Here is a 288358-nt window from a genome sequence, read left to right as displayed (position 1 = left end):
TATACCCTTTTCCTTTGATTTTCTTTTTCCAAGTGGGTACTTCAGTTCTACACAACTGTTGAGTCTTTTGGCACCAGAAAGTAATGATGTCAAAATCTAGTTTGTTTCTCTGTAAATGGTCGATGAGGTATTGACTCATTCAGTGCCATCTTTGGGCTGTGATTTGAAAATGGAAAGGAAGGTTTCCTACATTTGAAGGTATCCATTATTTCCTTCTCTCTAGTTCTAATTGACTTCTTTATAAGAAGTGGGAATTGAAGGGCGTTTCATTGGTTCCATCATCATAAATTATATACTTTTTACCAAGCACTTTGCAAAACAAAGTGCTTTACATCTATTTTATTATTCTCCACAGAAACCCTGTGAGACAACATAGTCCTAAAGATAGGAAGACTGAAATTGTGGTGGATAAAAAGAAAAGCTTACATTACCTTTTCTGTCCTTTAGTGGAAACGTAGCAAATCTTGTGGCAAAGATGGAATAGGATTCTTTGGTACCTGATTTCAAGTTTATGTTATGATCATCCATTACCTTGCTATCCTAAGAAACAATGTCAGTCCTGTACTGGGATAAAACGAATCAGAGCCAGACCTTTCTCTCTGTTCACTTTGATTCTGAGTGACAGATATCTTACCTGTTCCTTCCTGGGTAGATGTATTAGGACTTGGAAGGAAACTGTTGTTGGCTACAGTGAGACTTATTTCCCATTTGACCCATAGGTAGCCTATGTCTTTGTTTCTTTGTTGTTTAGTCACTACGTCCTGTTTGACCCCCTGGACTGTAGTCTGCCAGGCTCTTCTGTCCACAGAATTTCCCAAGCAAGAATACTGGAATGGGTTCCTATTTCCTCTCCACTCAGGGTCCCCCAGCCTTATTCATAGGGAAAGACATTATTCTCAAAAGTTTGGTCTGAGCTGTCTACAGCAATCATAAGGTACTGTCGTAAACCTTGACTTGAAACTTTTCCTTTGTTTGTTCATTTGAATAAAGTAATGAATAAATTAATTTACTGGGCTTAGAATGATACTCCTAAATCTAGAGTGATGATAATTTTGAAAATATTTATAAAGTATTAGACATGTCAAATGGCAAGAATACACAGAAGAACCATACAAAAAAGATCTTCATGACCCAGATAATCACAGTGGTGTGATCACTCACCTAGAGCCAGACATCCTGGAATGTGAAGTCAAGTGGGCCTTAAGAAGCATCACTACGAACAAAGCTAGTGGAGGTGATGGAATTCCAGTTGAGCTATTTCAAATCCTAAAAGATGATGCTGTGAAAGTGCTGCACTCAATATGCCAGCAAATTTGGAAAACTCAGCAGTGGCCACAGGACTGGAAAAAGTCAGTTTTCATTCCAATCCTAAAGAAAGGCCAATGATGCCAAAGAATATTCAAACTATCGCATAGTTGCACTCATCTCACATGCTAGCAAAGTAATGCTCAAAATTCTCCAACCCAGGCTTCAACGATACATGAACCATGAACTTCCAGATGTTGAAGCTGGATTTAGAAAAGGCAGGGGAACCAGAGATCAAAGTGCCAACATCTGCTGGATCATTGAAAAAGCAAGAGAGTTCCAGAAAAACATCTATTTCTGCTTTATTGACTATGCCAAAGCCTTTGACTGTGTGGATCACAATAAACTGTGGAAAATTCTTCAAGAGATGGGAATACCAGACCACCTGACCCGCCTCTTGAGAAATCTGTATGCAGGTCAGGAAGCAACAGTTAGAACTGGACATGGAACAACAGACTGGTTCCAAATAGGAAAAGGAGTACGTCAAGGCTGTATATTGTCACCGTGCTTATTTAACTTATATGCAGAGTACATCATGAGAAACTCTGGGCTGGATGAAGCACAAGCTGGAATCAGGATTGCTGGGAGAAATATCAATAACCTCAAATATGTATATGACACCACCCTTATAGCAGAAGGTAAAGAAGAACTAAAAGCCTCTTGGTGAAAGTGAAAGAAGAGAGTGAAAAAGTTGGCTTAAAGCTCAACATTCAGAAAACAAAGATCATGGCATCCGGGCCCATCACTTCATGGCAAATAGATGGGGAAACAGTGGAAACAGTGGCAGACTTTATTTTTTTGGGTCTCCAGAATCACTGCAGATGGTTGACTGCAGCCATGAAATAAAAAGACACTTACTCCTTGGAAGAAAAGTTATGACCAACCTAGACAGCATATTAAAAAGCAGAAACATTACTTTGCCAACAAAAGTCCGTCTAGTCAAGGCTATGGTTTTTCCAGTAGTCATGTATGGATGTGAAAGTTGGACTATAAAGAAAGCTGAGCACTGAAGAATTGATGCTTTTGAACGTTGGTGTTGGAGAAGACTCTTGAGAATCCCTTGGACTGCAAGGAGATCCAACCAGTCCATCCTAAAGGAAATCAGTCCTGAATATTCATTGGAAGGACTTATGTTGAAGCTGAAACTCCAATAATTTGGCCACCTGATGCAAAGAACTGACTCATTTGAAAAGACCCTGATGCTGGGAAAGATTGAAGGTGGGAGAAGGGGATGACAGGATGAAATAGTTGGATGGCATCACCAACTCAATGGACATGAGTTTGAGTAAACTCCAGGAGTTGGTGATGGACAGGGAGGCCTGGTGTGCTGCAGTCCATGGGGTCGCAAAGAGTAGGACATGACTGAGCAACTGAACTGAACTGAGACATGTCAAATGAACCAAACATGGATTTTTGCCTCCAAGCAACTTACAGTTTGGTCCACAAAAACAGCTACAATAAATGGTCTGAAGAAGGACCTGATATAAAAGTATTTGAGCCTGGCTTGACTGAGTCCTTGAGATCTTTTTGTGGTATGACTGACTATGGCCAAGTATACTATTTATAGATGAGGAATAATGATTTCCTTTTGACATTTGTAGGAGTGCTGTGTCAACTGGTACAGTCTTCATGTGTATATTTTTCTAGAAGTTTTTCTGTAGTAATAACAGCACGATTATTTTTATAGAATGTTCTCACCACTCCATTTTATGACCTTAATGGTTCCTAAGGAGGCCTGGAGTGCTGCAGTCCATGGCGTCATGAAGAGTCGGACATGACTGAGCGACTGAACTGAACTGAATGGTTCCTAGAAGTGTGTCTGGTTTTGTTTTGTTTTTAATAAATAGGGGAACTGAAGCATGAAGAATTAATGTGATTCACTCAGAATCATACTTGCAGTGATTTAGGATGCCAGAAGTAAAAATTAGGACTCACGATCTTTTTCCTTTAGCTAAAGTTCTAGATAAATTTTGTCAGTTTGTTTAATGTATTGGTTGCCTGCTTTAACATGACAAACTCAATAGCTTAAAATAAAACCCACTTGTTAGCTCACAGTTCCGTTGGTCAGAAGTCCAGCATGGATCGTGTGGCTGTGTTCTCAGTGTCACAGGGCTGAAATTAAGGTGTCAGCTGGGCCATCCCTCATCTGTAGTTGCTGGAGGAAAACCTTCCAAGCGCATTCAGGTTGGAAGAATTCCGTTTCTTGCAGTGGTGGGCCTGACTTCCCTGTTTCTTTGCTGTCTCTTAGTTCTAGAGGCTGCCTGTAATCCCTGCCATTTGGCCTCTTAGGCTCAGACCAGAAATGGCGTGTTGAACCTTGTGTTTCTCACTCTTCACCCTAGATTTAAAGGACTTGTGTAATTGGGTCAGACCCACACAGATAATTTCTCCTTCTTAAAAGTCTGTCCTTGGGGATTCTCCTGGAAAGACTAATGGAGTGGGTTGCCATGCGCTCCTCCAGGGGATCTTCCCAACCCCGGGACGGAACCCAGGTGTCCCACATTGCAGGTGGATTCTTTACCGACTGACCCACAAGGGAAGCCCTCTTAAAAGTCGATTGTGGCAAATATAACCTAATCACAGGAGTGATAGCCTATCATATTTACAGTTCTGATAATTATACAGATTATGTACCTCAGACTAGAAATCTTGAGGGAAGTCCTAGAATTCTTCCTTCCACACTAAACATTTCCCTCACTCTGAATTAGCCCATGAGCAGGTGTGGATGTCAGAAGAGGGAGAGCTGGGAATTAAGTATATTGAGACAGTGAACTGCATTGTGATTGTGGGTTTTATGAGAAAAACCTGTAGTTCCTAGGAATCCTGGACCTCCAAAGAATCATCATAGAGTAGGGGCCAAGGGGCATTCAGCTGTAGTGTTTTCCCTTAGCCAAGAGCTCAGATATAGTTGTTCCCGATAAGGTAGCCTGAACAAAATCTTTAGAAAGTACTAAAATATGGACTTGCTCTTGTAGGCTTATATTACCCCTGTGCTAGCCACATGGTTCATGAGGTAATTGTCCATGATTGACTGTCCTTGTGAAGCACATTGGTAGAAATTAGAAACACTCTTTGCTGTGTAATGTACTCTGTGATCAGAATAATGCTTAATCATATTCTCTTAATAGATCTCTGCTAACTTCTCTTCTTCTATGGACACTACGTGATTACCTTTTGTTTGGCTACATGAGAGACTATCCTTAATTGAGAATTCTATGCCCTTTTTCTGACTGGAGGGAAAAGTTAAAGATTCAGGGAATTGGGTAGAAGTGAATCAGTACCTTGGATGAATTTTCTTAAATCCTTTAATTTATAATAAGTCCAATTCTGTTACTAGGCAAACAGAGGGAACCTCTGTCCAAAAGACTGGCAAATTTAGTCCAATTGACCAACTCTTAAAAAGATGAAGTATTAATAGATTCAGCTACCACCACCACTACAACAAATCCAGTTATAGAAAAGGAGTTTTAGATTTCATTTGCTTTTATTATGATACTAATTGATCAGGGTATGTTTCAAATTCATTCGGTCATAAATTAGTTTGGCCTCACAGGGCATACTTTGGGATCTTGACTTTAATTTTTGGTTTCTTTGAGAAACCAAACTGTAAAGTGTCTAGGAAGTTTCTTGCTTCCTGTAGATGGTAACCAAAAGATTTATCTTACCACTTATTACATTAGGATGTGGTGACTGAATCAGAGCTTTGAGTTACACTCTGGAAGGAAAGTGAGGGGACAGCTTTTCATTTTTATTTTGATTGATGGTCTTAATGCAGAGCAGTACCCAGCCGAATATATTTATTTTGATGCTATTACAAATGCAGTGCACCTTGAGCAATTTGTGTTAATTTAAGTAAGATTTGATAATACTGAGAATCTTTTAGAGAAATTGAATTTTTATTAAATGCAGTTTAAGCTCTTTTCCTGTACCAATGACCTTCAGAAATTTATTTGCTCATTTAATTCTATTGAACAAAAAATTCCTATCGAATAAATTGTTTTTCTGCCCCTTTAAAAATATTTTGTGCTTCTATCAATAATTGTTTGCATATAAATGAAATATTATTATAGAAATTGAGTTACCAGCAGAAATCTAGACTATGTTTTAATGACAGTATTGCCACTGTGAGATCGAGGCTCCCAAGAGAAAATAAACAATACTATCTTGGAGGCACAATCTGACCTTAGATTCTCCGAGTGTTTACAAGGGCTCTTTCTGAGGGTGTCAGTGGGTCAAGCCATGGGGAATGTAGGGGGTCATCATAAAGATCCTGAAATCTTTGCACTGATTCACTTCTACCCAATTCCCTGAATCTTTAACTTTTCCCTCCAGACAGAAAAAGGGCATAGAATTTAGATGTTAGACCTCCTGTTTCCTGTATTTCAGGTCTGTCACTTTATTGGTTTGCTGCCTTATTTTGGTGGAGTGTATCCTACAGTTGCTTCCTAAGGTGCACTTGGATACATTTCCTGAAGACTTTAATGTCTGAAAAATGTCTATTCTGAACTCACATTTGATTAATAATTTGGGTATAGAATTCTAAGTTAGAAAATTTTTTTTATATTTTAAACTGCCTTTTTTGTTGTTTAGCTTTTTGTATATATTAGTAGTTTAAGAAATTCAAAGCTTCTCTGATTCCTTTGACCAGTTTTCCTCCCTTCTTTTTGTCTCACATCTCCCCCTGCCCTCCGCTGTGTGGCATTTGGGATCTTAGTTCCCCAACCAGGGATCAAACTTACACTACCCTGCAGTGAAAGCATGAAGTCTTAACCACTGAATGGCAAGGGAAGTCCCCCTTCTTTCAAATTGTAAAATTTTCTTTGTTTTCCTAGTGTTTTGGAATTTCACCATGGTATGCCTTTGTGTGGTGATGTGTGTTTTGTGATGGAGACATCCTTCAGTACTGGGAAATATTTTTTTACATTAACGTATAGTTGATTTACAATGTTGTATAAGTTTCTGCTGTGCAGCAAAGTGATTCAGATATACACGTGTGCATTCTTTTTTTACATTTTTTTCAGTTATGGTTTATGCATGTTACTGCAAATAGCATTATTTTGTTCTTTTTTTATTGCCATGTAATATTGCATTGTATATATGAACCGTATCTTCTTTTTTCATCTGATGATGGACATTTGGGTTGTTGCCTTGTCATGGTTATTGTGAACAGTGCTGTTTATGAACATGGGGGTGCATGTATCTTTTTAAATTACAGTTTTCTGCATATATGCTCAGGGGTGGGATTGCTGGATCATATGGCAACTCTGTTTTTAGTCTTTTGAGGAACCTCCATAGTCCATAGTGGCTGTACCAACTTACATTCAGTGCTAGGAAATATTCTTGAATTATTTCCTTGATAGCTTGGTCCTCTGTTTTCTCCTGTTATTTGGGTATTGTACTTGCCAAACTGATCTAATTTTCTTATCTTTACTCTCAGTTTCCCATCTCTGTCTTTTTGCTCTACTTTGGGGAGATTTCCTTAAGTTCTTACCTTTCAGTCTTTCTTGAGTTTTCTGTTAAGTTTCTGTTTTCATGTGTTCAGCTTCTAAGGGTTCTTTTTTCTCTGAATATTTCTTCTTAAAATGGCATTATGAGGACTTCCTAGGCTCCAGTGGGCTTGCCTGGTAGCTCAGCTGGTAAAGAATCCACCTGTAATGCAGGAAACCTCAGTTCAATTCCTGGGTCGGGAATATCCACTGGAGAAGAGATAGGCTACCCACTCCAATATTCTTGGGCTTCCCTAGTGGCTCAGCTGGTAAAGAATCCACTTGGGTTCAATCCCTGGGTTGGGAACATCCCCTGGAGAAGGGAAAGGCAACCCACTCCAGTATTCTGGCCTGGAGAATTCCACGGACTGTATATTCCACAAAGAGTCAGACACAAGTGAGCAACTTTCACTTTCACTTAGGCTCCAGGGGTTAAGACTCCATGCTTCCACAGTGGGGCACCGTTCGATCCCTGATCCGGGAACTGAGATCTCGCATGCTGCATGGAGTAGCCAAAAAACGAAAAAAAAAAACAACACAAAAAACCCCAGCATTATGTTCTCCCTTATAGATATTAATTTTTTTCTATTCTTTCTTTTTGCATAGTCACTATATAAGGAGTTGCTTTTTCCCCTCTCTCACATTTGTATTTTTCCTTAGGTGTTTAATAATCCTTGGTTTTCCATGTTCAAAAATGAGGGACTAAAAAAAACAAAAAACAAAAATGAGGGACTAAAAAATTCATTGGAAACTGGATCCATGGGTAGAGCTTGTTAGCTGTGCAGTTTATTGTAGGCTTGCCCTGTTCAATATAAATATAATATAATGTGAATCACGTATGTAATTGTAGGTTTTCCAGTAGCCACAGAAAAAGGCAAAAAGAAAAAAAGTGAAAAGAATCATGTGAAATTAACTTTAATAATGTTTTTTAACCTTGTATATCTAAAAGTATTGTTTTGATGTGTAATAGATACATATTGATTGTTAATGATGTTTTTACCTTGTTTTTTATATGAAATTATTGAACTGCAGTTTATTTTATATCTTATAGCACATCTCAATTTGAATACTAAATTTTGGTGGATATACTTGATATGTATTTAGATTTCATAAAATTTACAAGTGAAAGGTAGATTCACATACCTAGCATATTCCAAACATACTTAAGTTTAACATTAACATACTAGTTTTTAATTAAAATTTTTTTTTAATTAAATAAAATTTAAAATTCCTGTTTCAGTTGCACTAGGCACATGAGAAATGCTCAGTGGTGAACAAGATAGAAAACCCGGAGATAAACCCATGCACCTGTGGGCAACTTATCTTTAACAAATGGAGAAAAAACAGCCTCTTTAATAGTGGTGCTGGGAAAACTGGACAACTATATGTAAAAGAGTGAAACTAGAATACTTGCTAACACTATATACACAAAAAATAAACTCAAAATGGATTAAAGACTTAAATGAAAGCCAAAAACTGTAAAGCTTTTAGAGGAAAACAAAGACAGTACACTCTTTGACATACACCACAGCAAGATCCTCTTTGACCCACCTCCTAGAGTAATGGAAATAAAAATAAACAAATGGGACTTAATTAAACTTAAAAGCTTTTGCACAGCAAAGGAAACAATAAACGAGATTAAAAGACAACCCTCAGAATGGGAGAATATAGCTGCAAACGAAACAACTGACAAAGGATTCATCTCCAGCATATATAAACAGCTCATATAGCTCAACATGAGGTAAACAACCCAATCAAAAAATGGGCAGAAGACCTAAACAAACATCTCTCCAAAGAAGACATATAGATGGCTAAACACATGAAAAGATGCTCAACATTGCTCATTATTAGAGACAAGCAAATCAAAACTTCAATGAGGTATCACTTTACACCAGTCAGAATGCTGCTGCTGCTAAGTCGCTTCAATCGTGCGACCCCATAGACAGTAGCCCACCAGGCTCCCCCGTCCCTGGGATTCTCCAGGCAAGAACACTGGAGTGGGTTGCCATTTCCTTCTTCAATGCATGAAAGTGCAAAGTAAAAACGAAGTCGCTCAGTCATGTCTGACTTTTCGCGAACCCATGGACTGGCTCCTCCACCCATGGAATTTTCCAGGCAAGAGTACTGGAGCCAGTCAGAATGGCCATCAGCAAAAAATCTACAAGCAATAAATGCTGGAGAGGGTGTGGAGAAAAGGGAACGCTCTTGCACTGTTGGTGGGAATGTTCATTGGTGCAACCACTATGTGTGTGTGTTAGTCTCTCAGTTGTGTCTTACCCTTTGCGACCCCCTGGACTTCTCCAGGGTATTTCCTTCTTCAGGAGATCATTCCAAACCAGGGATCAAACCCAGGTCTGCCACATTGCAGGGAGATTCTTTACCATCTGAGCCACCAGGGAAGCATTGAAACATACAGCACCATATATAAAATAAATAGCCAGTGGGAGTTTGCTGGATGAAGCAGGGAACCCAAAGCTAGTGCTCTGTGATAACCTAGTGGGATGGGGAGGGAGGTGGGAAGAAGGTTCAAGAGGGAGGAGACATATGTATACCTATGGCTGATTCATGTTCATGTATGACAGAAACCATCACAATATTGTAAAGTAATTATCCTTCAATTAAAAATAAAATAAATACTTAGTAGTTACTTGTGGCTGGTAGCTACCATATTGGACTACATAGCTGTATGGTGACCTGCTTGGACTATGTCAGTAGTTTAAGGTGGTTTTTCAGTTTCCCAGAGAAGGCTCTTCCAACCTTCTGTCTCAAGGGTAAGGGTTTTGGGGTGCTGGAGTCCTGAGAAACTAGAAAGGGGAAGGTGCTGGGTGTCTCAGCATATACAGTACACATAGATTAACTACTTGTCTTTTTGCTATAGGATTTCTGCCCACAACTATGCCTGTCATCCCCCGAGCCAGAGATCTGTGTTTTACCCTCTTCTAAGAATAAATTTCCAGATTTATGCTGGAGTAAGGGAGGTTGGAGAAGGCAATGGCAACCCACTCCAGTACTCTTGCCTGGAAAATCCCATGGACAGAGGAGCCTGGTAGGCTGCAGTCCATGGGGTCGAGAAGAGTTGACACGACTGAGCTACTTGACTTTCACTTTTCACTTTCATGCATTGGAGAAGGAAATGGCAACCCACTCCAGTGTTCTTGCCTGGAGAATCCCAGGGATGCAGGAGCTTGGTGGGCTACCCTCTATGGGGTCGCACAGAGTCAGACACGACTGAAGCGACTTAGCAGCAGCAGCAGCAAGGGAGGGTAGTCTCCTGATGGCATGAGGGGAGGTGCTTTAGGGATAATGGGAGGATCTACAGGTCCAACTGCTTCTATAAGTGAAAAGTGAAAGTCACTCAGTTGTGTCCGACTGTTTGCGACCCCATGGACTACACAGTCCATGGAATTCTCTAGGCCAGAATACTGGAGTGGGTAGCCTTTCCCTTCTTCAGGAGATCTTCCCAACCCAGGGATCAAACCCAGGTCTCCCGCATTTCAGTCAGATTCTTTACCAGCTGAGCCACAAGGGAAGCCCAAGAATACTGGAGTGGGTAGCTTATCCCTTCTCCAGCGGATCTTCCCGACCCAGGAATCCAACCGGGTTTTCCTGCATGGCAGGCGGATTCTTTACCAACTGAGCTATGTAAACTGCTTCTTAAACAGCCTTCAAACCAATCTTATTTTTGGCTTCCCTCTCCTCCAGCTGCTCATTTCTGTAAGTATTATACCTGGTGCTGCTAATTCCTGAGCCTGTTTAGGATTTCTAAGTACAGTCTGGATAGTTATTAGCTTTTCCTTCGTCAGGTTTAGGGCTCATTTTTCTTAGATCTGTTGAGTCTTAGTCCCAGCTTCAAAAGTTTGGTTATAATTATGCTTTTCTTGTTCTTCCCAACCTTGTAGGCTCCTTTCTTTTTTTTTTCCCCCTAAAAATTCCTTTTCTGTAGATGTAGAAAGATTTCAAAAAGGGGGGAAATTTAATTCAGCTTACTCTCTTTTACCTGGATGTATTATTCATGAGCAGATTTTGATATGTTAAAATTTTTTCATTCTGTATTTATGCTTCCTTCAGTATCTGTATTTGTAGTTAAAGGTTTTAGTATATAGCTTCAGTAGAAGACTTGGTAGGAGAGGCAGGAAGATGAAATATTTAGTGCAGTAAGGGTTTGTAGTTTGAAGGCAGAAAATAATTGATAGCAAACAAGGGAAAAGATGAGCATAGAGGCATAAAGAAATAGGTGGGATCATTAGAGATCATCACAAAGCTTGAACTTCTGGGGCATAATGCATAAATACAGCTCCAGTAGCATTTTTCTAGGACTCCACTATTTTTAGTCATTCTTACTTTTCATGAGCTAGGAACCTCATGTTAACTACCTCAGAGAATCCACAAAGCATGTTATATATCTTAGAAAATTCACAAAACAGTTAATGATACAATTAGGGAAAAAACCTCACAAAGCTTACCATTTGTAAACTGTAAGATCCTCAAGGAAAACACATGTAACATTAAATAAGTAAATTAATACACGCTCAATATACTGTAGCAGCAGGTTCCATTTCAGTAATAGAGCTGAGCTTACAGTTTGGGTGTTCTCTTGGGTTCTGAAACAGAATTTTGCCTGTACTGTGATTCACTTTGCTGGTAGATGCTGCCCTCTGTTGGGAGTAGTTGAGAAAATACATGGATCAGTTTTGCTGTCCTTACTCAAATCGAGCACTAAAACATGGATACTTTTTTTAAAGGAATTAACCTGTTTCTAATGATGCACCAAGGAAATCTAAGGAGACTGGTTTCTTCCTTTTTAAGAAAACAGATGTTTACTTTTGTGTGTCTAAAAGCAACAACAGTTAGTGGGCATTAAATGGGAACAAGACAAGAATTTGGGGAATGCAAAGGTTTAGGGCTATCTGGAGACCAGAGTTCCATACCCAGCTTGCCCTTATATGACCTCAGTGATTTACTCCATCTGTCTGGGCTTTGGTTTCTTCACCGATGCAATGAAAAGGTGGAACAAATCTCCAGGGATTGGGATTTTAGGAGAGCAGCCCCAAATTATGGTCTTTGTTCATAGGTGATACAATGACTGAATCTTAGGCTCTGCCCTGAAGGAACTTAGTCTGGAAATAGCTAGAGGAGACAGACAATCAAAATACAGTTGTAATCCACTTGTAGTGCTGTGAGGCAGGCAAGTACCTATTTCTGTAGAAACACAAGGAGAGGCACCTTTCCAGTTAGAGGAGGTGTCATCCCGTAGGGCCTGTTGGAGCTAGCCTTGAAAGCACAGTCTCCACAGAGGGAAGCAGCAGCCTAGAGAAAGTTTGCAGTGGTGAGACAGCGTGATCTGTCTGTGGACTTGCAATGAGTTCAGGATGCCCAGAAGATAGGGTTTGAGGTAGAGGGCTTGTTGAGAGATGAGTCAAGACAGAGAAGTCAGAAGTGTCCTATGCGATGCTAAGGAACTCGGATCTTAACCCAAGGGCAGTAGGAAACTATTGCAAGGTTTTAAATGAGAAATAACCCAGACAGCTCGACATTTTAGAACAATTACTCATTGGAGTAGGAAATGGCAACCCACTCCAGTGTTCTTGCCTGGAGAATCCCAGGGACAGAGGAGCCTAGTGGGCTGCTGTCTGTGGGGTCGCACAGAGTCAGACACGACTAAAGCGACTTAGCAGCAGCAGCAGCACTCTTGGATTTAGTGTAGAGCATGGATTTTGTGTTGGGCAGATGAGAGTGAAGGAAGGGACATGAGTTAGGAGGCTATTACAGTAAATCAAACGACAGATCATACCACTAGGATGGAGGGAAGAGAAATGAGTCTGCAGACAGAAAAAACAAGTTGCTGGTTTCCTGTTCTTTAACTTAACCTGAAGCTATGAAGAGTCCAGCTGGCACTGATTCATTAGACCCAGGTTCTGTTATCTATGTTATATCCCTCCCAGAATTGTTTCGGTTGTTGTTTGGTTCTGACGGAACATTTTGAGTTTGGAGGACAAGGTTCTGGACTGGAAGCACTTGCTCTAGGAAGTGTAACCTTGGTAGTGGCAACCTGACTATAAACACTCACCCTTTGTGTGGCTTGTTTCACCTCTGTGTCAGGCGACCCAGAGCGATGACAAAAGGAACTGTGAGTCTCCCTGGTGTTGCGGTCTCTGCCTCGTGATCCTTCTGCCTTGGCTGCCCAGTGAGCAGTGCACACACAACGTAGCTTCAGATTCCATGGACATTGAGCAAAGTTCTTAGGGTTTTGGGTGAGTGATTAGCATTCCATCAGCAGGAGGTTGACCTCCTCTGGACTGTGGAGGGCAAAGTTAAAATTCACAGTTTACATGGGATTTAACTAAACTCTTGACATCGGGCACATGAGTATAATGACATAGATTTTTCTTGTCTGTAAAAAGGTTAGTAGAATAATTTTGTGGCAGTGTCAAATACTTCTTCATTAGTTGAAGAATGTTACTCAAGAGGCATTTACTATACTCTTCTAAGAACAGCAAAAATAAGATTAAAAAATGTTTTTGGCTGCACTCAGTGGCATGCGGCATCTTGGTCCCCAACCAGGAATTGAACCCATGTCCCCTGCATTGGAAGGCATAGTCTTAACCACTGGACCTCCAGGGAAATCCCTGGTTTAAAACTAAGTATTAGAATGAAGAATTCCTGCTTTCCTGTACCTGCTTGAATCAGACTTTTTTGGGTAAAGTACAGTATACGTACAGAAGAGAAGAGAATATAAAACATACAGAAAAGTTATAAACAGAACATCCATGTATCCATCATTCATATCAAGAAATAGAATATTATTGTAAGCACCCCTGAAGCCCCCATCCCTTTCTACAGTCATTATTCTTCCACCCACCCCAGGTAACCATTGTTTTGCCATTTGTGGTAATCATTCTCTTTATGATTGTACATGCTAGATAATATAATTTAATTTTGCATGTTTTTCATCTCAATGTAAAAGAAATAATACGTTCACTTTTATATTGTGAATAGCTGTGTGTTCATTCACTTTCTGCACGTACTTATTTCCCAGTGTACCATGGTACCAGTTCACCCATTCTACTCCAGGTGGCTGTTTGGATTGTCCTCTGTTTTAGATATTACAGCGTTGCTGTGAACATTCTTGTTATACTCAGCCTGCTATGTAAGTGCAACTTTCTGAAGGAAAGGTAGATTTATAGAAACTGTTGTGTTGAGTTGTGATATAGCTGCATATTTTCACTTTACTAGATTCTGTTTTCCATTGTGTTTTCCAAAGTGGCCGTAACAATTTACATTACACCAACAGTGTGTAAGAGCTCCTGCAACTCTGTGACTAGACACACATGAACATTTTTGCCAGTCTTGAGTGTAAAATGATAATCTTGTTGTGGTTTTGGCCTGCATTTCCTTGTTTACTAATGAAGTTGAACACATTTCATAGGTTTATTGGTCATCTGATTTAGAGTTTTTTTAGTTCTCCACCTCTTTTCCCCAAAAGGGTTATTATATGTTAGTGATCTTAAAACTCCTCCTGCCCCTTACCTAAGGGAATGTGCTAAGGAGTATGGCAGAAATCTAGCTTGTAGGAAGGAGCCTAGATCCTTTCAACTTGTCTTCTCCTCTTTTTTTCCCCAGTCCATCTGGTGTTTAGGAAGTTTCCTGGCATTTCACTGATTTCTCTTCCCTTTCTTCTCCTTCCTTTTTCCTGTTCCTAGACTCTGAAGAGACTCATGGCAGATGAGGTAAGGAAATTTTGTTCAGCATGTGCATGGCTCATTTCCTACACTATGGTATTTGCCAGTTGCAATAACTTTGACTTTCTATAACTTATAAATGTGATATGGGTTCTACTCTCAGGGCCTCCCAAAGCTTTTCTCTAACTCTTTGCTCTGTTTGATTTATTGCATGCATTTCCCTGGCACATTCACTGACTTCCAAGGTTAGGCATGTTCTTTAAACTCCAAGCTGACTTGCTGTCTGGATGTCACTCATTTCATTGGAACCCCAGAATGCTTGCAGATACTAACTGTTATTTTCAAACAGGTAGTGCCGATAAGCTGCAGTTTATCGGTAGCTCTTTTTGAATTGAACACCTGTCCTTGTGGTTTGAGGAATGATTGAGGTTGGTTGACAGAGAGATGGCATATATAGCCCTGAAGCCTGAAGTACAATAGATTATTTTCTTTGTGAAAAGGATTTTGGAGAATATATTTTGAACTTTTGCTGCTTGCATAATACAAGTGCTATGGAGTGTACAGAAGAAAGAAATAACAATGGTTCCTGGTTTTAAGTCATTTCCTTGTTTCTTGTATATAACTTGTATCAAAAGCATGATCAGACTTCTCTCTCGAAGGGAGAGGTCCTCTGAGGATCTGGCCACAGTTGTTATTGGATAGCTAGAGGGAAACAGAGGGCATTTTACTGAGCACGCCACATGTGAGGTGCTTTCAGTTCTGTGTTGCTCGAGGGCTTAGAAATGGCAAAGGAGCTAAAGAGCAAAGTTCTCTTTTTTAGACAGGTTCCAAATTTTAGTATTTCATTCCTCTTATCTTTGGATGAAGGTGAGAGTACAGAGTCAGTGTAGTAAATTAGATACAGGAAAGACTGGTTTCTCTTTGTCATGTCAGAAGAGCCTTGGAACTGTCCACAAACCAAAGGAACCATGGGTGAATAAGAGGCTAGAGGCTATTTGAGGTATGGTTTGTTGTGTAAATAAAAATGGGTCACTGCTAATACTTTTTTCTCTTTCTCAGCTGGAGAGATTTACCAGCATAAGAAGTAAGAAGGAGAAAGAAAAGCCCAATTCTGCTCATAGAAATTCTTCTGCATTTTATGGGGATGATCCTACAGCACAGTCATTGCAAGATGTTTCAGATGAGCAAGTTCTAGTACTCTTTGAACAGATGCTGGTAAGTTCCCGACCTCAAAACATTGCTTCTTCTTGAAAATGCTTTTATGGGCATGTTTGTTGTTCAGTCACTAAGTCGTGTCCGACTCTTTGAGACCTCCTGAACTGTACCTGCCAGGCTTCTCTGTCTATGGGATTGCCCAGGCAAGAATACTGGAGTGGGTTGCCATTTCCTTCTCCATTTATAGGCATATTGGGCCCTTTTTCATGCACAGCCCTCCTTAACTAGCCCTTAGTTACAAAAAAAAACCCCTCTAGGTTTAACAGAGAACTTAATAGCAGCTCCATTAATGAAGGGACTAAATATACAGGCACCAATCCGTAGATTGGAATCTGTGAATTAGGCTTAGAAATATCTGATCACTGACCACTTTGTTAGTCTCCTTTAGCCCAGCAGCACTTAAGCCACAAAGATATAGAGTGAATGGGCCAACTCATGTGGTAGTGTGATGACAGCCAGAGTTGATAAAGATTTAAAACATTCACAACAAAATCTCTACAAAGCAGAAACTTTGGAGATGTGGAGAGGTATCATTTGCCCAAGGTCTTCTGTTTAGTGGTAAATATGGAAAGAGAATTCTGATGTTGTTATCACTAGAAGACCTTTAAAGATTGGGGCTGAGGTCAGTTCAGTAATAAACTGTGCATGGATGACACTGACTTTGCCGCTCTGAGTGAGGACACTCAGTGAATGTCCACTAGTGCTAAGTGTTGCAAAGTTTTGAGTACATGCTTATACGGTTTCATGAGACCTATGGATTATCTTGCATTTACAATCTCAGCTTCAATTAGAGACTAGTGGCAAGTCTAACTAAGTTAAAAGCATGGGTTTAAAACCCTTAATACAGGGCCTGGCACCTGTGGTAGTAAACCCTCAACCAGTACTACTATTATTGCTTTTCACTGAAGCTTTCAGTTTGTCTCATAATAATCCAAGTGTGTTAGGAGTCTAAGAGTATGATCTTTCAAGACAATCTCTTAGGGGCTTTGGATTGCAAATATAGATGTCTTCAGGGCAAGGGGAGGTAGCATAAATAAGTTAGGGCTACATAGTGAAAGTGAAGTTGCTCAGTCGTGTCCGACTCTTTGCGACCCCATGGACTATATCCTCCATCCATGGGATTTTCTAGGCAAGAATACTGGAGTGGGTTGCCATTTCCTTCTCCAGGGGATCTTCCCGACCCAGGGATCGAACCTGGGTCTCCCACATTGCGGGCAGATGCTTTACCATCTGAGCCACTAGGGAATCCCCCAAAGGCTACATAAGAGATGATAAAAAGGAAAGGAGACTACAGTGAAATGAAGAACATTTGGTGTTTTTGTTAAAAGCCAGCCACAATTCACTTCCAGGTTTTGTAGCATTCCTGTTGGGAATGCTAGCCCAGTAGTGCCAGATGTTTCTATTTTTCAGGAAGCCAAAAATCTGTACCTTTTAAAAAAAACAACAAACATTGTTTTTAAAAAAACAAATAGCCAGCATTCAGATTTCCCTAATAAGGTCATGAAAAAATTTTTTTTGTTTATTCAAGCCACGATTCCAGATAGAGTCCATTGTAATATTCTCCTAAGTTTCGTTTGAACTACAGATTTTCTTCCTTTTATCCTTCCTATTGCTATAAAAAGTTTCTTAAAGAAGCTGTTTGACTTTTACAGTTTTCTATAATCTTAAACTTGCTGATTGTATCCCTTGGTGCTAGAAATTCACGTTTTTTATGAAGTCTCTCAAATTTAAAATGTTGAAATTTTTAGAAGACAAAGCATACTTAGAAATTTTAGAAGACAAAGAATACTTCATCTTTGGGTCTGATTCAGCCTCAGGGCCACTATTTTGCAATTTTCTGTTCAGTTTATCTATAAAAGGAGGAAGAAAGCACCAGAAATTGAGTCAGAAAAAAGTCAGATTGCTATTACGGTTTGGTGGTGGTGATTCCTTCACACATCACACACATACACATGGAGAAGAAATTGAATATTTCCACTTTTTCCCTCCTATACGTTCCCATTTTAAATAATATTCTGGACTTGTTAGGGTTGAACTTCTGCTCACAGAGATAGGAGGGTCAAACAGATGGTTTCATATGTAACAGGCTCAAGCAGAGCCTTTCTCCTGATAACACACTCCAGATTATGTCTGTTGAGGGAATTTGTCAGCTTCCAGTTTGTTCTTCATGGAGGAGTTTGTCCAGGGACTTAGTTAACCAGGAATAATTGGTATTTAGGCCTAGAGTGGCACAGATTTTGCTGGTGTTTGAATGGTGCCAGTGGTCCAGTGCTTCAGCCTGAAGAAATTACTAAAGTCCATCCCAAGTGCAGAAAATATTAATGCTTTGTTTGTTTTTCTTTCAATAATACAAAGTAAGTTTTCCCTCTGTATTGAGAGTCCATTTTTGTTAGGAGAAAATTTAAGTGTATGTATATAAAAATGTCTGTTGGGATTTATACTAAAATGTTAAGCATATTTATCCCTGAGGAATTCCTATCATCTATGATAGCTTAAGTCTCTAGGGGTCAGGAAAATTTCTTTATTCAGTAAGCATTTAGTGTGTTCATCTCTTCACTAAGTATACTAAATATTAAACACTCAAACTTGTAAGGAATTCAAAGCAATTTTCTCCCTTTTTTCTCCTGCCACTAGCTGGATATGAACCTGAACGAGGAGAAACAGCAACCTTTGAGGGAGAAGGACATTATCATCAAGAGAGAGATGGTGTCCCAGTACTTGCACACCTCCAAGGCTGTGAGTCCTGGGGCAGGTACCCATGACATGGGAGACTGTGCCCCTTATCTTGGCCATGTTTGTTTTGCTACTTTCATAGAACATTTTATGTCCACGTCAGTTCCATTTCATTCTTTTATGTAAACTACTTATTTTTTACCCTCATTTGAGTTACTTTTCTTATATACTTCTGCCTAATTCAATCATCATAAAGTATGTATGAGTAATGGGAAGGAAATCCTGAATCTCATGGTTCTGTTCTATGTATGATGGATGTCTGCCCTCATACTGTTTAAATGGTATTAACTAATACTAGTCCAATTTATGACTGAGTCCAGTGTTTGCTGACCTCTATTTGCTTCTTTGCAGGGCATGAACCAGAAGGAGAGCTCTAGGTCAGCCATGATGTACATTCAGGAGTTGAGGTCAGGCTTGCGGGATATGTCTCTGCTTAGCTGCCTGGAGTCCCTTCGTGTCTCCCTCAACAACAACCCTGTCAGGTGAGGATTCTCAGGTGGAAATAGGAGTAAGAGCCCACCGTAGAATTCACTAGTGGGGATTAGAAATCCGAGGAATCAGGGAAGTATGACAGTGTTCTGGATTGGGAGTAAGAAGTTGCCAGGATACACTTTATTTTGGTGGATAAGAATATATTGATTTGATATTGCATTGTCTTTGTTCCTAACAGTTGGGTCCAAACATTTGGTGCTGAGGGCCTGGCCTCCTTATTGGACATCCTTAAACGACTTCATGATGAGAAGGAGGAGACTGCTGGGTGAGGACTTCCAAGTCTTGTCATCTTCTAGGTGGAGGGTAGTAGAGGAATTGGCTATTCGCTGTAAAGGAGGAAATAAGTTAGGACTAGGACATTATATGTTAGCTGAGAATGGGGTTTATCGTGGCGGTTACTGGAGGATGAATAATGATTATAGGTACGGGAAAAGGAAGAGGAACTTAAATTTCTCAGTATATATCACATATGATTGTGAGTCTGCCAGCAAAGATTCTTATCCAGTCTGGAAATAGGGTCTGATTAGTCCAAAGCTCTCCCGTGATCTGGTCTGGGTCATATCTCATTTGGAAATATGTGTGATCAGTTTGAGACTAACTTTATGATAGTCTTCAGGGTTGAAACAATTCTTGTACTGACTTAGGTTAGGCTTTCTTGAAGCCAACCTGACCCAGTATGGTTTCTCTACTTCCCCGGATCTTTCCAAAGCAAAACACAGGTCCTGGGCCTTCCTGAAAGTACAGACTTGAAACCTTTGGTGTAGATGAGGCAAGCAGTAATAGATGGGATGCTATTGTGATAGAATTTAGCCCTTAGGAGCCTACTAGAAGTTAAAGGGGAGATTTTAATATAATACTAAATTCTTGGTTAATGAGAGGATTAGCCCGTGGTTCTTTTTTTCAGCTATCTCTTTTTGCCAGTGTTTTAGGACAAAATGCTATGTGCTAGAATTTACTTAACTACTAGTTGGGAGTATTTATAAGACCCTTGTTTATAATTGAAAAGTCAGTGGGAGAGAGGTGTAGAATAAAAGGACTTCACTAATTATGTCTTCTACACACAGAGGCTACGACAGCCGTAACAAGCATGAGATCATTCGCTGCTTGAAAGCTTTTATGAATAACAAGGTAAGATTGTTCCCATTCTCATTCTGACTCCCATCATGACCCCTGTTCTTGCTCTTCTATTGGCAAACTCAAAAAAGAAGGACCTAGAAATACAAGATTCAAGGCTTCTAGCTTTCCCTTTTAGTATCATAACTTTTGATTACCACATACACATACTCTTATGTATCTTTTTCCTCAGTTGTAATGTCTATTTCAGAGGAAAGGCTTAATTTTCTTCTTCTGTTTATACTTTTGTTAATTATTGGATTTCCTGACCTGCAGTTATTAATTTTTGGAGGGTTTACTTTATTCTCTGCTTTATTGTTTTGTCCCCTGTATGTTCGTACTGTAGAATATTTCCTTTCTTTTTTTTTCCTGTCTGTTTAGTATTTAAACCTAGGGAGCCTTCAATGATTTGTTCCTGAGTGCAAATCTGTCTTCCTGACTGTTTAATTTTACTATAATTACTCCATTGGCTTCTGGGGCATTGAAAAAGAAACATAAGAGTCAGTTTTTATTCTTGGAAGACATAGAATTCTGTTGTGTCTGCTCAGTTCAGTTGCTCAGTCGTGTCTGACCCTTTGCAACCTCATGAACTACAGCACTTCCCTGTCCATCACCAACTCCTGGAGTTTACTCAAACTCATGTCCATTGGGTCGGTGATGCCATCCAATCATCTCATCCTCTGTCATCCCCTTCTCCTCCTGCCATCAATCTTTCCCAGCCTCAGGATCTTTTCGAATAAGTCAGCTGTTCGCATCAGGTGGCCAAAGTATTGGAGTTTCAGTTTCAACATCAGTCCTTCCAATGAATATTCAGGACTGATTTCCTTTAGGATTGACTGGTTGGATCTCCTTGCAGTCCACGGGACTCTCAAGAGTCTTCCTCAACACCACAGTTCAAAAGCATCAATTCTTCTGCACTCAGCTTTTTTATAGTCCAGCTCTCACATCCATACATGACTACTGGAAAAACCATAGCCTTGACTAGACAGATTTTGTTGGCAAAGTAATGTGTCTGCTTTTTAATATGCTGTCTAGGTTGGTCATAACTTTCTTCCAAGGAGTAAGCATCTTTTAATTTCATGGCTGCAGTCACCATCTGCAGTGATTTTGGAGCCCAAGAAAATAGTCTGCCACTGTTTCCACTGTTTCTCCATCTATTTGCCATGAAGTGATGGGCCCGGATGCCATGATCTTTGTTTTCTGAATGTTGAGCTTTAAGCCAACTTTTTCACTCTCCTCTTTCACTTTCATCAAGAGGCTCTTTAGTTCTTCTTCACTTTCTGCCATCAGAGTGGTGTCATCTGCATATCTGAGGTTATTGATATTTCTCCTGGCAGTCTTGATTCCAGCTTGTGTTTCATCCATCCCAGTGTTTCTCATGATGTACTCTGCATATAAGTTAAATAAGCAGGGTGACAATATACAGCCTTGACGTACTCCTTTTCCTATTTGGAACCAGTATGTTGTTCCATGTCCAGTTCTAACTTGCTTCCTAACCTGCATACAGATTTCTCAAGAGGCAGGTCAGGTAGTCTGGTATTCCCATCTCTTTCAGAATTTTCCACAGTTTATTGTGATCCACACAGTCAAAGGCTTTGGCATAGTCAATAAAGCAGAAATAGATGTTTTTCTGGAACTCTCTTGGTTTTTCAGTGATCTAACGGATGTTGGCATTTTTATCTCTAGTTCCTCTGCCTTTTCTAAAACCAGCTTGAACATCTGGAAGTTCACGATTCACGTATTATTGAAGCCTGGCTTGGCGAATTTTGAACATTACTTGTTGTGTCTGCTGGAAAATTATTTTTTCTATGCTCATTTCTGTTTAGCTATTTTGGGAAACGTGTTCTATCCTATTGTTAGTTTGCTAGGGTTGCTAAAACACAGTACTACCAACCAGGTGTCTTAAACAACAGAAGTTCATTTACCTCACAACTCTAAAGGCTGTAAGTCCAAGATCAAGGTGTCAACAAGATTGGTTTCTTCTGAAGGCTGCAAGGGAGGGTGTGTCCCATGCTTTTCTCCTAGCTTCTGGTGTCTTGCTGGTAAGCTTTGAGATTCCTTGACTTTATATACATCACCCAGTCTCTGTCTTTGAGTTCACATGGTGTTCTCACTGTTTGCCTACATTTCCTCTTTTTATAAAGACAATAGTTATATTGGGTTAAGGACCCACCCTACTCTAGTCTGGAGAAGGTGATGGCACCCCACTCCAGTACTCTTGCCTGGAAAATCCCATGGACAGAGGAGCCTGGTGGGCTGTAGTCCATGGGGTCACGAAGAGTCGGACACGACTGAGCGACTTCACTTTCACTTTTCACTTGCATGCATTGGAGAAGGAAATGGCAACCCACTCCAGTGTTCTTGCCTGGAGAATCGCAGGGACGGGGGAGCCTAGTGGGCTGTCTGTGGGGTTGCACAGAGTCGGACACGACTGAAGCGACTTAGCAGCAGCAGCAGCTACTCTAATCTGACCTAATGGTAATCTAACTGACTACATCTGCCTGTGACCCTATTTCTAAATATGGTTACAATCTCAGGTACTAGGGGTTAGGGCTTCAACATACGGATTTTGGGAGGAACGCCATTCAACCCATAACAACTCGTAAACTTGTCCCTGGTTAGGTGCTCTCATCTTTAAGCCTCCCTTTTCTGTTTTTGTTCTCCCAGTTTGGAATCAAGACCATGTTGGAGACAGAAGAAGGAATTCTGCTGCTGGTCAGAGCCATGGATCCTGCGGTTCCCAACATGATGATTGACGCTGCGAAGCTGCTGTCTGCCCTCTGCATCCTGCCACAGCCAGAGGACATGTATGTGCCTGGAATGGTTTCTCTTTTTTCTTTTTTATCATCTTCCTTAGTCTTAAGGAATATTGAGTTGCTTGGGTGTCCACTTACTCTTTAATATTAGGTAAGACTACATTTCTTACATGAACACTGTGAATCTTAATATTTATGAATGTTTTTTAAGAGATGGAGGCTGTTCTGCATGTACTGCTGGTTATCAAAGGTACAGCAGAATGCCTCCTAGATCTCCAGTAATGTCTGTATTGTCTAGGACAAGGGTTTCTTTTTACATTTTTTAAAATTCAGAAGTAACACAAGGTTATTTAAAAAATCCAAACAACACAGAAGTATATGAAGTACAATTCAACAATGTCATCCCTTTGGCAAACCCTGTTCTGCAGAGGTGACCACTGTTAATGGTGTGGTGCAGTCTCATGCATCATTTTCTAGCGTAGACAAATATACTAAGTTATAACATACATGCCACTCCAAAAGATGGTATCTTAGAATTAAGGAAAGGAGGTGCTAAGTGGTAAATCCACCTGCCAATGAGGAGATGCTAGAGACACTTCCCCCTGGGTCAGGAAGATACCCTGGAGTAGGAAATGGCAACCTGCTCCAGTATTCTTGCCTGGAAAATTCCATGGATGGAGGAGCCTGGTGGGCTACAGTCCATGGGGCTGCAAAGAGTTGGACATGACTGAGCACACATACATGTATTTTTTGTACTATATATATTATTTCATATTTATGTAGTTATGTTGGGTAGATTTTCTAGGAGTAGGCCAATGTTACCGGCATTAAAAACTGTTACTGTTAAATGCCTCTCCAAGAGTTGTCCAGTTTATACGCCCTAGAACAGGGGTCTTAATTTGGTAAATATGGATAGGAGTCTAGGGCTGGATTTTTAGGGAGTGCATTTTTCTGAAGAGATGGTCCTTAGTTTCCTGGTGATCTGGCCTCTGCTCTATATGATAATAAGAAGAATATGAGAAATCCAGAATGTTGATATTGTCTGTTTCCTAACTGATCTGTGCCCCCATGTAATCTCCCTGACCAGAGCACCTGACTAATTCTCTTCCTTTCCTCACTCTTGGGCAGGAATGAAAGGGTTTTGGAGGCGATGACAGAAAGAGCTGAAATGGATGAGGTGGAACGTTTTCAGCCGCTGCTGGATGGATTAAAAAGTGGGACCTCCATTGCTGTCAAGGCATGTATACCTGTGAAACGGCCTACAAGTAGAATTCAAGATAGAAAGACTGAAGTTCATTTGACCTTTTAAAAGAAGACATGGAGTGGTTACCAACAATGTATTTTATATTTCAGAGTTCTTTCTGAAGGGAAAATGGTTACTCTTCTCTCTAAAAAGCAGAGAAAGAACTGTTTTCCTCATTATGAGATGGAAAAAGACATGGTATTTATTTACAAGCTAGGAAAACCAAGGCCTAGAACAAATTACACTTTCAAATCCCCAGAATTCTTTAGACCTCTGAGCTCTCTGGACCTGTGTTTAAACCAGGTTATTTTGCTGTAACAGAAAATCATTTTTGTCGTTTTTGTACTGCATCTTCTAGGTTATATTTGGGGGCCTCAGAATGCATGTAAAGAGAATGGATCTTGATCTGTAGGAGTTAACATTGACACAGCTGCTGAATTTTCTTATCTTAGGTGGGATGCCTACAGCTCATCAATGCTCTCATCACACCAGCTGAAGAACTTGACTTCCGAGTTCACATCCGAAGTGAACTGATGCGCTTGGGGCTGCACCAAGTGTTGCAGGTGAGAGGTAGCTCTTCATTAGAAAGGCTGGGCTGGTTCCTCCTGCTCCTATAGCCCCACCATCCCTGGGATAACTTCCATTTTCAGTTTAAAAACCAGGTCGAGGGAGTTCCCTGGTGGTCTACTGGTTAGGATTCAGGACTTTTACTGCTGTGGCCTGGGTTCAGTTCCTGCTTGGGGAACCACAGCAGGTCATGCAGCGTGCCCAGACAAACCAAAAAAAACAGGGTGAAAGGTTTGGGTTTCTAGCCAGCATCAGGCACTTCTGGGTTCCCTGGCCTATATTTCTGACGTTGACAGGACCTTCGAGAGATTGAAAATGAAGATATGAGAGTGCAGCTTAATGTATTTGATGAACAAGGAGAAGAAGATTCCTATGACCTGAAGGGACGGCTGGATGACATTCGAATGGAGATGGAATATCCTTTTACTGACTGGGTTGAAGACAGACAACAATTCAGTTGTTTTCAGTTATAGATCCCTGTATGGAGTGGTGTAGAGTTGATGATCAGAAGAGGGCCTGTCTTCTTAGTAGATAAGGCAGCTGTCTTTTGATTGCTGTGGATTTATTTACCTCAGCATGGACTAGAGAAGTTGGGAAAGGTCATCTGAGGGTTGCTCAGCATGGAAGCAGCCATCATAGTTAGTATAGATCTCCTAGAACACAATAGCTTAGCTTATTAAGATGTGGAACTGGTTTTGGAAGGACATAGGCAAATCAGGGAATAGGGCTGTAACTTGTATGTGCCCCTGTGACTGACATGGGGAATAATTTGGTTACCTATCGATATTTTCCACAAGTGACTTTGAGGCACTTACCTTTTTCTTTCTGGCTATTGCTTGATTTTCAAGCCAAGTACTAGGCATTTTGTCTCTGTGTATAGTACCACTGACTCACTGGTCCTCTGTCCAAAGGAAGTTTACACAGCTTAACGTTTAGGGCAGGGTGTACAGGAGGAACAGCTGTTAGAACAGAAGTGGCATCTTGTTCCTTTTCACGAGAGTTGTCAAGCTACCTGTCAGACATATTTTCTAAGTATATGCTTTCCTTAGCCTCTTTTTCTTTTCCACTGACTTCAGTGAAGTCTTCCAGATTCTCTTAAACACAGTGAAGGATTCAAAAGCAGAGCAGTACTTCCTGTCCATCCTGCAGCACTTACTCTTAGTCCGAAATGACTATGAGGCCAGGTGAGATGGCATACCTTTGGGAAGACTAATCTGAACCTAAATGGAGAGAGCAAAATCCAAGTGAACTGCCCTCTTTCACAGTGGGGTGAAGGCCATAGCCAAGGAAGGCAGCAGTATAAAGTTCTGGAACATGAGATTCAAGCCATAGACTAGAGATTCAGCAGTAGTACTGTCTGTCACAGGCAGGGTCTAGCTTGAATTTTAGATGGAAAAGGATTTATACTCAGAGACAGATGGCAAGAAGTTTTGACTCTCTGAAGTAAATGTGCATAGCTGATGCGGACGAAGGGGATTTCTTAGCATGGCAGCAGTACTCTGTTAATTTTATGAAAAAGTCTTTTCCAGGACATTTATCTTCAGGTCCTTCTATTGTCTAAGCAATTTACCTTTCTTGATCCTGAATACCAAAATTATATTTTGGTTTTCCATTAGTAACCTTGTTTTGTTTCTTTTGTAGACCGCAGTACTATAAGTTGATTGAAGAATGTATTTCTCAGATAGTTCTGCATAAGAACGGGGCTGATCCTGACTTCAAGTGCCGGCACCTCCAGATTGACATTGAGGGACTGATTGGTAAGTGTATTCATCTATTTGGTTCCATGAAACATTGCTTCCACCTTTCATTTTCCATCTTTCTTTCAGTGAAGATTTCAGAGAAGGTACTTTTCTAGCCCATGGGTATTTCCATTTTCACTCTTTCTTTGGTGATATAACAATACCTGTGCTAGGAATATACAGGCCTTTAGTTTATTTCCAGAAAATTCTAAAAATTTTTCCCTTCTAATACACCTCCCCACCTTTTGAAGGGACTTCAGGTATTGTCTCTAACTCCTGCTGGCCCCAGAGATTCATAAGTACTACTTGTAGGTATTCTCTGTGCCACCCAGCATGGTGGCCATACTGTGTAACAGGCACTCAGAAATTATATGTTGAACTTAGCTGAAAGTTCCATTTCTTTGTTTCATACAGAACATTAAGAAGGATAAGAAAAATAACCAAAGGGAAATCTTTGCTACTTTTGTTTATATGGAAGGGCTTAGTGAGAGGGGCAGAGGAGAATTGGGAACTTGACTTCCTGACTCTTTGCCTTCTTTTTAGACCAAATGATTGATAAAACAAAGGTGGAGAAATCAGAAGCCAAAGCTACAGAGCTGGAAAAAAAGGTATGTATGAGAGATCAAAAATAATTGAGCTATATCTTTCTTTGTTTAAAGGTTTTGATTTTTCCAACATGTGACACAGTGACCCATGATACTTTGGAAGCGTTCAGCACACAATAGCAGTTCCTTGGGGAAAGCTTTCTGGTGTAGGTTACTCAGTGGAGAAAGTGTGATCGTGGTATAGATGTGATCATGAAGAGCTGGTCAGTTGTGAGTTTGCACAGTTCATGGGCCCCTGAGCAGGAGGAAGACAGGTGGCACTCTCATATAATGTTGTCAGCACTTGGGTTTGCTTGATGTCTCAGGGCTCTTAGCCATAGAATAATAGGAACTGGAATATGTCTGAATTCTTTTTCTCTTTGATTAAGGACTCCTATTGTTGATAACTTTGATCCTTGAGACTGTTGGGATTGTGCACCTTAGCTATCCTGGTTAAATGTCCTTAAAATCTTGGTGGTGGTGGCTTTTTTTAAAAATCACTCCCAATTATAGATAGTCTATGGAAATAATCCCTGGCTTCCCCCTCGTTTAACCTTGATTTTAAGGTCAAAATCATGGTGGGCTGTTTTCCCAGGCATTCCTTGGGTCAGTGAGCTCAACAGATCAAGGATTAACACAAAATAGTAAATTATGGGGAATAACACTGGGCTTTTGCTGAGATGGAGAACCTGATTTCTTTCGCTTCTAGCTGGACTCCGAGTTAACAGCTCGACATGAGCTCCAGGTGGAAATGAAAAAGATGGAAAGTGACTTTGAGCAGAAGCTCCAGGATGTTCAGGGAGAAAAGGATGCATTGGATTCTGAAAAGCAAAAAATTGCCACGGAGAAACAGGACCTGGAAGCAGAAGTGTCTCAGCTCACAGGAGAGGTAATGTCCTAACAGGGAAGGCAGAGTGACCTGTGACTGCCATCGGCAGCTTCAGGGTGAGCCTGTGTTGGAGCAGGACTCTGTCATCTTACAACTTGGAAGAGTTCAGATACTAATAGGTAATCTAGTTGGGTGGCGCATATTCTTTAAATCATGAACTGTTTTGGGGATAAGTAATACATAAGATAGACAATTTGGAGAATACATAACAACACAAAGAATAAAATGAGTCACAGAACTACCCAGAGATAAAGATAATATTTCTAGTAATTTAGAAATATTCTAGTAAATTTAGGAGTAAATACTAAATAAACTATGCTATTTACTAATTTTCTCTTACTTTAGTCATCTCTGGGTAGATCTATGCCTACATACTCTCTCTGCAGTTATAGATATTTATATGATCTGTGATACCTGATAACTTGATCACTTTATGTGGTTATATTACTACATTTATAACACATATGCTAATTATATAACTAGAATATTTAGTTTACTTGATCTTTGCAATTTCTAATCAAAGGGAGAGTTTAACATAAACTTTGAAGTTGCCTTCTTAATGCAAAGCATACTGAACTAAGAACATGAATACCTGAATTCTAGTTTTGTCTCTGTTGCTAAGTAGTTCTGTGACTTTAGGTAGAGCCTATCAACTAACTGTTTTCACTCCCTTCATGTGTAAAATGAGAAGTTTGGATCAAGTAATTTCTTAGGTTCTTTCCAGTGGTCCCTGAAGTGGAGTGAGACATATTCTTCTTGGTGGTATTTCTGCAGGTCGCCAAGCTGTCCAAGGAACTGGAAGATGCCAAGAAAGAAGTGGCTTCTCTGTCTGCTGCAGTTACTGCTGTAGCCCCTCCTAGCAGTGCTACTGTTACCCCTGCCCCTCCTTTACCTGGTGACTCTGGGCCCGTTATACCCCCTTTATCAGTCCCCACACCCCCTCTTCCTGAGGCCAGGGTCAGTCCTCCTCCACCACCTCCTCCTCCTCCTCTACCTGGGTGTGCTTTCATCCCCCAACCTGGGGGTCCTAGCATTCCCCCTCCTCCCCCTTTGCCTGGAGGTGGTGGCATCCCCCCACCTCCTCCTCCCCCTTTGCCTGGAGGTGTTAGCATCCCCCCACCTCCTCCCCCTTTGCCTGGAGGTGTTAGCATCCCCCCACCTCCTCCCCTGCCTGGAGGTCCTGGCCTCCCCCTACCCCTGCCTGGAGGTCCTGGCCTCCCCCCACCCCCTCCTCCCCTGCCTGGAGGTCCTGGCCTCCCCCCACCCCCTCCTCCCCTGCCTGGAGGTCCTGGCCTCCCCCCACCCCCTCCTCCCCTGCCTGGAGGTCCTGGCCTCCCCCCACCCCCTCCTCCCCTGCCTGGAGGTCCTGGCCTCCCCCCACCCCCTCCTCCCTTGCCTGGAGGACCAGGAATGTTACCTCCCCCTCCCCCTTTTCCTGGTGGAATCCCTCTACCCCCTCCATTTCCTGGAGGCCCTGGCATTCCTCCACCTCTCCCTTTTGGAGTTCCTGCAGCCCCAGTTCTGCCATTTGGATTAACCCCAAAGAAACTTTACAAGCCAGAGGTGCAGCTCCGGAGGCCAAACTGGTCCAAGGTGAGAATTTCTGTCCATCTCTTCATTAGTAGATTAAAAAAAAAAAAAACCCTTCAGCTTCCTACTTTGTGTTTTGTGCATGATTGGTCTCCCCTTTCTTATGGTTCACGTCTGTGTGTCTTCAAGTTCCACTCATGCATATATTTATTCAGCAGGTAATAGATGTATCCTGCATGCCAGATATCACTTGGGAGAGTTCTTGGAGCCTGTACTCTGCTAGAAAACCTAAACTTATCCTACAGTTAATATTTTTTGCCCTTTTCACTGAGGATATGAGTGCCATGATACTGCACAGTTTGATAATAGTCATTTCACTGATCTGCAAGGTACTGATAATTTTACTGATCCAAAAGTCATAGATTTATGGATACAGCCCCCTACCACCTCTGCCCACCCAGTAAATGAGTTACACAGGATATGATTGCACAGGTAAGGTATGTGTTTGAGACCCTTATGATTCTACATCAGTCCTTTGCTTTTGGAAACCAAGTGAAAATAAAGGAACTTAGGGATTTGTTCGTAAAATGAATGAATTTGGTACATTTAGCCACATTGATGGGGAAAGTGTAATGTAAAGCAAGGGAAGATGTAAAATAAAGCCTTATTGCTTCTAAAAGTAGAGGATTTGGGGTTAGAAGGAGGATAAGCAGCATATCTGAGTCTAGTTTCTGAATAAACACCAATAAACACACAAGCTGGAATCATCATCTGGTCCACCACAAAGAGCATAGCTGTTCTCTGCGTCCCAGGTTAGTCTTGCTCTAGTAAGATGTTGACAGTACCAGCCAGCTGCCGCTTTTGAATTTCAGTCAGTTTTCTAGGATGGGAAGTACAGAGCTCGGCTTAGTAACTCTTAACACCTGCCTGTGTCTACAGTTTGTCGCTGAGGACCTTTCCCAGGACTGCTTCTGGACAAAGGTGAAGGAGGACCGATTTGAGAACAGTGAACTTTTCGCCAAACTTACCAGTACCTTTTCTGCCCAGACCAAGAGTGAGTCCTTTCCTCTTTCTGGCAAAGGGCCAGACTTAAGACTAGGGGCCAGACTAGGACTTAGAAGGTTCATTAAGGTGGTCTCCCATTTCTTTCCCTTCCCTGGTTGAGGACTGGGGGGTCCTATTCAGAAGAAAGTAAGTTTGGTTTTGTATTCTGGGGATGCTGGAGTTGGCAAAGAGAACTATTGCCTATAGGTGTTTTATCCCCCAGTTTTTGTGCATGTAGGTATTTTATGTCAGTGGAGCATGTGGGGATGTGAGATTAACATCACAGAGCTCAGGCTGGGCCCATCTTGAAAGGGTTCTGGCACTGCCTTTAAGGCGCCACCCTCACACCTATATACGTAGTTGATCAGAGTTGGGCAGAGTCCTTAGTATTAGTAGGTCCAGTGGCTGAGCAACTGTCTTTGTACAATAACAGAGAACCATACATGATGCCTTTTTTTTTTTCATTTCTTTCCAATATCTGATGCTTTCTCCTTCCTGGCCATTTGCTCCTGCAGCTTCAAAAGGTAAGAGTACCGAAGAGCCATGTAGTTGAGTCTCTTGAATATTAGAGAAAACAGTGAAACAGATGTAAAGGAGTTTCTCTTTGAAAACTAAGACTAGAAACCGGGGACTCATTTCTCTTTTGCTAGTTTTTTTAAGAGTCCAGAAGGACCAGTAACTCATGTTAACTGACAAGGATGAAAATTATTTTAAATCAAAGCTACCATATACTTGTTCTTTCTTTGGAAAGTGAGGGACAGCTTAAATAATAATGCTGTTACTTCACATTTGTGTTGTGTTTTACAAATTTGAAAGTTCTTGAGCATATTTTATCCTGTTAAACCTGCAAAGAAACCTTATGAGATAGGTAGGGTGTATGTCATCTCCATTCCATAGTGTTCAGACTGATTAGTTAAGTAGCTTGCCAAAGGTTGTATGACCAGATCCAGGGATCCTGACTTTTGGTCTGGCTTTTCATATAAATTCTTGCTTTTCATCTTCACCTTCATATCTTCCCTTTTATTTTAGAAGAGCTGATCTCTTTTGGCCTCTTCTTTCTTCACTTCCTAATTTTTGTGGTTTCATGCTGTTTTGTGATGGGGCATTGTAGTTATTTCCCTAGAGGGATGCAGTATTTGAAAAATACTGTTATGCCTAATGACAGAACCTAATAATTTTGTATTTCCAACTTCTACCAGCTTTTTTGTTTATTTAGAGGTTTATTTTGATCCTGGTGATAACAATTGAGTGCAACTTTAGAGCATTCCCCTTCACCAGTCAGAGCATTCCCCTTCACCAGTAAATAAGCATTTTTAAAGACAATTACTACCTTTTTCCTTAAGTGATCTGATGAGACTAGGCTCCACTTTGTTCTACTAAGAAACCTAATGGAGAGAGTACCCTGGTGCCTAGTGATGAGGATTCGGTGCTTTCACTGCAGAGGCCCAAGTTTGGTCCCTGGTTGGGGCCTCATCCCACATGCTACATGGCATACCTCTGTTAATTGTTCAGTCATGTCCAACTCTTTGCTACCCCATGGACCGTAGCCTGCCAGGCTCCTCTGTCCATGGGATTCTCCAGGCAGAATACTGGAGTGGGCAGCCATTCACTTCTCTGGGGGAAATTTCTGACCTAGAGATTGAACCCAGGTCCCTTCTTTGCAGGCAGATTTTTTATCATCTGAGCCCCCAGGAAAGCATGGCAGGGCCAAAACAAAAACAAAAACCCAAAACAACCCATGCTGCTGGCAGTCCTTAGGTATATGTGTGTATCTGGGAGTCAAAGATCACAGTGCTTAGGCCTGTCTTGCTGCCCTAGCATTCAGGGCAAAATTGTCTTTTCCTGTAAGAGATTTATCACCTTCTGAACTAAAGTTCAGCCCAGAAAATTACTTCCACTCTCTTGGTTAAAAACGCTGTGATAAGGATTTGTACTACTCTAGAATATCAACAAAGACTGGTTGGTGACAATGAAAATCAACATCAAATTTGCTAATTTGTAAGTTCACAGACTCTACAATCTCTGTCACTTTCTTTCTGGTAGCTTCCCTGAGTGCCACTGCAAATGAAAGGATTCCTTTTCCTCCCTGCTCTGTCACCATCCTTCTTTTATTCTGTACATTTGTATTGCTGTTGATTGCAGCAGACTTTTCTTCAGTTTAGTGGTTTTCCTTGGCATTACATTCCCACTATGAATTGGTATATAATGTTTTTTAAATACCTAAGCAAGACCTTACTCATCTTTTATTATTTTTCAATAGTGTAACCAAACTTTTCAGTGTTCCTTTAGTCTCAGTTTCTGCCCTGGAAACTACTTTGTAGTCACTGATGATTCTAACTTCCTGACAGCTTTGGCTTCCCCACCCCCTTAAATTATTCTTAGAAATAGCTGTATCTTAATCTGAAAAGAATAAGTATGACTTAGTCAATTTAGTGTCAGTTTTGATTTTCATGCAGTAATAATCATCATTAATAGTTTGTTGTTACTTTGACTAAGGATCAGTTCTACTTAGTCTTTAAATATCTTTATAGTTAGGACTTTCAGGTGTTAAATTGTCACCCTGTCTTAATTTCCCATTCTTTTTTATTAGGAAGCACTAGAGAGGGTTGGAGAAGGCAATGGCAACCCACTCCAGTACTCTTGCCTGGAAAATCCCATGGACAGAGGAGCCTGGTAGGCTGCAGTCCATGGGGTTGTGAAGAGTCGGACACGACTGAGCGACTTCACTTTGACTTTTCACTTTCATGCATTGGAGAAGGAAATGGCAACCCACTCCAGTGTTCTTGCCTGGAGAATCCCAGGGACGGCAGAGCCTGGTGGGCTGCTGTCTATGGGGTCACACAGAGTCGGACATGACTGAAGTGACTTAGCAGCAGCAGCAGCAGAGAGAATAGTCTTGAAAATTATTAAAACATGAGCAGTTTTCTAAACAGCCTAAATTTTGATCACTTTAAGAAATTCCTGGGAGAGATATTTTTTTCCTGCCAAACAAGTACTTATAGTTTACCCAACTCTTAACAGTTATCTGCAGTACTCCCAGCAATGAAACTTTCCTACTTGTCATCAACCACACTAGATCTCTATGTTTCCAATTATCTTCCTACCCAAAACAAATACTTCTTCCTTTAAAAATTATTTCTTCTTTGGATTTTCAGTGTTTCACTGACTTTGATTTTTTTTTTCCTTCTACATTTTCTTGCTTTCCTTCCCTTTGACTTATTCTGCACATCTGTGGTGACATAAGCAGTATTTTAATGTCAGGGCTGGTTCTAATGTGTGTTTCTTGGGGACAGGATAGTTGCTTTGACATCCAAGTAGCCGGTGGAGGTGCTGTATGTGGACCCAGTGCCTCAGCATGCACTGTGATCCAGGGACCTCACCTGCTCTGCCTTTCCTCAGCAGTTTTGAGCCTCCCCTTCTTGGTGCTGTGGTTGGCAAACTTAATACAGACTCTTCCCAGGAACCCCATTTCTTTCAACCTGGCCCCCCAAAAACATTTTAGTAAAAAAGACTAGGATTCTTAGAGTTTAGGTTTTCATCAGGTAAAGAATTTCAAGCTATAGAAACTTCAGACGTGAGGACTCAGAGGAACTAGAGTCCTCAGTGTGAAGGCAAGGTTTCTGGTTCTTTGAGCATCTCTAGCATGACATTGCAGAATACCTTCATTCTTAATCCTTTTTTCAAGTAGGTAACCAGTTTCAGTAACCAAGTCTCTCATTCACAGTCTTAATATTGATGCTATAATTAAATGATAGGTAAATACTCAGTAGTAGTAGTAGTGTTAGTCACTCAGTTGTGGCTGATTCTTTGCGACCCCATGGACTGTAGCCTGCCAGGTTCCTCTCTGTCCAAGGCATTCTCCAGTCAAGAATACTGGAGTGGGTAGCCATTCCCTGCTCCAGGGGATCTTCCTGACTCAGGGATCAAATCCCAGTCTCTTGCATTGCAGGCAGATTCTTTACCGTCTCAGTCACCATTACCACTCTATTTCATCTTCCAGATGAAGAAGTAGAGATATTGGTTAAATAATTTTTTCAAGGCTCTATGGTAACTGCCAGAGGCAGGATTCAGACTTCAGACTGGGACTCCAAAGTCCTGCTCTAGCCCCCTGCTTTCCAGATGTGTATGTTCCTGCTCTTAAGAGCTTCAGAAGGCTGAGATCCACATCAAAGCTTGAAGAGGGGGATGTGCTGGCTTCTGCTACCACCTCGTTCATCATGGCACCAGTATTCTTGAATTGGAAGTGACTCTTATGAATACAAAAAAGGAGCAACATTCGATTAGGGAAAGTAAGATATCAGATATTTAGGGTTGAAGAAGAGAAGCCATTTTCTGATTATAGTATATTCAACTCTAGTCAAACTAATCCAGCTGGAGAAGTACAGCATGCGTGTCTAGTACAGTAGATGTCTTGCTTAGATGATTTCAGCCCAGCAGTTGCCAGTCTTGATGAGGAAGTCATTTGGACACAAGGTTTTCATAATATTACATTGTTTCCTCTCTCACTTGCTAAATACAACTCTCTGCTGTTTGTTAAGTGTGGCTGTATTCCTCTTACATTTTAGTGATAGCTGAAACCTGTCTTATAGTGACTGGCTCCTCCAGGAATGACCATTAAAGACAACATCCACCTCACTCTTGACATCTGCCTCTTGTAGTCAGAGGTCTCCAGCCATTGCTTCATTAAGGTTCAGGAAGATGTGTGCTGTTAACTAAGACAAGAGCTAAGAGAGAGGAAGTGTCCCCAAATTGATACTGCTGCTGCTGCTGCTGCTGCTGCTAAGTTGCTTTAGTCATTGTCCAACTCTGTGCGACCCCAGAGACGGCAGCCCACCAGGCTCCGCCGTCCCTGGGATTCTCCAGGCAAGAACACGAGTGGGTTGCCATTTCCTTCTCCAATGCAAGCAAGTGAAAAGTGAAAGTGAAGTCGCTCAGTTGACAGAATCCTGTATGGATTTTTCTCCTAAGGATTATTCTTTTGTTTCTGATCTCCTGCTTTCTGTAAATCAGGGATTTACTTAGTTGATTTATTCCTTGACAGAGAATATTTTGAATTTTGATTTGATAGTGCTACAAAACATCTAGTACTTTTTCACTCTCTCACTTCCTTCGGGTGATCAGCAAGGAATCTTTTATTATAGTTTCTTTATTGAATCTACTTCTTGAATTCCTAAGAACATGTTCAGTAGTTAAATTTTATTCTTTTTCATCTTTTCTTTGGGAACATTTTCATCACCGTGGTAGCCTCAGGTCATTATTTGTATATACAAGGTAACTAGTTTTAGTTTTTCATTCTGCTTTTCTTCTCTTACTCTCTTGTAGATAATCATGTTCCCATTAGAAGTATAGCCTCTTAAAATGTAGGCTGGTAAGTGAAAACTGATGTTCTGAGTACAGTGATGTTTTTCTTTTTAGGTTTATTTCTTCCTTCCAAAAAAACTTCTGGAGTTACAAGATCCACAGGCTAATCATCCTTAGTAGGTGTGCGGTGGACAATATGTGGCATCAGCCCTTGCCCTGTTAAAGTGTGAGGTGCATTTCCAGAAGAGTGAGCATCAGAACAGTTCTACAAGTGGTTAGTGACAGTAATTTTGAAAAAGCTCTTAATTTTGAAATTAAGATGCTGACAAAAAGCTGAGGATTTCATAAATAACAGTATTCTAATTAGGGTTTGACTATGTGAGTCCGGATTCCTAGGTTTGTGCTGTAGTATAGGTCGGAACTGTTGATAACAAGTGGTGGGTTCATTGGTCTGCTGCTCTTCCAGAGCCTGCTTGCTTCAGGCTGCAGGCTGTGTCAGGTGCCTGAGTTGGGGACGCAACCCCATCTTTCCCTAAAGGGGCCTCAGGGTCTGTTCCCTGTGAGCCTCTTCTGTCCACTAGGTGGCACCCACCCAGTCGGATCTTTATCAGAAAACATTCTAGTGAATCTTTACAGCCTCTGGAACTTTAACCTCTAGATACAAGGTTTTCTAAGAGCTCATCATGCTCTGCCTTACTCAGTGAGTCTTTCCACAGAAAGGTATCTTGTTTCATGAATTCCCTACCCTCTCAGGAGTATAGGATTAGGACCAGAAGTGCTGTTCAAGTGAACATTTGTCTTTTAATTGCTAATTTGTCTTGGATTTTGAGCAGGGTCAGACTGTTAGCCCAGAGCAGTTGGGAAGTTCTGTAATATCAGATAATACTCCCCTGTGATTTAAAGACATAAATCTACCTGTATCACCTAGGGTCATAAGGACTCCTGCCTGTGGAATAAGCACTACACCTTCTCTGGGTTGTGACCGTCCATCATCAGTAGTGTAAAAGAACCACAGCACATACGCACTGTACTCCAAACCTTGCCGTCACTGTTTGCCTTGAACCCACTGAATCTAATATTGTGTCATTTATGTTGGTTTATGTCACCCACCACAGGAAGTCCCAGAATCCCAGGCTGTCCTTATCTCTCATACTCGAATCCCTATCAGGTTCTGTGTGTCTCCTCTTCCGCCTCCTCCTCCCATCTCATCTGAGCTCTTGACATGCGTCCACTGTGCCCTCTGGAATTCATGGCCCATTGCTAACAGAATCTCCTGTGTCATCAACTTTACTCTGTTGCTCTAACAGCAGCTTGGCTTTCCTTCAACACTGCTTTCCCTCTTGCCCTCGCATGTGTTGTTTCGTTCCTCTCACACTCCTCAGCCCAGTGTATAGGATCGATGTCCCCTTTGTTCTTCGTTGCCACTTTCAGATCAGTCCATCTTTTTCTTTCCTAAAAACCCATAATTTTGAATCTCATTACATGGAATCATAATCACCCAGTTTCTCTCTTTGCTGTCATCTACTAACACCCCAAGTTATCCCTCCTCTGCAGTACTCCAGGACTCCTTCTGTCTTAATTCTTAGCAGTTTCTATACAGAAGGGTCATGACCCTGTCAGTATTCTGGCCTCACATTTCCTTACATTCTTCTTTTCCAGTGATCTGTACTCCACCCCATCTCACCCATCTGAAGTACACCATCATCACCAGAACTGCAGCCCCTCTGCAATCTCAATTTCAAACTACCCACCTTCTTTTTCTTTTTTTTTCTTGTGTAAGATACAATTCCGGAGAAGGCAGTGGCACCCCACTCCAGTACTTTGCCTAGAGAATCACATGGATGGAGGAGCCTGGTAGGCTGCAGTCCATGGGGTCGCTAAGAGTCAGACACAACTGAGCGACTTCACTTTCACTTTTCACTTTCATGCATTGGAGAAGGAAATGGCAACCCACTCCAGTGTTCTTGCCTGGAGAATCCCAGGGACAGGGGAGACTAGTGGCTGCCGTCTGTGGGATCACACAGAGTCGGACACGACTGAAGTGACTTAGCAGTAGCAGTAGCAGTAAGATACAATTCATGTCCCAAAATATATATATGTATCCATCAGTGTAGTAAAAACTAGATAGAAAGCTAAGTGAAGAGAGATTGAAGCATAGGAAGAGCATAAAATAAAATGCTGAAGTAGTTTGGTTTTAGAGAACCCAAGATATGGTCCCCAAATTAAAAACAGGGTTCTGTGGATATAAGTTTAGAAACAGAAAAAGGATTGAGAGGGTGTTTCCTAATAGCACCACCTTCCATCTTTTTACCTCACTGTCTTTGGTACCCTAACCCCAGCAATCTTCCAACCCCACTAGGAAAGAAAGTGAAAGTGAAGTCACTCAGTCGTGTCGGACTCTTTGTGACCCCGTGGACTGTAGCCTACCACGCTCCTCCATCCATGGGCTTTTCTAGGCAAGAGTACTGGAGTGGGTTGCTGTTTCCTTCTCCAGAGGATCTTCCCGACCCAGGCATCGAACCCTGCTCTCTCGCATTGTAGGCAGATGCTTTACCATCTGAGCCACCAGGGAAGTCCTGAACCCACTAGGAAGCCACTTCATTTATCCTTCTTTTTTCACCATCCCTCACCTCCTAGAAGATTTCACTCTCCTCAGGTAAAATTATCATCAAAATTATAATAATCCTTCCCTCTTTCTCTCATTTCATCATGCTTGGTTGGCAGGATCACAGTCCTGGTTGATTGCGTCTCTCCATCCTGCACCTGTAGCTGTATAAGCAAACACACTGGAGAAAAGGATGCAACCTGCTCTCCTTGATACGCTTTACTTGCTTGGCTCTCAGAACAGCACAGTCTCTTTCTCCTGCCTCACTGGCTGTTCTTTTTCCTTCCTCTCCTCTGCTCAATTTGCAATGTTGCTTGGCCTTACTAGGCAATCAGATATTAAACATTTCTAGTCCATTCAGTTCCCTACTCTCCTACTTCACTGAAAAAGTTGAAACAATCAGAAGTTACACAGACTCCCACCATTCCTTTTACCTACTTTCTGTGTCTTCCTCTGTGACTGTGTTCCTGTCTAAAGCCAGTTTCTGGTCTAACATATCCTCACTTCAACAAATGTATAGAACACACTGAAAGTATAAATTCTCCTTCTCACCTCTCAGAGTGACCAGCCAGGTACCTTTCATATGCATATGTTATTCTAATAAAGGAATAGGCAAAATTCTTTTCTTCTTTAGTTCAGAGAAGAAAATGTGGGAACTTTTCAAATAGAACCTTACTGGAAAATTAAGGGGCAGAGGAATTAAAAGATAACATTATAGAAATATGAGGGAATATACATATTTTTAATGAGATGTGTATATCCCATTTGGTATATACTACTCTGTATTTTGCGTGACATGTTTCAGCATCTCTTGATATCATTAGCTACAGATCTACCTCATTATTTTTCTTTTTTTAAATTTATAAGTTGATTTATAATGCTGTGTTTCTGGTCTACAGCAAAGTGATTCAGTTATACATATATATATATGGTTTTTTTCATATTCTACCTCATTATTTCTAATGGATGGTTGAATTCTGTCAGATAAAATAGTACAAGATGATCCTTTATTGAGAATTTAAATTACTAATTTTTATATAACAGGCAATGCTGCTAGAAACATTTTCTATTTATTCCTGCATACTTGTATTTCTGCATAGTAAATTATTAAAAATAAAATTTCTGGACCCAAATTACTAGGTGTAGAATTGTACCACTTTATACTTCCTTCCAAACTGGCTAATTTCTGATAAGGCAAAAGTGTTAACTCGTTATCTGATCACTAATGAGATTGAACCAAAGGTTATCTTAACTACCTTGACTCTTTCCTCACCTGTAAAATGAGATAGATAAAGATACCTTTTAGTTCTAAACTTATGGTTCTCATACTGTACTTTTCTTTTTTTCTTGGATAAGCTTTCTTTGGTGCTGTCTACATCTCACTCTTGTTTTGACAGCCTTTCAATTTCTTGTGTGGTTTGCTTGTTTTGTCCTGAGTTATGCTTCTTATTCCATACAGTGGGGCCAGGCGTTAGGAGTTGCTCCTTGCTTACAACAGGTATTTGGGGATAGAAAGCTAAACTGGTGTAAAACTTTAACACTTATGCATGAAGGCTGCTGATACAGATTCCACAGAAGACTTACTCGTGGAGATTTGAGGAAGGATGTCATCAGATAAAGCTAATTAACTTTAATTCCTTCTCAACTAGAGGAATTTGATATGTTTTATCTGCAGTGTGCGCTTTTCCTTTTTCGCCACCAGATGGCACATGGAACTCTTCTATTTTAGCTGTGTCATTGTTACGTCTGGTAGTGATGCAGTCACGTTAGAGAGCGGCAACCTCTGTTGTATTCAAATACGCTCTGCCTGGTATGCTGCCCTCTACCGGTCAGGAAATTCACTTGGAGGACTGTAAGTAAAAATGAAGACAGGAAGCTGTAGCTTGCCCTTTAAGAAAAGGATCTTGTCGCATTGCCGCTTATATTCCTGGAGGAGCAATGTTTCTGTTCTCTGGGGACCCAGAGGCTGGAGAATGTTTTTGGTTTTGTTTTCGTTTTAGTCTGATAGCTTCATGAAAACAGCCTTCCTTTCAGAGACTTAAAGAAAGGCTTATATTGATATTTTACCATTTTGGTAGTTCATTATATGTATATATTTGTAACCCCATTATATACACATTCATAATATCATCTTTGTCCTAGTTTCTACTAAATAGGTACTTCAAGCATGTAATAGAACTACCCCCTGATTATTTATTTTATTTTATTTTATTTATTTATTCATTTATTTGGCTGCACCAGGTCTTAGTTGCAGCATGTGGGATCTAGTTCCCTGACCAGAGATTGAACCTGGGCCCCCTGCTTTGGGAGCTGAGAGAGTTAACCACTGGACCAGCAGGGAAGTCCCTACCCCCTGATTATTTACTGATCATTTCCCAGAGATACTGTACTGAATTAATTTACTTCAGGGAATTCCCCTAGCCTGCCTTGGGTAGAATTTGCTGGTGCAAAAAGGTTTTTGTATATAGTCAACCCTTCTGTCATTTATTAACTTCTGATTATCTTAAAATAATCCCAGTGTTAGAGCTTCTCTCTAGCTATTCAGACTTTAGTGTGTGCCTCTGTTACTATTCTAGACACACAGAGTGCAACTGTAGCTTTTAAACTCAAGGTCCCATCTCCCATTGCCTACAGATTCCAGATTTGATTGCTGACAAAATGTCCTTTTGTGTGGCACTGTCTGAGACTTAAGCCATCCTGTATGGGATGAATATTGCTTTAGCTCCTATCATCTTAGTGAAGTTAGTCCCTATCTTTGAATATCTGTTTCTCCCAGTAATTCCCAAACTTGAGTGCATATAAAGATTACGTGAGGATGTAAATACCTGGGCTCTATACCTGCAGAGATTCTGAGTTATGGGGACTGTAGAAGGGTATGTTTTTAACAAGCTCCTCATATAATTTTGTTATAGATACATTAATATGGCTCAATCCATTACCTCAGTGTTTATTTCTTTTTCCATTTTCTGCCCACTGTCTTCCATTCTCTGCCATAGTCTGAAAGCTGCCTTTTACTTCTTCTGGTAATAACATTTTTGATGTCTCTGTCAGAGTGAATATTGTACAATTACCCTTGTTTTTATGGAGGTCATGCAGATTAGTTAGGAAACAGTATGACATTTTCTATTAACTGCTACCACACTTGCTTTTACAAACTTCTTTTCTTGCTGTATTCCCAGCCAGATCTCAACAGGCATCTTAAAAGGGAAGGCTCTCAAGAAGTTCTCTGGAGTCAGTGAAGTAGCTGGGAGCACTGAGAAACTGACTGGCCTGGAGAGGGTGGATGGAGGGCAGGTGCTGAGTGCTCTCTCAGCCCATACGGCAGAGGTGGAGTTGTGAGGGGCTGGAAGGGGTCTAGCTCATGATGGAAGGGTGTTGCATCTGACTGGGAATAACTCTTACTCACGTTTGGTTATTCTCTCACCATGGACACCTGGAGTCGGTAGAGATTGGAGATGTGTTTAGTAAGAGGAACAGGGTCTCAGGGAAGTGTCAGAGCAGAGCTGGGCTTTGGGCGGGTTTTGCAGAAGAGCGATTGGTGCTCTTGGGCTTCTTACTGGAGCCTGGCACTGGTGCCTCAAGAGAAAAGCACTGTTCGGAGGATCCCCTGTAGTCCTTAGGAGTCATTGGGTCTGAACTTGGTTTTCTGCTGGTAGGAGACAAATGTCCCTCCAAACATAAGGACATACTAGTTTTCAGGGAGTACCAAGGGTGTCTTCACTATAGAATGTTTCTTCTGGGGCTTTCATTTCTGCTTCTGTATTACCTCATTTTCTATGCAAACAGTATAGGTACTTCAGAAGTCAAGATGATATTTTTAAAAGTCTCATTCCCTTCCTAGTATTCATCCATCCCAACGTTCTCTGTCCCTGGCTGAATTGCACAGCTTGTGGGATCCTAGTTGTCTGAGCAGGGATTGAAACTGGGCCACGGCAGTGAAAGCACTGAGTCCTGACCTCTGGACTGCCAGGGAACTCCCAAGAAATAGCCATTTTATTAGTTTCTTTAAGTGTTTTTGAAAACTGCCTTTGTAGCACATACTAATACAGATTTTTATCTTCTCTCCCTTTACCAAAAGTGCTATCTGTACTCTTCTATATCTTGCTCCTGTATCCTGGAGATTTTTCTTATTAGTGCGTAGAGATCTTTCTCATTTAGAAAAATTATAAATTTAAAACTTTTTAGTTGTCACTTTTATAATAAAACACTACAGTAAGACAGAAATATGTACAGTAATGAAGTAATCCGTCCGTTTTTGGAAACAGTCCCTCCAGTGACCCATTTGATCTCACTGCATCTTAGTGTGCCCATGTGTTATTTTGTTCTCCCTGCTTTTCTTGCGTAAATTCGTTAGTTACCCGCACCAACTCTGAAGACACAACAGTTTATATTATAGCCTTACAGCCAATATGGTGTGGGGAAGAGAGACTTGAGAATTTCTGGAGAATTTCGGCTATGGGCCCTCCAGACCTCCATCTACTTCATTGGAGCAGGAGCAGAGCTTTGTGTCACTAGCCATGAAAGGGCATGGCCTTCCTATGTAGTTTTTGTTCTGGAGAAAATTCCCGTAGAACTTAATACCCTGTAACTGTCCCATTTTATGACTCTGGCCCATCGCCTTTGGAGCAACATGGAAGAATGCTCATGATAGAGTGTTATGTGGGAAAAAGCAGGAAACAGTCATATACAACCCTTATTGCAATTGTGTTTTATGGGGAAAAAAATGCAGAAATAAAAGTCTGAAAGGAAATATACCAGAATACTGTAATAGATTTTGTTAGGGTGCTGGGTTTTTTTCATTTCAACTTTTCTATACTATGGTCAACTTATTTTTATAATAGGAGACAAAAGGGTTAAAAAGGAAATTTGCTAGTGGCCAGGATGTGTGAAAATGAGGTTTCTAGAAGTATTTGGACCTAATAAATGAATCCTTGCAAAGACATCGGAGCTCTATTATCCAGTTCTGTGGAGTAGGTAACAGCATCTTTTACTTCATTCTCCCTGGTAATCCTAGCCTGCTTCTCTTTGAAAAGTCAGACTACAACTTTTAAATGACTGTTCTTTTGTGCACTCCCCTGGGTAAGGGAACCCCAGAACCCGAGTCAACAGAAGGGCATTGGTAGCCCCTCATCTGCAAGATGGGATGGCCATTCTCTCCCAATCCCACAGTGATTTCAGCTCTGTTTTAAAAGTTGTGATTTGTTTCTCTTGGATCTGTTAGATGAGAAGATTAGACACTCTTCTGTCTGCCTGTCTGTGTGTTTAAATTTCTTCTTTGCGAGAAAAACTGCTCAAATCCTTCCAAATCCCCCTTTTCCTATTTGGCTTGCTTTCCTCCTGCTCTGCTTGCATTTCTCTTTTCAGCCACGGGGTGTGCGCAGTTGAGCCATTTTGGCTCAGGTTCCACATTGTGAGGTCAGAGACCAGGGATTGGAGGAGACTATCAGGTGACTTTCTGTAACTGATGACGGTCCTGTCCCCATCCCCACCCCTTCTCCCCCCTCTTCCCCACCCTATCCTGGCTTCCACCTTAGGAACAAAGAAAGGAAAAAAACAGCAGTGTGACGAAAACCAGCAGCTGCATCTGCAGATTCAGGCTGGGGGCTGGGTGTTTATTCCATCTGTTCTCTTTGTTATACTTTTACCCTGTTACTTCCCCTCCCAAAACCCAAAATAAAATGGAGGATATTTCTAGGATCCTTTGTTACAGAGAATGGCTTAGAAGTCTGCAGTTTACTCTGTATTTAGGTTGAGGGCGGTGGTAAGAGGGGGTGAGGCTGGGCAAAGACTAAAACTGCTCCCAGCACCTAGAAAAAGATGAAGCTATTTTATCTTCTCATTCCATCTTATCCCAGAATATGTATTTAATGTCAGATACTGTGACAGAGGCTTATCACCTATTCTTTCTGATTATTGAAACAATGCTGCCAAATAGGTATCATCTTCATTTTATAACTGACAGATATGCATATGTCCTTTGTTTACTGAGAGCTCATAGCAAGTAAATACCAAGCCAGGATTTTACCCCAGGTCTTTTGGGCTCTGAAATTTAGCATTACTGACAGGAGGGGCAAGAAGGCAGGAATGTCAGAAAAAGCTGAGGTGCCCACTCCTGGGTACCATCCTGGCCCTGTGCCAGTGCTCTTCACCTTTCATCGTGACCAGTGTCCTGATTTCTTTAACAAATGACTCTCAAGAGAGAAAAGGAGATGGAAGGGAACATACAGGTTAAAAGAGAGTATAAAAATATGTCAACCCCTTATTTAGGTCCTGATTCATTTTTTTAAGAAAGGAGAAGTTTTTATTCCTAGTACCTTAATTTGATGCCTTTTCTCCTGCCCTCTCGCCCTCCTGTTCCCTTGCATAAACCTGTCCTACCCTTTTGCTGACTTGCTTGGGACAGTGCCCATCCTTCGAGCCCCTATCCACCCACATTTCTGAAGCTGCTCTGGTTGTTAGCACTCCCTTACTGAGTCACTGTCCTGGGTGTGCTGGGAAAGTATCTGTGAGAAGCTCAATGACTGTATTATTGTCTGAATGAGCAGATTGCTTATAAAGTGCCCAGATTCTGAACACTGCTTTTCTGCCACCCTTTCATACTTCTTTGTGCCCCCTTCTTGCTAACTCTCAGCACTAGGTTCTTATAGATTTGGAATTCTATCTGGCCTCGTTCTTGACCTTAAGGTTTATCCATTTCTGCGAGTTTGCTTCATTCTTCTTTACAGCTTGCACATCTGTGACTATCCATTTCTGTGTGATTTAGCAGATGGGTATTTGTTTTGGCTAAGAGGTCAGTGATAGAAATTTGGTTACCTTTGGGCAGGGATAAACAGCTGTTCGACTGGCATGCTGTTTATCTGTCTCCCCATTATCCTCCCCACAGTGGTGTATACCTCTGAGTGACTTTGAGGGTGCTCAATTTCCCTCATATCACAGTGAAGGGGAATGTAAAGTAGAAATCCTGCCCACGGGCACCTTACATTAGCACATGATAGGCTTCTCTTGCTCTGTCCTCTTCCCAGAATCAAAGAGTTCTTGTAGAGCTTTGGAGACATAGTTTATTGTATGCCAGGTAGACTTGGTGATGCCATAGCTGTGTTATCCTCACAGAAAGCCTGTTATTGTTTCCTAGAGATCTAACACAGTATTCTAATCTTTCAGATATGCTGAAGAGACCTACGCCTCTTCTATAAAGACCCAATTTTTTTTTTTTCGAGAGAGAACTGCAGTGGTACCAGAGTCCATTTTTTTAAAAAACTTCCTATTATGAGTCTGTGCTCATGTGTGTTGTATGTATTGCTGTTATCTCACTTTATGGACATTGGATAAACTCACATGTTTGTGCTGCCTCATTTAAGTAGTGAAAACCATTGGTGCCTTGGCTCCATGGATTTCTCAACATACTTCTGCTTTTCCCATCTTTCTCATGTGCTGTCCTTTAGTCATAAAGTATTCAGTTTACTCAAAGGAGCTGTAGCATAAGATTATAGAGGGTGTTCCCCATAGAATAGGGACAGATGCCTCAGGCTTCATCCTGGGCAGAGCATGTAGTGTGTGGTCCTGAGTCAGTGAGTGAGAATTAAGGATAGGTGGAGTTGTTTTATACATCAGCCTGAATCTTTCATCCCTTCAGGTGTAACTGGCTTTAGAGCCAGTCTTGTGCTCTCAGCAGTATTTCCCCCAAATCCTTTTTCCTACCCCGCTTAGTCACTCCCACCTGCGACTCTTGGGAACTTAGTTGCCAGGATGTCAGGCAACTCACCACTCCTCCGTTTCCTGTTTGTGGTCTTCATTGAGAGAAGTCCACAGCAGGAATTCCTGGGGAAGTGATGGCTATAGTTGGACTCCGGGGGCCATTAGCTCATCCTGAAGTTGGGGAATACTGCACGGAGATGGACCTCCCTTCCATTCTGAGGGCTCTTAGGAACCATTACTAATCATAACCAAATAACAACTGGGACTTGGGCTGCTGACCTTGTGACTTGACTCTGCTCTGTCTTTAGAAACTGAGAATTATTTTCCCTTCTTAGCCTCAATTTCTACTCTCCAAAAGTTAGGATTCAATATAGATATCAAGATTCATGACAAAATTAGCTTGGACTCTGTAGGATTGATTGTTTTGACATATGCAAAAATAGTGATAAAAGAAAAATAGGGTCCCTGAATTGGACAGCAGGGGGTGCCCTTTCCCTTCGCTTTATTGCCTGGCACTCCCTGCTGCATTCAGCCATTTTAGACAGATTGTTTTTGCTCCCAGCTAACTCCATTTTGTGTTTGTGACGCAGAAAAAAAAAAGAAATCTGCAAGGGAGGAGCCTGGCTGGGGGAGGGAGGGAGCAGGCTGAGGCAGGGCTTCAGATCTTTACTCAGCACTTGCTCATCAGGGACTTACCTTGCTGCAGGCTGCCTGCATGCTGAGCAATAGATGCTCAAGTCCCTGCCAGCTGAGCAAAGAACAGTGATGCCTGGCTGCTGGACACCAACTAGCCGTGGCAGGGTGCTGGCTTTGAGATGGCAGGCAGTACATCCCCTTTGGCTTATCAAGAATCTTAAGCCTGGGTTTCAGTGGTTTTACTGCAGAGATGTTTAGGCTGGGTATCCTCAATTAAAGAATCAGCTAAGAAGAAAAGATACCCTTTTCGCTCACTTGTCTGAGGAGAATCAGATTCTCTGGTGACTCTAGAGAAACAGTGTGACTTAAAAAAAACACTTTTATTTTTGAAAATGTAACCCCTCTCCCCACACGTTTGATACATATGTACACATGTGTGTACACACATACATATATGAAGAGAATAGTATGAATACCTGTCTCCATCACCCAGTTTGAAAACTTAACTCTTGGCTAGTCTTGTTTCATGTACCTGCATCAGCCTCCTCCTCACCACTCCAGTTATTCTAAAGCATATTCTCGTTAGTCATATCATTTAATATCCTTAGTTGAGAATATGTATCAAAAAATAAGAACTTTTTAAGAAAGAGAATCATATTTCCACATCTGAAAAATTCTTTAATTAATCAACACATATCCACTCAGTGTTGTTAAAGTAGTATTTTAAGTTCATTTGAATTAGAGCCAGACAAAATCTACATTGCAATTTGTTGGTGTCTCTAGGTTTCCTCTCTAGCTGGCTTTGTCTGTTTTCTCATCTTGCAGTGTGTGTATGGACTTCATTTCTTAAGGAGTGAGGGAGGCTCTCTCAGATTGGGACTGAGGAGGTTCAGAGCCGAACGTATCTTCCTCACACAGCAGAGCCTCCCATCGTTTGGATTTCCCCAGAGGTCCTGGCAGAGGAAGTGAAGGCGCTGTGCTCTGCAGCCCGCAGAGGGAGAGGGGCGGAGGCTTTTACTAGGACAGTGGCTTGTGACTCCTGACATGATAGTCTGTTACCTACCCAAAGTCTTCAGAGAAGTTCACAGGTTGCTCTCAACAGAGAACATGGTTGAAGTGGACCATGCTCTTTCTGGGGAATTAAAGGAGAGGTTTTAAGCTTTGGGACACCAAATTTACCTGCTCTGTAATAGCTGCATCCCACGGTGATCCCAGATCACTTTATCTCCCAGACACTTCTTTTCTACTTCATTGTAGCCTTTCTCCCTGATCAGACTTAATTAGTTAGGAATACTTCATAGACTGCTCTACAGAAAGAAAAAAATACTGTTGTGTAGGGGATGGGCATGTATGAAAATTCTTCTGCAGCTTCAGGATTATAGCATCCCTATGACCTTGTCAGAGATAACCCCAGAGGCGGGCCTAGATGCAGATGATGAGATGAAATCTCTTGACTCCTGATGCTCTTTTTCCCCTTTGGAAATGGGTCAGTGACTCTGACTTTCAGCAGCCACAGCAGGCAGTCTGTTCCCTTGCTTTGGGCAAGAGCACAGGTTACAGAAGGGACGTTTTAGGAGCTGACTTCTTGGCAGGGCTGGCAGGGCACTCAAAAAGTCTGGTCCTTGGAGACTAGGTTGGCTGAGCGCCTGGTTTGGAAGCTGTAGTACCCATTAGCCAAAGTGCTAAGAATCTTCTAGAGGTCAAGTTTGCAGCAGCTAGACCCTGGCACTAACACGCTTTCTCCTGGAGTCTCCTGAGTGATAAAGGGTGTCTCTTCTGCTGTTGTCAGCAGAGAAGCACATCCATTTGCAAATAAGATTCTCTTCCTTCCCTCTCTGCTGAAGTGCTGTCTGTATCCATTTCTGTGTTTGTCCCACATGAATTTTACACAATTCTCTAGATTGAAATTAGCTTTTGATGTCATTTTTCGTTTGAGACATGAGGACTTTGTTATAGGTTTCCCATCCTTGATGTGGCAAAAATAGGGGCTGGAGTCATTGAGAAGGTTGTACGATACTGTCATGCTTGTATCCTGAATTAATGCATCATTCCTATAACAGTGCTGAGACGGCAACTAATTGGAGTATTCTATGGGTTTTACATTTTGACTGTATCTTTCCTGTTGGTTGTCAGTGGATCTCTACCTCTCTCAGGGCCAGCTATCCAAGGATGTGAAAATGTTATAGGTAGTGTCTGGACCCATGCTTATCTAGCATTTTTCACAGTTCCCTGGTGGATGACAGTTTTAAACATTTAGACATTTACATTGTCTCAGTACATTAACAAATGGAGCCATTTAAATTTGTCTACATTCCTCTGTAGTCTTTGCTTACACTGTATATATATGTTTATATTGTTGTAATCAGAAGTGTGTGTGTCTGTCTTTTGCTCTAGCTTGAAGTGTATAGATCATATATGTATGGGTTGATGAATTTTCATGAAATTAAAAATGAAATTTTAATCTGTGTAATTGACACCCAGTCAAGAAACAGAATGTTACTAAGACTTGGGAAACTCATCTTACCCATTTCCAGCTACAAATGATATCTTACTCCTCCCTCCTTGACTCAGAGTAACCACCGCCCTGACTCCTCACAGCATAGATGCCTTTTAGGTGGCTCTTGTTAGCCACAACCTATTTAGTAATGTTTTTAGTGTTTGCTCATTCTTACAGTACACATTAATAAGTGCCTTCAGAATTGCTAAGTCATAACACTTTGAAGCACGTGTATAACCAGAGTTCAGTATTTGGTTACATCAAGCCTATTTGATTCTTTTTATTAGGTAATTCTCAAATTCATCTTATTTCTGTCTCCATCCCTACTATACCCTTGGGTCATACTTTATTTCTTACCTGAATATTAAACCCCTCTTTTTAAAAAAAATTTTATCGGTCTCATGGACAATCTTCTGTATTGTATAGTAATACCTATTTAAATACTGTGCTTTTGCCTCTGTTTTTTAGTAAATTGAAGATTTTTATCTGTTGCCTCCCTATTAGGAAAATGAGAATTTAATAGTTATATTACTACCCTTTCCTCTCCACCAACTTATCATTATCTAATTTTTAGATCTTCTTTTCATATTTTAATTTTTTATTAAGTATAAAAAAATATAGAAAGCTACATAAAACAGATGTGTAACTTAATGAATTATTATAATGTCAATACCCTTGAAATGCCACATGTCAGGAGATAGGAACTTTACAGGAAACTCCTAGGAAAATTCATGTACCTCTTCCCTCTAAAATAGAAACCATAATCCCAATAAAATGTGTGGTCTCTAACTTTTTTTTTTTTTTTTAAGTTTTATCACCCAAGTTTATATTCCTAAACGCTGTATCTTAGTTTTACCCATTTTTTTTTAATATCTTCATCTCTTAAATCTTATTGGGTTTTCCTCTTTCTCTTCTTTCCCCCTTGAAATTCATTCATTGTAACAAAACTGTATCATTGTCCTGTAGTGTTTACCACACTAGCAGCTTTGCAGTTGTATTCCCATAGTATAGTGTATAGTTTCTGTGCCCTGTATTTGCTGTAAATTAGCAGTTGGATCCAGAAGCTTAGTCAGAACCAACTCCATTTGTTTGTTTTTCACCAAAACTTCTTTGTAATAGGTGTTTGATCATGGTTTGATCCCTGGGTTGGGAAGATCCCCTGGAGAAGGAAATGGCTACCCACTCCAGTATTCTCGCCTGGAAAATCCCATGGCCAGAGGAGCCTGGGTTGAGATCCTCTTCAGAAGGCACGCAATCTGTGGCTCTCCCTTTTGTGATGTTAATGGCTGCTGATTGTTAGTACATAGATCTGTTTGTTCATTAGGATTGCAAAATAGTGCTGTTCCAATACAAAAGAAATTATTTGTATAGCCTAGATATTGGTCCTTTGTCACAAACATCTTCTCTGACTTTGTGGCTTTTCTCTTTTTTTTTTGAACAGTGTCCTAATGAAAGTTCTTTATATGAAGTGCTTAGATTTACCGGTCTTTTCCTTTATGAGTAATGTGTGCTGTGTCTTGTTTAAGAAATCCTTTAGTCATCAAGATAATTAATCCTATAGTTTTTCCTTTCACATTGAGGTTTTTAATTGATTTGTGTTTGATTTATTTGCATATGGGTACAATTTCTTTTTTTATATGGACCCTTAGCTCCACTCCCATTAATTGGGATATCTGACATGCTCAGTTAGTTCAGTTCAGTTCAGTTGCTCAGTCGTGTCCAACTCTTTGCGACCCCATGAATCACAGCACACCAGGCCTCCCTGTCCATCACCAACTCCTGGAGGTCACCCAAACTCATGTGCATCGAGTTGGTGATGCCATCCAGCCATCTCATCCTCTGTCGTCCCCTTCTCCCCCTGCCCCCAATTCCCTCCCAGCATCAGGGTCTTTTCCAGTGAGTCAACTCTTCGCATGAGGTGGCCAAAGTATTGGAGTTTCAGCCTCAGCATCAGTCCTTCCGATGAACACCCAGGACTGATCTCCTTTGGACATACTCTGTGTTATATATCAAGTGCCTTTTATGCCTAGGTCTGTTTTCTGAACTGTACTCTCCTTCTGGTTGATCATTTTGTCTATTCCAATGCCAGTACCATACAATCTTGATTATTATGCTTCTATAAAGTGTATTAGTAATCTCCTATCTTTTGCTGCTTTTCCAAGAATGTACAAGCTCTTTTTTAGAATCACCTTGTCAGCTTAAAAAAAGAAACCTGTTGAGATTTTTATTCTACTGACTATATAAATCAATCTAGGAAGAATTGGCATCTAGTTATCAAGTCTTTTAATCTATGAGTCTTAAAGTCTACATTCACTTGTCATTTTAAATGTTTTTCAGTAAAGCTGTATTGTTTCTGTATAGAGGTCTTACACAACTTTTATTAAATTTATTCCTAATAAATTTAATATTAGGAAAATATTAGGGAAAAAACTTCATATTTTTATTTGGTATTTAAAATTTCTTTATCTGTAGATTTTTTTGGAGCTTCCCTGGTAGCTCAGGCAGTAAAGAATCTGCCTGCAATGCAGGAGACCATGGTTTGATCCCTGGGTTGGGAAGATCCCCTGGAGAAGGAAATGGCTACCCACTCCAGTATTCTCGCCTGGAAAATCCCATGGCCAGAGGAGCCTGGGACAGAGGCTACAGTTCATGGGGGTCACCCAGAGTTGGACACAACTTAGCAACTAAATAACAACAAAATCATTATCTTAAGATGAGAGTGTTATTTCTTCCTTTCTAATTCTTAAGATTGTTTTTTCTTGCCTTACTGCACTGAATCAGACCACGCACCAGACACCTCAGTGTTTTTGAATGAAGTGATAGATAACGTTGAATATTCTTGTCTTACTCCTGATCTCAAAGACAAAGTTTTCAACATTTTACCTTTAAGCATGGTTTTTGCTTTCAACTTTCAGTAAATACTCTGTCATATTGAGGAAATTATCTTGTATTCCTAGTTTGCTGAGCATATTTATCATGAATGGGTATTGAATTTGATCAAATGCTTTTCTATGCTATTAGGATTATCACATAATTTTCTCTTTCAGTGTGTAATTGTGGTGAAGCATAATAATTGGTTTCAGTTAACACTAATCTTGCATTCCTAAAATAAATCCAATTTGGGCATTATTTATTATCCTTTTTATTTTATATTGCTTAGTTCAGTTTGCTGGTATTTTACAAATTTTGTGCCTAGGTTTATGAGTAAAAGTAACCTATGATTTTTTGTTCTTTCACATTTTGCTATTAAAGATTATGCTAACCTCATAGTGTGAGTTGAGGAATACTTCCTTTTTCTAAACTGTGGAAGAATTTTTGCATAAGATTAGGGGAATTATTTATTCCTTGACTGTTTGAAATAATCAGCTGGCAAAGTCATCTAGTCTCCTAGGAAATGTTGACTACCAATTTAATATCGTTCATAGTTACAAGGACTGATCAGGTTTTCTCTTGTTGAGTCAGTTTTGGTAAGTTATGTTTTTCTAGAAATTTGTCCATTTCATCTCAATTCTCACATACATTTTGTATGAAATTATTCATTATAATATGCAAAGCATATTTAATTCAGTTCTCTTTTTTTTGTTGTTGTTGTTCCTGATGTTGAGTGCCTAATTGCTCTCTCTCATTTTTAAATACTGATCAGTCTCACCAGAGATTTTTAAAATTTTCTTAAAAAAAACAAAGAACTACTGACTTTGTTAACCTCTGTGCTCATTAATTTCTGCTTTTACCTTTATTTTCTTTAAAAAGTTTTCTTTAGTGTTTATTTTACTGTTCTAATTTCTTGAAGTGGTTGGTTAAATCATTAGTTTTCAGTCTCTTTTTTTCATATATATTGTTGTTGTTCAGTTGCTAAATCATGTCCATCTCTTTGCGAGCCCATGGACTGCAGCACGCCAGGCTTCACTATCTCCTGGAGCTTGCTCAAACTCGTGTCCTTTGAGTCAGTGATGCCATCCAGCCATCTCATCCTCTGTCACCCCCTTCGCCTCTTGCCCTCAATCTTTCCCAGCATCAGGGTGTTTTCCAAGGAGTTGGCTCTTCGAATCAGGTGGCCAAAGTATTGGAACTTCAGCTGCAGCACTAGTCCTTCCAATGGAATATTCGGGTTGATTTCCCTTAGGATTTACTGGTTTGATCTCTTTGGTGTCCAAGGGACTCTCAAGAATCTTTCCATCACCACAGTTCAAAAGCATCAGTTCTTTGGCGCTCAGCCTTCTTTATGGTCCAGCTCTCACATCCATACATAACTACTGGAAAAACAATAGCTTTAATTAGGGGGAACAAAAAGGAAGGTAATTGCTGAGGTAACTTCATCCCTTGAGGTAATTTATTTCTCACAGCATTACCTGTTGGACTGGCCCATATGCCTTGGTTGTCTGGTTGTTACTGTTGCAATGTCTGAAGGAGAGGAGTTGGAGCTTTTCCACATGCAGAGAGCCTTCCTCCCTTCCCAGCACACTTGATAGCATTGTCCATGGTGGCTAAAGTATACCACCTCGCTAATACAGAACATTAGGTGAAGCCTAATTGGGCTTCCCTCGTAGCTCAGTTGATAAAGACTCCACTTGCAATGCAGGAGACCCTGGTTTGATTCGTGGGTCCGGAAGATCCGCTAGAAAAGGCATAGGCAAAAAAAAAAAAAAAAGAAAGAAAAGGCATAGGCTACCCACTGTAGTATTCTTGGATTTTCCTTGTGGCTCAGTTGGTAAAGAATCTGCCTGCAATGCAAGAGACTTGGGTTCAATCCCTGGGTTGGGACGATCCCCTGGAGAAGGGAAAGGCTACGTACTCCAGTATTCTGGCCTGGAGAGTTCCATGGACTATATATATATAGTCCATGGGGTCATAAAGAGTTGGGCACAACTGAGCAACTTTCACTTTGTTTCAACTAGTCAGTACTCTTGTGATTTAGTCTTAAAAATTTGTAAAGTTTTCCTTTATGACTGGGAATACTGTTAAATATAAACGTTCTATATTGACTTGAAATGAATGTATGTATTCTTCAGTTGCATCAAGTGTTCTGTGTATCTCCATTAGGTCCTGGTTGTTAATTGTGTTGCTTAAATTTTCTGTAGCTTTACTTTTGTTTGTTTGTTTTATTAGTTACTTAGAGAAATGGTTAAAACATCCCACTTTGTGAGTGTAACGTAATTCTGTTGGGTTTTGCTTTATATTTATCTTTTAATTTATCAACATATTTTCAGACTTACAGAAAAGTTGCTAGAATAAAACAAAAACCTTCTTGCATATTCCTAATGTTAACATTTTACCACATTTGCCTTATCTCTGTGTGTGTGTGTTGTCATTTTTTCCTGAAGCATACAGATTGGTTGCCTCTTTATCCTTCAGTGTGCATTTCCTAAAGGTAGATCCATAACCACATCAAAATTAGGAAATTAACATTAATGTAATAGTGTTTTTAAATCTGATTTTGCCAATTGTCACGGTGACATCCTTTACAGAAAAAATTAATGGATCATGTATTGCATTCAGTTGTCCTTTCAGTTCAGATCAGTTCAGTCGCTCAGTCGTGTCCGACTCGTTGCAACCCCATGAATTGCAGCATGCCAGGCCTCCCTATCCATCACCAACTCCCGGAGTTCACTCAAACTCACATCTATCGAGTCGGTGATGCCATCCAGCCATCTCATCCTCTGTCGTCCCCTTCTCCGCCTGCCCCAATCCCTCCCAGCATCAGTCTTTTCCAATGAGTTGTCCTTTAGTCTTCTTTAATTGGGAATAATTTCTGTTGTGGTCACCTGCAAAGGCGTATGGACCCCTACTCATAATTTGGTTTGGATGTTAAGAATGATGACACTCCCCAAACATATCAAGAGGGTATGAAAAGGTTTATTAACAGATAATTGAGGTCTCTGAGAAGAGGAGGATAGTCCTCTCAAACATCTTTGAAATGGCTTGAAAGGCTAAGAGAAGGAGACCGGCCTGAGTTTTTATTCTACTTAGGGTAGGGCCAGGCTGAGAGTTCCTGCACAGGGTCCCTGAATAGTTTGAATCTCCACTGGTACCTGGGCACTGAGGCTTCCAGTTCTTGTGCCCAGATGTGGGACGCAAGGGGAAGTGGGAGAGGTAAGGCTTAAAAGCTGTTAACACTTAAACCAAAAATGGAGTCAGACTCCTTGTTGTAGTTCTCCATCTTTATTTTTTATAACTTTGCCCAGTTGGTTTGTAAAATGTCTCTCAGTTTGGATTTGTCTAATGTATTCTCATGAATAAATTAAGACTATCCTTTTTCTATTGCTTTATATATCTTAATATATAAATATATATTGTTATTAGTTGCTTACAAATTCAAAATTCTTATATTTTCCTGACAAACTAAACCCTTACTATTCTAGTATGTCCTTGTTTATCTTCTTGATGCTTTGTGTTGCCTGGAAGACTGTGTTGTCTAATATTAATATACCTTCATCATCTATAATATCAGTCTCAAGTGGAGCATAGAGTCTCTCTACATTTGACATAATTGTTGAAATATTTGGATTTAAATCTGTGTGTGTGTGTGTGTGTGTGTGTGTGTTAGTTGCTCAGTTGTGTCTGACTCTTTGCATCCCCACGGACTGTAGCCCGCCAGGCTTCTCTGTCCATGGAATTCTCCAGGCAAAATACTGCAGTGGATTGCCATTTCCTTCTCCGGAGGAACTTTCCAGCTCAGGGATCGAACCCTGGTCTCCTGCCTCGCAGGCAGATTCTTTACCGTTTAAGCTACAGGGATTTAAATCAACCATCTTATTTTGTGTTTTCTGTTAGTCCCATCTGTTCTATGTAATATGTTGATTTCATTCTGTTAAAAATATTTTCTAATTTCTTATCGGACTCCAGTTATTTGGATATTTATAGAATAGCCAAACAATTGGGAACTTTGTAGTTATCCTTTTACTGATTTCTAACCTAACACTAGTCTGATCAGAGAACATACTTTAAATGATTTGAAATTTCTGGGTTTGCTGAACATGTAGTTGTTGTCATTGTTCAGTCGCTCATTCGTGTCCAACTCTTTGTGACCCCGTAGACTGCAGCATACCAGGCTTTCCTGTCCTTCACTATCTCTCAGAGTTTGCTCAAACTCAAATCCATTGAGTCAATGATGTTATCCAACCACCTCACCTCTGTCACCCTCCCTTTTCCTCTTGCCCTCTGTCTTTCCCAGCATCAGGGTCTTTTCCAGTGAATCATCTCTTCACATCAGGTAGCCAAAGTATTGGAACTTCAGCTTCAGCATCAGTCCGTCCAGTGAATATTTAGGGTTGATTTCTTTTAGGATTGACTGGTTTGATGTCCTTGCTGTCCGAGGGACTCTCAAGAGTCTTCTCCAGCACCACAGTTCGAAAGCATCCATTCTTCGGCTCTCAGCCTTCTTTAGATCCAACTCTCACATCCTTACATGACTACTGGAAAAGCCGTAGCTTTGACTAGGCAGACCTTTGTTGGCAAAATGATGTCTCTGCTTTTTAATATGCTGTCTAGGTTTGCCATAGCTTTTCTTCCAAGGAGCAAGCATCTTTTAATTTAATGGCTGCAGTCACCATCTGCAGTGATTTTGCAGCTCACAAAAATAAAGTCTGTCATTGTTTCCATTTTTTCCCTCCGTTTGCCATGATCTTAGTTTTTTTAATGTTGAGTTTTAAGCCAGCTTTTCGCTCACCTCTTTCACCTTCATCAAGAGGCTCTTCAGTTCCTCTTTGTTTTCTTCTGTAAGGGTGGTATCATTTGCATATCTGAGGTTATTGATATTTCTCCCAGCAATCTTGATTCCAGCTTGAGCTTCATCCAGCCCAGATGTATATAAGTTAAGTGAGAGGTGACAATATACAGCTTTGACGTACTCCTTTCCCAATTTTGAGGCAGTTCATTGTTCCATGTCTAGTTCTAAACATTGCTTCTTGGCCTGAATACAGGTTTCTCAGGAGGCAGGTAAGGTGGTCTGGTATTCCCATCTCTTTAAGAATTTTCCACAGTTTGTTGTAATCCATATAGTCAAAGGCTTTAGCATAGTCAGTGAAGCAGAAGTACATGTTTTTCTGAAATTCCCTTGCTTTTTTCTGTGATCCCAACAAATGTTGACAGTTTTACCTCTGGTTCCTCTGCCTTTTCTAAACCCAGCTTGTATATCTGGAAGTTCTCAGTTCACTTACTGTTAAAGCCTAACTTGAAATATTTTGAGCATTACATTGCTAGCATGTGAAATGAGCAAGATTGTGCGGTAATTTGAACATTCTTTGGCATTGCCTTTCTTTGGGATTGGAATGAAAACTGAACTTTTCCAGTCCTGTGCCCACTGCTGAGTTTTCCAAATTTGCTGGCATATTGACTGCAGCACTTTGATAGCATTATCTTTTAGGATTTGAAATAACTCAACTGAAATTCCATCACCTCCACTAGCTTTGTTGATAGTAATGCTTCCTAAGGCCCACTTGACTTCCCATTCCAGGCTCTAGGTGAGTGATCACACCCTCATGGTTATGCAGGTCATTAAGACCTTTTTGGTTCTTTTGTGTATTCTTGCCACCTCTTTTTAACATCTTCTGCTTCTGTTAGGACCACACCATTTCTGTCCTTTACTGCACCAATCTTTGCATGAAATGTTCCTTTGGTATCTCTCATTTTCTTGAAGAGATCTCTAGTCTTTCTCATTCCGTTGTTTTCCTCTTTGCGCTGTTCACTCAAGAAGGCTTTCCTATCTTTCCCCTTGCTGTTCTTTGGAACTCTGCATTCAAATGGGTATATCTTTCCTTTTCTCCTTTGCCTTTCGCTTCTCTTCTTTTCTCAGCTATTTGTAAGGCCTCCTCAGACAACTATTCTGCCATTTTGCATTTCTTTTTCTTGGAGATGGTCTTGATCACTGCCTCCTGTACAGTGTCAGGAACCTCTGCCCATAGTTCTTCAGGCACTCTGTCTATCAGATCAAATCACTTGAATCTATTTGTCACTTCCATTGTATAATCATAGGGGATTTTCTTTAGGTCGAACCCGAATGGTCTAGTGGTTTTCCCTACTGTCTTCAATTTGAGCCTGAATTTCGCAATAAGGATTCATGATCTGAGACACGGTCAGCTGCCAATCTTGTTTTTGCTGACTGTATAGAGCTTCTCCATCTTTGGCTATAAAGAATATTATCAGTTTGATTTCTGTATTGACCATCTGGTGATGTCCATGTGTAGAGTTGCCTCTTGTGTTGTTGGAAGAGGGCGTTTGCTATGACCATTACATTCTCTTGGCAAAACTCTGTTAGCCTTTGCCCTGCTTCATTTTGTACTAGAAGACTAAATTTGCCTGTTAATCCAGGTATCTCTTGACTTCCTACTTTTGCATTCCAGTCCCCTATGATGAAAAGGACATTCTTTTTTGGGTGTTATTTCTAGAAAGTCTTGTAGGTCTTCATAGAACCATTCAACTTCAGCTTCTTCAGCATTACTGGTAGGGGCATAGACTTGGATTACTGTGATACTGAATGGTTTGCCTTGGAAACAAACAGAGATCCTTCTGTTGTTTCTGAGATTGAACCCAAGTACTGCATTTCGGATACTCTTGTTGACTATGAGGACTACTCCATTTCTTCTGATGGATTCCTGCCCACAGTAGTAGATATAATGGTCATCTGAATTAAATTCTCTCATTCCAGTCCATTTTAGTTTGCTGATTCCTAGAATGTCGACGTTCACACTTGCCATCTCCTGTTTGACCACTTCCAATATTCATGGACCTAACATTCCAGGTTCCTATGCAATATTGTTCTTTATAGCATCGGACTTTACTTCCATCTCCAGTCACATCCACAATTGGGCGTTGTTTTTGCTTTGGCTTCGTCTCTTCATTCTTTCTGGAGTTATTTCTCCACTCTTCCCTAGTAGCATTTGGGCACCTACTGACCTGGGGAGTTCATCTTTCAGTGTCATATTTTCTTGAGCAAGATTAGTTGTTTTGTTGCATAGTTGTTATCTCTGGGCTTAAAATGACCTCTTATGTGACTAAGATGAAGGAATGTAGAAAAAAATGTTTGTCCTTTTCTCCTCCTTGAGAGTCCCAAACCCCTTTCTCCTCCTCGAGGGCCTCAGACCCCTTTCTCCTTGAGGGCCCTGCACTCCTTATCATGCTACCTAAGAATTAGCTCTCTCAGTTTCATTAAGTTACACAAAACTGTGATCCATGTGATCATTTGGTTATCTTTCTGTGGTTGTGGTTTTCATTCTGTCTGTCCTCGGATGAAGTTAAGAGCCTTGTGTAAGCTTCCTGATGGAAGGGACTGGCTGTGGGGAAAACTGGGTCTTGCTCTGGTGATCAGGGCCATAGTCAGTATACCTTTAATTCAGTTTTCTGCTGATGGGTGGGGCTGTGTTCTCTCCCTGTAGTTTGGCCTAAGGACAAACTGTGGTAGGGGTAATGGCAACTTCCTCCGAAGGGACTTAGGCCTAGGACTGTTGTATTCAGTGCCCCTGACCCCACTGCAGCCCACTGTTGACCCACGCCTCTGCTGGAGACTCCCAAAGGCTCACAGGCAAGTCTGGCTCAGTCTCTTGTGGGGTCACTGCTCCTTTCTCCTGGGTCCTGGTGTGCATCAGGTTTTGTTTGTGCCCTCCAAGAGTCTTGTTTCCCCTGTCCTGTGGAAGTTCTGTAATTAAATCCCACTGACCTTCAAAGTCAGATTCCCTGGGGATTCTCAGTCCCTTTCCTGGATCCAGGAAGTCCAGGATCCAGGTTGGAAAGTCAATTTGGGGCCTAGAACTTTTGCAACAGTGCAAGAACTCTTTCCCATCGGCTCTGTAGTGGGGCTAATGAGGATCGCCTCCAGAAGACTTATGCCACAGGCCGCACCTCCCAGGTCTGCTGCTGCCAGAGTCTCTGTCCCCGCCACAGGCCACTGCTGACCCATGCCTCCGCAGGAGCTTCTCAAACACTCACAGGCAGGTCTGGCTCAGTCTCTTGTGGGGATTGCTGCTCCTTTCCCTGGGTCCTGGTGCACACAAGTTTTTGTTTGTGCCCTCTAAGTGTCTCTGGAGGGTATTAGGATTGATTTTAAACATGATTGTGCCCCCTCCTACACTCTTGTTTTGGTTTCTCCTTTGTTCTTGGATGTAGGGTATCTCTTTTTGGTGGGTTCCAACATTCTCCTGTTGATGGTTGTTTAGCAGCATGTGGTAAATGTTGGTAATTTTGGTAAATGTTCTATATGCACATGAAAAGTGAAAGTGAAGTGAAGTCGCTCAGTCGTGTCTGACTCTTAGCGACCCCATGGACTGCAGCCTACCAGGCTCCTCTGTCCATGGGATTTTCCAGGCAAGAGTACTGGAGTGGGGTGCCATTGCCTTCTCCATATGCATGTGAAAAAAAGGTGTAATTTGTCATTGTTGGGTGCATTGTTCTAATATAGCAACTAGCTCAAGTTTGTTAGATGTGTTCAGATTTTCCAAATCCCTTCCAAGTTTTTGTCTGCTTGTTTCATTAGTTACTATACAAAGGGTATTAATTCTTCTGCTGCAGTTATGAATTTACCCTTTTCTTCTTTTAGTTCAATTTTTACTTTATATATTTTGAAACTAAATTATTAGATGTATTTAGATTTAGAACTATTATATTTTCCTTGTGGATTGACCCTTTATCACTATGAAATATGCAGCATTCAAGGCAGTAGAATTATTAGAGACAAAATTTTCATCGGATACTAGGTATATAAGCTTTCTTTTGGTTAGTATATTTTCTTCCACTGTTTTGTCCTAAGACTTCTGTGTCTTTATTTAAAGTGTGTCCCTTGACAGTATATACTTCATGTGTGTTTCATAAATCCAGTCTGATGACATTAGTCTTTTCATTGCAAAGTATTTAATTCACTTGAATTGATATATACCAAATTGCTATTTGTTTCTGTTTGATTTTTCCAGTTTGCCTCCTTTTTTTCTGTTCTTATTGATTCATTTAAAACTTTATTATTTCACATTTCCCTTATTCTTATTTATACATTTTTTATTATCCTTTTAGTGTGTACCTTAGAAATTACAACATGCATGCTTAACTTACTACAACCTAATATAAATTAGAACTTTTACCACATTCCAAGTAATGTTGGAACTTTATAATACTTTAAACACACATTTTTTGAATTATGCATGTCTTGCATTTTAATTTTTTTTTTTAACTTTACAATATTGTATTGGTTTTGCCATATATCGAAATGAATCAGCCACAGGTATACATGTGTTCCCCATCCTGAACCCTCCTCCCTCCTCCCTCCCCATACCATCCCTCTGGGTCGTCCCAGTGCACCAGCCCCAAGCATCCAGTATTGTGCATCGAACCTGGACTGGCGACTCGTTTCATATATGATATTATACGTGTTTCAATGCCATTCTCCCAAATCATCCCACCCTCTCCCTCTCCCACAGAGTCCAAAAGACTGTTCTATACATCAGTGTCTCTTTTGCTGTCTCGTATACAGGGTTATTGTTACCATCTTTCTAAATTCCATATATATGCGTTAGTATACTGTATTGGTGTTTTTCTTTCTGGCTTACTTCACTCTGTATAATAGGCTCCAGTTTCATCCACCTCATTAGAACTGATTCAAATGTATTGTTTTTAATGGCTGAGTAATACTCCATTGTGTATATGTACCATAGCTTTCTTATCCATTCATCTGCTGATGGATATCTAGATTGCTTCCATGTCCTGGCTATTATAAACTGTGCTGTGATGAACATTGGGGTACACATGTCTCTTTAAATTCTGGTTTCCTCAGTGTGTATGCCCAGCAGTGGGATTGCTGGGTCATAAGGCAGTTCTATTTACAGTTTTTTAAGGAATCTCCACACTGTTCTCCATAGTGGCTGTACTAGTTTGCATTCCCACCAACAGTGTAAGAGGGTTCCCTTTCCTCCACACCCTCTCCAGCATTTATTGCTTGGAGATTTTTGGATCACAGCCATTCTGACTGGCGTGAAATGGTACCTCATAGTGGTTTTGATTTGCATTTCTCTGATAATGAGTGATGTTGAGCATCTTTTCATGTGTTTGTTAGTCATCTGTATGTCTTCTTTGAAGAAATGTCTATTTAGTTCTTTGGCCCATTTTTTGATTGGGTCATTTATTTTTCTGGAATTGAGCTGTAGGAGTTGCTTATATATTTTTGAGATTAGTTGTTTGTCCGTTGCTTCATTTGCTATTATTTTCTCCCATTTCTGAAGGCTGCCTTTTCACTTTGCTTATAGTTTCCTTTGTTGTGCAGAAGCTCATTTTAATTCTTTTAAAAATATTTTAAACATTATTTTTTAAACCCTACAAACATTTACTATTATTTTATCATATCAGTATTCACTTAAAAACGCCTTTGTAGTGTTTTTCCTTCCTACCTACATTTCTGTATTTCCTTTTGGGAATACTTTTTTTTTCTGCTTGAATAAATGCACGTCCCTTTTATTATTTATTTTAGTCTAGTGGTAATGAAGTCTCTGTTTTTATATGGATATATATTTATTTCACTTGTATTTTTGAAGGATATTTTTTGTTTTTCCTTAAAAAGAAAACGCGCACACACAAAACAGCCCTCCACTGTCTGTTTTTTTGTTCTTTTGAGGATAACATGTTCTACCTCCTGCTACTTTGGGAGACTTTTTTTTTTCTGGCTTTTAGAAGTTTTACTGTGATGTGCCATCATGTGGTTTTCTTTGTATTTATACTTGGGATTCTCCAAGCTTTTGGTTCTGTGTATTGCAGTCTTTCATCACTTTTAGAAAATTAGCAGCAATTTTCTCTTCAAATATTGCTTTTGTCTAGTTGTTCTTGTCCTTTAATTATTGGCATTTTACTTTGCTTTCAGATTTGGTGCCAATAGTATCATATTTAACATTCCATTTTATGTGTATGTGTCATGGGGCTTGTTTCTTTTGGTTTTATTATTTTTAATATTTTACTTTCTCTGCGTACCTATCTAAGGCATCTGTTTAAGACTGAAATTGTGGGACTCTTCCTATGCTCCAAGTCATGTTTCTCCCCTTTCTCTAGCCTCTAGGTTTTTTAAAAAAACTTTTTATTTTATATTGGCGTATAACTGATTAACAATGTTATTATAGTTTCAGGTAGACAGCAAAGAGACTCAGCCATACATATACATGTATCCATTCTCCCTCAAACTCCCTCTCCAGCCTCCAGCTTTATTCGGGTGTATTTAATATCCAAAAAATTGCACTTAATTAATATATACATTTTGATGAGTTTGGACATATACATATACCTGTGATATCATCACTACAATCAAGGTAATAAACATATCCCTCACCTCCAAAAGATTTCTTATGTCCCTTTATTTTCATTTTCTTTTAAGATCACTTAACATGAAATCTGTCCTCTTAACAAAATTTTAGATCGAACTCACCTTTCTTATGTCTCCTTCATTGACAGGTGGGTTGTTTACCACTAGTGCCACATGGGAAGCCCAACTTTATAGCACTGTATTATTAATTGCTCTGTCCAGTCCTTTCTTCTCTTCCTGGGCCTCCAGTTACTCATATGTTGGACATCTTCACATGTCCCTTACACTCTTTTTGTTACTTTTCATCTTTTATCTCTTGGCTCTAGTTTGTATATTGATCTGTCTTTCAATTCATCAACTTCTACTGTGTCTCTAGTTAAACCCGTCTAATGGCACCCCATTCCAGTACTCTTGCCTGGAAAATTCCATGGACGGAGGAGCCTGGTAGGCTATAGTCCATGCAGTTGCAAAGAGTCGGACACAACTGAGTGACTTCACTTTCTTTTCTTTATTTCTTTGCTATGCTATGCTAAGTCACTTCAGTCGTGTCCGACTCTGTGCGACCCCATAGACGGCAGCCCACCAGGCTCCCCCATCTCTGGGATTTTCCAGGCAAGAACACTGGAGTGGGTTGCCATTTCCTTCTCCAATGCATTCTTTCTTTCTTTCAGTTCAGTTTAGTTCAGTTCAGTTCAGTCACTCAGTCGTGTCCGACTCTTTGCGACCCCATGAATCGCAGCACGCCAGGCCTCCCTGTCCATCACCAACTTCCAGAGTTCACCCAGACTCAAGTCCATCAAGTCAGTGATGCCATCCAGCCATCTCATCCTCTGTCGTCCCCTTCTCCTCCTGCCCCCAATCCCTCCCAGCATCAGAGTCTTTTCCAATGAGTCAACTCTTCCCATGAGGTGGCCAAAGTACTGGAGTTTCAGCTTTAGCATCATTCCTTCCAAAGAAATCCCAGGGCTGATCTCCTTCAGAATGGACTGGTTGGATCTCCTTGTAGTCCAAGGGACTCTCAAGAGTCTTCTCCAACACCACAGTTCAAAAGCATCATTCTTCGGTGCTCAGCTTTCTTCATAGTCCAACTCTCACACCCATACATGACTGAGCTCTTAATTTTATTTAGTTCTAGAATGTCCATTCATTTCTATTTTTAGTAAATTTTATTTCTCTGACAAACTTCTTCATCTTCATCTATTTTTATTTTTTTCCTCTGTATTCTTGAACATGTTAGCTGTTATTGTGTCTGACTCTTTGTGATTCCACGGAGTATAGCCTGCCAGGCTTCTCTGTCCATGGAATTCTCCAGGCAAGAACACTGGAGTGGGTAGCCATTCCCTTCTCCAAGGAGTCTTCCTGATCCAGGGGTTGAAACAGGTTTTCCTGCATTGCAGGCAGATTCTTTACTGTCTGAGCCACCAGGGGAGCCCTAAAAGGCTGGCTTGTCAATTCTCATTGGCTAGATGCAGTGTCTGGATCATACATAAATCTGTTCCTGTTGTGTTTTCCTCTGTAGACAAATAGGTGTGTGGGCAGATCACCTTAAACCAGTCAGGGAGCGCGCTATGCCAAGTCTTGGTTGTGGTTTTGGAAAGGCTTGATCTACCTCTGGTTCACCCTGTTCGTGGAGTGTAGGTTTTCTAGGACTCCCAAGTGCAAACCTGTTGTGTTCACTTTTATCTCTGAGGATATAATCTTTTGGGTTCCCAACAAAAGAGGAGTCTTGTATGAGATTCCCCACATTAGGCAGGAACTGGATCTTTTTTTTTTATTGAAGGATAATTAATTGCTTTACAGAATTTTGTTGTTTTCTGTCAAATTTCAACATGAATCAGCCATAGGTATACGTATATCGCCTCCCTTTTGAACCTCCCTCCCATCTCCCTTCCCATCCCACCCCTCTAGGTTGATACAAATAGACAGCCAACAGGAACTTACTGTATGGCTCAGGAACTGGATCTTGACCCCTGTGCACCCTTGCTGCACAGAGCTCAGAATAACACGAACAGTGCTCCAGTGACCTGCTTACTTCTCTGGAGCAGTTCATCACCATCTTCTTAGCTCTTCTGTGCTTCAAGGTGATTTTTAAATACCATACCAGCATTTTAAGGTATTTTTCCATGGAAGACTTGACCTCTAATACTGGAAATGGAAATTTTAATTTCTTTTCATATTTTTTCTGATGAATTTTACTACATTGAAAAACAAAAATTTTATATACTGAAATCAGTCTGTCTTTTCCTTAATACCATCTTGATTTTGCATTATTCTTAGGGAAGTTTTCTTTTATTCAGAATTATAATGCATTTCTTTTTTTTTTAATGAATTTATTTATTTATTTTTATTTTTGGCTGTGCTGGATTTTTGTTGCTGCTTGGGCTTTCTCTGGTTACAGAGAGTAGAGGCTACTCTCTAGTTATGGTGCGAGGGCTTCTCATTGTGGTGGCTTCTCTTAAGAGTTGAGGAGCATGGGCTCTAGAACCCGTGGGCTTTAGTAGTTGCAGCACATGGGCCCAACAGCTGCAGTTCCCAGGCTCTAGAGCACAGGCTCAGTAGTTATGGCGCACAGGCTCAGTTGCTCCGAGGCCGGTGGCATCTACCCGAATCAGGGATCGAATCTATGTCTCCTGCATTGGCAGATAAATTCTTTACCACTGACCCACCAGGGAAGCCCCTGTATTTCTGTTTTTAACATTTAGCTGTTTAATGTATTTGCAGTTTGTTTTTGTAAATAGTATAAAGTTAAGATCTTAGCTATTTTCCTTTAAAATGGAGAACCAGTTGTTCCAACACTATTGATGAGATCAGTAGTCAGAAAACTATGGCCAACCCACTTTTGTTAAGAAAGTTTTATTGGAACACGGCCATGCCTACTTGATTACATATTGTCTCTGACTTCTTTAATATTGTACCAGCAGAGCTGAGTAATTGCAACAGAAATTGCAGTTAGAAAATTCATATTCCTAATGAGTTAATGATATTGAGCACCTTCTCTGAGCTTACTTACTATCTGTGTATCCTCTCTGGTGATGTGTCCCATAGAGCCATATGTTTATTTTCTAGTAATTTAAGAAAAAGTTTACCAATTCCTATATTAGACTATACTTTTTTAAAAAATCAATGACATGTGCTCAGCAGCTTGTCCTGAGGACACTAGATATACACTATATCTATTTATATACTGTGTGTGTGTGTGTATGCATGCTAATTTGCTTTAGCCATGTCTAACTCTTTGCAACCCCATGGACTGTAGCTTGCCAGGCTCCTCTGTCCATGGGATTCCCCAGGCAAGAATACCAGAGTGGGTTGTCATGCCCTCCTCCCAGGGATCAAAGAGACCCAACTCTTGTGTCTCCTGCATTGGCAGGCGAGTTCTTTACCACTAAAGCCACTTGGGAAGTCCTAGACTATACTTTTTTAACTGACCTCAGTTTTTACTTTAGCATATAATGTGTTTCATATCTTTTTCTAGAATCTTGTCTGTTTATTATTATTTCTTATTAAGAACTTCATTTGTTCATTTTATCACTCCTAGAGTTATTGTAGCATTTTATTGGCTTTGAAGATGCAATGTGTTTAGGTTTGTTGAGGTATTATTTGCATATAATAAGATTTATCCTTTTTATGTGTACAGTTCTGTGAGTTTTGACAAATGTATACAGGCAGATAGAGAACAGTTTCATCACTCTTAAAGTTTCTTCCTCCCCATTTGTTCATCCCCTTCTCCTCACCACTAAGCCCTGGCAGCAGCTGATGTGTTTTCTTTTGCCTACAGTTTTTTCTTTTTCAGAATGTCAGATATATGAAATCATACACTAAGGCGTTTTAAGTCTGAATTCTTTGACCTAGCATCATGTATTTGAGATTTGTCCATGTTGTTTGCATGTGTGGTCATTGCCTTTTATTGCTGAGTAGTGTTTCTTTATGTTCATTCACTGGTGATGGACATTTGGGTTGAATCCAGTTTTTGGCAATTATGAATAAAGCCAATAGAAACATTTACATGCAAGATATTGTCTGAACATACATGTTTTTATTTTTTTGGACAAATGCCTAGGAATGGAATTGTTGGGTCATAGTTACAATGAATGTATGTTTAACTGTATAAGAAACTGCCAGACTGTTTTCAGCTTACCTTCCAAAGTGGTTATACCATTTTTTTCATTTCCACTATCAATTATGAAAGTTGCAGGTGCTTTGCATCCTTGCCAGCACTTAGTATTTATCAGTTTGTTTGTTTTTCCATTTTAGTGATTATAATAGCTTGAGCATTATAGTTTTAATCTCTAATTAATTTCTTAGTTCATATTCCTAATGAGCTAATGATGTTGAACACCTTATCTGAGCTTACTTACCATTTCATCTGTGTATCCTCTTTGCTGATGTGTCCAATGTCTTTTGCTTATTTTTAAAAATTGGGGTGTTTATTTTCTTATAGTTAACTTATGAGACTTTTTTATATTTGTTCTGAATGCTAGTCCTTTATCAAAAATGTGTTTTGCAGGGACTTCCCTGGCAGTCCATTGGTTAAGACTCCATGCTTCCAATGCAAGGGACACAGGTTCAATTCCTAGTCAAGGAGCTGCTGCGCAGGCCGTTTTCTCTCAGTGTGTCACATGTCTTTATTTCTTAACAGTGTCTTTCAAAGAATACAAGTTATAAATTTTGATAGTCCACTTTATCCATTTTTTGTTTTATGTTTTATATAATTTTCTATTGCTGTGTAACAAGTTACCACAAACTTAATGGTTTTAAACAACATAGATTTATTATCTCACAGTTTGCATGGGTCTGGAATCCAAGTTAGCTAGATTCTCTCTGCTCAAGGTCACACGAAACTGAAGTCAGTGTTCTGACTGGGCTGATTGCCTTCTGGAGCCCAGTGTCCTCTGCCACACTCACATAGTATTTGACTGAATCCAGTTCCTTATAATTGTAGGACACAGGTTCCTTTCCTCTGGCTGGCCATCAGCCATTGACTCTTCTCAGCTTGCAGAGGCTGCCCATCATTTCCTGCCATATAGCCTTCTCCAGAGCATGGCAGCAACTTTTTTAAGAATGACAGGAGAGCATCTGCTTCAGTTTCAAATCTCTCTGACTTCTCTTGTCTCTGAGATCTAAACCTTTGTTTTAAAGGGCTCCCCAGAATAGGTCAAGCCACTCACATTCAAGGGAGTTATATAAGGTATGTGCATTAGAAGGGAACTCCTACTTTCTTAGAACTCCAAGAAAATCCCAGGAGGCCACCTTAGATTTCTTCCTACCACGTGATTTGTACTTTTTGTTTCTGAGAGATCTTTGCCCCGTCCAAAGTGGTGAAAACTTTTCCAATTTCTTTCCTTTTTTTCCCCCTTTTTTGCTATGCCACAAGGCTTGCGCGAGCTTAGTTCCTTAGCTAGGGATTGAACCCAGGCCATGGCAGTGAAAGCATTGAGTTCTAACCCGTGAACTTCCAGGAAACTCCCTATGATTTCTTTTAGAAGGTTAATAATTTCAGAGTTTCTATCTAGACCTATAGTTCATTGTTCAGTTCAGTTCAGTTCAGTCGCTCAGTCGTGTCCAACTCTTTGCGACCCCATGAATCGCAGCACGCCAGGCCTCCCTGTCCATCACCAACTCCCGGAGTTCACCCAGACTCACGTCCATCGAGTCAGTGATGCCATCCAGCCATCTCATCCTCTGTCGTCCCCTTCTCCTCCTGCCCCCAATCCCTCCCAGCATCAGAGTCTTTTCCAATGAGTCAACTCTTCCCATGAGGTGGCCAAAGTACTGGAGTTTCAGCTTCAGCATCATTCCTTCCAAAGAAATCCCAGGGCTGATCTCCTTCAGAATGGACTGGTTGGATCTCCTTGCAGTCCAAGGGACTCTCAAGAGTCTTCTCCAACACCACAGTTCAAAAGTATCAATTCTTCAGCGCTCAGCCTTCTTCATAGTCCAACTCTCACATCCATACATGACCACGGGAAAAACCATAGCCTTGACTAGACGGACCTTTGTTGGCAAAGCAATGTCTCTGCTTTTGAATATGCTATCTAGGTTGGTCATAACTTTCCTTCCAAGGAGTAAGCGTCTTTTAATTTCATGGCTGCAGTCACCATTTGCAGTGATTTTGGAGCCCCAAAAATAAAGTCTGACACTTTCCACTGTTTCCCCATCTATTTCCCATATGTATATATTGTATTAAGTATGTATGTATGTATTGTACACATCCTTAATATGTACAATTCCATGGTCTTTTTGTATATCACACAGTGGTGCAGCCACTGCATTAATTCTAGAACATTCTCAATACATAAAAAAGAAACCCTCAGTTCATTAGCATTCAGTCTCCACTTCCTTTTCCCCCAGCTTGGCAACCACTAATCTACTTTCTGTCTCAATTTGCCTGCCCTATAGATGTTTTGTATCAGTGTAATCACACAATATTTGCACTTTTGTGTCTGCCTTTTCCAGTAACCATTTGCAAGGTTTGCACGGTTCACCCATGTTGCAGCATGTATTAGCACTTCATTCCTTTTTATGGCCTAATAATTTTGGGGGGCTCCAAAATCATTGCAGATGGTGATTGCAGCAAGGAAATTAAAAGACGCCTACTCCTTGGAAAGAAAGTTATGACCAACCTAGATAGCATATTCAAAAGCAGAGACATTGCTTTGCCAACAAAGGTCCGTCTAATCAAGGCTATGGTTTTTCCTGTGGTCATGTATGGATGTGAGAGTTGGACTGTGAAGAAAGCTGAGTGCCGAAGAATTGATGCTTTTGAACTGTGGTGTTGGAGAAGACTCTTGAGAGTCCCTTGGACTGCAAGGAGATCCAACCAGTCCATTCTGAAGGAGATCAGCCCTGGGTGTTCATTGGAAGGATTGATGCTAAAGCTGAAACTCCAGTACTTTGGCCACCTCATGGGAAGAGTTGACTCATTGGAAAAGACTCTGATGCTGGGAGGGATTGGGGGCAGGAGGAGAAGGGGACGACAGAGGATGAGATGGCTGGATGGCATCACCGACTTGATGGACATGAGTTTGAGTGAAATCCGGGAGTTGGTGATGGACAGGGAGGCCTGGTGTGCTGCGATTCATGGGGTTGCAAATAGTTGGACACGACTGAGCTACTGAACTGAACTGAATACTCCATTGTATGACTATACATTTTGTCTTTCCATTTGTCAGTTGACAGACGAGTTGTTTCTGTGTTTTGGCTGTTACGAATAATGCTGCTGTGAATATTTTCTTCCTTTTTTAACTGAGCTGTTTCAGAGATAAAGTACCAACATCATGGCCTTTTACCCCTAAATTCTTAAGCATGTTTCTCATAAGTTACAAGGGCATTCTTTTCCATAACCACAGTGAAGTTACCAGATTTAGGAAATTTATCATTGATATAACACTGTTATCTAATATACAATCCATATTCAAACTTTACTGATTTAATTAGTGATTTTAAACATCTTAAACAGTGTTTAAAAATTACAAATTTTTTTATTAAGTGAAATTCATTTAACATAAATTAACCAATTAAAGTGGATAGTTTGGTGGCATTGAAATGATGTAGGAAGTATTTCCTCTCTTTCTATTTTCTGAAGGAGATTGGCATTAATTTTTCTTTAAATGTTTGGTAAAATTCTCTAGTGAAGCCTTGTGGCCAGGAGATATTCTGTTCAGGAGACTTTTAGTTATGAATTCAGTTTTTTAAATGATTTCAGTAGGACTCAAGTTACCTGTTGCATCCTGGTTGACTTTTTGGTAGTTTGTGGGTTTTGAAGAATTGGTCTATTTTTTGGTAGATTGTTCAGTTTATAAGTACTAAATTATTTATAGTGTTCTCTTATTATCCTCCTAATGGCTGCAGGATCTAAAGTCATATCGCTTTGTTCCTGATATTGGAGACAGAGAGGCCTTCTCTGTTTTTACCTTTGTCAGCCTTTCTAGAGGTTTATATTGATTTATTTTTTAAACCAGCTTTTTGTGTCACTGACTTTTTTCTGTTGTTTTATTGTTATTGATTTCTGTTCTTTTATATTTCCTTCCTTTTGCCTGCTATGGGGTTTTTTGTTTTTTCTTCTTCTTCTTTTCTAGTTTCTTTTTATTTATTTATTTATTTTTAATGAAGGATAATTGCTTTACAGAATTCCATTGTTTTCTGTCAAACCTCAACATGAATCAGCCATAGACATACGTATATCCCTTCCCTTTTGAGCCTCCCTCCCAACTCCCTCCCCATCCCACCCCTCTAGGTTGATACAGAGCCCGTTTGAGTTTCCTGAGCCATACAGCAAATTCCTGTTGGCTATCTATTTTACATATGGTAATGTAAGTTTCCATGTTACTCTTTCCATACATCTCACCATCTCCTCCCTTCTCCCCATGTCCATAAGTCTGTTCTCTATGTCTGTTTCTCCATTGCTGCCCTGTAAATAAACTCTTCAGAACCATTTTTCTAGATTCTATATATGTGCATTTTTCTAAAAGTAGGAAATTACTGATTTGAGTTCTTTCTTTTCTAATGTAAACTTCAGTTCAGTTCAGTGGCTCAGTTGTGTCCAACTCTTTGAGACTCCATGGACTGCAGGACACCAGGCTTCCCTGTCCATCACCAACTCCCGGAGCCTATTCAAACTCATGTCCATTGAATCAGTGATGCCATCCAACCATCTCATACTCTATCGTCCCCTTCTCCTCCCGCCTTCAATCTTTCCCAGCATCAGGGTCTTTTCCAATGAGTCAGTTCTTCGCATCAGGTGGCCAAAGTATTGGAGTTTCAGCTTCAGCATCAGTCTTTCCAGTGGATATTCAGGACTGATTTCTTTCAGGATTGATTAGTTTGATCTCCTTGCAGTCCAAGGGACTCTCAAGCGTCTTCTCCAACACCACAGTTCAAAAGCATCAATTCTTCAGTGCTCAGCTTTCTTTATAGAAAGCTCTCACATCCATACATGACTACTGGAAGAATCATAGCTTTGACTAGACAGACTTTTGTTGGTAAAGTAATGTCTCCACTTTTTAATATGCTGTCTAGATTGGTCATAGCTTTTCTTGCAAGGAGAAAGCATCTTTTAATTTCATGGCTGCAGTCATCATCTGCAGTGATTTTGAAGCCCAAAAAATAAGTCTGTCAGTGTTTCCATTTTTTCCCCCTCTATTTGGACTGGGTGCCATGATGTTGGTTTCCTGAATGTTGAGTTTTAAGCTAACTTTTTTACTCTCTTCTTTCACTTTCATCAAGAGGCTCTTTAATAGTTCTTCACTTTCTGCCATAAGGGTGGTGTCATCTGCATATCTGAGGTTATTGATATTTTTACTGGCAATCTTGATTCCAGCTTGTGCTTCATCCAGCCTGGCAATTCACATGATGTACTCTGCATATAAGTTAAATAAGCTGGGTGACAATATACAGCCTTAACGTACTTCTTTCCCAATTTGGAACCAGTCTGTTGTTCCATGTCCAGTTCTAACTGTTGCTTCTTGACCTGCATACAGATTTCTCAGGAGGCAGGTCAGGTGGTCTGATATATCCATCTCTTTAAGAATTTTCCAGTTTGTTGTGATCCACACAGTCAAAGGCTTTGGTGTAGTCAATAAAGCAAAAGTAGATGGTTTTTTGACATTCTCTTGCTTTTTCTATGATCCAGTGGATGTTGACAGTTTGATCTCTGGTTCCTCTTCCTTTTCTAAATCCAGCCTGAACATCTGGAAGTTCACAGTTCATGTATTGCTGAAGCCTGACTTGGAGAATTTTGAGCATTACTTTACTAGCATGTGAGATGAGTGCAATTGTGCGGTAGTTTGAGCATTCTTTGGCATTGCCTTTCTTTGGAAATGGAATGAAAACTGACCTTTTCCAGTCCTGTGGCCACTGCTGAGTTTTCCAGATTTGCTGGCATATAGAGTGCAGCACTTTCACAGCATCATCTTTTAGGATTTGAAATAGCTCAACTGGAATTCCATCATCTCCACTAGCTTTGTTTGAAGTGATGTTTCCTAAGGCCCACTTGACTTTGCATTCCAGGATGTCTGGCTCTAGGTAAGTGATCACAGTATCGTGGTTATCTCTGTCATGATCTTTTTTGTTTAGTTCTTCTGTGCATTCTTGGCACTTCTTCTTAATATCTTCTGCTTCTGTTAGGTCCATACCATTTCTGTCCTTTATTGTACTCATCTTCGCATGAAATGTTTCCTTGGTATCTCTCATTTTCTTGAAGAGATCTCTAGTCTTTCTCATTCTCTTGTTTTCCTTTATTTCTTTGCACTGATCACTGAGGAAGGCTTTCTTATCTCTCCTTGCTATTCTTTGGAACTCTGCATTCAAATGGGTAAATCCTTCCTTTTCTCCTTTGCCTTTCACTTCTCTTCTTTTGTCAGCTGTTTGTAAGGCCTCCTTACAAATAGCTCCAGACAACATGTAATGTAAACTTAGCAAGTCAATTTCCCTCTCAGCAGTGCTTCAACTATGCCCCATACATTTTGATATGTCAGACTTTCATTTTCATTCATTTCTAATGTATTCTTAAGTTTTATCTTGAGTCTTTCTCTTTGGACCCACAAATTATTTAGAAGTGGTTCTTTAGTTTCTAAGTGTTTGAATATTTTCTGTATCTTTCTGTTATTTATATTAACAGTTTGATACCTTTATGGTCAGAGAACATGATCTATGATTTTAATCCTTTAAATTTGTTGAGGTTTATTTTATGGCCCAAGTAGATATTTTTCTTGGTAGATATTCAGTGAGCACCTTAAAAGAATTTATTCTGCTATTGTTGGGTGAAGTGTTCTGTATATATCAATTAGACCCTGTTGATTGATTTTACTGTTCACTTCTATATCTTTGATGATTTTTTGTATAGAGTTCCAGCCATTACTGAGATAGGATATTAATATCTTAAAGTATTATCATGGCTTGGCTATACTGGTCTTCTCATTTCATCTCTTAGCAGTCTTTGTTTCTTACATTTAAGGCTCTGTTGTTTGGTACATTACACATTTAGAGTTGTTATGTCTTCCTGGTGGTGATGGTTGTTCTGTTGCCAAGTCACGTCCTGCTCTTTGCCACCCCATAGACTGCAGCATGCCAGGCTTCCCTGTCCCTCACCATCTCCTGGAGTTTGCCCACATTCTTGTCCATTGAATCAGTGATGCCATCCAACCATCTCATCCTCTGTCGCCCTCTTTTTTTGCCTTCCATGTTTCCCAGCATCAGGGCCTTTTCCAAGGAGTTGGCTGTTCGCATTAGGTAGCCAAAGTGTTAGAACTTCAGCTTCAGCATCAGTCCTTCGAATGAGTATTAAAGGTTGATTTTCCTGAAGATTGGCTGATTTGATCTCCTTGTTGTCCAAGGGACTCTCAAGTCTTCTCCAGTACCACACTTAGAAAGCATCAATGCTTTGGCGCTCTGCCTCCTTTATGGTCCCACTCTCACATCTGTACATGACTGCTGGAAAGTCCATAGCCTTGACTATATAGACCTCTGTCGGCAAAGTGGTGTCTTTGCTTTTTAAGACATTGTCTAGGTTTGTCATAGATTTCCTGCCAAGGAGCAATCATCTAATTTCATGGCTGCAGTCACAATCTGCAGTGATTTTAGAACACAGGAAGAAGAAATATGTCACTGCTTCCACTTTTTCCTCTTCTATTTGCCATGAAGTGATGGGACCAGATGTCATGATCTTAGTTTTTTTAATACTGAGTTTTAAGTTGGCTTTTTCACTCTCTCCATTCACTCTCATCAAAAGGTTCTTTAGTTCCTCTTTGCTTTCTGCCATTAAAATGGTATCATCTGCATGTCTAAGGTTGTTGGTATTTCTCCCAGCAATCTTGATTCCAGCTTGCCACTCATCCAGCCTGGCATGTTGCATGATGTGCTCTTGTATATAAGTTAACAGGGTGACAATAAACACTCTTAAAAACAAAAAACACCCTTGTCATTTTCCTTTTTCAATTTTGAACCAGTCAGTTGTTCCATATAAGGTTCTAACTGTTGCTTCTTGGCCCACATACATGTTTCTCAGGAGACAGGTAAGATGGTCTGGTATTCCCATCTCCTTCAGAGTTGTTCACAGTTTGTTATGATCCACACTGTCAAAGGCTTTACTCAATGAAACAGAGGTAGATGTTTTTCTGAAATTCCCTTGCTTTCTCTGTGATCCAGCTAATGTTGGCAATTTGATCTCTGGTTCCTCTACCTTTTCTAAACCCAGCTTGAACATCTAGAAGTTCTTGGTTCATGTACTGTTGAAGCCTAGCTTGGAGAATTTTGAGCATAACCTTACTAGCATGTGAGATGAGTGCAATTGTCCGGTAGTGTGAACATTCTTTGGTACTGCCCTTCTTAGGAATTGGGATGAAGATTGACCTTTCCTAGCCATGTCACCACTGCTGCGTTTTCCAAATTTGCTGACATATTGAGTGCAGCCCTTTAATAGCATCATCTTTTAGAATTTTAAATTCCATCTCTGCTGGAATTCCATCATCTCCACTAGCTTTATTGGTAGCAATGCTTCCTAAGGCCCACTTGACTTCACACTCCAGAATGTCTGGCTCTGGGTGAGTGGACTGCACTCTCATGGTTATCCGGGTCATTAAGATCTTTTTTTGTACAGTTCTTCTGTGTACTCATGCCATCTCTTCTTGATCTGTTCTGCTTCTGTTAGGTCTTTACCATTTCTATCCTTCATTGTGTCAATCTTGGGATGAAATGTTTCTTTGATATCTCCAATTTTTTAAAGAGATCTCTAGTCTTTGCTCTTCTGTTGTTTTCCTCTATTTCTGTGCATTGCTCATTGAAGAAGGCCTTCTTGTCTCTCCTTATTGTTCTCTGGAACTCTGCATGCGGTTGGGTATACCTTTCCCTTTTGCCCTTTGCTTTTCACTTCTCCTCTTTTCTCAGCTATTTGTAAAGCTTCCTCAGACAATCACTTTGCCTTCTCCCCTCTCTTTGGGATGGTTTTGTTGACTGCCTCCTGTACAATATTATGAACCTCTGTCCATAGTTCTTCAGGCATTCTGTTTACTAAATCTAGTTCACCTCCGCTGTGTAACATAGGGAATTTGACTTAGATCATACCTGACTGGCCAAGTGGTTTTCTCTACTTTCTTTAAGCCTGAATTTTGCTATGAGAAGCTCATGATCTGAGCCACAGTCAGCTCCAGGTCTTGTTCCTGCTGACTGTATAGAGCTTTTCCATCTTCAACTACAAAGAATGTAATCAATCTGATTTTGGTATTGACTATTTGGTGATGTCCATCTGTAAGTTGTCTCTTGTGTTGTTGAAAAAGGGTGTTTGCTATGACCAGTTCTCCTGGAAAAATTCTGTTAGCCTTTGCCCTGCTTCATTTTGTATTCCAAGGCCATACTTACCTGTTTATTCCAGGTATCTCTTGACTTCTTACTTTTGCATTCCAGTCTCTTATGATGAATAGGACATCTCTTTTTTCGTGTTAGTTCTAGGATGTCTTGTAGATCTTCATAGAACTGATCAGCTTCTTTGGCATCAGTGGTAGCAGCATAGACTTGGATTACTGTGATGTTCAATGATTTGCCTTGGAAACGAACTGAGATCGTTGTGTCATTTTTGAGGTTACACCCAAGTACTGCATTTCAGGTTCTTTTGTTGACTATGAGGGCTACTCCATTTCTTCTGTGGGATTTCTGCCCACAGTAGTAGATATAACAGTTATCTGAATCAAATTCACCCATTCCTGTCCATTTTAGTTCACTGATTGCTAAGATGTCGGTGTTTACTCTTGCCATCTCCTGCTTGGCCACATCCAATTTACCTTGATTCATGGACCTAACATTCCAGGTTCTTGTGTAATATACTGTTCTTTACTATCATCATTGAATTAATTGGATTTTACTGTCATCACCAGACACATCCATAACTGAGCATCGTTTCCACTTTGGCCCAGGTGCTTTATTCTTTTTGGAGCTATTAGTAGTTATTCTCTGTTCTTCCTCGGTAGCATGTTGGACACTTCCTGACCTGGGGGGCTCATCTGTCAGCAAGAATTCTGGGTTGGTTTGCCATTCGCTCCCCCGGTGGATCACATTTTGTCAGAACCGTCCACTATGACCCGTCCGTCTTGGGTGGCTCTGCATGGCATGACTCATAGCTCGTAGCTTCACTGAGTTAGACAAGTCCCTTCGCCATGACAAGGCAGTGATCCTTTAATCATCATGTAATGTCCCTCATTGTCTCCAGCTATTTTCTTTGCTCCGAAATCTGTTCATTGGATAGCGTATAGCCACTGTACTTTTTTTTTGTTTGTTTATGCTTGCATGGTATATCTGTTTTTAGCCTTTTACATTCAGCCTTTGTATTTGAAGAAGATTTCTTACAGACAACATATTATTGTATCTTTTGTTAACCTACTGTGCCAGTGTTTTGTGTAGGTCTCAGCCTAGCAGTGCTGTTACTTGGGCGTGTCTGGGGGCAATCACGTGGGCCAGTGTTGTGGCTGGACCAGCCTGTGTGGTTCTTACTATGATTGCAAGGTGCACCTCAGCAACACGCATCAGAGAACCCCAAAACACAAGGTTTCACTGCTGGCAGGTCCTGACACAGCATGCCTTAGGCACATGTTAAAGGAGTAAGAAGAGACATGGGTAGGGGGCCACAGGCCATCCCTGCGCTTCAGCCTTTACTGAGGTGGAGGGTGAGATGCCTGGGGTTTAGATCTTTATATTAAAGGTAACTACTGATATGTTACGGCTTAAGTCTGCCACTGTGTTTTCTGTATGTTTCCTCTTTTTCCTTACTTTTCTGTGGGTTTTTTAAAAAATATTTTTTATACCATTTTGATATATTTTTAATGCCTGAGTATATCACTTTATACAGTTTGCTTAGGTATTGCTCTCGGTATTGTATTATTATGTACTTATCCCAGTCTAATGATTTGTGTCTTACCAGTCCGTGTGAAGTATAGAAACTGTATTTCAATTTTGGTCCCTATACCTTCCCCAATTTTTAGACATAATAGTATTTCCTCCACACGGGGATACTCCATTTTGGTGAAACTGGAAGTTGGTATGCTTGTCTTTTATCTGTCATCTTTACTAAATTGTTCATTAGCAGTTCTTCATTACTTCTAGTACTTGTCTTGAATTCTACATATAGTTGTATTTTATTTTTATCTTATCACCAAGCAACACAAGTCTATTTTTCTATTTTTCAACATCAGCAGTGATCTCTGTCTTTCATTTTACTGTATAAATGAGAGATTTACTTGCAGTTTGCCGCTCTGCTTCTAAGTTTTTATGATACAGTCTGGGTGTTTTAAGTCTAAATTTTTATCTGACTACCTCTGATTTTCATTTTTATATGATCTGTCTTTAGATCCTCTCTGACTTCACTCCAGCTCTCCCCCTCATTCCATCCACTCCACCAGTAATGAAGTTTTTGTTTTTCTTCTTTCCATCAGGCTTTTGCATTTGTTGTTCCTGCTGCCTGAATTGCTTTGGTTTCTCACCTTATAAAAGGTTTTTACTGTCATGTGACATTCTCACTAAAACCTTCCCTGGTCACCCCACTCAAGTTATAATTCATCCCCTCATCTAAACCCCCAATTCTCTTCCCTACTTGGTTTTCTTTTCATAGCACTTATGACCACTATGTACTATTTTATCTATTAGCTGATTTATTGTCTGTTTCTCTTTGTTAGAATATAAGTTCCATGAAGGCAGGAGTTTTTCTATATTTTGTTGTATTCCTGGTGCCCGGAACAGAGCCTGGCACATATGGGTACTCAATAAGTCTTTATTTAAATAACTAATCTTCATCTATTGAGCATTTTCCTTCTTCAGTTAGAAGTATCAGGCCAAAGGATGTGTTTTTTATTAATAGTTCTTTGTATCATTTGCCATATAACTTTCTTTTCATTTGTTTTCTTTCTTATTTATTTATACCAGGTAATACTTTTCAATGGTTTAAAACTCAAATAGTATAATAGGGTTTGTGTTGAATAGTATTCCTCCCATGTCCATACTCAAGCACCCTGCTCTTCTCCTCAGAAGCAATTCGCTTTGTCACTTTCTTGATACTCCTTACCAAGATAGTCTCATACAGCTTTCTGAAAAGTTGACAAAATATTTTACAACTGTCTGCCTAGTCCTATTTTCCTTTCTACCTGCTCCTCAGTCCTTCTCAGCGGGCAGTGTACATCATTTTTGAGAGAATGTTACTAGCTAGCTGTCGTGCCAAGTGCTGAGGGAGTGATACAGCGAAGGATTATTTTGCCCATGCTCTTGAAGTTCAAAATCCAAATGGGGTGGGAAGGTATGCACACTTAAAAAGAAACACAGGATTTAAAAAGATCAAGATGATACATGTGAAATATCATGAACATTGAATTATTAATCGTTGAATGAAATCTAAATAACAAATACCAGGAAAATTAGCTCTTCAATGCAGAGAGTGACTCCATTATCAGGGAAGAATACATTGGCTTTGGATAATCTGAGAAGAGTGTAGAAGAAGTATACAGTATACCTTCTGTGTGTGTACGAACATGATACTGAAGATCTTACTAGCAATATATTTTTACGCTGTATTTTCAGAGAAGAATAACAAAGTCTTTCTCTTGTGAAGGAGAGACTATGTTTGCTTATAACAAAGTCAGTGAGAGGACTTGCTGTAAAGATGTATCAGATACAGTGGGGATTCAGGGAGAAATCATAACCATTTGGGGAAATCAAGAAAATGTTTATAGGGAATTCATGATCAAGATAGGTCTTGAAAGAGAAGTAATAATAGCACAAAAGGATAACGCTAGTGGAAGACTCTAGTACAGGGACTGGCAAACCATAACTCTTAAGTGGACCACTTGTTTTTGTAAATAAAATTTCATTGGAGACATAGTCGTGCCCATTGGTTTATGTATAGTCTCTGACAGCTTTCCTGCTGTAGTGGCAGAGTTGAGCTGTTGAAATAGACCACAATAGTCTGCAAAGCCTAAAATACTTACTATTTGGTCTTCTACAGAAAGAATGTTTGCTGTTCCCTACAAGTAGATAGACTCTGGGTGAGAAAGTATTATTAACTATTAAAGAAATGAAAATGGCATATTTATTTCGGCTAGAGAGGGAAGTCACTAATAGAAGATTGGGTGGTTAAAGAGGAGGTTAGCTTTGAGGAACTTTAGTAGGAAGACCATTACGGATAGAGAAGTGAAGGCCTCTCTAGAATGGGACAGTAGTTCCTTTTGGGATAGATGTGGCCTGTCCTTAATCATACTTTTCTAATCTTTCCCTCACTAGCCAAGAAGGATCAGGAAGGTGGAGAAGAAAAGAAATCTCTGCAAAAGAAAAAAGTGAAAGAGTTAAAGGTGTTGGATTCCAAGACAGCCCAGAATCTCTGTGAGTAACTGCGATCCCAGCAATTTGAAATGTGAAGGAGTTCTTCTGAGAGCCTAATTCTGGTGGATCCAGGGTCCCTTGATATGAAACTTAATAATTCTTGCTGTATACTTGGCATTGCATAGTAAATATCTGATATCTACTCCCTTCAATAGTACCACATGGTTGTTAGTATCTAGTTTTATGGTAAGAAAATAAAGGCAATAGGACTGTAAGGAATTTGCCTCGTCACATAGCGAATAAGAGACCGGTCCGAGAGTTAAGCCTCAGGTTTTATTTCAGAGCCCTAAGTATTTCCATTGCATCCATAGAAAATCTAACAAAAATTTTCTACCCATCGCATATTTCCTTCTTTCTCATTTTCTTTTAAGTATTTCCTTTATAGGTGGGTACTGGCATGACTTCAGTTAAATGTAAAATAACTTTGTGGTTAGAACAAATAATGTAAATCCTGTGCTTCTCAGAGTAGGATCAGTAGCTTCAAAGACTTCTGTTCTGAACTTTATCCTTATACTCATAACTCTGTTTGCTGGCAAATTTCAGATCAAAACTCCTCTGCAGAGTTGTTATAGGTTGTATTTAATGATCAGGATGAATGTTCATTTTTTTGTTCACTCTAACTGTCGATCTCCTGACTTTATGTTGAGTAATAAAGATTTAAATATTCGTTCAACAAATATTTGAGGGTCTCCCAGCTTTCAGGCTCTATTAGGCACATACTAGGCACGTGTTCAGAGATGAAAGGGTATGGATTCCATAAAAGCCACTCACAGTGGGGTGACGTGGCTATTGCCCCCATTTTACCAAGTGAGAAAACTAAAGTTCAGATGTTACGACTTAGCCAAGATCACACAGTTAACTTCTGGGTATGTGTCCTCGTTAAGTCAGTAATATAATGAGAATAGTAAGCTTTTACATCATTCTTGACTATATAATATTAGATCATTGACAACAAATATCACTAAGTAGTGTCTGTAGGTAAGTCTTTTTATGGGAACTAAAGTGATGTGAGGCATAATAGTTGCTCTTCTCAAGATTATCTCTAGCAACGTAAAAATGAGTGATTTTTATTTTAGAAAATGATAAAAGACTGTGGGTAGTACATTGTTATTTCCAGTTGAATGATATCAATATGGAAAACAAAATTTAGGAAGAGAATTGAGTTTAGGATGGTCTAGGAAGTATTGTTTAGTGATTCAGTGATTATTAAATGCCTTTTCTATGGCGGGGAGGCAAAACCGAATAAGGTCATCCTCATGAGCCATATGCCTGGTGGAGATGAAAAAGTAAATATGATAATAGCACAGTTTGGTGAGTGCTGTGATGGAGGTGTGCGTGGATGATTATTAGAGCGCTGGGCAAGGTCTGGACCAAGTGGGAGGAGTGCTGGAGGGAGCTCAGCCTCGAGGTCATTCTAAGTGGGTTAAAACTTAACAGCAGACTAAAGGAAGGGTGAGAGCTGGCTTGTCTCATTTCAGGCATAGGGATCAGCGTGTGTGAAGGCACAGAGGCATGAGGTAACATTGTCCCAGTTCAGGAAGTGCAGTAGTTGAGAGCAGCTGAGTAAAGGCCCTTTGTGGGGGAGTGGTGGTTGAAGAAGTTTTCAAGAAGTAGGCTAGATGATACAGACGTCTTGGTAGGCTTAGGCTAAGAGGTATGTATTTTGACCTGAAAACTGTGGAAGTTATTGGAGGGATTTTAATTAAAAAAAGTGAGAGATACAGCCCTCTGTAATTTTGGGGAGGACTACTTCAGCAGTGATTTTTGAGGCTGGATTGCTAGGAGATGGGGAGACGGGAAGATGTGTTATGTTATTGCTTTTAACTAGATGAGAGGTGATCAGGGCTGAAACTGAAGTTGTAAGAATGGATATGAAGGCAGAAGATACCAAGAAGAGAGAATTAATGGAACTTAGTGATTGATAGAGAGGAGAAAGATGTTTTCTTGGGTTAAGATCCCTCTATAGAGAGTGGAACCCTTTATGGAAGTAGAATCTGCTCCTGCTGGATTTTCCTGTCTTTTGTGGGGGAAGTGGTGGACGTGAATGAGAGGCTTAATGGTGGTGGGTAGAAATGATTGATTTAATTTTAGGACAGAATTTAAGATTCCTGTGGGACTCTCCAGGAGTGTATTAGGCATTTGGGTATATCAGGTGGAAGGTCTGACTGGAGATATGAATTTAGGAGGATAGCCTATGAGTCAGAGTTAAAACCATTAATTTACTTTTAAGGTTATTAACATTGAGGAGACAAGTAACAAAAAGGGGAGTCCTCAAAAAAACTGGAAAGGAGCAGCAAGGAAAATAGTCTGACACAGTCCTAAAAGTGGGAGTAGCGGTCGAATAAAATCAGGATCTGGCATTAGGAAAGGCAGTGACCTGGGCAGGAATCATTTCAGTATAGCATCAGTGGTACGAACAGAACTCTGGACTCCATTTGTATTTAAGTCCTGGCTCCAGTCCTTAGTAGCAGTGTGACCTTGGACAGGTAGGTTAAGTTCTTAAGTATTAGTTTCCTTTTCTGTCAAATGCGGCTAATAATACAAACTTACACATTATTATAAATAGGGTTAAATGAGATCATATGTGTAGATTATGTTTATGATACTAGGTCTTACATGGAATATGCACTCAACAAATGATTGTCATTTTTCCAGACTTTGTGGGGACAGAAGAGTTAATGAGAATGTGGAAGAGAGAATAGACTGGTGTTTTTAGTTTCTTTTTTTGTTTGAGATAGAAAAGGTTTGATTATGTGTATAGTTGTCCCTGATATCTGTGGGGTTCCAGGACCTCCAGCGATACCACAGTCCACAAGTACTCAAGTCCTTTATATAAAACGGTGTGGAACAGTCTGCCCTCTGTATCCATGGATGTGGAAGCCTGTCTGTATATGCTGAAGGAAGAGGCCCTTAGGGCCACCTGTGCTGTTGAAACGTGAGAAAAGGCTGGGTGCATGGATATAGTTCTGCTAAACTTAGAGAAGTGTCAGTGTACATTTTCTTCTAGATGATTCCAAAATAGTCCTTACTCAAGCCTTTCCTAGTTCCAGCTTTTCTGGTTCCAGCTGAGAGCCCCAGTGCTCAGTTTTTAAGTGCCATAAGAGAAAGCTTAGCAAGTAATTTGACCAGTACCTTCAATTTTCCACATTAAAAAGAAGCAAGATCTTTTTAGAACAAATAAGGAAGTAGTGGGACATTTGGGAGAACAGGGTCATTTTTTATGGAGGAGCTGGCAAGAGATCATGGACTGGGGACACGCAGAGGGTTCCTGGCCATCATCAGGGCCACTTCATAGAATCTGATCTGTGGTGTCCATCAGCCCAGGTGTAAGGGAAGAAGATGAGATGGCTGGGTTAACCAGGGACTGGAAGGAGGAGAAACCAGAGAGTAAGAATTGTAGTAGTAATAGGGCGGGAGTGAAAGGGCACACCACAGGGTCTGGGTTAAACAGAGAAAGCCAGCTAGAACTGAGACATTCAGAGAAAATGGAATGGTCGTCTCTATCGTGAGAGAGTGTGTGCATGCAAGAGCACGCCGATGAGGTTGAAGAGTCAATTTGGGAACTAGTAAGCGAGAGCTGGAAGGATGAGAAGTGTTTGTTAGGGTGTGGGATATAGCAGTTTAAAAATCAGAGCATTTCAAGGCAGTGGCAGCTCTGAGGATAGTCAGGGAATGAGGAACTAAAATAGAATGGGATGAATGTTTTTGATGTATATAGATAGATCAAAGATTTCCTGTGTGAGCAAAGACAAGGAGTCAGTCACAGTGTTTGTAGAATGTGGTGCTTGGAACAGTGTGGCTGGTGTGTGAGTGATACAAATGTGGGGGTTCACACAGGGGAAAACTGGGAGGTGGGAGCCTGAAACACGGCTCAGAAACCTGGATATTAACTATACAGGCAGTGAGGAGCTGGTGGAGGCTTCTGATCGTGACTTCAAGAGTATTCCTAGGAAAATTGTCCAACGTAGGTTTGTAGGATGGGCTGGAAGGTGGAAGAGACTGAGAAAAACATGTCTTTTGTATCTCATTTCCTGGCAGCAATCTTTTTGGGTTCCTTCCGCATGCCTTATCATGAGATTAAGAATGTCATCTTGGAGGTGAATGAGGCTGTTCTCACTGAGTCCATGATCCAGGTAAGGAGCAGGCTCTTCCTGGCGCTGGCTCTCTGCATCACTCAGCACCAGTCTGTCTCCTCTCTGCTTAGACCATGAGGACTCTCTTAAATATCATTGACTTAAAGAATGCTAGCTTTGGATAAGCTTCCATCCCTCTGGTAATCAGGTTATTTCTGGTATATTTTTCAAAAGTCCTGCCGTCTCACTGGATGCCTCCCCAACCACCTGACCCCAGCCCATGTTTCCTTCTTAGTGGTCCTCAGGCAGAGTGAGGGCCTGACAGGGGGCTCCCATTGTTGGCTCACCCCGCTCTAACTGAGACAATCCCTTCTCTCTTTCAGAACCTCATTAAGCAGATGCCAGAGCCAGAACAGTTAAAAATGCTTTCTGAACTGAAGGACGAATATGATGATTTGGCTGAGTCAGAGCAGTTTGGTGTGGTGGTGAGTGGGGCCTCTGGCTCAGGTTTTCTCTGACTCCCTCTTCCACAAGAGCATCAGGACACTTGCTTCCAGCCTCTTGTCCATTTTGAACCCATCTTTCTTTCTCCTCCCTACGCTGTAACTCAGATCCTGCTATAGGAGGCGTAGGCCTGTATCCTTTCCTTCCTCTTCTCTCTCTCTGCTGGCTGTAGTGGACTCCTTGTCTCTCCGCAGATGGGTGCAGTACCCCGCCTGCGGCCTCGCCTCAACGCCATCCTCTTCAAGCTGCAGTTCGGGGAGCAGGTGGAGAACATCAAGCCCGAGATCGTCTCAGTGACTGCCGCGTGTGAGGAGGTGCGAAAGAGCGAGAACTTCTCTAGCCTCCTGGAGATAACCTTGCTTGTCGGAAACTATATGAATGCTGGCTCCAGGAATGCTGGTGCTTTTGGCTTCAACATCAGCTTCCTTTGTAAGGTGAGCGGGACAATGGAAGGGAGGCCGTGGCCTCCAGGAGCCCAATATGGCAGACTGCTGTTGGTCTAGGTGGCCTTGGGTGTCAGGACTCACCCTCTTCCCCTTTTCCCCTCCAAGCTTCGAGACACCAAGTCCACAGATCAGAAGATGACATTGTTGCACTTCTTGGCTGAGTTGTGTGAGAATGATCATCCCGAGGTCCTGAAGTTCCCAGACGAGCTTGCCCACGTGGAGAAAGCCAGCCGAGGTGAGGCAGATTGGGATGAAGCTAGAAGGGGGTTCCAAGCCCCAGAAATCTCTGCTCAGGGCAGGGAAAGAATCAATCTAGATTTTAGATCATTTTCAGTTTAGACAGTTGTAAGGAGGAATGGGAGGATGCTGGTGTGGTGTCTAAGCCACAGGGAGGGGTATGGGGCAGAAGAGGAAGTAGGAAAGCTCCATGTGTGCGAACGGGAAGCACTCTTCCCCTTTAGGAAAACATCAGACACCAGGAAGCAACTGGAGGAAAGAAAGGTAGGTGTTTGTCGTTTAAGTCAACAGCTTTTCTTATTCAGAAAGCATAGACTGGAATAACAAAAACCAGGCCTCGCCATTCTGGGACTAGGCAAAGAAAAAGCAGCATTTCGTAGAAATGGGAACAGATTTCTGCCCTCCCTTTGTATTTCTGTTTATGTCTCCTTCCTCTCAAACCCTGTTCTCTAAAATAAATGAGAACAAGACCCTGAGGGATTTCATAGATTGTTGTTAAATTAAATGAAGCCTCTCTTCTCTTCTTAGTATTATGAAGGTTGGAGGTTTAATCATCAAGTAATTTTAGTTTCACTGGAAAAATGTGTGAAACAATTGGAGAGTACATAAGAGAACTAAAATAATTAAGTACAGACCATAGCTGTGCCCTGAAGGACAGAGTAGGGTCTTGAGGCTGGAGGTAGTGAGCTCTTGCTGTCTGTTTCTGTGTCTACTTTAGTTTCTGCTGAAAACTTGCAAAAGAACCTAGATCAGATGAAGAAACAGATTTCCGACGTGGAACGTGATATTCAGAATTTCCCAGCTGCCACAGATGAGAAAGACAAGTTTGTTGAAAAAATGACCATATCCTTTCTTGAAAGGAGGGAGTTGCCACCTAGGAAAAGAAAACTTCCCATGGAGGGAGACAGGATAAACTGACGGCATACAATTCTTCCTCTTCAGAAAATGTGTTTCGCTAAGAACAGTTATTGAAAGCACTCTCATTGTTGTGTTTTGCATCAAGCCTTGCAGATAAAGTCTAAGTCTGCTTTGAGACCTTGCTCCCCGCCCCATCACACACACACACCATATCCCCTCCCCGCCCCTTCCCAAAGATGACTACTGCCACTGGACTTCTGATTTGCAATCTGATGAATTTATTTTCATGAAAACTGCATTGTATTGCCTTAGCATTTAATATGTTTTGGCCCCGTTTCCACAGCAGTAGATGCAGAACAGTCTCTTTTTTGACTTGCCAGCCCCTGTTCTGTAGGAATACCATAGTCAATGGTGTACTATTTCCCTGTTTGGATGTTTTAATTGCTTCCGGGTTTTGCTAATATGAACAGTGCTGTGCTACGCATCCATGTGTACAGATAGCAGTACGCACATGTGAGTGTTCGCAGGGCTGGAGAAGCTGGTCTGCTTCCTGGTGTTGGTCCTTGACTTGCTGCTGCACAGCTTTGTGAAGGATGCGCAGGAACAGTACAACAAGCTGCGGATGATGCATTCCAACATGGAGGCGCTCTACAAGGAGCTGGGCGAGTACTTCCTCTTTGACCCCAAGAAGTTGTCTGTGGAAGAATTCTTCATGGATCTGCACAACTTTAAGAATATGTTTGTGGTAAGCAGGGATGGCCTTCCTTGGTGGCTCAGTGGTAAAGAATCTGCCTGCCAAGCAGGAGACAAGAGTTCAATCCCTGGGTCGGGAAGATCCCCTGCAGAAGGGAATGGCAACCCACTCTAGTATTCTTGTGTGGGAAGTCCCATGGACAGAAGAGCCTGACCAGCCTACAGTCCATGGGGTTGGAAGAGTCGGACACAGGGAGGCCTGCGAAGTGGTGCTTCTGTCCATCTTTCTCACTTTCCACTGGGTTCATGTTGGTTGGTGGTGGGTGTGCACATGTGTGAGTGCCTTCGTGCCCATGTGTTCACTCCCCTCTCCCCCTAGCAAGCTGTCAAGGAGAACCAGAAGCGGCGGGAGACAGAGGAGAAGATGCGGCGAGCAAAGCTGGCCAAGGAGAAAGCAGAGAAGGAGCGGTTGGAGAAGCAGCAGAAGAGAGAGCAACTCATAGACATGAATGCTGGTGAGAAGCGAAGGGCCGATGGGCTGAGACAGGATCAGTTGGAAGGCTGCTCTGTCTAGAATCTAGAGGCCAGAGCACAGCTCATGTCTGAGCACAGCTCCTGGCAGATGCTGCTGGCAGCCTTCTGCCTCCACGGTCCTGACGCTGGACTTTAACCGTGGCTCTGAACACACACGCTCCAGCGCTCCACTCTGTCTTTTCCCTCCTTTGCTGTCCTGCACTATGTCTCGTCTCTGCAGTGACTTAGTGTTGCTGTAATATGTATACTTGCCTTCTGCTTGTCCAAAAATTTCCCTGTCCGGTTTTCATACCCTCTACAACATCTTGTGCTCTTTCCCTCAGATTGTGTTCCTGGCCCTGCTCCTGTCTTTTAATGGTTTGTCTTCCCTTTCTGCTTATTTCGCCAAATGTTGTGTCCCCAGGACCTTCGCACGGTTGTACCCACCTATCAGACTGTAAATGGACTGCACTTCTGCAAAGGGGGCAGGGGAGCTGGCCACCTTCTTCTTTCTTCAGTGGACTTTGTATTTCACTCTCAGAAGCATGTCTTTGTTGAAACATATGGCCTCAATTACTGGCCCTCTGTTTCCTGTTTCTGCTTCTTTCCTGCTGCCGACTCCCTGCGCTCTCTGGCTGCTCTCTCTGTGGGCAGCGGAAATTCAGCATCCATTACATGGCCCTGAGCTGATGCCACCCTTCTTGACCCCGAGGGGCTACGAGCCATCTAAGTAAAGAGGTTCTCCGGGCTGCTGGGTCTGGCAAGAATCAGTGCTGTGCTGAGCACAAGGGGTGAGGGGCTCTAGCATTTTTGCTCGCAGGGACTTGACTTTGGCCACTCCTGTTGTGGTATGATTAGGGACCTGAAGCACCCTGCATTTCTATTTTTTCTTTATATTTTTTTGGGAAGCAGTTCCCCTGCCCTTACTCCAGTTGTATGTAAGCCACAAACTTTGCTCTAATAATAAACAAGCCCACGTGAGGTATATCCTTCACCTTTCCCCCCTTCTCCCCAAGCCTCTAGAGTTTGTGCCTAGTTATTGTTTAGGGTGTAATAGGGAAAGGTGGAGTCCAGCTGATTTGTGGGATGAAGGCTGCACACATCATCAGTCAGCACAGGGGACCCTGCCCTGGACCACGTCCCCAGGGCAAATAAATGAGGTTGGAATGTAGGTCAGCTGCACTGGTGGCATTCAGCCAGCAGGTGGCGCTGGGAGCAGTGAGTCCAGCTTTACAGCTGGCAGCCTGCTGGCTCCTAGGGATTTCAGTTTAAGATTTCACCACCCTTAGCTGTTGCCATGGAAACAGAGCCGAGCTGGAATAAGGATTCTACATTAACTCTTTGTATTCCAACCAGCAGCTCCTCTTAGATTCTGAGCTGACTTCAGGAAGATGCAGCCACTGGGGGCAGTACTTAAGTGAAATGCACTCTTGAGAGGTGGTCTCTCCTCAGCCCTGCTCTGAAACTGGAACCAGGCTTTCCATGAGGGGTTTATGTAGGATAAAGAGAGTGACCTAGTTCCTTATTAACTTCATAATCCCAGCCTCTGTACTCACCCCAGTCTTAGAGTCGGGCAGTTCTCTGTGCTGGTTTTGATGGGGATGGGAAGGGCGGCGGCACTGCAGGAACATTATCCAGGGTCTGCAGTGGCTGGTAGCCAGTGAAACCTAATGTTTTAACCATTTGCAAACAGACACAAGTAAACATGGACTGTGAAACCTGAGATTGAGCCCGCTGTGTGCTGAGCCCCCAGAAACTGTGGATAAGGGCAAGCTATACATACAGCGGAAATGCATTTTTTTGTGTGGGGCTCAACCCATGGATGCTGCTCAGGCTGAAAAGCTTACATCTCCATCTTTGTTCACGACAGAGGGTGATGAGACAGGTGTGATGGACAGTCTTCTGGAAGCCCTGCAGTCAGGCGCAGCATTCCGACGGAAGAGAGGACCCCGTCAGGGTAAGTCAGCAAATGGAGCCCAGCCTGGGTGCTGAAGGTGAAGCCTCTCTGCTCCTGCTCATTTTAGGCTAAGAGCAGGTGATGACGTTCTGAGGGTTTATAAACTTCCCCACAATGTCCCTGCATGTAGAGTGGATTATCCAGTCCTCTTCTAATTGTTAGAAAGGACTGACGTGGAGAACTAGGATTTGCGGGACTGACAACATACTACATTTGGTTATTCTTACATTTCTCTTCATTCTTGAGGCAGAAATGTAGGCTAAGCATTGTGCAAGACACAGATATGGGTGGGCATCTGGGTAACAAAAAATTGATGTAAATTCAAAACCATACATTAGATATAGGAATACAAGGAAAATAAGTGTCCTTACTCTCAGTTTCACAAACAGAAGACACAGAGGATAATAGTTCAGAATCCTATAGAGAGAAGGCTGGGTGTCATTCTCTCCAGATGTGTTAAATAAGGATGTGGAGGAGCATCTTGACCGAAGCTCATGCCGTGTCTGAGAACCTCCTTTTCCCGAGGGCTAGTCAGGCTGTACCGCTCTCACCGTCCCTGTTTACCGCCCCCCTCACCTGCCTTTCAGAAGATTTAAGTGGATTACGTTGAGCCAGAGCCTCTAAGAAGAATTATGGGGATAGGACAAATGATCCAGGCATTAGTGTGGGGAAGGATCACAGATAAATCGCCTTTGAGGAAGTGTATAGTGGGCAGAGACTGTTCCAGAAGAACGTAGGTCCAGAGCTCCTCCTCACAACCTGCACTGCACAGTCTGGTGAAGGCCCTTTAGGACTGGGAATGTGGGCTTCCTTCCTAGGTTGAAGGGTGGGCATTACAGAAAAGGCGGCCTTAAGCTTTGTTCCCTATTCCCTGGCCGATGCGTTCTGTAGGCCTGTGTGATAGGAACTTCACTTCAAGGCTGTTGTACAGGTTGTGCGGTTTGCTTTGGCCACTGCTGAGCTATTAACAGTGACATCTGTAGGCCGATGGCACCTGCCTTAGCCTGTTAAGAGGACCTTACAATCCAGGGCATGGAGTATGCTCGCCCCACACAGTGCCCTGGCCCAAACACTGGATCACTATGAGAATGCCTGCCTGTTTCTGCCAATATGCTGAATACCCGGAGGGAAATTCCCTACTGAGGGCCCTTCTGTATGACTTCAAAACCTTCCCAAACAGAAGAATGTCTAGTTAGAACTCTGTTTGCTGGCATCCTCTGCGTACAGCCTCTCTAGAGGAGGAGAGGTGAGTATGGTGGGTTTAGATCTTCGGAGATACACGTTTGGTCTTCTAGATCTGGGTGTGGTAGAGTGTGAACTAGTAGTATTTTTTGCGTTTAGTCTTTAGAGAGTCTTGTGACATTGTTTCCTCCCCACCATATAAGGTGATGTGGCCTGACATTAAGCGTTTCCAGATAAAAACACACCACCTCTCCCTGTTTTCCTCCATCCTGTTAGCTAACTGCCAGCCTTCATCAGACTTGAGGTGGGGAATTCCCTTTTCATTTTCTTCCAGTGGAACTGAACCAGAATCCCAGATGCTTCCTGAACACAGGGAACCAGACATCAATGGCTTCCCTCTCCTGGGGATGCCCCATTGCCCACTTCTTCCCAGGTGGGAAACCAGGACTTACAGGCCGAAGCAGCAGGGATTTTGGTAAAACCTAACCTGTCAGCAGAAGACCTGAATTAGTCAAAGTACTGTTTCCCAGTGCAAAAAGGAGGAGGAGGAGACTTAGGTGAAAATGACAACTACATGCTTTTAGAATTGGCTCCATCCTTATCTTTCTGGGCTCTGGGGTCACTAAACACACTGGACATATCTGGGAGAAGCTCTCAGGGGAAACATTTCCTGTTACTCTGATAAGCCCTGTAGACATTGGTACATTCACTTCCGAGTAAGTGGCTTGGAGCCATGAAACAGAAGGCCAGGCAGCACAGTCGAGCACCGAGAGCACAGGTCTAGACGGGGTCAGAAGACCCAATGTCAGATCTAACTGATGCTGTCTAGATTACTCGAGACAAGTTTCTGGGACTCAGTTTCTTCATGTCTAAGAGGAGAGTTGGGTTAAGAGGAGAAAAGAAAGGTTGGACACAGAAGGCCACACTGTAAAACTGTAAAGGCTTTGGTGACTGGGGTTTTCCCTGAGTGGCTACTGGACATAGTTGATTCACCCTTTGCTTGGCTGTCTCTGACTACTGCTGCCGACTGGCTGCCCTGAACCAAAAAACCAGAGTGCTGTCACACAGGTCTGCCTCACAGCCCTCTTCAATCCCAGAGAGGCAGCTGTCCATAGTCAAAGACACTAGCTTCTGCCCTCGGATTTAAAGGAATGTTTTAAAAAATCTTCTGGTCTCTGGAGACCCGAGGGAGTGACCAGTGTACAAAGACCCATTGAGGAGCTGGAAGAGGAGAGTGACTATCAGGGCTGGTTCATTAAAAGTGACATGTAAACTGCTGTGATCTGCAGGGCGTGGGAGAACAATGCTGTGAGTGTCAGGGGGAAGAATCCATGTGATTGTATTACAGCAGATATTTCAGGCTGTCTGAGTCAGCTTCTGGTTTTAGTGACTCAACTTTATCTCCATGTCTGAACTGTGGCTTCTTATATACAGGCCATCTGCTCACTGGGATAAAAGTGAAGGGAAGAAAGAAATTCATCTCCGTCTGCCTTTCCTTCCCCCTGCCACTTCCCAGCTTCCTGCTAAGCTCCCCCTACACGGATAGAACCTTAGAGTTGGGACCAGCTCTAAAGATCTCCAGTGTTTAGCAGCTCACCTTCTCTTAGGTAACAGGGCTTGAAATCCAGGTAAGGTCTTGCCAAGATCTGCTGGTAGAGCCAGAACTGGAGCCTGCTTTTATGAATCCAGGTCCAGGACTCTTTCCACAAGGCCTGTGTGAGGAGCAGGAAATGATGGTGAGCCCTCTGTGTGGGCCAGAAATACTCTTACACTCTCCTTCTGCCAAGGAGAGCCTGGATGTGGTGAAATCGGTTCAGGGAAATTTCCAATGTCCACATGTCTAGAGAACTTAAGAGTGTTTCCTCTACCACCACTTATATCTCCCTCCACTTGTGTATTAATAAAAATAGGACAGGAATTAGTGCTTCAGACAGGGCTGAGCTCTTCAGGGGCGACGACTGCGCACCTGCCCCAGTTTCCTCTTCCCTAAGGAAGCTCGTTAACAAGAGTGCTTCCTCCAGAGTAGCAGTTCCTAGCCTGTGTTTTATAAATACCTTTTTCTAATTCATCTATGCCTGATTTTGCTGGTGTTTTTATCTGGCTCAGCCCTAACGTGTAGGGATCTGGCCTAAGAGAGCTTTGACCAGTGTCTCAAGGTTAGGGCTCCCTGGTCCCATAGAAGCAAAATATGCTTCTGCAGCTACTTTTCAATAGTCTCAACAAGTACGCAAGTTAGGGAAAGGCTCGGAGGGCATCTGCTGGAGGGTCAAGCTGCGGCCCTGAAGCTGGGGTGGCGGCCAGGATTCCTTGATCCTGTTCCCAGTTCCCACAGGAGTTTTCTTGTTCTGACCTTAGGCCACATCAGGTATCCCCACTTTCTAGGCTTAAAAGGGAAATTTTGGTCTTTCCCAACTTACCCTCCACTCCATTTTTATGAATCTGTAATGCATCAGCAGCTTTTTTAATCTAGAAGAATATAGAGACATGCTTGACTAGGTACAAACTGGTATCTTCTGAGTTGAGAGAAAGAAACCCAAGAGAGAAACAGCTAAAGATACTTCCCACTTGAATTCTGACTTTGCCCATGTTGTCCAAGATGAATGCTCCTGTAGTTCCTTTTCCCTGGGTCCAGAGTCAGGAAGTAGTATTTTAACATGTACTTAGCCCTTGAGTCACATACAAACAAATATAATTGGAATATTTTCTCAAGTGCTGGTGACTGAATTCGAAGAATCAGCCACCACCTTTCTGGACATGAGAAGTAGGGTCCTAGAGGAGGGAGTATTTCAAAAAAGAGCAAAAACCAAGCAGGTGTGAAGCAGATTTTGCTGGAGATAGAAGACCATCCTGGTCGCACTCCCATGGGCCCCTTCCCTCCCTGCTCAGTCCCTGAGGCAGCATCACAAGGGATGTGAAATCCTGTGGTCTCCGCCGCATGCCTTCCCCCTGTGCCTGTCAGCCAGGCTCTTCACTGGTCTTTCTCCTCTTATTAGACAATCCCAGTCCCTGGGAGGAGGAGGAGGAGATCTATAAATTGGTAACCTGTGGGCATGCCGTGTGCTCCCTCTTACCTGTGTGTAGATTTGGTCACGCTTCTGCAGAGGCCGACAGCCCTGGGGAAAGCCTGGGCCCCCTGACCCTGTTTGGCTTCCGTCCCACCTCAAGCTTTTTGCTGGTCCCAAGAAGGCAGGGTGGACGCTTGCTTCACCTGGCTCTTCAGGACCTCTTCCTGCTCACACCCGCTGCTGCCCTGTCCTGCACTCGAGAGTGTGGCCTTCTGTCCTCTGTCTGCTTCTTCAAGGTTTAGGCGCTGCTTTCTCCACCCAGCTTCCTGTGACCCAGAGCTGGGTTTTTTGTTATTTTAATTGATGTATCAATCACATTCCTAAAATGCACCCCTTTAAAGTATACAGCTGTGGTTTCAGTATACTCACAAGGTTGTGCAGCCATCACCACTAATTCCAGAACATTTCATCACCCCCAAAAAAGACCCCATGCCCATTAGCAGTCACACCCCCTTTAACACCTCCCCCAGGCCCTTGCAACCACACATCTACTGTCTCTGGATTTGCCCATTCTAGACATTTCATAGAACGGGAATTACAGCATCTGTGGCCTTTGTCTCTGGCTTCTCTGACCCCAAGCAGGCTGCTCTTTGTGCCCCGCAGTCTCTCTGGGCCACTCTGAGGCCAAGCGGCAGACAGCTGGAGACAGGCTCGGTCCCAAGGATCGGCTTTCTGCTTGAGGATACAGGACCAGGAACGTGGAGTCTCTGAATTAATGAGTGTCTGGGACAACTCCCAGCAGTTAGGACAGGAACTCGTGGAGGGACTGGTTCTTCTCTTCCTATTTAGGGTGGCCACTGAAGCTTCACTAGCCCTTAGCCTGTCAGGCTGAGGCCTCTGTAGGGTTCCTTCTGGCCTCCCCAACATACCTTCCCTCACCCTTCTCCATTCACACACCCACACACACTGCACACCTGCCCTTGGCCTTTGGATCACCACTGCTGCCCTTGAAGAGCTGGACAAGAGCTCGCTGCGTGGGCATGGCCCAAGTGGGAGGGTTGAACACAGGTGGGGTGGCCTCATGTGTGACAGTGCACGGCTGCTGCTCCTCTCTGCAGGAGCCCTTCTGGCCGCCACACAGCCTTCCCTGCCCTGGGCTGGCTGACAGTGATTTTGGCCTAGGAGCTTCCATGAGGACTGCCAAGAAAACAAAATACTACTATTGTTTACTAAGCTTGAGTCTGTTTACATCCAATGACTCTCCAATGAGAAAACAGATTTTGAGTACTTATCGCTCTCCCTGCTGATACTTGAGCCCCGCTCTGTCTGCAGAGCTGTATTTACACTCTTGTACTGCTTGTCACAAAGAATGTGAGAGCCAGACTTGCTCTCCCGCTTGCACCGTGCTCTGCCCCCACTCCTGCCCCCACAAAGGTATCTTCCATGTGTTCTTGGCTCTCTCCCCGTCCTGTACAAGAAGGGCCTCTGAACTGACCTGGCCAATGCGTGTGCATGGCTTCTGGCCGAGTATCTGCCGTAGAGATGGAGAGGGATTGGAAACTGGCCTTCTGTGGACAGGATGGCTCGTGTCTTCTCTTGCAGGTGTCAGGAAGGCAGCGTGTGCAGCCACATCTCAGCTAGTCTCAGAGCTGACCAAGGAGGATGCCATGACCTGTGTTCCTGCCAAGATGCCTAAGAAGAGTGAGGAAGTCCCCACCATCCTCGAGGAGACCACAGAGTTGCTCGGCCGTGCAAGCTAAGCCAGGTCCTGGGGCCACGGCAGCTCCTCAGTGGAGCCCCCGACTGTCCCGCCTGCAGCATGTACCTGAAGGGTCGCGGAGGTGTTCCTCTGCGGTGGCCGCTCCCATCACCCTGACCCCACCTTACTCTCCGGCATGCTGCTCTCTGCCCATCGCACACAGCTTCAGCTGCCTGGAGGCCAGAAGTGTGGGGGGCCCAAGCCCAACCGGGGCAGTCCTGGCTCGTTACCAAAGCAGGCTCCGTGTTTGCTGCCTTAACCCCAAGTGTCTCCACTGTTCTCCAGGGCCTCATCTCAGACAAGGCCCACCTGCTCTCTCAGCCCCTGCCTCTCTAGTGGGCTTTGCCTAGGTCAATTGTGCTGGGTTTGTGCTTTTCTGTTGTGTGTTCTCTGGTCCTGAGAGCAGCATGGGCTTAGGAACCTCTGGGCTCCATCCCCCAGCTCTGCTCTGCCTGCCCCGGCTCCTGTTGTCTATTATTGGTGGGGAGGCACTGGGAGGTGCTTCCAAGGAAGTGGGGAGCAGATCCCCCTCCCACCCCACCATTTGAGAAAGACCTCCCCAAACAAGGAGGATCTGCCTAGGCCAGGGCCTGGGGGCGGGCAGGCAGGCAGGGCAGGGTGGGGCGGAGCCGCCCCCAGCCTGCTGCCGTGCTGTGCACCTGCCCTGGCCTCTCTCAACCCTCCCCCGTACCAGCCCCCAGCGGCTGAGCCACGGGCCCTCCTCACGCCCTCCCCAGAGCTTTGGTCTCATCTGAAAGTGTGGGCTGTCCTGTGACCATCCCCACACCTTACCCTCTGTCTCCAAGGAAAGGGGAGGTGGAGCCTCCTGGTTGAGAAATTGTTTTGCAAATGGATCTATTTTTATATGAATTTTTTTTTTTAAAGAAAAATAAGCCTTCCTCCTTTCACCTCCATAATATAAGAGGCTTTGATGGCAGGTTCCAGAGTCCCTGGGATTTCTCACCACAAGCCTCAATTCTGAGCAAGGCCCTGGACCTCCATTCAGCCCTGAAGCCTCTGGGCCCTCAAGGCCAGTGTAGACTCTCACCCCCAACATCTGACTTGGGGGCCAGAGGCGGCTCTTCTCTGGTTGAGCTGGACCAGGCCTAAGCGTAATAGGAGCTCTCAAACAACAAAGAGTTTTTATAAATTTAATATATTTATCAAGCCAAATGTGCAGATGCTAACTGGACGCTCTGGAGAAGTGGGCCCAGGGACGCCCCACCCTGTTCTCTCTTCAGCAGTGGGAAGGCCACATATTTCGGTGGCCACAGCCACAGGAAGCTCAGATTCTCTGGCTAAAGGTAACACTTTGCCCTCCTGTGCTCCTCTTAGCTTCCCGCCACCCCCAGGTAGGGGGCGAGAATGGCACTGGAAAGGCCTGGCCCTAAAGTATAGTTCTTAGAGCAAGGGGAGCTTAGGAGACCTCAGGCGCCCCCAGGGAGGCCTTGAGGCTGGGCAGAAGGGTTCTGGTTGCTAGAGCCTGTGTGCAAAGGGGCGCCAGCAGCCCCCCTGAGCTAGTGCTGGGAGGACTATGGTGGGGGGGGGGGGCTGCTACTCCCCTCAGTCCCCTCCTCCCTGCTGACATCTGGGGCTTTGACCCTTTCTTTTTTAATCTACTTTTGCTAAGATGCATTTAATAATAATAATAAAGGGACAAAATGCAAACCTGTTTCCCTCGCCTCTTGGGCTTCTGGGATGTCATCACCTCCAGTTTGTTGGGTTTGTCTCCAACTGTTAATAAAGCATTGAAACAGTACTGCCTTACAGCTTCCTTGTGAATTTCTGCACTCTTCACTGTCATCCAGGCTCCTCCCCGGTTGTCCTGCCTCAAGCCTGTGACTGACTTGACAAATCATCAGAAGGGTGGCGGCACCTTTGAGTGCTGGATGGGTGCAGGGCTGGCTGCCTCTGTAAGGGAGTGGGGCCCCAGTTCAGCCCCTGCCCTTCTGCATTGCTGCCTGTTAGCTCAGAACCCTTTTCTGGGACTCCACCCCCACCTCCCCATGACTCCAGACCTCACCTGCAGTTTCCTGGCAGTACCTAGGACTCTCTTGCTAAGGGAAGCCTGTGACTGCCATTCTCCCACATTCCCCTCCCTGTGGACACACTTGGTGGCCACAGACCACCTTCCCGGCTAGGGCTTACCCTGGGGTGGGAACCTGAGCCTGCCCAGTAGAGGCCAAAAGACAGACGTCTTGATACTCAGACTTGCTTGAGCACGCAGTGGCCTGCACAAAGAAACCTTACAGACCAGACCAGGATAGACAAGGCGGGGCTTGGAGAGGACAGGAGGCCATTTGGGCAGCTCTGGAACTAAAAGCCTCATTAGGTAGCCTTGCAGCCTGGGCAGCTCTCTCTCCAGGATGTCTGGGGATGTGGAGGTGGGCTCCCTGCGTCCTTCCTCCCTACCCCCGGGGGCCATGCGTTTCTGGCTTAGGCCGCACAGGCACACGCACCAATGAGGGGACCAACCACAGCTGCTCACACGCTCTGCTCTGCCAGTCTCCTGCCGCACCTGGAATACAACCAGGGCGACACCCCGCCCTCTGCAGCCTGGCTCTCAGAAACAACACCCTGCTTGCATCTCAGGCCGTGCACACCACCCTTCCTCCCCCGCAAGAAGGCCGCCCCCAGAAGCTTATGTGGAAGGCTCGGTTTCCATGACAACAGACTTAAGGCGCTGGCAGACGCTTGACCCGCTCCAGGAGTACACAGGATGTCCAGAGACAGCCACCCCCACCCTGCCGCTGGGCATGCCCTCACCCTCACCGACCCGGCCTGATAACCCTAGTGGGTCTTTCTATCCTTCCGCGCCTTCTGGCCTTTCCTCCCACTCTGTTGCCTGCAGCTTTGGCAGCAGCAACCTCCAATCCATCTTTCCTTGGAGGCGGCGGGAGGTGGGCTAGGCCAGTAGTAAAAGCGCCGAGAAAGGAGGGAGGCCGTTTGGTTTGCGGGTAATCCGATGTCAATCCGATGTCCGGCGTGCCCTCTGTCCCCTGGACGCCCCCCTCCCCCTTTCCTGCACACACGCAAGGAAGCGGCGAACCCTGCGTTTCCATGGCTTTGCTACAGAGTGTAACCTAGAATGTGAATTCCAGATGGGAAATCAGGGGCAAGCTGTTCACTGGGCTTCTGGCATTCCCTCCCTCCCACCCTCGCGGCATTCCCAAGCCCCCTGAGGTGGGGGGAGGGGTGGGGGTGGAAGAGGGCGGGCAAAGGAGAGTCCACCCTCCTCCCGCGCAGCCGGGAGGGCGCTCAGAGTGGTCACTTGAGCAGGGAAGGGGCGGAACTCGGGAAGCGTCCACGGCCCCCGCTCCAGCTCTGTGTTCAGCGCGCGCCGCCCCCTCGCACGGGTCTGCTCTTCTGCCTGGAGACAGCGGCAGACAGACAACTGCGCACTGCCACGTCGTGCTCAGAAATCCCTCCTCCACTGCGGACCCGCAAGCCGATTACACACACAGTGTACAGTCCCACAGGCACCATTACGGTCAACCAGACACCTATTATATGTGCACAATCGTGCTGCACGCATACACAGCCGCATTTAACAATTATACACAGATACTCAGGCAGTGACACAAAACCGAGACGCAACACAATCATCGCCTCCCGATCCCGCTCTTCTAGCATACTACTCTGAGTTCATCACTTCATCCATACACGCCAGGAGCCCCCATCTCTTACACAGAAACAGCCCACCTTTCAGAAGAAACCTTTTAATTTTTCAAAGAAAAAAAAGCCATATAAATATTAGAGTATAAAACTTGCGTGAGACACAGGAAGGGGGTGGGGTTGGGAGCTACGTGACTATGCAAAGAGAAGCGCTTAGAGGAGTCAGTACGCGGGAAGGGGGTCGCCGCAGCGCGTGGACACAGCACAAAACACAGCACGGGCCGCCGCGGGCGGGTTCGGGGACAGACGGCTGCGCGGAGCCGGCCGCCCGCTCGCCATCACGGAAAAATACGCCGCACTATACACTATTGGTTATTCTACACCAGCCGAAAGAGGGAGGGGTTTCCTATACTAAGTAAGGGCCGGAGTGGGGTTCTCGAGAAGCCCCGCTGGGTGAGCGGGACCCCGGGGGCAGAGGGGTGAGCAGAGGAAGATCTATGCACAAGGAGGCACTGGGGGACTTTAACCAGGCTCTGGCCACGAGGGGGCGGACTGGGGGCCTGGGCAGTGGCCTTCACAGAGAAGGAATGGCACCTGGCAAGGTGAAGGGCTGGGGCCGCTGGGGCAGGAGGCGCCCTGTGGAGAAGCCCTGATCTCAGGCTGACACTTTCTGTCCACTTGGTCCCTGCTCTAGCTCCCGTCCTTCCCAACCCAGGGACCAAAAATAGCTGAGCGGGCCCCTCCCTCCCTACTGGGGCCACACGGATCCTTCCACAGAAGCACCTCTGGAGTACCCAGCACCCACAGAGGCCCCTCTGACCTCTCCAGGGGACCTGTCCCAATCCTGTTCAGAGCTGCCTTGGACCACAAGGCCAGTTCAAACCCACCGGTTCTGGAAGCTCAGCCCAACGCTGGCTGCCAGGCTGCCCTGTACATGGGAGATGAGGGTCCAGCCTGGGGCATGGCTTCTGGCTGGAACCTGGGGATCTGGTCGGTACCCTGGGGCATACAGAGCCTCCTGCAAGACCCTGTTAACTGACAGGACCAAGCTTTGTCCACCCTCCATCCACACCCACACCCTTCTTTATCTTAGCACCCCACACTGTCTCAGAACATGCAGTGGGGTCTCTTGTTTGGGGAGGGGGAAGTCACAGCATGCAGTGGGAACATTAAATGATGACAAACAGAACAGAACAGAAGACTGGTCCCCAGGGTGTTGGGAAGAGGCATGGTAGCAGAATGCCCTCCCTAAATCCAGCAAGCATCAGTACCATGGGAATGGTGACCATGTCTCCCAAAAACTTGAGCTTGGTCTCAGGTTCTGGAAGGAGGCGAAGGGACTGGCACCAAACCATGCTTTTGGGGCAAGTTTGAGAATTGAAGGAGAGGTCAAGAAGTCATGATGCCCTTCCAACTCTTTAGAACTATGAGCCTTTTTAGGTCACCAGGTACCTCAACACCCCAACCACCTTAAGAAAGAGAAGGGTGGTGTAGGCAGGAGGGAGGTCGGGGATGGGCCTGATTGAATTTGTAAGATGGAGGAGTTCAGCTGTAACTGAAGGGGGTGTGATAAATGGTGTCTACACAAACCCCACTACCCCCATGGGCACAGCAAGTGATTGGATGGGGGTTCCCAGCAGAACTCCCTTTGCATATTCAATCCCCTGGGGGCAGGGGTGGGGGGTGTTGACCGGGCACTTGTTTCCATTTCCCAAGGGGAGCATGGCCTGGGCCCCTACCAGTTTCCTGGGGGTGAGCCCTGAAATCCGAGGCTTGGGCACAGGTAGGGAGAGGCTGGACTGGTTGGGGAGGGAGGCTGCCCTGTGGCTTTGGGCCTGGCCTCCATGTTACTTCTTTTCCTTCTTGCCCGACTTCTTCTTGTTGCCATTGCCCCCTGCCGGGGCCTTGCCATCACGCTTGCCAGCTGCGTTGGTCAGAGTGGCGTTGCTGCCAGGGATGTAGACATTCTGGCGGTAGTCGGGCACATGCTGCAGGGTGAACTGGGGCCCGTAGCGGGCACTCAAGCCCATGGTGCCGGCGCCCCCTCCCAGGGTGGAGCTCCCATCAGCGGCTTCTGCAGAGACAAGGGAAGGTCAGGGGCTAAACCTCAGGGTCCCCAAGTCCCTCTCTTCTAGCACCAGCAGGGACAGCAGTGGACATGCCATCCTGACCCACAAGGGTAGAACTAAGAGGCTCCAGAGTGGCCACCTAGGTTTGTTTTCCCAGCTCTTTTACCTACTAGCCAAGCCTTCCTTAACCTCCCTGTGTCTCCTCAGATTTCTGAATTGCAAAATGAGAATAATAAAGGTACCTACCTCCTCTGGTTTGGTGAAGGCTAACCAGGATTACAAGCACGTTGTAACTGAGATTACATACATCAAGCACCTGGAACAGTGCCCGCTGCCTGGCGAGGGCATCAAACACGCTAGCCATCATCTCTCTCCAGGCTGAGACTTGGCTCTTGAGCCCCTGCCCCAGCCTTTCTCCGGGCAGCCTCTCTGGTCTCCATGCTAGACCTCCATGGTTCCTGCAGGTTCCTAGCCTGTTTCACCCAGTGCCAAGCACAGAGTGGGCACTGAGTCATTCTGTTTTGAGTGAGGGGTGGGGGCTCCTCCAGGGATTCATTTCAGAACAGCAATTGATGCCTACTCTGTGCCAGGGACCTTGCTAGATGCTGCGTGTGCATGATGGTGTCTAACCTGCACGCAACACTCCAGGGAGGTGTGTGGTAGTACCCTGCTATAGAGGTGAGAGAAGTCAGGGTCAGAGGAGGTAAAAGACTTGCCCGAGGCCACACCAGCCAGGACAGGGGGGGTGGGGAGGGGTGGGGGTGAGGCCTAAGTACATCCTAGGTGTAGCTGTAGGGTATGGTCACCACCAGCAGAGGCCTGAACCTCATCACTACTCTGAGGGTGAAGAAGGGGAGAGGCTGAGAAGATGATGACTGACCAACTGTCTTAGGTCCAATGTGGCCCCAGGCTCACAATGGCAGAGTAGGTGACATCACAGAGCCCGGCTTCCTGCTCTGCACAAGGAGAAACTGGGGTCCCGAGGACTGCAAGTTCCCTGGGAGCTTGACAGAATCACAGCCTCTCAGAATCTGCATTTGAACACCGTATCCAGGTGACACGTGGCTCCAGGTGATGTGTGGCACATTGAAGGGAGAGAAATACAGAAGACCCTACTTCACTGAGGTTTTGTGAGGATTCCAGGAGAAAGTGCTTCACGCAGTGCCTGGGCACTTAGAGAGAGCTCACTGAAGGCTTGCTGTTGCCAAAATCACCATCACCCTCATCACTGTCACCGTCACCATACCGGGTGTCACGGCTTCTCCCCTCCATGCCCCCTACCTCCAGGGGGTTAAAAAAAAAAAGAACAACACAGGGTTTTGATGACTCCGCTGAGTTCAGGAGGGCTCCTGTTGGAGTCCTCTGGCAGCTAGAGAGTTAAAGCCCCAGAACGCCCAGCCCAGACCTGTCCAGCAGAAGGGCTCCCAACTGGCCTTCCTCTACCCCCACCCTAGACCCTGGAAGTGCACAGGGAGAGTGACTAAACCCAGAGAGGCTGAGTAATCCTGGGACATCAACCAAGGATTGAGAAATAGAGAGACAGGAAATATTTTCATAGAACAGCATCAGAGGGGGAGGGACGCAAGGGAAAGCAAAGGAGAGAGGAGCCCCAGTCTTTCCGCCTCTTCATTCCAGGCTCAGGTTTCCACAACCTCCATTTCAAGTCCCAAATCCCTACGTCTGGGGCCTTCAGGGGGCGGGGAAGTGGGCTGGGTGGGAGGGAGCAGAGCCCACTTCCTTCTCTCTTTCCCCTAGCCCTTTCATTCCACTGACATTTCTACATTTTCTCTAATTAACTCCAGGAGGGAGCCGGTCCTCCACCGCCCCGCCCCTCCCTGCTGTCTGGGAATATAAGTGCTGGGGGGAGGGGCCCAGATCTGGCTTCAAGAGCCAGGGTTCCCAAGTGATTTAGGGGCAAAGAGGGGAGACGTCAGAGGCGCCAGTGAGAGAGAGAGAGGGGGAGAGATGGGCACCAAAAGGGGGAAGGGAGGCAGAAATAGAAAGATAGGAAGGGCGGGATTGGATAACTGGAAGCTAGGCCCACCCACATCCTACAACACACCCAGGATCTCTAAGAAGCACCCGAGCAGACAAAAATGACAAAGCCTGCCCCTGCCACCCCCTCCCTAGAAGCACAGACCTGATGTCGGCCTGCGTTATGGGATGCACTGAGGTGGGGCTAGCCAGGAGGGAAGAAGATTGGGAAACCCAGGGTGTAACACAGAAACAGGCCAGCCTGGAGTTCTGTCTGGTCAGCTCTGCCACTAAGAGCCAGCCATATGACCTTGACCAAGGTCCTGTCTGACCCCAACCTCAATTGGACTGCAGGCTCTCATCTTCTGCAGAATCAAGTCTGCAGAAGGGCACCTCCTTCTACCCTGCAAGACTTAGTTTGGGCAGGAACTGGGATCTTCCCTGAGCACAAGGAGAAACAGACTCTGAAGAGCAGCAAGGAAGAGGTTAAGGCACTGCCTGCCTCCACTCCCCTCTCCCACTCCAGCCTCACCTCAGGGAAACGGCTCCCAGCCCCAGCGTTCCCCCTCTGCCCTGCCGTCCCTACCCAGGGGCTGAAGGCAGAAGCTCCAAACAGCCCGGAAGGCCTGCTCACTCACCAGGGTGGGAGCCACAGACCGCAGCCTCCTGGAGAGCACACCTTCCCCTCAAATGTTTATGTAAAAAGCCTCCCAAGGTACTTATTCTCCCCACTCTCTCGCCCTCAGCGGCCCCACAGGCCTGGCTGGGCTGGACTCCAGGAACCTCTCTGACTCCAGGGCCAGGAATCGGGTGTGAAAGTGAGAGTAGGGCCTGACCCTGCCACCTCCACCCCCAGGGTCCATCCCCCAGGGCCAGGGTTTACTCCCGGGTCAGGCCCTGTGTGGGCTGGAGGGTGGAACCCTGACAGGGCAGGCAGCCTTCGGTGACCCCAGGGACCTCCTGGGAGGGTCTGGGGCTATAAATACTGACTCCGTTTCTGTTTTTAAAATCTGGATTTAGGCTAAAAAGGCTGCTTCCTGGCTTTAGGGTTTAAAGCCACAACAGCTAAATATACCTTACTGTCTGTTTACTTCCCTCAAGAGTCCAACTTGGCGTCTTCTCAGACCCCACCACCTGCGTCTCTCATACTCAGGGTCTGGCCTCTCTAGAATTACAGCAGCCCCCGCCCCACTGCCCCTCCCCACCCCCTGAACCTAGGCCAGCCCTGTCTTCCCAGAAGGCTGGTGCCCCTGCCGCTGCTCCCTTCCTCTTCATCAGCCATGGGCCTGGCCCCCACGGCCTCACAGACATCCAGGGAAGCCTTGTCAGACTAAACAAATGAAAATAAAGGGTGACCAGTTAAATGTGAATTTCATGTAAATTTTTTTTTTTTTAGTATAGTTATGTCCCCGTTCTAACATTTGGGACCTACTTATGCTAAAATACTATTTGTTGTTAAAATTTAACTGGCCATCCTGTATTTTATCTGGAACCCCAATCTGGGAGAATAATGCAGCATTGAGAGAAACCTGTTCGCCTAAAAGGGAAACTGAGGCTGATGGAAAGGCAGACGTGGTTACTGGAGCAGACAGGGCATGAACTTAGGAGCAAGCTGGGTTAGAATCTCCAGTCTGCAGCTCAAAATGGGGGCCTTCGAGCAAGCAGCTTCTCAGTCCCCTCATCTGTCAAATGGAAGGACTCAGACCTGCCTTACAGAGTTGTGAGAAGATCCACCGACATGAGGCCCACCAAGCTTGCTGAGCATGAGCTGGGGCAGCATGCAGGCACGACGGCAGCGATGACTGCTGTGACTTTACCTGATTCTCCACTAACCAGGCCTCCAGAGACACTGGACAGTGGGGCTCTCAGCTCACTGAGTGAGGCCAGTGCCTGAGTCCTCCGCCAGCCTCCATGTAAGCCCAGGGTTAGTCGCTCCAGAAGCTAGTGCTTATTAAACAGGCATTATTCTAATTCTACCTTCCATCCCACCAAGGGTCAAAAGAGACCACCATCTATCAATTTTTACCACTGCGGACTTCCACGTACTTTCACCCCTGTGCCCTTCCTCTCTGCCAATCCTGTCCCGAGGCCCCTGTGACACTACAGTGAGAGCTGTTGTTCCTGTACCGATGTTATAGTTAGTGAGACCGCAGCCCAGAGGGAACGAGTCACTTGCTGGAGGACTCGCAGCCAAGCGGTGGTGCCAGGACTGGAATCCAGGCCGGCCTGCCTCCAGAGCCTGCACTCTTCAGTACTAATGATGTCATTCTCCCTCCATGCCCAGGACTCTTGGCTGTCATCCCTGAGGAGTAGCATCACCTGAATCTCTATCGTTGAAGGTCTTTGTTACCTTGTGGGAAAACCAAAATCCTGCTCTGGATGTGGGGGCAACAAAGAAAAAAGAGAAGGGGTCCCCACAGGTCCAGCGTGTGTTTCCTACTGGGAGTATCCACACCCACTTCCCTGGCTTCAGGGCGGGTACGGATCAGGCTGCAGGCCCCGGTACTCCATGCTTTGCCATATCGTTTCACTGAATCCTCACAGCAACCCTTTGAGGTCTCTGTTCCCACTTTCTTGATTGAGGAAACTGAAGTTTAGAGAGATTAATTGATCAAAGGCACAAAGATGGCAAGTGGCAGAGCTAGGACCCAACCTATAGGTGTCCCTTCCGGGGCAACACTTGTAAACACTGCTCCCTACTTCTCCTCCAAGGATCTTTCCTTGTTCACTCCCTCCGGGCATCCCAGAGCCCCCATCCCTCAGCTACTCTCTAATCTGTCTTTTTCCTGGAATTAAGGGCTGTGTAGACCAGCTGACGTATAGGCTGGAAGCCAGTCTCGGGGCACGGTGCTGTGGGATGCACCCCAGGACCCCAGGTCTCCCACTCCACACGTGTTGGCACAACTTACCACTGGCGGAGGCCAAGATCATGGCTTGTAGCATCTCTGTGTCGAACTGGTTGTTGGGCCAGGTGCCGGTTTCATCGCCATTTTGGGATCTGCAGAAAGAGTGGGCTGGTGAGCGTGCTCTCCCAAGCCACCCCACCCCGCCCTTCCTGTCCCCGCTCAGGGCCCCCAGATCTAGTGCCCAACCCCAGCTCTCACCCAAGACCTGCCCCTTTCAGCAAGGTAGGAGGGAGCTTACACAATCCTTCAGAAGCCAGACCCCACCTGCCAGTCCCCCAAATCAGCTTTCTACCTGTCGTTTCAGACACCATGGCCCTTGGAGGGAGCGGGCAGGACTCACTGCAAGCTGCATCCCCCGACCACTGCGAGGGAGCAGTGGCTCACAGTAAGGGAGAGCAGACCCTCTCCAGAGGACAGTGGAGGGTGGGAAACAGGAAAGAAGGTGCCACAGCTAGGGAAAGGCCTGAGAACCTAAACAGAACCCAAAGGCAGAGGCTGGGAGGCCCACGAGACGCTGGGGCTGGGGGAGAAGCTGCTAAAACTCAACCCTGATATGCTTTGGGGGCTTACTCAGGCCTCAGGATAAAATCCACAGGCGCCTGAGAACCAGCCCTTCCTATTTCCCAAGAACCCCACTCCCAGCATTCTATCGTGAACCCTTTCTGAGTCCCATTCCTGACTCCTTCACTCTCTCTTACCAGCTCCTTTTGGTCAGATACTGCTCCCTAGAATGCAAGCTTCTTACCTCTGCCTTGGCAACGTGAAGCGAATAAGTTTGTCAGAGGGGACCCCTGAGCCCACCCAGGCTGGGTTAGGTGCCTCTGCCGTGTTCCCACCCTCACTGGCTGCTCTGTGGCAGCTCTAGGCCCACGGGGACTGCCACTGTCCCACCCCCCTACCCACCCCTCCCCAAATCCGCTCCACCCACAGACCCAGTTCCTCGAGCTTTGGGAACAGGGCTGTGCCTGTTTCCTACTGAAGCACCTAGTTAACAACTTTAGATGCTCTAAACAGTGAGAAAAACACGAGGTGATTCATAATTGTTAAAAACGTTACCCTGAACTCTAAGGAATGGTACCCTGACCTGGACTTTTTCCCATAGTAATTTTACTCCTATGCTTTTAAGAGAATTTCCAAGGCTCAGATGATTTCCATTTTCGAGGGGAAGCGGAAGCAGCCTGACACAGTCTATTAGTTGACCTCTGCACTGTCTGGAACACTGAAATTCCTCAGTGAATGCTTGTTGCCTGAATTAATGAGGAGAGCCCTACTGAGAAAGTTAGGTCACTATGAGGTAAGAAGCATTTTGCACCAGGGCAGGGGCTGGAGGGCAGGCCCTTGAAGGCAGGCAAGTTGGGGTGGGGGAGGGACGGAGTGTAAAAGTGTGTGTGTTTATCACGGTGGCCTGGCCAAGCAGAGTCGAGAACAGCTTTATGCTTTTTCCGAGGTCTGTCCTTGCTTGTGGTTTTTCCTGATCTGGAACTCAGGCAGCGGACGTGTCTAAGGCCCACCAGCTGCCGAGTGGCGCCCTCTTTGCTGTCACAGCAAAGGTAGAGTTAGGGCTGGAGGAGAAAGCAGGCAGGTCATTTCTCCCTCTGTAGAGTGGCAAGAGCTGGAACTCTGGATTCACTTATTCAACCGGTATTTATTGAGCAATTATTGTGTACCAGACACGGGGCTGGGTGCTGGGTTTGTAGCTGTGAACATGATTGAAATAGCCCGGTGTTCAGTCTCCACTGACAGGCTGATAGTAAATAATTACACGATCACTGAATTTTAATTGTGACAAGTGCCACAGAGGCAGAGAGCAGGGGTGTAAGAGAGTACTGACCTCATCGGGGTTAGGGAGCCAGTCAGTGCAGGCTTCCCCGAAGAAGAGACAGGGAGTTTAAATCTGAAGAAACCATCCAGGTGATCTGGAGAATGCCAGTCAAAGAAAAGTCGGAGGATAGAAAATCAATGCTCTGTAACTGCCGATGTAAAGACCAATTCAGGCAAGGTAGCAGTGAATACTTAAATATCACCCACAGATCATTGGCTAGTCACCAGCACTGTGAAAGCACCTTTGTAACACGGAGATCTGGGGGCACCGCTTTAACCCGGTGAACAAACTGAGCAACACTGACCATGAGACAAACCGACAACAAATGATTCCCAGCACAAAGAGCAGCGTCCCCCCCACAGTATTCCTACCAGACTGCGTGACCTGGCCCCATTGTGAGAAAATGATCCCCAAACACAGACTCTGGGATGTTTGGAAAGACAACTGGCCTGCAGTCTTTAAAACATGTCTATGTCATCACACACACACACACACACACAAAACCTTCAAAAGGCAAGGAGGCTGTTTTAGATTAAAGGAGATGAAAGAGAGGTAACAAGCCAATGCAATTTACGCTCCTTGATTGAATTCTGGCGTTAAAAAAAAAACCAGGTTAAAAGGACATTTGGGGAATGTTTATGAAAATCTGCTAGTGGACTGTGTATTACTGCATTAATGTTAAAGTCTTCAAATGTGAGCATTCTTTTGTGGTTATGTATGAGAATGTTATTGTTATCAGGAGAGAGATACTGAAGTACTTCAAATGTTTTTAGGTCTGCAACTCTCAAATGGTTCAGGGTGTGTGTGTGTGCATGTTGCCAGAGAGAAGAGAAAATAAATGTACAAAATTTTAACGACTGATGAATCTAAGTTTAAAAGAGTATCTGGATGTTCATCATAGTATTCTTTCAACTTTAAGAGGTTTGAGCCATTTTAAAGTAAAAACTCGAGTGATACAGTAAAGTCAACTAGGAGAAGGGTAGTGTTGGAAGAGCTTTCCAAGCAAAAGGAGCAAAAAGCCCCAGCCTCTAGGCTGGGCGAAGCTCAGTGAGCTCAAAGCACTAACAAAGCCAGTGTGGCTGCTATGGGACGGGGTGGTGGGGCTACAAAGTGTACACTGGAGATTGTGTTCTTATCCTAAGAGCTCTGGGAAATCTCTGAGGTATATAAAAGGGGGTTGTCAATTAAGTATTTAAAGATCACTGTTAAGGTAGGTAAACTCCTCCAACTTGAATTTTTTATTAAAATATTTTAGTTTCTTTTACTGTTACCTTCCAGATGTCTAAATCTCCAGTCTGTTGTACTGGTAATTTAACTCTGTAATAGAATAGTTTGCTGCCAACTCTTTATATTAAGTAATTTTAAAATATTTGTAATATTGTTGAGTGACTAATGAACCATTAAGTTCTTGGCATTAAAAAAAGAAGAAGATCACTGCTGCTCCCATGAGAAGACTGAGGGATGGGGGGCACCTCTGGGAGGGCAAGAGCCCAGTGATGGAGCCTCAGCCACCTCTGTCTCCATGACAACCCAGGAGTCCTCACTTGCAGGCAGACTGAGCTCTCCCTGGGCTCCCCTGGTGGGGCAGGGCTGAGGCAGGAGGGCTCAGGCTGAGACAAAGGGCCTAATGTGGATACAGTGGGGAGAGCAGATGGGGCGAGCAGCAGGGGGCTTGGAGCGGACAACAGGGTCAGACACCCTGTGCTGGTGGGTGATGGTGTTGAGGGAATGAAGGTGAGTGGAAAGGTGGGCCTGGAACCATGACGGACTGGGCGGGGCTGCGAGGAGGGTTCTTAGGAAATGACTGAAGGCTGGAGGCCAAGCACATGGGCAGGAGATGAGCAGAGAGAGAGTTCTTGTTGAGCCGTTTACTGAGAGCTTCTTATTTCTGGGTACTGGGCTGACTAAATTATATACATATTGTGTATTTCAGCCCAAGAAACACCCACAGGTAAGTGTTATTATCCTTATTTCCCAGCGGATGAAACCGGGGCTCAGAGAGGTTGAGAGACTTTCCCAAAACCACACAGCTGGCAAGAGGCAGCTGTTGTGAAATCACACAAAACTGGCCTAATGTGACTCCAAAGCCTCTGATCTTATACATAACAACATACTGGGCTTCAGCAGGGATGGGAACTCTTTCAGGATTTGAGGAACAGTGAAAAATAATAGTGAAGGAGACGGACTACATCTAACTGACCTTTTTCCAAGTGTCAGTGCCTGTGACAGGCCCTAGGATTTAAGAGACGATATGATCTTGCCCTAAGGAGTTTGTATTCTGGTGTGCTGGGGGTGTGTGTGTGAGGGACAACCCCAGAGGCCAGGCTGCGGTTAAACGCTCCCTGCATCCTGCTCAAAACAAGGAGAAATATGGGGAAGACACCCCTGACCTTAGCCTGGGCTTAACTGTGTTCAATCTAAGTGCATGTGTATCTTTTTAATGTAGTAAAAGCCTGTCTGTATCAGCTAAAATGTTTACCCATTAGAGAGGCTATTATGCAATAATTAAATGACTTATGAAGAACTTTTCTTATGATGTGGTGCAAAGAGAAAAAAAAAACAGGCTACAATATTGATGGACAGTATGACCTCAATTACTAACAAAAACAAACAAAACTAGTGAGAAATATACTACTTGACTGGGATTAAAATGTGCTGATATCCTGTGAACAAGTCTGTGATCAGTTCGTCTAGATGATTAGATTTTAAAAAGCAGCAGTGGCAGAAACAAAAGCAACAGCAGAAAAAGCAAGAGCAGCCGCCTGCGCGTGCTAAGTGTACAAGAGAAAGTCTGAAATACATTTAAAAATATTAAGAGAGCTTAAGACATCAGACTCTCAAGCAGTTACAAAATGTGGACCTTAATTTGGATAAGCACACAAACAGGTTAACAGAGAGCAATATATAACTGGGGAAATCTGAATACAGACTAAGTATTTGATGATATTAATTAATATTATTATTACTATTAATCAATTACTTTTAGTGTTTGTGTGTTTAAAAAATGAATCATCTGTGAAAGATAGTGAAGACTGATGAAATACAATGGCTGTGATTTGTTTTAAAATAATTCGGTGGGAGGAGGGAGACGCGAAACAAGTCAGAGGGTTAGCTGAAGATGGAGAGTGAGGCCAGAGAGGCTCATTACACCAGTGTCTCTACTCTTGCATAGATTTGAAATTTTCTGTATTAAAAAAGTTAGTGGTGGTTTCCCTGGGTTGTAAAATTATGAGTGATTTTAAAAACTGTTTTCTCTATTTCTCATGTTTCTATAATGAGCAAGGATTATGAGCAGAAAAAAGTAAATTGCTATTGGTTTGTTTGTTGAATGGCTGCCCAAACAGAGGGAAAGATAGTGTCCCCTGCGGAAGGCAGAATAGAAGGGGAAGGGCAGTGTGGTACCATCAAAGCAGAACAGTGTGGGGACCAGGGGAAGCCAAGTGGAGAGTCTCCTCTGGGCAGAGGCTGGGAACAGCGGCGGGGAGGGGCCTGGGGCACAGCCTGAGAAAAGGAGAACTGGCTTGCTGGGCTCAGGCTTGAGACAACAGCTGTTGGGACTAGAAGCCAAGGATACAACCTGAGCATAGATGGTGGAAGAGAAGAGGAGCCCCTGGCAGGCAAGGACTTCAGAAAACTCCCTTTTGTCCAGGCAATGTGCCACAGCACTGGCTTGAACCTGAACCAGGTTTACTGAAGAACTCAACACTAGCCCTGCTCTGAACCTGGTGTGCCAGTGGCTGAGATGGGCCAGAACCAGGGTTCACCTGAATGAGAGAAACCGCCCTTCTTCATCCTCTCGCTCCCCTCGACTCATCAGATTGGCAGCAGGGAAAAACTCCCACCACTCTGTTGATCATGAGAGGGCTCACCACAGGGCCTTGGCAAATGCTCTTTCCTCCACCTGGAATGCCCTTCCCCTTTCTTTCAGCTGGTTGATTCTCAACCTCATTTCTTCCTGATGTCCTCCTGCCCCCCTGGCTAGGTCACATCCTTATTGTATACTCTCAAGACCTACTGTATGCTCTTCATTGCACTTAGGATAGCTGGAATCTCACAATTTTTTTTGAGTAATTATTTGATTAATATTTGTCTCCCTCAACACACTATAAACTCCCTGAGGGCAGAGATTATGTCTATCTTATATCTCCTATACCTAAAACAGTAACCACCTGTTACTATTTACTGGATGAATGAAAGAGGGAAATCACAGTTGTTGAACCAGGCCCCTAACAATGATTTTGTCTGGGCCCCTGTTGCAGCTCAATCAGAATTCTTGATTCCGTCCCCTTCAAGCTACCCGAGGAAGGGAGAGTTCCTGAGCCTTCTCCTCCATCTCAAGAGCTCCCACGTGTAGTTAGGCTACCAAGTCTCTCACATAATGAAAAGGGACTTGAGAGTGGGGTAAGTGCCCCAGAGGGCACGTCCTAGTCCACTGCTGAGGCTGCCAAGGCAGCAGTGAGCTCTGCTTCAGGGCCAGCACGTGGCCTGGGGTGGTGGAGGGCCAAGGAAACACAAACTGCCCTGTATTTCTCATCACCTCAGCTCAAATGTCACTTCCGTTCTCTATCCCCCTCCCTCATTACACTCACAACTGTCTTAGAACTTACTGTGAAAAAAAAAAAATTAAAAAAAAAAAAAAGAACTTACTGTGATTTTTAACTAGAAATGCTTTTAGTGTAATTTGTTGTCAATTTTCTGTCTTCCTTGCTGGCATGGAAGCCTATGAGTACAGGGATCGTATCTGCTTGTTCACTGTTATACATTAGTGTTCAGCAAAGGGCCTGGCTCATAGTAGATGCTCAATAAATATTTGTTGAATAAATAAATACATGAACGAATAAACGAATGACCTAATGGATAACCTGCAGGAAGGCTGGCAAGACCAGCAGGGAGAAAGGAGACAGCGGGGGTCAAGAGGAGGGCAAGGGCAATCCAAATCGTCAGGTTTGCTGCCTTGTAGGGGCCTCAGCCAGGAACTGCCTGAGACCACGATACCAGAGGCAGGATTCACAAGCCCAGGACCTGAGTCTCCACCTTGCACCAAGGTGTCCTGGGCTCTGGTGGCAGTGAGGACTCAGCACCTGTAGCATTTGGATGGAACGTGGGCAGCAAGTGTCCAGCTAGCAAGGAGCTGGGAAGGCAGCCCAAGCTCGGCGCCCCTCTCTGTCTTCTGGGCCTATTGGACTCCACCAGGCTCCCGACTTCTAACAGGGAGGCCTGGCCCAGAGCCCACCCCTCTCCCCTCAGACCAACTGCAGGTCTTTTGCTGAAGTCCTCCTCCACTCCACCCCTGCCCCAGGGTGTTCCGGTCTTAGCAGGAATTCATACCAGATTGATCTGGGCAGCTGGGGCAGCCTGGAAGGGAGGGTGTACTGGGGACAGCAGGGATCAAAGGCTCTGTGTGTGAGGGGCAGGGGAGGGAGAGCGCCTGCGGGGTACAGGCGCTTACGTTGTGTGCTGGCTTGCCCACAAGTTTTAAGAAATGACAGACAGGGAGAGGGACGCAGAGTAAAAGTCAGGATAAAAACCTAGAGATAAATAAAGAGCAACAGAGAATGAGGCAAAAAGAGACAGAAAAGAGACTTAGATATACAGAAACAAAGAAACACAGGCTGAGAACAGAGAGGAAAGCAAAAATAGTGAGAAATAGAAATTGGAGACAGAAGAACACTAGGAAGTGATCAAAGGAGAAGAGGCAGAAGAGAAGTCAGGGACAGTGAGAGGAAGGCAGAGACAGAGAGAAAAGGAGAAACAGAGACTGAGACTAAGGAGGAGTCACATTTATTCATTGATTCCACATTTATTGAGCACCTAGCCATAGCAGGCGCAGCGCAAGGCACAGATCAGTGCAGGTGGACACAAACGGTAGGGACCGAGACACAGCAATAAAGACAGAAACAGAGAGAGACGAGGAGGAGGGAGAGGCAGACTAAGATGGGCTCTGAGCTGAGGACGGTTGAGAGTGGAGAGACCAGAGGCCTGCAAGCGGAGAAGGCAGGGCCGGGGGCCTGGGCGACCTGCCCCTCCAAGGCGGCTCTCCCACCTCAGCCCCACCTGCAGCCGCCTGGCTTCCCTCCCCTCAGCCTCAGCTCCTCCTTGCAGGCTCTGGAGGAGCCTCTGACTACTGACAGTTTCTCCTCTCCTCCTTCTGTCCCAGATTCCTCTGCCTGAACCCCAGTCAGGATGGAGGGCAGCCAAATCTGGGCCAGGGGGACGGAGCCAGACAGATAGGTATAAAAAGCCTCCTCTCCACCCAGAGACCAACCTTATGACCATGCTTAGCTCCAACAGAGCCCCCAAGACACAAGAAAAGGTTTGGGTGGTGGGGCTAAGGGAATGGGATGAGTGTGTGTTCCCAAAACAGCCACATTAGAAGCCTCTTCCTTCTGGGGTTTGTGTACCAGCCCCCAATACCCCAAAACCTTCCTGAAATCTGGAACTGAGGGAGGAAGCCATTTGTAGCCAAAGCTGAGCCCTCCCCTTCTCTCCCCCCATCTCCTCCCACGTCAGCACTGAGGAAAGTGCCGCAGAGAAGAGGGTGGGCTGGAGAGGCAGTCACCTACCCGCTGGTGCCGGGTCTCTGGGCCTGAGAGAATCGCCAATCCGTGTTGGGTGGGGCTTGCTGTGGAGAAAACAGAGGGAAAGAGGCTGAGTACCAAAAAGGGCTAAGGTGAGGGTGGGGAGGGCTCGTTTTCAAAGATAAATTATACCCTCAGGTCTCAGAGGTCTGAGATCCCAAAGTAAAATGACATTTATCCAATCACAGTGAACAAACTCAGGTTCCTTCCCTAAGCAAATTGCCCCTTCTTCCCTGCCCCCCACCTCAGAACTCCTGAGCTGAGGTTCAAGGGGTACCGGGATGTGTGTGTGTGTGTGCATGCACGCGCAGAGAAGGGCCCTCAAAGTGGCAGGGGAGGCTTTTGGATGAGAATTCCACCAGCCCTAGAAAGAATTTCATTCAGCTCCTCAGCTGGGAACAAAGCACCCTCTGCGGCAAGATGGCTGCTGTTCCTGGTAACCCTTTTCATGCCAGGCTGGGCCTTTACACATTCAGAAGGACACCTTCAGACCCTCTCTCTCAAGGATCCCTTCCCACAGCTAAATACATTATTAATTTAGGAGTCACGCCAGACTGGGCCTTTGCAGGGCATCCAAGCCCCAGGACACCTCTCACCCCCAGAATTCTGTGCCAGACAATGGCTGTGACTGAGGAGGAGAGAACAAGGCTGCTCTGTCTGGGACGGAGAGAACTGCTGGGATGGAGCCCAGCAGAGATCAAGCTCCCACAGCCTCCAAGCAGAGCCAAGTCAATCTCCAGGGCTCCCAAGGCACAGATCTGTAGCCATCCCCCACCTGGATGAAGGTGTGGGACTTGAGCCAGCCACCTCACTTCCAAGTTCCTCCCAGCCTTGCCAGAGGGTGTGTTACCCCATCACACACTCTCATAGAGCACTCCTAGAGCTGTTTCCTCGCCATTCTGGACTGCTCTGGTAGTTAATTCTCACACTCACTCCCAGGAGAGGAGAGAGAGGTGTGAGCATCTCCAATTATCCGGGGGAGAAGGAAGACTCAGGGCTGCCAAATGACACACTCTTAAGTCTCACAGGTGGCAGTGATGTGAGGAAACCCAGAAACTTAGCATTCCAGGTACCACAGGAGTCACCAGCACCATTCTGCAGATGCCATGGGAAGGGCACAGGGATGCCCAGCTCTCAGTCACAGTATTCTTCGACACAGCACAATTTAAACCGAGATGCAGGAGCCATGACAGACCGGAGGACAGGACCGAGGAGAACCCACAGCCTACATAAGGACAGCGGGTCCAGGTTTGTCCAGTTAGGGCTGCTCAGGGATAAGGAGCCCCAGCAGACTTTTCTCCACAAGCAATGCCCTGAAAGGGGAAAGAATGTCCACCTTTGCCTTGTCCCAGCAGGTGTAAACCATCCCTCCTGTTCTCCACCTTTAGAAGTACCAAGTGACTGAAAGCAGAGATTCTGGAGTTAAACAAATCTAGATTAGATCTTTGTCTATCACTTACCATGTGAACTTGAGCGAGTCACTTGACCTCTGTGAAACTCAGTTAGAAGGGAGGGTGAGGACTGCTAGTACCTACCCAACATAAGTGTGGGGAAGAGCAAAGGAGATGCTTTGGTTCTTAGAGGAAATCCGTAGTAAGGTTCTCTCAATCAGCTATCAGAATCCCATGGTGGTGTTGCTCCAAAATATAATTGATTCGGTAGGGGCAGAGTGGAGTACAGACATATTTTGACTAAAAGCTCCTGGAGTTATAGAAAATTACGTTATTTTACAACAAACATTTCCCCAAATATGAAACCACCTGCTGGTTTCTGGCAGAGGTCATGGTTTTCCAACAGCAGGGGAAGGAAGGGCTTGCCAGAGTCTTAGATACTTTGGTGGCAGTTTATGGTGGTTTAGTTGCTAAGTTGTGTCTGACTCTTGCGACCCAATGGACTACAGTCAGGCTCCTCTGTCTGGGATTTTCCAGGCAAGAATACTGGAGTGGATTGCCATTTCCTTCTCCAGGGGATCTTCCCGATGCAGGAATCGAACCTGGGTCTCCTGCATTGCAGGCAGATTCTTTACTGACTGAACTATGAAGGAAGCTTTGGTCAACTCCAAAGTCCCCGACATGGAGAAGGAAATGGCACTCCACTCCAATATTCTCACCTGGAAAAATCACATGGTCAGGAGTCTGGTGGGCTACAGTCCATAGGGTGGCAAAGAATCAGACACAACTGAAGCAACTGAGCACACAAAGCCCTGATGGTAGATCGCTGGGCCCATGTGGGCACGACGGCGCCAAACGCCTATGTCTTAGTATCCAGAACCCAGGTGCTCCAGGTTCCCACTTCCAGCCATAGGACGGGTCGGTGGTGCCACAGAGGGCCGAGGCGGCCTGTCCTACAGAGGTCTGTTCACTTGTCCCAGGCCGGCCCCACTGCCCCTTGAGCCACAGGGCATTGTGGCCTTCCTGAGCAAGGCTTCTGGGCAGGAGGCGCCCACCAAACTCTGCTCAGTGTCTGGGCCCAGACTGACCCACCAGCCCATGGGTCACAGAGTCCCGCCCGCCCCGCACCTAGAGCGCCCCCAGTGGCTGCAGCACTAGCGACTCGGGCCACCAAGAGGCCCACCAGGAGGCGACCAGTCCAGGCCGGGGCGGGGATAAGTGGGGCGGCCAAGACCTGGTATTTCCCTCAGGTTAAAACCTCTGAGGCTGGCAGCAAGGTGGGAGGGAAGCTGTGAGCTGTCGGGACAGCCCTTTGCAATCGTCTGGCAGTTAAAGGCGGCGTATGAGGACAAGGACGGCCAGGTGCGAGGGGCGTGCGCAGGTGCAGCGTGGGGAGCCTGTGCGCTGTGCGTGGCACATGGGCCAACCACAGACGTGTTGGTTTGATGTGGGAATAAAGAGGGTTGTGAATCACAGTGAAGTCACCAGTCAAGAGAGTGGGAAGAAACCTAAGAAGAAACCTCAAGACCAGCAGAGCGTGCCTGCATTGGAGCCTAGGAGGTTGGCTGCAGAAAGGGATCTGTGGCTGCCTCTACCCAGACCTGGATCTGATGGAAAACACCAGAGTGATCGCCAGACCCCATGCTTTTCTGTCTGCCCTATCCTCTCTCCCCCCTCACCCACAGTTGCCATCACTTCCCCAGACACAGCGCCCCATCCCTGCCTCGGCCACACCTCTGCTTCTGCACAATCCATCCAGTCCCGACATTCGACAGACATTAGAGTCAAGCCCCACCAGAGGGAGCAGATGCCAAGTTCAAAGTCCCTGATGTGGGTGGGCGGCGTTTCCATTTCCGCCCCCAGGGGTAGCGCAGAGCCCTCACCTGGCTCCGCTCCAGCAGTGTGTTAGAGCGGGACCGGAAGGCGTCGGGCTCCGGTGCGAAAGCTGAGGGCTGCTGAACGCTGAGGGGCCTTAGAAAAGTGAAGTCACTGCCGTCAGAGGCTGGTGAAAAGCACGTCCTGTAGCAATGGCTGTGCGAGTCTGTGGGCCGCAGCGTCACCTCCATATACTTGAGTGTGCCGTCTGAGCTCACCTGTAGGTTGGGGCTGGATTGCTTATAGAACTCCCGGGAGGGCGAGTCCTGGCGCCCGCAGCACTGACCCCCACCCCCATCCCCGTCCCCCCGAAGGCACTTAGCTGACAGAAAGGTGAAGGTGACTAAGGATAAGAGGCTGGTGGCCGCAAGAGCCACAATGAGGTAAAGGGTAAGGTCTGAACGCTCAGGAGGGTGTGTGAGGAAGTCCCTGGATTTGGACATTTCCTCAGGGTCCTCATCTTCCAGAACCAGCAGCACTGTGGCTGTGGAGGAGAGTGAAGGGTCACCATTGTCCCTCACCAGGACCACCACCTGCTGGGTGTCAGCGTCATCCTCCAGTAAGGCCCGGGCTGTTCGCACCTCACCAGTGTGTGCAGATACCAGGAACAGCCCTGGGGCTGTGGACTGTGGCAACAATGAATAGGAGAGCCAGGCATTGTGGCCTGCATCAGCATCTACAGCTGTCACCTTGGTGACCAAGGAGCCAGGAGGGGCAGATCGAGGGAGACGCTGGGGGAGTGAGAATTCCCGACCCGGTCTAGGGTGCAGCACAGTTGGGGCATTATCATTCTGGTCCAGGACAAACACGTGGAGAGAGGTGTTGGCGTGCAACGGGGGAGAGCCAGAGTCTCGAACGCCCACCACAATCTGCAGCATCTGCAGCAGTTCGTAGTCGAAAGTACGCTGGGCAAAGATCCGCCCATCCTCGGGGTTGACATACACAAAGGAGGAGGCTGGAGAGCCCTGAATCTGGTTCCCTACAATAGAGTAGGTAAGGCGGGCGTTATCCCCAGTGTCTGGATCGGAGGCAGCCACGGTGCAGAGAAGGGAGCCTGGAGGCCGGTTTTCTGGGATGTAAGCCGTGTAGAGCTGCTGGGTGAAGTAGGGTGTGTTGTCATTTACATCTGAAATGTTGAGCCTGATGGTGAGATGTGCGTGCAAGGGAGGCGAGCCCGCATCATGGGCCAGCAGCTCAATGATATAGTGGGATGTAGCCTCACGGTCCAAAGGCTGACTGGTTAGGAGTGAGTAGTGGTTCTCAGAAGGTTTAATCTGAAATGGCAGGTCTGGAGAGAGATCAAGGCTCACTTCACCATTTCTCCCTGAGTCTCGGTCCCGCACATTAAACAATCCCACTACCGTGCCCACTGGTGTGCTCTCCAGGACAGGGTTGACCAAAGAGGCCAGTAGTACCTCTGGGGCATTGTCATTGGCATCCCCCACATCCACTTGAATCACACAGTGGCCTTCCATGGCTGGCTGTCCCTGGTCACGGGCTCTTGCATGAATTTCATAAAAACTTGACTCCTCGAAGTCAATGGGACCCAACACATGGATTGCTCCACTGCTAGGGTCTAGGCCAAAGAGGTTCCGCACTGCCTCAGACGTATGGTCTCCAAAAGAATAGTCTAGTTGGCCATTGGTGCCCTCGTCTGGATCAGTGGCGTTGAGGCGCAGCAGCAGTGTGCCCACGGGTGCATTCTCTGGGAGTCCCACACGTAGAACTGAGGACTGGAAGGTTGGAGCATTATCATTGATATCCAGCACAGTGACAGAGATAAGGGTGGTCCCTGAGCGGGCTGGGACGCCCCCATCCACAGCAGTGAGCACCAGCTGATGTCTTGCCTGGGTTTCACGGTCTAGCTGCTGCTCCAGCACCAGTTCTGGGAACAGCTTCCCATCTTTTAGGGTCTTCACATTCAGAGAAAAGTGGCTGCTGGGGCTTAGAGTATAGAAGCTCACAGTATTGGTGCCCACGTCAGGATCCTGGGCACTATCCAGTGGGAACCGTGCCCCCAGTGCAGCTGACTCTGAGATGCGTATCTCTCGCTCAGGGGTGGCAAAGCTCGGAGAGTTGTCATTGAGATCCAGGATTTCCACCTCTACACGGATTAGTTCCAGGGGGTGTTCGGTCACCACCTGTACTGGCAGCAGGCAGCTGGTGCTGGCTGCACACAGGCTCTCTCGGTCAATTTTCTGATTCACTGCCAGAGCACCACTCATCAAGCTCAGGGAAAAATATTGCCCATTCTCCTCAGCGCCCAACCGCAGCCGGCGGCTCAACAGATCTGCCACCTTTAAGCCTAGATCCTGAGCAACGTTCCCCACCAGCGTCCCTGGCTCAGACTCCTCCACCACAGAGTAATGAAGCTGCCCAGACACCCAGCCCCAGCAGCACAAGGACAACATGCACAGCACTTGCCATTTCCCAGCGAGCTGTGGGGGTGTCTTTGGCCCCATGACCCAGAAGTCCCTTCCTGGACACTGACTCTGTGCTGTCCTGTCTCCAAGGTAGACCCAGGGCTTGGAATGTAGCAGCTGAAATCTCTTATGTCTCCTTCCAGCCTCTTAAAAACTGCTCCGAGGTTTGTCTGCCTGCAGCAGTTCTTCTTAGTCACCAAATGGCGGGGGTGGGTTGGGGGGGAGGGGAATTGAATCTGAGTGGAGCTGGGGAGCTGGGGGAGGAGAGGCGGGCTAGAAGATCAGATCCCCCACCTCGGCTCTAAGTCTGATTGGCCCAAAAGTCTGTCTCCTCTCAACCAATTATAAAGTCTCCTCAGTCCTGGAAACCTTAGGAACCGGCGCTGCAAATCCGTGTCACAGAAGCCTCCTACCTCCCCACTTATTTCGTGCTGCAGGTTGATTCAGTTCCCTTGGCAGCAAAGTTTGACAGCTCAGATGGTGCTCAACAGGGAAGACAAAGTGGTACAAAACTTCTCAGGGTTCTGTCCCAGCAACTTCCTGTGTAACTTCAGAAACTCCCACTATTTCACTTGAACCATCAAAATGTTGTCCTTCTCCAGGAAGCAAAGCCCACGTGTTACTCCCTCCCTATCCCATTCTGCCAAACACTGCCAGAGTGAAAGAAAAGATTTGTTAGGACCCTTCAGAGTCTTGCTTGGACTCTCCAGCAGTACCTTGAGGAATCTCAATGTCATCGATGGCTATAAGGATTCTCTTTTTCTGAGATTCCACATGAGCTATGGAATGGGCATCACAGCTTGCGGTGGGGGATGAGAACACTTCTAGGACTGATCCAGGTCACCCAAGGAAGGTGGCTAGAATCTAGGCATGGTCTCAAGGCTTCATGGTTTCATCAATTCAGAAGAACTCTACTTAAAAACTCCCAGATTGGCTGTCTCTATGAATTCCTCAGCAGCAAGACAGGTTTTGATACTTAGTGATTTCACTTACTGCCTTCCCCCCTCCCAAAGAGGTAATGTTCCTCTGCCCCAGTCGACTGCATCTAGCTCTGATCCCAATGGGGACTTGATTGGGAGACCTGAAGACCTCGGACAAAAAGACCCTTGCTTCCACCTTGTTGCCTCTCTAATACCTTGGCTCTTTCCTCTTATGTTTCAAGAGGGGCTACCCTGCTGGCTCAGTGGTAAAGAATCCACCTGCCAATGCAGGAGATGTGGGTTCGATCCCTGGGTTGGAAAGATCCCCTGGAGAAGGCAACCCACTCCAGTATTCTTGCCTGGGAAATCCCATGGACAGAGGAGCCTGGTGGGCTACAGTCCAGGGTTGCAAAGAGTCAGATGGAACTTAGTGGCTGAACACCAAACAACAACAACATTTTAAGCAGAGAGTCCCTTTCACAGTGGGTGAGGGAGTAGATGACACTGTGGAGCAAAGATATAAGTTTCCCTCAGTCCACTGGGGAATGGTAACCTAGAATTAAGGTATTCCAAACCCTGACCCCTCATTCAGGAAGAGGAGAAAAAGTCACTACCTGGGTTTAGGTGCACCTCGTACACGAGAGCCTTCCATGTGCTCCACATTCCAGCAGCGTGTTTCCACAACACCCCATCTCTTGATCACTCACTTTCATTTCTTACTCTCAGACAAGGGCATAATCCACCCCAAGTATTAATCTGTGAAAACTGCCTGGTTAATTCACAAAACGCTTCTTAAGCACATCATCTACCACACAGTCACCACTCACAGAAGTGGCAACATCACTACAGGCTCTTACAGAGAGACCAATATATTCTCCGGGACAAGGCCCAGCCACATGCCTGCATCTGAATAACCCTCAAGCATTGGCTGAGCCTGCAAAGGTCTCACCTCTAGCCCATAGAGAAGATCAGAGGGTGGGCAGCTTGGGCGAACGGGTTCCCCTGCCATAGGTGCACTGGGTGACTTCACCATCATGAAGCTATCACTCCGAGTGGGTGCAGAAGCCAAGGGTGTACAGCCATGAGAGTGGCCGCCCACATCAACAAACTTGATAGGATCATCTGACCCTAGCTGGATTCGGAGGATCCCATTGGAAGGAGGAAGCCCCTCCCTCCTTCGAGACCGGGTGAGACAGGCACAGGTGCCAGCAGGAAAGCAGGTCATTCCACAGGCAGCCCCGCGCAGGCACTTCGAGATGAGCGCCACGAATGAGCCAAAGGAAACAAAGCAAATTGCCACTAGAGATACAGCCAAGTAGAGGGTCAAGCGGGATTCTCCTTCCCTTGGAGCTGAAGACTCTCGAAGATCAGGGACAACTGGATGAGTGTCTTCTTCCAAGGACACCAGGAGAGTGACGGAGGTAGAGAGTGGTGGGCTACCACTGTCCTTTACCACAATGACCAGCTTCTGAGGCGGGAGATCAGCTGGGATGGGAACAGCTGTCCGCACCTCCCCGGCATAGCGGGAGACTGCAAACAGGCTGGGATCTGGGGCCTCCAGGAGCTGATACGAAACCCAAGCATTGTAACCTGAATCCAAGTCCACAGCGGTCACCTTTGTGACTAGGTGGCCAGCACCAACTGATGGAGGCAGTGCTTGGGGACATAAGGAACCAGGCCGAGCCCTAGGGCGGAGTACAGCTGGGGCATTGTCATTGAGGTCCAGCACAAACAGACGAACAGTCACAGTGCTACTAAGGGGTGGGTTGCCCCGATCCCGGGCTTGCACCTCAAACTGCAGCGTCTGTGTTTGCTCATAGTCAAAGGATCGAGTCGCATGAACAGCTCCCGTCTGGGGGTTCAGGGAGATGAAGGAGGATGCTGACACATCTCGATTTCTGGGCTCGAGGAGAGAGTAGGAGATAAGCGCATTCAAGCCAGAGTCGGGATCAGAGGCCGCAAGGGAGCAGAGCAGGTCCCCTGGGCGATTGTTCTCTGGAACAAACACCTCATGTGACCTCTGGAAGAAAGAGGGTGGGTTATCATTCACATCCGAAATGTTAAGGAAAATGGTCCTGTGGGTACTCAGAGGAGGGCTCCCGGCATCAGAAGCAGTGACCATGATATCATAGCTGGATTTGGCCTCTCGGTCCAAGGGCCCAGCAGTCACCAGGGAGAACTGGTTCCTGAAGGCGGACTTGAGGGCAAAGGGCAAATGGTCAGGAATACGGAGGCTCACATCCCCATTTGAACCTGAGTCAGGGTCCTGCACACTGATGAGTGCCACCACAGTGCCAGGCTCTGCACTCTCCGGGAGAGTCCCCAGCTCTGAGGTCACTGTGATGTGGGGGGCGTTGTCATTCACATCTAGGAGATCCACCCGAAGGCTGCAATGTTGCTCCATGGCTGGAGAGCCCCCATCTCGAGCCCGCACATCAAATTCATAGTAATTCTCACTCTCAAAGTCTAGGGGTCCTTGAAGAGTAAGCTTTCCATTAGTGGGGTGCAGGCTGAAGAGGCTTCTCACACGATCAGGGGTGTGACCACTGAAAGAAAAGGTGACGTTACCACTGGGACCCAGGTCTGGGTCGGAGGCATTGAGCTGGATGAGCAGCATGCCGGCTGGCGCGCTCTCCAAGACGCTAATCCTATAGCTGGATTGCTGGAAGGCTGGGGCGTTGTCATTCACGTCCAGCACTGACACCCGCAGCTCTGCCGTGCCAGATCTCGGGGGGTTCCCGCCATCCACAGCAGTCAGCACTAGGCGGTAGTCTGACTGCTTTTCCCGATCCAAAGGTTTCTCCAAGAGCAGCTCTGGGACCAGGCTGCCGTCGCTGCGCTTCTTGACATCTAGGGCAAAGTGTTCATTGGAGCTTAGTCTATAGCTGCTGATGGAGTTGCTCCCCACATCTGCATCCTGAGCCTTTTCCAAGGGGAAACGCTGTCCTGGAGGAGCTGCCTCCCCAATTTCCAAGTCCAGCTGCTGCCGAGGGAATCGGGGGGCGTGATCATTCACATCCACAATTTCTACCTCTGCTCGGTACATTTCCAAAGGCCCTTCTGTTACAAACTCCAGGGGCACAATACAGCTGGCACTGAGCCCACACAGTGCCTCTCGATCGATTGGATTCTTGATGAGCAGGGCACCGCTGTCCAAATCCACACGGAAGTGTCTTTGGTTCACCTCTCCAGCGACCTGCAGCCTGCGAGCTGCCAAGCTCTCGGTATCCAGCAGGAAATCTTGGGCGACATTCCCCACAAAAGTCCCTTCCTGTGACTCCTCTGGGACCGGGTATCGGATCTGCCCACCAACGTAACCCAGGTGGCAAAAAAGGAACAAAAGGGTAGCCCCCCGGCAGATTTGTACCCAGCCTCTCACCTTGCCGAGCATTGCTGCTGCCCGCTAGTTCTCTATCTGGTCCTGAGAAGCCCCAGAAGCTGACCCGCCCCAAACAGCCACAGCAGCTGGAGACACCTATCTCCCTTTCCCCACGCCAGCTCTGGCGCGGCTGGGCCGGCGCCGCAAGGGTTACGCGCCGTTTTTTGCTGGTGGCGGGGTAGATTTGTCTGCCTTCCTCTACCCGATTGGCAGACAGCGACTCCTGGGCTCAGCCAATAGGCTAAGCAGAGAACGTCCCAATAGCAGCAGGGTTAATGCGACGCAGTATTGGAAGAAGGGGGAAAAAAAAAACACAAAAACCCACCTATCTTTTCTCCTTCCTCCCGCTCAACAGCATTTTCCCCCCATGGGTTATTACCTCTATAGAGAGGCAGACAACATATATGTTTTTGTTTTTTTCCCCTAATTCACCAATCCCCACCCCACCTCACCCCGCCCCTTTTCGGCAGGGAAAACAGCGACAGCCTGAGAGCCCTAGCAACCTGCAGCCCAGAGAGTGAGTAGCCATTTGAGACTGGTCACTTTGTTCAAGCCAGTGTTGTCATCCACCAATATTCTAAAGGAGTAGCTTCTGCCTCATTCTGATTGTATTAGAGCAACAGCTAATTAGAAGCACTGCTTTATACAAAAAACTCTGCCCCTCTGCATATTATTCAGAAACATATCCATCTCTTTGCAGAAAAGGCTTACACATTAATGCAGCCTATTAAATTTATGCAGTACACATTTCTGTTGTAACAGAAGGCGCAGCAGAAACCAAATCTCTCTTACTCGGATAGTCACTGGTGATATACTAAATTGCCATTCATTAATTTCAAGGACAGTATGGAAGGAATGAAGGAGAGGGGGAGAAGCCAGGAGAGGGAGACGTTCCAAATCAGTAAAGAATCAGCTTGTTTGGGAGACGCTAAGACTAAATCTCATTACCTGGCAGAATGCTAATGTTCACAGATTTAATAGCTTTCTTGAATGATTGAGATCAGCTACCAACAGCACCAGTGCCTACAAATCTCCTTTATTTGACACCATGGTATGCTTGATATGTTGTTAATTACCAACTGTGACTGTTTCAAAAGAGCCAAGTTTTTCACCGAGCCCTAGGGGGCCTTTTGGCAAGGGAGACTTGATCTCACCCTCCCTGGAGCCTGGCTACCACCTTGCACAAATGCAGAAAGATTGTTCAATTCACACTGTAGTTACCTGCAAACTCTAACTGGAGTCACAAACACACCAGAACACAAAGAGAAAAATCTATCCCGATTTGCATGTGAGATTTTTAGAAAATTCATCTGAATCCTCACCTAGGCTGCCAATTATTGTTGGTGGTAGTGTTTAGTTAAGTCGTATCTGACTCTTGGTGACCCCATGGCCTGCCAGGCTCCTCTGACCATGGGATTTCCAAAACCAGTAGCAAAACCAGAGGTTATCCTCCCAGGTGTTTTCCCAAACCCTTGATCTTCATGAATATCCTTTCGATGGTGAGGCCAGCAACCAACATTTTGGTCTCAAAGGGAGGTATCTGCTTTCTGTGTTCTTTCAGCCCCAAACACCTAAACCTTCTCCCATGGGAATGACAGGTGTAAATCCGTCGGACTTATAAGGTGTTTATGCCAGGATTCACTATCTCAGTAGAATGACAGCATCTTCCCCTGAAGCTGCCAGTGGGAAGGGATAAGGAGGATCATTCTTGACTCATTCCTCTTCCATCTTCCCTTTACCATGTCAATGAATAAGTGCTGATAATTTCACTATAGTTACGTCCCTCAATCTATACTTGTCATTGTGCTGGTTCAAGCATTTCTCAATCTTCTCAAATACTATAATAGCCGTCTAAATGTTCTAAATGTAATATAATAGCCCCATGTTACATTACAGGGCTTCCCCAGGTGGCTCAGTTAGTGGTAAAGAATCTGCCTGCAAATGCAGGAGACATGGGTTCAATCCCTGGGCCGGGAATATCCCCTGGAAGAGGAAATGGCAACTCACTCCAGTAATCTTGCCTGGAAAGTCCCATGGACAAAGGAGCCTGGTGGGCTACAGTCCATGGGGTGGCAAAGAGTCAGACATGACTGAGTACACATTCAAATCTTCTTTAGTCTCTAGTCCCAATATCCCCAATCCATTATGGCAACTCATTTCACCATTCTTGCCTGGACAATTCCATGCACAGAGGAGCCTAGTGGGTTACAGTTCATGGGGTTGCAAAGAGTTGAACATGACTGAGTAACTAAGCACACTCACACACATTTCATTTATGGCTACCAGAATAATCACTCCAAAACAAGCAAACAAAAACTCTGACGACATTATATCAGTTCAAAATTCTGCAATGACTATCACGGATATAGAATAAAATAAAAAATCTTGGCACACCCTAAAGGTAACTCAAGATTTAACTCCTGCCTACTTGCTTCACTTTATCTCCTGCAAAAGTTGTTTTACCAATACACTTTAAGGTTCAGCAATATTAAAAAAAACATTATCCCTCTGCATGGAATTTCCTGCAAGGGTCCCTCTCTACTCGCCTTTCCCCTTTATTATCTGATAAACTACTACTCAACTTTCATTCTCAGATCAAGCATCATCACCTGTATGAATTCTTCCTGATTTCCCCAGGCTGACTGGGGTGTTTCCTTTCCTTTGCTCCCATTGCTTCCTGTATTATACAGATCTCCCTTACCATTTTTGTGGGAGTGTGTGCATGTCTGTTTCCTATGGTACTCCATGTGCCACAGGAGCAGGGACTGTGCCTTTTCATCTTTTAAAGTGTCTGGTACATTCACCAATACACGGTGAATTAGTGCTATTATCACTTGTTAGTCAACAGGTATCTATTGAATGCTTGTACTTCATGAGTATTTTATATTTATACATTTTATATACATTACTTTTCATTCTCACACAATTTTGGAAGAGTTTATATTGGAGAACACAAGCTCAGAAATGTTAGGAGACTTGTGTAAAGTCTATCAAGTGCAGTATTAGGGTCTCCCCACTTTCACCTCTAGACTGTCTAGAAAGAAATAAAACCTCTTTCTGTAACATCTTAAATCATTTTCCTAACCGTTTGTCATCCCTGTAGCCATCAACTGACCCTTTTTGCTGGCTTTAATATCTAAGAACTAGACCTCTTATAGATCTCAATCCCTTTTATTTGCAAGTTGACACCAAAACAAACATATCTATAATATTAATACTTGAACTGGAGGATCATAAAGCCTGAATCCTATATATCCTAGACTTGACCTTTTTATGCCAAGTATGTAATTCTCCCATCTCTAGATTTTTAACACAGTTGTATTGAGCTACATAATTTATCCATTACACCATACAATTCACCCCTTTAAAATGTACAATTTAATGGTTTTTAGTACATTCACATATACTAAAATGATGCAAACACTACAGTATAATTAGAAGAAAATGTTTTCACCCCTAAAAGAAACACCATACCCATTGCTGAGCTCTAAATTTTTAAAGAAATAGTTGCCCAGGTGCTAGTGGTTGAGGAAGATTTTTCTCCTTAGATGACTGAAATATCTCACATTTTCCCTATAGTGCTTTCCTAGAGCTATTCTATATAATAATTTAAGGTTGAGAAATAACATTATAGAATTTTTTTAAGTTCAGCCTGGCAAAACAAGGCTGGCTGCTGGTTCTGTGAACTTCAAAATAACTTAGTTTCAAAAACATGCTAATTGATGGACAGGCATGTCTTAGGGCAAAGCTTTTCAAATTTGTCTTCACACTGGAATCACTTGAGGACCTTCAAAAAATACCAATGCCTGTGTCCCATTCCAAGAGACTGCTTTATTCCATCTGGGATGTGGCCTGGGCTTCAGGATTTTTAAAAGGTCCCTAGGTAATTCTGGTGTGCAACCACGTTTGAGAACATCATTCAAAGGAAAATGCCAGTTTTTTCCAGTCTGATCAGAAAAGCAGCAGCTGCTTCTCTCTGGCCTTCATCCTTCCTTAGCCTTTCCATATATGCCTCTGCTTTGTCATCTTGAACTGTCTCCAGGTTAGTATTTAAAGAATTTTTTGGAATTATGACACAACAAACACCGTGCATATATTGTATCATGCACTAATCTTATAAAACTCTTGCTACTTCTTTTCCACATACTAAAAATGGGTCTAGAAAATTTAACGTGGCCATGGACTCATGGATGATAAGTGGTGGAGCTTCCTATGTCTAACTGCCAGACCCAAAGGTTGATAGCAATAATATACTTACTAGTAACAAAGTTATAGTCGTTCTCCCACAAATAGAAGTGTGTTTAAGTTGCACTCCAAAACAAAGGCCTGGACACTATCCTGAATAAATGAAAGCTTTATCTTTTTTCTCAGGGTATGAATCTGCCTGTCACACTACATTTATACCAAAATAATAATAATAATGATGAAAGGATAGGAATTAACATTTAGGGCAAAAAGAACTTTCATTTTGTACTTTATGTCCTTCTGAATTTATTTTAAAAATAAATATTACTTTTACTTTTACAATGAATGGTGGTTACCTTTGGGTTTGGGAATAAAATTAGTTTTAATTTTTTCTTATATTTTTCCATTTTTTCCAAATTTTCTATAATGCACATGTAAGTAATGTCCACAAAATTTCCTGTTGTGTCCTTGAAATAAAATTTAAAGGACTCTAGAATTTTATTTCTTTCATAGAAAGCCATCTGAGAATGAGGAAGAGGATCTGTGCAGTCAAAGGAAAATTATCAGCAAACCATTAGTTTTAATGCAGATGTGGCAATTATTTGAAAGATGGACAGATGAGGTAGTTTTTATACTCCTAGCAGCTGCCACTGGCTAGAGGTTTCCATTAACTTGTACTCAATGCAAATGATACCAAGCTAAGCTCTGAGTGCTGAGATGGTGAGTTAAAGCTTAATGGCCCTTTAGTACGATTGGTTAGTTGCTATGGCAAGTGAATGCTGAGGGTGTGAATTGTGTCCACAGATGAGTGAATTAACTCCACACTGTGTGGGACCACAAACCACACTCTAGCTGGGCCATCTCCTTCCCCGAAAAGGCACGACGGTTGATCTGGGAAAAGCCAAGTAAAAATGTGGATGCGTCATTAGGAAAACATCTTGATGACTGAAAATGAAGATGGCTACATACATTCCTAAAAGTGATGCAGGAATCAAAAAGCATTAATATCATTCCAGGGTGACTTGCTAACCCTTACCTGTCCAGGAGGGGAGCTCTCTGCACCCAACACTTGCCTATAGAACACTGGATCGAGGCTCCGCAGAGTGTTCTGGCGGCTGGCCAGTGGGCTTGCAGTACCCGGTTTCTTCAGCAGTGGGTCACTGCGTCTCGAGTCAGTGGTAAGGTACACCTGATGGTAAAGGTGTGGGGCCATCAGGCCTCCCCGCACAGCATCTGCGTGCAGAGAGGGCCCTGGTGTTCGGTACAGGGAGCTCACCGGGGCTCGGTATAGGTCCCTGGACTGCTTCCATTTGTAAACTTTGAATATGATCACTCCTAATACTGTGACTGCGAACCCCACGGAGACCAGGATTAGAGAGAGAAGTAGATAAAAGGTGAGATTTTTATTCTGCTCCCTGGGGGCAGAGCCAGCGGGGAACTCAGCCAGGGCTTCAGGAGATTCCTCAGTTACTGACACAGTCAGGGTCGCAGTAGTGGACAGCGATGGCTCCCCATTGTCTCTGATCAATACCGTGAGAGTCTGCCTGGGTGAATCTGTATCCTGTACTGGGCGGGCAGTGGTGATTTGACCCGTGTGAAGTCCCACAGCAAAAAGGCTCTGGTTAGGGGCTCCCAAGAGGCTGTAGGAGAGCCAGGCGTTGTGCCCTGCATCTGGGTCCCAGCCCACCACCCGTGTGACCAGGTAGCCAGCAGCAGTACCTCGAGGCAGCATCTCCACTGAGCTCTGGCCAGGCCGGGGGTATAGGACCTGGGGGGCATTGTCATTGCGATCAGTGACAAATACATTCACACTTATGTTGGTAGCCAGGACAGGAGTGCCCCCATCACTGATGTGAGCTGTTAACTCAAACTCACGCCGATCCTCATGGTCCAGGGGCACTAAGGACGACACGACGCCACTGTCACGATTTATCGTAAAATAGCGACCCACTAGGCCTGTTTCAGCTCCTTGCTCTAAGAGAAAGAAGGAAAGGCGAGCATTCTGCGGGGCGTCGGGGTCCCAGACACTTAGGTTTAGTATTGGAACACCAGGCAGGTTATTTTCCTCAACGTAAACATTGTAGGAAGACTGGGAAGATTGTGGAGGGTTGTCGTTGATGTCGGACACTTGCACCCGCACTGTCGTGAGGGCTGAGAGGGAAGGGGTTCCTGCATCTCGAGCCGTGATGCTGAGGTTGTATTCTGGCACCGTCTCCCGATCCAGGGCTGCGCTGGTTTTCAAAGTGAAGTAATTCTTGAGGGAAGATGTAAGGCTAAAAGGGAGACCTGGTGGAACCTCGCATGTCACCAGCCCGTTCTCCCCAGCATCCAGATCGGTCACACTGAGCAAAGCAATGACAGTTCCGAGAGGGGCGTCCTCGGGGACTGGGCTGTACACAGAGGTGACTGTGATCTCCGGAGCATTGTCATTTACGTCCACAACCTCTACCAAAACTTTACAGTGTGCTCCTTCGGGATTGGCGCCCTTGTCTTTGGCCTGTATGTAAATCTCATGGAGTTTGGCGTCTTCGAAGTCCAGTCGACCCTTGACTGTCAGCACCCCGGTAACAAGGTCCAAGGAGAATAGTTCCCGCACGCCAGCACGGTTGTGGCTGCCGAAGGAGTAAATGATTTCGCCGTTGGGGCCTTCATCCAGATCGGTTGCACGGACTTGGACCACACGAGTGCCGGGGGGTGCATCCTCCAGGACACGCGCCCGGTACAAGGACTGGTTGAAGGTGGGTGCATTGTCATTCGCGTCCAGCACAACGATTCGAATAGGAAGGCTGGCGGAGCGAGCCGGAGTTCCTCCATCCAACGCCGTCAGCACCAGCTGGAGATCTGGTTCTCGCTCCCGGTCCAGGGCGCGCTCCAGGACCAGCTCTGCGTACTTAGTGCTGTCTTCCCGAGTCTGCACTCGAAGCGCAAAGTACTCGTTTCGGCTCAGCTCGTAGGTTTGTAAAGAGTTGCTTCCCACATCGGGATCGTGCGCGCTCTCGAGCGGAAAGCGCGTTCCTGGCGCCACGGCCTCGCTAATCTCCAATTTCATTTCCCGAGTAGGAAAAGAGGGATTGTTGTCGTTGATGTCTTGGATCACCACTTCCGCGCTAAACAACTCTAGCGGCCTCTCCACTACCAACTCCAGAGTTATGGTACAGGAGGGCAGGGTCCCACACAGCTCCTCTCGATCCAGGCGATCGTTCACGAACATCTCTCCGGTCTCCCAGTTCACCTCAAAGAATCTTCGGCTAGCTCCGGACACCACCCGGAGCCTGCGAGCTGACAGGCTGCCGAGATCCAAGTCAAGGTCCCTGACCACGTTGCCCACCACGAAACCCTTCTCTCTTTCCTCCAGGATCTCATAGCGAATGACGGCGGCGGAAGCCTTGTGCAAGGCACCCAGAAGCAACAAAACTCCCACCACTCTCCCGGTGCTTACCAGTCCGCCCCTCCAGGCCTCTGGGACCATCTCACTCAAAGACAGTTCCTCTTAGCAGGGTCCAGATCGTCCAGGCTTCTTTCCCGAGAAACTTTCAGCGGGTTAGCGCTCGGGCGCTGGGCTCCGAGTCGGACATGGCTTTCTGGATGCCGCTGATTTGCTCGCCGGCTGTTCAGTCCCGGCCTCATCCCGCGGCGCCGAGAGGGGACGGGCCGGGGCCAGATCTCCAGCGTCTCCATTGGCCGACAGCGGCACGCAGAGTCCCAGCCAATAACTGCACGAAAAATGCGCCAGCGCCGGACCCTCTGAGCGGGATAAGCACTAGCGCCGGGAACTTCTTTCCTTTGGCTTCCTTCCAGAGTTTACAGCCAGAGCACCTTGGCAGAAGCTGCACATCCGAAACCTACCTTAGCTGGAAAGCCAGCTACGGGGTGCTGAAGCTGGCCTTCCTGCAAGTCTAAAAGCCGAACAAAAAGCCCTGTTAAACATTTTAACCGCTATCTTTAATCCCTAAAACGGGGTTCAAACCTAACCAAAAAACGACATAACGTTACCTGGTTTACTGGAGGACTAGGTAAAACTCACCTAGCTGGACTCTACTAGTAGAGAGGCATTTAGCATTTTTTTTTTTGAGGTGTTAATAACAATTTTTGTTTTCTTTCTTAACAAATGCGGCTGTAGCATTCTGGTCACTTCCCCAGTAGAGAAAAATCTACAGGAGCTACCAATATTTGGTTTAACTTTGTTTTGTGAAATTTAAAAACATACTTCAGATATCTTTTTAAATTGAATGTTATTGCTTAGTTCTTATTTCTTAACAATGAGGGAGCATGTGAAAATTTTCTATCCTATATGTTCCAACAAGCATAATCTCAATCAGAAAGCATAATTTCTAAAGTTTCTCTTTACTTGATCAATCTGTTTCTCAAGATCATGAGGCATGCCACAAAGAGACGCTGCATTGCTAATAAAGGTTAACATCCCTTCTTCACTCCCCCCCCACCAACGCAAAAAAAAAGAAAAATGACCAGGTTTTATTTACCACCTGGGACCTTTATAAAATTATTGGGATATCCAAAATACAAAACCTTTAGCCAGGGAATGAAGAGTCTGAGTTTTTCTGCATTTAAGATTGTAATCAAACAAAACACTAATGACTAGGATAATGAATAAGAGAGTCAAGTATAAGTTAGAACCCAGTCATACATCCTTTGAAAACAAACTACCCTCTAAGGGTTCCTGTGTTCCTATCTTATTAAATCAATAAGGCAGATAAAATCCTGGCATCAGAGCAAGTCAATGATATACATCTCCCATTAAATACTAGAGGTAAAGAATCACATATTATTTCTGTACACATTAATTGCATATAGTCCTTTCTGAAGTTTAACTGAAACTTGAGGCCAAGCAGCAGAGGACAGGTTAAATAAGTATATAGGAAGTAAGTATATATAGGTTATTTATAGAAGAGATGAAAAGCCATATTTGACCTATGTCAATACTTTAATTCATCTTTTAAAACCTCTAGTTTTTAAATACTCAAAATTGACAACTGTCCAAACAACTACGAAGGCTGATAGGTATTAGACAATTAGAATATAGAAGTTAGTTCATATATAGTAGCCCAGTCACTTGCTACTCAAAGTGTGAGCCAAAGACCAAGAGCATGGATATCACATGGGAGCTTGTTAGAAATGTTCCCGCTCCAGACCTACTGAATCAGAACTGCATTTTAACAAAATGCCAGGGTGATATGAACGTACATTAAAGTTTGAGAAGCACTGATCTAGTGGGTTTTTCAGATGTACTGATTTATCAAACATTTGCCCCCATTCACAACTTAACTAACATTCTGGTGTTCAAAAACTAGCTTTTAAAAGCTGAAATAATTTTCCCTTTAACAATAAATCCCATAGTTTTCCTAAGACCTCTTCATTAGCCAACAAAACCCTCCTTTTCATACTGTTCATGGGGTTCTCAAGGCAAGAATACTGAAGTGGTTTGCCATTCCATTCTCCAACCAGTCTATCCTAAAGGAAATCAGTCCTGAATATTCACTGGAAGGACTGATGTTGAAGATGAAACTCCAATACTTTGGCCACCTGATGTGAAGAACTGATTCATTTGAAAAGACCCTGATGCTGGGAAAGATTAAGGGCAGGAGGAGACTCAATGGACATGAGTTTGAGTAAACTCAGGGAGTTGGTGATGGACAGGGAGGCCTGGTGTGCTGCAGTCCACAGGGTCACAAAGAGTCAGACACGATTGAGCAACAGAACTGAACCCTCCTTGGATCCGCTGTTCACAGTAGCCAGAGTGATGTTCTTAAATTTTTAATTGGATCAGAAGATTCTCCAGCTCACAGCTCCTCAGGACCATCTTTTGCCTAGTATCCAAGTTCTCAAGCTTTCCCCTAGATATTCTATTACGCTGCTGTGTGGTCAGCAACGAAGCTCTCCACGCAGGCTGCTCCTCTACCAGGAAAGTTTTTTTTTTCCTTTCCTTCCCTTTGGTTATTTCTACTGATCTTTCAGGTCTCAGTTTAAATGTAATTTCCTAATAGAGGTCTTCTCTTCGACCCTAGTTAAAATCAGGATCCTTTGTTATGCTCCCTCAGACAACCTTATATTTTCCTTTGTTGAATATAGAACAATTTAAAATTTTATAATTCTATAGTGCTTAAGAATAATGCCTGCTTCTCCCACTAAGAAGTGACTAAATAAAGCTGCAAAAAGGCAGAGACCATGCCTGTTTTGATTATCACTTACTTCCTCAGTGACTAGCACAGCAGGCACTTAATGCTTCATTTTTTCCAGCTTTATGGAAGTATAATTGATCAAATTATATGAATTTAAAAGGGGTACAACATGATTTAATATATATATATATATATAGTGAGGTGATCAACACAATATAGTTAACACATCCACCACCTCATCTAGTTACCACTTTTTAATGTGTGTGGTAAGAACACTTAAGATTTACTCTTAACAAATTTCAAGTTACACTACAATATTGTTAACTATAGTCACCACATTGTACATCAGATTCCACAAATTATTCATTTTACCCTTTGACCAACATTTCCCCATACTTAATGCTAATCAATATAGTAATCTTTATGCTAATGGTAATCATAAAAAGCAGTAAAGATTATATATATTCATTTGTGTGTATCCATTTTCCCTAGGAGAGAACATTTTTGGAAGATACAGTCTCTGCCTTTAAAGCTACCAGTGGCCCTAATTAAACTGTTTAACTTAATGATTTGAAAGAGAAACATAGTTTGCCAAAGAGCCAAGTAAGGTGTGGTCACGTAACTCACACTGGACAAAAAACTTGCTGTCACCTACATCCAGTGAAAATGGAAGTACTAGTGTACAGGATCGATAGAATTTTCCAGTCTCCATCTTTTTTTCCTCTCTGTTTTATGATTCCAAGAGAGCCTCTGATCAACAAGATGCAGCAAACAATTTTAAAATAGAAAGTGAATATATTACAGTGGTCAAGAGTATGCCTTAGTGTCAAAAAAGACTCAAGTTCCAATACTGCATATTATACTTAGTAGCGCTATAACCATGAAGCCTTTATTTTTTAAATTTTATTTATGTATTTTTGGCTGTGCTGGGTATTTGTTGCTGCACAGGTTTTTACTCTAGTTGTGGCAAGAGGGGGCTACTCTCTAGTTGCAGTGTGAGGCCTTGTCATTGGGGTGGCCTCTCCTGTTGCACAGCACAGGCTTCAGGGCATGCAAGCTTCCGTAGTTGTGGCTCCCCAGCTCTGGAGCACAGGCGCAGTAGTTGTGGTGCATGGGCTTAGTTGCTCCGCGGCATGTGGGATCCTCCCAGATCAGGGATCCAACCCCGTGTCTTCTCCACTGGTAGGTAGATTTTTTACCCCTGAGCCACCAGGGAAGTCCTGAAGCTTTTATTTTTAATTTTTATCTATAAAATGGGAATAACAATAGTACTCCCTGACACATCACAGCTATATCAATCTTTTCTTTTTTAAGAATAAAGATTACAAATTATATTCTATTATATCTTTATTAATATTTACTTTTTGGCCACACAATGCAACATGTGGGATCTTAGTTCCCCCACAACGGATGGAACCCACAGCCCCTGCATTGGAAGTGGAAAGTCTTAACCACTGGACTCCCAGGTAAGTCCTCTCAATCTTTTGTGTTAATCTTTTCACAACTCTGTACTTATCATAGAGCTCAAATGGACGATCAGTGATTTTAGCAATTTAATATAGTTACAAAACCAACACGACAATCCAGTTTTAGAATACTGCCGTCAACCCCCAAAATCCTTTATGCCTGTCTGCAGTCAATTCTTGTTCCCATCCAAAGCTTCAGATAGCCACTGATCTACTTATTATATAGTTTTGCTTTCTCTAGAAATTTCACACACAAAAAAGGAATTATAGATGAAATACCAAGTCACACACGTCAAAATGACCATGATTAAAAAGTCTACAGGACTTCCCTGGTGGTCCAGTGGTTAAGAATCCGCCTGGCAATGCAGGGCACACAGGTTCAACCTCTGGTCTGGGGGGATCCCAAAAACCAAGGAGCAACTAAGCCCAAGCACTGCAATGACTGAGTCTGTGCTCTAGAGCCAGTGCTCTGCAACAAGAGAAGCCATCACAACGAGAAGCCCACGCACTGTAAAGACGACCCAGAGAAGCCATAAATAAATAAATTTTTAAAAAAGTCTACAAATAACACACTGTTGGCAGGAATGTAAGTTGGTGTAGCCACTATGGAAAACAGTAAAGAGATTTCTCAGAAAATTAAAACTGTGACCATCATGACCCAGCAATTCCACTCCTGGGCATATATTCAGACGAAACTAATTTTAAAAGATACAGCAGCACTATTCACAATAGTCAAGACATGCAAACAACCTAAATGTCCATCGACAGAAGAATGGATAAAGAAGATGTGGTACATATATACAATAGAATATTACTCGGCCATAAAAAAGAACACAGTAATGTCATCTGCAGCAACAGGGATGCAACTAGAAATTTTCATAATAATTGAAGTAAGTCAGAGAAAGACAAATACCCTATGATGTCACTTATATGTGGAATCTACAATGCAGCACAAATGGGACTTTTCTGGTGGTCTAGTGGTTAAGACTCTGCACTCCCAATGCAAGGGACGTGAGTTTGATCCCTGATTGGGGAACTAAGATCTCACATATCAAATAAAAACAAATAAAAAATAAGACATGAATGAACTTATCTACAAAGCAGAAACAGACTTGCAGACATAGAGAGCACACTAGCCGTTGCCAAGGGGGAGGGAGGAGGGATAGGGACCATCTGGAGTTTGGGGTTGGCAGATGCAAACTACTACATTTAGAATGGATCAACAATAAGGTCCTATGTGTACATCACAGGGAACTATATCCAATCTTCTGAGACAAACCATAATAGAAAAGAATACAAAAAAGAATGTATACGTGTAAAACTGAGTCACTCTGCTATGCACAGAAATGAACACAACACTGCAAATCAACTACACTGCAATAGAAAAACAAATGCACAGCCTTTGTATCTGGCTTCTTTCACTTAGCATAGTGTCAAACCCAACTATTAACCACAGCCTCAAAAAATGTTTTCTCTCCAACTTTCCTCATCTAATAAGGGCCACTTCTAGTCAGAAATTCTCAGGTCACCCTGGAAGCCCCATCAGCAGTCACAGGATGGACAGCCAGCCAGCCATGGCGATCTTTGAGCAGCTGGACTACATCATCAATGAGCCTTCTCCCAAGCTGCCCAACAGGCATGTTCACCCAGGACTTCCAGGAATTTGTAAATAAATGCCTGATTAAGAACCCAACTGAGCTAGCAGACCTGAAGATGCTCATGAACCACGCCTTGACCAAGTGGTGGAAGAGGTGGATTTTGCTGGCCGGTTGCCCGTAGAACACTGCGGTTGAACCAGTCCAGCACGCCCACACAAACTGCAACGTGTCGATACTCCTGTTATTGCTACCACCACCCACCCAGCGCACCCTGGCCCACCTCTCCTGCCACTTTCCTTTGGGCCACACATGTGGCCCTTGGATCCCTGGAGGCCAAGGCCACTGTACTGTCTTCTCAGAACCTGCTTCCTTAGGTTTAAGGGTGTGTGGGGGCGGAGGGTGGGGGAAGAGGGAAAGAAAAAGCAAACATGCCCCCCAAAAATAAATTCTCAGGTCATTCTTGGGACTTCCCTGGTGGTCCAATGCTTGAGAATCTGTATTGCAACACAGGGGAAGTGGATTCAATCCCTGGCCCAGGAACTAAAATCCCACATGCTACCAGGCAACTCAGCCCACTTGCCACAACTAGAGAATGCCCTCAGGGCTCAAGGAAGACACATGCAGGCAAAGAAAAAAAAAAATTCTCAGGTCATTCTTAACATCTTTCTCTATATTCCTACATTTATTCATTACCAGTTCATGTCAATCCTTACTACCTCCAAACTATACTTTGAATATATTGATTACTTTCCCCTTTACCACCACCACCTTAAATGCTGTCAGCTTCCCCTCTGGTCTTCTTACTTCCTCTTTCACTTTCCCTAAACTCCATTTCACATGTGGAAACTTAAAGAATCTTTCAAAAATATCTATTAAATTATATACTCTCCTTACTAAATACATTGCTTGGTACCAGGACTGGCTACATAATTTGCAGGACCAGTGCAAAATGAAAACAAGGGAACTCCTTGTTTAAAAATTACTACAGGAGGAAAGTGCAACTACCTGTTGAACCACCACTGACAGGAGGGTACTAGAACCCACCAAAAAAAGATACTGCACATCCAAAGACAAAGAAGATGCTGCAGCCAGATGATAGGAGGGGCACAATCACGATAAAATCAAATCCCATACCCCGTCAGTGGGTGACCCACAAATTGGAGAAAAATAATACCAAAGAAGTTCTCCCATTGTTGTGTAGGTTCTGAACCCCATGTCAGGCTTCCCAGCCTGGGGATCCCCAGGGAATCTGGCTTTGAAGGCCAATGGGATTTGATTATAGGACTTTCACAGGACTGGGGGAAACACAGACTCCAATCTCGGAGGGTACAAACAAAATCTTGCATGCAACAAGACCCATAGGAGAGGAGCAGTGACTCCACAGAAGACAAAACCAAAACTACCTCTAGTGTTGGAGGGTCTCCTGTGGAAGCGTGGACTGGCAGGGGCTCACCACAGGGTTGGGGTATAGGCAGCATCAGGCTGGGAAAGTCCCCCTTGGCATAAACCCTCTTGGAGTTCACCATTAACCCAACCATAGAGCCTGCAGACCCCAGGGCTGGGTCGCCTCAGGCCCAACAACCAACAGCGAGGGAGTGCAACCCCATCCATCAGCAGATAATTGGATTAAAGCTTTACTGAGCAAAGCCCTGTCCACCAGAGCAAGACCCCGTTTTTCCCATTGCCAGTCCCTCCCATCAGGAAGCTTACACAAGCCTCTTAGCTTCATCCATCAGAGGGCAGACAGAAGAAGCAAGAAGCACAGTCCCACAGCAACTAAAAGAAAAGCCATATTACAGAAAGTTAATCACAATGGAAAAGCACAAAGTTATGTCCCAGATGAAGGGACAAGACAAAACCCCAGAAAAACGAAATAAAGTAGAGACACACAACCTTCCAGAAAAAGAACTCAGAATATTGTTAGTAAAGATGATTCAGGATCTCAGGAAAACAATGGGGAAGATGTTTACCAAAGACCTATAAGAACTAAAGAACAAATAAACAGAGATGAACAATACACTAAAAGGAATCAATAGCAGAATAACTGAGGCAGAAGAATGCATAAATGACCTAGAGAACAGGATGGTGGAAATCACTGCCATAGAACAGAATACAGAAAATAGGATGAAAAGAAATGAAGACAGCCTAAGAGACTGCTGGGACAACATTAAACATATCAACATTCACATTATAGGAGTCCCAGAAGGAGAAGAAAGAAAGGACCTGAGAAAACATTTGAAGAGATAATAGCTGAAAACTTCCCTAACATGGGAATTGGGCTTCCCTGATAGGTCAGTTGGTAAAGAATCCACCTGCAATGCAGGAGACCCAGGTTCGATTCCTGGGTCGGGAAGATCCCCTGTAGAAGGGATAGGCTACCCACTCCAGTATTCTTGGGCTTCCCTTGTGTCTCAGCTGATAAAGAATCCACCTGCAATGCATGAGATCTGGGTTCAATCCCTGGGTTGGGAAGATCCCCTGGAGAAGAGAAAAGCTACCCACTCGGTATTCTGGCCTGGAGAATTCCACACACTGTACAGTCCATGGGGTCACAAAGAGTTGGACATGACTAAGCGACTTTCAATTTCCCTAACATGGGAAAGGAAATAGTCAACCAAGTCCAGGAAGCATAGAGAATCCCAAGCAGTATAAACCCAAGGAGGAACACACCAAGACATATAGTAATCAAACTGACAAAAATCAAAGACAAAGATAAAATATTAAAAGCAACAACAACAAAAAGACAAATAACATACAAGGAAACTTCCATCAGGCTATCAGCTGATTTTTCAACAGAAACTCTACAAGCCAGAAGGGAATGGCACGATATATTGAAAGTAATGAAAGGGAAGAACCTAAAACCAAGAACACGCTACCCAGCAAGACTCTCATTCACATATGATGGAGAAATAAAAAACTTTCCAGACAAGCAAAAGTCAAGAGAATTCAGCACCACCAAACCAGCTTTTACAATGAATGCTAAAGGAACTTCTCTAGGCAGGAAACACAAAAGAAGGAAAAGACCTACAGAGAATAAACCCCAAACAATTAAGAAAATGGTAATAGGATCTACATATGGATAATTACCTTAAATGTAAATAGATTAAACACACCAACCAAAAGACATAGACTGGCTGGTGGATGAAAACGTGCATGTATGCACTCCACTTACCATATCACTGCTTGACCCCCCCCCAAATTGTATGTAATTATTTTATATTGTTAGGTTAATCATGTTCCCATTATGACTTGCAATTATAATTATCTTTTATTTTTTGTCTGACAATTGTGAAAACTGATAAACATCTTTCACTATTATGATTATGTAACTATTACTCACATAATACCACTGTATCATGATTGGTGAAAAGAAAAATAAAAGAACCCTATATCACCAAAACTACTATTTAATAGCAAAATCTGTAATCACTTTAAAATCCAGATGCATACCAGAAAATCTTGAAATTTTTTGAAAAATGTAAATGCCCAGGTATTGCTTTTTCTCCAGAGCTCCAGATATGTTTCTAATGAGCAGCCATGTTTAAAAACAACTGGACGATATGATGATCTTTAACTTTTTTTTTTTTTGATCTTTAACTTTTATCTAGTTTGTTTCACTTTTTCTATTTCATATTTAGTATTCAGTGCTACCATTTCATTTAGCTTATGTTTTCCAATTTCTCCATCTCTTTTTTATGCTCTTTTTCAAGCCTCTATCAAGATGCAGTAGAAAAGCTTTTGTATACACATATATAAATAATATGTATAATATATGTATTTTAGAAAATTTATTAATTTTTGCCTAACAAAAATTTATGACATTTTGAATCCACTTGTTTGACTTAGTATGAGTAGAATGCTAGATTTCTAATTTTAAAAGATATATAACAAGCAACAAAAGTTTACTATATAGCATAGGGAAATATAGTCAATATCTTGTAATAACCTATAAAGGAAAGTAATTTCAAAAATAATATATGTGTCAAGAATCACCTTGCTGTGCACCTGAAACATTGTAAGTCAACTATACTTCAATAAAATAGATATATTAAGAAAAAAGATTACTACAGGGCTTCCCTGGTGGTCCAATGGTTGAGAATCAACCTGCCAATGTAGGGAACATGAGTTCAATCCCTGGTCCAGGGAGATTCTACACGCGGGGGCGGAGGTGGGGGGGCTTAGTTGACCCCACAACTAAGTACCACAACTACTGAGCCCGTGCTCTGCAACAGAAGCCACTGCAGTAAGAAGCCCAAGCACTGCAGCAAAGAGTAACGGCTCACTGTGACTAGAGAAGGCCCATGTACAAAAGGATCCAGTGCAGTCAAAAAATATAATAAAAAATGTTTTAATTAAAAATAAAATGTACTACAGTTTCAAAATGTTGACAGCAGAGCATTAAACCAAATGCTGGGCTCTTCAAAGGATGGGGACCAGTATGACTGCACAATTCACATTTCCATGAAAATGGCCTTGCCTGGCACAGAGAAGTATTGCCTAGTATTATGTTTTAAAATATTAGGTTACTACCTAATATTATTTACTCTAAAAGGATCAATATCAGAAAAACTTATGGTACTATTAAATTAATGAATTCAAGGAAAAGCATAGGTATTATCCTCTAAAAACCCAAATATTATCTAGTAATCTTTTTTTTTTTTTTTTTTACTATTAACCCTCATAGTCAACAAAAGAGTCTGAAATGCAGCACTTGGGCGTGATCTCAAAAATTACTAAATGGTCTCTGTTTGTTTCCAAGGCAAACCATTCAACATTACAGTAATCCAAGTTTACGCCCCAACCACTAATGCCGAAGAAACTTAAGTTGAATGGTTCTATGAAGACCTACAAGACCTCCTAGAACTAACACCAAAAGATGTCCTTTTCATCACAGGAGACGAATGCAAAAGTAGGAAGTCAAGAGATACCTGGAATAACAGGCAAGTTTGGCCTTGGAGTACAAAATGAAGCAGGGCAAAGGCTAACAGTTTTGCCAAGAGAATGCACTGGTCATAGCAAACACTCTCTTCCAAAAACGGAAGAAATGACTCTACACATGGACATCAGATGGTCATACCAAAATCAGATTGATTATATTCTTTGCAGCCAAAGCTCCACAGGATCAGCAAAAAAAAGACCAAGAGCTGACTGTGGTTCAGATCATGAGCTCCTTATTGCAAAATTCAGGCTTAAATTGAAGAAGGTAGGGAAAACCAGTTGATCATTCTGGTATGACCTAAATCAAATCCCTTATGATTATACAGTGGAAGTGACAAATAGATTCAAGGGTTTAGATCTGATAGACAGAGTGACTGAAGAACTATGGACAGAGATTTGTAACATTGTACAGCAGGTGGTGACCAAAACCATTTCCAAAATTAAGAAATGCAACAAGGCAAAATGGTTGTCTGAGGAGGCCTTACAAATAGCCGAGAAAAGTGAAGCGAAAGGTAGAGAAAAGAAAAGATATACGCATCTGAATGCAGAGTTCCAGAGAATAGTAAGGAGAGATAAAAAGGCATTCTTAAGTGAACAATGCAAAGAAATAGAGGAAAACAACAGAATGGGAAAGACTAGAGATGTCTTCAAGAAAATTAGAGATAGCAAGGGGACATTTCATACAAAGATGGGCATAATAAAGGTCAGAAATGATATGGACCTAAAATAGAAGCAAAAGAGATTAAGAAGAGGTGGCAAGACTACACAGAAGAACTGTACAAAAAAGGTCTTAATGACCTGGATAACCACGATGGTGTGGTCACTCACCTCAAGCCAGACATCCTGCAATGTGAAGTCAAGTAGGCCTTAGGAAGGATTACTATGAACAAAACTAGTGGAGGTGATGGAATACTAGCTGAGCTAATTCAAATCCTAAAAGATGATGCTGTGAACATGCTGCCCTTAGAATGCAAGCAAATTTGGAAAACTCAGCAGTGACCACAGGACTGGAAAATGTCAGTTTTCATCCCAATCCCAAAGAAGAGCAATGCCAAAGAATGCTCAAGCTACTGCACGATCTTGCTCATTTCACATGCTAGCAAGGTAATGCTCAAAATCCTTCAAGCTAGGCTTCAACTGTATGTGAACTGAGAATTTCCATATGTACAAGTGGGGTTTAGAAAAGGCAGAGGAACCACAGATCAATTTGCCAACAATTTGGGTCATAGAAAAAGCAAGAGAAATCCAGAAAAACATCTACTTCCACTTCAGTGACTATACTGAAACCTTTGACTGTGTGGATCACAACAATCTAGAAAATTCTTAAGAGACGGGAATAAGAGACCACCTTACCTGCCTCCTGAGAAACCTGTAACCAGGTCAAGAGGCAACAGTTAGAACCAGACATGGAACAACAGACTGGTTCAAAATTGGGAAAGGATTACATCAAGGCTGTATATTGTCACCCTGCTTATTGAACTTATATGCAGAGTACATCATGTGAAATGCTGGACTGGATGAATCACAAGATGAAAGAAAGATTGCCAAGAGAAATATCAATAACCTCAGATATGCAGATGATACCACCCTTATGGCAGAAAGTGAAGAGGAACTAAAAGGCCTCTTGATGAAGGTGAAAAAGATGAGTGAAAAACTGGCTTACAGCTCAACATTCAAAAAACTAAGATCAGAGCATTCAGTCCCATCACTTCATGGCAAATAGATGGGGAAACATGGATATCATGACAGACTTTGTTTTCTTGGCCTCCAAAATCACTGCAGATGGTGATTGCAGCCATGAAATTAAAAGATGTTTGCTCCTTGGAAGAAAAGCTATGACAAACCTAGACAGCATATTAAAAGCAGAGACATCACTTTGCCAACAAAAGTCTGTCTAGTCAAAGCTATAGTTTTTCCAGTAGTCATGTATAGATGTGAAAGTTGGAACCATAAAGAAGGCTGACTGCTGAAGAATTGATGCTTTCAAATTGTGGAGCTGGAGAAGACTCCTGAGAGTCCCCTGGACTGCAAGGAGATCAAACCAGTCAATCCTAAAGGAAATCAACCTGAATATTCATTGGAAGGACTGTTGGGGAAGCTCCAATACTGTGGCCATCTGATGAAAAAAGCCAACTCATTGGAAAAGACCCTGATGCCGGGAAAAACTGAGGGCAGGAGGAGAAGGGGGTGATAGAGGAGGGGATGGTTGGATGGCATCACCAACTCAATGGACACGAGTCTGAGCAAACTCGGGGAGACAGTGAAGGACAGGGAAGCCTGGCGTGCTGCAGTCCATGGGATTGCAAAGAGTCGGAACATGACTTAGCAACTGAACAACAACAATCTTTTTTTTTTTTAATGATTGCCACAATCAATTTAATTTTTTTAAAGATTTTTTTGGTTATGGACCATTTTAAAAGTTTATTGAATTTGTTTCAATAATGCTTCTTTTTTATATTTTAGTTTTTTTGCCCCTGGGCCTTCCCTGGTGGCTCAGATGGTAAAGAATCTGCATGCAATGTGGGAGACCTGGGTTCCATCCCTGAGTTAGGAAGATTCCCTAGAGAAGGGAATGGCTACCCAGTCCAGTATTCTGGCCTGAAGAATTCCACGGACAGAGGAGCCTGGCAGGCTACAATCCATGGCGTGGCAAAGAGCTGGACACAAATGAGCAATTTTCACTTTTTGCCCCTGAGGCATGTGGGACCTTAACTCTCTGACCAAGGATTGAACACGGTCCCCCTGCACTGGAAGGCAAAGTCTTAATCACTGGACCATCTAGTAATCTTTGAATTCAATCTAATTTGCCTATTTGAGGAACATCCTCAAAGTCAAATTAAGGGATAATTTAAGGAGCAATTATGTAAGAACAGATAATCAACAGATCAACATGTATCACAATTTGGACAGGTGGGATATTCAAGGATTTGGAGGAAGCTGAATGGTTTAGCCTTAATATTTCTGTGATGTTCATCTGAAGTTTATGTGAAAAATATTTTGCATATTTGATTTGAAAAGATGATCTATGAACCTTAAGAATAAGAAAGTATTTCATTAATAGTTTGGAACTACGACCAGTGATTTAGAAATCAAAGTTTAAGGGAAAACAAACAGGTCTACCTCTCCTTCAATTTGAATGACCTTCTCTTCTAGTCTTGATCAATTAGTACGATTACTGTTTATTATACCACAGAACTTAAATGTGCCAGGAAATTTGTCCACATGAAAATATCCCAAGAGGACTTACGTCTCTTTAGAGAGATGAGATTTGTTTAATTTTCCCCCAGTATGCTAGTATATTGTTACCAAAATTATTACACATTTTTTGAAACAGGTAGTCTTGTATGAGTTATTTTTTCTAAATGAAGTAATTGACTTAAATATATATTGATAACTGAGTGAGAAAGAAGTGTAACTTTCTGATCTTTAAAACTTTCTGGCAATACAGAAGCTTAGTACATAATCAAGATGTAGTCTCAAATCACTGAGACATGTATGAAGTTTTTATTTTTATTTTTTTATGTATGAAGTTTTTAATAAAAAGTACTGGGAAACTGGATAGCCATTTAGGGGAGGAAAAAAAGATAAAATTAGTTCCATACCTCAGCACACACAAGAATAAAGTCCATATAGATCAAGGATCTAAATGTACAAACAAAAACATACAAGTACTAAAAGCAAACTAATGGATTTTTCTATAACCTGAGTGTGGACAAAGCTTTCTAACTATTACTGAAAACCTAAATGCATATAGGAAAAGACTAACTCATTTGATTACATAAAAATGCAGGGGGGAAATGTTCCTATACAAAAATACCATAAACAAAATTGAAAGAAAATGACATACTGGGAGAAAATATTTACAACTTATTTCTTGGGCAAAGGGCTAATATTGCTAAACGTATAAATAACTTTTTAAAAATTTAGGACAAAACACTCAAAAAATTCAAAATAGAAAAATGAGATGAAAAAATGAGCACACAATTTTTAAAAGAAATAAACTGCCTCTTAAACATATGAAAAGGTATTTAACTTCAACAGTAATGAGACCTATTCTAATCAAAGTGATTTTGAGATTTAAAAAAACTGATTAGATTAGCAAAAATTAAAAAGGTTGGCAACATTCTGTAGATGAGGCTAGGAAAAATAAGCATTCTCATCTACTGGAATGCAAAATGGTACAATCTGTATGTAGGGAAATAGTTATATCTAACAGAATCACATATGTACTTACCCTATGACTTAGCAATCACAGTGTTAGAAATTTACCCTAAATATACACCTCAAAAATTATGAAAATACATATGCACCAGGTTATTCATTACAGTGTTATTTATAACTGCAAAAAGACTGGAAACTACTTAAATGGAAAACCTTAGTTGAATGAATAGACTATGATACAAACAAATACAATCGAGTTTTGTGAAGCGACAAAAAAAGATCTTTGTAAAATGATATAGAATGACTTCCAGAATATATTGTTAATGCAAAAAGCAAAGTGCAAAGCTCTTCTTCTGACAATGTGGAACTAGCTATATGACTTTAAGCAAATAGAAAATTTATAAAAATATGTAGAAAAATGCCTTTAGACATTGGCACAAAAGGAGTGCAAGACTGAGAGAAGGGAAGCATTGAGATGAGCCCCAGAATCCTTTTTTTTTTTTTTAAACCTGGAGGCAATTTTCAGAGGGAAAATGACTGAAAAAGATAAACAGCCCTTCAGGATGCTGTGGGAAAGTATCAAGTGGCCTAATATAAGTGAAGTCTGAGTTCTCTAATTTTGTATGTGTGTGTGTGGGTGGTGGGGGGGGCAGATAAATAGTATTTGAATATAGCCCCAAACTTCCTAAATTCAAAGGAAATTATAGACCCACAGAATCAAGAAGTAGGATTAAATACACCACAAAAAATTCACTATAAAGAAAAACACACCAAGGTTCATCAAAATCAAATTTCTGAAATCCATTGATAAAGAGAGTAATTTAGAAGCAGCCAGTGGAAATTAAAGAGAACAAACAAAAGAAAGATCTGCATCAAAAATAGACTCTGCATCAAAAATAGTGCAAGGCAGAAGAAAGAGGAACTATATCTTTAAAATATTAAAAGAAATAAATTGGCAACCCAGAATTCTATATCCACCAAAAGTACTTTACAAAAATGAAGGTGAAATAAAGATTTTTTTCAAATAAAAACCCGGAAAATCTGCAACCAGATCTATACTGCAGGAAACATTAAAGGAAGTTCTTTAGTCAAAAGAAAAAGTGACACCACTGGAAACATGGATCTGTGTAAGGAATCAATGACAGAAATGATAAAAATGCAAGTTGCATATTAAAGACTTTTCATTTTTAAATTTCTTTAAAAGATAATTATTTAAAGCAAAAATAACAGTGTGGGGCTCAAAATAGTGCAGCAGTAAAACATAGGGCAACAATGGTACCAATAAAAGAAAAGGAGGGAAATGGAAGTATACTGTTACACTGGCATAATATTACTCAAATTCTATTATATTTATTGACATAAGTTAAAGATGTATAGTGTAAACCTTAGAAAAACACTTGAACATCAAGGAGGATACCAAATAAAGTAGTGTCTGAGACAAAACAGAATACTAAACAATAATATAAAAGAAGACAGGAAACAATCAAAGAAAGAATTAACTAACTGGCAAAAAGCACCAATTACTGCCATCCCACCTGCTATATCAGGAACATGTACAGGGCTGCCATACCTGCCACACACATCAAGGGGATAACAGCCAGCACACACTGAGAAAAGCAGCAGCAAGCATCCAGACTAAAAGCAGCCCCTCACTCCTGGACAAAATGGTGGAGCAGAAGAACTCAAACTCACCTTCTCTCATGTAAACACCAAAATCACAATCAACTGCTGCACAACCGTCGACAGAAAAGGCTGGATCTACCAAAAAAGACTTTTTACATCCAAAGACAAAGAAGCCACAACAAAATGTTAGGAGGGGCACTTTCAAGAAATCCTACAGGGAGTCCTCTCGGTGGCCTAGAGGTTAGGATTTGGTGCTTTCACTTCTGTGGCCTGGGTTCAATCCCTAGTCAAGGAACTGAGATCCCATAAACTGCATGACACTACCAAAAAAAAGAAATCCCATACTGGCCAGCTGGGCGACCCACAAACTAAAAAAAAAAAAAAAGAAAAAAAGACTGTATTGCAGAGGATCACCCAAAGGAGTGAGAGTTCTAATCTCCACATGAGGCTCCCCAGTCTGAGGGTCTGGGATCGGGAGGAGGAGCCTCCAGAGCATTTGGTTTTGAAGGACAGCAGGGCTTCACAGGACTGAGGGAAACAGATTCCACTCTTGTGGATGCACACAGATACGACATGCACAGGGACCCAGCACAAAGCAGTGACTCCACAGAAGACTGGGCTAGACCTACCCATAGATACTGGAACCTATCCATAGATATTAGAAGGTCTCCTGGGGAGGTGGGGTTGGCTTTGGCTCACTGTTGGGGTAAGAGCACTGGTGGCAGAGGCCCCAGGAAATACTGATTGGCATGGACTCCCCCAGAGGTTGCTATTTTGGCACCAAGAGCTGACCAACAGCCTAAAAGCTCCAGTGCTGGGATGCCTCAGGCCAAACAACCAGCTGGGGGGAACACAGCCCCATCAGCAGCAGCTCAGGCTCCTGAGCTCATAGCCACTGCTAAACACACCCCCTGACACAGCCCTTCCCACCACAGAGACAAGACCCACCTCCGCCCACCATGGGGCAGACACCAGAAGTAAGAGGAACTATGATCCTGCAGCCTGTGGAAAGAAGACAACCACAGAAAGTTAGACAAAATGAGATAACAGAGAAGTATGTTCCAGATGAAGGAACAAAATAAAACCCCAGAAGAACTAAGTGAAGTAGAGATAGGCAGTCTAATTGAGAAAGAATTCAGAGCAATGACAGTAAAGATGATCCAAGATCTCAGAAGAAGAATGGACTCATAGACTGAGAAAATACAAGAAATTTTTAATAAAGAGTTCAGTTCAGTTCAGTCGCTCAGTCGCGTCCGACTTTTTGCGACCCCATGAATCAGAAGATCTAAAAAACAAACAAAATGAGATAAACAATACAATAACTGAAATTAAAAAAAAAATACACTAGAAGGAATCAACAGAAGAATACATGAAGCAGAGGAACGAATAAGTGATCTGAAAGATAGATGGTTAGAAACCACTGCCATGGAACAGAATAAAGAAAAAACAATGAAAAGAAATGAGGACAGTCTCAGAAACCTCTGAGATAACATTAAACACACCAACATTTACGTTATAGGAGTCTCAGAAGGAAAAGAGACAAAGGGTCCAAGAAAATAGTTGAAGAGACTCTAAGCTGAAAACTTCCTTGACATGGGAAAGGAGACACTCACTCAAGTCCAGGAAGAACAGAGAGTCCCATACAGCATACACCCAAGGAGGAACATGCCAAGACACATATTGATCAAACTCACAAAAATTAAAGACAACGGGAAAATATTAAAAGCAACAAGGGAAAACCAACAAATAACATACAAGGGAACTCCCATTAGGTTATCCGTTGATTTTTCAGCAGAAACTCTGCAGGCCAGAAGGAAGTGGCACGATATATTTAAAGTAATAAAAGGGAAAAATACTGTAACCAGAATACTCCACCCAGCAGGACTCTTCTTCAGACCTGACAAGAGAAATCAAAAACTTCACAGACAGCAAAAGCTGACAGAATTTAGCACCAGCAAATAAGCTTTACAACACATGCTAAAGGCACTTCTCTTGGTGGAAAAGAAAAGGCCACAAATAGAAACAAGAAAATTGAAGAATGGGAAAGCAGCTTACTGATCAAGGCAAGCATACATGAAATGAAGGAAATCATCCACACATATGATTATCAAAACCAGCAATCAGAAATAAAATATATTTGAAGAAATAATGTTTAAGGATGAAAAAAAAAGCAATCATGAGAAAAGGAGAGGATAAATGCAGGATATTAGAAATGCATTTGAAATTAAGAGACCAGCAACTTAAAACAATCTCGTGTGTGTGTGTGTGTGTCTATAAATACACACAGACTGCTATATCAAAACCCATGGATACATGTACCCTAATGTTCACTGCAGCACTATTTACAATAACCAGGACATAGAAACAACCTCAAGGTCCACTGGTGGAAGAATGGATAAGGAAGATGTGGTATGGAATATGAGTCATAAAAAATTAAACAATGCCATTTGCAGCAACATGGATGGACCTAGAGATTATCATACTAAGGTAAATCTGAAAAAGATAAATATCATATAATTTATATGTGGAATCTAAAAAAAATGATACAAATGAACTTACATTCAAAACAGAAACAGACTCACAGAGTTCAAAAACAAATTTAGGATTACCAAAAGGGAAACGTGGGAGGGATGAATCAGGAGTTGGGATTGACATATACACAGTACTATATATAAAAGAGATAATCAACAAGGTTGTACCATATAGCACAGGAAAATCTACTAAAAATTCTTTAATAACCTACAGGGGGAAAGAATCTGAAAAAGAATGGATATATGTATAACTGAATCAGCTGTACTACCCGAAACTAATACAACAGGGAAAATCAACTGTAATCCAATATAAAAGTTTTTTACAGTTTCATAAGGAAAAAAACAATAAATAGAGGAGAAAATAAAGACCACAATGACAGACATAATCATATCAATATTACATTAAATGAAACTAATCTTATTACATTAAATGGAACTAATCTTAACATACCAACTAAAGATCAGTGATGGATAAAAAAAGCTCACTATGTCCTTCTACAGAAAAAACACTTTATATAAAAAGAATGGAAAAAGATATACTATGCAATGCTAACTATAAGAAAACTTGAGTGGCTATGAGAAAAAAGTAGACCTTAAAACAGTGTGTGTTAACAGAGATAAACTGAGACATTTCAAAATGACAAAAAGGACAATGTATCAAGTATCAAGAAAATTTTAAAATCTCATTTGTCTATCTACCCAGAGAAAATTAAAAGGGACAAAGACAGCCATTACATAATAAGAGGATCAGTCCACCAAGAAGACACAGCCATCCTAAATGTGTATGTACCAAACCAAAGAACTTCAAAACACATGAAGCAGAAACTTGTAACTGAAAGGTAAAATAGACAAATTCACCAAAATATATGTAGAGACTTCAACAATTTGACAACTGATGGAACTGCTAACAAGAACATATAGGTAAACAATTGATAAAGTTCTTTTTCAATAATTGTTAGGATTACTAACTAGGATACTGAAAAAGTGAATAACATCATCAACTAACAGAGTCTAATCGACACTAACAGAACATTCCACTCTAAAACAGAATACATATTCTATTCAAGTACCCATGGAACATTCTGATCATATCCAGGACCTTAAAACAAAGCTCAACAATTTAAAAAGATTTGAAATCACTCATAATATATGCTTTGAACACCCTGGAATTAAACTAAAATTCAGTAACAGAAAGTCAATAGGAAAATCAGACATTTGGATGTAAAACATAGTTCTGAATAATCCATGGGTTAAAGAGTAAGTCTCAAATAAAATTTAAAAATTTACTGACTGAATGAAAATGAAAATACAACATATCAGAATTTATAGGGTGCAACTAAAGCATTGCTGAGAGGGAACTATACAGCACTAAAATAAAGATAAAAATTCTCAAATCAATAACCTATAATCTCAGGTCAAGAAATGAGAAAAAGAGCTAAATAAACACAAAGCAAACAAAGCGAAAAATACTAAATTCAATAGCAAAAATCAATCAAATTGAACTCCAAGGTACATATCCAAGATCAATTAAAACATGTATTCATACAAAGCTTTGTAGCAGATGTTCACAGCAACATTTTTCACAATAGCCCCAAACTGGAATCAACTCAAATATCCATCAATGGATAAATGGATGAACAGAATGTGGTATATCCATACAATGAAATACTATTCACAATAAAAGGAATAAAGTGTTGATACATACTACAATATGGATGGACCTCAAAAATACTATGCCAAGTGAAAAAAGCCAACACACACAAAAAACTACATATTTTGAGACTTCTTTTGTCAGTCCAGCAGTCAAGACTCTGCACTTCTACTGCAGGGAGCACAGGTTCAATCCCTGGTTGAGGAACTAAGATCCCACATGCCACATAGTGCGCGCAGTGTGGGAGTGAGAATTCACTGCCAACAGACACAAGGGAAATGTTCTCAAACTGGATAGTGCAGATGGCTGTACAGCAGTACAAAGTACTAAAACTGGTCTAACTTGTCACCCTCAAAATGAGTGAGGTTTATGATATGTAAATTATATCTCAATAGAACTGTTTTAAAAGAAAAATATACATCAATAGAACTGAAAATAGAAAAATTGAGAAATTTGATGGCACAAAAAGCTGGTTATTTGAAAATCAATAAAATTGGTAAACAAAACTGACAAACTCTAGCAAGACCAATATCCACAATGAAACAATGGGTATCACTACAGACCTCACAGACATTAAAAAGAAAATAAGGGGATATTACGAACAACTGTTTACACATAAACTTGACAATCTGGATGAGATGGACCAATTACTCAAAACTAAAAGATGCCACAAGCTACCCAGTATAATATCAGTTCAGTTCAGTCGCTCAGTTATGTCCAACTCTTTGCGACCCTATAAATCACAGCATGTTGGATTATCTAAATAGTTCTATAGCTAGTAGAGAAACTGAATTCAGAGCTTAAAATTCCCCCAAAGAAATCTCTAGGCCCAGATGGTTGTACTGGAGAATTCTACCAAATTTTTTTTTAATTTTATCTTTATTTTGGTAAGACATTTCAGATTCCCTTGGATCACAGCATACCAATAAGCAAAATGTACCCTTACTGATTCACTACACATCAAGTCCCAAATTCCCAATCCTAGGAAAGCAAGCTGCAGAATACAAGTGCTGATAACAACTATAGGTAGCATTTGAAACAAAAATAAAAAAGCTTTCACCACTTAAGTCAAATGAGGCTTTAATCAAAAAGAGACAATTCCACAGGGCATCTTTTTTCAACAGTAATTAATTCATTCAAGTCTGATTCAAGCTCAACTGACAGTGTTATGTTTGAAGCAATTGAGAAAAGGCAATCAACGTATAAGTGGTATAATACAGTATGTACTAGATTTTGGGGCAATCTCCAACTGCATTCAATTTTTAGACCTTGTTTTGGAGTCTAATTAAACAAGAAGTAGAGCTCTGACCCCATTTGGAGGAATGCAACAAAATTGCTCAGTCTTGGCACAAAGTCATGTTGCAGTATCGACGCTCTTTAATCAACTTGTCCCACACTAACTGATTCTCCAACAGCATACTTTCTCCAGCTACAACTTTGAAGAACACACAATTTGGGGTTTTTTTTCTAATTTTATTTATTTTTTTATTTTTTAACTTTACAATATTGTATTGGTTTTGCCACATATCAACATCAATCTGCCCACTACACATGTTCCCCATCCTGAACCCTCCTCCCTCCTCCCTCCCCATACCATCCCTCTGGGTCGTCCCAGTGCACTAGCCCCAAGCATCCAGTATCGTGCATCGAACCTGGACTGGTGACTTGTTTCATATATAATATTATACATGTTTCAATGCCATTCTCCCAAATCATCCCACCCTCTCCCTCTCCCACAGAGTCCAAAAGACTGTTCTATACATCAGTGTCTCTTTTGCTGTCTCGTATACAGGGTTATTGTTACCATCTTTCTAAATTCCATATATATGTGTTAGTATACTGTATTGGTGTTTTTCTTTCTGGCTTACTTCACTCTGTATAATAGGCTCCAGAAGAAAATTCTGTACTTCCAGTTTTAAAAAGTAGACAATCTATGGAGGCAACCATTTATATATCTGAGTATACACACTGATACTTCATGTTGTAAGAGAAGCTTTGATTTCAGAAGCATCATTTCATGAACATAGCATCAAGTATTTACACAATACATGTTTCATACAACATAATTTTAGAAACTTCAAGTAGCACAAAATTATAAAATTTTTTATCAAATTCAAGTTTCCAGTGATCTTAAAAAACAAAAGGCAGATTACAACTGCTTTTGTTCAACTGAAATATCCAGTCATGGTTATTATCTAGAAAATGCTAAAGTTATGTGAAAAAATATAGTCAAAGAAATGATTTTCAACCCTTTAAATATGCACAGCTAAACAGAAAATAAGAGGTTTGTCTCGCATGAGTAATTACGTCAAGGTGCTTTACAATCCTCAGCTGCTATTAGACACTATTTCAGGTTTTACATAATTTCCACAATCTTAATGCCACTATTTTCATTCAGATAAAATAAATGACCTTTTGAAGTCATTGACATCAGAAATGACACTTATGGACAAGAATGATAACTAGAAGTTGGGGAAAAACAGGTCTTTAGCAGTTTCTCTCCAAGTATGAGGAAAACCATATAATCAATACACAATAGATATAATAGTTTAATGCGCATATTGTCTGACTTTTCTGTTTTCCTCTTAGCCACACACACACACACAAACCAAATCTCTGCTCAAAGCAGGCACACTTGAGCATGCTATGAGGTCTGCATATGATTTTCCCTAATTTCCTAACCATCCAGACCCTGAAATCCAAGTATTTCAATGAAAACTCTTCTCTCATTTGCATGAAGTCTGAGTCACTTTAAGTAACCCACACTAAAATTCTACCAAATTTTTAAAGAGTGGACATGAATTCTGTCCAGTCTCTGAGAAAACAGAAAACACTCTCCATTTCCTTTAATGAAGTAACTATTACCCTGATATCAAAAGCAAACAAAGAAAGCACAAAAAGAGAAAACTACAAAATAATACTCCTCATGAATACAGGTACAAAAACTCTTTAAAAATTATTAGCAAATAGAATTCAGCAATATGTCAAAAGAACTACACTTCATGACCAAGTGGAGTTTATTTCAGGGATGCAAGGCTGAGTCAATATTTGAGTTAATATAATTCACTTTATCAATAGGCCAAAGAAGAAAAACCACATGATCATACACACTGATGCAGAAAAAGCATGTGACAAAATTTAATACCCGTTTATGGGAAAAAACACCCCAAGAAAGCAAGGAATAGGGGAGCTCTTCCTAGAGTAATAAAGAGCAACCACACAAACCTAAAACAAATACTATACTTAAAAGGCAAAATTCCCCCCGGTAAGACAAAGATGTCTGTCATTATTTTTTAACATACTAGAAGTTCTAGATAGACAGTGCAGTAGGCTAGAAAAAGAAAGAAAAGATATACAGATGGAAACAAAGAAGTAATACTGTGCTTCTTGCAGATAATATGATTGTCTACATAGGAAAATTCCAAAGAATCTACAAGAAAACTCCTTGAACCAGAAAGTGACTTCAGCAAGGCTGTAGGATACAAGATCAACATATAAAAATGTATTCTATTTCTATATACTATCATTGAACACGTGGAACTGAAATTAAAAACCTGACACCAGTTAACAACTATTCAAAAAGTAAAATTCTTAGGAATAACTAACAGAATATGCACAGAACTTGTAGGCTGAAACTTTTTAAACACTGATGAGCTCTTCGCCGCATCTACTGCGAGAACGAAGACCATTCTCAGCAACCAGACTGTCGACATCCCAGAAAATGTCGACATTAACTTGAAGGGACGGACAGTTATTGTGAAGGGCCCCAGAGGCACCCTGCGGAGGGACTTCAATCACATCAATGTAGAACTCAGTCTCCTTGGAAAGAAAAAGAAGAGGCTCCGTGTTGACAAATGGTGGGGAAACAGAAAGGAACTGGCCACTGTTCGCACAATCTGTAGTCACGTACAGAACATGATCAAGGGTGTTACACTGGGTTTCCGTTACAAGATGAGGTCAGTGTATGCCCACTTCCCCATCAATGTTGTTATTCAAGAGAATGGTTCTCTTGTGGAAATCCGAAATTTTTTGGGTGAAAAATACATACGCAGGGTTCGAATGAGGCCAGGGGTTGCCGGTTCAGTATCTCAAGCCCAGAAAGATGAGTTGATTCTTGAAGGAAATGACATTGAACTTGTGTCAAATTCAGCTGCTTTGATTCAGCAAGCCACCACAGTTAAAAACAAGGATATCAGAAAATTTTTGGATGGTATCTATGTTTCTGAAAAAGGAACAGTTCAGCAGGCTGATGAATAAGATCTCAGTGATCCTGCTGCAGAAACAACAAGATAGATGGTTCTGTGGACTCAGTTGTGATGTTTTAAAGAGACAACAAAAACTCTTAATTTGAGGAAAAAAAAAAAAAAAAACACTGATGAAAGAAATCAGAGTAAACAAATGAAAGAAAGACACACAGTATTTATGGACTGGAAGACTCAGTAAAGATGTCAGTTCCCCCCACTTTAAGTTGTGACTCCTATCAAAATACAAGCAAATGTTTTTTGTAACATAGACAAGCATATCCCAAAATTATATGTAAAGGCACAGGCCCTAGAATAGCTAAAACAATCTTGAAAAAGAAGTTGGAGAAATTAATCTAACCCACTTTAAGACTTATAAAATAGTCACAGTAATCAAGACACACAGTTCAATGAAACAAATAGAGAACTGAGAAACAGACCTACAAAAGTAAGGCCAATTTTTCTTTTTAAGCCATAAAGATTTGTTGGCTCACATAACTCAAGTCCAGGAGTAAGTAGGTGTCATGATTAGTTTGATCCAGAGGCATAAATACGTCACAAAGACCAATTTCTTTCCTTCCTCTATTTAACATACAGTGGTATTCTTCATGGTGTAACTTCACACTAAGGCTGCCTGCCTCCTCTGTGGTCTTAACATGGTTCCTACCAACTCTTTCATTCTTCCATTTCCTGAGGAATAAAAGACATCTTTCTTAAATCCCAGCATACCCCTCCCTTCAACTTTGTTTGGCCAAGTGGTTTGTTTTTGTTTTGGCTCCGAGGCTTGTGAGATCTTAGTTCCTGACCAGGGATTGAACCTGGGCCACAGTGGTGAAAGCACTGGATCCCAGGAAAGTCCCAAGGTCAAGTGTTCTTTGACATAGGCGCAAGAGATTCAATGTAGTCTTTTCAACAAATGGTACTGAGACCAATGGTCATGCATAGTTTAAAAAACTGACTCTCAGCAATTCCCTGGTGGTCCAGGGGTTAGGATTCCATGCTTCCACTGAAGCGGGTATGGGTTCCATCCCTGTTTGGGGAACTAAGATCCCAGAAACCACATAGCTTGACCGAAAAAGAAAAGAATGGATTTTCAATCTAAAAGACAGAATATGTTTTTCATTTCTTGTATAAATACCTAAATGCCTATGTTAGAGAAAAACATAGGAGAAAAAAATCTTCAGGACTTAGGGTATGTGAACAGTTCTTAGATATGACACCAAAAGTATGATCCATAAGATAAATTGCACATCATTAAAATTTCAAACTTTTGCTTTAGGAAGAGACTAGGAAGAAGATGAAAAAATAAGCTATAGGCTGGAAGACACTATTTCCAAATCATGTATCTGACAAAAGTTCATATCTAGAATATAAAAATAATTCTCAAAATTCAACAGTAATAAAAATATCCAAATAGAAAATTGGCAAAACACAAAAACAGGCTTCTCACTAAATTGATGGCAAATATGCATATGAAAAGATTATTAGCCAATACAGAAATTAAAACCAAGAAATATCATACACTTATTAAAACAGATAAAATACAAAAACAGTGACAATATCAAATGCTGGTAAAAAATACGGGGAAACCTGGATCTCTTATAAATTGCTGTTGGGACTCTAATGGTCAAATCCTCTGGAAACTAACCATAGGCTTACCATTTGATACAGCAATTGCACTTCTGGGCATATAAGCTACAGAAATACAACATATCACAAAAACTTGTACACAATGTTCATAGCAGCTTTATTTGTAATAACCCCCAACTGGAAACAACCTAGATGTCTTCCAAGAGGCAAAGTTAACTGTGGTTTATCCCTAATGGGATATTACTCAGCAGTAAAAAGAAACATTGATTTTGATACCTGCAACAACACTGAAAGATCTTAAGAGCATTATGTTGAGTAAAAAAAAAAAAGTTAATCTCAAAATGTTACATAGTATATGCTACCATTTATATAATGGTATATATAGAATGACAAAATTATAGGAATGGTAAACTGATTAGTTGTCACTGGGGGTTAGGGCAATATGAGGCAGTTCTTTGCAGTGATGGAATAATTCTGTATTTGATTGTGGTGGTAGTTACATAAATGCATGCAGATGATAAATTTGCATAGAACTATACGTATACATACACAAATGAGTACATGTAAAAATTGCTGAAATTTGAATAAGGTCTGTAGATTATAGCAATGTTAATTTCCTGGCTTTGATAAACTAAAAAGAAAGATACTATTAGAGGAAGCTGGGTGATGAATACTTGGGACCTCTGTACTGTCTTTGCAACTTCCTGTGAGTCTATAATGATTTTTAAATAAAAGCTTTTAAAAGTACATGTACTTGGGACTTCCCTGGTGGTCCAGTGGTTAAGACTCTGAGCTTCCAATGGAGGTGGCATGGGTTCAATCCCTGGTTGGGGAACTAAGATCCCACATGCTGCATGTCCAATAAATAAATAAAATGTTAAGAAAAGTATATGTACCAAATAATACAGCTTAATAGATGAAACAACAAATGAATCAAAACTGATATACTTGAACAGAGAAAGAGAAATCTATATTTTTAGTTAGAGATTTCATCTCTCCTCTGTCAGTGATAGAGTACACAAAAATCAGTAAAGATACAGAAGGCCTGAATGACACAATCAACCAATTTGACCCAGATAACTAACAGCAGAATACACACTGTTTTCAGGTGTTCAAGGAAGATCAATCAACATAGAATAAATTGATGATGAAAAGTTATTTGGGCAATCCTAAAATACTTGGACGGAGAAGGCAATGGCAACCCACTCCAGTACTCTTGCCTGGAAAATCCCATGGACAGAGGAGCCTGGTAGGCTGCAGTCCATGGGGTCGCAAAGAGTCGGACGCGACTGAAGCAACTTAGCAGCAGCAGCAGCAGCAAAATACTTGGAAATTAAACCACACACTTTTAAATAAATCATGGGTCAAATAAGAAACTGCAGGATGTATTATAAAATATTATGAACTGAACTATAATGGAAATGTCAAATCCAAAATCAGTAGGCTGCAGCTAAAGATCAGAGAAAATTTATTTAAATACTTATATTTTTTAAAAAAGAAAAGCCAATGATTCTAGCTACAACCTTAAGCAGTTAAACTAAATAAAAAATAGGAAATAATAAAGATGACTAGAAATTAATGAAATGAACATATAAAGAATAAAAAATCAATGAAACCAAAAATTGTTACCCTAAAAAAATCAGACAAAGAAAGTATGAGTAAACTACAGATCAGTATATTTCATAAACATTCATGAAAAAATATACATAGTATTACTATATTGAGTCCAGCAATCAAGAAAAGACTAGACTATGATGACCAAGTTGAGTATATTCTAAAAATGCAAAGTTGATTAAACATTCAAAATCAATATGTGATTAATATATTTATATTTTATTAATATTAATGCATTCAATTGATATATGATTAAACATATTAAAACAATATTAAACATTCAAAATCAATATTAAACAGAGTTAAATAGAAAAGTTATATGATCAGTTCAACAGATGAAAAAATTTGACAAAAATTTAACACTCAATGATAAACTCTCAACAAACTAGAAATAGAGGGAACTTCCTCAATCTAGGTTCATGGAGTTATAATGAGGAAAGAGTAAATGCTTTTCCTCAGAAAAGATCAGAACCAAAACAAGGATTTCCACTCCCACCATTTATATTTAATTTTGTCCTCAAAGTATTAATCAATGCAATAGAGCAAGTACAAGCAGACATCCTCGCTTTGTCTTTATTTGCAGAAAACATATTGTATATGCAGAGAAACCTAAAGAATCTACCAAAAAAATTGTAGATCTAATTAGGCCACTTATTGAGCACTCAGGACAGAAGGTCAATACACAAAAATTAACTATAATTCTGTATACAGCAATTATTAATTAGAAAATGAAATTTTAAAATGCCATTTACAGAAAACATCAAATGCTAAGCAATGAATTTATCAAAACATAAGACGATGATTGACATTCAGAAATCAGCTGCATTTCTTTACACTAATGATGAAATACCGGGTAAGGAATGTAAAAAAAAACTTTTTAGAATACCAAAAATAAAACCTAAGAATAAATGTGACCAAGGAAGCAAAAGACTTAAACACTGAGAACTATAAAACATTAATAAAGGAAATTAAAAAGGATTCAAAGAAATGGAAAGACAACCCATTCTCTTAGATTGGCATAATTAATATTGTTAAAATGGCAATACTCTCCAAATCAGTCTACCGATTTAATGTGACCCCTATCAACTTATCCATGACATTTTCCACAGAACTAGAAAAAATAATCCCAAACCTAAATGGAACCATAAAAGACCCAGAACTGCCAAAGCAGACCTGAGGTAAAAACAAAGCAGGAGGCATGACCTTCCTCAACTTCAGACCATACTACAAAGTTACAGTAATCAAAAGAATGTGGTATTGGTACAAAAATAGACATGTGGAACAGAAAAGAGAGACCAGAAATAAACACACACATGTACAGTTTTCAACAAAGGAGGCAAGAATATAAAACAGGAAAAAAGACAGTCTCTTTAGCAAGTGGTACCGGGAAAGTTGGAAAACTGCATGTAAAATCAATGAAGTTAGAACACACCCTCACATCAGGCACAAAAATAAACTTAAAGTGACTTAAAGACTTAAACATAAGACATGACACCATAAAACTAGAAAAGAGCATAGGCATTCTCTGACATAAATCATACCAATGTTTTCTTAGGTCTGTCTTCCAAAACAACAATAAACAAATGGGACTTAATCAAACTTAAACGCTTTTGCATAGCAAGGGAAACCATAAAAAAAAAAAAAAAAAAACACCTATGGAATGGGAGAAGATACTTGCAAATGATACAATTGACAAGCGCTTAATTGCCAAAATGTACAAACAGCTCATACAACTTAACAACAAAAAACAGAAACCCCAATGAAAAAAAATAGACATTTCTTCAAAGAAGATATACAGATGGTCAGTAGGCACGTGAAAAGATGCTCAATGTGACTAATAGAGAAATGCAAATCAAAACTACAAATAAGGTACCACACATCACACCAGTCGGAACGGCCATCATTTAAAAGTCTACAAATAACACATGCTGGAGAGGGTGAGGAGAAAAGGGAACCCTCCTATACTGTTGGTAGGAATGTAACTTGGTGCAGCCACTATGGAAAACAGTATTGATGTTTCTCAGAGAACTAAAAATAGAATTACCATATGATCCAGCAATCCCACCCATCAGCATATATCCAGACAAAGTGAAAGTTGCACAGTCGTGTTGGACTCTCTGTGACCGCCATGGACTACAGCCCACTAGGCTCCTTTATCCATGGAATTCTCCAGGCAAGAATACTGGAGTGGATTGCCATTTCTTTCTTTACGAGATCTTTCCAACTCAGGGATCAAACCCAGATCTCCCACATTACAGGCAGATTCTTTAGCATCTGAGCCACCAGGGAAATACCACCATTTAAAATGACACATGTATCCTTATATTCATAGCAGCACTATTCGCAACAGCCAAAACATGGAAATAACCTAAATATGTACTGATAGATGAATGGATAAAGATGTGGTAAATATATACAATGGAATACTACTCAGCCATAAAAAGAAATAATACCATTTTCAGCAACATGAATGCAACTAGAGATTAGCATACTAAGTGAAGTAAGTCAGAAGGATGATATCATATGATATCACTTCTATGTGGAACCTAAAATATGGCACAAATGAACCTATCTACAAAACAGAAACAGACTCACAGACATAGAGATCAGACTTGTGGTTGCCAAGGGGGATGGGAGGAGGGAGAGGGATGGATTAGGAGTTTGCAATTGGTAGGTGCAAACTATTACATTTAAAATAGATAAACAAGGTCCTACTGTGTAGTACAGGAAACTATATCCAATTTCCATTATGGTTTATCCCAAAAGAGTATAAAAAAGAATGCATATGTGTGTATAACAGCCACTTTCCTGTATAGCAGAGATTGGCACAGCATTATAAATCATCTATAATTCAATAAAAAAAACAGAACATAAGATGATCTGCACACTGAAAAACACAAAATACTGCTTAGAAATACGAAAAAATTCTTAAGAGACATTTCATGTTCATGGATTGAAAAATTTAATAGCTACTTTTTCCCAAATTGAAGCTATAGATTCAATGAAACCCTAATCAAAATCCAGAAGCTTTTTTTTTAAAGTGACAGGATGATAACAAAATTTATTATATAAAATTAAAATATCTAGAATAGCAAAAACAATTTTGAAAAGGAAAACAAAATTGGACAATACTACCTGATTTCAAGGCTTTATTACAATGCTACAAATATATATGCATTAGAACAAGAGATTCCAGAAATCTATGGTCAAATGATTTTTAAGGAAGGTGCCAAGATTATTTAATGGGGAACTGATAGTGTTCTCAGCAAAAGTTTTCAAAGGGACAACTCACTATCCCTTGGGAAAAATATGAAACTTTACTCTTACTTCACACCATATACAAGCATAAACATGAAATGAATTGTAGACCAAACTATAAATGATAAAACTATAAAATTTCTGGAGGAAAATACAGGAGAAAATGATAAGAACTTTCAACAGCCAAAGACTTCTTAAACAGAACATAAGTAATACAATTATAAAAGAAAGAAATTGATAAACTGGGTTTTATCAAAATTATAACTTTGACTCTTCAAAAGATACTAAGAAAATGAAAAGTCAGCCTTTAAGACAAGTCACAATAACCACAAAACATGTGCTAAAAAACTCAGATACAGAATATATTTTTGAAAACTTTCATAACTCAATTTTAAGAAGACAACTCAGATAGTGATGAACAAAAGATCCAGTCTTCAAGAAGAAAACATGCAAATAGCTAATAAAGGGACTTCCCTGGTGGCACAGTGGGTGGGAGTCCACCTGCTAATGCGGGAGACACGGGTTCGATCCCTGTTCTGGGAGGATTCTACATACCGTGCAGCAACTAAGCCCGTGTGCCACAACTACTGAGCTCAAGCTCTAGAGCCCATGTGTCTCAACGACTGAAGCCCGCATGCTCTAGGGTCTGCGAGCCACGACTGATGAGCCCCTGCAACTACTGAAGCCCCCTCAACCTAGAGCCACCAAGCCGCAACCACAGAGCCCACATGCTGCAACTACTGAAGCCTGTGAGACCAAGAGCCCGTACTCTGCAACCAGAGAATCCACTGCAAGGAGAAGCCCACACTGCAGCTGGAGTAGCGTCCACTCTCTACAAGGAGAGAAAGTGCGGGCACAGCAACAAAGACCCAGCACAACCAAAAATTAACTTATCTTTTAAAAAAGGAAAAATAGCTAATAAACACATGAAAAGATGTTCACTATCTTTATTCAACAGGAAAACAAAGTCACAATGATAGAGTACTACACACCCACTACAGTGGCTAAAATTTAAAAGTCTGGCAATAGGAAGCATCGGTGACGATATGAAGCATGTGGAACTCTCTTACACTTCTGATGTGAATGTAAAGTGATATCACTGCTTTGAAACCCAGTTTCTAAACTTCTAAAGCTAAATATAAACCTTCTGTATTATATGACCCAGCAATCATGCTTTTAGTTATTTATCCAAGAAATAACACACACACACACACATATATATATATATATATATATATTTTTTTTTACAAAATAAGGCCTACGAAAAGAGGTTGCTGTGCTATGCTTAGCCATGTCTGACTCTTTGCAACCCCATGGACTGTAGCCTGTCAGGCTCTTCTGTCCATGGAATTTTCCAGGCAAGAACACTGGAATGGGTTGCCATTTCCTATTCCAGGGGATCTTCCTGATCCAAGGATCAAACCTGTGTTTCTTGTGTCTTCTACACTGGCAGGCAGATTCTTTACCTCTGTGCCACCTGGGAAGACCTCTGTGCCACATACAAAAAGACTTGTACAATAAATGTTCATATAACCTTAATCCAGAACACCACCTAACTGAGAACCACCCAAATGTCCATCAACAGGTGAGTGGATACACAAATTGTGATATTTACATAATACAACATGCATATGTGTGCATGCTCAGTCGTGTCTGACTCTGCAACCTCCCAGATGCTAGCTCATCATGCTCCTCTGTCCATGGAATTTTCCAGGCAAGAATACGGAAGTGGGTGCCATCCCTTTCTCCAGGTGATCTTTCCCATCCAGGGATCAAACCCACATCTCCTGCATTGGCAGGGAAATTCTTTACCACTGAGCCATCAGGGAAGCCTACATAACACAATACTGCTCAGCAATAAAAACGAACAAGCTACTGGTACATGCAACAATATGAATGAATTCCAAAAATATGTTGAGCAAAAGAAGGCAGATACAAATGAGTACAAGTTGTAGGATTCCATTTAGATAAAATTCTGGATTGCAGTGACAGGAAGCAGATCAGTATTGGCCTGGAGCCGGGGATGTGAGGATCTGATTTTGAAGGAGCATGAAGGAACTTTCTAATGTTATAGAAATGTTCTATATTTTGATTATAGCAGTGGTCACACAGGTGTAACTATCTGTCAAAATCCACCTTGGCTGTATAATTGTAAAAGGTACATTATACACACACACACACACACACACACACACATATATATAATACTGCAATGAAATTGACTTTAAAGAAATTTTAAAGCAAAGTTCAAAAGAGTACATACAATCAGCTCTCACTCTGCAAGGCAGTGCAGGACTGTAAAAATGACCATGTAAGCTGAAACTGTGTAACAAGTGACCTTAATAAACAATGTGGGGAAATATGATTATTCCATGACCTTTACAATTTTTAAAATGAAAACATTAAAGAATCCCTTGTAGGGCCATTAAACAGCAATATTTAATTACCACATCATAATCTAAAACACTAGAACCACTGAGAATTAAAGGGCTTTATTTCTTAATAAAAATCTTATCAGACTTCTCTGGTGGTCCAGTAGTAAAGAACCCATCTGCCAGTGCAGGCGACATAGGTTCTATCCCTGGTCTGGGAAGATTCCACATGCCCTGGGGCAACTAAGCCCATTCGCCACAACTCCTGAAGCCCAAGTGCCCTAGAGCCTGTGCTCCACAACAAGAGAAGCTACCGCAACAAGAGAAAGTCCACGCACAGCAACGAAGACCCAACACAGCCAAAGAACAAAAACTTATCAAGAAGAGTTTGAAGATGGTTTGGCTTCTTCTCATCCTATAACTTACACAGCAAGCATCTTTTCTATGCCTTGGCCAACTGTCATACACCTTTTAATGTTTGGATCAACTTCCAACGTGATATGTATCCTCTGAGCTTTCAAAGTCAAAAGTATATCTCTGAGAGTTCCTGTAATGTGAACATTTTGCTGGTGTCATATTTTTCCTGGAGCATCATTTTTTCATCACAGCCACTTTCCTCACTTGTGTCATTATGTTCAACTTCACTAACTTCCTTTGGCTGCACTTCTCCAGACTCTTAAAGGCAACAGTGTCAACATTCCTGTGGCCACCATCTATTCTGTAACTCTATGTTCAATTCAAATTTTACTGAGAGTCTTAACACTTTTGTTTCTTGGCTGCACTTTCATTTTTGTCCGTCAATTCCCTCCATACATTTTTATACAATGTCATGTGGTTTTATCACTGGGAGACAAGAAGCCAACACAACTATATGCTCTGCTATTTGTACATGAGCTAAATGACAGATGCACAATGACCAGTCACTACCTGACTGGAAGAAGCCACGCGACTGGTCACTGATCATGGTGCACATTTATTATTTGCAAAGTAATCTGTGGACGAAAGGGTCAACAGCAAAATTTGTACTTCATGCAGTTACTCAGTTAATATACTACGGAGACCAAAGTTTGAACTGTTTTTAGGAGAATGGTATTATTTCAACTGTGGTAAGTGAAATGTATGTATACTGTAACTGTAAAAAGCCAGGAACGACTGCATAGCCTGTTACTTTTTGTGTAAGAAAGAAATAAGAAAATATAAATATATATATACATTTTTTTTTTTGCAAAAAGACACAGTGACTTACGAATGAGGCAGAAGAGATAAAGGAGGAGTGACAATTTACTGACTATAACTTAAAACAAAGTTTTGACTTTAATTATGTAAATGCTTTACATATTCAAAAATACTAATCAGCACTTATTAGAGTGTGGAAAAACTAAAATTGCATGCAATAGAAACAAATACACTTAATTTCAAATGAATAACATAACCATATTACAAGTAACTTTGAGCACAGTACTTTGACTGATAGAAGCCAGATTCCTGGAGGAGAAAATGGCAACCCAATCCAGTATTCTTGCCTGGGAAATTCCATGGAGAGGAAAGCCTGGCGGGTGGCAAAGAGTCGGACACAACTGAGCACATACACACACAAACATCCACGCAAGAGGTGCACACGACAAGAAACCAAGGCAGGACTTGAGCTAACAGCTAGAGAGAAGCCGAGGCCCTCATTCCAGCAACCTCTGAGGAATTAAACCAAACTCAAGACTCCTGGTCACAAAATGTTCACGATAATAAATGTTTGTTAAGTCTTTAAATCTTGAGCTAATTTGTTATACAGCAATGGATAACCAATACACTACCCAAAAAGGCCTACTTTAGATATAATCACAAGGAAGCATAAAACAAACCAAAATTAAGGGCATTCTATGAATCCATGACTTATAGTTTTTTTAAAAATATCAGCACAAGACAAAGCAAGGCTGAAGAACTGTTTCAGATTAAGGTAAACTAAAGAGACATGACAACTAAATGCAATGTGTGCACCTGGACTTGAAAGAATTACTGTAAAGTATGGGTAAAATTTGAATATACAAGGTACAGACAATCATATTGTATCAATGTTAAACGTTCTGATTTTCATTATTGATATTCAGTTATCTAAAGAATGTCCTTGTTAGAAAATACATAATGAAGTGCTCAGAAATAATGAGACATACCTATAAGTTATTCTCAAATGATTCATAAAAATAGTAACGTGTACAGACATGAATAGGTATACACACATGTGTACACACATATATGAATGATAAAGAGAGAAATGATAAAGGAGATGTAGCAAAAGACAAAGTATTAACAAGTGGGTAGGGGCTTGCCTAATGGTCCAGGGCTAAGACCACGCTACCAACGCAGGAGGCCCAGGTGCTATCCCTGGTCAGGGAACTAGATCCTGCATGCCACAGCTAGAGATCCCGCACACCCCAACCAAAGATTAAAGCTCCCACATCCTACAACAAAGCCAAACAAATAAACATTTAAAACCAGTAAGTAGGGAAATCGTATACAATTCTTTGTACAATTCTTGCAACCCTTTGGTAAATTTGAAATTATTTCTAAATAAAAAGTTTAAAAACACTTGCTGTGAAGGTACCTATCAAAATTACAAGCCTATTTTTTTCCTTTGACACAGCAATTCCACTTCTGAAAAGTTATCCCACAAATTTACTGTATACATACAAAATAATGTAGGTACAAGGCTATTCAACTCAGTGTTTGTAATGTTTGAAGACTGGAACAATCCATGTATTAATTTATTAACCAGGAGACTGATTAACAGCACAATAGAACACTAAGCAGGTATTAAAAAAAAAAACTTTTTAATGTATTATATGAAAATATTTTTCAAGGATACATTTTGAGGAGTGAAGAAAGCAAGATATAAAACAGTGTACAGTATGTTATCTCTTTTGTAAGAAAAGTGGAGAAATAAAAACACGTATCCACAATTCACCCATATTTGTATAAAGAAACGCTGAAAGGATACTTAAGAAACTAAGTTTACCTTTACAGTGTTAGGCTGCAGCCTGCAGGCCTATTAGCTCTGTAGTTGTCCAGCTGCAAAAGTGAAGAAAGCCCAGAGACCGTGACAGAGACATCAATAATTTGTCGGACAGGGAATTTTAGAAGTCAGAAGGTCGTGGAGCAATACCCCACTGTGAACAGCACACAGCAGTCAGGACTTGGCAACAACTTCGCTGCTGCTGCTGCTAAGTCGATTCAGTTGTATCCGACTGTTAGCGACTCCATGGACCGCAGCCTACCAGACTCCTCCATCCATGGGATTTTTCAAGCAAGAGTACTGGAGTGAGATGCCATTGCCTTCTCCGACCAACTTTGCTACTCATGGAAAATGGAGGCTACCATTTTTAGGCGGGAAATGAGGTCAGGTTGGCTTATCAGTTACCAGGGAAACCAGCTGCTGGGGCAGGGGGCAAGCACTTAGTTACTGATTAAACCCTATATTAAGACGAGTGGATACACGTGAGTAGGGGGTAAGCGATGCCGGGACTGGTAAAACAGCAGATGGACTGAGCAAGAAAACAGCTGTCCTGAGTGCCCTGATCATATACTCCGCCCCTACATACTCAGCATGACCTTTACAACTTGGTCCACCCTCTCTTCCAGGATATCCCTGGGGTCAGGTATGCATAAGTGCACTGCAACCACATACCACAACGCAATACTGCAGCTAAAGACTATCAAGAGTGAGATACCTGCTGAGTCACTTCAGTTGTGTCAGACTCTCTGCAACCCCACAAATGGCAGCCCACCAGGATGCCCCGTCCCTGGGATTCTCCAGGCAAGAACACTGGAGTGGGTTGCCATTTCCTTTTCCAATGCATGAAAGTGAAAAGTGAAAGTGAAGTCTCTCAGTCATGTCTGATCCTCAGCGACCCCATGGACTGCAGCTTTCCAGGCTCCTCCATCCATGGGATTTTCCAGGCAAGAGTACTGGAGTGGGGTGCCATTGCCTTCTCCAGAGTGAGATACCTAGTATGCCCAAAATAGTCATTCACCAGGATAGGGGCAAATTCTAGAGACAAGTGCTTACCAGCTCGATGGAGAAGGAATCTATGGTAGTGTTGTCCTGGTCTAAAGCTTTCATAGCAGAGGAAATACTGTGGGAGTCACCCGGCATATACACAACACTGAGTTTGAATGAGAGCACAGGTCCCACCTTGTGCTGCTGTTAGCATGTCCAGAGCCATCCTGTTTTGAAGGACCACTTGTCTCATTGGTGTGTCTCCCCAGACAGGAGAGTTATTGCATGTCTAGTATTATTTAAGGCATGTATGTTTAGCCAGTACTTCTACCTGCTACTCTACATCAATAGAAGCATCTCCCTGCACACCCAGCAATCACACATATTTCACAGTGAGGCCACCGCTGTTGCCCAGTCTGTGAACAGATTCCCTCTGCTCCGCCTAGGGATAAAATGTAAGATGTTTAATAGGTTGCTGCTGCTGCTGCTGCTAAGTCACTTCAGTCGTGTCCGACCCTGTGAAACCCCATAGACAGCAGCCCACCAGGCTCCCCTGTCCCTGGGATTCTCCAGGCAAGAACACTGGAGTGGGGTGCCATTTCCTTCTCCAATGCATGAAAGCGAAAAGTGAAAGTGAAGTCGCTCAGTCGTGTCTGACTCCTAGCGACCCCATGGACTACAGCCTACCAGGCTCCTCCGTCCTTGGGATTTTCCAGGCTATAGTACTGGAGTGGGTTGCCATTGCCTTCTCCTGTTTAATAGGCACAGTACAGAAAATATCATGACCTTTGAGCAAAATACAAGCAGTAACAACACTGAGATAATACCAGCCCTGCCTGAGTTTTTGGTCTTGGCCTGTCCTCTCTCAGCATCCCCAGCTGTGCTGAGTACTGAAGAGGACGAATAACAAGACCACAGGTTAACACAGCAGTGCTTTTCTCCAGGAAGTATCTCTGATTAATTACCTTAGTACTCTGAGGTGGGGCCAGATAGAAGACAGATGAAATCTATAAGTTCCTTTCTTATTCTGTTGCTCACATACCCCGTGGCATATGCAAACCCAAACCACTGGGGACTTAATTGTCAGTCCCAGGGTCATTAAAGGACCCTGTGTGTAAATGTGTGTTTAACACATTAAAAGGGAACATTTAATGTGTTCCCCTTGGAGGGAGATCCTGTGGCAAGTGCAAAAAGCAAGTTATTGTCCTGACCAATGGTTGGCAATGGCCCTTCAGTGGTCAGCAGTTGAAATAAGATGGTTCAGGCAGTCATGTCAGCCATGGGGAGAGGCAGATGAAGCTTTACTTGCTTGCCAGCAGCTCACCTCTTGCTCTGCAATCCAGTTCCTAACAGGCCACAGACCACTACCAGTCCATAGCACGGGGCTTGAGGACCCCTGTTCTAAATAAATATTCCTTATGTGAAATAACAGTGATTAAGCATCAAGTAATTTTTTGGACCAACAGTAATTTTTTGGACAGCACCGTGAGGCTTGTGGGATCTTAATTCCTCAGCCAGGGATGGAACCCTCACCCCTTGAAGTGGAAGCCTGGGGCCCTAACCTCTGGACTTCTAGGGAATTCCCAGAAATCAACATTATTAATGGTCATAGAACTTCTTTTGCCTTTGAGCGTATAGAAATTTCCCATATTTTCATGTGGGTAGATTATATGGGTGTATACATGTCTCAAAACTCAAAGATACAACCCTTGCATTTCACTGTATATAAATAATACTTTGATTTAAAAGGAGATTCAAGAAAATAAATTCCCCTCACCACCCTCACCTTACCTCCAGACTCACCCCCAAGAGGTTACTACTGTTAGTACCTGATTATGTTTACTTTCAAGCATTTTTCTGTATACGTGAACGTGCGTGCTGTTTGTTTCCACAACAGGGATCATTTTACAATACATACACTGTTCTGCAACTTGCTTTTCCCACTTAAAAATATCTCAGGGATGTCTTTTCAAGTCCTTGTAAATCTGCAATCTACCTCAATCTCAGTAATTTTCTTTATTTTATGATAGGAAACACATTTACATGGTTCAAAAATCAAAATAATAAAACAGAGCACATGGAACTCTACTCAATGTTCTGTGGCAGCCTGGATGGGAAGGCAGTTTGGGGAGAACGGATACATGTATATGGATGGCTGAGTCCCTTTGCTGTCCACCTGAAACTATCACAACATTGTTAATCAGCTATACTCCAATTCAAAATAAAAAGTTTAATTTTTTAAAAAACAGCATTGGTTCTCACAAAAAAAAAAGAGTAAGATTTCTGCATATCTGCATATTAAGATTTCTGATTTCTGTTAGTCAATGAAGAGAGGAATAATGGGGGAAAAATGTGTTTCAGGCAAAGAAAACAAAAAAATGCATCATTCCTGCATCAAACTGGAAAAATAATATAGTGTAGAGCATGAGGGGAAGAGTGCCTTGAAAAAGTTCAAGAGGTAGGCAGGAGTCAGCTCATGCAATAGCATGCAGTCATACACTGGGTATTTTTTCCTACAGCAAGTGGAAACCTTTTATAAAAAGATTTTAAGAACACATAATCACTTTGTTTTTACCACACACATACACAAAAAAGAGAAAGTGTTAGTCGCTCAGTAGTGTTCAACTCCTTGCAACCCCATGGATGTAGCCCGCCAGGCTCCTCTGTCCATGGAATTCTCCAGGTAAGAATACTGGAGTGGGTAGCTATTTCCCTCTCCAGGGGAAATAGAGAGGGTGGGAGGAAAGTTTTGGAGGTGATAGAAATTTGTGGCATTGGTTGTGGTGATGGTTTCACTGCTGCTAAGTCGCTTCAGTCGTGTCCGACTCTGTGTGACCCCATACACGGCAGCCCACCAGGCTCCGCCGTCCCTGGGATTCTCCAGGCAAGAACACTGGAGTGGGTTGCCATTACCTTCTCCAATGCATGAAAGTGAAAAGTGAAAGTGAAGTCGCTCAGTCGTGCCCAACTCTTAGCGACCCCATGGACTGTAGCCTACCAGGCTCCTCCATCCTTGGGATTTTCCAGGCAAGAGTACTGGAGTGGGGTACCATTGCCTTCTCCGATGGTTTCACTAGAGTATACTTATCTCTAAGCTCACCAAATTGTATATATTAAATAAGTACAACTTTTTATATCTCAATAATACCTCAATAAGTTCATTTTTAAAAATGGTGACCATATGTCCAACCACACTCAATATTGGCACCTGGATGTTTCTCAGACTCTTAAACTTAACATGCTTACAACTCAATTCTTGATTTCTCTGAAATCTACCCTTCTCTAGCCTTCCACATATCACTAAATGGTACCTTTGTGCATCCAGTTCCTTCATTCAGAAACCTGGAAATGATTCTTGTGTCCTCCTTTTCATCCTTTGTATTTATTCAGTCAACAGTATTTCATTGAGAATCTATCATGTGCCAGGTAACAAGATTAGTTCAATTAAGACTATGAAGTGAAGTGAAGTGAAGTCACATGGACTGTAGCCTATCAGGCTCCTCCGTCTATGGGATTTTCCAGGCAAGAGTGCTGGAGTGGATTGCCATTTCCTTCTCCAGGGGATCTTCCCGACCCAGGAATCGAACCCAGGTCTCCCGAATTTCGGGCAGACGCTTTACCGTCTGAGCCACCAGGGAAGCCCAATTAAGACTATAACAATAAACAAAACAGTCCCTTGGCCTTAAGGAGTTTACATCCAACCCACTCCATTATCGTCTTGTTGAATATGTTTCCTAAATATATCTCCAATCTACCCAATTTATATGTACAACCTTCTCTTGAATGCAGTCCAGCATCATTTCTTACCAGGAACAGTCTATCATCTGTTCTCCCTACTTCCATTTATAACCCTCATAAATCAATTCACCACACAGCAATCAGAGTAATCTTTTAAAAACTGAAATCATAGCACATCTCTGCCTTTTATAAAATCTTTCAATAGCTCCTAAGTACAAGGTTACTTAAAAAGTATCTCACTCATTTTCCGTTTCTAGCCTCTGCAGCCCTTTTTAATTGCTTACCTTTTTTCTTTTTTAAAGTCCTTTACTATTCCCTCTGGCTGACAATTTCTTCTTTAATCTCCTTGTTACCCAGCTAATTTATATTCATCCTTCAGACAGCATGCTAAGAATTATTTCCTGATAGAAGACTTACTGACCCTTCAAACCAGAATAGCCTTCTATATTACAAGCTCTCTTAGCATCCTGCTTTTCTCCTTGGTGGCATATATCAGACCTGTAAAAGTTTGTATCTTAGACTGGGGGCCCATTAATGCAGAAATCATAATGGCCTTGTTATTGCTGCATCCTTGGCACCTAGGACAGTGCCTTGCATATAGTAGGCGGTTAATAAATATTTGTTACAAAAATGAATGAATGATCAATCCACTACTAGACTAAGGGCAGACACTAGTATTTTCTCTGGTTTGGGGTGGACTCTTCCAACCTATTTCTGCAGAGAAGGGGAAGGCTGAACTTATGTAGAGATGGTTTAAGCTAATACTATATTCTCTTACATTATATTCTCACATGACATGAGAATAGAGCATCTCACACCTCTTGCTTTTCAAAAGCATGTGCAATATACAAAATCAATAGTTTTTCTATAAACGAGCAATGAACAACCAGAAAATGAAACAAGAAATACATTTTACAATATCCCAAACCATCAAATGTGTAGAAATAAAGATATACAAGACCTAAAACATTGTTGATAGAACTTAAGACCTAAATAAACAGAAATATGAGATATATACTATCCACCTGGATTGCAAGTCTCAACATTGTTAAGATAACCCCTCCACCAATAGATAATAGATTCAAGGCAATCAATCCCCTTTAAAATCCCTGAGGGCTTTTCCCCTATGGAAAATGACAAGACAATTTTAATTTATGTGGACAGGCAAAGGGCTAAGAATAGTCAAAACGGCACTGAAAAAAGGAGAAAAACTTGGGAGACGTTCTTACTTGACATCAAGACTTATAAAGTTAGAATAATCAAGCCAGGGTGGTAGTGGCAAAGGCATAGACAGATCAATGACATATGATGGAGAATCTAGAAACAGACCCACATATATCGATCAAACGATTTTCGACAGGGGTGCCAAAGCAGTTCAATAGGAAAAGGGAAATCTTTTTGACAAGTGATGTTGGAAAAACTGGGTATCCGTATGGGAAAAAAGAATCTTGACCCCTACCTCACTGAATCACTGCCTCGTACCACATATGCAAAAATCTACTTTAAATAAGGTAAATAGAAGAGTTGCTGCCAAGTCGCTTCAGTCGTGTCCTACTCTGTGCGACCCCACGGACTGCAGCCTACCAGGCTTCTCTGTCCATGGGATTCTCCAGGCAAGAACACTGGAGTGGGTTGCCATTTCCTTCTCCAATGCATGAAAGTGGAAAGTGAAAGTGAAGTCACTCAGTCGTGTCTGACTCTTAGGGACCCCGTGGACTGCAGCCTACCAGGGTCCTCCGTCCATGGCATTTGCCAGGCAAGAGTACTGGAGTGGGGTGCCATTGCCTTCTCCAATAGAAGAGTCAAATATGTGCCCTTTGTTCACCAGGAATATTCACTGCCTTCTCTAACATACTGCCAGAACAATGTTAAATAAGGTAAATCCAGTATATAAAGTGACACATATTGTTGAAATGCTTGCCTTTTCTTGGTTTTCAAGCTTTAGCAAATTTTTCAGGTAAGCATCAGAATCCAGTTTGAAGATGCCAAATTATCTGATTTGTTGAATTCCTTTTAGAAACCAACAGCTAAGCAGAATTTACAATAAAATTAACATATCTTGGACAACAGAATCCACACCAACAAGGAACCCTACCGTGACTAAAAATCAGGCACACTCCAATGCATCTTCTTCTTAATATTCTCTTTCTCCTTACTTACCAGTAATCCTCCTTTCACTTTTTTCAGAGCTTCCATGTTATCCATTTTACCTATTTTCACTTTCCAAAGGTAACTATTTTCATGTGTGTGGTTGTGGTTGTTCTATTTCAGACCACAAGCTTCCAAAAAACTTGTAGTATTAATACAATTGGGAGTTTTACTTGCAAATGTTATTATATAATTCTTGAATTGTTTATAATCTGCAAGTTTGGTAAAATGGTATGCTACCATTATTTGGATCCATTTGTATAATTACCTGGTCACAAGGAACAGTCTCGATTTGGCATTCTGCATTAGCTCCAATTCCCTTGAAGTATTTGAATCTGTCACAGTTGAGTAGGAGATATGGCCGCTGGGTCCCAGATTGGGATGTGAGATGCACACTTGGGCAATGGAGGTGCCAGGAGGGTTGTTTGCATCCACGTGGACCACGTACGAGGCCTGAGGGAAAACTGGCACGTTGTCGACACCGCTAGCCACTGTGCTGCCAGATGCTTCTGGAGGAGAGTGGTGGCTTACTTCGGTTAGCAGCTGTGAGAGTGACAGTGTACTCCAGGGTTTGCTCCCACTCTAGGGCCCCATCAATGACAAGCTTGTAGCAATTACTGGTGGAAGATTCAATTCTACAAGCACATTTTCTTGTACCAGACACGTGACCTCCCTGTTTTCTCCTGAATCTGGATTCTGTGTTTTAAAACAGAGCAGTTACTATCTGAGGGGCAGAATCTTCAGGAATTACAAGAATAGAAGTAAAAACTATCTCTGGGGGAATTCCCTGGTGGTCCAGTGGTTAGGATGCTGAGCTTTCACTGATGAGGTTGAGGGTTCAATGCCTGATTGGGGAACTAAGATCCCATAAACCATCAGCAAAAAAAATCTCCAGTACTTTGTTGTCATCATCTAGAATTTTGATTTCAACAATGCTGGGAAATCAATCCACCCTCCCCGCCCTCACACACACACCCTCATTCCTTCCTTTCAAACTATGGAATACTCTTTAATCTCTTCATATTCCAATTTATTTGAAGTTTTTATTTCTCCTCTACCATGATGAAGGCCAAACTGGATATGGGTATGCTGGGATCCACAGGCATTCCTGATCTCCACTTTTATGCCGTTGTCCAGGTCAGCAGCCCTCAGTCTCAGCACAGAGATGCCCAGGGGTATGTCTTCTTGAAGGCTGACTCTGTATAGAGTCTGGCTGAAATCGGAGGTTGGGAGGCTGTAGTTGGTGTTGACCACCAACTGGGTCAACTCAGTTGGATCCCACCAACTCAGTTGGGATCTGAGCAGTTCTGCTGCTGGTGCTCCTTGCTATCTAATGCTGTCAGGACTAAGTGATTCGACCTCTGCTTTTCTCAGGCTACTGATTTCTCTAACAAGTTCAGTCTATTCCTTTCCACTGTTGGTCTCTCACTTCCAAGACAAACACACAGTTGCCGCTAGGGTGATAATTTTGCAAAGGAACTGCTTTCAACATTAGGATCTTTTGCAGGTACTATTACAAATCTTGCTCCAGGCTGAGTCAACTAACATATTTAACACAACAGCATTCCTGCTGAACTGGGGAGTATTATCATTTATATTTTGAATATATTAATGTGAAAAACATTAAAAGAATTTTCAACTATCATTTATGATGTATGATACAAAATGTAGTGTGTGGGCATATCAGCTCCAGGTCCATCCCCACTTTCTTCACTTCAAGTGAGGTATTGTTTTTCCATATTAACCTGAAACTTCTGAGCCCATTAATTTCTGGACAACCAGCCCCAGATTTTTCACAAGGTCTGATTAGGACAGCCACCCAGAGGAAACATAATGGGATCTCCTGTTTATCTGTTTCCATGTGGGCTGATAGCAGTACTCTGGGTCTCTACTCTAGAACTGCAAACTGAAGACATCAGAGGCCAAGGTTCTGAAGAGTTGACAGCAAAGAGAAAAAGCTGTTTCTTACTGGAATCTGCAAGCTGAAAGGCAGTAGCACAGTCTTACTTGGGCAATTAAATATTCTTGGAGATTTATATTCTTGATGACTCCAGCATATGCAGTCGAAGTGATGACTTCATTTCTTCTTGTCATTTAAAAATATTATTAGGTTGAGTCTTTCTTTTTATTTATTTTTTAATGTTTTTCCTCTTTATTTTTTGGTGGGGGAAAAGACTTTACTTTTTTCATATACACAGTCTCAGGATGAACTACTGGCTGGATCTTCAGTTGTAAACATATAGAAAACTTCTAGGAAGTTTCACAATATAGAAATCTTATGGATTGTGGCATCTATTTTAAAATTTTAATTAATCTCCAATTCCTTAGAGTTATATAGATAGATCAGAGAGTTGGCTCTTTTTAGGAGTTTGATGTAGAAGGAAAGCACAAGTAAAATGGGTTTTGCATTATGATTTTCTCCCAGGATACTACTTTCTAATTACTGAATTCAAGCCTTTTATTATTTAGAATGTATACAAACTACCGTGTGAAATTTTTCAGAGAACTAAAGATGAACTAAGAAATTACACTTGTTCTCAATGATTATTAACATATTAGATCTTTTCATGGCTTCTCTTGGAGAAATTGTGGAAATACTGATTTCTTTTTACATATAGATAAACCACAGACTGGTTCCAAATAGGAAAAGGAGTACATCAAGGCTGTATATAGTCATCCTGCTTATTTAACTTATATGCAGAGTACATCATGAGAAACGCTGGGCTGGAAGAAGCACAAGCTGGAATCAAGACTGCCAGGAGAAATATCAATAACCTCAGATATGCAGATGACACCACCCTTATGGCAGAAAGTGAAGAGGAACTCAAAAGCCTCTTGATGAAAGTGAAAGTGGAGAGTGAATAAGTTGGCTTAAAGCTCAACATTCAGAAAACGAAGATCATGGCATCTGGTCCCATCATTTCATGGGAAATAGATGGGGAAACAGTGGAAACAGTGTCAGACTTTACTTTGGGGGGCTCCAAAATCACTGCAAATGGTGATTGCAGCCATGAAATTAAAAGATGCTTACTCCTTGGAAGGATAGTTATGACCAACCTAGATAGCATATTCAAAAGCAGAGACATTGCTTTGCCAACAAAGGTCTGTCTAGTCAAGGCTATCATTTTTCCAGTAGTCATGTATGGATGTGAGAGTTGGACTGTGAAGAAAGCTGAGCACCAAAGAATTGATGCTTTTGAACTGTGGTGTTGGAGAAGACACTTGAGAGTCCCTTGGACTGCAAGGAGATCCAACCAGACCATTCCAAAGGAGATCAGCCCTGGGTGTTTTCTGGAAGGAATGATGCTAAAGCTGAAACTCCAGTACTTTGGCCACCTCATGCGAAGAGCTGATTCATTGGAAAAGACTCTGATGCTGGGAGGGATTGGGGGCAGGAGGAGAAGGGGACGATAGAGGATGAGATGGCTGGATGGCATCACTGACTTGATGGACGTGAGTTTGAGTGAACTCTGGGAGTTGGTGATGGACAGGGAGGCCTGGTGTGCTACAATTCATGTGGTCGCAAAGAGTCAGACACGACTGAGCTACTGAACTGAACTGAAATTATTTTACCTGCTCTATGGTCCATCTGATGGCAATTTCATCACATTTTCCTGAGCCAGAGATCTTCTAATTTGGTATCCAGAAATCTTATCCTCTTTCAAAGATTTTTTTCAGTTATCTTTGCCATTGGCTATTTTTTTCCTATCAGTGATTTTTAAACGTGTCCTGAAGAGTGTGCTCTATTATTGATAAATTTTCATTAGGTATGGTTTCCTAAAAATGAGTGTAAAAACTCTAAGTGTAATATTAGAGTGTAAATCTGTCTCTTTCCTAAAATACACAGTCATTAGTTTGATCAACATCCTTTCACAATTATGTGACTGCTTAAAATTTTTTTTAAATAGCTTTATTGGGATATATAATTGATATATGAAGAGTGGCACATATTTAACATGAAGGCATTTACTTTTTTGAACTTGATATCTTGCATGAGGAAAAAAGCAGATTTTTCACCTTGGAAGAGAAGTTATGACCAACCTAGATAACATATTCAAAAGCAGAGACATTACTTTGCCAACAAAGGTCTGTCTAGTCAAGGCTATGGTTTTCCAGTGGTCATGTATGGATGCGAGAATTGGACTGTGAAGAAAGCTGAGTGCCAAAGAATTGATGCTTTTGAACTGTGGTGTTGGAGAAGACTCTTGAGAGTCCCTTGGACTGCAAGGAGATCCAACCAGTCCATTCTAAAGGAGATCAGCCCTGGGTGTTTTCTGGAAGGAATGATGCTAAAGCTGAAACTCCAGTACTTTGGCCACCTCATGGGAAGAGTTGACTCATTGGAAAAGACTCTGATGCTGGGAGGGATTGGGGGCAGGAGGAGAAGGGGACAACAGAGGATGAGATGGCTGGATGGCATCACCGACTCGATGGACATGAGTTTGAGTGAACTCTGGGAGATGGTGATGGACAGGGAGGCCTGGTGTGCTGTGATTCATGTGGTCGCAAAGAGTCGGACACGACTGAGCGACCGAACTGAACTGAACTGAATCAATTTATGATCACAGTTATACTCTGTTAAGTGTAACTGAGGAATCTGTATTACAATATACTCATTTATCATTAGTCTTTTAATACCATTTAAAATAATCTATGAGTTGAGTAGTCTCAACAAGTTGTACAGACTCAGCAAGGATCCTAGGCCACTGCTGCTTTAAGGAAGATAATATCTCTTACAGAATGGAAGTCAAGGAAGAATGTCTGCTGACAGATTACAGTCCAATTTTAGGTGCTGTAAAATAGTGGAACTACAACTTTAAAGTGGTAGTTGAATATTTTGATTAACTTAATAGATTAAGTGAATGCATATCCACCTTTCATATAACACAGAGAAAGATAAAAGGTCTTTACATAATTTCATTACTGAAACCAGAAGAAACATAAACATCCAAACCTACTGCCCAATTACTCTAAAAAACCAATCAACAAATATCCCAATTATCTATCAATCTGAAATTATCAACAAATAACCTAAAGCTAAGATTGATATTTTGTGCAGCTATTAACTTAAATTCTCAGGTGGCCAAAACCAAATAACTCCAACTCTCAGGTTTCAGTGATCCATTTTGCACTTAAATCATCCTGGCAATTCTACTGGAGTAAATGGTCCTTAGATAAGATCCTTGTTTAAGCAAAACCATGGTTCAGACAGAGCAAACTTCACACTCATAAAATTGTCTCATCAAAAACAATCCTCCCTCTATCTTTTACAACTTGAAACAGGGTCTTCTCAAATGTGCCTAAGCGCTTAAGATTTTTATAGCAGCTTTCATAAACTTCTTAGAAAAGTTTTACTTCCACTCAAGGGTCATCCCATTGTATTATCTGGAGATGCACACAAGTTATTACTTTTCCCAACAGAACATTAAGTGTTGTGATAATGAAAGCACAACTTCTTTTTCTATTGACAATGTTTTAAAGAAAGTGGGGCATTTCCTGTTCATTAAGTACATATTATGAACTAGATGGTTTATATTATATGTTATCACTAGTCTTCACCACAGTCTTTCAGATTCCATATTACAATTCTTATTTTGCTGAACCTGAAAGCAATTAAATAATGTTAAAGATCACACACACTTCATTATACAGCTGCTGTTTATCCCACTACGTCTTAGTGTACCAATATTAGGTAATATCCAGAGCACATAAATTTGTCCATTCATTCACTCAACAAGTATTTAATGAAACCAATTTAGCTTATACTGGAAGCATAATTGAGATCACTGATACTTGAGATACAGCCTAAAGGTCATCACTAATCATTACCCTAGCTCTTAATGGTTTGTCCCTAAATGAGGTTATGTGAATAGAAATAAACATAATTGGGCGATATTACATCTTTCATTGAATCAAGGGACACATGAAACTGGCCACCTGATAAACATTTTGATAGCTTTTACAAAACAATAGAAGTTATGCTTGCTTCTGTTTTCCCTGATATTATTTAGAAAGGTCTACTTACTAAATTCCATTTGGGGGGCTTCCCTGGTGGTCCAGTTGCTGGGACTATGTGCACTCAATCCAGGGGGCCCAGGTTCAAATCCTAGTCAGGGAACTAGATCCCACATGAAGCAATTAAGAGTTCTGATGCCATGACACCACCAAAAGAGCCTGCATGCTGCAACTAAAGATCCCATATGCTGCAAAGAAAATTGAAGGTTCTGTGTGCCACAAAAAGACCTGACACAGCCAAATAAGTAAATACATACTTTTAAAAATTATTTTTAAAAATTCCATCTGGAACTTAATGTCAATACAAACTGCTATTTTCAATAAGCTCAAAAACTTCATTAAAAAAATCTGACAGGTAGACCCATGCTATGCTTCCTTTTATTGTCTTGGTTAAGAACCATAAAGTGACATGTAAATTTCAGTAGCAACAATGGTCTCATTTTAGGGCAATTTGATTATCTTTCATTCCCCAAATGGTTTTCAATCTCTTTTATAAGCCTAGGTTTTAATTAACTATTATATTTTTGAAAATAGAAAGGAAACAAGTCAGGAGAAAATAATTAGGATGCAATACTTTCCTACCCCTTTATAAGAATTCACCAAAAGAAACCAGGCTTCTCATAGGTTCCAGCAATGCTTTCCCAAGAGTAGTATATTTAGCATTTGATTTCTGTTTGACATTCTACAATAAGCATAAAGATACAAGAAAACAGAATTTGTACATTTTCAAGAAAATTTTCCATGTATGTGAGAATTATGGGAAATTTTACACTTGAAGAGAGAATTGCTATAAATTTACCACGATATCAAAAATGTGCTAAAACACAATTTGTCAACTCTGAATATTTCACAGAAACATCATTAAGATCATCCATGTAGATAAAACAGGCAAAAGAAATATCTAACCTGGGAACACATACAGACTTGTATTCCTAAAATTTATAATAGGGATTAAAAAAATAATCTCTTCAGTTTTTCCTCATGACAACACTTACACTGTGTATATTTCAATGAGAAAGTTTTAAATGCATAAGAATAAACTCATGATATTTGGGATTTTGTGAATAATTTGAAACCATGAAATGACTTAGGATTCTGAGAAAGTATAATGTATACATCTCTAATGACCAGAAAGAATCACTGCACTTTAAAAGAAACTAAATGCAATTTATGAAATTGTTAAACAATTTTGTGTGTAGTTAGAAGTCCCTCTTGGAGAAGGCAATGGCACCCCACTCCAGTACTCTTGACTGGAAAATCCCATGGATGGAGGAGCCTGGTAGGCTGCAGTCCATGGGGTCGCTAAGAGTCGGACAGGGCTGAGCGACTTCCCTTTCACTTTTCACTTTCATGCATTGGAGAAGGAAATGGCAACCCACTCCAGTGTTCTTGCCTGGAGAATCCCAGGGACAGAGGAGCCTGGTAGGAGGCCGTCTATGGGGTCGCACAGAGTTGGACACTGAAGCGACTTAGCAGCAGCAGCAGCAGCAGAAGTCGCTCTATTTATAAAACTTTACATAAAATATCATTTATAGACTTTTCATTGAATGAGATTTATCCTCTCTAGAAGAATCTGTGTTCTTAACACATAAACTGTCATCGGATGTTGAACATAAAACTGTTGCATGGCCAATGAAAAATTAAAACAGCAATGAAAACCAGGAAGAGTTGGTAACTCATAAGAATTGGTACAGTAAATTAGAAAATTACTTAAAATTAGAAAAATAATATAGAGTATTAAAAAGTACTTCATAGATATAAAATTTAATATATGAATATACAATATATATTTTAAATTGTTATAAATAAGGTGTGAGGGAGGGCCTGAAGGAAGACCGCCGGGTTGTCATCGGTGTCTGCAATGTTCATATAAATTTCTTGGGGTCTGTTTAATAGATTCCAAATAAATATTAATCACCCATAAGAAGAGGTATCTTGCTCAAAGCTAAGAGAATGCTTGATATGCACTCACCTGAATTAATGCACCATTATCTTTAGAAAACACGGAATCGCCTGAGAGCAAGAGAGGCTCGCTTTTCTCACAGCTCTCTTGACTGATGAGCGTGTCCGCGTAGTTCGGCTGCGGGAAGATCACGTGACTCCCCCGAGAGTCCGCCGTGAGCGAGACCTCGTGCGAATAGGTCTGCAGGAAAGCCCGCACCCCGTCCACGCCCACAAACTGAGACGCCGGCACGCCAGCCAACCCGCTGCCCGAAGCCTGGAACAGACGCGACATGTGCCAGCGCCGCAATCTGAGCGCCAGTAGCACAAAGACAAAGGCGAGGAAGACACAGGAGACCGCGGCCACCGCCACCACCAGATAGAGTGTGAAGCCTGAGTCGTCGAAGCTGGCTGGAGACTCCAGGCTGCCTAGATCAGCCAGGACATCTGGGATGCTGTCAGCCACAGCCACCGTGAGCGTGACGGTGGCAGAGAGAGGGGGCTGGCCGTGGTCCTGGACCGCCACCACCAGGCTCTGCTTGAGCGCGTCTCTGTCCAGCAGGGCCCGCGCTGTGCGCACCTCGCCCGTGTGCAGCCCCACTGAGAAGAGCCCTGGCTCACTGGCCTTGAGCAGGCGGTAGGACAGCCAGGCGTTCTGTCCTGAGTCTCTGTCCACTGCCACCACCTTGGTGACCAGGTAACCGGGCTCTGCGGAGCGGGGTGCTAGCTCCACGCCTGTGGAGCCATCGGTAGGTACGACGGGGAAGAGGATCTCTGGCGAGTTGTCGTTCTGGTCCAGCACGAACAGGCTCAGAGAAACGTTGCTGCTGAGTGGAAGGTCCCCGCTGTCATGTGCTATCACTTGTAGCTCTAAGTCTCGGAATTGTTCATAGTCGAAGGAGCGGAGCGCATACAGGACACCAGTGTCTGAGTTTATGGAGACGTAGGAGGACAAGGGAGCTCCCTGGAGGGTGTCCTCCACCAAGGAGTAAGTGACTTGGGCATTCTCTCCATAGTCGGGGTCATAGGCGGTCACAGAGATGATGGAAGCTCCTCTGGGGTTGTTTTCTAGGATATATGCCGAGTAGGAGGCTTGAGAGAAGGCAGGCGCGTTGTCGTTGATGTCTGCCACGTTCAAGGTGATGTGAGTTTCCCTGGACAGGGGCGGGCTTCCTCGATCAGTGGCCATAACGGTGATATTGTAGCTAGGAACCAGTTCTCGGTCTAGGAGTGTGTCTGTCATTAAACTATAATAATTTCCATAAGACTTTTCTAATTTAAAGGGCAGATTCCTTTGGACGAAACAGGTTACTCGTCCATTTTCCCCAGAGTCTTGATCATTTATATTTAAAAGGGCAATTAACGTCCCTCTGGGAGAGTTTTCCGGAATGGAGCTGGAGAGAGAGGTGACTACTACTTCAGGGGCGTTGTCATTCACATCCAAAACTGTGATCAGGACTTTGGCTCGTGCAGAATATCCTGCGTTATCCGTTGCTTGCACTTCCATCTCGTAGAATCCTGATTCCTCGTAGTTCAACTCCCCTATTGTTGAAATTGTCCCTAAATTACAATCTAGCTCGAAAAGTTGGGCCGCTTTGTTGTCCACATACCGGAAGGAATACATCACTTCCGCATTGGATCCTTCATCAGGGTCGGTGGCATTTACCAGAAGCAGTTTAGTGCCCACGGCCACATTCTCCGGAACGCTCACACGGTACTCGGATTGAGCAAACGCTGGTGCGTTGTCGTTCGCATCAAGGACCATCACACGGATGCGCGCAGTGCCAGTGCGGACTGGATCGCCCCCGTCCGAGGCCGTGAGAACCAGGCGGTGAACGGCCTTTTCCTCGCGGTCCAGGGCGCGCTCCAGCACTAATTCCGGGTACTTATTACCATCTGCTCCGCTTTGCACGTCAAGGGAGAAGTGAGTATCACTACTGAGATCGTAGCTTTGGAGTGAATTCTTCCCTATATCCGGATCCCAAGCGTGGGGAAGGGGGAACCTCATCCCTTTAGCTGCGTATTCACTCATTTTTATTTCTAATTCACCTTCCTGGAAATATGGGGCGTTATCATTAATGTCCCTCACTTCTACCACTACCCCGTATATTTTCACTTGATCCTCCATCAGAATCTCCAGATTTAGTTGACACTTAACGGCCCCCATACAGAGCTCCTCCCGGTCTATCCTGCCCGCTGTGACCAAGCTGCCGCTCCGCGGATTCAGATCGAAAAGTTGTGTCCTACCTCTGGAGACGATGCGGACTCCGCGCTCCTCCAGTTCCTGAGGCTCCAACCCCAGATCCTTGGCGATGTTCCCCACCCTAGAGCCTTTCTCCAGCTCCTCGGGAACTGAATAATAGATTTGTGTGCCTCCAGTTTCCCACAGAACCCCCAGGAGAACTACCAGCAAGACTAGCTTTTTGCAGTCCCCGTGCATTCGCGCAGGAATCATTGTTACCTTCCTTGAGTATTAACTTCCAGTTCTTCCCTTGATCACCGAAGTCCGGATCAGCTCATTCGTCCTTAAAATCTACAGTTTGGGGACCCGAGCTCTTCTGCTCAGTTTCCTCACAGTCCGAGAGATGGTTAATTTTTTTCGGTGCTTTGTGCTTCACGCGCGTGCACGGCTGGCAGGATCTCTCTCTGCTCTTCTCTCCCTGGTTGGTGAACAGCGGCACTCAGAGTCCTAACCAATTACTGCACAGTCTTAAAGTCCGGGAAACCATTTTGGTTTCTAGACCTTAAATAGCTCCACCTACTGTTCTTCAAATAGGGATGAAAGTGGACCCAACTAAAACTACTGTATTCATCTTATTTGGAATTTCAGTGAACTTCTTCTTATTTCCCTAAACTTCTCATAAACAGCCACCTTCCTGAGATTATTTTCTGTACCTGTATGTATATTCTGATTTTTCTGATGAGCTTTTACATGAAGTTTCTATACACAGTAAATTTAACCATGTAATTTTAGTACACCAGCTTTGGTATCACCCCCAGCACACATACATACCTATTATGGGAATCTCGTAAGGCGTTTCATGTTTTGAGAAAATATATAACAATAATTTAAAAATTCTCCCTCAACTAAAATCTGAGGCAAAATTTGTCGGTAGATTCTTAAATTTGCCTAAATGGAAGAACTACTTTAACAGGTTGACATTTAGCATTTAAAAATCAAATTTTTACAATAATATGGCAACCTAAAAATAAGAAATGTGATTGTACACGTTATCAGAATCACACTTGACAGGAAATCAAGTGAAGAAGACACACATTTTTAGAACAAAATAGAAGCATTCCAGAGACACTGGTTCAAGATGGCAGAGTAGAAAGACATGTGCTCACCAACTTCAAGAGTGCCAAAAATCACAACAAATTGCTAAGCAACCATGGACAGAAAGATGCAGAACCCACCAAAAAAGATACCCCACATCCAAAGTCAAAGGAGAAGCTGCAATGAGATGGTAGGAGGGGCACAATCACAATAAAATAAAAAAAGAAAGCATTCCAACTAGCATTTGCTGAGGATATGGGTAGGACTCTACTAATATATTTCAAAAGAATGTTTAGGATCAACATCCTGTGATAAACCACATCGGAAAAGAATTTGAAAAAAGAATATGTATATATGAATCACTGCTGTACATAAGAAACTAACACAACACTGTAAATCAACTATACTTCAGTTAAAAAAGAGAATGTCTAGGAAAATTAGAAACCAAAATATTATAAACTCACCTTTTTCTGGGAAACACCAAATTCCAGTTACTGACACTTACTGGTAATATATTTGGAAGCCCACCAAAATATAGGGGAAAAATCTATTGTGCTTTCACATATGTAAAGGTTTATGAGGATAAGCATAAGTGGCAGGTATACCATAAATAACATCTTTAATACTTCAATGAAATCAACAGGTAGCTCTGAGAAAAGGTAGGACATAAAATTTATCTGTTCAATGGTACTCAAAGAATCCCTAGCAAATGTACCTAAATATTATGTAGTCATTATTATGTCCTTAATTTTAAAGTTTGTATGCATTCCCCTCTCACTTTGTAGTTAAAAGAGTAAAAAAAAAAAAAAAAGAGTAAAGAAAAGCCTTACATCCTAAGATATTGATGTTCTAAAAAGGAGAAACACTCACAGGAAAAACAATTATGCTTCCATTAAAAATATTTGAATGGCAGCAGCATTGTAGTATCCACATCTCACAGTAAGAGAGATTTTGTGGGGGGATAATAGAATAACTCATGAAATTGTCAAAATATTTAAAATACTTGAGGGTTAATAATAAGAGTTGCTGATCTACCCAGAAAGAAACAGAAAAGACAGAGTGGGCAAACAAAAGTGAAGTGATAGTAGATATACTCTGTTTAAGGTTTTTTCTTTTTTAAATATTGGTTTCAAAATAATCCAAACCCATATGCAGATGAAAGGCATTCATTAAAACTCACTTGAATAGAGGCAACAGAGTTACAGCTTAACTTGTTATTCTCCTCAGTGACACTTACTACCAAAGAAGCTTCATTGGAAAGATCTTGTGGGGATACCACTTCTGGTGTCAAGGTGAGAAAGTCGAACCTTGTTTTCTGAGAATCCGCAACGCACAGATTGTAGGAATAAGGCAAAGTCCCCTCACTGTAGTTGGGGAGAACCTCAGGTCCAGTCTTAGAACAGAGATCAGGCTGAAAACAGCCCCAGGTGGCCAGGCTAGAGGAGCGCCGAAAGCTCAGGACGATGGCCAGAATCACCACAAGGAGGAAGAGCACCGAGATCAAGGCCAAGGCCACCACCAGGTAAAACTGCAGCTCAGCTTGGGGGTCAGACGGTGCGGGCCGGTCACTGAGGTCCGGCAGCGCCTCCTGCAGGCTGTCGGCGAAAACCAGGAGCAGCGTGGCGGTGGCCGAGAGGGGCGGCTGTCCCCCATCGCGCACAGCGACCAGCAGGCGCTGGCGGGCCGCGTCCCTGTCGCCCAAGGCCCGCGCCGTGCGCACCTCGCCCGTGCGCAGCCCCACGCTGAACAGTCCGGGCTCGCTGGCCTGCAGCACGTGGTAGGACAGCCAGGCGTTGTGTCCAGAGTCTGCGTCCACCGCCACCACTTTGGTGACTAGGTAGCCGGGCTGAGCGGCGCGCGGCACCGTGTCGAAGAGCGCCGAGCCGTCGGGCCCCAGCGCCGGGTACAGCACCCTGGGTGCGTTGTCGTTGCGGTCGCCCACCAGCACGCGCAGGCTCACGTTGGCGCTCAGCGCGGGCGAGCCGTGGTCGCGGGCCTGCAGCGTCAGCTCGAAGGCGCGCAGCTGCTCGTGGTCGAAGGCGCGCTGCGCGAACACCACGCCGCTCTGCGGGTTCACGGACAGGTAAGACGACAGCGGTCGTGGCTCCAGGTCGCTGGCCACGATGGAGTAGGAGACACGGCCATTGGGTCCCAGGTCTGGGTCGGAGGCGCTGACTTGCGCAATGGAGGCGCCGGGTGGATTGTTCTCTGCCACGTGGACCACGTAGGAGGCCTGGTGGAAAACTGGAGCGTTGTCATTGACATCGGTGATTCGTAGAGTGACGCTTCTGCTGGAGGAGAGGGGCGGCTTGCCCCTGTCTGTGGCTGCGATGGTGACATTGTACTCCGGGGTCTGCTCCCGGTCCAGGGCGCCATCTGTCACAAGCTTGTAGTAATTATTGGCGGAAGATTCAATTCGAAAAGGAACTTTTTCTTTTATGAGACATGTGACCTCCCCATTTTCTCCCAAATCTTTATCATGTGTTTTGAACAGAGCAATCACAGTTCCAGGTTCTGCATCCTCAGTTATGGAACTAGACACGGAAGTGAAAACCACCTCTGGGGCATTGTCGTTCTCATCTACAACGTCCAATATAATTTTACACTCACCGGTCATGCCTCCACCGTCCTTGGCTTCTATGCTTATGATATAACTGCTACTGATTTCAAAATCTATAGGACCGTTGGATTTAATTTCTCCACTTTGATGATCCAGCACAAACATGTTTCCAATACCTCGCAGTGTTTTGAAGGAGTAGGTGATTTCTGCATTGATGCCCTCATCCTGGTCAGTGGCCTTCACCTTTAGCACAAAAGTGCCTGGGGGTGAGTTCTCACGCAGGCTAACTTTGTACACATCCTGACTGAACACTGGAGGGTTATCATTGGCATCAGTGACCTTGACCCTGATTTGAGTGGTGCCAGTTTGGACGGGATCACCGCCATCCACTGCTGTCAAGATCAGGAGGTGGGAACGCTGTTGCTCCCTGTCCAGGGGCTTCTCCAGCACTAATTCTGGGGCATTCTTGCCTTCAGCCTTATACTCAACCATGAGAGAGAAATGCTCATTATAGCTCAGTTGGTAACTCTGAAGAGAGTTAGGCCCTACATCTGCATCGATAGCTGACTCCAGACCAAACCGAGTTCCTGGAATTGCAAACTCGTTGATTTGTATAACGATGTTATTTTGGGGGAAATGAGGTGGATTGTCATTTATATCTTCTATCATCACGTTTATGTGAAAAACATTTATAGGATTCTCTGCTACAATTTCCAAGGGTACAACACACAAAGGGTTTTGGGGACAGAGCGACTCCCGATCTATTCTGTCACTCACAAGTAAGTTCCCATTCTCCGTGTTTACAGTAAAGTATAGTTTCTCAGAACTAACTCTGAGGTTGCGGGTCAATAAATCCTGTACATGCAGCCCCAGGTCCTCGGCCAGATTCCCCACCACGGAGCCTCTGGTCATTTCTTCTGGAATAGAATAGCGGATCTGTTCGGAAAGCGCCCCGCAGAACAAAGGCAGCAAGAAAGGAAAGAGTACTTGCCGCCGCCGGGTACTGCTTCTCTGCTTCGCCCTATTTCCCATTCTTCTCTGCGATGCTGCAGCCTCCGATGTGAAGAGATGGTTTGCAAATTGCGTTTAAAATATTTACATCGACCACATAGAAAACTCAACGCTCCCAGTTTGAAGACAACCTAATCGGTATTCCGGAATCAGATTTGCGGAGTAGCAAGCCTGAGAACTGGCTACTCTTCCTTCGGACTTGATTGTGTGCGCAAGAAATCACTCGGGTAGACACGGAAAGCTAGTTCTTGCAGCGCATTGGCCAACAGCGGCGCTCGGAGTCTATTTAGCAAACTGCAGTCCGAAGCCTTGTAAATAATGGGATTCAGTATTCCAGCAGATATGTTGAACTGATTTATGGTGAATGAGGCAGTTTAGGAGTTTTGGATAGGTCTATTCTCCAGTGTTTATAACCAAACAGGGCTCCTTAGAGGTGAGATCCTATAGAAGAGCCATTAATCCAATAATGAGGAAAGTTTGTCTTTTTCTAATCAGAGGAAATGCACATATTGGAAGAACAAAGTAGTCTTCTCTCCACGAAGACCACGTGGAAAAACAGCCCCACCAAGTGGTTTGGGGAAATTTTGACAGCTGTGAAATGATACCCAGTATTATCTTCAATCTGATATGCATATGAGTTTCCTCCTTTCATCAGAGAAGGTGAGATCGGAGCTGTATAGGGCATTACTCAGGATAAGAATAGCCAATACCATAAAGTCTTCCTTGTTACTTATCAAAGACATTTACGAAAAGAATTATGAAGTGTTTTACACTTTCATCATAAATATAAAAGGGTACCCTAGTAGGTTACTATAGGAATTTAATGACATGAAATGTGAGCGTTCTAGTTTTATCCTTTTATTTAACTGTACCTTAAGTTGCATCTCAACAGAACTTTATCTATCTCTAATCAAAATAACCTTCTTAATCTCAAGTGTCAAAACCAGCCTTTCCATTTTGTTCTCTAAGATCTTGGTTGCCAACTCCTAACTAGTTCAGATTATGTTTTTTAAAAATACGGAACAACCTCCCTCTCCCAGCAAAAGCCTCATATTCCTTTTATTCAACTAGTTTCCATTCAAGTAAAATGCCTTAAATCTTTTTCCTCAGTTTGGAATCTCATAAGCATAAATTCTATCCTGATGATGCTCAAAACACTCAATGTTTTTCTTGACTTCAAGACAAATTTAGGCAGCTGTTGCAGGACTTCCCTTTCCTTACAGCTGAAATTCTTTTTGCTCAAACATTAGATACTCAATTTATAGTTAATCATAGTAAGGTCAGTTCTGAAATGAGAAGGGATATCTTAAAAGGAAAGGTGAATATGCAAGTAATCTGGGCGAAATATCTAGAAGTGCTGTGAGAGTGTTGAGCTGAATTGTTGACTATGGAGATGATTCCTGAGATCAATACCCTAGAAAAGTTTTCTTTCTTCCCTTAACTTTCCTAGGCATTGCTTCAGATAACACACTATTAGGTAACTATTAGGTTCAATAACAAGGTGGTTCTGAACGTAAGAACTGATTATGAAAAAAAAAAAGTGAAAGTATGAATCATTCAGTTGTGTCTGGCTCTTTGTGACCCCACGGATTGTAGCCCACCAGGATCCTCTGTCCATGGAATTCTCCAGGCAAGAATACTGGATTGGGTAGCCATTCCCTTCTCCAGGAGATCTTCCCCAGTCAGAGATCAAACCCAGGTCTCCTTCATTGTAGGCAAATTCTTTACCATCTAAGCCATCATGGAAGCCCCAAGAATTGAGTGTACTACTATTTAATATAAAAATGAGTTTACATGAAAGTAACACAATGTTGTAAATCAACTATACTTCAATTTAAAAAATGAGTTTACACACAGATATAGAGAATAGACTTGTCATTGCCAAGGGGGAGAAGGGGTGAAGGAGGGAAGGATTGAGAGTTTGGGATTAGCAGATGCAAACTATTAAAAGGATGGATGAACAACAAGGCCTACTGTATAGCACAAGGAACTATATTCAACATCCTGTGATAAACCATAATGAGAAAAAAGCATATGTATATAGTGAAGGTTGCTCAGCTGTGTCCGACTCTCTGACAGCCCATGTAATATACAGTCCAAGGAATTCTCTAGGCTAGAATACTGGGGTGGGTAGCCTTTCCCTTCTCCAGAGGATCTTCCTGACCCAGTAATCTAACTAGGGTCTCCTGCATTGCAGGCGGATTCTTTACCAGCTGAGCCACAAGGGAAGTCCAAGAATACTGAAGTGGATAGCTTATCCCTTCTCCAGAGGATCTTCCTGACCCAGGAATCTAACTGGGGTCTTCTGCATTGCAGGTGGATTCTTTATCAACTGAGCTATGAGGGAAGCCCATGTGTGTGTGTGTGTGTGTGTGTGTGTGTGTGTATTCCATAGAATGGAATCAGTCTTTCTATGCAGCACAAATTAACACTGTAAATCAACCATACTTCAATAAAATGCTTTAAAGTGAGTTTGCAAAGGAAATAAAGATGAGTCCAAGACTCCTAAGCATACTGAAAACAAACAAAATATCCAGAGGAATACCAGCTAAATCAATCTCATGAAGTCTAAATACCCACTCCATCTCTTATATTCACAAAATATTCCATATGAATAAATCTAAAAAATGTAAACATGTTTAGCAGATTTGAAAATAACTTTTTGAGAAGCACTGGATCAAAATTAAAAATTATTTCTATAGGAGAATTTACTACATTAAAAAAATTCTTCAACAATACACAGACACTAAAGTTCAAGTAAAAGAATAAAAGGAAATAATACCAGTTCTACAATTCAACTACTTCTTCAGAACAATCTAGTGACTTCACTGTATAAATAGAAAAGATGTCTAGAACTTAAGATGAAAAATATGTTCTACATTTTCTCTCCCAAGAGAGCCTCATATTTAAAAGGGAGTCAGTATGTCTTATTTTAATGAGGCAAAGAAATGAGATAAGGTTGAAATAATCAACAGAAGCTAAACATTACTAATCACCAAAAGTCAAAAGAGAATTGTTTTGTGCTCAGAAAAAAAAGCTTCTGTGTGTAAAAGTGTATATGTGTGAGTATGTGTGTATATGTATTATAGATGAAGAAAAAGAGCTAGAGTAAGTATGCTGTTGAGTCAACATGAGTATTAGAAGTAAAACAAATAATGGTAGAATATAAGTATAAATCTGTGGAGGCAATACAAAGCTGAAATGAAATAAATAAAAATGTTTATGAATCATTAACTTGAACACAACCAGTTTACATTGATAGCCAAACACTGATGATAGAAAAATATTACTAAAATTCAATTTAAAACCAATGATAACAGAACTGGACCTCTGAAATTCAAACAAAGAAACAAAAGAACCTGCCAGGACCAAAAGAAGAAAAAAACTTTCACAAAACCTTCCTGGAAAATGATGATAACCTGATGAAAGGTAAAGTACAGAATTTCACATGCTTTGCTTTATACAAGAACATACACCCCCTCCCAAACAGTTCATACAATAGGCTCAGGGGGGGAAAAAAGTAATCTTATAAGACCTATGCACAGACATCAACAATTGGAAGGCAGGAAATAAATCTCACCTGATTACCAGTAGGATCACATTTGCTTAAACCTGTAACTGAATCTTCAGTTATCAAAAGAGGCTCGCTTTTCCCACAGCTCTCTTGACTGACGAGCGTGTCCGCGTAGTTCGGCTGCGGGAAGATCACATGACTCCCCGTAGAGTCTGCGGTGAGCGAGACCTCGTGCGAATAGGTCTGCAGGAAAGCCCGCATCCCGTCCACGCCCACAAACTGAGACGCCGGCACGCCAGCCAACCCGCTGCCCGAAGCCTGGAACAGACGCGACATGTGCCAGCGCCGCAGTCTGAGAGCCAGTAGCACAATGACAAAGGCGAGGAAGACACAGGAGACCGCGGCCACCGCCACCACCAGATAGAGTGTGAGGCCTGAGTCTTCGGGGCTGGCTGGAGACTCCAGGCTGCCTAGATCAGCCAGGACATCTGGGATGCTGTCAGCCACAGCCACCGTGAGCGTGACGGTGGCCGAGAGAGGGGGCTGGCCGTGGTCCTGGACCGCCACCACCAGGCTCTGCTTGAGCGCGTCTCTGTCCAGCAGGGCCCGCGCTGTGCGCACCTCGCCCGTGTGCAGCCCCACCGAGAAGAGCCCTGGCTCACTGGCCTTGAGCAGGCGGTAGGACAACCAGGCGTTCTGTCCTGAGTCTCTGTCCACTGCCACCACCTTGGTGACCAGGTAGCCGGGCTCTGCGGAGCGGGGTGCTAGCTCCACGCCTGTGGAGCCATCCGTGGGGAGGGCGGGGTATAGGATTTCGGGTACATTGTCATTCTGATCCAGCACGAATATGCTCAGTGATACGTTGCTGCTGAGTGGTGGGTTCCCACTGTCATGCGCTGTCACCCACAACTGCAGTTCATGGAACTGTTCGTAGTCGAAGGAACACAGAGCATACAGAATGCCAGTGTCTGAGTTTATGGAGATGTAGGAGGATAGAGGTGCTCCCTGGAGGGTATCCTCTGCCAGAGAATAAGTGACCTGGGCATTCTCTTTGCTGTCCTGGTCAAGTGCAGTCACCGAGAAGAAGGAGGCCCCTCTGGGGTTGTTTTCCAGAATGTAGGCAGAATAAGAGGAGTCCGTAAAAGTGGGTGGGTTATCATTGTCATCTGCTACATTCAGTAAAATGTGAGTTTCTGTAGACAAGGGTGGACTTCCCTGATCTGTTGCTGTCAGTGTTATATCATAGCTCTGAACCTGCTCCCTGTCCAATGCTCTGTTTGTTATCAACTTGTAATAATTTCCGTAAGTCTTTTCTAGTTTAAAAGGCAGATTATTTGGAACGAAACAGGAAACTTGACCATTTTCTCCGGAGTCTTGATCTTGCACATTTAGAAGAGCAATCACCGTACCCGGAGGAGAGTTTTCCAGCACCAAATTAGTAGAAGATGTGATAGTTATTTCTGGAGCATTATCATTCACATCCACAACTGTGACCAACATTTTAGCAGTGGTAGAGAGACCTCCGCCATCTTGGGCTTGAATTTCCATCTCATAGAATCTATATTTCTCAAAATCCAGAGAACCCTGTATTAAGACATCTCCAGATAGAGAATTCAACTGGAATATTTTAGAAGCTTTGCTTTCCACATTTCGGAATGAATACACTACTTGCCCGTTGATTCCCTCATCTGGGTCAGTTGCATTCACCGTGAGCACCCGAGTTCCAGAGCTGAGGTTCTCAGGAACGCTCACTTCATATGTAGATTGTGTAAATTTGGGGATATGATCATTTACATCGAGGACCACCACGCGAACCGGAACAGTGCCCTGGCGGATGGGATCTCCTCCATCTAAGGCTGTGAGGAAGAGGTGATGAGCAGCCTGTGTTTCCCGGTCCAGGCTCCCCTCCAGCACTAGCTCAGGATTCTTGGCCCCATCCATACTGCCTCGTACTTGCAAGGAAAAGTAACTGTTAGGATTGAGCTGGTAGCGCTGGAGGGAGTTCATTCCCACGTCTGGATCCCTAGCGTTAGGAAGAGGAAATCGCGATCCCAGAGTTGCGTGTTCACTGACTTTTATCTCTACTTCCTCCTCCTGGAAGCTAGGGGCGTTATCATTAATATCCATTATTTCCACCTCCACTCCGTAAATCTTCAGGGTATCTTCCACAAGTATCTCCATGTTTAAAAAACAGGAGGAAACCGCCTCACATAGCTCCTCCCGGTCTATCCTACCCGCGGTGATCAAACTGCCACTTCGCGGATTTAGTGCGAAAAGCTGCGTCTTTCCTCTGGAGACAATGCGGACTCCGCGCTCCGCCAGTTCCCTGGGCTCCAGCCCCAGGTCCTGGGAAACATTGCCCACGAAGAAGCCTTTGTCTGTCTCTTCCGGCACCAAGTATCGGATCTGCCCGGCCCCCGACTCCCGCAGCGTCCCCAGGAAAATATACAGTAGGACCAGCCCGCTGCAATCCAGAAGCAGTTCCCGCTTCGCCATGGCTGAGCCGATATTCCGCGGTTTCTTGAGCCTTTAGGTTCTGAATCAGCTTATGTATCTACGAAGTCCCTGGCTGACTACATCCAAAAATATATTAGAGAGCGAAGAGAAGTACTTTTAAGTTTTCAGCATCAGGATCTGTGAGTATCCACCTCACTCAGCTTTGTGAGGAAGAGGTAGGAGGGAGGGAGGGACTCTGTAGCTTGCAGCTTCCCGTTCCCTAATTGGTGAACAGCGGCGCCTGGAGCCCAATCTTATTATTGCAACGAGAAAGAAAAACGCAACTATTGCTCCTGTTCGGAAGTTATTACACTCCCCTCTTTGAGAATCACAAGTATTTGTAAAGCATAAAATTGCAGACAATAAAGTTATGTGGTATGATGTTAAAGGTTTACCAAGAGCACTTATGAAAAGAATAACTATTAAAAAGGCTTGCTAAAATAATTTCAGACTACTGGAACTGAAAACTTGCAGGTTAGATTTGATTCCCTTTGTTTTTTATTGACTAAAGGGAGCAGTATTTGTGGTTGTGTAACTAGCACGGTTCCAACAAAATCATCAGTTAGGATTAAGACTATAATTCTTACCAATGTTTCTTTGTTGTGTAAAATAAACATTGGAGAGAATGTGGATCTCATTAGAGTTGTCATTTAAAATACCACAGCATAAATCCTTATCCTTAATTAAAAGGTATTCTAGGGATTTCCCTTGTTGTCCAGTGGTTGAGACTCCATGCTTCTAGTGCAAAGAGGTGCAGCTTCAATCCCTGGTCAGAGAACTAATATCCCACATGCCACCGCCAAAAAAAAAAAAAAAAAGTATTCTATTTCATGAAAAATCGACCTGAGCCTTCTCTATATACTTCACCTTAAAATATATTTGAATAGTAGAGGGTTTGCAGCGTCGTAAACTTTAGTCTTAACAGTAATACCCTTGAGTTTGAAATAGATTTATTTTAGGAATTTTATCAAGAGATGGAATCTAAAATCTCAAAATAACAGTGCTATATTAGAATATATTGGCATACTGGAATATAAAAAGTATTAAGTACTTACCTGTTTAAAAGTGTTCTTATCTGCTTCAATACTAGGAGTTAAAATGCTATCCAATAGCACTGAAGAGCTATCTTTGTTGAGAATATCTTGTGTGGCAGGACAGTGTTCAACAGATGTGAGAAAATTAAGTTCTGGATTAGTTTGATTCCCAGGCACACATAAATTATAGGCATAGGGCAACGTTCCCTCACTGTAGGTATGAGGAATCTCAGGACCAGACTTAGAACAAAGAATAGACCCAAAGAAGCCCCTAGCGCTGGGGCTGGAAGAGCTTCGAAGGCGCACAGCGATGGCCAGAATCACCGTAAGGAGGAAGAGCACCGAGATCAAGGCCAAAGCCACCACCAGGTAAAACTGCAGCTCAGCCTGGGGGTCAGAGGGCGAGGGCCGGTCACTGAGGTCCGGCAGCGCCTCCTGCAGGCTGTCGGCGAAAACCAGGAGCAGCGTGGCGGTGGCCGAGAGGGGCGGCTGTCCCCCATCGCGCACAGCGACCAGCAGGCGCTGGCGGGCCGCGTCCCTGTCGCCCAAGGCCCGCGCCGTGCGCACCTCGCCCGTGCGTAGCCCCACGCTGAACAGTCCGGGCTCGCTGGCCTGCAGCACGTGGTAGGACAGCCAGGCGTTGTGTCCAGAGTCTGCGTCCACCGCCACCACCTTGGTGACCAGGTAGCCGGGCTGCGCGGCGCGGGGCACCGTGTCGAAGAGCGCCGAGCCGTCGGGCCCCAGCGCCGGGTACAGCACCCTGGGCGCGTTGTCGTTGCGGTCGCCCACCAGCACGCGCAGGCTCACGTTGGCGCTCAGCGCGGGCGAGCCGTGGTCGCGGGCCTGCAGCGTCAGTTCGAATGCGCGCAACTGCTCGTGGTCAAAGGCACGCTGCGCGAACACCACTCCGCTCTGCGGGTTCACGGACACGTAGGACGACAGCGCGCGCGGCTCCAGGTCGTTGGCCACGATGGAGTAGACCACCTGGCCGTTGGGTCCCAGGTCTGGGTCGCGAGCGCTGACTTGGGCGATGGAAGCGCCGGGTGGGTTGTTTTCTGCCACGTGGACCACATAGGAAGCCTGGTGGAAAACCGGAGCGTTGTCGTTGACATCGGTGATGCGTAGGGTAATGGCAGTGCTGGAGGAGAGGGGCGGCTTGCCCCGGTCAACGGCTGTGATAGTGACGTTGTATTCCGGAGTCTGTTCTCTGTCCAGGGCCCCATCTGTTACTAACTTGTAGTAATTATTAGAAGAAGAATGAATTTTAAACGGAATGTCTCTACTTAAATTACACGTGACTTCTCCATTTTCCTTGGAATCCTGGTCCCGTGTTTTGAAGAGAGCCACAACCATTCCTGGCGGGGAATCTTCCAAAATTTGATCTGAGAGAGAGGTGATGATTATTTCTGGGCTGTTGTCATTTTCGTCCAAAACCTCAATAATTACTTTACACCGTGTAGAGAGCGATCCTCTGTCCTTTGCTTCCACAACCATGGCGTATCTTCCTACATTTTCATAATCCAAGGGTTGATGAGTTATGATGTTTCCTGTAGCAGAATCCAGAGAGAACACGTGCCGGGCTGTATCAGCCACACCAAGGAATGAGTAGGTGATCTCTGCATTGACGCCTTCGTCTTGATCGGTAGCGCTCACCCTCAGCACGTAGGTGCCTGGGGGCACATCTTCCCGAAGGCTGACCTTGTACACATCTTGGCTGAACACAGGGGGATTATCGTTGGCATCCACCACCAGGACTCGGATCTGAGCTGTGCCGCTTTGCGGCGGATCCCCGCTGTCTAAGGCTGTCAGCACCAAATGGTGAACGCTCTGCGTTTCTCGGTCTAGGGCCTTCTTCAATACCAGTTCTGGATATCTGCCCCCGTCAGGATTGTCTTTCACCACTAACGAGAAATACTCATTAGAACTTAGTTGGTATTTGCTCAGTGAATTCATACTAATATCGGGATCATTTGCAGGCTCAAGAATTGTTCCAGTCCCCGGGCTGACAGATTCACTGATTTCTAAGTATATTTCATCCTTATGGAATTGAGGAGCATGGTCATTAATATCTTCAACAACCACAATGATATGAAAAATATTTAAAGGATTTTCTACCACGGCTTCCAACTGCAATTCACATCTTCTCTCTTTGCATATCTGCTCACGGTCTATTCGGTCCTTCACAAGTAAGTCCCCGCTCTCCGCGTCTACGTTGAAGAGCAGCTTCTCCGCGCTAACTCGCAGCTTTCGAGCCGACACATCCAGGACACTGAGCCCTAGATCCCTGGCGAGATTCCCTACCACGGAGCCCTTGGCCAGCTCCTCGGGAATCGAGTAGCGGATCTGCTCGCAGAGCGCGGGGTAGAACAAAGGCAGCAGGAAGAGAAACAGTACCTGCCTCCGGTCAGCCGGGCGTGTCTGCGTGCAGCTCCCTCCCATTGCGCACTCTAGTTCTTCTGGGTCCCAGTCTTTCTAGTTGGAGAAAGTGCACATGGCACACCGGTAAAGCATTTGGCCCAGGACAGGCGGAACTCCCAGTCTAGGGGCTGGGAACCCTTGTGTGCTAGGGAGAATGCGCGGCCAGGAGCTCCAGTGTATAAGCGGGTTTCCTTCTCTCTGTGTTGGTGGCTGCGCAGGAAATCCCTGGCTAGAGGCTGAGGAATCCCGGGCTTCAGAGCTTGCCCTGCACTGGCCGACAGCGGCGCCCAGAGGCTTCGTGTGGAACCGCAGCTTACGTTTTCTGCTTTATTTCAGGAAGTCTTTAAAGACAAGATGATCGCAGCTGAAATATTTGAACCTTGTTCCTCCGGTGATTGTTTTCTTCATGAAACTTTTTTTTTTCACATGGTCAAAACTATCATATATTGGGTTGACCAAAAGTTTGTAACATCTTACGGGAAAACCCGAACGAACTTTTTGGCTAAACCAATATTTTATATGTTAAAATTTTACATAGATTTTGAATAGGGTGAAATAGTTCTTTAAAAAATCTAAAAGGCACAGAAGAATGTAGAATGCAAAACAGGTCTCCTATTCCATTGCTTTCTGCTATCCAGTTCTATCCAGAGGCAATCACAGTAGATCCTTTTAAGAGTAAGTTTCCACAAAGGAAAGTACTAAAGATAAGCATAAAAATTATTTTTGGTCTTCAATCTAGGCTTAATCCATCCCCCCATATTTAAGAACTAGAATACAACCACTTTAGTATTCATTACCATCATCTAAGGTGACCTATATTGCTTTTAAATAATTATATTTCAAGATATTTGCTAACAATAGCTACCATGCCAAAAGAGTAGGTTTTTTTAAACCTGTGTTTTTTCAAAATAATAACATTATTTGAAACATATGCAGAATAATTTTGACTCTCATGGTCAGACATTTAAATGATTCAATTATTTGGAAGTTAAAAAATAAAAGTTATTAACTATAACTCCAAAGATAATAACTATGCTCTTTTCCCACAGACATATCCTTGAACAAAAGTTGAATGACATGGGGAAAAAAATCATGGTCTCATAAACACTTTAAAACACATTAGGGCATGATTTGACCTTATGCTACCATATTAGTTTAGAAGAATATTAATAATAAATTAATAGAATAGTAAGAGATCAAAGCAAACACATCACTATCATCACTTTAAATGGACTCATCAGTAATTCCACTGATCATCTGTTTAGAATTCTGTGTACTTCTCTGCTTGATTCACCTCTCATGCAGAAATGACTTTTTTTAACTTTAAGTTTATTTTGACTATAAATTTCAGAGTTTTCAGAGTTTCAGTTTCCATTCTCTCTATAGTCACTGAAATGACTTTGGCATACCTCTTTGCTCCTGTACTTGGGAACATGTACCAATCTATCTCCCTAAATTATATATATATTTCAGCCTTAGAGATTGGAGAATTTAACAAAAAAGTACAGAGAAAGCAGAACCTCAAGGAGAATTTAACAAAAAAGTACAGAGAAAGCAGAACCTCAAGTCTGCTTAACATAATACCTTTTATCGGTTCTCTAGAGTCCCTATAGAACAAGGAAAGTAAAATTAAAATGGTATATCTTCCACATGACAGTATGAAATGAGAATCACAGGCAAAATGGATGCTGCAGTGTTACCAGGTATGATTATACTTCAAAAATTTAAGCACACGTTGTTATGAATTGTTAATAGAATATTACTGAAAATTGGCAGGATTTCCAGTAAGCTAATGCATTTGTTTCTGACATTTACCTATTCTTACCAGGCCTGACTTCAAAACAAGAGGCAGGGTTGTCTAAGGATTTCAGCATGTAGCCACCAGGAGAGCACACAAATTGACAAGACACTTCTGTATGAAAGTCCTCTCTTAGGAATTGCCAGTATCATACAACAAAACTATAAAACACAAGACTCTGAAGCTAAGCATAATAGCCTATGATAATAAACCTTCACTGGGATTAAGTGAATATTTTCCAGAAAGTAAAAACATATCAGTCTTAATAACTATCAAGTTCTATTCCTCAATGTTTTAGCAAGAAGTGAATGCCACTGAAATGGAGGAAAACGTGAAAAAAATAGGATTAGGATCCCACGATCATGCTGCAAACCTAGGAGTAAAACTGATCATAATTCTTAAAGGTGAGAAAAGGAGCAAAGATAGAACTCACTGGCACCAAAGGGGTATCTTCTACAGGAAACTTCGAATCATCTAACAAAGACAGAGGATCTTTTTTCTCACAGCTCTCCTGGCTGATGAGTGTGTCCGCGTAGTTGGGTTGCGGAAAGATCACATGACTCCTCCGCGAGTCCGCGGTGAGAGAGACCTCGTGGGAATAGGTCTGCAGGAAAGTCCGTACCCCGTCCACACCCACAAAGTGCGAGGCTGGTACACCCAATCCGCCTCCGGAAGCCTGGAGCAGACGCGACGTGTGCCAGCCTCTCAGCTTGAGCGCCACCAGTACAATGACAAAGGCGAGGAAGACGCAGGAGACCGCGGCCACCGCCACCACCAGATACAGGGTGAGGTCTGAAGCATCAGAGGCCGGCGGGACTTCCAAGCTGCCCAGATCAGCAAGAACATCTGGGATGCTATCGGCCACAGCCACCGTGAGCGTGACGGTGGCCGAGAGAGGGGGCTGGCCGTGGTCCTGGACCGCCACCACCAGGCTCTGCTTGAGCGCGTCTCTGTCCAGCAGCGCCCGCGCTGTGCGCACCTCGCCCGTGTGCAGCCCCACAGAGAAGAGTCCTGGCTCGCTGGCCTTGAGCAGGCGGTAGGACAGCCAGGCATTCTGGCCTGAGTCTCTGTCCACTGCCACCACCTTGGTAACCAGGTATCCTGGCTCTGCAGAGCGGGGTGCCAGTTCCACGCCTGTGGAGCCATCGGTAGGGAGGGCAGGATACAGGATTTCTGGCGCGTTGTCATTCTGGTCCAGCACGAATATGCTCAGTGATACGTTGCTGCTGAGTGGTGGGTCCCCACTGTCAGTGGCTGTCACTTGCATCTTCAGATTACGGAACTGCTCATAGTCGAAGGATCGCAGTGCATATAGGACTCCTGTGTCAGAATTGATGGAGACATAGGAGGATAGTGGTGCCCCCTGGATAGTGTCTTCAGCCAGGGAGTAAATAACCTGGGCATTTTCTTTGCTGTCTGGGTCCAGTGCAGTCACTGAGAAGATGGACGCCCCTCTGGGGTTGTTCTCTGGGATATAGGTAAAGTAGGAGATGTGAGAGAAGGTAGGTGGGTTGTCATTGATATCTGCCACTTGCAGGATGAAGTGAGTTTCTGTTGATAGGGGTGGACTTCCTCCATCTGTGGCTTTTAATGTGATATTGTAAGAGGATACCTGTTCCCTGTCAAGAACTTTGTGTGTCACCAATCTATAATAACTATCAATCGATTTTTCTAATTTAAATGGTAGATTCCCCAATATGGAACAGGTGACCTGTCCATTCTGCCCAGAGTCCAGATCATGCACATTTAAAAGAGCTATAACAGTCCCCAAAGGTGAATCTTCCATCAGGGGACTAAACAGAGATGTGATGGTTACCTCTGGACTGTTGTCATTTACATCTTCTATTGTAATCAATACTTTAGCAGTTGCAAGATATGCCCCTCCATCTTCAGCTTGTATTTCTATTTCATAGAAACCGGTCTCTTCGTAATCTAGATTTTCTGATAGCTTTATTTCCCCAGTATTTTTGTTTAGTTGGAATTTCAACAATTGTGTGTCAGGTAATTTTCGGAATGAATATGTCACTTCTCCATTGGCACCTTCATCCCTGTCGGTGGCGGTGACTGTCAACAGCCGTGAGCCCACAGGCAAGTTCTCCGAAACACTCACTCGGTATTCAGGCAAACTGAAAACGGGTGCATTGTCATTTGTATCGAAAACAGTCACACTGATGAGGACAGTGCCAGATCGGAGAGGGTCTCCCCCGTCGACGGCAGTGAGAACCAGACGGTGCATTGCCTCTTCCTCGCGATCCAGAGCGTGCTCCAGCACCAGCTCCGGGGACTTAACGCCATTGACACGGCTTTGAACTGCCAGAGAGAAGTGCTTATTGGAGCTGAGCTGGTAGCTCTGTAGGGAGTTCACGCCCACATCTGGATCAACAGCTTCCGGGAGAGGAAAACGCATTCCTGGAGCGACGTTTTCATTAATTTTTACATCTAGATTTTCTGCTTGAAATTTTGGTGCATTATCATTGATATCAGTTACTTCTATTTCTACTCCGAAAAGTTTCACCCTATCTTCCACAAGAATGTTAAAACTCACCAGACACCGCGCGCTCTGAGCGCAGAGCTCCTCCCGGTCTATCCTGCCTGCGGTGACCAAGCTGCCGCTTCGCGGGTTCAGAGCAAAAAGCTGCGTCCTACCTCTGGAGACGATGCGGACTCCTCGCTCCGCTAGCTCCCGGGGCTCCAGTCCCAAGTCTTTGGAGATGTTGCCCACAAAAGAGCCTTTCTCTAACTCCTCGGGAACCGAGTAGCGGATCTGCCGAGCTTCGGTCTCCCACGACATACAGAGAAGGCAGAGCTGGATCAGCGCGCTGAGGTAGGAGCGATTCCTTTGAGCGGCCATTGTTGTCTGGTGACTGGATTCTCGCTATGTCCTCACTGGGCACGCTGTGTTTTGGCTGATTCCTTTTTCTTACTCTGGGTGCAGGAAGTCTCTGCGGCCTGCGCACCTTAAATTCTGAAGTGAGTTTCGCTGCAGCCCTGGAGCTGATTTGCAGGAACCGTGGAGCTTTGTGTAGCTGGAGCCCTGAGAATCCGGATTGAGCGCTGGCTGCGGTTCTCTCGTAGTAGGTGAACAGCGGCGCTCAGAGTCCTCAGAAGTTACTGCACCCACTTATGTACGCAATAGAAAACAAAGGGGACTCTATTTTTTGTTGTATATTTTATTTTACATTTCTTCTTTGGTTTCTCAACGGATATCTGTAGTTTTCTTGTTGTTGTTTAGTCCTTAAGTCGCGTCCGACTCTTTTGAGACCCCATGGGCTGTAGCCCGCCAGGCTCCTCTGTCCATGTGATTTCCCAGGCAAGAATACTGGAGGTGGACTGCCATTATTCGGTGGAATAAAGTGGAACGAAAGTACTACAGAGTATTAAATAATGGTCGATTAAATTTATATTTGCAACACTTATTTTCCCAATAGAAATATATCCACTTTCAAAGGTAAGTAATGCTTCTTTTCTTTCCTGTGAGCTTCTAGCTATATTCAGAAAAGCCTTACAATTTTATTTTGAAATTCTGATTTAAATGGTCCAACAGTGTTTAGTAGACATTCATATAGAGATTATTATGAGATAATCCCTTTTAATTCACTTAAGATTTTTAAATTTTATATTGGTTAACTAATTATATTTGTTTAGCATTAAGATTGTGTAAAGGGCTTTCAAATTTTTCTAAAATAGTTTTATTGTGCCTCAATGAATTTTTTTGGAAAATGTATTTTTATTATAGGTTATTAGAAGTTAACTTGACCCAAATGAGTTGAGCTGGTAGCCACAAACTAAAAGGAACATGTCTCTATTGCAATGGGAAGAGAATACATACAAGTGCTATAAAACAATTTTTTAAAACAGAGTTAGAAATAGTGATGTGGGTTTTTAAAGAAATAAGCATATCAAACGACCTGTTTTCACCAGGGTGTTGATGGCACTATAAATAATCTCTTTGCATTTTATATGGAAGTACAAAATAAACTGACCCCCACATCTTCAGATGTATATCCCCATCAATCCAGTAGTAGGTCTCTCCTCAAAGATGAGGAGTTTGGAGGTTCACTTCTTTCATAAAGAGAGAACTGGTTCTTTAGAAACATTTATGTCATTATGCCCCCCCCCCCCCATTTAACTCTTTAAAGATTTTATCTTTTGTCTTCAAAGATAATCAGAGTCAGAGATTGAGCACAGAGCACAATGACATTTCATTTGCTTTCTGGGAAATTCCTTATCTTCAATGTAGAGGAAAAAAGATTTGGAAAGAGTATAATTTGAGTACCAAGAAAAAAATATATAAAAGAAAAACCAGAAGGACCAAAAATTGAAGAGACAAATTCCTCTAGGGTAGTATTATGATTTGGGGCCCGTAGCAACACTTGGCAATAGAATGAAAGTTTTGACTCCTCTGCCAGGAAAACTGCATACATCTGTAACTTTGCATGCAATTTCAGGGATTCGTGGATCTGCTCGCTATGTCCCCTCAAATGCTTAGTTTTATTTATATTTTTTTATAATCTAGTTTTATTTTATTTTATTTTTGGCTGCACCATGCAGGATCTTAGTTCCCTGACCAAGGGTTGAAATCCCACCTCTTGTATTGGAAGCACAGAGTCTTAACCACTGGACTTCCAGGGAAGTCCCAACAGTTTTTAAAAATGTTAAAATAAATGAAGATACCAGAATGCACATACAGGATTATCTGCAACACATGTTTCTTTGATATGAGCATCTGCTTTGATATTTAAGGAGTACGTGAATATTATTAAACTTCAAACTATTTATTTATCTGGTAAGAAGCCAAGACCACAGCCTGTTTTGCTAACTTAGGCTTGAAAAGATATCTCCAATTTAGTTACATCCTTTCTGAATTACAGAGCAACTTATGAACAAGATGAGTGTTGAAAATGTAGTCAGTAAAAACTGAAAAGACAAGACAGTGATTAGTTATGGATTTTCTAAATATGATTCTAGATGTAAAAGTGAAATAGTATGCCCAACATATGAAAAAAAATAGAATATTACAGAAGAAAACAAATGAAACTTACTGGTGTCAGGGTCTCAGGATGTGTAGCCAAGTCATTCCCACTATGAAGTGGAATTAGGGCCCCAGGAGAATCACCACACACTATGTCTTGAGGGGGATGCAAAGGCTCACTACATCTTAGAAAATTAAACTCTGTCTTTCCAGTATGGGCAACACACAGATTGTACGAATAAGGTAAAGTTCCTTCACTGTAGTTGGGAGGAACCACGGGTCCAGACTTGACACAGAGACCAGGCTTAAAGCAGCCCCAAGCAGCAGGGCTGGAGGAGCGTCGCAGGTGTAGGGCGACCGCCAGAATCACCGCCAGGAGGAAGAGCACCGAGATCAAGGCCAAGGCCACCACCAGGTAAAACTGCAGCTCAGCTTGGGGGTCAGAGGGCGAGGGCCGGTCACTGAGGTCCGGCAGCGCCTCCTGCAGGCTGTCGGCGAAAACCAGGAGCAGCGTGGCGGTGGCCGAGAGGGGCGGCTGTCCCCCATCGCGCACAGCGACCAGCAGGCGCTGGCGGGCCGCGTCCCTGTCGCCCAAAGCCCTCGCCGTGCGCACCTCGCCTGTGTGCAGCCCCACGCTGAACAGTCCGGGCTCGCTGGCCTGCAGCACGTGGTAGGACAGCCAGGCGTTGTGTCCAGAGTCTGCGTCCACCGCCACCACCTTGGTGACCAGGTAGCCGGGCTGCGCGGCGCGCGGCACCGTGTCGAAGAGCGCCGAGCCGTCGGGCTCCAGCGCCGGGTACAGCACCCTGGGCGCGTTGTCGTTGCGGTCGCCCACTAGCACGAGCAGGCTCACGTTGGAGCTGAGCGCTGGCGAGCCGTGGTCGCGGGCCTGCAGCATCAGTTCGAAAGCGCGTAGCTGCTCGTGGTCGAAGGCGCGCTGTGCGAACACCACGCCGCTCTGCGGGTTCACGGACACGTAGGACGACAGCGCGCGTGGCTCCAGGTCGCTGGCCACGATGGAGTAGGAGACGTAGCCATTGGGTCCTAGGTCAGGGTCGGAGGCGCTGACTTGCGCGATGGAAGCTCCAGGCGGGTTATTTTCTCCCACGTGGACGATGTAGGAGGCCTGGTGGAAAACCGGAGCGTTGTCGTTGATGTCCGTGATGCATAGGGTAATGGTAGTGCTGGAGGAGAGAGGAGGCTTGCCCCGGTCAGTGGCTGTGATGGTGACGTTGTATTCCAGAGTCTGCTCTCGGTCTAGATCCCCATCTGTCACCAGCTTGTAGTAATTATTAGAAGAAGAATAAATCTTGAAAGGAACATCTCTTCCTACATGACAGGTGACTTCTCCATTTCCTCCAGAATCCCGGTCCCGTGTTTTGAAAAGGGCAACAACCATTCCTGGTAGAGAACCCTCCAAAATCTGATCAGAGAGAGAAGTAATGATTATTTCCGGGATGTTGTCGTTTTCATCGAGGATATCTATGATTACTTTACATTGGGAAGAGAGACCACCTCCGTCCTTTGCTTCCACTTCCATGGTGTATCTTTCTATATCCTCAAAATCCAATGACTGGTTATTCTTAATCATGCCTGTTTTCTCATCCAATGAGAACTTGTGTCTTGTACTCTGAGCAGTGCTCCTGAAGTAGTAGTTTATTTCAGCATTGGCCCCCTCATCCTGGTCAGTGGCTGTCACCAGCAACACGGAGGACCCGGGGGGTAGATTTTCACTAACGCTAAGTCTATATTCATCTTGGCTGAACACCGGGGGGTTATCATTGGTGTCCTTGACAGAGATTTCTATTTGAGCGGTGGCACTTCGTGCAGGGTCCCCTCCATCCAAGGCAGTCAATATCAAACTATGGGATCGCTGCTCTTCTCGGTCTAGGGGTTTCTCCAAGGATAATTCTGGGTATCTGCCACCGTCAGAATTAACTCTAACCATTAATGAGAAATAAGGGTTAGGATTTATCTGATAATCTTTAATTGAGTTCATGTTTATATCGGGGTCAGTGGCAGGGTCCAGGGATATTCGTGCACCTGCGGATACAGATTCAAAAATGTCTAAATGTATTTCCTTTTTATCGAATTGAGGAGCATGGTCATTAATATCCTCAACAACCACAATGATATGAAAAATATTTAAAGGATTTTCCACCACAGCTTCCAACTGCAATTCACATCTTCTTCTCTCTTTGCATATCTGCTCACGGTCTATTCGGTCCTTCACAAGTAAGTCCCCGCTCTCCGCGTCTACGTTGAAGAGCAGCTTCTCCGCGCTAACTCGCAGCTTTCGAGCCGACACATCCAGGACACTGAGCCCTAGATCCCTGGCGAGATTCCCTACCACGGAGCCCTTGGCCAGCTCCTCGGGAATCGAGTAGCGGATCTGCTCGCAGAGCGCGGGGTAGAACAAAGGCAGCAGGAAGAGAAACAGTACCTGCCTCCGGTCAGCCGGGCGTGTCTGAGTGCAGCTCCCTCCCATTGCGCGCTTTAGTTCTCGCTGGGTCCCAATCTTTCCGAAAAGCCAAAGAAACTGCAGTTCACGGCATCAGTAGAAAAACTTTCTGCCCAGGACAGGCAGAGCTGGGAATCCGTTTGTGCTGGGCACAGAGGAGCCTGGGTGTGTGAGCGGGCTTCCTTCTATCGGTAGCTGCGCTGGAAATCCCAGCCTGGAGGCTGAGGAATCTCGGGTATCAGCGCTAGCCCTGCACTGGCCGACAGCGGCGCCCAGAGGCCTCGTGTGGGATCGCAGTCTCATATTGTCGTCTTGAGACAGTTTCTCTTCAGAATGTGTTGTTTTTCAGACGGTAGGTTGTGTCCAACTCTTTGCGACCCCATGGACTGTAGCCCGCCAGGATCTTCTATCCATGTTTTTTTTCCAAGCAAGAATACTGGAGTAGGTTGCTATTTCCTTCTCCGGGGAATCTTCCTGGACCAGGGATCGAATTGGTGTCTCCTGCATTGGCAGGCAAATTCTTTACCACTGAGCCACCAAGGAAGCTCAGAATATATATCTATCTATAGATATATAGTTATGTAATTGCCCAAGTTTAGTAAAGTATATGGGCAGTGTCTTTATACTTAGTTTTTCAAGAAGTTTATTGTGGAAAATTTCAAACTTATAAAAGAAGTTAGGGAGCATTATTATTGAACCTTCATTTACCCCTCACCCAATTGCAAAGATGGTCAACACAAGGTATTCTTTACTACATATTTCATTACCTCATTGTTTTGAAGATATCCAAGATATTTTAATTAACTCTTCTTTAAAGACAAGACATTAATATGGGGAAGAATTTTATCCTTAAGCCTATTATATAAACTGTTTACCAATGCAAAAGTCCTGCCTGATTTAACAAAACAAGAATTCAGCATTTTCCACAGTCTGCCCAATCATCCATCCAAAGAGCCTTATGGACTGTTTTTAAAGACAAGTCACCTTTTATGGCAGAGAATAGTAGTCACCTACCATGATATACAGTCTTCATAAATATTTCTGTTATTACTTTTTCCACATTAACACATATTTTAGTATTTATGTATACCAAGTACTAAAGGTTACTCCCCAAGACAGAAACTTTAAATGATAGCTTTCCTATTGCATGGTTAAAAATATGACCCTGAGCAATGCATTATGTCTTTCCTACTTGCTTAGGAATAAAGAGTATTTGAAATAATTAAAACATCTGTATGATGGACAGACATGTTTAGCCCTTATGTTCAGCATGTTTAAAATAGAATTTTGAGTCAATTTCAAATATTATTTTCAAAGTCTCCTACAATGTCATTTATTACTTGAAATCACATTGTGTTAAAAATCACATTACATAATAATAATTATTTTCTTTATATCTAAAAGCCAGTGAAATATTCTTAGAACCTCCCTAGTAATTCCTGAGAATATTTTCCTAAAGCATCTCCCATATCCAAATTTATTTCTAGCCTCAAAAGTTGGAGTATTGGGTCATAAGTAACACTTGAAGAATAATTTTTACTTCCCATGTTTTGTCTTCTCATAGGGTCCAGTCTAAGAAACTGCTCTTCAGCAAATATAAACTATAGGAGAGTTTCAAACTATTAATAATTATAGTATTAAGAGGATGAGAACCAATGGTGTTAAAATTTTTCACTGAAATTAAATGTCTATTGTTTATAAAGAGCATTTTTTTCACCATTAAAAGAATAAAACATACTGTATGAAGATATGGAACTAATAACTGAAGCTTGAATCATCCTCAGAAATGATCTCTAAATGCAAACAACATCTACAAACATGTGACCTGAAACACATCACCTCTAAGGGGTGTTGTCTGGTCATAGAAACAGAAGAGAAGCACTGAATTTGAGCTTTCACTTAGTTCTCCAAATAGAATGTATTTCTTATTAATTTACCCTTACAAAAATAGCATCAGCTATAGACATGTTTTTAGAGTAAGAATTTCACAATGCAGCCATTGCAGACAACAAAAATAATAAATTTCAGGAATAGAAACCCGTCCTAAGAATTAGTAGTGAACTGTGGTCACTACTCAAGCAACCTTAGCCAAAGAGCCATGCCCAGTGCCTGATGATGAGGGCTGTCCCAAGAGGGTTTCCACTGACCCTAGGTTAATTATTATGAAAAAGCAAAGATTGTTTCAACGATGTAACCAATAAATGCCTCCTATATTGTTGTTCAGTCGCTAAGTCGCGTCTGACTCTTACAGATGTTAGAGCAAAAAATCAGGCTTAGTGAAAATTTAAATGTATGGTGAGAAATATGTTAACATCAACTTACCTTAAATGAAAGCACTTAAAGAGAAAACCAATTTTTTTTTTAAAGTAAAGAAAAAGTCGAACTCACTGGAACGAAAGGGCTGTCTTCTACAGGAAACCTGGAATCATCTGAAACGCACAAAGGCTCGCTTTTCTCACAGCTTTCCTGACTGATGAGCGTGTCCGCGTAATTCGGCTGCGGGAAGATCATGTGACTCCTCCTTGAGTCCGCGGTGAGCGAGACCTCGTGCGAATAGGTCTGCAGGAAAGCCCGAACCCCATCCACGCCCACAAACTGAGACGCCGGCACGCCAGCCAACCCACTGCCCGAAGCCTGGAGCAGACGCGACATGTGCCAGTGCCTCAGCCTAAGCGCCAGTAGCACAATGACAAAGGCGAGGAAGACACAGGAGACTGCGGCCACCGCCACCACCAGGTAGAGTGTGAGGTCGGAGTCCTCGGGGTTGGCAGGAGAGTCAAGGTTGCCTAGATCAGCCAGGACATCGGGGATGCTGTCGGCCACAGCCACCGTGAACGTGACGGTGGTAGAGAGAGGGGGCTGGCCGTGGTCCTGGACCCCCACCACTAGGCTCTGCTTGATCGCATCTCTGTCTAGTAGGGCCCGCGCTGTGCGCACCTCGCCCGTGTGCAGCCCCACAGAAAAGAGTCCTGGCTCACTGGCCTTGAGCAGGCGGTAGGACAGCCAGGCATTCTGGCCTGAGTCTCTGTCCACTGCCACCACCTTGGTAATCAGGTATCCTGGCTCTGCAGAGCGGGGTGCGAGTTCCACCCCCGTGGAGCCATCAGTGGGGAGGGCAGGATACAGGATTTCTGGCACGTTGTCGTTCTGGTCCAGCACAAATATGCTCAGTGACACGTTGCTGCTGAGTGGTGGGTCCCCACTGTCGCTTGCCCTCACCTGCATTTGAAGATCTCGAAACTGCTCATAGTCAAAGGAGCGCAGTGCGAAGAGCACACCAGTGTCCGAGTTGATAGAAACATAGGAGGAGAGAGGCGCCCCTTGGATGGTGTCTTCCTCTAGCGAGTAAATAACTCGAGCATTCTCGTTGCTGTCTGGGTCATGGGCTGTCACAGAGAAGATGGAGGTGCCTCTAAGATTGTTCTCTGGGAGGTAGACAGAGTAGGAAGTTTGAGAGAAGGAGGGTGGATTGTCGTTGATGTCAACCACGTGCAGGGTGATGTGAATTTCCGTGGACTGAGGTGGTGTTCCTCTATCTGTTGCAGTCACTGTGATGTTATATTCTGAGGTTTTTTCTCTGTCAAGATTTTGGACTATCAGCAATCTATAATAGTCTTCTACTGATTTTTCTAACTGAAAAGGTAGAATCTCCTCGATGGAACAGACAACTTGGCCATTCTTACCAGAGTCTCGGTCGTGAGCATTGAAAAGAACGATTATTGTTCCTTGAGGAGCATCTTCCCTCACTGGACTAAATAACGATGTAATGGTCACTTCAGGTCTATTATCATTGATATCTTCTACTGAAATGAGTACTTTGGTCCGATCCTTCAATGCCCCACCATCTTCTGCCTGTATTTCCATCTCATAAAACGCACATTCTTCATAATCTAAACTCTTCGTTGTTGATATTTCGCCAGTATTTTCATTCAGCTGGAATAACGGAGATTGTTTTTCACTAATTTTCCAGAATGTATAAGCCACTTCCCCGTTGGTTCCTTCATCCGGGTCGCTAGCGCTTACGGTAAGCAGCCGGGTCCCCGGGGGCACGTTCTCTGGGACTTTCACTCGGTAAATCGGTTGAGCAAAAACCGGGGCATTGTCGTTTGTATCCAACACTGTCACTCGGATGTGCACTGTGCTGGAGCGACGCGGTTCGCCTCCATCCGTGGCGATGAGGACCAGGTAGTGAGCAGCCTCCTCCTCGCGGTCCAGGGCGCGCTCCAGCACCAGCTCTGGGCTTACAGCTCCGTCGTCTCCAGTTTGCACGTCCAGGGAGAAGTGGTTATTGGGGCTGAGCTGGTAGCTCTGCAGGGAATTCAAGCCCACATCCGGGTCCACAGCCTCTGGCAATGGATAACGTGTTCCGGGCAGAGCAATTTCGTTAATTTTTACTTCCAGATTTTCGACCTGGAATTTCGGGTTATTATCGTTGATATCAGTGACTTCTATTTCTATTCCGTGAAGCTGCACCCTGTCTTCAACCAGGACTTTAAAGTTCACCAGACACCGCGCGCTCTGAGCGCAGAGGTCCTCCCGGTCTATCCTGCCCGCGGTGACCAAGCTGCCGCTTCGTGGATTTAGAGCAAACAGCTGCGTCCTACCTCTGGAGACGATGCGGACGCCCCGCTCTGCCAGCTCGCGGAGCTCCAGCCCCAGGTCCTTGGAGATATTCCCCACGATGTAGCCTGTTTCTGTCTCTTCAGGTATCGAGTAGCGGATCTGGCTCGCCCCCGTCTCCCACAGCCTCCCCAGGAAAAGGCACAACAGGAACAGTCTTCTGTGGTGCAGGCGATTCCTTGGAGCGGCCATTGTTGCTTCACTAAAGGTTTTTTCTTCGGAATACTTGCTGTGAACGCTGATTCCTTAGCTTCTGTTTTCCTCCTGCAAATTATGGCGATCTTTTTTCTCAGGAGAAACCCGTAGTGCCCCAAGTTCAGAGGCTGAGTTACTCTGCAGCCCCGGAGTCTGTTTGTGGGATCCGAGCGGCTTTGTGGAGTTGCAGACTCTAATACCGGGACCGAAAGCTGACTGAGCTTTTCTTAGAGTTGGTGAACAGCGGCGCTCAGAGTCCTAAGCCGTTACTACACCCACTGAGATGTGAAATATTTTTGCTATAGATGACTGACAAAACACTACTCTCTTACCATTATGATTTTAGATTTCTCTGTGTCGTGCATTTATATTTCAAAAGCAATGACCACTTGTGGATATTTTAGTTGGAAGTGAAATGACATGAAATTTCTATTAAATGTCATTAATATCAGACAACCTTACTATCATTTTTATAGCGTTTTGCTCTTTCTAGATATGTAAATTATTCAAATTTCATTTTTATAATGTTTCAACTGTTTTCTATAGGTCGTTAATTTCTGAAGTGATTAAAATGTGCAATCCTCTTTGGAAATATATCCATATTTTTCTTATTTTATATGTACATTTATATTTACATAATTATATTGAATGAATATATAGATTACTCAATTTGAAGCTGTTTTATAAGACATTAACTTTCATGGTGAGATTCTTGGGGTAAAGTTTCCTTAAGATTTTGTTTACAAAATTTAATTACATAATGATACTAGATTTTCTCATCTAATATTGCTAAACTTTAAGTAGGTTGGGATTTTTAAATTTTACATAGTTATGGTTGTTAAACTTTTAAGCTATTTTAATTTTTAAAATATTTAGTTTTCTATGTGAATTCATAGTGCATGCACAGCCTACAGCATTTGGAAGATTCAAATAACATTCACTGAAAAGTAAGTTTCCATTTCAGTTTTTTCATCAAGAAATTAGCAATATTAATATAATCTTAAACTTCCTATTATAAGGGTCATCTAAACTCAAGTAATAATTTGAGGTAAAAAAACCCACAAGATGTAGAACAAATTATGTACCACAATAAGAAATTTCTTTCAGCAATTTGTAAAGAAATTATTTACTGAAGCAGTTCCTAATAGAAAACAAGCAAAAGACAGATGCTTATGTAATGGCATCTTTTATGTGCTTGAAATTAGTAGATTTTTGCCTTAAAAGTAATTCAGAATTCTCCTTCCCTCCTACAGATAGAAGGATGTCACTAGTCACTAATGTTTAGGGCTCCAAGTAATAAGACAAATACAGTGACTTTCCTCTCTTTCTGCTTCAAAAAAATAGGTCAGGTGTGAGAGCAAGTGATAGAGGGAGCAGCATTTCCTTTTCTCTTATCAAGTATCTCCTGTTAACTATAAAGAAGAGGATTTTGCATTCAAGGAAATTTGAAGGAACTTAGATAATGACTTGGATTTTCTGATGAGTTCACTGAGTCTTTCTCACACAATATACCACACTGTATTTTTTTCTTTAAATATTAAGGACTTCAAAGACTCACAGATATGTAGATTTAAGGAACTAGACATGAGGAATAAATATAAGAAAGAGATGTAAACTACCAGTGAAATCAGTGAAGGAAGATACCTAGTAGTAGCTTTTTTGCTGTAAATAATGAAGTGACTACCTACTTTAAATTTAATGTTTACTTATATATAACAAACATCTAAATATGTTAAATGAAGAATAAAAAAGCAATGGGTAAATTTCATTAGATTAGAAAAGAGATAAGAAATTGGCAAAAAGACTTTTGTTGTGAAGCATAGAGCATACTCTCTCAACTTGGTAAATCTTAACTGGGTAAGATATTATGTCACATATCTATTCTTAATTCACCATTCCCCTTGAAGGCTGGATATACAGCTTTCGGATGAGCTCTAATTATTCCTAAGCAACTCGTTAGACTTAAAAAATGCAATATATTTTCATGTGAATAAAAAATTGCAAAGATGATGAAAAAGAGTAGATACTTAAATGGAACTCACCGCCATTAGAGTTTCGGGATGGGAAGTCGACTCACTGGAATTACAGAGTGGAAATAAGGCCCCAGACGAATCACCACAAAGTATATCTTGTCCTGAACTCAACTGCTCACTACATTTTAGAAAATTAAACTCTGTCTTTCCAGTATGGGCAACACACAGATTGTACGAATAAGGTAAAGTTCCTTCACTGTAGTTGGGAGGAACCACGGGTCCAGACTTGACACAGAGACCAGGCTTAAAGCAGCCCCAAGCAGCAGGGCTGGAGGAGCGTCGCAGGTGTAGGGCGACCGCCAGAATCACCGCCAGGAGGAAGAGCACCGAGATCAAGGCCAAGGCCACCACCAGGTAAAACTGCAGCTCAGCTTGGGGGTCAGAGGGCGAGGGCCGGTCACTGAGGTCCGGCAGCGCCTCCTGCAGGCTGTCGGCGAAAACCAGGAGCAGCGTGGCGGTGGCCGAGAGGGGCGGCTGTCCCCCATCGCGCACAGCGACCAGCAGGCGCTGGCGGGCCGCGTCCCTGTCGCCCAAGGCCCTCGCCGTGCGCACCTCGCCCGTGCGCAGCCCCACGCTGAACAGTCCGGGCTCGCTGGCCTGCAGCACGTGGTAGGACAGCCAGGCGTTGTGTCCAGAGTCTGCGTCCACCGCCACCACCTTGGTGACCAGGTAGCCGGGCTGCGCGGCGCGCGGCACCGTGTCGAAGAGCGCCGAGCCATCGTGCCCCAGCGCCGGGTACAGCACCCTGGGCGCGTTGTCGTTGCGGTCGCCCACCAGCACGCGCAGGCTCACGTTGGAGCTGAGCGCTGGCGAGCCGTGGTCGCGGGCCTGCAGCGTCAGTTCGAAAGCGCGTAGCTGCTCGTGGTCGAAGGCGCGCTGCGCGAACACCACGCCGCTCTGCGGGTTCACGGACACGTAGGACGACAGCGCGCGTGGCTCCAGGTCGCTGGCCACAATGGAGTAGGAGACGTGGCCGTTGGGCCCTAGGTCAGGGTCAGAGGCCCTGACTTGTTCGATGGAAGCTCCAGGCGGGTTGTTTTCTGCCACGTGGACGACGTAGGAGGCCTGGTGGAAAACCGGGGCATTGTCGTTGACATCAGTAATATGCAAGATAACACTTGTATGGGTGCAGAGAGGCGGCTTGCCCTTGTCAGTGGCCACGATGGTGACATTGTACTCCGGGATCTGCTCTCGGTCCAGGGTCCCGGCTGTTACCAACTTGTATGAATTTTTGGAGGAAGAGATTATCTGAAAAGGTACTTCACCCTCTAATCGACAATTAACCTCCCCATTCTCCCCGGAATCTCTGTCATGTATTTTGATCAAAGCAATCAGAGTTCCCGGCACTGCGTTTTCCAGAATCATTTCGACTAGAGAATGGAATGTAATATCTGGTCTGTTGTCATTTTCATCTTGAATGCTAATTTCAACTGTACACTGTGCAACCAGTCCTCCGCCATCCCTCCCTTCCACCACGATGGAATATTCTTTGATTTCTTCGAAATCCAGTGTTTTTAGAGTTGTAATTTCCCCACTCTTTGAATTCAGACCGAAGACTTGCCCGGACCTGTAGAAGGAATAAGCAATTTCTGAGTTGACGCCCTCGTCCTGATCGGTGGCTGACACCTGCAACACAGTGGTGCCTGGGGGCACGTTTTCTCCAAGGTTGACTCGGTATACGTCCTGGGTAAATACCGGGGGGTTATCATTGGCATCAGTGACCTGGATCTGGAGCTCAATAGTGCCACTTAGGGGTGGATCGCCACCGTCTGAGGCAGTCAGTACTAAACGATGGTAACTCTGTTGTTCCCGGTCTAAGGGTTTCTCCAATACCAGTTCCGGGAATTTACTACCATCTTGTTTTTCCTTATTTATCAACGAGAAACTAGGGCTAAGAGAAAGTTTATAAGTCTGCAGAGAGTTTAAGCCAATATCTGCATCTTCCGCGACTTCTAATATAAATCGCGTGCCTGGCGGCGTAGACTCACTTATTTGCAGCTCAAAGGAATTTTGCGAGAATTTTGGAGTGTGGTCATTAACATCCTCGATCTCTACATTCACGTGATAAAAGTTCAATGGATTTTCAGCAACAACCTCAAATTCCAGAGCACAAGCTGACTTCTTCCCGCATATCTGCTCCCGGTCTAGCCTGCTGCTCACAAGTAACTCCCCGCTCTCCGCGCTCACAGCGAAGTAAGGCTTCTCCGAACTGACGCGCAGTTTTCGAGTCGGTAACTCGTGGACACTGAGTCTCAGGTCCTTGGCGAGATTCCCCACCACCGAGCCCTCGGGCATCTCCTCGGGAATCCTGTAGTGGATCTGCTCAGAGAGCGCCAGGCAGAACAAAGACAGCAGGAACGGAAAGAGCACTGGCCGCCTCTCAGCCCAGCCGCTCTTCCCAGCGCCGCTCCCCATCCCTCTTGCCCGCCCCCCCTACCCCCCGTCTTAGTTTGCTCACCGGCCTGGAGATGCCGGATTACAACTAATGTCTATGTTGCAGTCGTCCGGAGCTCCCAGCAGCTTTATGAGGGTCAGGCAGGGTTTCTTCTCTAGAGAAGTAAACGTTGGAAAGGCTTACGCTAGCGAGTCTGAGACAGGGAACGTGAGCTGCGGCTGCGCGAGGACGTCCCCTGTACCAAGTTCTCCACTTTGGCCAACAGCGGCGCCCAGAGTCCGCACTGGTAAACTACAGCCCCTGCAGCTTCAGTTTAAAATTTAACAAGCCATATTTTTACGTTAATATATTTAATATTTTAAATCATCAAGGCTTATTTAAAGTCTTGTTTCTAAATTGTTAGAAATATCATTCATGTTGGGTTTGTTTACAAAGTTAATATATATTGGTCCATTTATTTCACCATTCTGCAAACATACACTGAACTTTTGCTTTGTGCTAAGCACTGTCCTTGTCAGTGGCAATAGAACAATGAAAAAGACACAGGTCTTGCCCTCAGAGAGTTTGTTGTCTACCAATTCCATGAATCATTTCTGTTTATTAGCTATGATATATAAAAAATTTTAAAGCTTCTTTCGTTGATTCCTAGTTTACCCCACATGTCTACATAATCAGTGCTACTTCATGTCACATATATTAGAGAACATCAATACTAGTGCAAATTATTTTGTAAAGTTGTGTAATTTTGCACCAATCCTTAAACATCTCTGATATCAACACTCTCTTTACAAAATAATTTCTTTTTACTCTAACTCAAGAAGTATTCATTCAAAGAAACTGTCCCTATGATGTAGCCAGAGATTATTTGGTGTACCTTCTACTTCATTTCTCAGAATTAACTGGCTCATGTCATACCCAACATCTTATATAAATTCACCCTTAAAATGTATTGAAATACTTGTCTGTCCGTCAATACAAAGTCACAAAGGGATATTCTAGTAGAATGCATTACTTCCTTATCTATGTATACATTTTATACTGAATTGGAGGAACTGAGTTCATGGTAAATTTATTTACATAAATTCACTGAATATAGTGACATTTGTTCTCATTATTTTACTCCATTGGTTATTATTATTATTGCAATTAGTGAATGCTTTCAGCAAGAGTACTGGGGCAACTTTCCAATCACTTTTTAAATTTGCAAAGTGTCAACAAAATAGTCTCCGTAAGTGACTGTACACCTAAACACTACAGAATATAAAGCTAATTCCTACCATTATCTGTGGATTGGAGGAGAAACAGCACAATCCCTCAGAAATGTCTTTTTAGTTGATAACAAATAATTCATTGTACTTTCCACTCTCATCTGATGACAAATCAACCATTAGTTTTATTTAAATGCTATAACAAGGGATGCAGAAGTCCAAATGGAATCATTTTTAATGGAACCAATTGGTTTGTTTAGAATTTGTGTACATGTAACTTCTTTTCTTAAAAACTAACACTCTCAAACTCTAACCTTGAGAACACAGCACATTTCACATGACTGTACAGTCAAAACAGCTCACTGGAATTCTAATAAAATGTGTTCTTCTGCATTTTACAGAGGTAACTTTCAACAATTTTAAGATGACATTTTATTTCAAATTTGATGGGGAGGGCAATGGCCATTTTAGGCTTTAGATGCCATGTCTCCATTGGTATGAGTCCTGGGTGACCACTGACACACAACATTTGGGAACCAATCTTACCTACCACCACCCTTTAAAATATGTTTGCTTTGAGATACAAAAAGTATTAAAGCTTTGAAGGGTACTGATACAGACACAGAGCTCATAAAATAGGTTTAAACTGAAGAAAAATTTCAAGAACTTAGTTTTAGGTGAAATCCTAAGAATCCTAAAAATTCTGACATGTATTTTACTTTTACTAAGCTAATACAAGGGTTAAGAAACCTCAATAATTTTTGTAAGTTCTAATTTATATATACCTTTATGTGTCTATACATATACACATGTACACACACACACATATATATTCCTATATATAAAATGAACTGACCTTATGTGGTTGGGTAGCTATTTCTTAAATGAATAGATGATAATTATGGTAAAATATGAAAAGTTTTAAGAAGTTAAGAGTTCATATTTAAACAGTCTTGTCTAAGCCTTTGGAAAGCAGATGAAACAATTATGATGATTAGAACTCAATTTTATTGTATCACTAACACAAACCCCAAACTCTGTGGTACACCTTAAAAGCTATCTTTAAACTTTCTTTACAATGCATGTTTCAAAACACAAATTAAATTTATAAAAAAATATAATTCCTCTAAGAAATAAACATAAACAATGAACCAAACTCACCTGAACAGCAGCAGCTTCATCCCTACATTCATGAAAATCTATGGATGTTAACAAGGAATCATTTTTCTCACAGCTGTCTTGGCTAATGAGCATGTCAGCATAGTTGGGCTGGGGGAAGATCATGTGACTCCTCGGAGAGTCAGAGGTAAGGGAGACTTCATGGGAGTAGGTCTGCAGGAAAGCCTGTACTCCTTCCATGCCCACAAATCCTGAGGCTGGCAGGCCTGCTAACCTACCACTGGAAGCCTGGAGAAGTCTTGATTTGTGCCACCGCCATAGTCTGAGCGACAGCAGCACGATGAAAAAGGCAAGGAAGATGCAGGAAACAACAGCCACTGCCACCACCAGGTACAGTGTGAGGTCTGAATCCTCAGAGTTGGTTAGGGTCCTGATGCTACCCAGGTCAGCAAGGACATCTGGGATGCTATCTGCTACGGCCACAGTGAGTGTGACGGTGGCTGAGAGAGGGGGCTGCCCATGGTCGTGGACTGTCATCACCAGGCTCTGCTTGAGCGCATCTCTGTCCAGCAGGGCCCGTGCCGTGCGTACCTCGCCTGTGTGCAGCCCCACCGTGAAGAGCCCTGGCTCACTGGCCTTGAGTAGGCGGTAGGACAGCCAGGCGTTCTGGCCTGAGTCTCTGTCCACTGCCACTACCTTGGTAACAAGGTAGCCTGGCTCTGCAGAGCGAGGTGCCAGCTCCACACCCGTGGAGCCATCAGTGGGAAGCATGGGGTACAGAATCTCTGGTGCATTGTCGTTCTGGTCCAGTATGAACAGGCTCAGGGACACATTGCTGCTGAGTTGAGGGTCCCCATTGTCACGGGCTGTCACCAGTAGCTGCAAGTCTTGGATCTGCTCATAGTCAAAGGAGTGCAGAGCATACAGGACACCAGTGTCAGAGTTGATGGAGACGTAAGAGGAGAGAGGCACCGCCATGATGCTGCCTTTGGTCAGAGAGTAAGTGACCTGGGCATTGCTGCCACTGTCATGGTCATGAGCAGTCACAGAGAAGATGGAGGCACCTCTGGGGTTGTTCTCTGGGATATAGGCTGAGTAGGAGGCATGAGGGAAAATGGGTGGATTGTCATTGATGTCTGCCACTTGCAGGGCAATATGAATTTCAGTAGACAGAGGTGGGGTTCCTAGATCTGAGGCTGCCACTGTGATATTATACATAGAGATCTTTTCTCGGTCCAAATATTTCCAAGTCACCAATCTATAATAATTATCAATTGATTTTTCTAATTGAAAAGGTAAATTATCACGTGTATAACAGACAACTTGACCATTCTTCCCAGAGTCTCGGTCATGCACATTCAAGAAGGCAATTACTGTCCCAGGAAGAGTATTTTCCAGGACTGGGCTAAACAAAGATGTAATGGTCACTTCGGGTCTGTTGTCATTGACATCTTCCACTGAAATGAGTACTTTGGTCCGCCCCAGAAGTGCCCCCACATCTTCAGCTTGTATTTCCATATCATAAAATGCACATTCTTCATAATCTAAACTCTTCGCTGTTGATATTTCGCCAGTATTTTCATTCAGCTGGAATAACGGAGATTGTTTTTCACTAATTTTCCAGAATTTATAAGCCACTTCCCCGTTGGTTCCTTCATCCGGGTCGCTAGCGCTTACGGTAAGCAGCCGGGTCCCCGGGGGCACGTTCTCTGGGACTTTCACTCGGTAAATCGGTTGAGCAAAAACCGGGGCATTGTCGTTTGTATCCAACACTGTCACTCGGATGTGCACTGTGCTGGAGCGACGCGGTTCGCCTCCGTCTGCGGCGATGAGGACCAGGTAGTGAGCAGCCTCCTCCTCGCGGTCCAGGGCGCGCTCCAGCACCAGCTCTGGGCTTACAGCTCCGTCGTCTCCAGTTTGCACGTCCAGGGAGAAGTGGTTATTGGGGCTGAGCTGGTAGCTCTGCAGGGAATTCAAGCCCACATCCGGGTCCACAGCCTCTGGCAGTGGATAACGTGTTCCGGGCAGAGCGATTTCGTTAATTTTTACTTCCAGATTTTCGACCTGAAATTTTGGGTTATTATCGTTGATGTCAGTGATTTCTACTTCTATTCCCCAAAGTTTCCCTTCATCCTCAACTAGGATGTTAATATTTACAAAACATCGCGCGCTCTGAGCGCAGAGCTCCTCCCGGTCTATCCTGCCCGCGGTGACCAAGCTGCCGCTTCGCGGATTTAGAGCAAAGAGCTGCGTCCTACCTCTGGAGACGATGCGGACTCCGTGCTTCGAAAGCTCTTGTGACTCCAGCCCCAGGTCCTTGGAGATGTTACCCACGAAGGATCCTTTGTCGGTCTCTTCAGGCACAGAGTAGTGGATCTGTCCTCTCCCGATCTTTCCCAGCGCACCCAGCAGCGCGCACAGCAGTACCAGCTCGCCGCGTCCTCCGTAATTCTTTGGAGCGGCCATTGTTCTTTCGCTATGGAATCCACTCAGAATCTTCACTGGGCATATATGTTTTGTTTACCTTGTTCCTGAAGTTATAGAGATCATCTTCTGGAAAGTTGGAGTATCCCAAATTTAGGGATGGAATTTTGCCGCAGGCCTCCAGTTGGTTTGTGAGATCTGCGGATCTCTTGTGAGGTGAGAGCCCTGAGTTTCCGGCTGGTTTTTGGTTACTTTATCTCCAAGTAGGTGAACAGCGGCGCTCAGAGTCCTAGGCAGTTACTGCAGTCACTTACATTTGTAATATCCTATGCTAGATTGCTAGGGGGAAAATTGCTACTTATTTTCTATAGTCTGTTTGGAATAAATTATCCCTGAACTCATATTTTAAAAATAATTTCCAAGAAATATGGAATGAAATAGGGTTAAAGTCTTACAAAGTATTATTACATAACCAGATTTTGGGGTTTATATCATATTAAATTACTCAAAGTTCTGTACTGTATTTACTGTTTTAAAAATAAAATTTTATTTATTATGCTCTAAGCATTATTGTTAATATCTTCAGTATCTATTATCAACTAAGTAAGAATCCCACTCATTACTGGAAATTAATTCATTTTTAGGCTAAAATATACCTATTGGAGATGACTGATTCAGAAGTTGTTTTATTTGGTTTTAAACCAATTTAATCAATATAGTAAACTTTCTGTAGAGTGGTTGCCTTTTAATTTTCTTTTTAAAATGCCGTTTTAGTCACACAGTAGTGTTTTGAAATTAATATTGTGAAATTTTAATAGGATAAATGCTTTTACTTTCAAGTTATATCACAGACTAAATTTTATATAATTTCTATTTGAATAGAAAATACTTGAAAGGTACAAATGAATATATAATCGAAAGCAAATTTCTATCTGTTCTTCTGCCTATGAGAGGTGATTACATTTTAAAGCCAACTCAGTTAACTTCTAAAGGTAAACAAATAGCCTAAAGGTAATTTTACCTTAACTACTACTTTGATCAAAAGAATCACAAAAGTAAGAAACACATAATTATCACTAAGGAGTCAAAAAGTGCCAGTGCAAGAATAAATGTCTTTTTCCTTCAGCAGTTTGTAAAATGGCCATTAATTGAAGCAGTTACTAAGGGAAGTACAGCAAAAGCCTGATACAATGTATTGCTATCTTGTATATGTAACTGTATCCACTTGAGACTGCTAATCTTGTCTAAATTTGAAGATTTCAACATTCCATTTTCTCCTAGAGATAGTAGAATGACTAGAAGACCTCTAGCTATATTAGTTTAGGTCTGCAAAACAGACATTTCAAAAATTATGTAGGAGAAGTGTGTGTAAGAGGAACAACAGAGGCCAAAACATTGTGTTTTCTTTGATAGAGGAGCCTATAGAATGAGCATTACTACAGGTTAATCCTGAAAAACCTATGCTGCAAGTAAGGAGAACATGCTTTTATTTTCTGATGAGCATAGTGAACCTGTGCTGCACTTAGTCAAGTAAAATGATTTTACACACATTTATACACACAGTACAATGAACACAATTACAGTAGGTACATCTACATAAAAATCTAGGTTAATCGACCTTATTCTAGTGCTTTGAAGCAAAAGAGAAGTAAATATAGGAAACAAAGTATCAGATTAGTATGGAAACAATAACAGCTAAATCAATTAAGAAAAATATCTAATTTCAGCTTGTTTTTCTTTTAAGATTTATATGATTGCCTACTTTTACATTTACAGTGTGTCTAGTTGAAAAAAAATCATTTATTAATCTGTAGAAAGAAAAATTTAGAGAAAAATCTCAGTAGCTTTATGGGAAACCATATAACATTGCCAAAAGTTTCCCCTATGGAAAAAAACACAACTTCACTGCTTTATAATATGAACCTGGTAAGACACCACTAAAAGACACATAATTTCCCTGAATTCAACCTCCTTTGAAAAATGGTATGACAGCTTTTTGACTGGTTACTACATTCTTAAGACAATGTTTAGATCTAAAATTTGTATAGATGCATTTGGAGACATTTTATGTTTGGTTCCAGACCACTACAATAAAGAGAACAGCACAATAAAGTGGGTCACGAAAGTTTTGGTTTCCCAGTGTGTATAAAAGTTATGTTTTAAGTATGCAATAGCATTATATCTAAAAAAGTACATACCTTAATTAAAAATACTTTATTGCTAAAAAACACTAACCATCACTGGAGCCTTTGGTGGGTCGAACATAATCTTTTTGTAATGGTAACATCCAAGATCACTGATTATAGATCACCACAGGGCTTCCCTAGTGGCTCAGATGATGAAGAACCTGCCTGCAATGCAGGAAACCAGGGTTCAATCCCTGGGTAGGGAAGATCCCTTGGAGAAGAGAATGACTACTCACTCCAGTATTCTTGTCTGGAGAATTCCATGGACAGATGAGCCTAGTGGTCTCCAGTGCTGGGTCCATGGGGTCGCAGAATGGGACATGACTGAGGGACTAACACTTTCACACTTTCACTTTCACATGATGACTATAATTTTAAAAAGTTTGAAATACTTTGAGATTTACCAAATGGGAAATGGCAACCCACTCCAGTGTTCTTGCCTGGAGAATCCCAGGGACCACAGAGCCTGGTGGGCTGCTGTCTATGGGGTCACAGAGTCAGACTGAAGCGACTTAGCAGCAGCAGCAGCAACACAGACACATGAAGTGAGGAAATGCTGTTGTACAAATGGTGAATATAGACTTGATTGACTCAGGCTTGCCATAAATCATCAATGTGAAAAATCAAAACAAAACTGGAGTATCTTCAAACCTCAATGAAGCAAAATGAACTAAAACAGAGATGTGCCACTTTTTTCCTATGAATATGGAGAACTGTCGACACAATAAAAAGCGGGTTATACTTACAGGAAACTCACCTGATGAGAAGTCGACTCATTGGAATTACAAAAGGGAAATAAGGCTCCAGATGAATCACCAGAAAGTATGTTTTGTCCTGAACTCAACTGCTCACTACATTTTAGAAAATTAAACTCTGTCTTTCCAGTATGGGCAACGCACAGATTGTACGAATAAGGTAAAGTTCCTTCACTGTAGTTGGGGAGAACCCCAGGTTCAGACTTGACACAGAGACCAGGCTTAAAGCAGCCCCAAGCAGCAGGGCTGGAGGAGCGTCGCAGGTGTAGGGCGACCGCCAGAATCACCGCCAGGAGGAAGAGCACCGAGATCAAGGCCAAGGCCACCACCAGGTAAAACTGCAGCTCAGCTTGGGGGTCAGAGGGCGAGGGCCGGTCACTGAGGTCCGGCAGCGCCTCCTGCAGGCTGTCGGCGAAAACCAGGAGCAGCGTGGCGGTGGCCGAGAGGGGCGGCTGTCCCCCATCGCGCACAGCGACCAGCAGGCGCTGGCGGGCCGCGTCCCTGTCGCCCAAGGCCCGGGCCGTCCGCACTTCGCCCGTGCGTAGCCCCACGCTGAACAGTCCGGGCTCGCTGGCCTGCAGCACGTGGTAGGACAGCCAGGCGTTGTGTCCAGAGTCTGCGTCCACCGCCACCACCTTGGTGACCAGGTAGCCGGGCTGCGCGGCGCGGGGCACCGTGTCGAAGAGCGCCGAGCCGTCGGGCCCCAGCGCCGGGTACAGCACCCTGGGCGCGTTGTCGTTGCGGTCGCTCACCAGCACGCGCAGGCTCACGTTGGAGCTGAGCGCTGGCGAGCCGTGGTCGCGGGCCTGCAGCGTCAGTTCGAAAGCGCGTAGCTGCTCGTGGTCGAAGGCGCGCTGCGCGAACACCACGCCGCTCTGCGGGTTCACGGACACGTAGGACGACAGCGCGCGTGGCTCCAGGTCGCTGGCCACGATGGAGTAGGAGACGTGGCCGTTGGGCCCTAGGTCAGGGTCGGAGGCGCTTACTTGAGTGATGGAGGCACCAGGAGGATTGTTCTCTGCTATATGGACCACATAGGAAGCCCGTTCAAAAACTGGCATGTTGTCGTTTACATCACCGATGTGCAGCGTGATGCTTGAGCTGGAGGAGAGGGGTGGCTTGCCTTTGTCAGTGGCTGTGATGGTGATGTTATACCCAGGGGTCTGTTCGCGGTCTAGAACTCCATCTGTAACTAATTTATATGTGTTTCTTGAAGAAGTCAGTATTTTAAATGGAACATCGCCTTCTAATTTACAAATAACCTCTCCATTGTGTCCGGAATCCTTGTCTCGGATTTTGAGCAAAGCAATGTGTGTTCCCAGCTTGGTGTCCTCCATAATAAAATCCGGTAGAGATTGGAATACCACTTCTGGGGCATTGTCATTTATGTCTAGGACTTCTATCTCCACTGTACACTGGGCAATCATTCCTCCACCATCCTTTGCTTCCAAAACTATGGAATATTCTTTCACTTCCTCAAAATCTAATGTATTTAGAATAATAATTTCCCCAGTATTAGAATTCAGGTCAAACTGGGTAATCTGGCCTGCTTCAGTGAAAGAGAAAGTGATCTCGGCATTGACACCGTCATCTTGGTCAGTGGCCATTACTCTAAGCACAGTGGTACCTGGAAGCACATTTTCTGGAAGCTCCACCCTGTATAGTTCTTGGCTGAACACTGGAGGGTTATCGTTGGCATCAGTTACCAGGACTTGTATCTGTGCAGCACTGCTCAGGGGTGGATCCCCGAAGTCCAAGGCCGTCAAGGTCAAGTGGTAGGATTTCTGTTCTTCTCTGTCTAAAGGTGTCATTAGTACCAGCTCAGGGTATTTACTGCCATCCAACTTCTCTTTAATCACAAGTGAGAAATGATCATCAGGACTGAGCTGGTAATTCTGTAGAGAATTGGTACCAATATCTGCATCATGGGCAGATCCTAAAATAAATCGTGCCCCGGACTTTGTGGACTCACTTATTTGCAGCTCAAAGGAATTTTGCGAGAATTTAGGCGTGTGGTCATTGACATCCTCGATCTCTACATTCACGTGATAAAAGTTCAATGGATTTTCAGCAACAACCTCAAATTCCAGAGCACAAGCTGACTTCTTCCCGCATATCTGCTCCCGGTCTAGCCTGCTGCTCACAAGTAACTCCCCGCTCTCCGCGCTCACAGCGAAGTAAGGCTTCTCCGAACTGACGCGCAGTTTTCGAGTCGGTAACTCGTGGACACTGAGTCTCAGGTCCTTGGCGAGATTCCCCACCACCGAGCCCTCGGGCATCTCCTCGGGAATCCTGTAGTGGATCTGCTCAGAGAGCGCCAGGCAGAACAAAGACAGCAGGAACGGAAAGAGCACTGGCCGCCTCTCAGCCCAGCCGCTCTTCCCAGCGCCGCTCCCCATCCCTCTTGCTTCCCCCCTTAGTTTGCTCACCGGCTTGGAGACGCCGGATTACAAATAATGTTGCAGTTGTCCGGAGCTCCCAACAGCTTTATTTTCGGCGTGAGGGTCAGGCAGGGTTTCTTCTCCAGAGGAGGAATCGGTGGAAAGACAACACTAGCGAGTCTTGACAGGGAAAGTGCTCTGCGGCTGCGCGACGGGATCGCCAGCGCCAAGCTCTCGACTTTGGCCAACAGCGGCGCCCAGAGTCCGCACTGGTAAACTGCAGCCCCTGCTGCTTCAGTTTAACCAGCTACCGTCACTACCACCGTGTATCCAGCTGAAAAATGATTTTTTAAAGACGTAAGTATGTTTAATAACACGCTTCCCAGGTGGCTCAGCGGTAAAGAATCCACCTGTCATGCTGGAGGCGCGTGTTTGACTCCTGGGTCGGGAAGATCCCCTGGGGAAGGAAATGGCAACCCATTCTGGTATTCTTGTTTGGGAAATCCCATGAACAGAGGAATCCGTGGTGTCAAGAGTTGGACACGACTTAGCGACTGAGTACGCACGCATATTTGGTAATATTTAATTCGTACTATTAGAAGCGTCATCATCCCAACTTTCCAGGTTTTTAGGTCAATCGGTTAGGTTTAATACATAAACATCTATACGTTGACATAATTACTCCCCAACCTTCAAATCTGCACTAGTAATAGGATAACTATAACACAGATTTGGCTCAAAGGATCTCAGCTCATAGCTGTTGTAAGTACTCATTAATTAGCAATATATTGGATAAGGTTTCATCTTTCTTTCCTTGTCACCTTTTTCCTTATTCTTCCTTACATTTTTTGTACCTATTTCCATTTTTCTTCCCAGATGGCAACAGTAATGGTGAAATTATGTCTTTCAAAAGGCACAATTTATACATCCCTCTCTTGTTCCAAAATAATTTTAGAAATTTCTTTATAGTAACATTTGGTTTTCAATTCTGAGATCTCACTTGAAGAAATGATTATAGCCTTTCAGAAAAGAGCCTATCCTCTCCTTCCCATTGCATGATTATTTTCCTGGGTATAAAATTCAACTTGAGTCTCCAAAACTACCAGGGGAAAATTATATTTTGCTTTGCATCACAAACTCACTAACAAGGTCTATTGTACTGAGGCACTTGTTCCCACTTTTGTACTTATCACATCCCATAATGACAGTTGAAGGAAACAGTCCCTGGAAAATGTATAATAGCTCACTGACTTTAGTGATGATCTCTCGCCTTTGTTTAAAAGTATTTTTAATAATAAATTTAATTGGAGGGTTCTTTTTCAAAATATCTTATAATCACATTTCTGCCCCACAAAATGTAACACTGTCCTCTCCCCCTAGTGACTGTACATCTGAATGTTACAGAATGTATGAAATGTACTTCCACAGGATTGCACAGATCTTTAGATGCAAACCACCACCTTATGGAAGAAAAACATATGCTAGACTTTATGCTAGAAAAAAATTGTTCTCTTAACATTCAAACAAGATTACCTTGTCATCAACTACTTCTTGATACTAGTCAACTGCTGTATTGAGTTTTACTAAAATGTTATATAACAAGTGAAGATGTAGTTAATTACAGATTAAATTGTCTCTGAATTTTTCAACAGACCCAATAAGTAAAATTCACTTCTGCTCTAGGACTTGAGTGTATGACATGGTTGTTTCATAAAGCCAGCATCCCAACTCCCCTACTTGTAGAGCCAACATACACACTTTGCGTGACTGCATCACTAAGACAACACATCAAAATTTGGGTTAAAAACATGCAATGGCCTATTTCACAAATGTTACTTATAACACTTAACACTTTATTTGATATCTCATTTTATTGATTTTGGACAACAATCTTTAGTATGCCATTAGACTCCATGTCTGTCATTGATAAAGATCTTAGTGAAGCCTGACACATAAATTTCATCCTTTAAGCATCAACAAAACTTCTACCAGAATCTGGCTTTAATAGGCGATTAAAGTTTAAATAGGTCAAGAACAACTAAGATGTTTCAAGGCCACCAAAGAGAGGTACATGGAAGTGGAAGCAGGGCACAGAAAAAAAAGTTTGCAGACTGAAAATGTCTTCAACAACCTTTTACAGATCTGATCTAAAGAGAATTCTGAGGAGGCTGAGGTGTACTTTCCTGCTAACCTTGTGTAATAAGATTTAACAATTCATTCTCATTTATAAAATACATGAATTAAGAACACCACGAGGAACATAATTGCAAAACATAAAAATGTGATTATCCACTTATTCACAATCTTGTCCATATGCTTTCACCGTAAATATGGTACTAAAACACTCTGTCAATAAGTGTTCCATGTTAAAAAATCACCACTGAAATAAACAATCTTGCTTTATCACTTGAAAGTTTTTTTAACTCCATCTTCAAATCACGCATTTCGAAAAACAATAACATTTACACAAAATATAATTTCTCGACCATATAAAGATGAATGAATGACTGAACTCACCTGAATACTGTGGGCTTCATCCTTACATTCAAGAAAATCTATGGATGTTAACAAGGGATCCTTTTTCTCATAGCTCTCCTGGCTGATGAGTGTGTCTGCATAGTTGGGTTGTGGGAAGATCACGTGACTCCTCCGAGAGTCTGCGGTGAGCGAGACCTCGTGCGAATAGGTCTGCAGGAAAGCCCGCACCCCATCCACGCCCACAAACTGAGATGCCGGTACACTTCCGGGGACACCTCCCGAAGCTTGCAGCATGTGAGATCTGCGCCAACGCCGCAGTCTGAGCGCCAGTAGCACGATGACAAAGGCGAGGAAGACACAGGACACTGCAGCCACAGCCACCACCAGGTACAGCGTGAGGCCTGAAGCATCAGAGTCGTGCGGGACCTCCGGGCCACCCAGGTCTGCCAGGACATCTGGGATGCTGTCGGCCACAGCCACCGTGAGTGTGACAGTGGCTGAGAGAGGGGGCTGCCCATGATCCTGGACTGCCACCACCAAGCTCTGCTTGAGCGCGTCTCTGTCCAGCAGGGCCCGTGCTGTGCGCACCTCGCCCGTGTGCAGTCCCACCACAAAGAGCCCTGGCTCACTGGCCTTGAGCAGACGGTAGGACAGCCAGGCGTTCTGTCCCGAGTCTCTGTCCACTGCCACCACCTTGGTGACCAGGTAGCCAGGCTCTGCAGAACGGGGTGCCAGCTCCACACCAGTAGAACCGTCAGTGGGGAGGGAAGGGTATAGAATCTCAGGTGTGTTGTCATTCTGGTCCAGCACAAATATGCTCAGAGACACATTGCTGCTGAGTGGTGGGTCCCCACTGTCACTTGCAGTCACTCTCAACTGCAGGTCCCGAAACTGCTCATAGTCGAAGGAGTGCAGTGCATAGAGCACACCAGTACCTGAGTTGATGGAGACGTAGGAGGACACAGATGGCCCCTGGAGAGTATCTTCAGATAGGGAGTATGTGACACGGGCATTCTCATTGCTGTCAGGGTCATGTGCAGTCACTGAGAAGATGGAGGTGCCTCTGGGGTTATTCTCAGGCACATAGACAAAGTATGAGGACTGCAGGAAGGCAGGTGGGTTGTCGTTGGTGTCTGCCACATTCATGGCGATGTGAGTTGTCGTGGACAAGGGTGGGCTTCCACCATCTGTGGCTTTCAGCGTGATGTTATACGTAGAGAATTTTTCCCGGTCTAGGTTTTCTGCTGTCACCAATCTGTAATAGTTGTCTATAGATCTTTCTAATTTAAAAGGCAGATCTTCTGAAATAGTGCAGGTCACCTGGCCATTCTTCCCAGAATCTCGGTCTTGAAGATAGAAAAGCGCCACTACTGTTCCAGGAGGAGTGTCTTCGGGGATTGAGCTGCTTACAGATGTTACAGTCACTTCCGGGGCATTGTCATTCACATCTAAAATTGTGATCAGTACTTTAGCCCTTGTCATACTACCAGGACCATCCTGAGCTTGAACTTCCATTTCATAGTAGCCAGATTCTTCATAATCTAGGCCATCTAGAGTCGATAATTCTCCTGTGTGAGAGTTCAGCTGGAATATCTGTAGAATTTTTGGAGTAATTTTCGGAAAAGAGTATGTCACTTCCCCGTTCACTCCCTCATCCAGATCTATAGCACTTATCGTCAGCAGTCTTGTGCCCACTGGCACGTTCTCAGGGACAGTTACTTGGTACTGGGGCAAAGAGAAGATTGGCGCATGATCATTCACGTCCACCGCTGTTACTTGGACACGGGCGGTTCCGGATCGTGGTGGGTCACCGCCGTCAGAGGCGGTGAGGAGAAGGTGGTGAGTTGCCACTTCTTCCCGGTCCAGTACCTGTTCCAGCACTAATTCCGGATATTTAGTTCCATCCTCTCCGGTGTGCACAACCAGGGAGAAGTGGCGATTGGGGCTGAGGTGGTAGCTCTGGAGAGAGTTCGTGCCCACATCCGGATCCCTAGCCTCATTTAACGGAAATCGTACCCCAGGAGCTGTATTTTCCATTATTTTCACATTCATTTCTTCCGTCAAGAATTTAGGAGCGTTGTCATTAATATCCATTATTTCCACTTCTATACGATAAAGATTCATTTTATCTTCCACCAGGATGTTAAAGTTCACCAGACACCGCGCGCTCTGGGCGCAGAGCTCCTCCCGGTCTATCCTGCCCGCGGTGACCAAGCTGCCGCTTCGCGGATTCAGAGAGAAGAGCTGCGTCCTACCTCTGGAGACGATGCGGACCCCGCGCTCCGCCAGGTCCTTTGGCTCCAGTCCCAGATCCTTGGCGATATTACCGACAAAAGACCCCGTCTCTGTCTCCTCCGGCACGGAGTAGAGAATCTGTGCTGCCCAGACTTCGCTCTGGGTCCCCAGGAGGATGGAGAGCAGGATGAATGCTCTGTAGTCCCCTCCCCTCTGCCGAGCCGCCATTCTTGTCCTGCTGATCTTTAGACACTGGCCTATCTCCTGTTGTATTTCTGGATGACAGGACGTCTGCGTGAAGCCCTGTGTATTCGGAAAAGAAACCCAGAATCCAGTGGTATAGAGGCCTGAATTTAGTGCAGCTTGGAAGACAGTTTATCTCAGTCTGGCGTTTCTTTGTGATGTAAAAGCTCAGTGGTTCCGGCGGATCTTGTGAACCATTTTTCCCGATTGGTGAACAGCGGCGCTCAGAGTCCTTACTAAGTTACTGCACCATACTGAAGCAAAATAACTGATTTTTCAGAAAGTTGTTTTATCCTTTGAAATTCTTTTATTTCTTCAATTCATGCATCTCTGATATATCATTTAAAATAAATTTTAAAAAACTGTGACAATGTAACAATGTTCATGGATGGGTGTTTATTAATCCCAGATAATTTCTTTTAAATTCTCTGCTCTGCATTGCAACTTTGAAATGATTGTTAGACACTGCCTCACACTTCAGTTCACATAGATAAAAATCAGTCATGGAGATAAAACAAGTATGATTTATTTTTAAAAGGTGTGTAAAAGATCTGTATATGTAAGATATTATGTAGAAACATTTATATCAGCATATTTAAATTAATTCAATAATACTGAACATATTCTATGTTCTAGACACAGCTATGTAATAAGGCAGAGAGTCCATTTTATCTTTAATACACAGAGGAGTAATGTAATAACTTTTTATTGAATGAAACCTTAGAGACTGTTTAGTTCAATTCCTTTATTTTAATAAATTTTAAAATGAGAGGGAATTGCTTTATCCTTGACTATATAATCATAGAACCAATGTAGGAATAGAAATATCCACACTCCCAATCTCCTAAGAAGAAAAAAAGGGAATCATCGTTGGCCTTGACTGATGCTTTATGCTCAAAGAGTGCCATTAGAAATAGGTGAGAAGCCAAGCAGCTACAATCAGCTATAGAAGCAACTCATTTTGTAGAGAAGACAGAAATTTGCAGATTCCACTGGCTGTGGATTCATAAGTGTTGGTATCACTGCTTCTTTTAATTATGCAATTTAAATAATCATCATACCCTATACTTGAGAAAAGATGGGTCTCTGAACAACCTTTGAGCATACATGCTGGACTATCCTGAGCAGATCCTTAGAGGTACTCATTGCTCCACTGCTATTAATGAAGTAAAACTCAATTGTTGATGGATCCGAGGTTACTCTTTGCTGGTGGAAATAAAACAAAGTTTCTTTCACATAGTTGCAGAAGAGAGTGGCCTGTTTTGAAATGAAAACCTGGTAAGAAATAGCCTTGCTTTATAAATTATTTTAAGCCCTGGGGAGTAGCTAGCAGCACCAGAAGGGAGAACTAGAAGTAATACTATACAAATTTACCTCAGTCGGTGACAAGTCTGCAACTAAGTAATCTATTTCTGGTCTTTGATGGCATTACTACAAAATACAGGGAATACTTTGAATGAAATGTTTAATCTATCAATCTAGAAATTTTAATCTATCAAAATAATTCATATCATATTTGCTTTCACTATGTGGCTCAGACGGCAAAGCATCTGTCTGCAGTGCGGAAGACCCGGGTTCAATCCCTGGGATGGGAAGATCCCCTGGAAAAGGAAATGGCAGCCCACTCCAGTACTCTTGCCTGGAAAATCTCACGGACGGAGGAGCCTGGTAGGCTACAGTCCATGGGGTCGAAAAGAGTGGGACACAACTGAGCAACTTCACTTTCACTTTCAAGTAGATAAAAGATCTTACTTTTTGTTCAAGGGAAACAATATGAGTATTTCAGATTAACTACATAAATAGGAATTTAAAACTATTTGTTCAGTAGCAATCTTGAATTTCTTGTTGGTATAAGTATATGGTAATTAAAGATCATGAGTACTTGCAGACATTTTCAAATAAAACTTTCATGTACAGATATCATGACTCCCAATGTCATGATTTTTTTCTACCTGATACTTCAAAATTTATAGCATTATCTCATATCCATCTCTTATTCTACTATTTTTAAAAAGTTTTGATTAACCTAACACTTCTGGGTACCTTCTTTAGAGCTAAACAAAATCTAGATAAAGGAGATAATCAAGTTTTTTAAGTTACTCTACAACATAAAATATTAAAGATCTCTACTCAGCCACCAAGGTGTTTAAGTATAACATAAAATTACTGCATAAGATTGAAATAATGTTGTACTTTTAAAGGGAGTGTGTTATTATTGGTTGAGTTGTTGGGAAGAATCATTTACATAAAAAAATTTATGGAAAGTTTATTTGTCTTCCCAGGCAGTAAGTTATTTACTTTTGCTCCTTTTTTTCCCTTTATTTATTTTTAGTTGTGCTGGGTTCTAGCTGCAGTGAGCATGGGCCACTCTCTAATTGCGGTGCATGGGCTTCTCATGTAGTGGATTCTCTTGTTTGGAGCACAGGCTCTAGGGCTTCAGTGGTTGTGGAGCAACAGGCTTAGTTGCCTCAAAGCATGTGGGTTCTTGTAGGACCAGGGATCCAACTCAGGTCCCCTGCGTTGGTAGATGGATTCTTAACCACTGCACCACCAGGGAAGTCCTCTCTTTTCTTTAAGCAACTTTTTTCTATTGAAGAAACATTTGTTTGGCATTGTGTTTAGGTATTCACCCCCAGGCAAAGATGTATATTTCTTCCAATGATCCTCTCAGAGATTTTACTCTTTCCCCTTTGATCTCCATTCCAAACATTTCATCAGAATTGGGTAATAAAGCAGCCCAATACTTTGGTAGACTTTTTTTCCCCTGGTGCTTCCAAATCATTATATGCTCAAACTATCAGACTTCTTATCTTATTAATAATGACCTGTAGTATGTAAGTCAAAGGAGCCTCAGTCACAACGTAGCAAATTCCATGATTGCCAGGATTTGAGACTTGGTCAGTTCACATGAACGAATGACTACTGTGAGAGTAGAATCTAATAGGTTTTCTGTCAGTGAGACATTTTATTTGATTAAATGAAATACTCACAGGTAATTCAGTTAAGAGAATAAAGAAAACTAGCCTCGTATCTCAGTTACTCAGCAGATAAGAAAATAAACCAGTCTACCAGCCATGAGACCATTAGTGAGCTTTGCTTTTTAACAATGGATGTATAAGATTAGCTTAATCATCCAGAGTTGGTATTATACTAAAATAACACACTCTCAGAGTACATGAAACAAATCTTAATATTTCTATAAAAGCCCATCTGACTCCCATGACCAATACCCAGGATTGAAGTCTTTAAAATTATTTACCATTAAATTCTGATTAAACCACTAAAGAATCATATCACAAATGTTGTCCAAAAAATTATATTTGAAATGTGTATGATTGTAATCTTTAGGTTAGTCATATACACTTGAAACCTTGAAATAAATAATTATATAACAATTGTTGAAAGTAAACACTGATTTAGAAAAACATGCGTTAACTATCCTTAGCGGTTAACTTAAAGATAACTCAGTATTATCTTTCTTTATGAATACTGACAATTTCAGGTTACAAATGAGGTTCTCATTCATTTTCAAGGCATTTTCTGAATTGTCTATTTTACATGTGCATACCAAATCAAGATGCACAAGTGGCAAATCCATTGTATTATCAAATAATAGAACCCTAAACTCAGGATTGGAAAAGAGCTTGGCTAGCTTGAAGTTCAACAACTCATCAAATTATATTATCTCCTGTATTCCATTAATCTCAGGACCATCAACTTATTTTTGAAAAGCACCAGTAACAGAATCTTCTAGCTCCTAAGGCAATTCATTTTCTGTTTAACAACTCAGAACTTTGCTGCTTTCTACTCAAGCCATAGTTTTATTCACACCTTTGCGCTATGATGAATTGAGTAATCATTCTTTTAAATGACAACTCTTCCTTCCTTAAATATTTGAATAGAGTTCCCGAGTAACAAAAGCTTTATTTTATCTGGGCTAAATATGCTAAATCATTTAAATTCTTATTTGAATACTATTAATCCTTCATTCTCATTCACTAGTCCTCTATTTTTAGAGATACATCTTGTAAGTGGACACTACTTGCCACATCTAACAATTCACATTCATTTTTAAACACTATCAAACACGCAGACTGCAAAAAAATCATTGTAGTAGGCATACAGCATCAGGCACTTATACTTATTTGTTATCAATCCAAAATTATAATAATGGTGATGTAAACAAGTATTTGCTCACTGTACTACTTTATAGTTTGAATGTTTTTTAATAAAATTATTTTCTTTTCCCAGAGTTTATGTGAGGTAGATAAGACAAGTCTTTTTAACTTAAATTTTAACTTGAAGGCTATAGATACTGCGATTGTCCTGAAAAGAATAACAGATAGTTCTAGGAATATTATTCAGGTCTTCATACATCAATTTCTCTTATTTATTATAAAATCATTTTTTATTCCTAATTAGTTAAGAGGGAAAATATCTCTCATAGATTCCATCATTTTAGAAAATACTTGCTTTAGTTAACACCGGGAAGAAAAAAGATCTTCCTTATCAGATGCCATAATTCTGGGTTTTTTCACATTATAAAACAAAGAATCTCAGATATGCCACATAATAGAAAAACAATAACTAAGAAGCAAGAGGAAAGCAACCCATGGCACAAAGAGCTTGCCAAGAGGAGAAAAGTTAAAGGAAATTCGATACATACTTTATTAAGGTTTGGGGGTGAAATTTGAGAAAACTAAGATTTAACAGACCTCTACTGATACAAAAGAAAAATCTTCTCAAAACTATATAATTCACTGCAAAAGACTAAGAATATCAGGCACTGAACCGAGAGAATTTTAACTTTTACTGTTCAAATAAGAACAATAAAACAAATAACCTCACCTGAACAGTGGAGTCTTGCTCTTTACAAAAATCTTCCTGAATCAAGAGAGGCTCGCTTTTCCCACAGCTCTCCTGGCTGATGAGCGTGTCCGCGTAGTTCGGCTGCGGGAAGATCACGTGACTCCCCCGAGAGTCCGCCGTGAGCGAGACCTCGTGCGAATAGGTCTGCAGGAAAGCCCGCACCCCGTCCACGCCCACAAAGTGAGAGGCGGGCACGCGAGCCAACCCACTGCCCGAAGTCTGGAGCAGACGCGACAGGTGCCAATGCCGCAATCTGAGAGCCAGTAGCACGATGACAAAGGCAAGGAAGACACAGGACACCGCAGCCACAGCCACCACCAGGTACAGCGTGAGGCCTGAAGCGTCAGAGTCGTGAGGGACCTCCAGGCTGCCCAGGTCCGCCAGGACATCTGGGATGCTGTCGGCCACAGCCACCGTGAGCGTGACGGTGGCAGAGAGAGGGGGCTGACCATGATCCTGGACTGCCACAACCAGGCTCTGCTTGAGAGCATCTCTGTCCAGCAGGGCCCGCGCTGTGCGCACTTCGCCCGTGTGCAGTCCCACCACAAAGAGCCCTGGCTCACTGGCCTTGAGCAGACGGTAGGACAGCCAGGCGTTCTGGCCTGAATCTCTGTCTACTGCCACCACCTTGGTGACCAGGTAGCCTGGCTCTGCAGAGCGAGGTGCCAGCTCCACACCAGTAGAGCCATCAGTAGGGAGGACGGGGTACAGAATCTCAGGTGTGTTGTCATTCCGGTCCAGCACAAATATGCTCAGAGACACATTGCTGCTGAGTGGTGGGTCCCCACTGTCACTTGCAATCACTCTCAACTGCAGGTCACGAAACTGTTCATAGTCGAAGGAGTGCAATGCATACAGGATGCCAGTGTCAGAGTTGATGGAGATGTAGGAGGACAGAGGTACCCCCTGGATGGTGTCTTCAGCTAAGGAATAGGTAACCTGGGCATTCTCACGATTGTCAGGATCATGTGCAGTTACTGAGAAAATGGAGGCACCTCTGGGATTGTTCTCAGGAATGTAGACAGAGTAGGAGGTATGGGGAAAAGCAGGTGGGTTATCATTGATGTCTGCCACATTTAGGGAGATGAGCATTTCTGTAGACAGAGGTGGTATTCCTTTGTCAGTGGCTGTCACAGTGATGTTGTATGTGGATACCTGTTCTCTATCTAGAACTGTACTCGTCACTAGTCGATAATAATTGTCTACTGGTTTTTCCAGTTCAAATGGCAAACTTTTTGAGATAGAACATGTTACCAGGCCATTCAGTCCAGAGTCTCGATCATATACTTGAAAAAGAATGATCACTGTGCCTGGTGGTGTACTTTCAGCAACTGATCTGCTTCCAGATGTAACTACCACTTCTGGTACATTGTCATTTACATCCAAGATAGTAATTAAGACTTTGGCTCTGTCTTGTAGACCTGGGCCATCCCGGGCTTCAATATCCAGCTCATAAAAGCTAGTGTCTTCATAGTCTAGAATTGCAGAAGTTGATATCTCTCCAGTCAAAACATTCAGGCAGAAAGTCTTTGAGATTTTTTCTGTTATCCTCACTACAGAATATGTTACTTCTGCGTGGACTCCTTCATCCTGGTCCGTGGCATTTACCGACAACACTGGCGTACCTACTGGCAGATTTTCAGGGACATTCACACGATACACAGGCTGAGTAAAGACTGGAGCGTTGTCATTTGCATCTAGGACAGTTACCAGGATTCGAGCCACACTGGAGCGGGCAGGGTCACCACCATCCGTGGCAGTAAGGACCAGGCGGTGAATGGCTTGTTCCTCCCGGTCCAGTGCGCGCTCCAGCACCAGCTCTGGGTATTTGGGCCCATCAGCTTTACCCGGCATTTCCACGGAGAAGTGACTATTCTCGCTGAGCTTGAAGCCCTGGAGAGAGTTCACTCCCACATCCGGGTCATAGACCTCCATTAGTGGAAATCGAGAGGATAAGGCTGCGTTTTCGATAATTTTTACTTCCAATTCTTCCCTTAAGAATCGGGGTGCATTGTCATTAATGTCCACTATTTCCACTTCCACGGGAAAAAGATTCAATTTATCCTCAACAAGGATGTTAAAATTCACCAGACATCGAGCCCTCTGAGCGCAGAGCTCCTCCCTGTCTATCCTGCCCGCGGTGACCAAGCTGCCGCTTCGCGAGTTCAGAGCAAAGAGCTGCATCCTACCTCTGGAGACGATTCGGACTCCGCGCTCCGCCAGCTCCTGGGGCTCCAGCCCGAGATCCCTGGCAATGTTGCCCACGAAGGAGCCTTTGTCCAGCTCCTCAGGAATGGAGTAATGGATCTGCCCGGCCCTGGCCTCCCGCAGCGTCCCCAGGAGTATGAAGAGCAGGATCAACCCGCTATAATGCCAGCGGCTTTGCAGAACCGCCATTACTGGCTCGTTCTGGACTTCCCTGGGATTATGAGCTGGGGGGACACGTTCGCATCAGTTTGGAGCGTCTCAGAATTGGCGGTCAAGGCCAATAAACAAGCAGTGATCAGATGCGAATCGATTTAGGGAAGGCTTTCTGCGCAGCGGCAGAGCTTTTCCTGTATAATCTGCTTTGTGCTTTGAGGATATAACTCGAGTTCTCACCGCTTTCCTTACCCGGGTTAGTGAACAGCGACGCTTAGAGTCCTATCTTAATACTGCACTGTTCTGCGGAAACCATCAATACAAAGGGTCTTATTTCTGCTAAATCTGTATAGATGACACTCAATATTTCTCTCCCCAAGAATTAAAAGCATTTGGAAAAATAAAATATCATATTCTGAAATTTTAAATGTTTCTTGGAATGATGCTTATTTTTGTGACATCTCTTAGGGTCTTGGAGAACACAAATACTTTTACACTTTTCGGTAAATTTTGAACTCCACACTCCACCATCGTTTATATTTGTCTAATTTTCAATAAGGGCACCAACAACCACGAACAGGTTTAGAACCAATCCACCACTATGTTACAGGAGTTGTCATTTTTAGATGTTATTACCTATTTTTATTAACATAGATTAAGAACTGCACTATTTAGCCAATATTTGTGTATACTTTAAAGAAAATGCAATGAAAGTGAAAATATATAGGCTACAGTGAAAAAGTATTCTTATATTTATATTATGTATAACAATGTTTAGGACTGACTACCCTGAATTTATGTAATCCACTTAATTGTCTACATAGATATAAATAACATCTTACAGTGAGAATGTAAGATACTAGCATATTAAAAATGTTTCTGGACAGGCTGTTTTAGAATTAATAGAAATTTCAAGAGTATTACTAAGTGGCATTCTATGAAAGAACTACTGCAACACAGATAAATGATCAAAGAATTTCTAAGACCCCCTCTCATCCCCATTCTATGCCCAGAAAAATCAATAAAACACCAAAAACTGCTAGAGTTAGCCTGCATACTTTTTAACTTCTAAAATAATTATCTGAAACCTAATGATATTTATGGGAGGAAAAGGTTTTGAAGTAACTCACCTGTTGCAAATTGACTGAATTAGAAGTCACTTGGGCATTGTCATTACTGGTACTTTCAAGACAAAAGGCTTCATTACATAGAAGGTCTTGTGGTGGAGCATTTTCAGGCTTTATATTGAGAAATTTAAACTCAGTCTTTGAGGAATGTGCGGCAGCACACAGATTGTAGGAATAAGGTAAAGTCCCTTCCCCATAGTTGGGGAGGACTCCAGGTCCAGTTTTGGAGCAAAAACTAGTTTGAAAGCAACTCCAAGTAGCAGGGTTGGAGGAGCGCCGCAAACTTAGGGCGACTGCCAGAATCACCGAGAGGAGGAAGAGCACGGAGATCAAGGCCAAGGCCACCACCAGGTAAAACTGCAGCTCAGCCTGGGGGTCAGGGGGTGCCGGGCGGTCACTGAGGTCCGGCAGCGCCTCCTGCAGGCTGTCGGCGAAAACCAGGAGCAGCGTGGCGGTGGCTGAGAGAGGCGGCTGTCCCCCATCGCGCACAGCGACCAGCAGGCGCTGGCGGGCCGCGTCCCTGTCGCCCAAGGCCCGGGCCGTCCGCACCTCGCCTGTGCGCAGCCCCACGCTGAACAGTCCGGGCTCGCTGGCCTGCAGCACGTGATAGGACAGCCAAGCGTTGTGTCCAGAATCGGCGTCCACCGCCACCACTTTGGTGACTAGGTAGCCGGGCTGCGCGGCGCGGGGCACCGTGTCGAAGAGCGCCGAGCCGTCGGGCCCCAGCGCCGGGTACAGCACCCTGGGCGCGTTGTCGTTGCGGTCGCCCACTAGCACGCGCAGGCTCACGTTGGCGCTGAGAGCGGGTGAGCCGTGGTCGCGGGCCTGCAGCGTCAACTCGAAGGCGCGCAACTGCTCGTGGTCGAAGGCGCGCTGCGCGAACACCACGCCACTCTGCGGGTTCACGGACACGTAGGACGACAGCGCGCGCGGCTCCAGGTCGCTGGCCATGATGGAGTAGGAGACCTGGCCGTTGGGCCCCAAATCGGGATCCGAAGCGTTAACTTGGGCGATGGAAGTGCCAGGTGGGTTGTTTTCTGGCACATGGACCACGTAGGAGGCCTGGTGGAAAAGCGGAACGTTGTCGTTGACGTCGGCGACTTTCAAGGTGACACTTCTTTTAGAGGAAAGGGGCGGCTTGCCTTTGTCCGTAGCTGTGATAGTGACATTGTATTCTGGAGTCTTCTCTCGATCTAAGACTCTTTCAGTCACCAGCTTGTACGTGTTTTTTGTATCTTGAACTATTTTAAATGGGAAATTTCCTTTTATTTGGCATAAGACTTCCCCATTAAATCCAGAATCTAGATCATGTGTTTTGATCAAAGCAACAACAGTCCCAAGCTCAGTGTCTTCTTTTATATATTTAGATTCAGAATCCAGGGTTATCTCAGGAACATTGTCATTTTCATCCAAAATGTCTATTTGTATTTTGCAGTGGGCAGTGTGATGTCCACCATCCTTTGCTTCCACCCCAATCGTGTAGCTCTCTCTCTCTTCAAAGTCCAGTCCTCCAACGGTGGTGAGTTCCCCTGTTTTACTGTCCAGCTTGAACAGTTGTCTTACTGCCTTGTCAACGTTAATAAAAGTGTAGGCGATCTCGGCATTGATGCCCTCATCCAAGTCAGTGGCCCTCACTCTTAGCACAGAGGAACCCAGGGGTAGGTTCTCTGGAACACTGACCCTGTACACGTCCTGGGTGAACACTGGGGGGTTATCATTTGCGTCTGCCACAACTACCCTGATCTGGGTAGTGCAGCTTCTGGCTGGCTCACCCCCATCCACAGCCATGAGGACCAGGTGGTGGCAGGACTGCTCTTCTCTGTCCAGAGGAGCCTTCACTACCAGTTCCGGGTATCTACTGCCGTCTGGGTTCTCCTTCTGGATCAAAGAGAAATGGGGGTCAGGGCTGAGGTAGTACTGCTGCAGGGAATTGACACCTACATCTGAATCTTGTGCAGATTCCAGGGCAAAGGTGGCTCCAGTTGGGGTCATTTCACTGATTTCCAGCTCAGTGACATTTTGGCTAAAGGTCGGTGGGTTGTCGTTGACATCCTGAATCTCCACGGTTATATGAAAAAAGTTCAAAGGCTTTTCAGCGACCATTTCGAATTCCAGAACACACGTTGATTTCCTGCCACAAACCTGCTCTCGGTCTATACGGTCGCTCACAAGTAAGTCTCCGTTATCGGTGTTCACTGTGAAGAATTTCTTCTCTGCACTAACCCGCAGGTTCCGAGTAGGCAAATCTCGCAGGCCAAGCCCCAGATCCTTGGCGAGGTTCCCCACCAGCGAGCCCCTGGCCAGCTCCTCTGGAATAGTGTAGCGGATTTGCTCTGAAAGCGCCGGGCGGAACAAAGACAGCAGGAAGAGAAACAGCATTCGCCTCCGCCCAGCCTGGAGCTTCGGTCCCAAGCGGTGTCCCATCCCACCCTCCGCGCCTTTGCCTTTCTGATTCAGAAGAGCTGTGACCGCTAAATTATCCCAAGGACTTCTGAGCAGGATAGACTCCTTGACAGATCTTGACAGACCGATTCTCGCATAGATATTTCCGCCGCAGAAAACCTGAAAGTGCACAGATCTCGCGATTTCGCGGTCCACAGGAGATTCCTTTGCGTCAGAAGAAGCCGATACTTTTTGTTCAGCACTAGGCAACAGCGGCACCCCGCGACTCGGCTGCAGAACTGCGTTAGTGATTACTAAATCAGCTCCAAATACAGAGCCGGCTAGAAGACAGGTCCATTGTGTCCTGATATAGTCATTTGTCCCATGCTATAAGGATTTTAGCATTTCAAATATTTACTATATCTTCTTTCTCTCTATAATTTCTTCGAACTTGAACTTTATGCCTCCAAATCAGGTGATTTTTATTCCTCAAAGCCAGAGGTATCTTGCTGAAGATGTTTATTGGCGTCATCGTGCTTTTAGTTTCCATTTCATACAGTAGCCATAATAACATCTTTCCTGTGTGCCTTAGTAAAATTGAGGACCAAATAAAATAATATCCGGAAAGTGACACAAATGAAAGTGGTGGCAGAAAGTATAATATTAAAATTCATGAAATATCTTGATATGTATTGTTATTTCGCTCTTTCTTTCCTTCTAACTTATAAAAGTTATAAATCTCACAGCTTTTAGTTTTAGTAAAGATAGATGTTATAATCTTCTCCAAATAATTGATGGATAGCAAGGAGACTGGTTGTCCTTATAAAACAGAAGTATGGTAAGAAGCAAGAAACTCTCTTTTCCTTAGTTTCCAAGTCTATTTTTATTAAATGACCATAATTTTAAAACTATTTCACTAAGCTTATTTTTTTCCACACTATGTTACCATTGTCTTTAATTGTACTGTTTCTTCTTATGTAGCTCAGCAATGGTGAATTATTTGGATTTTGGAAGTGAAGTATGAATCCTCATAAAGATATATTCCAGAGAAAGTGATCTACGTAGTCCACTTTTTCTTGGTTGCCTTTCAACTATCTGATTATCTCAACTCTTTGTTATAGACACTCTTTCATATCAATAAGCACTCCAATTTCCATGTTTCTGATAGGTGAATATTAGAATATTAATTCAGAAATAGTTTTTTAACCACATAATACATTATCATTATAAAGCTTAGAAGATGTATAACAATGTAGAACTCATCTTATAGTGGAAAAACTGATTTATCCAGGATGCTAAACAGAAATTCACTGGTATCTCTAATACGAACATAAAATAACAAGACTTTGCTTCAAAATATGACTGAGCAAGTGCCCCCCTTTCTTTTCTTTTCTTTTCTTTTTTTTTTTACCACTGTATGAACACTTCAGTTAGTACAGGGAAGTTTTTTTCAGAACACATATGAAACTAAAGATTCAAATATTTAAGAGTATAGAGTATACATAGTATATACACTCACAGTGTGTAGATCAAACATTTTATTATGTAAAGGCTATTGAAGGTTATAGAGATATAGAAAATATTTTTTCCCATTGCATGAAAAAGAGCCTAGAGCATATACCCAAATCTATACAGTATTCTTTTACTTCAAAAATAATGAAAAGTGAGTTTTCATGCATGAGTGAATGGCATCTGTACCTATCACAGAGATAGGTCTCTTGCTACTCTTTGGATGAATTCACTATTCAGTGAGTCTGCACATTGTATGCAGTGAGGTCAAAATTACCCATATATAATTAGATTCCCTTCATATAAATATTAAAAAAGAAAAATCAAGTGGTCTCACATTCCCAAATGCATGATAACCCTTTCATGTTATTAAGTAATGTAACCTACAGGTCTGTTAATAATATTCCCATTTTCCCTGTTTATTCATAATTTGCAGCTGATGTTCAAGTTGTTGAAAGTACAGAATTTAAAAGATTGAAAAATCTTTTTAAAAACAGATCTAAAAATCATCTCCAGCAAACCATATACAAAAATGAATAGGGCACACAATTCGTCCATTATATAAGACATATTCATGAAATTTGAGACACATAGACCAGTAAGTCGTATTTCATCAGAAAAATCTCATAGTTTAAGATGAGTACATCCCTGAGAAATACTTTTTAAATTTTCAAGTCTTTTTAAAGTTGTGTCAGTGAAGATTTAATTAACTATCAAGTTAGGAAGAAAAAAAAAGGGAATTTTATTCAAACCAAACTGAGGATTATAACCAAGGAAGCAGCTTCTCAGAAAGTTCTGAGAACTGCTCCACCTGTTAGAAGTTGAAGGCACAGTAATATGCATTTTTTTAGAGACAAAGGATCATATATAAAAATAATGTACTGATACTTTGTGTAAAGTTCACCAAGGATCCATGGTCCAGGTAAGCAGTACAAAACAAGCAGAAAGTCACTGTGACCCCCTACAGAGCTGGGAAAGAGCACTGTTCTTTTAAGAAGTTACACAGATAGCATCAGAAGAAAAAAATACTGATTTTTACAGCCAGGCAGGCATTCCCATCTCTGAGGAGCTCTGGTTAGCCTGTAATGCAGATATACGCTGCATATTAGGGAGGGAGGAGGATAAAACAAACACAGAGGATTTTATCTTTAATTTCTCTTGTCCTGTCTTATTTCATCAGTTGAATTTTATTTCATTAATTGACTTTCCAAATACAGATCTTAAACTCTTGTAATAAAGTGGAACTGTACCTGCACTTGCAGAAATGCAAACATTTAGGTCCATATTGATCCTGAAAGGTGGAGGGGTTGTGTGTAACCAAAAGATGCCAAGCGTATGGCATATTTGTATTCAATGACTGTATCTAGTTGGAGATTTTAAACTGCATCACAGAATTTATTCTAAACCACAATTCAAAGGCTCCATCTTATTGAATTCCTCTCTCAACAAATACACATGTCCAATTATTACATAATTTAACCCAAGCTTTCCAGATTTTAGAATGCCACAGATATTATCACTATAAATTTAATCTGTCTTTCTGATATTCATCATGTTTTCTATATTCTTCCACTTATTTATGCAAATTATTATTATTACTAAATTGCAGGTACTAAAATACCAATGCTGTGGAATACTTTTTCCAAATGTATGTACTATGGTATTTAGGCAAATATTCAAAAGAGAACATTACATCCAACAATTAGGACTAATTAAACACCTATTAACAAACAGTTCTAGTATAAGAAAGTCTTTGGATAAAATGATTATGTATAGCCACTTAAAAAAAAAAATCCTTGCTTCACTTAAGCATCTGGAGATCAGCTAGAGTTTCTAAAATACCCACACATTATAGAAAGAAACATTAAACTCAAAATGTAATGAGAAAACAAATGGAGAAAACATCAACTATCAAATTAAATCAAGTTCATCAGTAAATAAAGCAAATAAATAATGATTCACTACATAATTAAGCGATTTTGAATGTGGGAGAAAAATGATGAAAACAAATGAAGAAAATGCTCCAAGCATCCCTACTGAAAAAGAAAACTCACCTGAAGAACTTCTAGCTCTCTTTCCTTTGCGCTTATCTTCTCAGGTATCAGGAGAGGCTCGCTTTTCTCACAGCTCTCCTGGCTGATGAGCGTGTCTGCGTAGTTGGGCTGCGGGAAGATCACGTGACTCCCTCGAGAGTCCGCGGTGAGCGAGACCTCGTGCGAATAGGTCTGAAGGAAAGCCCGCACCCCGTCCACGCCCACAAAGTGAGAGGCGGGCAAGCCTGCCAACCCACTGCCCGAAGCCTGCAGGGCGCGCGACGTGTACCAGCGCCGCAGTCTGAGAGTCAGCAGCGCGATGACAAAGGCGAGGAAGACGCAGGAGACCGAGGCCACAGCCACCACCAGGTACAAAGTGAGCCCTGAGTCGTCAGGGTCAGTGGAGGGTTCGAGGCTGCCCAAGTCGGCCAGCACATCTGGGATGCTGTCAGCCACAGCCACCGTGAGCGTGACCGTGGCAGAAAGAGGAGGCTGGCCATGATCTTGGACCACCACCACCAGGTTCTGCTTGATTGCATCTCTGTCCAGCAGCGCCCGCGCTGTGCGCACCTCGCCTGTGTGCAGCCCCACTGTGAAGAGTCCTGGCTCGCTGGCCTTGAGCAGGCGGTAGGACAGCCAGGCGTTCTGTCCTGAGTCTCTGTCCACTGCCACCACCTTGGTGACCAGGTAGCCAGGCTCTGCAGAGCGGGGTGCCAGCTCCACACCCGTGGAGCCATCGATGGGGAGGGCAGGATACAAGATTTCAGGTGCGTTGTCGTTCTGGTCCAGGATGAACAGGCTCAGGGACACATTGCTGCTGAGTGGAGGGTCTCCATTGTCACTGGCTGTCACCCACAGTTGCAGTTCTCTAACCTGCTCATAGTCAAAAGACCTCAGTGCATACAGGGCTCCCGTGTCAGAGTTGATGGACACATAGGATGACAGAGGCGTTCCCTGAAATTTGTCCTCAGCCAGAGCATAAGTGACCTGGGCGTTGTTGCCGCTGTCGGGATCGTGGGCATTCACAGAGAAGATCGAGATGCCTCTGGGGTTGTTTTCTGGGATGTAGGTGTAGTATGAGGTGTGAAGGAAAATGGGAGGGTTGTCGTTGATGTCTGCCACTTTCAGGAAGATGTGGTTTTCTGTAGACAGTGGTGGATTTCCACAGTCAGTGACAGTTACTGTGATGTTGTAATCTGAGATCTCTTCTCTGTCCAGGGCTCTAGTTGTCAATAAGTGATAGTAATTATCAACTGACTTTTCCAGTTTAAAGGGCAAGTTCCTGGGAATAGAACACACAATCTCGCCATTCTCTCCAGAATCACCATCATGTACGCTAAACAGCGCAATTATGGTTCCCGGAAGACAGTCTTCAGAGACGGTACTGGACAGAGAGGTGAGGAGTACTTCAGGCGCATTGTCATTCACGTCCTGTACTGTGATTAGTACCTTAGCGCTGGCAAGAAGAGCACCTCCATCTTGAGCTACCACTTCCATGTTATAGAATCTGGATTCTTCATAATCCAGTGGTTGCACAGTTGAGATTTCACCCAAGTTGGAATCAAGTTGGAAAGTCTCTGAAATTTTTTCTTCTTCATTGCGAAAAGAGTATGTCAATTTCCCATTTATTCCCTCATCTGGATCCGTAGCAGTTAGTGTGAGCAGCCGAGTGCCGACAGCTATGTTCTCTGGAACACTCACTCTGTACTCCGGTTGGGTGAACAGGGGAGCATTATCGTTTACATCGAGGACCATCACGTGGATGTGCGTAGTACCAGAGAGTATGGGGTCTCCGCCATCTAGAGCTGTGAGGAGGAGATCATGAACAGGTACTTTCTCGCGATCCAAGGGCTGTTCCAGTACCAGCTCTGGATATTTCTGTCCATCTCCTCCGCTTTTCTCATCCAAAGAGAAGTGTATATTGGAGCTGAGCTGGTACCTCTGGAGGGAGTTCACACCCACATCCGCATCTCGAGCGAAGGGAAGTACTAATGGTGTTCCCACTGCCGCATTTTCATTGACTTTTACTTTTACTTCCTCATCCCGGAAACGCGGGAAGTTATCATTAATATCAGTTATTTCTACTTCTACCCCATACATTTTCATTTTATTCTCAACCAAGATGTTAAAACTCACTAGACACCGCGCGCTCTGAGCGCAGAGCTCCTCCCGGTCTATCCTGTCTGCAGTGACTAAGCTGCCGCTTCGCGGATTCAGAGCAAAGAGTTGCGTCCTACCTCTGGAGACGATGCGGACTCCGCGCTCCTCCAGCTCCCGGGGCTCCAGCCCGAGATCCTTGGCTATGTTACCCACGAAGGAGCCTTTGTCCAGCTCCTCTGGTACCGAGTAGCGGATGTGCCCGGCCCCAGCTTCCCACAGCGTCCCCAGGAGAATGAAGAGCAGGAACGGCTCACTGCAGCCCCAACCCCTCAGTGGATCCGCCATTGCCTCTCTCAGACCAGTTTTCTCTTAGTCCTGGTTCCAGCCTGCTGTTTCCTTATTTCTCTAAAGCCAACGGGAACAATTCCCTTATGAGAAGAGGGGCGTGGGAGGGCGACTTCCCAGGAGCTTCTCTGATCGGCGCGTGTTTTGTGCGGAAGGAGCGGAGTCTGATCGCATCAGCGGCAGCTTCATTCCCACTTGGTGAACAGCGACGCTCAGAGTTATAACTAGTTACTACACCAATTCTGTTTTCATGTCAAAAATGTTTAATTATATTTTATTTTTAATAATTTTCTGTATCCTTAATAGATTACATGACATTGTTTATATAAAAATAATATTTAATTCTGAAATAACAAAAGACTTCTACAAGATTAATTCTGAGATTAATATAATTATTCTTTTTTACTTTTAAAAAAATTCTTATTTATTCTTTGAAGAGAGAATTAAGTGATTAGAGGGTGTTCCTATTGTTCAAATGGGGCAGGTTTCTTCTTCTTTGGTTTATGGCAGAAACTCTGATGAACCATGCACATCATATAGATTGGAAAGGGACCAGACATAGATTTTGGTCTGGGGTGAGGGGTGGTTTGGAGATCAGGCAGAATTGGTTCTCCCCCGCTCTGCCTGTGAGAGAGTCACCTGGAGAGTCACTCGAGAGCTTGTTAGAAAGGAAATGCTGGTGGGCCCAGAACTGCTGATTCAGTTAGTCTGGAGTCAGGCCTGAGAATTTGCACTTTTTACTATTTAAAAAAATGTTTTTATTTGGAGGATAATTGTTTTACAGTGTTGTGTTAGTTTCTAAATACAACACAAATCAGCCATAAGTATACATATATCCTCTCCCTCTCTTTTTTACTTCTTTAGAAAGCTTTATTTAATGTGCCATTGAGCCTATGCCCTTTATTCACTTACTTATATTGAGCCCATCTAATTAGGACATCAGAAGTTTTTGTAGGCTTTAAGATCTCATTTTTAATTAGGATATGTTTATGAAAGTATGCCCATTTGTACATAAGAACACCAAGAAAACAATCCTAGCTCTCAATAGACCTTTGAAAAAAGGCCCACTGTATTATGCAAATTGTATTAGTTGTCATATGCAGAGGAAATAAAGGGTTTTTAGTTTTTTTTGCTTTTTGTTACTTCTGAAGTCTTTGAGAAAGTTTCAAGATTTTCACACTTGGCAGCTACACTATATCACATTGAGAGTTCGAGTTGAATTAACTATGCGTTATTTATATTTTCTAATTACTATGTCTGAGTTGGAGTTAGATGTTTTACAGTTACACCTGGGGAAAATCAGTATAGTGATTGTGGCTGAAAAGGATTTAGTTCATCACCCAAACAGAAAAACAAGTCCAGATACTTATCATTGAGCAGGCAGTAAGTGGCCTTTCTATTAAGACAGATATTTAATGTTATCATCTTTATATGATAGCAAAAAAGAAATATGTCATGACTAAAAAGAAAGGTGATTTCAGAGAGTCCATTAAGTGAGAGAGCAATTTTTACTTAAAGACACCTCACAGGAAAATGAAGACAATAAAAGTATTTTACATTTATATCTAGAAAACTTTAAAAATGAAGTTTTAAGTAAACAGTGTGAGAAAAGGTCACAAAAATTTTCTCAATGTATGATTTTTCAAAAGAGCAATTTGTTACTGTACATGACAGAGAAAACATTTCTCCCATTTATTAAACACATTCTTATTAGCAGACACTGCATACCTCAAACTTTGCATGACCTTTTAAAATAGATCTGGGATCCCAAGACACTTAGCTTGTAAAGATGCTTAGAGTGCTGGTGTTCATGTCAGTCCTACCTATGCTCTGCTGTTGACAGGCCATATCATTGACTAAAATTCTTCTTTCTTGGGTTCTCAGTTTTCCAAACTAGTGAGATTGGGAGATCTCTTTACTCTTAAGTACTATACTTCTAAGAGGAAGCATAGCTAAAATGAATGAAACTAATATAAAGACTCTGAAGGAAAAACAAAGAGCTTAAGTTCTCAACAGTTATAAACTTCCAGAGGGAAGGAACGTAAAGATGAGGAAGAAACCAAAGTATCTTATGTAGAAAAGTTTGTAACTATGGGTAAATAAGGGGCTTCCCAGGTGGCTCAGTGGTAAAGAATCTGCCTGCCAATGCAGGAGATGCAAGAGGTGTGAGTCCGATCCCAGGGTCCGGAAGATCTCCTGGAGAAGGAAATCATAACCTACTCCAGTATTCCAAGATAATCCCAAGGACAGAAGAACATGGTGGTCTACATCCATAGAATCGTAAAGAGTTAGACACGACTGAACAACTGAGCACCCACACGGATAAATAAATCCCACCCATAAGATAGGCTGCTGCTGCTGCTAAGTCACTCTGTGCGACCCCAGAGATGGCAGCCCACCAGGCTCCCCCATCCCTGGGATTCTCCAGGCAAAACACACTGGAGTGGGTTGCCATTTCCTTCTCCAAGGCATGAAAGTGAAAAGTGAAAGTGAAGTCGCTCAGTCCTCTCCGACTCTTCGCAACCCCATGGACTGTAGCCTACCAGGCTCCTCCCCTCCACCCATGGGATTTTCCAGGCAAGAGTACTGGAGTGGGTTGCCACTGCCTTCTCCATAAGATAGGCAACCTATGTCAAAGATTTGCTTAAATAAGACTAAGACGTTTAGGCAAAAAAAATAATAAATAAATAAATAAATTCTACCTACAAAACAATGAAATATGAATTGAAGACTTCTACTCCACTCAGGTGATTTATTAAGAAACATTGAAACCGCAAAATAAGTGAATTGAATTAAAACTCACCTTTAAAATAGTATCCGAGGCAAATGGGACACCAGCATCTCCATGATTAGTACTTGGCACCCAAGAGGCATCTTCGCAGAGGAGATCCTGAGGGGGAACCACTTCTGAGGTGATATTGAGAATATTAAATTCCGTCTTAGCTGATTGAGAGGCAACGCACAGATTATAGGAATAGGGCAACGTTCCCTCACTGTAGTGGGGGAGAACTCCAGGTGCAGACTTGACACAGAGACCAGGCTTAAAGCAGCCCCAAGCAGCAGGGCTGGAGGAGCGTCGCAGGTGCAGGGCGACCGCCAGAATCACCGCGAGGAGGAAAAGCACCGAGATCAAGGCCAAGGCCACCACCAAATAAAACTGCAGCTCAGCTTGGGGGTCAGACGGCGCGGGCTGGTCGCTGAGGTCCGGCAGCGCCTCCTGCAGGCTGTCGGCGAAAACCAGGAGCAGCGTGGCGGTGGCCGAGAGGGGCGGCTGTCCCCCATCGCGCACAGCGACCAGCAGGCGCTGGCGGGCCGCGTCCCTGTCGCCCAAGGCCCTCGCCGTGCGCACCTCGCCCGTGCGCAGCCCCACGCTGAACAGTCCGGGCTCGCTGGCCTGCAGCACGTGGTAGGACAGCCAGGCGTTGTGTCCAGAATCGGCGTCCACCGCCACCACTTTGGTGACTAAGTAGCCGGGCTGCGCGGCGCGGGGCACCGTGTCGAAGAGCGCCGAGCCGTCGGGCCCCAGCGCCGGGTACAGGACCCTGGGCGCATTGTCGTTGCGGTCGCCCACCAGCACGCGCAGGCTCACGTTGGAGCTGAGCGCTGGCGAGCCGTGGTCGCGGGCCTGCAGCGTCAGTTCGAAGGCGCGAAGCTGCTCGTGGTCGAAGGCGCGCTGTGCGAACACCACGCCACTCTGCGGGTTCACGGACACGTAGGAAGACAGCGCGCGCGGCTCCAGGTCGCTGGCCACGATGGAGTAGGAGACGTGGCCATTGGGCCCTAGGTCAGGGTCGGAGGCGCTGACATGCGCGATGGAAGCTCCAGGTGGGTTGTTTTCTGGCACGTGGACCACGTAGGAGGCCTGGTGGAAAACCGGAGTGTTGTCGTTGACATCTGCGATGTGCAGGGTGATGGTTATACTAGAAGAGAGGGGCGGATTACCTCTGTCGGTGGCCATTACTGTGATATTGTATTCTGAGATCTCCTCTCGGTCCAAGGTCTTGTCTGTTGTTAGCTTGTAATAGTTCTTCAAGTAAGATTTCAATATAAACTCGGCCTTTCCCAAAATTTGGCAGTAAACTTCCCCATTTTCTCCAGAGTCTCTATCTTTAGTTTTTATCAAGGCGATCAGTGTTCCTGGTGGTGAATCCTCTGGTAGGGGAGTAAATACTGAAGTCACAATCATTTCAGGTGCACAATCATTCTCATCAAGAATGTCGACTTGGACACAGCAGTGGGCTGCTAGATCTCCAGGATCTTTCGCTTCTATACGGAGAGTGTAACTATTAGCAATTTCAAAATCAAAATCATCATTTGACGTGATTTCTCCTGTTCTTTGATTTAAGTTAAAAAACTGTTTCACTTGTTCATCCACATTATGAAAGGAGTAGGTGATCTCCGCGTTGACTCCTTCGTCCTGATCGGTGGCTGTCACTCGAAGTACTAAGAAGCCAGGTGGCACACCCTCTTGCAGGCTGACTCTGTACACGTCCTGGCTGAACACCGGGGGGTTATCATTGGCATCTGTAACTTGGATTTGGATCTGGGTGGTGCCACTCTGGGGTGGGTCCCCACCGTCTACAGCTGTCAGTAGCAGTTGATGAAAATTCTGCTCTTCTCTGTCCAGAGAATGTTTCAGAATCAGCTCAGGATATTTACGTCCATCTGGAGTCTGTATCTCTCTGAGATCAAAGTACTCATTGACATTAAGGTAATATCTTTGCAGTGAATTAGGACCAGCATCCGAATCTAGTGCCGGGTCTAGTGGAAATGTTTTACCTGGCTTAGTGGATTCTCCAATTTTTAAATCAATCTTACTCTGTTTGAATAGCGGAGTATTGTCATTTATATCCTCTACTATTACTGTTACGTGGAAAATATTAAGTGGGTTTTCGGCGACAGTATCGAAATCTAGAACGCACAGAGGCTTCCTCCCACAAATCTCTTCTCGGTCTATTCTGTTACTCACAAGTAATTCACCGCTTTCAGGTTTTACAACGAAATATTCCTTCTCCGCGCTAATCCGCAGCTTCCTGGCCGACAAGTCCGGGACACTGAGCCCTAGATCTTTAGCAAGATTTCCTACAACCGAGTTTTTGGCCAGCTCCTCGGGAATTGAGTAGCGAATTTGGTTTGGGAGAGCCCCGCGGAATAAAGATAGCAGGAACGGTAACAGTACCTGCCGCCACCGCGTCCGGCCGCTCGTCTCAGTGCTCAGCCTCATCCCGTCTCCCTCCACTCCTGCTCTGCTTCTTGGTCGGGAGGAGAAATAAGCCCTCCGGGGTGGCAAAATCCGGGGTAGGGTCACTTTTTCCTGCTTTTGTTTCTTGTATCCAAACCAGTACTGGCCTCCTCTGTTTGAGCAGGAAGTCAACCTCTTAGAGGCTCCCAAATGCATCTCTGATTATCTTCTCTCCCTTCTTTTGACCTACAGCGACGCCCAGAGGTTTTTCCCAGAAACTGCACTAATGTGTTCTAAAGGTGTTGCAAAAAACTATTTTTTTCTCCTTTTTTTTTAAAAAAAAAACTTAAAAGGAATATTTGTTTTTAAATAGGCATACATTCATAAAGTTCCAGATTCAAAAGGTACACATGTCATGTTTTCCTGGCTCTCCCTCTCTTTAAACAACACATTTCTCTCAGGAGAAATCAGTGTTATGTTTTTAGTGTATTATTCCATTAGTGTGTTTTGTATCATTCAGTAGAATTTTATAAATGTTCTCCCTTTATAGGGAGACACAAAATGAAGTAAACAATATTCCATGTTCTACATCTTGCTTCTTTCACTCATTATGTCTTGAAGATAACATTTTCTGACAGTAGTACATAAAGAGGTTTCCTATTTTTTAATTTCTTATGGTTATGCACTAGCCCATCATATAATTGTGCAACAATTTAACCAGAAATATTATTTTATAAAAGAAACCCGATGTCTACTCAAACAACAATGTATTTTTCATGTTATACTAGTTATAAATAACCTACCTACCTCCTAGGCACCGAAAAAAAAAAAAGTATCACTCTGATTCTAGAAATGCATTTTAAATGCAAGAATCCAAATATGTCTGTCATAGTCTCAGGACAAGTGATATTTCCAAATTATATTTTTAAGCTTCACTATTTTAAATGATCTCTCCTCACATACGATTTGCTTCTCAATATACATTTATTATCAGTATTTTCTTTTTCCACTCTCCATGCCAGTTACATGTATCATACACATTCTTCTTTTACTCTATGGATTGCACCACAATTTCCCATGAAGACAAAGGCATTTAGAAACTCAAACTCTTCTTCTTAAGCTTAATTGAGGCATAGTCCAATTAAGCTTTCCTTAGAAATCAAAAAGGGTCTCACAGTGATACCATAATAGGTAATTTAGAAGTTATGAAAATCACTTCTGCAATCTATTAAATATGAGTGGAATTAAATTGGTAATATTTTTGATAATCATCTGCACCAAAGAAATCATACATAGTCACTTCACATCACAAACTGTAAAATCACAATATGTGAAATGTATCAATCTGATTGAGAAATTATCCCTGTGAAAGTTATATCCAAAATTTAAACATATTCTCCAATATTTATAAGTTGTTATTGTTTAATCATAATGGAAAACACCTGTCTCAAAGGAAAGAGAAGCAAATTTCAAGCAAAACACAGTAGGGTGTAAAGAGGAAATTTAAAAATACTCAATAGAGATGAAACAATAGCCTCATACAAGAGAATGTGTTAATATGAATTTACACAATTGCTTCCTATTTTACAATTCTAGTCTATCCTTTCAGTAATGCCTAAAGAATAATGGCTTTAAAGATGTGAGATGTTACAAGTATAAAATTAAGAAATTGCTACTGACAGTGTAACCAAATGAAGGTTACAAAGGATAAATAATAACTGAAGAATCATCTGTCTTTCCACTTTAAAGCAACAGAATACAAAAAAAAGTGTTTTATTGATCTATATATGTACACACACACACACACATACATATATGAAATATAATTGGAGACATTTATGGAGTTCTCTCCCTACGTTTCAGTGTGGCAAGATTTGACTCACCTGATTAAGACTGGATTCTCCTTTTGTTTCCAGTAAATCTTGAGATATCAGGAGAGGCTCGCTTTTCTCACAACTCTCCCTACTGATGAGCGTGTCCGCGTAGTTCGGCTGCGGGAAGATCACGTGACTCCCCCGAGAGTCCGCCGTGAGCGAGACCTCGTGCGAATAGGTCTGCAGGAAAGCCCGCACCCCGTCCACGCCCACAAACTGAGACGCCGGCACGCCAGCCAACCCGCTGCCCGAAGCCTGGAACAGACGCGACGTGTGCCAGTGCCGCAGTCTGAGAGCCAGTAGCACAATGACAAAGGCGAGGAAGACACAGGAGACCGCGGCCACCGCCACCACCAGGTAGAGTGTGAGGCTTGAGTCGTCAGGGTCCACTGAGGGCTTCAGGCTGCCTAGGTCAGTCAGGATGTCTGGGATGCTGTCAGCCACAGCCACCGTGAGCGTGACGGTGGCCGAGAGAGGGGGCTGGCCGTGGTCCTGGACTGCCACCACCAGGCTCTGCTTGAGCGCGTCTCTGTCCAGCAGGGCCCGCGCTGTGCGCACCTCGCCCGTGTGCAGCCCCACGGCGAAGAGCCCTGGGTCACTGGCCTTGAGCAGGCGGTAGGACAGCCAGGCGTTCTGTCCCGAGTCTCTGTCCACTGCCACCACCTTGGTGACCAGGTAGCCAGGCTCTGCGGAGCGGGGTGCCAGCTCCACACCCATGGAACCATCAGTGGGGAGGGCGGGGTATAGGATTTCGGGTGCATTGTCATTCTGGTCCAGCACAAATATGCTCACAGACACGTTGGTGCTGAGGGGTGGGTCCCCGCTGTCACTAGCAGTCACCAGTAGCTGCAGGTCTCTAACTTGCTCATAGTCAAAGGACTGCAAAGCATACATGACTCCAGTGTCCTTGTTTATAGAGACGTAGGTGGAGAGAGGCGACCCCTGCAGTGTGTCCTCAGCCAGAGAGTAAGTGACCCTTGAATTCTGGTTACTATCAGGGTCCTGGGCTGTTACAGAGAAGATGGAGGCTCCCCTGGGGTTGTTTTCTGGAATGTAGGCCATGTAGGAAGCATAAGGAAAGGCAGGTGGATTGTCATTGACGTCTGCCACATTTAGTGAGATGTATGTTTCTGTAGACAATGGCGGAGTTCCATGGTCAGTGGCAGTTACAGTGATGTTATATTCTGACACCTCTTCCCTATCTAGAGCCCTGAGTGTCAACAACTGATAATAATTTCCATAGGTCTTTTCAAGTGTGAACGGCAGGTTATCCAGAATGGAACACGTGACAAGGCCATTCTCTCCTGAATCACTGTCATGCACATTGAAAAGTGCAATTACTGTGCCTGGGGAAGAAGTTTCTTGGATAGAGCTGGTGAGAGATGTAACTGTGACTTCTGGAGCATTGTCATTTACATCCAGAATTGTCACCAGTACCTTACTTCTGGCTCGGAGACCAGGTCCATCATGGGCTTCTACATCTATATCATAGAATCCAGAGTCCTCATAATCCAAACCTCCCAATATCGTTATGTCCCCAGTCAGAGAATTCAACTGGAATAGCTGGGATATTTTATCTCTTACTTTCCGGAAAGAATATGTGACTTCTCCATTGGCTCCTTCATCTGGATCAGTGGCTTTTACAGTGAGTAGCCTGGAGCCCACCGTCACATTCTCCCGCACACTGATGTGGTACTCGGGCTGAGTGAATACTGGGGCATTGTCGTTGGTATCCACAAGTGTTACAAGAATCCTTGCAGTGCCAGAGTAAACCGGGTCGCCTCCGTCAAAGGCGGTCAAAATGAGGTGGTGAACCGCCTCTTCCTCACGGTCCAGGGCGTGCTCCAGTACCAGCTCAGGATACTTAATCCCATCAGCTCCGCTTTGCACGTCTAGGGAGAAGTGGACATTCGAGCTGAGCTGGTAACCCTGTAGGGAGTTTATCCCTATATCCGGATCAAAAGCTTCAGGAAGAGGAAACCTTGTCCCAGGGTTTTCACTTTCAGCGACTTTTATTTCCCTTTGCTCTGCCCCAAAGTCGGGCGCATTATCATTAACATCAATTATTTCCACTTCAACTCCAAAAATCTTCACTTTGTCTTCTAAGAGAATCTCTAGGTTTACTACACATTTGGGAGATCTGTCACAGAGCTCCTCCCGATCTATCCTGCCCGCGGTGACCAAGCTGCCGCTTCGCGGGTTCAGAGCAAAGAGCTGCGTCCTACCTCTGGAGACGATGCGGACTCCGCGCTTCGCCAGCTCCTGGGGTTCCAGCCCCAGGTCCTTGGCGATGTTGCCCACGAAGGAGCCCTTTTCCATCTCCTCAGGCACCGAGTAGCGGATCTGTTCGGCCCGGATTTTCCACAGGGCCCCCAGGAGAACACAGATCCAGATTAGCCGGTTGCATCTTGGGCAGAAAGGAGGAGACGCCATGACAGCCCCGCGGCGGAATAGCTTGCGCGCTTGGGTGTTCCCTTGGTGGAGGCTTGGGGATTCCCAGGATCTTTGGGGTCTAGGATAAGGTACTTTCACCGTTGGATGTTGGAGCTCTCGGGGGTCCTGTTCGAAGAAGCTTTCTAAAACTCCAAAGCCAGTGCGTTGTGATGCAGAAATCTTGTGGTACGGATTAAATTCCTGGTTCTTTTTTCCCCCGATTGGTGAACAGCGACACTCAGAGTCCTAACCTGTTACTGCAATCTATTCTTGGTAAAGAAAGGATCGCTTGTACACCATTTCTTTTCCGTGTTCAATTTTCTCCAAAATAATCAAAACCAAACATCTGCTGTTTAATTTGCAGTGAAAATCTATAATTGATCCAAAGCTTCCTGTACAGTAAGCCTGATAAAGTAATTTGTTTTTTCAGAGACAAGTTTTTTTGAAGAATTTTTCTACCTCTTTTAAGTTTGTTGCATTATTCTCATAGCTCAATTTCAATTTGCATTGCAAAAAGGATATGTTTACCCCTCCCCAAAAGCAAGGTTATACTTGAAAAATAGAAGAATAAATAGTTGAAAAGACAGTGTCCAAGAAGTTGGAGATCTGGGTTCTAGTCCCAACCTACACAGAAACAAGTTTTCTCACATGATTGACCCTTTAAAATCTGGGGCAAGTTTTTAATTCCCTTGTTAGAAAATATCTACTGTTTAGGAGCTAGTTTTACCCCTTTGCAAATGGGCTTGACAAATATGATAATAGCTTTGGGAAGGATATTTGTTCATTGATTTTATATAAGAAGATTTGAGACCACAGGTTATGTCTGTGAGGATCATGTTCACAGTGAGTCCTCAAACTCTAGAATAGCATATTTCATTGAGTATATACTCGAATAATTTTTCAATGCTTAACGAACGAGTCATTAATGAAGCTGCAAAACCTAAAACAAGGCATAAATAACTGATGTTAAAAGAAGTAATAAAGGTAAAAAGAAAAGTTAAACTGAAGCACTATAAAGAGCATATGGTGTTTCAGTGATCTTCTCCATATTAGGACACATCCAGAAGGTATTATCTTACTATTACTTATAACTTTAGTTTTGATTTTAGAAATAATTGGTAAAAAGGAAATATTTTAATAATTATCATTGCATGTTTTATAGCTTTCTTATTAATGAATACTTAGAGCAGTTTACTAATCTGAGAAAATTTGAGATAAAGCAGCAAGTACTCAGTTCTTTAATTATTACTCACATAATATTTAGTTTCTAGAAATTACTCATAAATTTTGACCAGACTCAAAACTCCATTAATTATTCAGAGCTTTTAAAATTCTCTGACTTTGGAGAGTAGGTTGAAGGTATTTTTCACAGTCCTCAAAAAACCCACAACTTTCTGGGGGTTGGGAGGTAAAATATAATGTTTTGAAAAAAATTTGACTCACTTATCAGAAGTCTATGTTAAAAAATTATGGAAAAGTCTCTGTATGCAAAAAAATGTCCATTACATTCCTCATTATAGCAGTGACAAAGTAGATAGGGTACAAAAACTAATTATTTAAGGATGGTCAAGGAAATTACTCTTGACAGTTTACAAAATGGGAAAAAAGACCCAAAGTTAGTGATTCAAATATGAAACCTGTCAGTTTTTGCTATGTATGATAAAGCAAAAAAGTGCTGAGACTTAATTATTGAAGGTTATATTAATACATCACAGAAAAAGATAAACAACTAAAATGTATTTGATGAAAATGAACAAAAATTTTAACTTAAGAAGAAAGAAATGTTAGTACATTTTAAAAAAAAAGGCACATTACACATCAACTATGTAAAGGCAGTGCTATTACTAAGGGCGGTGACAGAAAAAGCTGTTTTTAGCAGGATTTGCTGATGTATAGAAATGCCAAGAGTGCAAATTGAGAAGTAACAACCAGTAATAATTAACCATCAAGACTACTGAGCAATCAAGAAACCAATCTCAACCCATCCAACATACCTCCTCTCCCACTACCATCACTAGAACAGTGAACAAGGACCAAAATTAATGATGCACTATTGAAAATAAAATACAGCAATAAAATCTAAGTCTGCAAAAACTCACGTGATGGGAAAAAGAGGAATCATAGGCGATTTGGGGATCTTCATTACTGGTACCTATATCCATAGAGGGATCTTCACCTAGGAGATCCCCAGGGGGAGCCGTTTCCAGGGTCACATTGTGAAAATTAAATTCCGTCTTAGCTGATTGAGAGGCAACGCACAGATTGTAGGAATAGGGCAACGTTCCCTCACTGTAGTGGGGGAGAACTCCAGGTGCAGACTTGACACAGAGACCAGGCTTAAAGCAGCCCCAAGCAGCAGGGCTGGAGGAGCGTCGCAGGTGCAGGGCGACCGCCAGAATCACCGCGAGGAGGAAAAGCACCGAGATCAAGGCCAAGGCCACCACCAGGTAAAACTGCAGCTCAGCTTGGGGGTCAGACGGCGCGGGCTGGTCGCTGAGGTCCGGCAGCGCCTCCTGCAGGCTGTCGGCGAAAACCAGGAGCAGCGTGGCGGTGGCCGAGAGGGGCGGCTGTCCCCCATCGCGCACAGCGACCAGCAGGCGCTGGCGGGCCGCGTCCCTGTCGCCCAAGGCCCTCGCCGTGCGCACCTCGCCCGTGCGAAGCCCCACGCTGAACAGTCCGGGCTCGCTGGCCTGCAGCACGTGGTAGGACAGCCAGGCGTTGTGTCCAGAATCGGCGTCCACCGCCACCACTTTGGTGACTAAGTAGCCGGGCTGCGCGGCGCGGGGCACCGTGTCGAAGAGCGCCGAGCCGTCGGGCCCCAGCGCCGGGTACAGCACCCTGGGCGCGTTGTCATTGCGGTCGCCCACCAGCACGCGCAGGCTCACGTTGGAGCTGAGCGCTGGCGAGCCGTGGTCGCGGGCCTGCAGTGTCAGCTGGAAGGCACGCAGTTGCTCGTGGTCGAAGGCGCGCTGTGCGAACACCACTCCGCTCTGCGGGTTCACGGACACGTAGGACGACAGCGCGCGCGGCTCCAGGTCGCTGGCCACGATGGAGTAGGAGACGTGGCCATTGGGCCCCAGGTCAGGGTCGGAGGCGCTGACATGCGCGATGGAAGCGCCAGGCGGGTTATTTTCTGCCACGTGGACCACATACGTGGCCTGGTGGAAAACCGGAGCGTTGTCGTTGACATCGCGGATATATAGGGTGACGCTTGTACTGGAGGAAAGGGCAGGCTTGCCTTTGTCAGTGGCTGCGATGGTGACATTGTACTCTGCCTTCTGCTCTCGGTCTAGGGCACCATCAATCACTAGTTTGTAGTAATTCTTAGAGGTGGATTCTAATTTGAAGGGAACTTCTTCCTGAACATAGCATGTTACCAAACCATTTTGCTCAGAATCCTGGTCTTGAACTTTAATGAGGGCTATTACAGTTCCCAGGTCTGAGCCCTCAGGAATCTGGTTAGAGAAGGACATGAATGTCACCTCTGGGGCATTGTCATTCTCATCAACAATTTCAATCTGAACATTACAGTGAGCCGTGTGTACTCCTCCATCCTTGGCTTCAACACCCAACATGTATCTACTTGTCTCTTCAAAGTCCAATGTACCATTGGTTGTGATGTCACCAGTATTTGTATTGAGAATGAAGAGGAGGCTGGTAGTTGCTGGGGCATTGAGGAAGGCATAGGTGATTTCTGCATTAATGCCCTCGTCCTGGTCAGTGGCCATCACGTGCAGCACGGAGGTTCCCCAGGGCACATTTTCTTGGAGGCTAACCCTGTAAGTGTCCTGGCTGAACACTGGAGCATTATCATTGGCATCAGTGACCTGTATCCTGATCAGGGTAGTGCCACTTAGAGGTGGGTCCCCACCATCCATGGCAGTCAGGATTAAATGGTGGGAATTCTGCTGTTCTCTGTCCAGAGGTTTTTCCAGCAGTAACTCTGGGTATTTACTTCCATCAGGACTTTGCTTCATTGACAGAGAGAAGTGCTCATTGTGGCTGATGAAATATTTCTTCAGTGAGTTACCATCTACATCTGCATCTTGTGCAGAATCCAGAGGGAATTTTACCCCTGGTAAGGCTAACTCAGAGATTTCCAAGTCAATGCTTTTTGCAATGAAACGTGGTGCATTGTCATTAATATCTTGAATTGCAACACTTACATGGAAAATAGTCATTGGATTGTCAGCAACCATTTCAAATTCTACAGCACACTCAGATTTTCTCCCGCAAATCTTCTCTCGATCTATCCTGCCACTCACTAGCAAATCCCCATTCTCTGCTCTCACACTGAAAAAGTCCTCTGCACTAATCCGCAGTTTTCGAGCTGGCCACTCCTGGACACTGAGCCTTAGATCCTTGGCCAGGTTCCCCACCCATGAGCCCTTGTCCAGCTCCTCTGGAATAGAGTACTGGATCTGCTGGGAGATTGCCCCGCGCAACAATGACAGCAGGAAGAGAAATAGTACCTGACTTTTCATTGTTTCAGCTTTTCTGAAGCTCCTAAGCATTTCTTGAACTTCCTGGGAAGCTGCTCTTCAAGATGTCTCTGGAATGTTTAAATAATCAACACAGCACCCTGGACTTCTGTGATTTGAGGGTATGATTTGCAGAAGGTGCGTCTGCATTCCGATGTGTACAGGACAAAGCAAGAAAGAAAACACTGCCGGCCACTCCTGCAGAACTGAAAACGTTTATCTTCCCTTTGGTCAACAGCGGCCCCAGGAGGTTGCCTGAGAAAACTGCATATTACCCAACTACCTATTCCTCAAAGTGTAAGCTCTTGAATCTATTAATATATATCTTGTCTTTTTATTTTTTAGAAAGAACAAACTATTCAAAATTTCCCTTCAAATCTGATATTGTCTAGATTTCCATCATCTTTTAAATGTTGCCATCATTTTATTCTTCTTTCTTCATTAAAGATTTTCCATAAAGCATACAGCTTTTATTTTGGAGGGCAAAAATATCTTCAGTGATTCTACTGTATTTATAAACACTGGCATGACTAGTATCATGACTAGTATGGATGTAACTAACTAGGTTATTGTTAGTGGATAAAAACATTTAATCTTTGGAAAACAGAGAAAGTAAAAATCCTAGACTTATTTTACTATATTGCTCAGCATTTTAACATATATGTAACCTTCCCATTAAGTACAAAGGAGCCTGACAGTTTGTTAAAGAGACCAATCTAGTATTTGAGCGTACATCTGCTTTTATAAAACTAAATATTGTGTAAGTATGTTTATTTTAGTGAAATCAGTGCTTTTTTTACTATATGATTTTATACACAAATACTCCTTAATTCAAATACTCAGTTCCAGTCAATTTATACATTAGTAAGTGTAATGAGTTTGATCACTGGTAAATCTTTGAGAGGAATCGAAAGTTCTTAGACACTCCCATTTTGAAACTTACGTATAATCCTTAAACCAGTCTTAGGTAAGTAAAACAGACAGCACCTTTATTTCAAATGCACTACCAAATTAGATGCACAACCAAAAAATTTGTTGTTACCCTGCAGCTCTAATCCATACTCCTTTTACATTCCAGTCAAGACAGATTATTGTTTTCCTAAGACATCCTTTCCCTTGTTTGCCCTAGTTCATGTCTTGATACTTTCTGTTCCTTTTATTATAAACCCTCCTCCCCTTTTATTGTAATGAAGTCTTCAGTTCAGTTCAGTCAGTTCAGTTGCTCAGTCGTGTCCGACTCTTTGCGACCCCATGAATCGCAGCACACCAGGCCTCCCTGTCCATCACCAACTCCCAGAGTTCACTCAAACTCACGTCCATCTAGTCAGTGATGCCATCCAGCCATCTCATCCTCTGTCCTCCCCTTCTCCTCCTGCCCCCAATCCCTCCCATCCTTTTTAGTGAAAATGGCATGTCTGAGACCTCTTATTATCCATACAAATAGATGCCTTTGTACTCTATGTATTTTCCCAATATATGTGTAGGTTATATTTTATATTAAATTCTTAGAAAATTCTCTTAGTATCATAAAGATTTTTCCTAAAAAATATTCCAAAGGTAATGTGCCTTTTTTCCACGATGCACTTGCAGGTTTGAGTGAGACTACACACTTCTCTGTTTTCAGCTATTTTGTTCAGGCTCTTTCATCACCCACTTTTGAATGTATCCCTTCATAACACACTGAAGGAGAGATGTACTCCTTTGTTTAAGATCTAATGAAATCTATTTAGGCCTAATTTTGGATGACTCTGGTGTAACTTTATGGGTGAAAATAATTTAATAAATTTCAAAATGGGTCAACAATTTATAGCCCAAGAAAGTTGTAGGACTCCTGGGACTTCCCTGGTGCTCCAGTGGCTAACACTCCAAGCTCCCAATGCAGCAGGCCAGGTTGCATACCAGGTAAGGGAACTAGATCCCATATGCTACAAGGAAGATTGAAGATCCTGAGTGCTGTGACCAAGACCAAGTGCAGTCAAATAAATATAGAAATATTTTTAAAAAAAGTTTTAGGACTCCGTTTCCATGGTTGAAATGGACGGTCTGGAAATCTCTAAAGAGGCTAAGACATATCTCCTTACATTTTATAATCTGTCTCAAAGGACAAGGAATGCAACTCCAAGGCTCGTAACTGTTTAGGCAATTGAGCTTCCCACCTTCAGAGAAAAGGCTGAAATCCATATGGATACACACAAATACACACACTTTAAGTATACCAAGTAGGGACTACATGCCAGGTAAAAGAATTTGACAAGCCTCTATATTTTTTACCCTGTTGTTTTTATGTTATCAGGATGAATCCAGTTTGGTCTGTCTTGGAAGGAGTTAAGCATCATATTATTAGAGCCTAAAATACTATATACTTGTTTATCAGGATAGGCTAGGTAGGCTGAAGTGACAAACTTCATCATTACAGCAATTTAAAATAAAAACATCTACTTATCACAGGTATACAAATCAATGTTGAGTCAACCACAGGGCTCTTCTTTCATTGCAGTCATTCAAGGACTTAGATAGGAGGCACAGTCACAATTTCAAATAATAAGTTAGAGATCTGATAATTCTTAAAATGACAACTAGGACTTCCTCTGGGAAGAGAGTCACATACTTCTTTACTAGGCCCACTCAGCTATATCAGGCAAGGAAGTGCAGCCCCACCACAATCCCAGAAGAGAGGAATACATTTAAACAAAAGAACCAATGACTACTTCATTGCTTTATTTTCAAATAAATGTGTATTAAAAATTTATAATAACCACATTGGCATAACTGTTCTTAAAAATATTAAAAGAAAGAAAGAAACTCACCTGGAGCTCGTTGGGGTCTCCCTTCATTACCAGTAAATCTTGAGATATCAAGAGAGGCTCGCTTTTCTCACAGCTCTCTTGACTGATGAGCGTGTCCGCGTAGTTCGGCTGCGGGAAGATCACGTGACTCCCCCGAGAGTCCGCCGTGAGCGAGACCTCGTGCGAATAGGTCTGCAGGAAAGCCCGCACCCCGTCCACGCCCACAAACTGAGACGCCGGCACGCCAGCCAACCCGCTGCCCGAAGCCTGGAACAGACGCGACGTGTGCCAGTGCCGCAGTCTGAGAGCCAGTAGCACAATGACAAAGGCGAGGAAGACACAGGAGACCGCGGCCACCGCCACCACCAGGTAGAGTGTGAGGCTTGAGTCGTCAGGGTCCACTGAGGGCTTCAGGCTGCCTAGGTCAGTCAGGATGTCTGGGATGCTGTCAGCCACAGCCACCGTGAGCGTGACGGTGGCCGAGAGAGGGGGCTGGCCGTGGTCCTGGACTGCCACCACCAGGCTCTGCTTGAGCGCGTCTCTGTCCAGCAGGGCCCGCGCTGTGCGCACCTCGCCCGTGTGCAGCCCCACGGCGAAGAGCCCTGGGTCACTGGCCTTGAGCAGGCGGTAGGACAGCCAGGCGTTCTGTCCCGAGTCTCTATCCACTGCCACCACCTTGGTGACCAGGTAGCCAGGCTCTGCGGAGCGGGGTGCCAGCTCCACACCAGTAGAACCATCAGTGGGGAGGGCAGGGTATAGAATCTCAGGTGTGTTGTCATTCTGGTCCAACACAAATAGGCTCAAAGACACGTTGCTGCTGAGTGGAGGGTTCCCACTGTCACTAGCAGTCACCAGTACCTGCAGATCTCTAATCTGCTCAAAGTCGAAGGAGTGCAGAGCATACAGGATGCCAGTGTCTGAGTTTATGGAGACGTAGGTGGAGAGAGGCGCCCCTTGGATGGTATCCTCAGTCAGTGCATAGGTAATGTGGGCATTCTCAATGCTGTCAGGGTCCTGGGCTGTCACAGAGAAGATGGAGGCTCCCCTGGGGTTGTTTTCAGCAATGTAGGCAGAATAGGAGTCATGAGTGAAAGCAGGTGGGTTGTCGTTGATGTCTGCCACATGCAGGGTGATGTGTGTGTCTGTGGACAGTGGCGGACTACCCCCATCTGTAGCTCTCAGAGTGATGTTATATTCAGACTCCTGTTCACGGTCCAGAGATCTGGTGGTCACTAAGCGGTAATATTGGTTTATTGATTTTTCTAAATTAAATGGCATATTTCCCAGGACAAAAACTGTGACCTGTCCATTTTGCCCGGAATCCCTATCATGCACGTTGATAAGGGCAATTTCCCTTCCAGCAGTTGACTCTTCTGGAACTGATTCTGTGAGAGAAGTAATTGTAACTTCTGGGGCATTGTCATTCACATCCAGAACTGTGACCAGAATCTTAGCTCTTGAAAGAAGACCTGGTCCATCTTGTGCTTCTATTTTAATTTCATAGAAAGTAGCATCCTCATAATCTAGATTTTTTAATATCGTTAAGTCCCCAGTCACTGAATTGAGATTAAAAATCTGAGCGATTTTCCCAGGCATTTTATCTAGTACATAGGATACTTGAGCATTGAATCCCTCATCAGGGTCAGTGGCATTCACTGTGAGCAGCCAAGTGCCTACCGGCAGGTTCTCTTGAACACTTACTCGATACTCAGGCTGGGTAAATACTGGTGGATTGTCATTTGCATCTAGAACTGTCACTTGGATGCCCAAATTGCCAGAGTGGACAGGGTCACCACCATCAGAAGCAGTGAGGACAAGTTGGTGAACTTTCTTTTCCTCCCGGTCAAGAGCCCACTGCAGCACCAGCTCTGGATACTTGGCCCCATCAGTGACACTCTTCACAGCCAGGGAGAAGTAGTCATTGGGGCTGAGCTGATAGTTCAGCTGAGAGTTCGTGCCCACATCTGGGTCAAAGGCAGTCTTAAGTGGAAATCGAGTTCCAGGAACTGTTAGTTCACTAATTTTTATTTCCAATTCCTCCGTCAGAAAATCAGGAGCATTGTCATTAAGGTCTTTAATTTCTACTTCTACTTCAAAAATGTTCAATTTGTCTTCAACCAGGATGTTAAAACTCACCAGACACTGTGGACTCTGAGCGCAGAGCTCCTCCCGATCTATCCTGTCCGCGGTGACCAAGCTGCCGCTTCGTGGGTTCAGAGCAAAGAGCTGCGTCCTACCTCTGGAGACGATGCGGACTCCCCGCTCCGCCAGCTCCTGGGGCTCCAGCCCCAGGTCCTTGGCGATGTTACCCACGAAGGAGCCTTTGTCCAGCTCCTCTGACACCGAATAGCGGATCTGCCCGCATCCGGTCTTGCACAGCGTCCCCAGAAGCACGCAAAGCAGGGCCAGTCCTCCGCACTTTCTGAATCTCTGGTAATTGGTCATTTCCGTTTTGGTGAATTATTTTCTCTGAATTGGGTTCCAGTTTCCCAAGGCAGACTTCAGTCTTATTTTCTCAAGGAACGAAGACTTTCGTGGGCCTAATTTATAGGTCACAGAGCTGGCTGACTGACGGGGTGAGCTTTGAGGCAGCGTCAGATCTTCCGAGTGTGATTTGCTGGTTCTCTGCTCTTTGGAAACAAGGAAAAGGACTAGTTCTTCAGCGGCGTTTTCCTTGAGTGGTGAACAGCGACGCTCAGAGGCATAACCGTTCACTGCACGCTCTGACAAATCTAAGAAATTTTTAAGTTTCCAAGCACCTGAAATTCTTTTTGTTCAGAGGTAATGAGCTCAGTTTTTGTTTTACATAACTGAATCACTATATGTCAAAAGATTTAAAGTATCTTCCTTAATAATCCATGAGTTAACCTGAATGCCAGTAATATTGCTTCAAACACGCTGAAGTTACTGTTATGAAATGTTCAAAGTTTAAGAAGTGCACAGAAATATCAGTCATATTTATAAGGTATGCCTCTTGAAATCTGTCCTTCATAGCTTGGCATTTTAGTTTCAGTATTTTTCATTTAACCCATTCATTAAACATATATATAATTGAGTATCTGACAATACTTGGGGATTTAACGATACAAACACAGCTACTTCCTTCATGGAGTTATAAGGATATAAAAGCAAACAAGGAATTATAGTGCAGTGAGATACTGACATAAGATCAGAGGCCAAGGGCAATAAGAGGGCCTCCAACCTGGCCTTGGAGGTTAGCAAAGGTTTTCCCAAGAAACCTGAGAGGAATGGATCACGGAGGGGTAAGGCCTGGATATAAGACAGAAGAATATGGCAATACCTAGATGTGAGAGAGAAACCACAGAACTTCAGGGTACTGAAAGTAGTCTGTTTTGCCTAAAATTAGAGTGTGAAGATGTTTTTAAGGACCAAAACTGAAACTAGTAGAGATAAACTTTTGTTTTGTATTCCAGAAACCCCTTTCCTGTATTTGTTTTCCTCTCCAAAGCACAATAATAGGAACTCATTTGTCACTTCAATCATGATGCATTATATAGCGATGCATAAGGCATTTATTTCAAGAAGAGTTACTGTATACACTAAAAGGAACTTTGTTTTCAATTTTCCCCAGTTTGTACTATTATTCCACAGTGAGTGCCAACTTTATCTCAAAGAAACTGATGTAATAGTAATAACACAATTTCCCTCAGATGCCCTTAAACAGTGAAGAATCACATCTTAAAGAACGATGGCACCATTATATACATGACTTAGTACAGGATTATTTCCAAATAAAAGATGATCTCAGTTACACAGAAGTGTATTTTTTGTTCTTTGTTATTAAGTATATAACTAACATACTAAAAGCCAACATGGGAAGAGGAATGGGGGAGGAAAACTTGGTTGTAAGGGGGACTGATGTTGGTGGAGGAACTGGAAACATTTTCAACAGCTGCTGTGAGTAGGAAACTTTGAGACGAGAAATGTAAAAGGAGAATCTTTAGGGGCAATTATTTGATATGGTCTCTGAATCCCTTGAGGATATATATTATTTTTAAAGATAAAAAGGCAATGTTTCCTCATATGAGAAAAATAAAATAACAGGAAACAGACACATCTTAACTATTATACAAACCATGTATTATATTAATACAGCAAATGATAACTCAATTACTCTTAAAGGAACACAGAGCTACTTTAGAGGCTAATGACATTCTGAACTAAACAGAGATTGCGTGACATACCTTCCTGAAACATGGTGAAGCATATCTATTCTTAAACACATCTTTTAATAGGGAAGATCATTCAAATAAAAAAATATGAGGAATCTCACTGCTAAACTGAAGGAAAAACAAAGACTGAGATGAAAACAAACAACTACAGTATTTATTAATATTCATAAACAAATATAAAGCATAAAAGTATTAAATTTTAAAAGAGGGAGATATTTGAGGAAACAAAAGTCAACATTCATATATCTAACAAAGAACTGTTGATTCGGGTGGATTGGGATGGTTTGCTAAGGGATGAGAAAGAAAGTAGGAGAAACCAGATACCCCAGTTCCTAAGGCTGTTTTTTTTTTGTTGTTGTTAATGCATTAATTTTTTTTAACTGGAGGATAATTGCTTTACAATATTGTGCTGGTTTCTGCCATACATCAACATGAATCAGCCACAGGTATCCATATGACCCCTCCCTCTTGAACCTAAGGCTCTTTTGATAATCTAAATATCATCTTCAGCTACTAATTCCCAATTTATACCAATGACACAATGATTCTAGCTCCTCTTCCCTGTTACACCATGTGAACACTTAGAACTAGTGAGAAATAATTCATAAGGACTATTTCTTAAAAATTGAACATGTCCACAAAGAAATATGGGAAATAGAAAAGGTATGGTAAACTGTGGAGACAGCTAAGTAATTAGGTAAATTCATGTCTTTTAGCAAAGTAACTCACAGGAATGTTAGGAAGAGAGTTTACCTGAGAAAATGTTTCTTCTTTATCTTCAGGTAGAAATTGAGGTTCTGAAACAAAATCCTTTTTCTCACAGCTCTCCTGGCTGATGAGCGTGTCCGCGTAGTTCGGCTGCGGGAAGATCACGTGACTCCCCCGAGAGTCCGCCGTGAGCGAGACCTCGTGCGAATAGGTCTGCAGGAAAGCCCGCACCCCGTCCACGCCCACAAACTGAGACGCCGGCACGCCAGCCAACCCGCTGCCCGAAGCCTGGAACAGACGCGACGTGTGCCAGTGCCGCAGTCTGAGAGCCAGTAGCACAATGACAAAGGCGAGGAAGACACAGGAGACCGCGGCCACCGCCACCACCAGGTAGAGTGTGAGGCTTGAGTCGCCAGGGTCCACTGAGGGCTTCAGGCTGCCTAGGTCAGTCAGGATGTCTGGGATGCTGTCAGCCACAGCCACCGTGAGCGTGACGGTGGCCGAGAGAGGGGGCTGGCCGTGGTCCTGGACCGCCACCACCAGGCTCTGCTTGAGCGCATCTCTGTCCAGGAGGGCCCGCGCTGTGCGCACCTCGCCGGTGTGCAGCCCCACCGCGAAAAGCCCTGGCTCGCTGGCCTTGAGCAGGCGGTAGGACAGCCAGGCGTTCTGGCCTGAGTCTCTGTCCACTGCCACCACCTTGGTGACCAGGTAGCCAGGCTCTGCAGAGCGGGGTGCCAACTCCACACCCGTGGAACCATCCGTGGGGAGGGCAGGGTACAGAATCTCAGGTGTGTTGTCGTTCTGGTCCAGCACGAATATGTTCACAGACACGTTGGTGCTGAGGGGTGGATTCCCACCATCCTGTGCTGTAACCCATAACTGAAGTTCACAGAACTGCTCATAATCAAAGGAACGCAGTGCATAGAGGACACCGGTGTCAGAGTTGATGGAGATGTAGGAGGACAGGGGTGCACTCTGAAGGGTGTCCTCAGCCAAGCTATAAGTTACATGGGCATTGTCGTTGCTGTCGGGGTCACAGGCCATCACAGAAAAGATGGAGGCACCTCTGGGGTTGTTTTCAGGAATGTAGGCAGAATAGGATGTGTGGGGAAAGGTGGGAGGGTTGTCGTTGATGTCTGTCACCTGCAGCAAGATGTAAGCATCTGTGGATAGAGATGGGCTCCCTCCATCTTTAGCAGTTACAGTGATGTTGTAAGAGGAAAACTGTTCTCTGTCAAGGACTCTAGTTGTAACCAATCGGTGGTAACTGTCCACTGACCTTTCTAATTTGAAAGGAAGGTTCTCTGGGAGTGAACATGTGATAAATGCATTCTGCCCAGAGTCTCTGTCATGTACATTGAAAAGTGCGATTATGGTTCCTGGAGGAGAATCTTCAGGAACTGAACTTGTAGCAGATGTCATGTAGAATTCTGGGACATTGTCATTCACGTCCAGAACTGTGACAATGACCTTCATTCTGGTCAGAAGGCCCGGACCATCCTGAGCTTCAATATCAATTTCATGGAATTTGGCATCCTCATAATCTAGGCTTTTTATGATTGTTATTTCTCCAGATGATGACTTAAGCTCAAATACCTCTGAGGTTTCTTCAGGGTTTTTCTCCAGAAAATATGTCACCTGGGCATTGTATCCCTCATCTGCATCAGTGGCGGTCACTGTAAGTATCCGTGTGCCTACGGGAGTATCCTCTGGAACACTTACACGGTACTCGGGCTGTGTAAAAACAGGAGCGTTGTCGTTCACATCCAAGACCGTCACGCGGATGCGGGAGGTGCCAGATCTGATAGGGTCGCCCCCGTCCAAAGCCTTGAGAACGAGGTAGTGTACGGCCTCCTCCTCACGGTCGAGAGCGCGTCCCAGCACCAGCTCCGGGTACTTGTTACCATCCATCCCGCTTCGCACGTCCAGAGAGAAGTGGTCATTTGAATTAATTTCGTACTTTTGGAGAGTGTTCTCTCCGACGTCTGCATCATGCGCGCTCTTAAGAGGGATCCGGAATCCTGGCATAGTCGTTTCACTAATTTTTAGCTCCACTTCCTCTACTCCAAAGCGAGGGGCATTATCGTTAATATCTTTTATTTCCACTTCTACTGAATAAATACTCAATTTATCTTCCAGGAGTATGTTAAAACTCACCAGACACCGCGCACTCTGGGCGCAGAGCTCCTCCCGGTCTATCCTGCCCGCGGTGACCAAGCTGCCGTTTCGCGGGTTCAGAGCGAAGAGCTGCGTCCTACCTCTGGAGACGATGCGGGCTCCGCGCTCTGCCAGTGCCAGAGGCTCTAGCCCGAGATCCTTGGCAACACTGCCCACGAATGACCCTTTTTCTATCTCTTCTGGCACTGAATAGCGCATCTGCCCAGCTCCAACCTTCCACAGGGCCGCCCAAAGAAGGCACAGCAGTACAAACCTTCTGCGATGTGGCAAATTTAGCAGAGCCGCCATTTCTTGAGCTGCAGTCTTTTCTCCCAGGCAACTTCCGGCCTCCAGCTCGGGATTCCAATCTTTATTCCTCAGGGTCTGAGGTGACCAGCATTCACGGGACCCAGGTCTTTGTGGAGAGAACTAGTGGGCTGTTGCACTGAATTTCTTTGCCGCCCCGAACCTTGCGGGCCAAATGCCCAGCCCTTTGTGTTATGGAAATCGTAATGTTGGATTGGATGTCTCGGGGTTACTTCTTAGGTAGTCAACAGCGACGCCCAGAGGCCTAAGTAATTTCTGCATTCTCCCAGGCAAATCCAGTTACTTCGTGTTACTCCTGTCACTTTCAAGATGCTTTGAAGAATTGTACAGTTCTAAGATACCTGAGAGATTGCTCTTTCAAGTCAGGAGTCTTTTTTTTCCTTCAGAATGAATAAGAATGGTGTGAATGAATGTGATCTTTATAGTAGCAAGGAAAACACTGTTGAACTTTGGAGGCACTAATCAGGTAGCCTCTGCCCTTAGACCAAACATCTTCAACCTCTAATTCCATATTGGGAGAAAGTAAGATTAATCTAAAAACATTAGCTACATTATATTCTAATGTTATATATTTTAAATTTCTGTGCTTAATGGCTTAGTATTGAACTTCGAAACCTGTATTTTTTCCATAACCTGTATTTAAATTATTGAGTTATCAGACACTTAACTGAGTGACTAACCTTTGCCTGACACTTTGCCTGATTGATACTGTAGACAGAACTGGTGCACCTGATGAACACAGTCCCAGTTCTCAAGGGAATTTACATGATAAGGGAGGACACAGTAAACGGAGTGTTTTAATAGAGTATGACAACTGCTATGATGGTTGGAAACCCTGGGCAATGGGAAAATACATAGGAAGGATATTCAGCCTGGGTGGAAGGGGTGGTCAGAAAACACTTTTCAGGACAGGATTGAACCTGGATCCTAAAGGGTATGACTGAATCAAGAAAGAGGCTAGAGTAGCGTTCTAGAACTAAGGACTAACCAACTAGAATGCTTGGAGTGAGAGGCAGCAAAAACATGAAGGAAACTGAAGGTGGTTTGTTCTTTTTCCAAGACTGTTTTGGCTATTTGAGGTCCCTTGATACCCCACATGAATTTTGGGATAGACTTTTTTCTACTTATAAAAAAGGCATTGGATTTTGATAGCCATTGAATTGAATCTGTAGATTGCTTTGGATAGTTCTATAAGTTTTTGACAAATATTCTTTGTCAGTTTAAGTACATTTCCTTCAGTTTTCAGTTTGCTAAAAGATTTTAAACATGTGTTGAATGTTCTCAAGACCTTTATTATGCCTTTATTGAAATGAACAGCTTTTATCTTTAACCTTTTCATATGAAGTTTTATATTAGATTTTCTTACATTGGAATATTCTTGCATCCATAATTAATAAACTCCATTTAGTCACAAGTCACAGTAGATAGGACTTCGAATCAATTCTTCAGCAAGATTGCACACTTCTGGTCTCATTTCAGGCTTTTTGCCTTTTGAATTCTTCCCTGTTGAACTTTTTTCATTTTCAATCCATTTCTCTGAGAACACTGATGAAATATTTATTGGAAACAGTTCTTATCGACTCACCATGTTTTCTAGTAGAACCTCTATTTTGTTTCTTAAAACTTTTTCTTCAACACTCTTTTGATACTTTTGAGTCTCATTAAGTAACCACTTGACATCCCTTATTTGCAGTTTCTCTAAAGATTTTTCTGTTTCTTTGTCTTTGACAACATTTGGTTTTACACAGTATATTATTTCCCACTCATGCTTCTTGTTTCGTATTAAGCTGTTTTATTTTTTCCCAGGCTCACTTGCTTTTCCTTTTCTTTTTCCAGGTCTTTGGTCTATAATCAGAATTTGGGGTCTTCTTTTAAGATCTCTAAAATGAATTTTAGTCTTGCTATCTGCCTAGCCAATATTAGTCCCAGCACTTAACTTGACAGAAGATTCAATTTCTCTCCATTAGTGTCAGCTTCTGTTGCTTCGCCATCAGAATTCTCCCTGGTTTGCATTTCAATAATTTATACTCTGTTCCCTTTCTTGTTATTTTCTTTATACTGATATTATATTTCTTGCTTTATTTCTTGATTGTTGAGCTAACTTCACTAATTTTAATACTTTGTTTTTTGAAATTCTTATGGTTGCCTATAAACTTAACCCTAAATATCTTTTAGAGGCATTCCACAATTTTAATAAATAATATTTTAATTTTTGAATTTTTATTTCCATTGTGATTTTTAAAATCCAATAGTAGTTTAGTGGTATAGATTTAAATGCTCATTTTGTTTTCTTTTTAAAGTATTTGCTTTGTGATTTTTCCAGCTTTACAATTTTAAATAAAATTTTAAGATACTTAAAGTGTACAACATGATAATTTGATATATATACAAACTGTGAAAGGATTCTTCCTACTGAGCTAATAATACATTCATCACTTCGCATACTTACCTTTGTGTGTGAGAGAGAGAATTAAATTACACTCTTAGCAAATTTCTATTATACAATATAATGTTATCAACTATAGTCTCCACTCTATATATTGGGTCCTACAGCCTTATTCTTCTTACAATGCAAGGTCTGTACCTTTTTATTATTAATAACTCTCCCCTATCCCCCTACTACCCACTTTGTGATTTAAGCACATGTTATAAAGCACGTATATTATTGGTACTTTGAAATTTTCTCTGCCACCTTTTGTGCATGTGATGATTATGTATTAAATTGTTGTAGAAGGAAATGGCAACCCACTCCAGTGTTCTTGCCTGGAGAATCCCAGGGATGGGGGAGCCTGGTGGGCTGCCGTCTCTGGGGTCACACAGAGTTGGACATGCCTGAAGCGACTTAGCAGCAGCAGCAGCAGCAGCAGATTCTCCATATTTTCATATAAAAATGGTCATTCTATATTTGTTGTGTATAAGATTGTATACAGATTTGTCCAATCAAGGTAAGTCCAAGACCAGAATTCCCACTTTAGTGTTAGCCTGGCTCACCACTTTCTGTCCCATCTTTGGTCCATTTATTTATTTTTATTTTTGCCTTATTATGCTTTTGCTTTTTTCATTTTATATTTTATGTATTTCTTTAATTTATTGGAACTGAGTATTTTAAAGCATGGACTTATGATGCATTTCTTGTGAAGAGCTAATACATTAAAGTGGAATATATATTTAATTTTTGTTAGTTGTTTACATTACAGGCATAATATACAAGTCAGGAGGCTTCAAACTATTTCTCACATTGCAGAGGAAATTTTCTGTCGTCCATTTTATTACTTCATTTTGTAACTTACTTAAACATTTGGTGTATTCTTAAGTGTGCATAAAACATATATAAATAAACCAGTAAACAAAGGGATAAGATATTCAACAATAGTTTAGATTTTCAGGTTACCTAAATTTCCATAATTTTATGTTAACACAACTTAAAATACTACTTTAGACAATCTTTACCTCTTCAAATATTCCCAAATAAAACAGCACCCCAATAGATGACATATACATTAAATTTAGGAGTAGATGAGGAGATAATTATAATCTAAGGATATCCAAAAACAGAATCAGTCACATAAATATTTGTAGACCTAGTCAAACTCTATCATTGTCAGATAAGAGCATGGTAAAGAAAAAATTACTTGGCCAGAAGCAAGCAAGAAAACATTAGAAGCCAAATCTCTTTGTTTCTGATGCAATGCTCTTTCCACAACTCTGTCCCAACCAACTACATTATGATTAATTAGGATCTCCTTTTCAATGAAAAAAACAATTATACTTGGATAGAAACACTTAATTATGATTTCCCATGATCTGTAAATATAAACACAAAGACAAACACAAAGATGGGAAATAGAGACTTTTTAGCAGTAAAGAATGAAAGCAAGTAAGTAAACACAGAAATTATCTTTATCTAGATAAATTTACTACAAAAGATTTACCTGAGAAAATGTTTCCTTTTTGTCTTCAAGTAAAGACTGGGGTACTGACAAAAAATCTTTTTTCTCACTGCTCTCCTGACTGATGAGCGTGTCGGCGTAGTTCGGCTGCGGGAAGATCACGTGACTCCCCCGAGAGTCCGCGGTGAGCGAGACCTCGTGCGAATAGGTCTGCAGGAAAGCCCGCACCCCGTCCACACCCAGAAAGTGAGAGGTGGGCAAGCCCGCCAATACACTTGCTGAAGTCTGCGCACGCAGTCTGTGCCAGTGTCGCAATCTGAGCACCAGCAACGCGATGACAAAGGCGAGGAAGACGCAGGAGACCGCGGCCACAGCCACTACCAAGTGCAGCATGAAGCTGGAGTTGTCCCGGTGGGAGGAAGTTTCAATGCTGTCCAAGTCGGCCAGCACTTCTGGAATGCTGTCAGCAACAGCCACAGTGAACGTGATGGTGGCCGACAGAGGGGGCTGGCCGTGGTCCTGGACCGCCACCACCAGGCTCTGCTTGAGCGCGTCTCTGTCTAGCAGGGCCCGCGCTGTGCGCACCTCGCCCGTGTGCAGCCCCACCGCGAAGAGTCCCGGCTCGCTGGCCTTGAGTAGGCGGTAAGATAGCCAGGAGTTCTGGCCAGAGTCTCTGTCCACTGCCACCACCTTGGTAACAAGGTAGCCTGGTTCTGCAGAGCGGGGTGCCAGCTCCACACCAGTGGAACCATCCGTGGGGAGTGCAGGATACAGGATTTCAGGTGTGTTGTCGTTCTGGTCCAGCACAAATATGCTCACAGACACGTTGCTACTAAGTGGTGGGTCCCCGCTGTCACGAGCCATCAATCTCAACTGCAGGTCCTGGAACTGCTCATAGTCAAATGATCGCAAGGCATATAGGACTCCAGTGTCTGAGTTGACGGAGACATAGGAGGATAGAGGCACTCCTTGGATGGTATCCTCCACCAGGGAATAAGCGACCTGTGCATTCTCATTACTGTCGGCATCATGGGCTGTCACGCAGAAAATGGAGGCACCTGTGGGGTTGTTTTCTAGAATGTAGGTGGAGTAGAAGTCCTGGGGGAAGACAGGGGGGTTGTCGTTGACATCTGTCACTTGCAGTGAAATGTGTGTTTCAGTAGATAGAGTCGGAGTTCCCTGATCTGTTGCTGTTACTGTAATGTTGTACTGGGAGGTAAGTTCTCTATCCATTGTTTTTTCTGTCACCAAACGGTAATAATTATCATCTAACTTTTCTAATTTAAAGGGTAGATTTCCAGAAATGGAACATGAAGTGTGACCATTGTCTCCGGAGTCCTGGTCATGCACACTGATAAGAGCAATTGTGGCCCCAGGAGGAAAGTTTTCTGGGACTGAAGTAGTGACAGAGGTGATGGTTACCTCTGGGGCATTATCATTTATGTCCAGAACTTTGACCAGCACCTTAGCTCTGGCCATGAGGCCTGCACCATCCTGAGCTTGAATTTCCATTGGATAAATTGTGTATTCTTCAAAATCCAGAGGTTCTTGACTTGTTATTTCTCCCGTGTTAGAATCCAAGTGAAATATTTGTGCCATTTTTTGGTCTATATTATGAAATGAATATGTTACTTCCCCATTGGCACCTTCATCTGGGTCTGTGGCTTCTACCATGAGCAGCCGAGTGCCCAAAGGCACGTTCTCGGGTACACTCGTGTGGTACACTGCTTGTGTAAACGCTGGAGGGTTGTCATTTACATCCACCACCTGAACCCGAATTCGGAGGGTTCCTGAACGGGCTGGATTGCCCCCATCAAAAGCAGTGAGGAGGAAGTGATGGACAGCTTCTTCTTCCCTGTCTAGGGGACTCTGCAGCACCATCTCCGGCTGTTGGGACCCATCAGATCCCTGTTGAGCATCCAGGGAGAAATGAGGGGTGGAGCTGAGCTGATAGCTCTGGAGCGAATTCATACCCACATCAAGGTCTTGCCCAGAAGGCAGGGGGATCCTGGTACCTGGAGCAGTTATTTCATTCATTTTAAATTCCACTTCTTCTAACTGGAATTCGGGAGTGTTGTCATTAATATCAATTATTTCCACTTCAACAGGGAAAAGCTTCATTTTATCCTCTACTAAGACGTTAAAACTCACCAGACACCGCGCGTTCTGAGCGCAGAGCTCTTCCCGGTCTATCCTGCCCGCGGTGACCAAGCTGCCGCTTCGCGGGTTCAGAGCAAAGAGCTGCTTCCTACCTCTGGAGACGATTCGGACTTGGCGCTCCATCAGCTCCTGGGGTTGTAGCCCCAGATCCTTGGCGATGTTGCCCACAAAGAAACCTTTGTCTGTCTCTTCTGACACCGAGTAGCGGATCTTCCCAGCCTGGGCTTCCAACAACAGCCCCAGAAAAAGGTACAGTAGGACCAGCCTGCGGCAGCCGAGCACCTTCACTCGAATCGCCATTGCTCTCTTGCTTCGTATTCTCTCAGTCCAGCACCAAGAGTAGTGTTTCCCTGTTCTCTGAGTCTAAACAGAATTTTCAGGAGAATTCAGAGCAGAAAGTGGTCCAGAAGTATGATCAGGGCAGCCTCAGAAAGACTTTTCAATCCGGCAGTGATGGTGGTTCAAGAAGTCCCCCTCCCGCCCTGGGTGTATGCGTGCTGCCTTCATCTTCCAGACTGGTGAACAGCGGCACCCAGAGTCCTAACCAGTTACTGCACTCCAAGATAATACTTGAACTTTCTCTTCTCATTCAGCTGATCTACGTTTCCTTAAGTCTTAGTTTATTGTCAAGAAACTCGCTAAGCATAATACATTAACACTATGAAAAGGAGAAACTACTATGTTCATTAATTAATTACATCTACTTACTGCTAAATTGTAACATACAGTAGAATCCAAGCTCTGTTGGATATTCCAGTAGTATTCCCAAACTACCTGGGAATTCCCAAGCATTCCCTGTTTGCTATTCGGGAAATAACACAAAGGAGACTAATCATCCCTCCACCTCTGGAGTGTATGTTGACCGCCTGGTCATCTCACAGGCCATAGAGAAGAGTAATTGCCCTTTGACTAGAGGATGAAAAAAAAATTAAAAGGAAAAATAAATTTTCAGAGTGTAAGCAAGACTTTAATACATCAGACTGTCCTACCTCCTATATGTTGTGCTCTGAATATTTAGCAGAAATCTTGGGAGTTTTGAAGGACATATTTTTTACTCCATCCTATTTTTCTTTTACTGTAGTATCTATGTATTATGTGGATTTAAAAATACCTTTAATATGGAATTTAAAAAGACCTTTAACTCAGCTGAAAGTAATATATTTTGAATAAAATAACATTGGGCTGGGACTTCCCTGGCAGTCCAATGATTAAGACTCTGTAAAAAAAAAAAAAAAAAAGAGAGAGACTGTGCAAGGGACATGGATTCGATCCCTGGTCCAGGCACTAAGAGTTGTGGCCAAAAACCCAAACCAAACCAAACAAAAAACACTGGGTTCTTGACATTCCATTGGAAAAATGTCACATGAATATCTAATTTAGACTTTAAGAGACACAAGAGGCAGTGATATTATTTTTCAAAACTGAAAATAAAAATGCCACATCTTTATTTTTAGTCTATATTAGAATAACATGTATTTTCCTACATCCACACTTAATACATTCTCCAAAAGAAGTTGGTTTTCTAAAATAGCAAGATTTTAAAACTATACTGCCTTCCTTCTTTTACTCATTGCAAAATTAGTAAATGGTTACTAACTAAAATGTCTCAGACTTAGTGTCATTTATTTAAACTTACACAGAAGTTAGGAAAGAATGATCTCTGCATTCTAGAGGTTGACATTTTTCAGGAACAAATTGGGCTAGATATTGGCAGCCAACCCATGGACACCATGACTAAGAAGGGTCTGGAAAATGATGAAAGAAAGGAAACAAAGGCCAGAATAGTTCTTGGGAGAGACAATCTATGTTCTTATATAACCAAATCTACAATTTTCCACTTCTCAAAGACAAGTATAATGGAGCCCAAGAGCAGAAACTTAAAGATGCCGTGAACTTCCTTCAATATTTCGAAGATAGAACTCTTCAGCAGGAAACATAACTTCTCAGACCATACATTAATAGGCACAAAATTTTGCCCAAAGGAATTTTCTGGCTAATGAAACAAATCAAAATATTCATAGAAACTAGCAAGTGAATTTGTAGAGCTCCCCTCACCTCTAAAGACAACAAAAGTAAGCAGAACTGCTTACAGCAGGATATTTATGAAGTAAAAGTGTTAAAATTCACACGTATACATTTGAATCCAATGTAATATTTAAGGCTTCACTGATGGTACTACAGAAACTATCCAGTTAAAAGGTTTCCAAGTTAATTTGAAGAAATTAAGATTGCAAGATCTGAAGTCAAGCCATAAATTGACAGTAAGAATAGGGCAAATCTCTCCTGCTAAAGTGGGAGCAACTCCAAATCCAGGCTTGGACCAGGCTGAAAGCAGGGCTGGAAGAGCAGTGCAGGCACTGGGCTATGGCCAGAGTCACTGTAGGAAGAAGAGCATGGAGATCAAGGCCAAAAGGCCATAACCAGGTAAAACTGCAGCTCTGGTAGGAGGTGCCAGGTGGTCATGGAAGTCTGTCCATAGCTCCTGCAAAGACCAGCGGCAGTGTGACGAATATTGTCATTGAGCACAGTGACCAGCAAGTCCCCAAGAGCAACATCCCTGTCATCCATAGTGCCCCAGTGGGCATCTGACTCTTGGGCATCCTCAGGTTGAAGAGTCAGATCAGGTGGTCTGAAGCACCTGCAGGACAGGCAGGTGTTGTGCCCAGTCAGTGTCCATCTTGGCGACCAGGTAGTCCGGCTGCACAGTAAGCAGTGCCCCACTGAAGAGGGACACAACTTCCAGGTGCAACTCCTGGCATAGCGAGTGTTCTTTAAGTTTTGGCAGTGGTAGTCCACTATTACAGGCTGACTCAGGATGTCACTGAGCCCTGGTCGAGGGGCATAGCGTCAGCTCAAAGGTAGGCTGCATTGAACACCATTGTGCTCTACACTCGCTGACATGTCAGACAACAGCACCAGGTCACTGGTCAGGAAAAACAGGATGTACTTAGAGCACCAAATTTGAGTTGGAAGCACTAAAGTGTGCAATGGGCAGCACTAAAGGGTGCTGGGTGAGTGCTTGCAGTCTCCTGGACCATACAGTAGACCTGTTGGAAAACTAGAGCGTTTTTGCTGATGTGGGTTATATTCAGGCTGATGCTTGTGTGGGAGGAGAGGGACAGCTTGTCCTTGTCAGTTACCTCATAATTCCAAGTCAGCCCCCAGTTTAGAACTTCATCTGCCAGTGGTTTAAAAGAATTACTAATTCTCATTGGTGAATTGTTTGGCTCTCTGTTTATTACTCTCTATATCTTTCACTGCTCTTTTCAAGCAAGTCTCTGAGTCCTGTTGTTTTGATTACACCAACTATAGTTCTTATCTCTAATAGGACTAAACATCCAGCTGAAAGTCACCTGCACTGCATTATAGTTCTCAACCCCATTTCAACCAGGATTGTGAAAAAGGCCCTTAACTGTCCCCAGTCTTCTCTTCTATGCTGTGATGTAACTGTCATTCTTCAAAGTCAAAGACAGTGCCGTCATTATGGAATATATTCTGTATGCCTGGTGAGACTGTGAAAAGTGGAGAACTCTACCTTAAGGGTGTCATCTAGGTCTGCAGGGATCATCTGAAGAACGCAGACAAGGAGGTTCTCTGGCAGACAGACTGCTGTACTCTTGTAGCTCAGTATGGGAGGACTGGCTTTGGCATCCAAGACCTGCATCTTCCCCTGAATCTTCTCTAACCACTAAGTGATGACAGCTCTGCTACACTGGTCCAGATTTTCCCAATAAATAACCAGAGAGTTTACTGCCCCAGTGTTCTCTTTTACTTTTGGCAGTAAGAGAGCTGTCTAACTGAAACTAATCTGATAAACTTGTAGAGAATTATTTGCGGCATCTGTATCTACTGCAGTTTGGAAGTAAACTTTGCTCCTATTAAGATATTTTCCAGAATTTGCAATACAAAATGGCTGTGCTCAAAGCCATATGTTATTTATATCTAGGGTAAATTGTTGTTGGTTAGTTGCTAAGTCGTGTCTTACTCTTTTGCAACCCCATGGACTATCTCCCACCAGGCTCCTCTGTCCATGGTATTTCCCAGGCAAGGATACTGGAGTGTGTTGCCATTTCCTTCTCCAGGGGATCGCTTCAACCCAGGGATCGAACCTGAGCCTCCTGCATTGGCAAGCAGATTGTTTACCATTGAGCCACCACGGAAGCCCTACTTTAATAGAAATAGTTTACATAAAATATATAAATATATAAAATATAAATATAAAATATTTATATAACTACTTTTATTATGTAAAATAATTTCCAGTGAAGGTTTCAGAATTCAAGGGTCCTAGGGACTCCCTTTGGCCTATTGGCTACATCTATCCTGTCATTCTTTTGCTCCTCCCTGCTCCTTGCTCAGCACTCACCCATGGTTCTGGTCACCGAGAGGTAGATCTTTGGCGCGAATCCCCACTTTTAAATCCTTGGCTACGTCTCCCGGAAGGAATCTCACAGTGCCTCTTCTGCGCAGTTCACTAAGTTGAACAAAGACATCGGGAAAGAAAGAGCGCTTCCTTCGCTCCCGTGTCTTCCCTGTAAGGAGACTTCCATCTCTTCTTGATGCTGCTTTGTAGGTCTGAATACACCTCACTACAGCTGCTCCTCGGATTACCAAAGTGCGCTGGAAAGAAAAGGCAGCGGCTCTTTCTCACCTTCTAGACCCAGATATCTGGAGCAGATTGCGGGAGAGATGGTGTGCAGTCTGCTCCTGGTGCATTTCTCAAAAGTCTGCGGACATTGCTGCGTCAGAATCGCTAGTGGATCCCTTTGTTTCACTCCAGCCACGGATTGGCCGACAGCGGCACCCAGAGGTCCAGTAGGATATCTACCGCTTGTTATTTCTGAAAGTCCTCCTTTATTTCCGGGATTTATTTTAAAATACCAGTTGGTTCAGTATAAAGGCTACCGGTCACTATTTCTTTTTGATAAAATATCAATAAAATGGTATTTCTACAAAATTTAAAACAAATGTTTAAATTTATTAAAATTCACATCAGCTTAAAATTCTTACACAATTTCCCTCTTGACATTTTCTTTTGAAGAATACTACTGAAGTTTCTTTTTCTTAAACATTTTTTACTCAAGAAATTATCCATTGTAAAAACAATTTTACATTAGAAAAGGAAATTCTCACTGTATATTCTATAATATAAAAGAAATCACCACTATAAAAAGTAGAAAATATCAACAAAAAATTTAAAGTATCAGTAATTGCATTATTCAATTATGATTTTACATAAAACAAAATTTACCAACATAACCATTTTAAGTGTACAGTTTAGTAGTATTAAGTACATTCATAGTGTCATGCAACTATCACAATTATCCATCTCTGGAATTCTTTTTTATCTCATAAAACTGAAACCATCTACCCATTAAATGGTAATTCCTCATTCTCCTCTTTCTCCAGCCCTTGGCAAACATCATTCTACTTGCTGTCTCTATGATTTTGACTATTCTAAATAACTCATATAAGTGGAATCATACAGTATTTGTCTTTTTTTTTACTTGCTTATTTTACATAGCATAATATCCTCAAAGTTCATCCATGTTGCATTATTATATCAGAATTTCCTTCCTTTTTAAAAAGAGAATGAGGTTCCTAAAAAAATTAAAAACAGAACTACCACATGATGCAGAAATTCCATTTCTGGGTATGTTTCTGAAAATAACAATAATAACAATAACAACACTAATTTGGAAAGATTAAGCACCGCTATGTTCACTGCAGCACCATTCACAACAACCAAGATATGGACGCAACCTAATTGTCCAACAATAAATGAATGGATAAATAAGAAGTGGTGTACATATATGTACATATGGCATATGTATACTGCCATAAATAAGAACAAAATCTTGGGCTTTCCTGGTGGTCCAGTGGTTAAGAATCATCTTATAGTGCAAGGGACACCATTCCATCTCTAGTCCCAGAAGATCCCACATGCTCTGCAGCAACTAAGCCCATGTGCCACAACTACTGAAGCCCTTGAACATGCTCCACAATAAAAGAAGCCAGGGAAATGAGAAGCTTGTGCACCGCAACAAAGTTTTGCTCCCCAAACTAGAGAAAGCCCAAGTGCAGCAATGAAGAGTCACCACAGGTAAAAAATAAAATAAATAAATAAATCTTTTAAAAAAATCTTGCCATTTGCTACAACATGGATGGACATAGAGGATATAATGCTAAGTGAAGTAAGTCAAACAGAAGAAGACAAATCCCATATGATTTCACTTATATGGGGAACCGAAAAAAGAAAAACATAAAACAAACAGATGCATAGATACAAAGAACAATCAGGTGGCTGTCACAAGGGTGTGGGGATGAGTGAAATAGGTGAGGAATATTAAGAGGTACAAACTTCCAGTTACAAAATAAATGAGTCACAAGGATGAAATCGATAGCATGGGGAATACAGTATAGTCAATAAAATCATAATAACTTTGTATGGTGACAGATGGCAACTAGACTTACAGTGGTCGTGATTATTTTGTAATGTACAAAAATACTGAATGACTATGTTGTACACCTGCAACTAATATAGTGTTGTAGGTCAGAGGGCAGACACTGAAACTATAATCACAGATAACTAGTCAATCTGATCACATGGACCACAGCCTTGTCTAACTCAATGAAACTAAGCCATGCCGTGTGGGGCCACCCAAGACGGGTGGGTCACGGTGGAGAGGTCTGGCAGAATGTGATCCACTGGAGAAGGGAATGGCAAACCACTTCAGTATTCTTGCCTTGAGAACCCCATGAACACTACAAAAAGGCAAAATGATAGGATACTGAAAGAGGAACTCCCCAGGTCAGTAGGTACCCAATATGCTACTGAAGATCAGTGGAGAAATAACTCCAGAAAGAAAGAAGGGATGGAGCCAAAGCAAAAAGAATACCCAGCTGTGGATGTGACTGGTGATAGAAGCAAGGTCTGATGCTGTAAAGAGCAATATTGCATAGGAACCTGGAATGTTAGGTCCATGAATCAAGGCAAATTGGAAGTGGTCATACAGGAGATGGCAAGAGTGAACATCGACATTCTAGGAATCAGCGAACTAAAATGGACTGGAATGGGTGAATTTAACTCAGATGACCATTATATCTACAACTGTGGGCAGGAATCCCTTAGAAGAAATGGAGTAGCCATCATGGTCAACAAAAGAGTCCGAAATGCAGTACTTGAATGCAATCTCAAAAATGACAGAATGATCTCTGTTCGTTTTCAAGGCAAACCATTCAATATCATAGCAATCCAAGCCTATGCACCAACCAGTAACACTGAAGAAGCTGAAGTTGAACAGTTCTATGAGGACCTACAAGACCTTTTAGAACTAACACCCAAAAAAGACGTCCTTTTCATTATAGGGGGCTGGAATGCAAAAGTAGGAAGTCAAGAAACACCTGGAATAACAGGTAAATTTGGCCTTGGAATACGGAATGAAGCAGGGCAGAGGCTAATAGAGTTTTGCCAAGAGAACACACTGGTCATAGCAAACACCCTCTTCCAACAATGCAGGAAAAGACTCTACACAT

At 43.1% G+C, this 288358-nt stretch overlaps 5 protein-coding genes and 2 long non-coding RNA genes across 37 annotated transcripts in view; 5 read left to right on the top strand and 2 right to left on the bottom strand.

Annotated features, from left to right (window-relative positions):
- The window catches only part of DIAPH1 (diaphanous related formin 1), a 54308-nt gene extending 15976 nt beyond the window's left edge, over positions 1-38332 (top strand). The window contains exons 2-18 of the mRNA XM_061423784.1: positions 14492-14518; positions 15530-15685; positions 18320-18421; positions 18770-18900; positions 19089-19175; positions 19975-20038; positions 22691-22830; positions 23908-24016; positions 24475-24585; positions 24886-25004; positions 25657-25773; positions 26231-26346; positions 26872-26936; positions 27622-27801; positions 28576-28978; positions 29009-29394; positions 30271-38332. Of these exons, the coding sequence (XP_061279768.1) occupies positions 14492-14518; positions 15530-15685; positions 18320-18421; positions 18770-18900; positions 19089-19175; positions 19975-20038; positions 22691-22830; positions 23908-24016; positions 24475-24585; positions 24886-25004; positions 25657-25773; positions 26231-26346; positions 26872-26936; positions 27622-27801; positions 28576-28978; positions 29009-29394; positions 30271-30495 (2538 nt within the window). The 3' untranslated portion in view covers positions 30496-38332. The remainder of the gene's footprint in view (positions 1-14491; positions 14519-15529; positions 15686-18319; positions 18422-18769; positions 18901-19088; positions 19176-19974; positions 20039-22690; positions 22831-23907; positions 24017-24474; positions 24586-24885; positions 25005-25656; positions 25774-26230; positions 26347-26871; positions 26937-27621; positions 27802-28575; positions 28979-29008; positions 29395-30270) is intronic.
- Positions 38333-39839: 1507 nt separating this feature from the next.
- LOC133251391 (protein diaphanous homolog 1-like) lies at positions 39840-97704 on the top strand. 3 transcript variants are annotated; one of them, XM_061423786.1, is made up of 11 exons: positions 39840-40133; positions 80620-80718; positions 84757-84851; positions 85175-85276; positions 85490-85729; positions 85847-85976; positions 86697-86822; positions 87418-87581; positions 87909-88044; positions 89913-89999; positions 95789-97704. In XM_061423786.1, exons 1-11 carry the CDS (start codon positions 40094-40096, stop codon positions 95944-95946), a joined length of 1377 nt encoding a protein of 458 aa, XP_061279770.1. In that variant the 5' UTR covers positions 39840-40093; the 3' UTR covers positions 95947-97704. The 3 variants fall into 3 exon arrangements, with proteins under 3 accessions (XP_061279770.1, XP_061279771.1, XP_061279769.1); XM_061423787.1 differs by lacking the exon at positions 39840-40133 and adding an exon at positions 94175-94218 and having other exon boundaries at positions 80559-80718; positions 95789-95879; XM_061423785.1 differs by lacking the exon at positions 39840-40133 and having other exon boundaries at positions 80559-80718.
- A 2971-nt stretch (positions 97705-100675) lies between these two features.
- On the bottom strand, positions 100676-287575 carry LOC133251387 (protocadherin gamma-C4). 29 transcript variants are annotated; one of them, XM_061423770.1, is made up of 5 exons: positions 118757-122356; positions 118184-118393; positions 114895-114953; positions 106513-106601; positions 100676-101634 (listed from the first exon to the last, which is right to left on the bottom strand). In XM_061423770.1, the coding sequence occupies exons 1-5, from the start codon at positions 120635-120637 to the stop codon at positions 101408-101410; spliced, it is 2466 nt and encodes an 821-aa protein (XP_061279754.1). In that variant the 5' UTR covers positions 120638-122356; the 3' UTR covers positions 100676-101407. The 29 variants fall into 29 exon arrangements, with proteins under 29 accessions (XP_061279754.1, XP_061279748.1, XP_061279741.1 ...); XM_061423764.1 differs by lacking the exons at positions 118184-118393; positions 118757-122356 and adding an exon at positions 278705-281504; XM_061423757.1 differs by lacking the exons at positions 118184-118393; positions 118757-122356 and adding an exon at positions 272334-275101.
- On the top strand, positions 156827-157475 carry LOC133251759 (large ribosomal subunit protein uL6-like; the record flags this gene model as incomplete). The annotated part of the gene is made up of 1 exon (XM_061424562.1): positions 156827-157475. A coding segment is annotated over one exon (618 nt), but the record flags the coding sequence as incomplete, so codon positions are not given.
- LOC133251388 (protocadherin gamma-B1-like) lies at positions 188183-194514 on the bottom strand. Its single transcript, XM_061423777.1, has one exon. The coding sequence runs from the start codon at positions 190959-190961 to the stop codon at positions 188499-188501; it is 2463 nt and encodes an 820-aa protein (XP_061279761.1). The 5' UTR covers positions 190962-194514; the 3' UTR covers positions 188183-188498.
- Positions 204946-205620, top strand: LOC133251397 (uncharacterized). The gene is made up of 2 exons (XR_009737594.1): positions 204946-205024; positions 205136-205620. It is a non-coding gene; the product is annotated as an uncharacterized LOC133251397 (long non-coding RNA).
- LOC133251396 (uncharacterized) lies at positions 243198-245555 on the top strand. The gene is made up of 3 exons (XR_009737593.1): positions 243198-243287; positions 243698-243781; positions 244492-245555. It is a non-coding gene; the product is annotated as an uncharacterized LOC133251396 (long non-coding RNA).
- Positions 287576-288358: the final 783 nt, after the last annotated feature.

Source organism: Bos javanicus, chromosome 7, assembly GCF_032452875.1.
Source record: "Bos javanicus breed banteng chromosome 7, ARS-OSU_banteng_1.0, whole genome shotgun sequence".
Classification (NCBI taxonomy): Eukaryota; Metazoa; Chordata; class Mammalia; order Artiodactyla; family Bovidae; genus Bos; species Bos javanicus.
This window is presented reverse-complemented; position numbering and strand designations above follow the sequence as displayed.

What these genes read in the sequence shown, in the direction of transcription:
- LOC133251391 (XM_061423785.1), top strand. Translation starts at nt 80,574, where the DNA reads ATGTGGCCTGTCCTTAATCATACTTTTCTAATCTTTCCCTCACTAGCC. An exon ending in CAAGACAGCCCAGAATCTCT is followed by an intron (nt 80,719 to 84,756) that starts GTGAGTAACTGC and finishes ATTTCCTGGCAG; the next exon opens with CAATCTTTTTGGGTTCCTTC. An exon ending in GAAGAGAGGACCCCGTCAGG is followed by an intron (nt 90,000 to 95,788) that starts GTAAGTCAGCAA and finishes CTTCTCTTGCAG; the next exon opens with GTGTCAGGAAGGCAGCGTGT.
- LOC133251388 (XM_061423777.1), bottom strand. Translation starts at nt 190,961, where the DNA reads ATGGGAAATAGGGCGAAGCAGAGAAGCAGTACCCGGCGGCGGCAAGTA.
- LOC133251387 (XM_061423744.1), bottom strand. Translation starts at nt 256,029, where the DNA reads ATGCATTTGGGAGCCTCTAAGAGGTTGACTTCCTGCTCAAACAGAGGA. An exon ending in CCTCGGATACTATTTTAAAG is followed by an intron (nt 114,954 to 253,434) that starts GTGAGTTTTAAT and finishes TTTTCTCCACAG; the next exon opens with CAAGCCCCACCCAACACGGA. An exon ending in CAGAGACCCGGCACCAGCGG is followed by an intron (nt 106,602 to 114,894) that starts GTAGGTGACTGC and finishes CTCTTTCTGCAG; the next exon opens with ATCCCAAAATGGCGATGAAA.